Source organism: Lissotriton vulgaris, chromosome 9 (genome assembly GCF_964263255.1).
Source record: "Lissotriton vulgaris chromosome 9, aLisVul1.2, whole genome shotgun sequence".
NCBI lineage: Eukaryota > Metazoa > Chordata > Amphibia > Caudata > Salamandridae > Lissotriton > Lissotriton vulgaris.
This window is the reverse complement of record NC_141697.1, coordinates 307,295,346-307,583,703: the sequence shown is the minus strand read 5'-3', so window position 1 is coordinate 307,583,703 and position 288,358 is coordinate 307,295,346. Positions and strand designations below refer to the sequence as shown.

At 44.1% G+C, this 288,358-nt stretch overlaps 1 protein-coding gene and 1 pseudogene across 2 annotated transcripts; both read right to left on the bottom strand.

The window, feature by feature from the left end:
• Positions 1 to 105,793: 105,793 nt before the first annotated feature.
• On the bottom strand, positions 105,794 to 248,487 carry FLRT2 (fibronectin leucine rich transmembrane protein 2). Its single transcript, XM_086937603.1, has 2 exons — positions 247,947 to 248,487; positions 105,794 to 108,326 (listed from the first exon to the last, which is right to left on the bottom strand). The coding sequence occupies exon 2, from the start codon at positions 107,954 to 107,956 to the stop codon at positions 105,959 to 105,961; it is 1,998 nt and encodes a 665-aa protein (XP_086793729.1). The 5' UTR covers positions 107,957 to 108,326; positions 247,947 to 248,487; the 3' UTR covers positions 105,794 to 105,958.
• On the bottom strand, positions 150,620 to 151,501 carry LOC147690041 (ferritin heavy chain B pseudogene; annotated as a pseudogene). The gene has a single exon (XR_015299921.1). The product of XR_015299921.1 is annotated as a ferritin heavy chain B pseudogene (transcript).
• Positions 248,488 to 288,358: the final 39,871 nt, after the last annotated feature.

The following is a 288,358-nucleotide window of genomic DNA, read 5'->3' as shown; positions in this document are numbered from 1 at the left end:
ATGCGGCGATGAATGCGTGTTGGACATCTGTCTTTCACTTCCATCAGCAGTACCAATGGACGTCGATACTTTGCTCAGTCCAATAACGGCTCACGCATTGTGTTGTCCCCAGCGGCTACCAATCCTGATGACAGCATTCGTTGAGACTCCTGTACTACGACTAGGTGGTAACAGTGGAGCAAGCGACAAAAGCAGCATCACCCAGGTACGGCCTTCTGTGAGCATTGCTGAACCCGACTATGATGACAGCAATCATTCTCACACCTGCCAAGTTACAGCGCTATCTAATTTGGTTGAACTGTCACCTGAATTTGTAGACCAATTCTTTGAGAGCCTGTCTGATACGATGTTCTCACCCGTACAGAAACAATAACTTTTAAGAAGCTTTCCGACACACGGCGTTCCCATGAACTCTGAATTCGGCCTTCAGTTTTGATCAACAAAAACTGCAGAAAGTGTTGGAACTCTATTTCCCCATTCAAGCATTAATTCTTTTGAATTGGACATTTTTAATATTCACCCTTTTTTGGCACGAACAATTCTTTGCTTAACGTAAAAACTATTCTTAGAGAACAGAAGCTTCACACTTCTATTTCTAAACACATCTAGAGACATAACAACATTACATCAGCCTCTAGCACATGTTATTGCAATGCATTTATATGTGATGATTTATCTCGCCTTTCTTCTGTCAGAGATACTTCATGTGTAATTCTTTTGCATAATCGTTCATTGATTTCATATGCAATAATTTTTTGAATGATTTCTATGCTTCAAAAAACGTACAGTACCTAAATTTCACGTATGACAAATACGCCTATTTCGAATGCATTTATGTATTTTGGGGTGGGCAATGTTACACATGCATCTAATTGCTTTAGTTTTAGTAATTTTGATGGACATGAATACGTGGAGTGGGTGTTATGTGTTTATCTAGGTTCCTGATCGATACTGTGACCTTATGCCCCTATTCGGCTATAAATCCATTTATTCCCTATATTGGCATAACCGTTCAAGTGCGATTTTCAGAAAAGTCCTCTCTGGCCTCACACGAACAGAGCCACATTCCAGCATAGTTCTCTCTGCCACTTCCTTTGCGACCAATTAGTGCAATGACAGAGCAGAAGTCACTATCTGATATTCCTAGATTAACACTCCGAGTTCTTCGACACAGATAAAAACTCAGCAAACCTGGAAATCCCCGCTTGCTGTGTTTTGATTAGTAATGGAACTCTAATGAGCAACTGATAACTATCACTTCCTAGTGACATCTTTAATTGACGTCTTATGTCCAGCAAACTTGCGTCAAACCCGGCACCTGTCAGGTATAAATATTACCAACGTTGCCTTAAGCAATGAGCTACTGTTGCTGATACTAGCTGCCTGCAAGACCCCGTGTTGGTGAAGCTAGCACTCTGTCGCTGCAGCCTGCTGTCCCTGTGGTGGTGAAGCTGCTGATACCATTATCGCTGCTAAAGCGCGAACGATGGTACAGTAAGCTTAGGAGCTGAATAGCCGTCCCTCTGCGAAGACATCCAGCAGATTCCAGCTGCCCGCGGACGCTGTCCCCCCTCCTTTCTCGACGCGCTGAAGACAACCGCTGCCTTTCTCGTGCAGAGAAATCCAGCTCCGGCGTTTCAGGTCTACCATTGCGGGTGACTGGGATATCGAGAGTGACCCCTGAAGGAGATACCAATCCTCCATCATTCTATTCAGAGGTATGGTGTTGACTAAACCCTTAGACGAGAATTCTTGAAGCAAACCTTGGCAAAACCAACTTAACTTAAAGCTACTTACTTACTCCCCTTCCACGTGTTAGGCTTAGGTCAGGCACACTGGGGTAGGCGTAGTTAGAAGCACCAGTTGAGTATGTTAGCCTAATGTATATATGACTGTATATATGTTTTATTACTTTTAAACCATTGTATGGCTAAGAAACCATATCAATGCTTTTACAGTTCTATTTTGCAATCCTTATCTTACTGTACGTACTTTTTATCATAACAAGTCTTGCAATTGTGGCAATACATTTCTCTTGTACGAGAAGAAAGACTGTTCAATAAATGTTAACCCTTTATTGACAAACGCCCGTCTCTCTATTCTCTACATCTCGTGAAAGTAAACTGCACTAGACTGACTGAGTGAAATACATGTCTATTGTTTCACACGACCCTAGAGATTGACTCTTGATCTGAGGAGCAAAGTTGTCATGTTGCACGGTTGTTGGAAAGCTGAATCCCTTCTTTTCTGTGCCAAGGAAGCTGATCACTTCCTATGCAGAGAAGAAATTTTCCAGTGACCTCTGAGCTAGTTGATAACACACCCAATTAAGTTTAGCATAGTCAGTGGAGGCCTGGAATATCCGCAGTTCCACGTCGATACTACTGTTTATGTTATTCCAATGAGCAGGGCCTAGTGGGAAACTAGGAACTATACTACAGCCCGCCCTACTTGGACTCTGAACCTTCTCACCTGGAGCGATACCCCCAGAGGGTAAACCTATAGGGGTACTGTTAGCAGTCGCCCCTCTCTCCAGGTCAGGAAGGACACCCTGAACCTGGTCCTCTAATCCAAGATCTGTACCCTTAGGCTGGAACTGTGCCTGGCAACCCAGGACATCCGAAGGAGTACACCAACCCCCTCCCAAGGGACACACACTCCTCTGGAGTTGTGAAAGAGTGTGCCTGGCACAGGCCTCCAGCCTCCTGTCTACCTGACAGAGCATGAAGACCCTCCAGGCCAGGAGTGGCCTCGCCAGGGTCAGTCCTGGGGTAGTATGTCCTCAGAGTTGGAAACCCCTAACCCACTGGTCCTTCCACTGGGGACTGTGTCCCCCCTCACTCCTCTCTCCGGACTCACGCACCCTCCCACATGGAGTGGTGGAGCCAGACACCAGAACTGATGGGGTGCTGGTTACAGCAGTCTCCCACAGCTCAACTGACACCTTGGAATCCCCCTCAGGGAATGGGCTCCCAGTACAGAACAGGCTCCCCTCCTGGTGTTCCCTCATGTAACCAACCAGGACTTGAGACTGTGTTTCTGGCACCTCAGGACACAGCCCATTTCCACTCCTTCTCTTCTGAGACAGGACATGGGACCCTACAGCCCTCCCATTACTCTGGGACCGATCTGGATTACTATAACCCTCCCCCACTTCACTTGGTTGGAGAAAACCTGAGCCAACTCCTTTAGGTCTACCCCCAGATGCTTTCTCAGACCCTCTGGGATCTACCAAAAGATCTACCTTAGGTGAAAGCTCCCTGGGGTCTGAGAACTGACACTCCACCAGGTGTTGGCATAGCTCTGGAAAACAGGGACTTAAAATATGCTCTCCAACAATGGAATCACACAGCCCCACACAGGTGTTAACCAAGCTACCCTTTGCCTCTCCATCCAGCGCCTCACACAAGTACTCCACACCACTCTCCTGAGATTGGCAAGAAAGTGTCTTATTGTCTCTGTCACTCAACCCACACTCTTCTGAGCAGTCTCCACACACACACGGGAGAACCTCTCTCCCTGCACCTCTCATCTAGAGTCAGTAGAGTGTCCTACCCACCACTAGGACTCTGAAACCCTGTGCCACATCCCAAATCCACCTCAGGGACACTGCGCACCACTGAAGCTAACTCATATCATTCAACCCCCTGGTGTATGTTAACCCCCTCCTTCAAGTCAGGCGCCACATCTCTGGGTATGTGTACTGCTCCCTCAGCACTAGATAACACATTTTTGCTGCCACTATCTGAGCTGGACTCCACCTCCACCTCCAGCCCAGCCAAGCTCGCTTCCTGAGCTACACACATTTCTTCTTCTTAGGCTAAGGCCCTCTTGCTCTCAGCCCCCTCAAGTTCCTCATCAAGCTCTCTCGCCAGTAGCCCTTCATCTTTCTCTGTTTCTCCCTCACTTTCAAGGAATTCCTCCTCAGACTCATCTGGTAGCGTTAGCCTCCAGCGTGCTAGTTCATACTGACATAGGGCTGTCTTTAGATCCTCCTTGGAATTGCTCTTCACAGGCAGCCCCTTTTCCTTGCAGAGCACATGTAGCTCCCTCATCGTATACATGAACATGTGTCAGAAGTCAAGTTCCATCTTGTAAAGACTTCAGAGGTGCAACAAGTAACCAGAGTCTCCGTATCAAAAATACTTCTTGGAGGACACCTGAAAAACAGTAAAAGATAGTATGTGATCGTGTTATGGTCTGCAGTGCAGTGTACTAGGGCCTGAATTGTAAATCAAATATGCCAAACATGGAATCACCAATCCATATCACAGTTAACACAGAGAGCATATGCACATTAGCACTGGTTAGCAGTGGTAAACAGCCCAGAATCCTATAGACAACAAAAACAGGGTCATAAAAATAGGAGACAAAAGGCAAAAAGTCTAGGGATAAACCCACTGGACAAGCCAGGTCTAACAAGGGGGCTGTAGGTAGAGTAGTGTACACTAATCACTGTATGTAAGACACAAATGCAAGTCCATATCCTCACCGCTGACCACCAATGTTAGAAATGGGGTCTCCAGTTGGCAGAGGTAGGCACCTTTGTCCAAGTAGAGACCCTTCTTTCTAAAATAACCCCTGCTCACCCCTTGGTAGCTTTACATGAGCAGACAGGCTTATCTCAGAGGCTGTGTGTTAAGCATTTGTGAACATATACAGTAACACAGTGAAAACACTACAAGTGGACACAAAATAAGTTTAGAAAAATAAGTAATCTTTATCTAAGCCAAACAACACCCAAAATTATAAACAAATCCACAATATAGTACTAAAAATATGATTCTCAAATGGTAGAAATAGTTCTGTTCAGAGCAAATTGCAGATGCAACACTTTTCACACAAAGTACCTTGGATGCGTAAAGCACATAAACAAAAAAGGTCGCATGGAAGGTGATGTGTCGAATCCTTACACTCAGGGAAGGTGATGCGTCGATTCCTTACTGTTGCGCAAGGGTGGTGATGTGTCGGTTCCTTACCGGAAAGGAGGTGATGTATCGATTTCTTACTGCATGGGGAGGTGATGCGTTGTTTTTTTACAGCATCCCCCAATGATGCGACAAACCTGGCGCCTCCCTGCGATGGGGGATGATGCGTGGTTTTTTGCAGCTGCACAGCAGAGCTTGCACCGGAATTGGTGCAGTGATCTCAGACTCCGGAGACCAATGCACTTGATGCAGCATGTGCCGATTTCTTGAGGTGAGGGCAGGAGCTGCCTCGGCTTCTTCGCAATGCGTCAGAAACAGACAAGGATGTGTCACACTTCTCATTGTATTGCTTTTCCAGCTCCCAACAGCCTGACCAACCTCCAGAGGCCAAGAGCAGCTATAGGCACCTCTTGGCAGGTCAGACCTTCCATCAAGGAAGTTCAGTGGAGCTGAGGGATGAAGTCTGTGTGTCCCTGAGACTTCAGAACAGGAGGCAAGCTCTTCTTCAAGACCTTGAAGATCTTCCTCAAGCAGGGGACACAGCAAACAGCAAAGTCCTTTTCCCTTTCATTGGCAGCAAGTAGCCACTGCAGACCAACCTCAGACAGCAAACAGCACAGGGGCAGTACTCCTCCTCAGTTTCTCCAGCCCTTCTAATTGGCGAAGGTTCCTCTTGGTTTCCCAGAGGTGATCTAAAATGCCTACTTCCTAAAAGTGATATTTTCAAACACAGAATGTAAAAATCACCCTCACTAAAAGATGCATTTTAAAATTCTGAGTTCAGGCATACTAAACTTAATTTCCCTACCTTGTTCCCAGGGGTAGTTATGTTTATAAGATATTATAAGCACATTCTATCCTATGGGAACAGGTAGCTGTGCAATAGTGAGAAATGAATTTGGGTATATTTCACTATAAGGACATTCCACAAACACCAGTGCATGTCTTACCTTTCACATACACTGTACCCTGCCCACAGGGGTACCTTGGGCCTACCTTAGAGGTGACTAACTTGTAAATAAAGGGAAGGCTAGAGCCTGGCAAGTGGGTGCACTTGCCAGGTCGACATGGTAGTACAAGACTGAACATAGGATATGCAATGCAGGCCTGAGACCTTGTTGTAACGCTGCTTGTGTAGGTGACACAGTCAGTGCTGCAAGCCTACTAGCAGCATTTGATTTACAGGCCCTGGGCACACACAATGTAATGTAATGTTCTTTGCAGACACAGTTTATTTATTTTTTATACAAAAAAACGATTTCCTGGAATATGGCAGAAATGGCACTTAAATGTTTTTGTCAGACTTCCATATCAACATTGTATATTTCTAACATTTTCCACTATTTTTGTAAGTATCCTGATCAGCCTAATAATTACTTGATGTTTTCAGTTGTATTCTGCACTGTCAGAAACAAGCTAAGATAGTCAAAAACTAATACTGAGCATAAATACAGACTCCAAATGATTGATTCTTTAGTTACGATTTTTCCTTTGGCATGTACAGCCTTTTTTTTTTCATCTGTTCAGAATCGCAATATAATGTTACCTGGAGTAACGTTTTACGATTACAGTATAACACATTAGAATCCGTGTTTTACTGTAAGGCTGCCATCGCTTGTTCACAATACCCTGTTTACGTCTTTGAGATGGCTTACCCTGGGTAGAACAAGACAGTTTTTTCCAACTATTTGGTTTTGTAAAAAGCTGCCTTTTAATTTGTGTCTCCCTTTTCGCCAGATGTGAACGAGATATGAGCCAATACTTCCCTGACACACACCTTAGATGATATACCTCCTCATACCATTCTGATGACTTCTGCATTGATTTCTAAGCAAAGGTTACTCCATCTTGAGAGACATGTTGCTGGATATGAAAGGAAGTGTCTGTATTTCAAGATTCAGGGTAACCATTGGGGAGTTCGAATCGTTTGGAAATGCAATGCTCACGTAAATCTCAGTGAATAAATGTCATTATTGGAAACTACATATTTCCCCGTAGAGATATGGAAGAGAATGCCTTTAATAACAGAATTCATGTAGAATACCAAATGTGCACTGAAAAGTACTAAAGACAAATGATGTTTGATTTTTATTCAATATAAAGGAAGAACGTGCTGTTATTTGATGTGTGCATGGCGCAGAAAGAATATGTGCAAGAACGTGTTATCCTACTCATTACCCACAGTCGTGGTGTAGGGGATTGTCCTAATATTTTTAGACAAAGTGACAATTTGTGAAAAGTTTATGGGACTCAAGGTAGATCATATATGTGTTCTCACGGCAGAACTGTGTGCTACCGAGGGGGCATTTGTGCTCTCACACCCAAAGAAAGTAAGATACAGTGTAATGCGGGACTCTTTGCAGGTATCGAATAGTTCCCTTATGTAATCGTATGAAACCATTTCCCTCACCCCTGGGACAAGTCAATGGCTAAGGAACAGTATCTGAAGTGGGTAGGAATTATCTCTGTCGTCTATGGCCTTTGATATTAGCACACTCTAATTATATCATGAATACTTTCTTTTCGCCCTTGTCTGGCAATATTTGGTTCTTGGGTGACTCCACGCACTGCTCCAATCAGTGTGTTGTAATAATGTAGATTGAGACTCTTTCTCATTCTTGTGCCTTCGCTTGGACACCCTGGCAAAATCAACCATGCGTTTGCTGGTATTTGCCACTTATGAGTATATAGGGTGCCCACTCTGCTTTGAGAAGCTCACTTTCCAAGCCTGCCATCATTTCTTGAAAGCACATTTGAGCAGGTAAGGCTTTTCCCAAAGGATAGGGAAAGCGTTTCCTTCCCTTGCCACCTGAAGTTTACGTTCATTTAATGCTAGAATGTGCTAGACTTCCGGGCCCTTATTTATGAGGCCTTGCGTCACTTTTGCGCCGCCGGTGCGTCACTTTTTGTGACGCACCAGCGGCGTACAATATGCGCCTTGTTGCGCCATATTTAAAAAGTGACGCATCTAGGTAGATGCGTCACTTTTTAAACCCCTGCGCCACATTATACCTGCGTCAGGTATAATGTATGCAGAGGGGGCGTTCCCCCGCAAAAAGCCTCGTAATAGTGACGCAGTGAAATCTATGAGATTTCACTGCGTCACTTTTAGGATGCTGTTGCGTCAAAATCTTGCGCCTGCCTCACAGCAGGCGTAAGACTGACGCAAGCCCTTTCACATGGGGCTTTCCCCATGTGAAAGGACGCATTGCTGAGTTGCGTCAGTTTTGTGACACACTCCAGCAATGCGTCACTTTTGCGCTTACAGATACGTCAGAAATACTGACGTATCTGTAAGTCCTTGTGACATGATGCGTCATACATTAAATATGACGCATCATTGGTGTCGCAAGGAGTGCGCAGTGAAAAGTGACGCATCGCTGTTTTCACGCAGCGATGCGTCACTTTTCATAAATGAGGCCCCCACTGCTTTGCTGCAAACTGTTTTTTATTTTTCTGGTTTTCGTTCTGTTAGTGGACATCCCTTTTAAATAGTGGTTAGTGTGTTATTTTAGCATAGCTTTTTCATTGACTGCCTGTGTATTTTTTCACGTTTGTCTTTTCCTTCCTTTTTTCCTAAGCCACTATATTGCTGCCTCTTCACACTGAGCGGTGAGTACCCTCTGGCGCTTGATTGATACACCATGGTTCTTTCAATCCAGAGGCATCTCCAAGCTGCTAACACACCTGGCAGCAGCTTGGATCTGCAGAAGTCCTGTGCAAAGCCAAAAGATCTTAGGCGTGGCCCTCCTTTGCCATACGCTATCCTATGTTATATGAAATTAAATGAAGTAGTTATAGAGCGCTTATGGCCATTCTGAAAGGAGCATCCTGGCACTAGATTGGAGGTGAGAAGGAGCTCCGGCGACCTTAGATGAGAGAGAGATAGAATTCATCAGTGGCTCCGAAGATCCAAGTTTTCAGAGCTTTCCTGCATTGAGTTTCAGTTTGTAACTCCCTCAGTTGCATTGGCAATAGGTACCAAGCTTTGGTATCCAGGAAGGCCAATTTTATCCCTCCCATTGTTTTGCACCTAAATCTGGGGGGGTTTGAGGAGGTTGGATGATGAGAACCTGAGGGTTCTGGTTGTAATGTAGGGGGTGAACCTTTTTTGAGAGGTACTTAGGTCCTTGTTTAAGTGAGGCTCTGAAGGTGATTAACAGAATTTTAAAGAATATTCTTTTGTGCAGAGGTAGCCAGTGAAGGATTTTCAAGGCTGCGGATGCTGAAGCCCTTCGCTGTAGTTTTAGGACCAGATGGGCAGCCGCGTGTTGGACCACTTGGAGTCTATTTAACGTTTGTTTATTGGTTCCTGCCAAGAGGCTGTTGCAGTATTCCAGGTGCGAGAGGATCAAGGTGACTGCTACTGTTTTCCTTGCAGTGAGTGGAATTAAACCCAAAAACATGTTCATGGATTTTATGATAATAAAGCAGGTTCCTGCTACAGTCATTGCGTGTGGCTGGAAGGTGAGCCCAGAGTCAAACTGTACTCCTAAGTTTCTGGCTACCTGTAGTGTATTAGGTGGAGGTGTTGTACCTTCAGGCAACCACTCCCCAGGCACAAACTAGACCTCTTTCCCTATCTGTAGGATCTCGGTTTTATCAGTGTTGCACCTGAGGTGATTGTCCTTCATCCAATGGAAGGCCTCAGTTAGACATTTTTTTAAATTAACTTCGGTGTCCGTGGAATCTTTGTTTAGCGATAGGATCATTTAGGTGTCATCTGCATAGGATGTAATTTCGATCCCAAATGATGCAATCAGGGAGAGGAGTGGGGTCATGTAAATTATAAACAGCAGCGGGCTTAACGATGAACCCTGTGGCACTCCTGTAGTGATAGTGTGTGAGAAGTTGGCCTGGTATATGATGTTCACTATTCTAGTGAGCACCTTGCACCAGTCCAAACAACCCTTATGGTGATGGTTGTAAAGTCAACCTTATAGACCAGCTATCCTAGTGGTAGCATGGACAAAGCAGTCTTAGGCTAAACTCAAGAGGGCATGTGGAGCCAGCTGTTTTACCACATGTAACCCCTTTAATACCAAATGAAAGGACACCACATATATGTTATTTATTTCTAGACAATCCCTCTGAACTCTTTATGAGGTCAGACGCACAAGCACAATACAAGATATTTAATTAAAATACAATAAGTTGGCACGCTAAACTAGTGGTATAAGGATCACTACATGGAAAGTGAATAGGCCTAGGGCCTAGGGAATCACTGGGGCTATGCTGTACTACCAAGAATTAGGAAGCAGAAGGCCCACGGGATGCGCGTGCAGTATCTAAACACACACACGAGTTACCATAGAGAATGAATGGGAACGTAAAAGATGGAAACTAGTTCTTTTAGGGCACTTCTGACTGGACTCGATGAAAGTTACTTGAAACCTAGACAGTTGGATAGTCAATACCCACAGGAGCACCGGAGTACTCACGTTACCTCACCCACAGTAAGTGGGTGCATAGGTGTCAAAGTGTGTCGGGTTTTGTCGCTGAATCCTATGGAGCTTTGAAGAAAGATGCTGCAGGCGACCAGGAGAGAAGTGTCCGGTTACATCCAAGGGTAGATCAAGGATGAAGAGGACCTGAAAGCAGAGGGGACAGAGTCTGGGTCACTAGCCAGGGAGCAGGAAGGAACCAGGAAGGAACCAGGCGATGTCGTGAAGCAATCAGGTGATGTTGTGAAGCATGTCTTTGCAGCCACGTGGACCAGGAGGCGCCAACGATGACTAGGAGTCAGGCACGGACTTTCCCACAAAGGCTCCCGCTGTCAGCGGTGTCGGCTTCCGGAATGGAGTCAACAAGCTTTGGCAAAGGCAACCCACGCAGGAATCAAAGTTGGCTTCTTAATCAGACCAGCAAAGTCTGATGGGCTGCTTCTTTTCAGGGAAGCAGGGGCCAGTCTGCAGCAACCAGACCAGTGGTGTAAATTAAAAGGTTCGTCACCAAGATGGCCACTAGCCAATGGGCAAGTGACCAGGCAGATGCGTCGAGCAGGAAAATGCAGAAAGGCCCCACGCAGAACTTGTGGAGTGTGCAGGGCTGATCTTCGGTGTAGATGATGCTCGGGGCTGGGGCTTCTCAATTCCCAATGCACAGCTTCAAGGGTGCCTCGGTGCTGTACAATTAGCAAGTCACAGACTTTTCAAGATGGACAGTCCCACGTCTCTCGTCGCCTCCACGGGTCTCAGCTCTGCTGGGACTGTGGATCGGGCTGTTGGAAGTCTGGAAGTCCAGTTCTTGTCAGGCTCTGTGCTCGGGCTCCGGCGGGAGCGTCAACAAAGCAAGCCGTTGATCACTGGATGGTGCAAGCTTGTGCAGGGTGGTCACTCCTTGACCACAAGGGAGATCCTTCAGTCGTCTTCTTGCAAAGTAGATCGTCGAAGGTCCAGAGTTTCGTCTCAGAGTTTCTGTCAGGATAAATCTAAAGTCTTGGGACTCAGCTCCCACCTATATTCCAAATCTAGGGGCTGGCTTACCTGCTAGGTCCCTCCTATAGGTGAAACCAGGGAAGGGGGTGGTTACACCCCTTTCCCTTTGTCCAGTTTTGCACCAGAGCTGGGGATGGAGTGCCCCACCACCGGTGTGAACTGGACTATGCATGGGACACCTTGTGTGCCCCAGGCAGTCTCTCATTTCTTTCAGCCCTCCCTGCCCTAATTTTTTTTTTTTTTTTTTTAGACCAACGGTCCCAGATTTTATTTAATTTCACAAATCAAAACGTGGAACAAGCCAGTAGATCATACAATGTCATATAAACGACAATCATTACCCAGTCGGTAACATTTTCGCCATTTCGGTCGTATATAGGTGAAAATATACAGTAGCCAGGGAAGATGCATTAGTCCGCAATTCTCAGTCTCAGGAGAAATCTTAGGTTGCAGTGCCTGCAGCGTATGTCACTGCAGAAGGGCCAAAGTGTTCATGATAGTCAACAGCAGTTGTTCCAGGCTATGTTCCCTGGGTGGCACGGACGATGTCAGAGACAGGAATCACATCCCACATTACCATATGGGATACAGGGCTATAGTCATGTGATCATGGCAGTATTCAATAAACATTGAAGAAAAGTTAAATGGAACGGGAGAAATCAACATCATCATGAGCGCAGCAGAAACAATGCCAACTGCTAATCAAGAGAATAAAGGAGAAAAGTAAATAAATAAATAAATAATAGGGAAATAACGGAAGTAGGAGGGAAAACACTTCAACAACAATCGGACTAGTGTTTGCATGTACAGCAGTGTATCAGTGACACTAATGTTTTATGTAACGCTGTATGTGGACAGTGTGGGGACGGGAATGGTCGTGGATGGAGGATCCTTGCGGCCATGTGGCGGTAGGGGGGAATAATAGCAAGCAGACTATGTCGGGCGTTACCCCAGCGGCCGGGGGGGGAAAGGGGGGCGAGGCATGTCGGGGCGGGGGGGGGGGGGGAAACAACAGGGGTGGGGAGAGGTCTGACTCCGGAAATGTAAGGGTGACGGGTCTATCACCGCTCCATAACTAAGCGTTCATGTGATACCAGCCTGGATACAAGCCTGATGGTATGCAGTCAGAGTAGTGTCCCACTCTTGGGCAATTGGGTACATTCGAAGTCCCGCCGTCTCCTCTCTGTGTAATGTCACGCTCTCTGCGCTAGCCCAGTTGGCAAATGAGCGACGCCAGTCCACCGGTCGCGGGGGGGCATTATTCTTCCAGCGTTTTGTGATGAGCCGCTTGGCTGTTATGAGCCCCAGGTCCCAGAAGCGTGCCTGCAGTTTGGTCTGCTTGGTCCTCTTGTAGAGCCCCAGTAGGCATGCCTCCCACGTCTTAGGAAGAGTGTCGCCCGTGGCTGCCGCTAATGTGTCAGTGACCGCCGACCAGTACATGGTAAGGTGAGGGCAACTCCAGAGTGCGTGTAGCAGATCCGAGTTCAGGAGTCCGCACCTGGGGCTCGCTGAAGAGGCAAGGCCGAAGTAGCGATTTAGTTTGTCCGGGGACAAGTACGCGCGGTGTATTATGTAATATTGGATGATCTTAAATCTCGCATTACGAGGAATGTTCTTTGTGCCAGCCAGCACTGCGGTCCATTGTTTGTCCGACCATTCACTACCCCGGTCGGCCGTCCACTTCTCTCTCAGTCGTTGGGAGGAGAACTGGGTATGATGGTGCAGCGCCTGTGCCAGCCAGTGCACCAGATGGGAACCATCGCCCATCACATGCAGGTACTGTATTAACATATGTGTGGTCGGTTCCTGAGTCAGATCTCCCCACGTCCCCGTCAGTACTCGGAGAAGCTTAGCGTGCGTCAGGAACTGCCCCACCGGTAGACCTGTGTCGGCGGTCAGAGTCTCAAAGGACAGTAGCTCCCCATCACTATATAAGTCACCTAGACTGTCCAAGTCCGCCGCAGTCCAACTGCGTAGCACGGATGAGGACATCACGCCACTCCCCCAGGGGGTCCCCAGCAGCGGCAGGTTCGGGGCATATGGCACCGTGCCTTTAGTAAGTCTGAGGCTTCGCACAAAGCACTGTCTTGCGACAGCTAAGTAGATCTGGTCGGGAGGCCGGCCCCGCGTTAGGGGGTGGAAGAGCGTTAGCACCTGAGTCAGGGTCAGGGTAGTGTCCTCCGTGGCCGTGTCCATCAGGTTCCTGCCACTAAGCCAATAGGCAACCCACTGCAGTTGGGCCGCTAGGTAATATAGTTCCTGATTGGGAACCGCCAGGCCTCCAGATTCCGTAGCCGCGTAGAGGGTCCTCAATGCCACCCGGGGGCGCCCTTTATTCCAAATCAGGCACCTGGTGAGGGCTTCCAATCCCTTGAATATACGCGTCGGCACATACACCGGAAGGTTAGCATAAAAGTAGAGGAGCCTGGGGAGCATTATCATCTTTGTCAACGCTACTCGAGCCGGCACATTCAGTGGGAGGGAGTTCCAGAACGTGACCTGGGCCGACAACGAGGAGATGGCTCTCACGAGGTTGCCCTCTAGGAGATCAACGGGGTCCCGATATATGAGGATCCCTAAGTACCGGAAGACCGTCGGGTGCCACCGAAGCTCCTCGCCCATCATTTGCACTGCACATTGTGGCATAGTTTCACTGAACGCATAGACCCCTGATTTTGACCAGTTGACACGGAGCCCCGACATATCCCCGAACACCCGAAAGATGTCAGTGAGTGCCGCGGGTATGCAGGTGAGGTCCCTGACATATAACAGCAAGTCATCGGCATATAGAGACACCGAGTGTGTCCCATCCGCCAGTGGGATGCCCCAGGTGGCTCCGGAGGTCCGGAGCAGCGATGCCAACGGCTCCATCACGAGCGCAAATATCAGGGGAGAGAGGGGACACCCCTGTCTGGTGCCTCTCCCGATCCTTATTCTGTCAGAAAATTGCCGCCCGGTCCGGACTCGCACCTCGGGCGCTTGGTACAGGAGCTCCACCATCTGGATATAGGCGTCGCCCAGCTCATACTTTTCGAGCACCTGGAGCAGAAAGGGCCATTCCACCGAATCAAACGCCTTTTCCAGATCTAGTATTATACACCCTGAGCATGGCCAGTTGGAGATCGCATAGCGTTGGACTCTAAAGAAGCGACGTATGTTCTAAGACGTGCTGCGGGTGGGCACAAAGCCGTTCTGGTCAGAGTGCACCAGTGTGGGAACCAGGGGCGCAAGCCTCCAAGCCAATGTCGCCGCCAAGATCTTGTAGTCTGTATTAAGGAGCGCTAACGGTCTGTACGATCCCAGCTCGCACGCTTCCCTGCCTGGTTTCAGCAGGGAGATCACATTGGCCTCGTTCAGAGACGCCGGAAGTTCAGCTTCTTCAAATGCCGCCTTGTACACTCTTAACAGTTCCGGTATTAATAACAAGGAATAGGTCTTGTAAAACTCGGCCGGGAGCCCGTCCGGGCCCAGCGCCTTGCCATTAGAGAGGGAAAAAATCACCTCTCGTAGCTCCTCACTAGTAAGATCCGCTCCCAACTCCGCCTGTTGGGCGCGAGTGGCCGCAGGTAGCTGCAGTGTCGCTAGGTAGTCTGCAATCTCCACCTCAGTGGCTCTCAGTCGTGAGCTGTACAAGGACCTGTAATGTGCTGTGAACGCCTCATGTATCAGTTTTTGGGTGAAGACTTCAGCGCCCTGAGTCGTACGGATCGACAGCACCGACGCCGATTGAGTATCCTGACGTATCAGCCATGATAGGAGTCTGCCTGGCTTGTCACCTGTGTTGTGGGTGCGTGCAGAGTGTGCCGCAAAATTAAGGTTCTTCAGCCTCTCCATCAAAAGGGCGTGATCTGCCCTGGCTGTAATCAACTGGGAGTCATCGCCCTCTACCGCTTCCCGCTCTTTGTCTAGTAAAGTCGCCTCCGCTTTCATCAGATCCCGCTCCACCAGTACCCGCAGGCCTGCCTGCACACCGAGACAGCTCCCTCGGGTCACTGTCTTAAAGGCGTCCCACTCAATTTTTGGGGACGAGGCAGAGTCGCCATTGTCCTCAAAGTATTGTATTATCCTCCTGGACATCTCCTCTCGGAATGGCGTATCGAGTAAGAGATCCGGCTGCAGGCGCCATGTGGGCACAGGCGGGCGTGGGCGTTCCACCCGTAATCCAAAGTGTGTGGGTTGTGATCAGAGTGTGTCCGCCCCAGGTACTCTGTTTCTGTCACGTGAGGAATCAAGTCACGGGACATCATATACCTGTCTAATCTGACGTGCAATGAGTGGGCCCCAGAAAAGTAGAAGTATACCCGGGCGTTAGGGTTCCTGACTCGCCAAGCATCCTGCAGGTTCCACTGTGTCGCCCAATCAAGAAGGGCCCTGGAGGTTGCTTGGGCTGGGGGGACAACCGCCGGAGGAGACGAGCGATCGAGGGAGACATCTAGTACGCTGTTATAGTCGCCACCCAATAATAGTGGCACGTCAGACCAAGGTGCAATCACCGTCGACAGTCTCGCCAGGAACCTCCCCTGTTCGACAATTGGCGCGTAGATGGAGGCTATAACTATCTGTTGCCTGTCCAGTCTGCCCTGTATGAATACATAACACCCCTCTGCGTCAATGTTGCTATGTGTCAGTGCAAATGGAACCCCCGGTCGTACCCAGATCAGGGTCCCGCGCGCAAACGCTGAGAAGCCTGTGGCATATACCTGCCCCCTCCATCTACAGCGAAGTGTGGCGACCTCCGCGGCTGCCAGGTGGGTTTCCTGCAACAATGCGATCTGTACTTGATGTCTTCTAAGATAGGAGTACACTTGATATCGACGTGAGGGTGTGTGCATGCCCCTGACATTCCAGGTACAACATTTAACCGTAGTCATCACAGTTTCCACATCTCCCAATTACCCTCACACCCCCCCCCCCAATCCCCAGCCTGCCCCGGCCACACAAGCACAACAGCAGAAACCAATGACCAGGATTTCAGCCCGCCACCCCACACAGATACAGGGACATAAACTTTGACATGTCAGTGTCGACACTAGTCTCAAAAAGAATACTAACAGAACCATAATGCCAAAAGGGCAACAACGAAACGTGTCGTCGCCCAAACGCTCTAATGAGCTCAATTAATCCGTGAGTTCAATGGGGGGGTGACAGAGTATGCAAAACAAGCAGTGTACGATAGTTCACCAGGCAAAGAGAGCTGTGGTGTCTCCCCTCCACGGGCTGCGAGCCAAAAGCCATCAGAAGTCAATGTCAGTGTTCACATCCAGGGCCAAAGTGCCCACCTTCCCAGAACCGGGACACATGGCTCCGGAGGCTCCCACCTTCACCCCCGAGGGACACTCACCTTTAGGGGTCCGGCCACCCCTTAAACACTATGGCCCAGATGTAGGTAAATCTGATTTACCGACTCTAGAATACCGAATTTTACCGATTCGGTATTCTAGATTCGGTAAAGCAGATGTAGGTAAAAATTCGGTAATTTTTACCGAATCTGTATGATTCGGTAATTACCGAATCGGTCTTTACCGATTCGGTAGTTGCCATTGATTCCTATGGGCCTGTAGGCCTGTAGGCCCATAGGAATCAATGTCAATTACCGAATCTGTAAATACCGATTCGGTAAAATTACCGATTTTGCAAGGGTGACAGGGTGTCACTTTGACACCCTGTTGCACCCCTGATTTTGACTTGTGTGCCATGTGACACACATACATGCCCTTAGGGCATGTCTGTGTGCCACATGGCACAGGTGTACATGCACAGATGTGCATGTACACAGGTATTCGTTATCTACCATGCAATAGAATTACATGGTAAATAACGAATCGGTAAGGGCCTGTGGCACTGTTTTCTGTGCCACCTACATATTGATTTACCGATTCAGTAAATTTACAGATTCGGTATTTTACCGAATCAGTAACTTTACCGATTCGGTGAATATACCGAATCGGTACATTGTAAGGCCCCTAAATCTCCATTTGTAAATACCGGTCGGTAACGGCCGAAATCGGCCGTTATCGACCGGTATTTGCCGACCTACATCTGGCCCAAAGTCTCTGACGTACCGCAGATAGTGTAACTCCCACCCCCCTTCTGGCAGCGGGAGCAGCTCAGGGTTCACCAGGGTAGGGAGGCGGGGGCAGGGCACGGGCCCAGAGGACAGTGCCGATAGTACTGTCTGAGGTCTTCAGGAGCCCCAGTGGGCTCTCCAAGTGGGTCTTCCAATGTAGTTCACTGCCTCCTACGTGGCGCCATCTGCTGTGGTCCGTCCAAGAACAGAGTGAGGGAGCTCACTACGCTATCAGGTCCGCCGTTTGGGGTGTGACATCCGGTAGGCCCTCTGTTACCTGTTCATCCGGCATTCCGTATAAGAATTCGTCATCCTCGCTCCCACGTGATCCGGGACTGGCGTTGGAGATCAGGATAGGCGACTGTGATCCACCGAGCTCGGCTGCCATCCGGAGGGCTTCTTGCTGTTTGCTTTGTATTTGTTCTGGCGTGGGGCCCATCTCTTTATCCGCTGCGGACGACCTGGCCGGCGAGGGGCGCCGATGCCTCCGTCTGCGGGCGCCGCAGTTTCTGCACTGCTCTGGCGGTGCGGTCCCACGGCCCGTATCGACTCCAGAATCTAGCCAGGCCTCAGCTGCCTCAGGAGTGTCAAAGAAATGTGTCTTATCGTGTGCTACCACCCGGAGGCGTGCCGGGGATAGTAACGAGTACTTGAGAGCCAAACGCCTGAGTCTCTGCTTCACTGCCATGAACGAGTGGCGCTGCCGCTGGACTTGTACCGTGTAGTCGGGGAAGAACATCACCTTTGCATTGTCCATTTTAATGTCTGACAGTTTCCTGGTTTTGCGCAGGATGTTGTCCCGGTCGCGGTAGTTCAGCACCTGCATAAGCATTGGTCTGGGGTTGGAGCCCTCCGGGGGTGGACGGGATGGCACCCGGTGGGGCCTCTCCACTACAAAGTGTGGTGACAGCGTGCCCTCCGGTAACAGTTCGCGGAGCCAGTCCTCCATATGTTCCGCCGCTTCCCTCCGCTCCCAGCGTTCCGGCAGGCCCACTATGCGTATATTGTTCCTCCGGGCACGCCCTTCCGCATCCTCCGCCCTGTCCTCGAGAAACTCCACTCGATTGAGGAGGTCACGTATGTGCTTATCCGTCTGTACCAACTTGGGTGAGGCCTCCGCCATAGTCTGTTCCAGGACCGAAGTTCGTTCGGATAGTTTCTTGTGGTCCGCCCTGAGGTGCGTCAAGTCCACTGCCACCTTGTCTATCTTGGTCTCCAGGGATGTACGGGTCAACTGCATGGAGTCTTCCAATCGCTCCATGGCCGCCAGCATGGTGTCCAGTTTGGAGGCAGTCTGGTCAGCCTCGGGGTTCTTCGCCATCTTCTCCTTGTTTTGCGCCCCTCCGGTTCCGGTCCTCGCTCTAGTCCCTCCTGACATGGGACTGGTCAGCACTGCAAGGCGGCCGGGACGGCAGGTCTCCACAACCAGCACTGCAGGGTCTTGGGCGTGTTGGTCATGGGGGCCGGCACTCCGCGTCGCCCACTCCGGACGTTGTATAACTGGTGAGGCGATCGCAATCTCGCCAGGGCACCCGGGATCCCGCTCAGTGATACCGCCTAGGGAGGGTACAAAGGTTGCGCCGCAGTTGGTGTAGGAGCGCCTGTGCGATACTGGATGTCACTTCAAATGGCGCAATGGTGACTCACCTCCTGGTATGCCGCGTGTAGACTAGTCAATCCAGGCCACACGGCCGCTCTGGCTGCCCTTGTTCCTCTGGGTTCGGGAGGATCAATCTGTCCGGGTGGCACAGGATAACACCAATGGCGGTGCAGGGCATCGTGTCCCTCGGCGTGGGGTGGATCACGGGGCGCTACCCGTGGGTATTCACGGGATCCGCACCTGCGTAGTCGAGTTCAGCACCCTCAGTGTGCACTTCGCCACCATAAGTACGGCGGAATCGCCTTCCAGCAGGGCTTCACGAGTGTGGCTGTGGCTGTTGCTAAGTTTGGGCCGGATCCCCGGACTCGGGCCAGGTCCGACGCTGGCCGGAAACCACCCCAGGGTAGAGAGAGGACAGGGGCCCAGTTCACTCGAGGGCGCCGCCTCCACCGTCTATGGCAAGGGCTCTCGGGCAGCAGGGTCACTGGTGGCCCCAATCGGTGCGGTGAGGTCCTTTCCTGTGCACTGTGTGGCCCAGCGGGGTGTCCCTGGCACAGCCGACTATGTGGGCCGATGCTCCGGACCCGAGTGGCCGAGGGTGCGAGCTCCGCCACTAAATGTGGGGGCTCCCGGGCAGTGGGGTCGCTTGAGGCACCAGACGCAGCGGTGCGGTCCTGTCCCCCACCCCGTGCAGCTCGGGTGTGGGTTTGCGCGGTGCGGCCTACCTCGAAGGGCCGGATCCCCAGGCTCGAGTAGCTGGTGCTGCCGGCCGGAAGCGGGCCCCGGCCGGGTAACTGCTGGGGCTTCCGCCGGCCGGAGGGTCCGTGTCACCGATCTCCCCAAAAGTCTCTCAGGCGGCGGATCAGGCTCCCGGGCACACTCGGTGCGAGTGTGGGCTGGCTGCAGTGGAAAATGCCGGAGAAATGGCCCGTGGTAGGGGAGCTTCACTCGGAGCTCAGCCCGGGCACGTTGACTACATCGCGTGCTAAGCCACGCCCCTCCCTCCCTGCCCTAATACATAAGAGCCTGTCTGGGGTGGTGCTAGCACCTCCCAAGACAGGAAACCTATTGTCTAAGCCTCCCTCGGTGGAAGGACTCCCAGCAGCAGGAGGTCAGAATTGTGTCTGTGGCAGCAGCATCCATTTTGTGATGCTGAGGCTCTTGTTAACTTTAACCGGGAATAGTAGGAACAACATGTCTTCTCCCTCTAGAAGGGTGGAATGCTACCCCCGTCGCCAGAACTGGCGAGAGGGTAGTATTCCAAATCATATGACACCTTACTCGGCATGTTTTGATAAAGCCAAACCAGAGTTAGAATTTAACCGCGAGGTTCATAATGCACTTAAGAGTATATGGCATGGCAATATCCTAGAACAGCTATAAGGACATGGTTCCGAAAGCTGCAGACAGGCTCAGCTCATGCTGGAGCACCTTCTCACATAAAACCAAGCACTCTGCCTCCAGGATTGTTAAGGCCTGCCATAGGAGTGCCTTATAGGTGTGTATGTGTCTAGATATACAGTTAGATATAGGTATACTATATCTAAGCAAGGGGTGATTACATGACCTTGCCCCAGCTGAGTGATCAGCCAGTTGTGTCAATGTGAGTAGCCAGCCAGGGGTGGCATAATACATGCTGCAGCCCCTGGTAGGCCTTGGATGCACCTATGCCCTGGGTACCTATAGTACACTGTACAGGGGCTCATAAGGTGACCCAGTATCCAATTGGAGATATACCTAGGGTACATGGAGTCCATTTTAAAGTGAGAGCAGATAGCCTGGGGCCCTGATTAGCAGGATCCCAGGCCAACTAAGTCAAAAAACCAGCTAAACACTAGGCAAAAAATCTGGGGTAACCATAGTCAGGTATCCACCTTCCTACAGTGCGTTCAACTGAAAGGAAAGTTCCAAGGGACACAGCTTGTCTGCGATTGGAAAGAAAGGATTTTAGCCAATCCAGTGTGGTAATGGAAATACTGATGGCTTTGAGTCTTGCCAGGAGGATACTATGAGAAATAGTATCAAATGCTGCCAACAGATCAAGCAAAATCAGCACAGCCTTCCTTTCTCTGTCAACTATAATTTTAAGAGAGTCTGTGACTTCTAGGAGCGCAGACTCTGTAGAGTGGTTGGGTCAGAACACTGATTGCTGAGGGTGGAGGATGTTGGCATCCTCAATGAATTTGTTTAGCTCTTTATAAACACATTTTTCTGTAATTTTTCCTAGCAAGGGAAGTAAAGATATTGGACAGAGGTTGGAAAGAACCGAAGGGTCGATATTTTGCTTCTTTTTCAGAGGTTTGACTATTGCTAGCTTCCATTCATCTTGGACTATACCTGAGCTTAATGAGGAATTAACAATTTGATTTATTATAGGGTTGACAGTGTCTTAAATCTGATGGAGGATCATGGGTGGACAGGCATCTAAAGGAGAGCCTCATTTACATGCTACCATTGCATCACGAGTTTGCTCCAGCGACACTGTTTCAAATGAACAGATGGAATAGCTGGTAGGAGCAGGGTCGTGCTTCATTTTATTTATTTTAAAGTTTTATATAGCGCGAACAAGATCTTTGCAAATATCAGAGCGCTTTACAGAAACAGTAGGTAGGATAAACAAGACTCTTGAATCAATATGAGATTCCGTAGACAGTGAGTTGCAAAAATAGGGTATCAATCATACAAGAGTATACAGAGTAATAACAATCAAGAAACAATAATAATATGGAAGCATACAATGTCTAAATGGATAAGATTATAGCACCCCAGAGGGTGAGTAAACACAATGTTGAAAGCAGAGTAGTGGTCAGTAGTGGGTGCGTTGCAGGTTATTGAGGCACTCAAGTCCTAGTGTACAACCCAATAAACAAGTTGGAAATCGATAGTATAGCATCTGTGCAATGAATTAGATCCAGAAGCAGACAAACAATGGACTAACATAGATAAGTATTCAGACAGCCGATAATGTAAGAGCCAAATACTGTCATTGTTCCAGTATCAATAGTGTTCAGGTGTATTTAGCCATAAGGATGGCCTTCACCTCTTTCTTGAAGAGAATAGTGGACGGGATAAGCCTGGTTTCTGGTGGGAGTGCATTCCAGATCCTAGGTGCCATTCCAGAGAAGGAGCGTTTGTATGTTTTTTCCTTCCGGAATCTCCGTGGTTTCAGGAGGAGAGTGTTTGTGCTTCTGTTGGATCTTGAGCCTCCTGATATGGTCAGCTTATGAGAGAGGTAGTTGGGTGCCTTGTGGTGTACGGCCGAGTGTGTCACACAGGCAATTTTCAACTGAATTCTGGCTTCAATAGGCAGCCAGTTCAGGGCTTTTAAGTCAGGGGATATATGCGAATGTTTTCTTGAGCCAGTGATGAGTCTCGCGGCCGCGTTCAGGGAGGCTCTTAGGGGAGCCGTTGTTGTCAGGGGGAGCCCGCTGAGAGCCACAATTCCGGAGTCTATGCGAGGAGTGAATAAGGCTTGTACCACAGTTTGGAAGTCCTTGGGTGCTAGGAAGGGTTTGAGTTTTCTCAGAGTGTTGATTTGGAAGTTGGCTCCTTTAGTTGCTATGCTAATATGCTGCCTGCATGTCGAGATTGCAGTCCAGTGTGATGCCAAGGGATTTCGCTGAGTCCACGATGGTGGGCTGGACATTGAGTGCGGTTAGATGATTGAGCCAGGTTTGGGTGATGGCCTTTTTCGCAGGAGGACAGATCAGAAGGAACTCAGTTTTCAGGGCATTTAGTTTGAGGTGATTGTCGGCCAGCCAAGCTTGGGTGTTTCTTAGTGTGGCATTCAACAGTTTGATGTCTTCAGGGGATTGAAGCTTGAGGTAGAGCTGAGTGTCATCGGCGTACATATGGAAATGTACCTTAGAAGATTGAAGCAAGGTGGTGAGTGGTTCCATGACGAGGTTGAACAATGTGGGGGATAGGGAGGAACCTTGCGGGACGCCCAGTGTTACTGGCACAGGCTAGGACAGTGCGTTGTTGCTCTTGAACCTCTGAGACCGGTTGTGCAGAAAGGACGTGAACCATTTAAGAACCGTCCCGGATATGCCCATTCTGGTATTTAGGAGCTCCAGTAGATTCTCGTGTTTGACCGTATCAAATGCTGAAGAGAGGTCAAGAAGGATGAGGAGGCAAGACTCATTGTGATCAAGGATTTGGAGGGCGTCATCCATTATGTGTGTCATGGCCGTTTCCGTGCTATGCTTTGCTCTGAATCCGGATTGGTGAGAGTTGAGGAGGTCAAACTGCTCAATGTCTTTTGTCAGTTGGAGTTGTACGCATTTTTCTAACAGTTTTGCTAGAGTGGTGATAGGACGATAGTTATTTAGGTCGGCCGGGTCAGCTGTGGGTTTCTTGAGTATAGGCGTGACTTGCCCAATCTTGAGGGAGTCTGGGATGAGCCCTTGTTGCAGTGAACAGTTGATGATTTTAGTCCAGAGTGGGAGGAACAGGGGGGTGAGGACTTTAACAGCATTGGCAGGTAGGGGGTCTGTGTGATGATTGGCGGGTTTCAAGGTGACCAGCAGCTTGTGAATTGATTCTTCGGAATAGGTGTCGAAGGATGTCCATGAAGAGTTGTTTTTAGCATGAGTGTTAGTTATGCATATGGAGCCGGAGAATCGACTTACATCCTTGGTGAGATCGCTTCTTATAGTGTCGTTCTTTTGCTTGAAGAAAGCAGAGAAGTCTTCGCAACTTGGGATAGCCTTTCTTAAGTTGTTGGGTTGTGGAGATTGCGTTTTGGTTTGGGTTTTGACTAACTCGAACAGTTTTTTTGGTCGGTTTTTAGCTTGATCCAGCTGTTGGCTAAAGAATACTAATTTTGAGCGTTTGATTATTCTGAAGTAAGCGTTTCTCTTACTCTTAAGCGTTCTAAGGTTCAGTGCTGAGGGGTCCGATCTCCACGAGCGCTCAGCTAAGCGCATCACACGTCTGTCTTCATTGAGTCTGCCATCGTACCATGGGTTCGAGTTCTTGGTGGAGACTCTCTTCAGTTGCAAGGGTGCGGCTTCATTGATTATTGTAGACATGGAGTCTAGGTAGAGGTTGGTCAATGAATGCACATCAGAGACGTCCGTCGGGGGAAGAAGGAGACTGCCTGTGTGGGCAGGCAAAGACTTTGGGTTAAGGTTCTTCAGGTCCCTCTTCCAAATCTTGGTTTTGGCAGGTTGCGCCGGGTTAAGTTTGACCTTTTCGTTGATGAAGAAGGTGATAATGTGGTGGTCTGACCAGTCACATGGTTCGATTGCGTCTAGTTGGGTAGAGTCTTCTTTGGCGATGATAAGGTCAATGATAGAGCCTTTTTCATGTGTCGGACCGTTGCAGATTTGGGTGAGGTCAAGCGCGTCGAGGAAAGTCTTAAGGCTCTTCACCACAGTGTCTTTCTGGTCATTCCAGTGGAGGTTGAAGTCTCCCAAGTAAATTTGATTGAGCTGTCGACCGGCGTTGGTGGATATCGTGAACATTAGTTGTTGGGAGAAGGTGAAGTTGTCACCAGGTGGGTGGTAAATAACATGAAGGGAGCACACAGGTTTGCCCTCACTAGTAATATCAAGACAGATGAGTTTGCAGGAGGAGAGGGAGGGGGAGGGGCCTTCAGTGACAGCTAGGTTGCTCCTGTAGATGCATGCGATTCCCCCGCCCGTCTTGCCATTCCTGTCGAGTCTAATAATGAGATAGTTGGGGGGGACTGGTATGTCCATTATAGGTGTGGATGCTTCAGTTAGCCACGTTTCAGTCAGAATGGCTAGATCAATGCCCCTTGATAAGATGAGCTCCGCGATGCCAGAGGAGTGTCTCCGGGCCGATCTGCAGTTGAGCAGGATACACTTTAGTCTAGGGGTGAGGAGGGTGGGAGAATGTTCTAAGGAGAGGGGGATATTTTTGAGATTGCAGGGGACAGAACTTCTGTCGCTCAGTGTGGGTGGCCTGAGGGGATTTGTGAGAATCGTGGGTATGGGGAGGTGTGTTGTGGGTGAGCGTTTTGTGGGACCTGGGCCATAAGAGCAGAGTAGATTGTGTAAGTCTCGGCCCGAGAGGGTGTTTAGGGCGTGACGGGGACGGCCGGTGGTCTTGCGATCAGGGATAGAGGGCCAGCGCGTGGAGAGAAGGGTGGAACGGTTTGAGGGGCGAATGGAGTCCTTGTTGGGCGGGGAAGTGTAGGGTAGTGGGTGCCTGGGGTGTGTGAGAGCTCTTCCTTGACTTGTAGGAGGGTGGAGATGATCATGTCCAGTGTTGGATTGGGGATGGAATTGGAAGTGAGAGCAGTGGGTGAGTGTTTGAGTCGGGTAATGGGGTGGGAACTGGATCGAATGGGACGGGATGTGCGCGCGATGGAGCAGGGCTCTGCGGTCCGAGTAGGTGGGGTAGCGTTCGAAGGATGAGAGAGTTTGTGAACCGGGGGCGGGGATGAGGACAGGTTGATAGCATGGGTGATGGCGCTTGTGGAAGGCGGTGTAGGTGAGTTGAGGGATGAATGTAGGCTGGAGAAGGAAGGAGTGACAATAGGGGGGTGAGGGCTAAGAATGGGAGGGGATAAAGGATAAGGGGTTAGTTTGAGGGAGGTGGTGTGTTCCGTGAGTCTGGCCGATGGGGTGGGGTAGTGGGGAGTGAGAGTGGGGGGGAGAGAGGGTGAGGGTTGGTCATGTCGCGGGGCGCGGGAGGTATGCTCAAGGTGGTGGAGGTGGGTTCTGCGCGACTTGTGTGAGGTGTGGGGTGGGGAGTAAGGAGGGTGGGGGTATTGGGGATGTGTGCAGGGGGGTGATAATCGCCAATGCATGAGGGGTGTGGGGAAGTGAGATCGGATGGGTGATTGATTACAGCAGCATCTGCGACGTTCGTAGAGGTTGTGTGGTGGGGGTGAGGAGGGTGGGGATAACGGGAGTGAGCGAAGGGGGGTGATCTTCGCTAGTGCATGGGGGAATTTGGGAAATATGAACGGGTGGTATGAAATGGGAAGTATGATCAGGAGGGTGACTGATTACCAAGGATTGGGGAGGGGAGAGCTGTGAGATGTTCCTCAGCTGTGATGGGGTGCGGCTGGTGTATATGGGGGAGAGGTCTATGTCTGTGATTGAGAGGTGTGGGGCAGCTACAGTAGGTCGGTGGGTGACTAAGGTGCAGGGGGTAGAGGGGGGGAGATCTATGTCTGTGATTAAGAAGTGTGGGGTAGCTACAGAAGGTGGGTGGGTAATTAAGGTGCTGGGGGTAGAGGAGAGGTGCGTGTCGTTTTGGGGCTGAGCTATGTTAGCTGGGGTGTGATTGGAGGCTGTGCGGTTAGGGATGAGAGGACTGGGGGTGCTGTGAGTGGGGGTCCGTGGATTGGAGAGGTGCTGTTTGAAGGTGGGGAACATGTTGTCTAGTAGTTCCAGGTTCCTGTCTGTGGATTGAATTAGGACAATCCGTTATTGTAGATAGTGATGGTGGTTCTGCCTGGGAAGAGTTGAGATGGTGTGATGGAGAGTGTTAAGCCATGAGCGGATTTCCTGGTAGTGGAGACGGTGAGTAAGGTGCAGAACACTTTTCTCCATTGGACTCTTCGTGTGGTGTGGATCAATATTCATGGATCCATTCACCAGTGAGAAATAGGTGTCGACAAAGGGGGTTTCAGGGTGGGTCCTAAGGAAGTTATGTTTAAAGCGCTTAGCGGCTTTTTTGTTGGGTAATGGTGGGTAGATGATTTTATATGTGTGTTTGCCGTTGAGATCCATGTTGGGTAGAGGTAGGCGTAGGAGGGTGTACAATAATGATAACAGGAGCAAAAAACAAGTGCAAACAACAAATTACATGTAACTATAGTGACAATGGTGAGCAGACTGAGTATATGAGGTAGCAGTCAGAATCAAGAATGACATTAGTGACATTAGTGAGCAATCAAAATATATGAGGTAGCAATCGGTACGTCCCAAGAGAAAGTGAACTGGGTGCAGGTTACACAAGTGTATGAAATAGAAGTAAAAATATAATAGTGATATACGAGGTAGCATTTACATTAGTGAGCAATCAAAGTACATGAGGTAGCAATCGGTGCGTCACAAAGAGAAAGTGAACTGGGTGCAGGTTATAAGGTGTACAAGATACAAGTAAAAATATAATATAGATAAAACATTGTCTAAACATTAACAGAGGCAAAAACATTGTCTCTAACACAAGAGGTAGTGGATACACATAGGTATGAACCCAAATAAAGAGGTAGCAGACTGTGTGTTACACGGGAAAGTGAACAGAGCGCCAGTTACAAAAATGTCTAACATACCGGTAAAGGTATAATACTGCAAAAATGTCAAAAAGACAGGTAGAGGTATAATACTGCAGGAGAGAACAGACATTCTTTCAATAGTGAACATAATACAAGTAAAAATATAGTGTTGCCATATAAGAAGGTAGACACTCTATCAAGGAAGTGGTGTAAACACATGGGTGTAAACCCAAGCTAGCCACCCGAGAGAGAGACTGGACAAAGATGGCCGCCCCATATGGGGATAAGAGACAGTAGTCCTCTTTTTATTTTTGTAGCTTTGTGAGCAGGGAGGGCAGTTTCATTTTCAAGCTAGCCCAGTTCCTGAGTTGCTGTGAGGGAGTCTTATCTTGAAGGGGCCTCGTGGGCATCTGAAGGCACAGGAGGTGATTTATTGCCTTTCTTTTTAGAACCCCGCCATTTTGAACAAAGGGTTTTACAAAAGTATAAGCGATGGTCAAAAGGAATACCTTTTTTTTTTTTTTGTCGAGGAGCCTGTGAGTTAGATCTCGCGGATCCTCTGCGAGAAATTGAGAACCACTTGTTTCAGCATCGGAAATGGGAGGGAGGGGAGGGAGGGAAGGGAGGTGGGGGGGGGCATCCACTGCCGTCCGTGACCTCCGCGGGGTTTTCAGGTTTCCTGGTGAATTAACCAGCGTCCCGAGCCCCTCAACAGCCCTCAAGACCGTAGGAATCCTCTGATGTGGGGCGGGGGGTAATTGTGACTGTAGGAACCGGAGAGCTGCTCCCAAGGTCCCGGCGGCAGCCGGTGGAGGGGGGACCGCAGGGGGTCACATCCACAGAGGAGGAATCCCCGCTCTTGCCTGCAGGGCGCTCTGAGCCCTAGTGCTGCAACCCCTTCCGTCACACCTGACGGCGCTACATGTTTCCCTCTGGTCTCGCTGTTAGTCTAGGGACTCCACTCCGGTGGTTCCCTGGGCAGCGTCTCCACCCTCCCTCTCACCTCCAGCTTCCGAGGGTCCGATGTAGAGAGGGACAGGCTCAGCCGAGTGAACCTCACCGCGGACCTGCAGCAGGATTCCGGACTACACCGCTGTGCCGGTGGGGGTGCCTCCAGGCGTGCCGGACGACTCAGACTGCCAAAGCCTCCAGGCTATTGCAGATACAGATCTCCGATGCCGCTTTCCATGCAGGGGGTGAGGGGGGGGTGGGTCCGCCATGACCCGCTTCAGACCCGTTTCAGTCCTAGCCCCAAACCCAGCGTCCTCCGATGTGCTCTCCGATGCTGTAGAGAGAGCGGGCAGCGCAAGGGGGGGGGGGTGGGGGGTTCCCCCACGTCCCGCTTCAGTGCCGTTTAGTCTTGGCCCCACATCCAGCGTCCTTCGCCGTCTTCCCGGTGCTTCAGCATTACAGACCCGGTCGAGTGTCCAGCAGCAGGTCCACAGGCTCCAGACCCCAGTCGAGCCAGTAGTTATGCAGTTCGGGCAATCCAGTTACTTTTTGATGCTTTTTTGATTCCGTTCCGGTTCCGTTACGTTTCGTTCCGTCGGACTGGTGACCTGGTGGGTGCTAACAGGGATGAAGCCCGCAAAGGGATCCCAAGCACTGGGAGCTCTTCACAGGAGCTCCTACCAGGCGGCCATCTTGTTAGTTCTTCAGGCCAGTGATCTGGTTAGGGTTACAGTATGTTGTTAAATCCTTTAGGATATTTGGGATTTTTCCTTCAAAGTAGGTTGAAATTTGAACGCATAAGCTCTGGGAAGGCAGAAGTTTTGTCTGTATTGCTTTAGGGTTGGTAAATGACCTTATGACTGAAGAGATACCTTTTTGGACTAGTTTTGCCTCTTGTATTTTGTTAGAGTAATATTCCTTTTTGGCTAGTTTAATCTGTGTGTGGTAGAGCTTTCTACTTATTTTGAACGCTTTATTCTCTTCTGCGTCAGACCATCTTCTCCACTTATGCTCTTGTTGCTTGCATTGGTGATGTATTTGTACAAAAGGAGGGGTAAACCAGGGGGCTTTGTGGGCTTTTTGTTTTACATTATTATTGAGCTTCTCTGGTGGACTGTGTTTGTTGTTAATAGCAGTTAGCCAGGAGTGGAAAGGATGTGAGTCTATTGCTGTAGTGCCTGTTAGGGCAGGGACCAGGGCCTGGGCTTTAGTCTCCAATTTAGAATTATTGGGGAGTAGGTTGCTTGTCTGGATGATTCATCAATGGAATTTTAAGTGCGAGAGGAACACAATTGTGATCAGACCATATTTGTTGGATAGGGGAATCTGTACAGAGCAGGGTAAAGTTAGAGCAGAGCCCGTCCAATGTATGGCCAGCTCGGGGTGTGGGGGCGATGACCATCTGGTCGAGACCAAGTATTTCTGTTATTTGGAGGAAACTGTCCACACCTGGCTCTTTTCTGTCTTCCAGGTGCAGATTAAAATCGCCTAATAAGGTGAAGTTTGCATATCTCAATAGGAAATGGCTAAGAGTGTCTCCTAGTGAATCGGTAAAAGTGATGCAGGGACCAGTAGGGTGATAGATCAGGGCTCCTGAAAAGGAACTGGAGGCCTTTCTCAAGATGCAGAAGCCACGACTTTCTGCTCCCTTAAGTGTGTCCAGCTCAAAATTAGTGTAATGTAGTTTATCACGAAGGATAATGGCCAGGATTCCTCCTCTGGTGTGGCAGTGCAACTGCAATGTCGGGATTACACCATTCTTTCAGCCTGGTCTCAGTGATGAAAAGAAAATCTAACTGATGCTCCATAATCAAGTCTCTAACTTGGGCATGTTTACATAATGATTGGACATTGATTAGTCCCCCTTTCAATTGCGCATTATTAGTGGATGCTGAAATCCTAGCGTTAGTGATTTTAATCTGAATTTCTGATCTGCAGAGGTGACATGAGAAGGCACCCTTATGTTGTTGGGCACAATCCGGCATCTGCACGGCCCCCTCGGGTTGAGGCTTTTTAACATAGCAGATGAGTATATCAAACCTGGACATATTTAAACAGTATTTCCTGCACTTGTTGCACTTCTTGCGGCCTTGGCACGGACGGGTGCAGACGGGCTTGCCTTTGGAGTGCCCGCTGGGCGCATGCGGCCCAGCATAATTTTAAGTAGCCGGCCAGACGCGGGAAGCCCCTGTGAGTAGCCTTCCCTGCCGGAAGTCAGAAACCAAAAGTCAGGCAGGCCAGGCAGGAGGGGTTGTCCGCTTACCTCTGATCAATCGTCAAATGCCACGTCAGACCGTGGAAGCGGAGACCGGGACCACGCAGGCAGCAAGTGAGTGAACAATACAGTGGACTACTGTGTGAATTTGTTCAGAACTGTGCACATGTGCTAATATGTGCAAGGATTTCAAACAACAAGTGCTTCAGGCTAAAATACTAAAGTAAAAACCTGAGGTTAAAAATTAGGGAATTAAGGTTGAAATCCGAGAGTTCAGGCCTTGAGTGAAAAGAGATTCTGGATAAAAGCAAGAGATGAGCGCACAGTGAGGCGCCTCTCACCTCATGTTCCTGCCCATCTGCTTTGTTGTCAGGTTTAAATGGCTGGCATCTCTAACAGACTCTGCCCACCACTACAACCTGATTGGCTGGCCCAAGCCAATCAGAATCTGGCTCAGTGCAGCAGAAACGCGTGAAAAAGAATTAACTTTAAAAATGAAATTCCAGCCTTAAGAAAGCAAAGATTGTAGAAAATTTGCAAAGAGCCTCAATCAAAGTATCAATGAAGATTGTCTCCACCTTCTGCTTTTTAGTGAGTAAACTCCCATGAAACATAATACCAGTCTACTAGACCTGAACAACCCCCTGAGTTGGTACTATCCAACCTGCCTTTCCAGCTGTTAACCTGAAAGCCAAATAACATCATGCAGTAAAGAATTGACAATTTTGGCTTTAATCTGTTGTCTAATGACTTCATTAATTCTGTTGTTTTTTCTCTAAAAACTCTTTGCTAGACAGATAATCACACAGCCATCATAGGGCTGGCCTGTTTCTAGACCCTATACTGCAAATAAATCAATGGTGAAAGTCAGTTCGCTACAGATTGATCGGTCTGACCCCACATTTATTATTAGCTTTGCCATCATGCATAAGCACAAGAAGTTCACTTTTTTTGTATTGTGTAATTTCTTATTACAACTTGTCAACTTTCTCTTTTATCTCCATTACCACTGTTAGATCTAACCCTCTCTGCAGGGTCAACCCCAAACATTTTCCCTTTACCTCTCCTGTTTTCTGAACACGTTTTTGATGCCTCATAGGACTCTGCGCACTTTACCACTGCTAACCTGTGCTAAAGTTCTTGAGATTTCTCCTTTAAACATGGTAGAATTCGCTTACACCCAGTTGACACATTTAATCTACTTGTAAATCCCTGGTAAAGTGGTACTACATGTACCCAGGGCTGGTATATTAAATGCTACTTTTTGACCTGCAGCAAATATGGTGACACATAGTTAATAAGTAGCCCTTTAAAACATGTCTCAGGCCAAGTCTCTGTGTGCAGTTTTAAACTGGCAATTTGACCTGGAAAATTAAACCTTTTGCCCAGCTCAAAACCTCTTCTGTAAGACATATATTCATCTGCATGGAAGGCCCTAAACAACACATAGGGCAGGGGGCATTATTGTATTTAAAAATGTGGGCATATAATGTTTTGCATGTCCTGCAAGTGAAAAACTTTCAGATTTGTTTTTTACTAAAATGACGCATACCTCTCCCAAAGGAATGCATTGGGTTATCCTATTACAGTTAATAAGTGATAACCTTTGTTTGGGAACAGGTTGAAATGTCATGTTTGGTGCCTGAAGAATTGTAATTTACAACTCACTTTTATGGTAAAGTCAGCTTTTAGGCCTCAATTCTAAAACTTCCACTTTTAAAAGTTGTCATATTCATGTCCTATCACTGGAAATGAAGTAGACAAATGCACTCTGGCGCATCCCAAATTAAATGAAGGTAAGAAAAGGTTGGTGGTGCAGGTTGGTGAATCCTCCTGCATGTGAGGATGAATGATAAAGTTCCTAAAGCACGATCCTCTAGGTTGAGAAGGGTCCCCCACTTGCACTCGCTTGAAGTAATTCAAGGTAACACTTTGTAAATGAAGTTTTTTGTTAAAAAATGTTCATCAACATTCGTGATTGATGTTTATAATTTCATCATTATGAATATTTTGTTTAACTTTGTTCAATATATCTGATTACAATGGACCAATGCATTTCCGGCTATGGCTCTGCATCAGGGGTACAATTCCTATGGTTTAGAGGAAAAGTAAAGATTATGGCATGAAAAATATTTATCAATCATCATGAGCAACTATTATCACAATTACATCTGACAAAATGCATGCGGTGTGCTGTGTGTAAAACCTTTGATGTTGGTGCGTGTGCTGCCTGTTTAAAAAAGATTGCAACGAGGGTTTTCCCGTGAGGTGAACAGAAGGCTGGAAAATTACTGGTGAATGGATCCAGGTGCACACGTGTTGTTTATTCAAGAATGCAATATAAGAAAAACTCTATCAATGGCCAAGTGATAGTTCAGTGAGGACACGTCCGATATATAAAAGTGAAAGCTGAATCAAACAATAAAAGTGCTTGAACGGTTCAGCGGAGGTGCAATGAGACGGATGTGTATTTTATCTTTTGTTACCTCCATTGAGTCAGTGAGTTACCAACTGTTTGACGTTGAGGTGATAGTCAAACATTGTATTTAGTATCAATGGCTGTAATAAACAAATGTGCAAAGGTCAAAAGTGAAAAATGTAATCGCAAAAATGTGCCCGATGCTATAAGCGGAATCACTTACCCCGATGGCAATAAATTTGGGGTCTTCTTGCACGGTGTAGCGGATGTGTGTATGTACGTATGTCTTTTCAAGCCCCGCTCGTACCCAGAAGTATACGCTGTGTCATTACGGTAGAAAGTCAATGGACACCAAAGAGTTTGTAGTTCAGAAAAATGTAAATCGGAAACGATGTGCTGGTAGTAGGGCAAACAATCAGTGATGTGGTATTTAATGAAAGTGTGAAACCAAGTACGTGCGAGGTGCCACACATATAATGCAATGGAAACAACGGGTGAGACGTGCTCAATGGCTGAATCACAGTACAATAAAAGTGCATAACATAACGGAAGACACAAAATGTGATAATGGGAAAAAAAAACTGAAATGAGAATGAATAAGATGAATGTGTACATGGTCATTATGATTGCGGATCTGTTGGTGACATAAATTCTGATGGCATGTCTAGGTGAGAACAAACATATAACCACATCAACCTGGTGAAAGCAATGTCATATCAATGTCTTAATAACGGGTACCAAGAATGGGTCCCCTAATGGGTCAACAAATATATCACCTCGTTCTTAGTTGGCAAGTGTGATATAAGGATAGGCCACCTTTTTTTTTTTAATATTACCTGTATAGTGTTCAAAGCAAACAACTGAAATCAATTCTTTCATAGAGTCCCTTTCGATTCACAGAGTCTAAAAAGTTTATCCAATGAACTTCTCGTTGTAGCATATGTCTGGTATTGTCCCATCCCTGGATCACCGGGATTTGTTCAAGGATGCAAAAACGTAATTGGCCGATGTTATGTTGCAGGGTTTTGAAATGTACTGCCACAGGAGATTTGGTATTCTTGGTACGTATGTGCTCGATCAATCGTACTCTGATTTTGCGCTCTGTTTTTCCGACAAATATAAGGCCGCATGCGCACTTCAACATGTACATTACGTTTTTACTGTCACATGTGGCAGTTACTTTCAATTTGATAGATGTTCCTTGATGTGGATGTCTGATGGTGTTTCCTTTGATGATTGCATTACAACTACCACAATTATAGCAAGGTGTAGTGCCTTTGAAATTTCTGAAGTTGGTGTCCATTAAATGTTTCAACATTTGTTTTAAATTCTTGGTTTTCTGATAGGCAAATATTGGCTGTGTCTCAAAAATGCCATAAAGTCAAGTTCTGTTTTCAGCATTGGCTAATATTTTAAGATAGTTTTTTTTGATTAGGTAACTGCGGGTTGAGAATTTGAATACAAATACCTTGTTAAAGGTGACCTGAAGTGGGTTAAAAACACTTTTTTGTTGAACCGAGGGAAAGCCATCGGTCAGGATTCATCAATTGATCGTATCTACTGGACATACTCTGGAACTTTACTTAAAGGTCGTGAACTATCCAAATCATAGATTCCTTTTAATAAAGTTTCGGTTAGACAAATTTCATCTGTTAATTTCTGGCCGTCCTGGTTGGACTAAGCAACATGATCTAGAGTTATGTAACTGTGATGGCTATTCAATCATGGATACTGCACATTTCCTGTTTTTTTGCGATTATTTTAAAACTATCAGGAAAAAGTTTATTATACCCTTGTTGAAGGGGAAGGGGTTTAGGCAAGTTAAGCCAGCTATATTATATTTACAACTATTATCAAACATTTGGGAGATCTACAACGTAGCTAGTTTCCTAAGCATAGCGGTGAGACTTAGCAAAAAGATTAACTGGTCCTAGATGAATTACTGTGAATATTAATCCCGGTAACTTGAATCAAATTTTAAACTAATTTTCTCATGTTCCTTTTCTTATTATTTAATGATGCATATATTGCTGTTCTTAAAACTTTACACCGTGTGTTAGCATTTTTTAGTTTTTTACCTGGGTACCTTTTATACTGAATTGTTATACTGAATTGTTATGCTGCATGGTGTTCTGTGGACCATTTTGTGTGTTTTTGTACTTTTGTGGTTTTGAAAATTGAACCGAATAAAGTATTTCTTGACTTGAATACAAATACACTGTTGTTCTCTGTGACATATGTGGTTTTGGGTAATATGAAACTCCCTTGTGTCATGTTTCCCACTTTGGTCACGGTTTCTTGCAGTATTTGTTCAATCAATCAATCAATCAATCAGTCATTTGGTAAGCGCACTCAATACCCGCAAGGGTCTCAAGGCGCAGGGAGGGGAGGTGGGGGCCGCTACTGATCGAACAGCCAGGTCTTTAATATCCTCCTGAAGGTCAGCAGGTCTTGGGTCTGTCGTAGGCTCAGTGGGAGGGTGTTCCATGTCTTGGCTGCTAGGCGGGAGAAGGATCTCCCGCCGGTGGTTGTTTTCGGATGTGCGGGATGGTGGAGAGTGAGAGGTCGGCGTAGCATAGCTGGCAGTTGGGGGTGCAGATGGAGAGCTGTCTTTTGAGGTAGGCTGGGCCAGTCTTGTGGAGTGCCTTGTGTGCGTGGATGAGGAGCTTGAAGGATTCTCAGGTGGGGGGTGATGTGGCTGTGTCGTGGTACATCGAGGATCAGTTGAGCTGAGGTGTTTTAGATGAGTTGTAGTCGATTGATGAGCTTGGTCGGGGCTCCCACGTAGAGGGCATTTCCGTAGTCGAGTCTGCTGCTGACAAGGGCCTGGGTGACTGTCTTTCTTGTATTTGTCGGGATCCATCTGTAGATCTTGCGGAGCATGCGGAGGATGTTGAAGCAGGAGGAGGAGACGGTGTTGACTTGCTTGGTCATTGAGAGCGTTGAGTTGAGGATGATTCCCATGTTGCGTGCTTGGTCGGTGGGGGTCGGGGCTGCCCCCAGTGCCGTTGGCCACCAGAAGTTGTCCCAGGCTGACGGGTTGGAGCCGAGGATGAGGACCTCTGTCTTGTCTGAGTTCAGCTTCAGAGGGCTGATCTTCATCCAGTCTGTGACGGCCTTCATTCCTTCATGGAAGTTGGCTTTGGTGGTGATGGGGTCCTTGGTGAGGGAGAGGATCAGTTGAGTGTCGTCGGTGTAGGAGATTATGTTGAGGTTGTGCTGTCGGGCGACATGTGCAGGCGGGGCCATGTAAATGTTGAACAGTGTCGGGCTGAGGGAGGATCATTGGGGTTTGCCGCAGATGATCTTGGAGGCTTCAGAACGGAACGGGGGAGGCGGATGCTCTGGGTTCTGCCGGAGAGGAAGGAGGTGGTCCATTCCAGAGCCTTGTCTCGGATCCCTGCGGTGTGGAGGCGTGCGCCTAGTGTGTGGTGGCAGACGGTGTTGAAGGCAGCGGAGAGGTCTAGGAGGATGAGTGCTGCAGCCTCCCCATTGTCTAGCAGTGTCCTGATGTCATTGGTGGCAGCGATGAGGGCGGTCTCGGTGCTGTGGTTGCTGCAGAACCCTGACTGGGAAGGGTCCAGGATTCTTTTCTCTTCGAGGTATCGGGTTAGCTGTCTGTTAACGATTTTCTCAATGACCTTGGCCGGGAAGGGGAGCAGAGAGTTGGGTCGGAAGTTCTTGAGGTCTCATGGGTCTGCCTTCAGTTTTTTGAGTAGGGCGTTGATCTCTGCATGTTTCCAGCCACCTCAGGGAAGGTCGTGGTCTCAAGGGAGAGATTGATGACGTTGCGTAGGTGGGGTGCGGTGGAGCTGCTTGCTTTGTTGAAGACGTGGTGCGGGAATGGGTCTGCTGGAGAGCCGGAGTGGATTGTGTTCATGGTCTTGATGGTGTCATCGATGACCCTGCTGGTCCAGGCTAGCAAGGGGACGTGGTTGATGGTGTGGAGGGTCTGTTGTGTAGCTGTCTGTTGGGGCTATCTGGGTGTTGAAGCTGTCGTGGATGTCTGCTATCTTGCGGTGGAAGAAGGTGGCGAGGGAGTCGCACAGGGCTTGCCACGGCAGGACGTCGTTGGTGATGGAGATGGAGTTCGTTCACGATGTTGAAGAGCTCCTTGCTGTCATGTGCATTGTTGTCGAGGCGGTCTTTGAAGGAGGTTTTCTTGGCAGCCCTGAGGAGGGGGTGGTGGTTGCGGATGACATCCTTGTGTGCTGCGTGGCTATCCGGAGTTTGTTCACTGTGCCATTTCTTCTCTAGTTTTCAGCAGGCTTGCTTGAAATCTATTAGTTCTGGGGTGAACCAGCTGGCCCTCTTGCTGGTTTCTCTTGGGGGGGGTTCTTCAGCGGGGCAAGGGTGTTGGCGCAGTCCTCGATCCAGTGTCTGAGGTTGTGGGCAGCGACGTCGGTGTTGGAGGGTTTGGTGGGTGGGCTGAGAGCGAGGTTTGCTTGTAGTTGGTCTTCGGTGATTTTGCTCCAGTGGCGGCGGGGGATCTGCTGGGTGCGGTGGTGTGTGGTGGGTTTCTGGAAGGTGAAGTGGATGCAGCAGTGGTCAGTCCAGAGGAGTTCGGTGGTGTGGGTGACGGAGACGTGCGGGCTTGAGGAGAAGACAGGGTCGAACGTGTGGCTGGCGGAGTGGGTGGGCATTGTGACGAGTTGCCTCAGTCCGAGGTTGGCGAGGTTGGCGATCAGGGTGGTGGAGTTGCTTTTGTTGTTGTTCTCAAGATGAAAGTTCAGGTCTTCGAGGAGGATGTAGTGGGTGAAGGTCAGGGTGTACGTGCTGATGAAGTTGGCGATGTAGTCCCTGAACTGGGGGCGGGGTCCGGGGGGTCGGTAGATGAGGGTGCCTCTGAGGGTGGAGTTGGGATCAGTGTGGATCTGGAAATGCATGTGTTTGGCGGTGCTGAGCGCGTTATCGGTGCCAGTCGAGACTCTGATGCTGTTCTTGTGGACGATGGCGATTCCTCCTCCAACTCCGTTGGTGCAGTCTCTGCGGGTGATCTTGTAGCCGTCTGGGATGGCTATGGCGATGTCGGGTGCAGAGGAGTTGTTCAACCAGGTCTCTGTCAGGAAGGTGACGTCCGGGGATGTTGTGTTGAGCAGGTCCCAAAGCTCGACGGCGTGTTTGTGTGCGGAGCGGGTGTTCAGTAGTATTCATCGGAGGTGGTTGAGGTCTTTCTTGGCGGGTGGTTCGTCGGCTCTGTGGCTGGTGTAGCTGCAGTTCCATCAGGTGAATGGACCGTGTGTGCATTTCGGGTCGGCCTTGAAGCAGTTGTGGGTCCGTCCGGGGTTGATAGCATGCAGAGTGCTGGCGTCATAGTGGCAGCGGTCGTCGTGGCGGCTGCGGGGGTCAGGGGATCTGGCACTGGGCGAGTGTCCAGGTGCGAACCGGCACAGACAGGCTTGCCGCGTGCCAGCGGCGCAACCACCCAGCGGCGTGCATGTATGGGGAGGTAAGAGTAAGGAGCAGCTGGGAGGCGGGGGCAGCGAATGGGCAGTCAGGGGGGCCGAGCCGCAGGGGACGCAGCAGTGTGGGTGGTGAGGGGCGACGAAGGAAATAGAAGGCAAAAGGGCACAACAATTGAGGGGGAAACGAGTGGCACAGAGGGCAGAAAGGTCACAAAAGGGCAAAAACGTCACAAGAATACAGTGGGAAACGAGTGGCACAGAAGGCAAAAAGGTCACAAGAAGGGCAAAAAGGTCACAATAAATGAGGGGAAACGAGTGGCACAGAAGGCAGAAAGGTCACAAAAAACGGTGGGAAATGAGTGGCACAGAGGCAGAAAGGTCCCAAGAAAGGGCAGAAAGGTCACACAAAAAATGGGGGGAAACGAGTGGCACAGAGGGCACAAAGGTCACAAGAAATGCAGGGGCAGCTAAGCAACAGAAGGCAAACCCGGGCAGAGAGACTCGAGGGCCCCGAGGGGAGCAGAAGGAAAAACCGGGCAGAGAACCAAGGGGGCAGTGAGGGGAGCAGAGGGCGAGAACAGGCACAGACCACGTATAGGCGGCGGGGGAGACAGACAACAGCAGTCACAGACACAACAATGAAAATGCAGCCACTACAACGGGAGCAATGAAAGAAAATACAAGCAATACAATGGAGGAGGAACAAACATACGGCCTACCACTGGCCACCAGAGATAAGGCGCAGGTGGTAGCCTGAAGGTGGAGGAGGGCTTCTAACTTCCTCAGCAGCGGCAGCTGGAGCAGGGAGACACAGGGGGAGTTGTGTGGAGGGGGAGGGACCTACCTAGTGGGGTCAAGGGTCGCTCTGGATAACCGTGCTCTCTGAATTTTTTGATACAAGTGATTTGACTTTCTTTAAGCAGGTCAGTGTTGGATGTGATTCTTTTTAGTCGCAGTAATTGAGAAAATGGAAGATGTTTCTTAAGGAATGGTTGGAGAAACAAATGATAATGTAATAAGTTATTTCTGTTTGTGGGTTTGGTGTATATTGTCGTGGTGAGTTGTCCATTGATATTAGCAATACTTGTGTCAAGAAATGTGATTTGGTTAGTAATCATGAATGTGAATTCAATCCATTCATCAACTCTGTTGAGCTTGGCAACTGCTTCCATAAGTTCTAGTTCAGATCCTGCCCATAAAATGAATATGTCATCAATACGTCTTTTATATGTGATGAGATGTTTCCTCCATGTTTCTTGGTTCAGAATGTGATCCAGTTCAAACCGGTGCATGAATAAATTTGCATATGTGGGTGCGGCGCAATTGCCCATGGAAGTTTCTGATGCTTGAATGTAATAACAATCTTGCCATTTAAAGTAGCTATGGTAAAACGTGAAGTGTAATAGTTCCATGATGAATACCTGCAATGATTCTTCTTCATCACAATTGATCACAAATGATTCTACTGCTGTCAACCCCAAGTCATGGGGAATGGAGGTGTATAGTGACTTAACATCTATGGTGCATAAGATTGTGTCTCTGGTTATTTGTGGTTTAAGAGACTCCAGTATGTTAAAATAAAATCTGTGGTGTCCTTGATATAGGTTGACATGTTGATTACAAGCGGTTGAAGATGTTTATCCAAATATTTGCCAACGGGTTCATGTATGAAATGAAATGTGCAAACTATGGATCTGATTGGTGGATGGGTGGCATGTCTGTGTATTTTGGGAATCAAGTAGATGTATGGGATTGAAGGATTGGTTTTGATGAGGTAATTGTTGTCCTCACTGGTGACTGTACCTTCCTCCAAAGCACTGTTGATAATTCCAAAGAGAATTACAAAAAATTCTTTGGTTGGATCCAATGATAGTGGTCTATAGGTGTTGGTATCCTGCACATGTTCCTGGACTTTTTCATTGTAATAACATGTATCCATGATGACCATGGCGCCTCCTTTATCCACTTGACAAATTGTGATTTCATGGTTGGAAGTAATGGTTGTTAAATTGTGCCTCTCTATTTGAGTGATGTTGGATGATATTGGCTTAGTGTGTTTCAAAATGCTGTATAGTTCTATCTTTACTACTGTTTCGAAAGCATCCAATACTTTATGACTCACCGGGGCTGTATATGTGCTATTGTTTCTCAAGCCAAGTAAGGTATTAGGTTTGACTTGTGATGTCTGATCAAAGTGCGCATGAATTTGTACAAGCATATATCTGTCTCTAAACAGTTGGAGTGATGGGTAGGTACGAAGGAAGATCCTTTCTGCAATGTTTTATTTTGAAAAGGAATGAGTTGGTGTTTGGAGATGTCGATTATGATTGTTTCTGACTCCGCGTACTATTTACAACAGGTTGTGGGAGATTCCTTTGAGACTCCTCTTCCGCCTTGTCTGGTGTTCTTTGGCCAAACTCTAAAAAATGGTGACTGTCAGTAGTTTTGGATGACATCGATGGCATTGTGTTATCATTACCTGCCTTGTTCCATTCTCTGGGTTGGTGTTCTCGTTGTGGTCTTTTGTCTCTGAACCCTTGATCTCTTAGTTGTGTGTCATCAGATGATAAGGCATCTGTATCTGATGTTCTTCTGAAATTGGCCCTTTGTTGTCTTCTTTGAGCATAATTGTCAGCCCAATTATAGACTTCCCATAATTTATAATCTATAGTATCCCTTTTGAATGTCCTTATTTTCCTTCCATTGATCTCCTTGATATAGTTGTCTAGTTGTTTATTAAGATCCTCCAACATGTGATCCCATCCATCCTTGGACATGTTATCATTTAATTCCTGTTTTAACTGGGATATTTCTTTGTTGAGATCGTCCAATAGTTTAGACAATTCTTCTACAGGCAGTAGTATTATAATAAGGAACATTTGTTCAAGATTGACTGCCATTTTTTAGTGAACCGTACATTATTTTTGCATAGTGTGGATTTAAGTGAAACTCTTAATCCCCAGGGGATTCTCTGAGCTTTGTGATATTTAATGAGGGTACTTACTTGTAATTGTTTGTTGGTAGCTTTCCTTGAGATGTATAACAGCTGTTTGATGTTGGATTGAGTAGATCCTCTGGTGTGACTGCCACTTTGCTTGTCCTCTATTAATGAGTAAATAAGTTGCCTTTCATCCAGTGGAAATGCCAAAATTTCGGCTCTTTGATCTGTTAATTTGGCTATTTCTTCATACGAAATCGTGCTAGGTGCGCTGACTGGTCACTTAGCGAAGCTTATAAAACCAATGGAAATGAAGTACAGGTGGTGCAGGTGGGTGAATCCTGCTGAGTGTGAGGATGAATGATAAAGTTCCTAAAGCACGATCCTCTAGGTTGGGGGGGTCCCCCACTTGCCCTCGTTTGAAGTAATTCAATGTAACACTTTGTAAATAAAGTTCTTTTTCAGTAGAATTCATTACATTGTTTTCATCAAAGTTCATGATTGATGTTCATAATTCCGTCATTATGGAGATTTTGTCTCACTTTTTTCAATATCACTGATTACAATGACCCAATGCATTTCGGGCTATGGCCCTTCATCAGGGGTGTAATTCCTATGGTTTAAAGGAAAAGTAAAGATACAGGCATGAAAAATATTTATCAATCATCATGAGCAACTATTATTACAATTACATCTGACAAAATGCATGTGGTGTGCTGTGTGTACAACCTTTAATGTTGGTGTGTGTGCTTCCTGTTTAAAAAAGATTGCACCGAGGGTGTCCCCATAAGGTGAACAGAAGGCGGGGAAAATGACTGGTGAACGGATCCAGGTGCACAAGTGTTGTTTATTTAATATTGCAATATAAGAAAAACTCTGTATCAATGGCCAAGTGATAGTTCAGTGATGACACGTCCGATAAATAAAAGTGAAAGCTGAATGAAACAATAAAAGTGCTCGAACGGTTCAGCGCAGGTGAAATGAGATGGATGTGTATTTGATCTTTTGTTACCTCTATAGAGTCAGTGAGTTACCAACTGTTTGACCTCAAGGTGATAGTCAAACTTTATATATAGTACCGGTGGCTGTAAGAAACAAACGTGCAAAGATCAAAAATGAAAAAATTTAATTGCAAAAATTTGCCCGATGCTACAAGCGGAATCACTTACGCTTGTAGCTTTGGGCAAAATGTTTCTATATACAAAGTTCGACTATCACCTTGATGAAAACAAATAAGAGATCAAGGGTTCAGAGACAAAAGACCACAATGAGAACACCAACCCAGAGAATGGAACAAGGCAGGTACTGATAACACAATGCCATTGCTGTCATCCAAAAAATACTGACAGTCACCATTTTTCAGAGAGCGGCTAAAGACCACCAGACAAGACGGAAGGGGAGTCTCAAAGGAATCACCCACAACCTGTTGCAAAGGGTATGTGGAGTCAGAAACAATCATAATCAACATCTCCAAACACTAACTCACTCTTTTTCAAATTAAAACATTGCAGGAGGATCTTCCTTCGTACTCACTTATCACTCCAACTGTTTAGAGACAGATATATGTTTGTACAAATTCATGCGCACATTGAGATTACATCATTTTTTTACCAACGTCATAGATCAGACATCACAAGTCAAACCTAATACCTTATGTAGCCTGTGAAACAAAAGAATGTATATAGCCCCGGTGAGTCATAAAGTACATGATGCTTTAAAAACGGTAGTAAAGAAAGAACTACACAACATTTTTAAACACAATAAGCCAAAATCATCCAATATCACTCAAAAAGAGAGGTAAAGTTTAACAACGATCGCTTCCAACTGTGAAATCAATCAATCAATCAATCATATCATTTATAAAGCGCACTACTCACCCATGAGGGTCTCAAGGGACTGGGGTGAGGAATGCTGCTACTGTTCGAAAAGCCAGGTCTGGAGGAGTGTTCTGAAGGTCAGCAGGTCTTGGGTCTGCCGTAGGTGGATGGGGAGGGTGTTCCAGGTCTTTGCGGCGAGGTGGGAGAATAATCTGCCGCCTGAGGTTGCTCTTCGGAAGCGGGGGACTGTAGAGAGGGCGAGGGCGGCGAGCGGAGCAGGCAGGTGGGGGTGTAGAAGCTGAGTCGTCTGTTGAGGTACGTTGGTCCGGTGTTGTGGAATGCCTTGTGTGCGTGGGTGAGGAGCTTGAAGGTTATCCTCTTGTTGACCGGGAGCAAGTGCAGGTCTCTCAGGTGGGTTTTGATGTGGCTTCGGCGAGGGATATCGAGGATCAGGCGAGCAGAGGCGTTTGGATGCATTGGAGCATATATGACATCACAATATGTCACAATATGTCAAGGAGATAAAATAGGTGCCATGGTCATCATGGATACATGTTATTACAATGAAAAAGTCCAGGAACATGTACAGGATACAAACACCTATACACCACTATCATTGGATCCAACAAAATAATTTAAAAAAATTCTCTTTGGAATTATCAACAATGCTTTGGAGGAAGGTACACTCACCAGTGAAGACAAAAATTACCTCATCCAAACCAATCCTTCAATCCCTTACATCTACATGACTCTCAAAAAGTCACACAAACATGCCACCCAACCACCATTCAGACCCGTAGTTTGCACAGTTAATTCCATACATGAACCCGTTGGAAAATATTTGGATGAACATCTTCAACCTCTCATAATTCACACATAAACCTATATCAAGGACACCACAGATTTTTTGAACATGCTGGAGTCTCTCAAAACCCAATAATACAGACACAATCTTGTGCACCATAGATGTTAAATCACTATACACCTCCATTCCACGAGACTTGGGGATGACACCAGTAGAATAATTTTTGATCAATTGTGATAAAGAAGAATCATTGAAGGTATTCATCATGGAACTATTACACTACACGCTTTACCATAGCTACTTTAAATGGCAAGATCCTTATTATACTCAAGCACTGGAAACTTTCATGGGCAATTGTGCAGCACCCACATATGCAAATGTATTCATGCACCGGTTTGAACTGGATCACATTCTGAACCAAGAAACATGGAGGAAACATCTCATCACATATTAAATATTTATTGATGACATATTCATACTGTGGGGAGGATCTGAACTAGTACTTATGGAAGCAATTGCCAAGCTTAACAGAGTTGATGAACGGATTGAATTCCTATTCACGATGAGTACTAACCAAATCACATTACTAATACCAACGGACAACTCACTACAACAGTATACACCAAATCCACAGACAGAAATAACCTATTACATTATCATTTGTTTCACCAACCATCCCTTAAGTAGCATCTTCCATTTTCTCAATCACTGCGACTAAAAAGAATGTCATCCAACATTGACCTGTTTAAAGGAAGTCAAATCACTTGTATCAAAAATGTTCAGAGAGCGCAGTTATCCAGAACAAATACTGCAAGAAGCTGTGACCAAAGTGGAAAACATAACACAAGCAAGTTTACTATTACCCAAAGCCACAAATGTCACAGAGTACAGAAGTGTATTTGTATTCAAATTCTCAACCCACAGTTACCTAAACAAAAAAAGATCTTAAAATATTGGCCAATACTGAAAACAGAATGTGCATTTTTGAAACACAGCCAAGATTTACCTATCAGAGAACCAAGAAATTGAAACAAATGTTGAAACATTCAATGGACACCAACTTAAGAAATTTCAAAGGTACTACACCTTGCTATAATTGGGTTAGTTGTAATGCAATCATCAAAGGAAACACCATCAGACGTCCACATCAGAGATCATCTATCAAATTGAAGTTTAACTGCCACATTTAACGGTGAAAATGTAATGTACATGTTGAAGTGCCCATACCGCCTTATATATATATGTCGGAAAAATAGAGCACAAAATCAGTGCGATTGAATAAGCACAAAAGCAACATACGTACCAAGAATACCACATCTCCTGTGGCAGTACATTTCAATACTCTGCAACACAACATCAGCCAATTACATTTTTGCACCCTTGAACAAATTTTGGTGATGCAGTGACATGACAACACCAGACATATGCTTCAATGAGAAGTTAATTGGATAAACTTTTTAGACTCTGTGGATCCAAAGGGACTCAATGAAAGAATCGATTTCAGTTGTTTCCTTTGAACACTATACAGGTAATATGTTAAAAAAAATGGTGGACTACCCTTATATCACATTTGCCAACTAAGAACCAGGTGATGTATTTGTTGACCCATTAGGGGACCCGTTCTTGGTACCCGTTATGAAGACATTGATAGAACATTATCTTCACCAGGTTGATGTGGTTATATGTTTGTTCTCACCTAGACATGCCATCAGAATTATTGTCACCAATAGATCCAGAATCATAATGACCATGTACACATTCATCTTATTCATTCTTATTCACGTTTTTTCCATTATCACGCTTTGTGTCTTCCGTTATGTTATTCACTTTTATTGTGCTATGATTCAGCCATTAGGCATGTCTTACCCATTGTTTCCATTGCATTATATGTTTTGCGCCTAGCGCTTACGTGGTTTTACACTTTCATTAACCATCACATCACTGATGGTTTGCCCTACTACCAGCACCTCATTTTTCGATTTACATTTTTCCGATGTACAAACTCTTTGGTGTCCATTGTAGTTCTACCTTAACAACACAGCATTCACTTCCGGGTACGAGCGGGGCTTGAAATGACGCATGTACATACACACATCCACTGCACCATCCAAGAAGACGCCGACCTTATTGCCATTCGGGTAAATGATTCCGCTTGTAACAACGGGCTTATTTTTGCAAATACTTTTTTCACTTTCGCCCTTTGCAAGTTTGTTTCTTATAGCCATCGGTATTATATACAAAGTGTGACTATCACCTTGAGGTCAAACAGTTAGTAACTCACTGACTCTATAGAGGTAAGAAAAGATGGAATACACATCCGTTTCATTGCACCTCCGCCGAACCGTTCGAGCACTTTTATTTTTTCATTCAGCATTCACTTTTATTAATCGGACGTGTCATCACTGAACTATCGCTTGGCCATTGATACAGAGTTTTTGAGATATTGTGTTCTTGAATAAACAACACATGTGCACCTGGATCCGTTCACCAGTCATATTCCAGCCTTCTGTTCACCTCACGGGGACACCCTTGGTGCAATCTTTTTTTAAACAGGCAGCACACACACCAACATTAAAGGTTGTACAAACAGCACGCCACATGCATTTTGTCAGATGTAATTGTGATAATAGTTGCTCATGATGATTGATAAATATTTTTCATGCCTGTATCTTTACGTTTCCTCTAAACCATAGGATTTACGCACCTGATAAGGGCCACAGCCTAAAATTCCATTGGTCCATTGTAATCAGTGATATTGAACAAAGTGAGACAGAATCCTCATAATGAGAGAATTATGAACATCAATGACGAACTTTGAGGAAAATAATTTAATGAATTCTACAGAAAAATAACTTTATTTAAAAAGTGTTACCTTGAATTACTTCAAACGAGTACAAACGGGGGACGCCCCTCAATCTAGAGGCAAAAAAGGCAATTGCCTCTGACACCATGAATTGTACACTTGATTTGTCCCAATGTCCTATTTTATTGACATTGTAAGCAATTTAATTTTTGCATTTTCTTCAAAAAACTTTTTCAGTATTGCACAATAGGGTGATAGCACATTTGCTTAGAACATCTCCATTAGTAAAAATACATTCAACAGAAGAACAATGATTAACTTAAATTCTTTACGACATTTCATTATATTACATAAAGACAAAAATCGACAATTTACAACATTTAAAGAAAAAACATTAAAGAAAAAAACTCTGATCTTGATGTTATTATTCTTGAAACATGCTAAAAGTGAGCTTGCAAATTTGTTATTTTACCAAATTCGCTAGAACAGTCCTACTCTCTTTCACTGAATAAACTATTCTTCGAGGTATAACAATTTCCAACAAAGAAACAGTGAATGTTGTCCTGTATCAGGTCGGAGGAATGTTTTAAGGTTTTTTTGGCCGTTTTTGTGAGATACGTCTCTCACTGTATGTCCTATTGGTATATTAGATCATAGGGCATATAGTTCTCCTGGCCTGGATGTTAAGCCTACGCGTTTCGACCTTCTTTCAAGTATCAGGATATGATTTAGGGAAGGTCTTCATCAGGGCTCATGGTAGTCTTGTGTAGGACATCATGCTATACCTGTGGGGTTATAAGGGGTATGTTTAGTGACCAGAATGCCTATCCTTGTCCTGCCTCCAGGTTGTCTTCCAGAAACCTCCCGGTAACGACTTTCAACCATCGATTTAATCCAAGAAGAAAGCATTACCTTACCGGTTGTTTCAACATTTGATGCTATGTAAAGACACGAAGGATAAAGTTTAAGAACAAACACCGTTCTATCGCAAAGGGTACGTGATCCCTAATATTTATTTAACACAAGTGTATATAAGACTTCTGATCCCCTCACTAAAACATACCCCTTATAACCCCACAGGTATAGCATGATGTCCTACACAAGACTACCATGAGCCCTGATGAAGACCTTCCCTAAATCATATCCTGATACTTGAAAGAAGGTCGAAACGCGTAGGCTTAACATCCAGGCCAGGAGAACTATATGCCCTATGATCTAATATACCAATAGGACATACAGTGAGAGACGTATCTCACAAAAACGGTCAAAAAAACCTTAAAACATTCCTCCGACCTGATACAGGACAAAATTCACTGTTTCTTTGTTGGAAATTGTTATACCTCGAAGAATAGTTTATTCAGTGAAAGAGAGTAGGACTGTTCTAGCGAATTTGGTAAAATAACAAATTTGCAAGCTCACTTTTTGTATGTTTCAAGAATAATAACATCAAGATCAGAGTTTTTTTCTTTAATGTTTTTTCTTTAAATGTTGTAAATTGTCAATTTTTGTCTTTATGTAATATAATGAAATGTCGTAAAGAATTTAAGTTAATCATTGTTCTTCTGTTGAATGTATTTTTACTAATGGAGATGTTCTAAGCAAATGTGCTATCACCCTATTGTGCAATACTGAAAAAGTTTTTTGAAGAAAATGCAAAAATTAAATTGCTTACAATGTCAATAAAATAGGACATTGGGACAAATCAAGTGTACAATTCATGGTGTCAGAGGCAATTGCCTTTTTTGCTAAATTTTGACTTGATTCCAGCCTCTGACTACCTTAAATGAATCAAACCCCTGTTTAGCTTCCTCAATCTAGAGGGTCTCGCTTTAGGAACTTTAATATTCTTGTCCTAACCATTTGGTGCCTGCAGCCTGTTTCCTGGGTCACATGACTAGATGCAGTTGGCAGTTGGCCACTGTGTATTCCTCTCAGACAGCCCCACAATAGGGGGTTTGGGTGTTGGCATGATGGGCCATCCTGACCTGATGAGAGGGCCAAAGCTGTCACCTGTCACACTTGCACTTCAAACACACTGCTTCATCTCACACACAGAGAACGTCATACTAGTCTATAGTACCTGGAGACAGATTGGAACCAGGGCAGGGGTGCAGGAAATTCCAGACACTTCTGTAGAAAGACTCCAGAAGTTTCTTCCACTGAAAAAATGGGTACCAGGTACAAAAAGGGGACCCTCAGATGCACTCTTCAGTACATGCCTGGACCGGTTGATAATACAAACAAGCATTTACAATGCAATGGTCTCGGCATTATTAAAGGTAGAGCTATTGGCATTGCTCATGACTTTTTTTTTTCCAGGGCAATATACGGGGTTCTCTGCAGATAACGATCAGCCTAACAGGCAGTCTAAAATGAATTATTATTGGACAGGTCAACTGAAATGGAAAAACAAGCCAATGACTCACATCTTTTTCCAACATCGCGAAGTCCCTTAAACACATCATAATTGTACATGAAAACCGATTCACCCGAATGAACAAAATATATATTCATTCAAACGATTTTAATGCAGATAATCAAGTTAACAAAACCACCCAAAAGCACTGTCCTTAGAATTTTTGCAAACAGCAGGCGCCCGTCATATTTCATTTGTCTAAGCTACGCTGATTGGTAGATGGACACTCACAACTGTTATACACACACAGGGGGTGCCAAGCGGCCCATGTTGCCTTCATCTGTCCTTTAACCCTATAGACAGTGCTGGGGGGGGGGGGGCACATTCCTTATGAGAGCATCGTCAGCGCATTGACGTCACACTGGGTGCCATGCCATCACTCACTGTGATCGCTTGAGGCAGCCAATCAGATGGTGCCACCCCCTCCTTTGGCAAAGCCCCTCTCCTCACTGAGTGTGCCAAGCCATGCATGAGGGTCCCTGGCAGTGCCACCCGTGCTGTCAGCATCACCACAGAGGGAGCCAGCCTGGCTCAAGGGAGGGGCTGTTGCTATGGTGACGGTGGGCGGGGCGATGTCTGTCCATCTGCCTCTCATCCACGCCCCCACACGGGCATGTTACAGATACCTGTCCTGGTGCCCCATCCCCCACCTGCGCACAAAGGACGGGGAGGATGTACCATGTTACTCCGCATACTATTACAACTACCTACCGTTACAACGCGACCATTACAACGCATACCATTACAACGCATAGCGCTTTGAGGTGCTGGATAGTGGTAAGTATAATTTACTATTCTAACTCCAGTCCCCGTGGACCCTAGGGAAGGTGTTGGATAGTAAATTATACTTATTCCCTATCCTAGAGCGCCCCCCAGCGCAATGCGTTGTAATGGTATGCGTTGTAAAAGTCGCGTTGTAACGGTAGTGCATTGTAACAAATGCGTTGTAACAGGTGTATACCGACGGGGAGGGTGAGAGAGGGGGTGGAGGAAGGGAAATGAAAAGACAGGGGCAAAGAGAATGGGAGGCAGAAGTCGATTGGAAATGAGGCGAGAGAGAAAGAAACAGGAAGCTTGTAATTAGGCAGAGGAAAGAAAGGCTCGAAGACAGAAAAATACAGAAAAGTTTAGACACTGAAAACAAGAGGAATAACGAGGATGGGGCAGGCCTGGCAGCGACAACAAGCAGGGGAGAAGGATGGACACGGAGTGCTTAGCAGTACTTAAAAATACACTCCATACGACACACTCATGCTTTACTTATCAGAAATACAGGAAGCGGTGACGCAGCACGGAGCCTGCGTCCATGACAGCTGAAGACATCCATCGTATGGCTGTCGACTGCTTTCCCCAAAATGACAGATCCCCCTTGCCTTCCCTCAGCAGCCGCCCCTTCTCCTCTCTCCATCGTGGGCTGCATGACTGCAATATGTGCGCGTGCGCGCGCACTCGAAAACGAAACCTAGCATGGGGACAGGACTTCCGTCTTGTGCGCGATGCCCGCGCCCACGGAGTTCCTGGTCCGAGGAGCAGTGGTGACGCAAGCTCCCATGCCTGAGGGAGAGCCCCGCAGAGGCGACAGAATGCCGGATTGGCGGTAAGTGGGCCTTGGGGGGTGCTCGTGTGTGTGTGTGTGTGTGAGTGCGTGTATGTGTGTGTGTGTGTGTACGCGTGTGTGTGCGCGCGTGTGTGTGTGTGTCTCTGTGTGCGACAGGGGGGAGTGTCTCTGTGTGCGTGCGTGTATGTGCGCTTTTGTGTGTGTACGCATGCATGCAGGGGAGGTGTGCCTGTGTATGTTTGCGCTTCCCAGGAGACAGCCACGGTGAGCGCGGCGCTTGCCAGTTTCGAATCGCCTTGCTCGCGGCCAGGATTGTCTCCTGGGAAGCAGACACAGCCACAATAGGTTCTCGGTGAGAACGCGCTTCCGCGCGCTTAGCCAAAACCTAAAAAGGACTGCCCTGCTACTTGAGGCCTGTCCTGCTGTCTGAGAAGGAAGACTGGACCTGCATTCTTCATCCCATTCTGAAATGGTTCCAATGGTCGGCTTACTAACATCCTGTTCTGAGCTACAGGTACACTACAAGCTTCATAGGCCTGTCTGCAACTGCCAAGCTGAACTGCTTGAATGGATCTGCCTAGATCTGTAACTGGACCTGCTTGAACTCTGCTGGCCTCTGCTGGAGTGAGTACCTGATACCCAAAATGCCCTGGTCCCTTGGTGTGGCATTGGTTGAGCTCCTGATAGAGGGCAAGGAGAAATCCAGGAGTTTTGCCAATGGGCTTGTTCATGGCAAGATATTTCTACCAGAGCTGAACGCCAATCCAAAGCTTGCAAGATTAGACAGTGGTGCGTGTGCTTTTAGGCTCTATATATACATTAAATCTTTGAAATTGCATATCTCTGGTTCTACCAGTGGGATTTCCGTCCTTTTGGTGTCAAAAAATGTATTACAATTTACTCTATTTTATTACATTTGGTGTAGGATTTTTCTTGTGTGGTATTTTCACTTTATTATCGTTTCATGCTACATAAATAATTTACACATTGCCTCCAGGTTAAGCCTGATTACTTTTGTGCCAAGCTACCAGACAGTTAAGCACAGGCTAATTTAGTGATGTTGTGTGCTTCACCTTGACATGAATTGTGCCTTTTTCTTGAGAAAGGCTCACATCTCCCTATCCAACAACCCAATTTCTCACAAATTGTATTGATTTTTATTTGCATGGTGTATTATTTCAATGGTTATATCCACTATTTCTCCTATTGTTGTTGATGTAAACATATTTCATGGCTCCAGACCTAATCCGAAATAAACTAATGGCACCTTTGAAAAGTACTCAAAACTTGCAGAGAAAGCAATTCTGCATTACACAAAAAGGTTATAGACACACTAGAGAACAGAACAATAAAGCGTTCTACCTCAACAAATAAAGATCTTCCAACTGAGGTTTGCTTGTCCTTCTCAAGTCCTTCTTAAGTCTTAAGATGACTGATGAGTAAAAATTTGCAATGTTGGCGAGTTATAGGAAATAATTTCTGTTGCATTTATCAGTCCATCAGTACAATAGATGATTGCCTATAATTTGCAGAAGGTATGTGTGCATGTGTTTGTGTATATATGCATGTATGTTTGTATGTATGTATTTATTTATTAGTTAAGCACCCTTCACAATCTAAACTTGACAAAAAGGGAGTATTATTGCTGAGACAGCAAGAAATAGGGTTAAGCAGAAAATCCAGTTGTATTATTTTTCTAAAAACCAGCATGAATACAGTTTGTTGCAGCTAGAGTAGAAGACGATCCTGGAGTCTAGATCCTAAAACAGGAAATCTTCAATCTCCTCTGGATGTGCATTTAGTTGTCAGAACATTCAACAAAAAGTGTCCTCCAGAGTTGTGGAAATGACTGCAGAGTTTTGGGGTCAAATCTTCAGTGGCCCCCCAACTGCGTCCAAGCCGCTCCTGGTCGCACCCATGGACCGTTCTCCTGCTTCTCCTGCAAATTTAGCGGCACCGACAACATCTCCGCTACGACCACAACACAGATCCCCGACCCCAACCACCTAGAATGCATCCTTCTCAACACCCGCTCGGTCCACAAGCACGCCATTGACCTTTGGAACCTACTAGACACCATCTCTCCGGACGTCGCCTTCCTAACGGAAACATGGATGAACGCTTCCTCCGCCCCTGACATCGCCATCGCTATCCCTGATGACTATAAGATCACACGCAAGGACCGCACCGACCATACAGGAGGTGGAATCGCTATCGTCCATAAGAAAACAATCCGCATCTCAACCAGCTCTGATGCCAACCTCGCCAACTCCGAACACCTTCACTTCCAGATCCACATCGACCCCAAGACCACACTCAGAGGCACCCTCCTCTACAGACCACCAGGACCACGCGCAAAATTCAGTGAAGACATCACGGACTTCATCACCCCACACGCGCTCCCCTCCAAAGACTACAGCCTTCTGGGAGACCTCAACTTCCACTTTGAAAAGATCAACGACCGCAACACCGCCACCCTCTTGGACAACCTCGCCAACCTCGGACTTAAACAACTGGTCACATCCCCCACCCACATCGCAGGCCACACTCTCGACCCCATCTTCACCTCCAGCAACCATGTCTCCTTCAGCCACACTACGGATCTCCTCTGGACTGACCACCGCTGCGTTCACTTCACCTACAACAAGCCGAAACCCATCATCCACCTCCAACCAACTCTACAAAGAAACTGGAACAAAATCACCACAGAGCAGATCTCCACATCGCTCCTTCAAACCTCCCCAGCCCTCTCTTCTAACGCCAACGAAGCCGCCTCCAACTTCACCCTTTGGTTATCCAACACCGCCAACAACTTAGCACCACTGAAAAAACGTCAACACAAACTTGGCATCAAGAAGGCCTCATGGTTCAACGACGACCTCAAGAAGTCCAAGAAACTGTGCCGCTCCCTTGAAAATGCCTGGAAAAAAGACCCATCCACCAGCAAGAAGGACGCCTTCAAAAGCGCCATCCGTACTCACCACCAACTGATCCGAAAAGCCAAGAAAACAGCATTCAAAGATCGACTTGACAACAACGCCCACAACAGCAAGGAACTGTTCAACATCGTCAAGGAATTTTCCAACCCCTCGGCCAACTCCAACGACATCACCCCCTCTCAAACCCTCTGCGACTCCCTAGCATCATTTTTCCACAACAAGATTGCTGACATCCACAACAGCTTCGACAACCAACCCGCAAACCTACCCACCCTTCCACCAGCTGACCATCTTCCCCCCGTTAACACCCTTAGCGCTTGGAACCCAATCTCCACTGAGGACACCACCCGCCTGATGAATTCCATCCACTCTGGATCCCCCACAGACCCATGCCCTCACCACATCTTCAACAAAGCAGACTCCGTCATAGCTCCGCACCTCCGAGACGTCATCAACTGCTCATTCAACTCCGCTACCTTCCCAGAAGACTGGAAACACGCCGAACTCACCGCCCTTCTGAAAAAACCAACAGCAGACCCCACCGAACTCAAAAACTACCGCCCCATCTCGCTTCTTCCTTTCCCGGCCAAAGTCATCGAGAAAGCTGTCAACAACCAGCTCGCCGCCTTCCTCGAAGCCAACAAATCACTCGACCCCTCACAATCTGGCTTCCGAGCCAAACACAGCACTGAGACCGCCCTCATCGCAGCTACAGACGACATTCGAACTCTACTGGACAATGGAGACACAGTCGCTCTCATCCTCCTCGACCTCTCTGCAGCCTTCGACACAGTCTGCCACAGCACCCTTTTACAACGCCTCAGAAACATCGGAATCCAAGGAAAGGCACTGGAATGGATCACCTCGTTCCTCACCGGAAGAACCCAGAGAGTCCGCCTCCCACCATTCAAGTCCGAGGCCTCTGAAATCATCTGCGGCGTACCACAAGGATCCTCACTCAGTCCCACCCTCTTCAACGTATACATGAGCCCCCTCGCGGCCATCGCCCGCCAACACAACCTCAACATCATCTCCTACGCGGATGACACTCAACTGATCCTATCTCTCACCAAGGACCCCAGCACCGCCAAAACTAACCTACACGAGGGAATGAAAGAAGTCGCCGATTGGATGAAACAAAGCCGACTGAAACTGAACTCAGACAAAACAGAAGTCCTCATCTTAGGTAAATCCCCCTCTGCATGGGACGACTCTTGGTGGCCGGAAGCCCTCGGAAAAGCACCCATCCCGACAGACCACGCACGGAACCTAGGCGTCATCCTGGACTCTTCACTCTCAATGAACAGACAAGTCAGCGCCATATCCTCTTCCTGCTTTAACATTCTTCGCATGCTCAGAAAAACATTTCGCTGGATCCCCGCCGAAACAAGGAAAACAGTCACCCACGCTCTGGTCACGAGCCGACTGGACTACGGAAACACCCTCTACGCAGGTACTACCGCAAAACTACAGAAGAAACTACAACGAATCCAAAACGCCTCAGCCAGACTCATATTAGACATCCCACGCAACGAACACATCTCTGGTCACCTTAAAGACCTCCACTGGCTACCAGTCAATAAGAGGATTACTTTCCGACTACTTACCCACGCACACAAATCACTCTACGACATCGGACCAGAGTGCCTCAACTCTCGACTGTCCTTTCACACCCCCTCCCGCCAACTTCGCTCTTCCAGCCAAGCCTTCGCCACTGTACATCGCATCAACAAGACCACCATGGGTGGCAGATCCTTCTCATACCTAGCTGCCAAAACATGGAACTCACTCCCCGCTTACCTTCGCCTCACCCAGAATCACCTAGCGTTCAGAAAACAGCTTAAAACGTGGATTTTTGACAAATAATCCCCCTCCCCTTCCTAAGCGCCTTGAAACCCTCTGGGTATGTAGTGCGCTATATAAATGTTATGACTTGACTTGACTTGACTTGAATGCCACCCATGTCCTCACAGAAAGCCAATGCAGATTCTCCCTCAAGTACGAACTATTACTATTTGCTTTAGCCAAATATAAAGTGGAGTGCAAACCTTTGCACAAGTTGAGGCTATTTCATTTGATAGTCAGGGAGGCTTTGAAGAAGGCCATTTTGTTAATGAAACTTGAAATTGGTTAATGTCCCAAGCACCAGGAGTAGGAGTCATCTGGAAGAAAGTGGAGATCTCTGAACATCTGGCACAATTACAACTAACAATCCTTGACCACTTGATTATTGGTAGGGTCATTGCCTAAGGTCATGTTAGCACATGAAAGGAACCCTAGGTTTTTAATGGCGTCACACTTTTTTATTGTTATTTCTAGTAATATAGGTGGATAAGAAAAGTGGGTGGAGTGTAAACAAAGGTACGTACAGCCTAGAAGCATTACAATAATTTTCTCCTCATTCAATGATAGACTCCTAATCAATGTACAAACTAAGGGGCCAATTATGCTTGCGGTTAATCCGCATCCTCCGGGCTGGCGGAAGCCACCGCCAGCCCAGAGGATGCGGATCAACCGCTGCAGACTGAAAAAATACCCCCCGCCAGATTAGGATGGCTGGGGGATCTTTTTTCCGTCCGCCGCTTTTCCGCCGCGGTCACCTTCCGACCGCGGCGGAAAAGCTCTAACATGGCTGGCGGTGTCTATCAGACACCGCCAGCCATGTTAGGATGTCAGCGGTCCTATGCCTTTCCACGGCGGCATTTCCGCTGTGGAAAGGCATACGGTCTTTTCTTTGGGGGCCCGTTGCGGGCCCCCAGGGTGAAGGGGGGGTGCACATGGGGGGTACCCTGCATTTGCATGCATGAAGCGGCAGGCACCGCGCGGTGCCTGCCGCTTTGTGCATGCAAATGCACTGCTTGCATTTTTAACATTGTGGTGGGTGCTGCTTCAAGCAGCACCCGCTGCAATGTTAAACATACAGGATGTGACCGCCAGGGTGGCGGTCACATCCTAATTTGCATGGAGGGACGGCCGCAGCCCCTGCGGACGGTCCCTCCTCCTCTGGGGTGGCAGACGGACGCAGGTCCGTCCGCCATCCTCATAGGCCCTAAATTATGTGAGATTTCCAAGTGGCAATGAATTAGATCCAAAACTTCAAGATGGAATTGAATATAGAAAGCAAATGAGCAAATTTTAATCTTTTCTCATGAAGTATGTGAAATAGGGGGCTGAGAATAATATTAAATAATATAGGTAACAGAGAGGATGCCTGTAGAATATTGCAATTCAATGTGGGGATAACATAAAGAATACAAACTTTACACATGGAGTGCAGTCCTCAGGAAAATAAGCTAATCAACTTTTTGGAGGATCCTGCCACCATCTTAACCTACTCTAGCAGGAGCGACTGGTGAACAAGGTTAAGGGCCAGTGACAATTCCAGCATGCCCAAAAATTGAAGTATTCCTTGATCAGCAATAGTTCAACGTTTATCACTGACATACACAAAAACATAAGTCTCAGTTGCATGCCATAGGCAAGCTCTTACTCGAAAGAGTAGAAGATCTCATATTCTTCAAGATGAGCCTGTGCCCCATACGCACCAAGCATGAACATCTGGGCGATACATCCATTAAAAAATATAGAGTGCTCCATGTCCTTGCATAAATGGTGGGCCGATACTGCGACACGCAACTGGACCTTTATCGTAATAACAGGTTTATAACATTGACCTATGTTAAGGAGGTGTTCCAACTCGTAGTGGGCCAATTTTTACAGTTCTCTAAAATAGCGGCCACTGCTTGAGAAATCTGGTCTATGTTTCCTGAAGCGCCGCCAGTCTCCCAGACATTGGAAGCTCTATTGGTCCTGTCCGGGGCAAGAAATTGATCACACATATATTCAGGGCCCAGACAGAACTCACAGTGCAACAAAAATGGGAGGCAAACTTTGAGACACCCATAATGGCAAAATCGTGAAGGGGTCAAAGCAGTCTCTACTAGTGCGAAGGAGAAGCTGTTGCAATATAATGTGATTCATCGGGTGTGCCTTACCCCCAATTGATTACATGCTACAAATCCAGAAAGTTCGGCTGATTGCACCACTGTGTGGTTCAGGTGGCAGATTTCTTGCACATGCTATGGAGTTTCCTCAATATAGACGATTATTGGCTTCAGTTCTGAAAAAACTGGGCACAGCCACGGGATGGGAGATCCCCCAAGAGATAGGTCAGTGTCTGCTGGGTTGGTCCCCTCCAGAGAACAGAAAAAACTGAGCAGAAGATTCATAGTACAGGGGCTGACATTAGCAAAACATAGGATTGTAATAAGAGGGCTGTCTCCAGACCAGTGAAAGTTGAAGACTGGCTGAATGGAGAAATGCTGACTGATGCCACATGAGAACGTCATGTAAAGATGACAAAAAAGAGGACAACATGAGGGACTGGACAGCAATGCTGTCAAAGCTACTGACTCCTCCAGATGAGCTACCAGCATAGATCCTAATATAGAGAAGGTAACAAGCTGGCCCAGAGCCATTGGAGGCAGAGACACCTGTGACCTAATGTACATATCTAGATAATCTTATCAATGAAGATTTTTCACTCCACTGTTATTGATTACCAGTGAATTTTTGTAATGCTTTTGACCATGCATAAACTGTGACTGAGCGTTTACGGATGGGGGGTTGGGGAAGAGGTTCATATTAGGGGTTTGTATGCAACTGAAGTATGGTATAATACGTTTAATAGATGTATTGTATCTTGAAAATGGCAATAAAATACTATACTTAAAAAAAAAAAGATGAGCCTGTAACACAAGTGCTTCCTTTAAGATCTGGGCCATCTAAGGCAGTCCTGATATGAGACATAAGTTATAATGTAATGGTGGGTCAACATCCGATTGTTACAATAAAGGTATAACTATAGCAGTTTACTAATAGATGTAACACATTGAGCACACTCTGGACGAAGCTATTTGTATGTGTTTTGGCTGCTAAAACCATACAGAAGGTGCCTGATTATAGATTTGAAGACTTGTAGCAACACAAAGCATTTAGAAGTAGAATTTCTTAAAAGGTCTAAGCATAGGGGCTTTGTTGAAATTCTATCCAGTCCAAAGAATAAATGCATATTTTCAAAAAGTGACGCTAGTCTCAACAGATTGATACACTATAAAGACTTTCATCAGTTACCCAACAAATATTTCACATGTAACTGCAAAACTAGAAGATCCTTCCTTGAGTGATTGTTGTTTTCATGTTGCAGGGGCTCAATTGATAAGGGTGTGCTCATATCTAGTTCTTTCCGTTCATTATAACATAATATTAAGGTTACAAGTTATGAGTAAGAATATTGCAAGATATTTCACGAACCTATTGTGTGCATCAGTAAGGGCAGTAACAAACAAGTGGTCAATGGGTCATTGTGCATCTGGCCTTTGTCGGGGTGTGAACTAGCCGAGGAGAAGGATCTGCACGATCTGCTCTTCTGCCCCTCATACTCCACGGCCGGAGCTAAATGGATCTTACGGCTATGCAAGTCCAGGGGCTTCAGGGATTACAGGGATGTATATAGATTGCTGAAATACGATCCATCCCCATTAATTGTGTTTGCGACTTCCAGATACCTGTTTTCCATGTGGTGCTCTAGAAGAGCCAAATTCAAGCACCACGCTGCCCCAATTAATTAACTGTGTAATACCTTGTTATATATACTAGGGAATTTCAATACCATCATGAGTGGGCTGCTTTTATTTGTTTTTACTATTTAAATCTCTATTTATTGTTTTAAGCCTATTGTTTATATATGTATACTATGTATTGCTGCTCGCTGGTGATCAATTGGTAGTCTTATGTAACTATGCACTGTTGCTTTTATGGTTTTTAACCGATAATAAAGCTTTTTTGACTGACTTGACTGGCATCCCGTTTCATTAGTTGTTACAATTTCATGCAAAGCTAGGTCATCTCAGTCTATTAGATCAGGCTTTGTGTGTAATCCTAGCTGTGCTTCCATTGATCATGTCTCATGATGGCCCCTTTTTGTGCAGAGTACTGGGGATTTGGTATTATGTGACTCACCACATGTTTTGTAATGTGGTACGTTTAGCTGCCATTTGTACTGATTTAAACTATGAAGTGCTTCCTAGGATACCATTAGCGCCTGCAGAAATGGTAAATCTAAGCCTTAGTTCATTTTTGTACTCATGTGTATCTCTCAGTCTTGGAAGAGTACATCAAATGAATCAATCATTTGATAAAAACGAATGGCTTGACTTTACTGATTCCACCTTATCAAACCCAGGCCATTGCCTCAAACACCTCTATGACCTTTTGAGCACTGCTGTGTAACTGTTTTGCCCTAAAAAAGAAAGGCCTTCTCTATATTGTGCTTCAGTGCAGATATCTAGGCTGACTTTATTCCTACCTGCAAAATGATTTTATCATAAAAAAACTAAGTATGGGCAAATTTTGCGAATTCGCAAAAAAATCAGCGAATTCACGGATTTCCGCGCAAAATCATGGATTTTTGGGCAATTGCACTATACTCAACTGGAGTACTTTCTACTGGCTAATCAGTAAGTGCTACCTCGTCGGGTAAATATATTGTGCTTTTCCTACACTACAGCTGTGTAAAGGCCCAGAAGAGTTGTCTCCAGTGACCCTGTGTGTCTGTAACTTTGCCACCGCGCCCATAGGCGCCGAGGTCCCTCGAGTGAGCTGTCCATCACAATGGGGGAAAGGGCAGGAAGAGGTTGCATAGCCTAGTGTGTATGGGGGCGGGCTTCTGTGCGAGTTCACATGCCTATTGTTAATAAAGGGTCAGAGACCGATCAGCACAGCAGATGAGGAGAAAGCAGTAAGTGCTACCTCATTGGGTAAATGTATTGTGCTTTTCCTACACTACAGCTGCGTAAAGGCCCAGAAGAGTTGTCTCCAGTGACCCCGTGTGTCTGTAACTTTGCCACCGCGCCAATAGGTGCCGAGGTCCCTCGAGTGAGCTGTCCATCACAGTGGGGGAAAGGGCGGGAAGAGGTTGCATAGCCCAGTGTGTGTGGGGCCGGGCTTCTGTGCGAGTTTACAGCAGAAGAGGAGAAAGCAGCCTCCTGGTCACTAGAAGTACAGGGGGATTGTGCTCAAGAAACTCGTGGATGCCTAGACCTCCATCACGGATTGCAGCAATTTGTAGACGGTAGATTTGGGGAGAGAGCACACCTGCCTAGATTCCACCGTGCTCACTAGATTCTTGGGCTGATTAATAATGCGTTACTGAATTTGAGCTTCAACTCGGGCACCTGCTTTATTTATATCTGTAAGTGCTTCGTGCTGAGGTTTAATTTTGTGACAGGAGCCTCGTTGCCTAATTGTATTTATTCTCTGACCCTGCTTCGAGGGTCAGAGCAGAGTCAGGGAATAGTTGCAAGTAGGCAACGAGGCGCCGCTCAGGAAGCACTTACAGGGTTACAGCAGGTGCCCAAGTTGAAGTTAATTTCTTTGTACCCCTTTTGTAAATGGTTACAAAGAAATTAGCTTCAACTTGGGCACCTGCTGTAACCCTGCATGGATTTTGCCTCGAGTTCGCGAGATTCGTGGATCGCGAAATTGCGAAAGTCTGTAAATTCTGCGAGCGGAACGAATTTTCCACCCATACTTTAAAAAACACAAATTTTACAGGGGTATTCAGCCCCAACAGAGGGATCTTCAGGACAATTCTCAATCTGTGGTCTGAGACCACCACAACGTGGTTAGAAGCACTTTTCATAATCCCCAAATAAAAGAAAAAACCAAAAAACAAATCAGTATACCTCCACTTGTTTTCACATTCCTTATCATGGGTTTATTTAATTTCTGATTGTGATTCTAGTTCCAATTGAGGCTTGCTTTTATGCAGATGATGCCTTTCTTTATTATATCAGTTTAGATATAATCATTAACTTGAGTATGCCTTTGGCTTTCATATAATACTTGACCATGTTTCCCTGGCTGTCTTTATGATTATCGTAATAATCAAGCTTCTGGAGATCGGCCACTTTTTTTAAATCACAGACCACATAAGTTTGCAACTTCAATTGAATTTATGTTGGAGAGAGATAGGCTAAAGATAGTTGGGCATCGCTTCCAGAATATGTTCCTCTTGTTTTAGAATGTATGTTTTAGCGTGCTCTTAGACTGGAATTTGTATTTGATGAGAAGGTTGTTCTTCACTGCGTTTCAAAGTTTGTGTTGATTGACTCCCACGGTTTACTCCCTTTATCCTTATATTTGTGCATCAATGGCAGCATTATTTATTGATATTCCGGATTTCATTGTTCTTTTTATGATTCTTTCTTCAAGTACTCTTCTGGGTTTTCCCAAACAGTTTAACCACCCTTGGTTGTTGCCTGTCCCTAAACTGAAACCAGGCCTAGTATTGATCAAATAACAATCCCAATCTCATTCCTGGTGTAAATCTTATGTGAGGAAGTACACCCAAGATATGCACTTTCTACTTGCTTTTATTGCTGCGCCATCTGTTTGTAAGTTAAGGCCATTGTGGGTGCTATTTTAGTGTGTCATTAACTTCATCCTCTTGACCAACAAAATATTCCTAATTACCCCCAATAACTTTTTAACACTGAGTCCACGAACAATAACTTGTGTAACTTGAACTACCATAAGTTACCCTGCTAACTTTGCTCTGGCTTTGTTGAACTCACAGTAATACTTCACAACTGCTGGTCTCCTAGCCATTATCTGCTTTTTATAAATGTTGTCCCAGGATAAAGAGATCTTTGTAGTTGTGCACTTGCCAATTGTGTTGTTCATATCAGTTGTCTCCTTGTTGTACTCCTATGAAGAAAATGTTGGCAGCTTATTTGGAAATGCTATTCAGGTCATAAAGCCCTAACCATTCAAACCATCATACCCCACACAGTAGTGAAGCTTTCCACCTCTCATGCCTCTCAATTAGTGATATGTCATTTGAATGGGAATAGAAGAATGCAGTTATTTGTAGTGTACAGAACATTATTTTCTCTTGCAATACTGCAGCTTACTGATCTTGAGCCAATTTTCTTCAGACTGGCCACCTATGTGAATTTTGCTGCCTTTCCTGAATGGGCTCATTGCCAGCTGTGCCTCATCATCTCCAGTATGCCTACCTTTACTGCACAGCATCATTCGATCCAGTGCACGAGGCACACATCACTCACGGATCTTTTGTCATTAACCCACAGACTTGGGTCGGGTGTTAAGGCTGTGACTTTACCATTGCCCCAAACATAATTTCAATATCAAATGCTAGGTACAGTGACTGGTCTCTGCACATTGTTCATCTTTGACCATCTGCCCAAAGCAAAGGCAGACCTAGATATAGTGAGTGTGACAAGCTTTCCTCAGCAGCAATATATAGTTGCAGCCTTCCAGGCTGATGGGATGCACTCTGCAGCAACGTATCGTCATTTTGGCATCAGAAGCAGCACCCGCTTGAGGCCTGCAGTGGGTGTCAATTGAAGTGAATTAAAAAAAATAAAGTATTCATCTGCCTACACAGAAAGGTAAGCACAGTAAAACTACCATCTCAGGTGACTCAAACAACAAGGGAGAATTACTCTTTTTTATATATGAACCTCACACACTGTAGCAGTGACATGCTTCTTTATCGGGTTCATCCTGGCTCCTAATGGCCAGGATGGGCTCCAATATATTCCAGGGAGCTCTTTGTATGTATATTTATTTTTTGATGACCGGCGGTTAATCCAAAAATGACTCATCCATGCCCAGGTTTCCCTTTTTTCGCAGGGTGGATGCGCACAGTAAAAATAATTATAAAAATAATTATGGGAAGGGGCAATCAAGGAGTGCAATAATCTCATGGTCCGCAGCTTCTAAACACATTTCTGGACTATTTTCGTGGTCATACTTGGTCCAAGGCATTTGTCAGGACAAAAAAACTGTCACTGCCCCTGTGTCAGTCTATGAGTGTGTGAATATGTATTGAATGCATGTATTGTGGCAGGCGATAGGTATGGCTACTTGCCTCTCCGGAATCTGGTACTACAATACTAAATGAATCGTACCTGTAGAAAGAGACAAAAAGGTTAATATACTGTCACAGCATGGTAAATACATGGGTGCACATATACAAGGCATTCTATGTGCCATTCCTTTCTTACTGTTCATACTTATCCAAGTTTAATATGAACAAGTGATGGTCTGGTCTTGTGTAGTCTATGAGAACAACGAGTCTATGTAAAAAATCACTTTAATAAACTGTGATGGTAGTGATCACTGCAAACCATGCGTTACTAGAAAAGCGTTTGGCCAGGTGTACTGTGGTAGCGTGGCTGTCATCATCAACAAAATTGCCATGCACATATATACGATACACTTTAAAAGTCATACCTGTATGTTTGTATTTATCAAGCCCCTCAGTCTGTAGAGGGTCGGTTGGCCCTGTAGTCAAACACTATTGTCCATAGGAATAATATGCGCAACATGCATGAGGCCAAGAACAAGCAGAGCAAGACACGGACATATGAGTTCAATTAAAAGAAGCACTTTGAGCTAATTATCTGGAGTGCTGCAGTAAGAGAAAACATCGCAGGATGTGTAGATCCATTGAAATAGACAGAGACACACAAATCCAAGTTACAAATGCCGCTCTAAGCTGCTTATATGGAGCACTGTAGTTGGAGTAAACATTGCAGAATGTCTCAAAAGTGACAGAAGTCCACTACTCATGTCTTAAAGGGTCACAAAACCACCATGTACCTACTTGGTACCGCCTTCTCGGCTTGTCATACAAAAGGCCGGCAGCCGGGGAGTGCCGTTATTGTTAAATACTGCTCACACCTTGGCAAGATCGCAGTTGCGTGAAGAGCTGACGTGGGTTGCATTGTGGCAAATGCAAATCATGCCGTAAAGGCTGATAGTAGTTTTAGTCAAAGGACGCCAAATGGTACAGATAGCTGTGAATCGCAAAGACTGTCCGGGCTAGATGCTGCGTCCTTAAGGAAGCAGGAAAAATAAAACTCAAAAACAAAATTTAGTGAACACATAATAGAAAGCCATTGGTGTCAATACCTGTCAAACACTTCAGGCCATGGTGTACCTGTGTTACCTATTATTAGAAGTGACCTCACTAAATTGTATGTAATCTTAAGGGCAGTTCTCTACAAGAACCTTACAGAAAGACTGTTTAACCCACTCTTGTTATTTGCTGCTTACAATTTTGCTCTCCAATTCATTACCCTTTTTCTAGGTGTGTTTCTTCACACCATGAACACGCTTGGCTTCTCTTCCTAGAGAGTCACTGCTCCTGCAGGGCCAGGCACATTCCTTTCCTCTCTCAGCGGGCAAGTTTTAAGACACTGGGTAAACTCTCAGCTCTTCCATTACAAATTGTAGACTTCATATGATGCACCTCACCTCTAGGAGACACTGGCATTCGTTACACAGAAGCTCTGTGAGTTCTCTGTGTATCACTTTATCCCTTGGTCAGGAAAAACATATGACTGAAACAAAATGAGATGATTTGTATCCCACTTTTATATACAGTTTAGATACATGAAACTCTCAAATGTCAGAGCTGGTTTGGGTTGGTTTTCCTTCCAAGAGTTCTTCTCAGGTTGCTCTACAGAGACAACCTTTGTATAAAGTAATGTTTCCTATAGCAAGTATCACCGATCAGCCGGGTACAATAAAGCATGAATTTTTAGCACTCAGCTGACATTAGAATTTCTGAAGCAGTAGTCGAGGTTTAAAGCCAAGTCTACCCTCAATAAACTTGCCACTACTGATGATTGTAATATCCCCCTTAAAGTTAAATTAAAATATCAAAATAAAGCTGGAAAAATGTTGACCAATTAAAAATAATTAAAACTGAGGGTAAAAATATTGGTCCTATTTGAAATGAACTTAACAAAATTGTATGTTCAGATACTGATATCTTCCAAGAATATTATAAATCATTTTAGTCAGATGAGACCAACACTTTAGAACACAATTTGCATACTTTTTTCGATGGAATTTCTAAACCTTCTTCCATTCCCGACAAATGTAAATCAATAGAAGCTGACATAACTCTTCAGGAGATCATAGATGCTATTAAATCCCTGAAAAAAGCTACAGTTCCTGGCCTGGATGGTTTCTCTATTGAAATATTCTCTTCTTTTTCATCTATTTATGCCCCAAAATTGTTAGAACTTTTTAACTCTTTCCTTTTAGATTCTAAGGTCACTGGGTCTTTTTTAGAGTAATTTATTGTTATTATTCCCAAACCTGACAAAGATAACACCCTTTGCAAAACCTATTATCCTATTTCATTAAATAATTATGATTGCAAAATATTTGCTAAAACTTTAGCATCTCGTCTTGAAAATATAATTCCCTTACTTGTCAAATCTGACCAATCTGGCTTTGTTTAGGGTAGACTTGCTGCAAACAATGCTAAAATGTTCTCTAATATTCTTCCGTTTGGCAAAAAATATCATTCCCCCTTGCGGCTTTGTCTCTTAATGCCGAAAAGGCTTTTAACCGCATCAATTGGCAATTTATGTGCACTACGCTCCATTGATTTGGTTTTTGCCCTAAATGTATTTCATTTATAAAACTGCTAAACTCAGACCCTCATGCCAGTGTTTTGGTTAATTGACTCTTATTCCCTTATTTTCATTTCACATAGAGGTACTAGACAAGGTTGTCCTCTTTCTCATTTGCTTTTTATTCTTTGTCTAGTTCAGTTCAGTTGTAACACACTTACTTCAGGCTTTAAACATAACTTCCTTAAAACCAAGTTATCAGCTTATATATGTGTCTAACCCTCTCTTCTCTTTAAAACCCTTTTACAAGAAAACAAAGGGGCATATTCTCAAGGACTTATCGCTGATTTGTTATGTTATGTTATGTTAAATTAACTTTTTGAGCGCAACTAACACCATTAGGTTTCTTGGCGCTTTGCTGGGGGAGCCGGAAGTGGATACAGAAAGAAAACAACTAATTATAAAACTCAGTAAAAATAAAAGTTTTAAGGGAGGATCTAAACTTGGGGTAGGGGGAGGACAACCTAAGAGGGAGGGGTAGGTAGTTCTAAAAAGACGAGGCTAAAAAAGAGAACCTAAGGCCACCGTGTTACTTACTCTTGAATCTGGGGACTGATAACAAAGCCATCTGGGATGATCGGAGGGTGCGAAGAGGGGCATAAGGGTGGAGCAGGGAGGAAATGAAGAGAGGGCTGTGACCTGCTAGAGATTTGGAAATAATGCAGCCAAGCTTAAATTTGCATCGAGCCGCTATCGGAAGCCAGTGGAGACTTTTTAAAAGAGGGAGAACATGTTGATCTTTGGGTTGGCAGTGAATCAGGCGGGCAGCCTGATTTTGGATCAACTGAAGTCTCCTAAGTTGATAAGCAGGAATGCCTACATATAGTGCGTTTGCGTAGTCAAGCCTAGACATGACTAACGCTAGCAGAGCCAAGATGAGGGCATCAGTGGTAAGTAGGCGGGAGATTTTTCGTATTTTCCTGAGTTGGAAGTGGCTTGATGATACTACGGCGCTAATCTGGGGTGTCAGCGAAAGGTCACTGCTAATGACAACTCCCAGACTTTTGGCTGAATTAGCTGGGCAAGGGGGGCTGCCAAGGCTTGCAGGCCAGAAGGAGGGATGCCAAGGATTAGAAGGACCCCCGACAAGAACCAGTTCGGTCTTGTCGGGGTTGAGCTTCAGATGGTTTAAGCCCATCCAATTGCTGATGAAACAGAGGGTGTTTTGAAAGGTAGAAATAGATTCATCAGAGGAGTCAATGGTGAAGATCAATTGAATGTCATCCGCGTAATTGAACGCGGAGACATTAAAACTGCGAAGGGAACGAATTAGTAGGGCCATGTACAAATTAAAAAGGAGAGGGGATAAGGAAGAACCCTGTGGGACGCCGCAGGTCAGCTCGACATGGGTGGCAGAGAACTGGGACAGCCTGACTGCTTGATGGCGTTGAGTCAAGAAAGACCGAAACCAGTCCAGGGCGGTGCCCTGGATGCCAGCCTCTCTGACACTGTCAACCAAGATGTTATGGTCGACCGTGTCAAAGGCGACAGATAGATCCAAAAGGACCAGGGCTTGACAGGTGTTAGAGTCGGCCCCCCTGCGCAGTTCGTCCATCACAGAAAGGATAACTGCTTCTGTGGAATGCGCAGGTCTGAACCCAGCCTGCTGAGGGTCTAAGAAACACGAGTCTTCCACAAAGGAGCTAAGGATTAGGGTGACGTGTGACTCCAGAACTTTACTGAGGAAAGGGAGGAGGGAGATTGGGCGGTAGTTGCTCATGATGGAAGGGTCTGCCGAAGGTTTTTTCAAAATGGCGACCACCTCGGCCCGTTTGAAGGATCCAGGAACCTCTCTGATAGCCAAAGAGTTGTTTAAGAGAGCTAGGGGGGGTTCAGGACAGGAGATAAAAGCTTCCCGAAGGGCCGAGGGGGGGCAACAATCGCTAGGGGAACCAGAGGAAACTTTATGCAGAAGTGTGAGAAAATTAACCTTTGAGATAAGGGGGATCTGGGTCAAAGTGTGGGTATTAAGGTGGAGAGGGACATTGAACGAGAGGGGGACCGGTAAAGCTGAAGAAGAAATACTGGTTTTGATCTTGATGATCTTATCCACAAAGAATTGGTTCAAGGAGTCGCACAAGGACTGGGAAGGGTGGGGAGCAATGGTGACTCTCGAAGGGTTTGACAGTTCCTCAATAATTGAAAATATGTCCTTGGACTTGTTTGAGGAGTCCAAGATTTTGCTGGAGAAGTAGCGAGACTTGGTCAGAGTTATTGCCGACTTATACTCTCTCATCTGAGAGGAGAAAAGGTCTTTAGCCTCGGGGGAATATCCCCGACGCCAACGCCTTTCTGCCTGGCGGAGACTGAGTTTCAGTGATCTAAGATCCTCGGTAAACCACCGTTGGGCGTCATGTCTGCGCCTCGTCTTAACTAATTTTAGAGGAGCCACCGAGTTGGCGGCAGAGATAAGCCAGTAAGTAAGGTTCTCTGACTGGGAATCAATGGAAGTGGTGGATTCCGTAGTGAGTGGGGCAGATGTACTGAGAAGGGAAGTGAATTTGTTAAGATCAGCCTTGTTCCAATTGCGTGCCCGAAAATTGGATTCCCGGGCCGTAGTGACAGGGGAGGGTCTGGCTAAAGTAAAAGTAATTAAAAAATGATCTGACCAGAGGCAAGGGAGAATGAGGGGTGCAGAGATATCCAAGGAGGAGGTCCAAACCTGGTCCAGAATATGGCCTTTGACATGTATAGGTGAATGAACGTGTTGGATACAATTTAGACCCAGCATAAGATCTGAGAACGCCAGTGAGTCAGGGGTTTCATGGGTGTCTGATGGCCAGTAATTAAAATCACCCAGGACCAGGACATTAGCGTTGTTGATGGTGAGGTGGGATATAAGGTCACCAAACTGGACAGAGAAACTAGGCATGGATTGGGGGGGGGCGGTAAGTTAAGACACAAATGAGTGAAGACCCAGGTTGCTCCAATCTGATTGCGAGGCAGTCGGTCATAGGGATGCTGGGAATGGATACTGGAGAAAAACGGATGGAATGCCTGATGATGGCTGCAACCCCTCCGCCAGTTTTACCAGAAGGGCGGTTAGCTTGCAGTATATAGTATCCCGAAGGGATAGCTGCCAGAATGTCCGGGGAGGAGTCGTCTGTGAGCCAGGTCTCGGTCAGGAACAAGATGTCAGGCTGTTCCGAGCCTAATAGATAGAAAATATCAGACTGGTGACTGGTGATTTATCTGCACTTTAGCGCCCCAAAAGTGGCGTTAGATTTTTCGCCCTATTCACAAGCTGGTGCAAACTGCCGATATCCCCAGTTTGCCAGCGATAGCTGCCACAAAAACCATCGCCACGGATGAGAGCAACAACTAACGCTAATGATATGCAGAGTAGGTGTTCCTGTGCGAAAACACACGAAACACCACTTTGCTTTATTCTCAATGACCAGCCAGATCTGCGATGCGATCCAAAAACAGGCGATAAGGTGAGTTAGAGGCAGGGATTTAAAACTTGCCCTTTACTGGTGTTAAGCAGGACAACAACCTGCAGTATGAAAGGGAGCCCAGCCCAGAGCCACATCTGAAGGCCAACACATGACAGGAGCTTTTGATCATGCAGCTCAGAGACCACAACATCCACTGCCACCACCCTCAGGCCCACCTGTCCCTGGTTGTTACTCACCCTGTTGCTGTTGGCTCAGGTCATGTTGTGCAATGTCCGGTCCCCCAACTCCTGCTACTGTCTCCCTAATGATGACTCTGGGCACCATTTTCTCCATCTCATCCAGCTCCTGTTGTTTTGCTGGACTCCCACCTCCAGTCTGCATTGTTGCTTTCAGGTTGGCTGTGAGTTTCAGCTTGGTTTTGTGCTTCACATCAGTCCAGCGCCTCTTGCAGTCATCCACTTCCCTTCTCATCACTCCGACTGCATTTACCTTAGCCAAGATGGACTGCCATATTGTATTTTTAGTTGCCAATGACACAGTGGAGGTGATGAACAGTTGGTGGTGGTGTTCTGTCACCTCCGTAATAAGGATCTGGTTTTCCTGTGGACTAAAAAGCAGATTCCTCTTCTTTTTCTCCTTGCCATTCCCTGACCCCGAGGTCCCAGGCTGGTCCTCTGTGAGGCTTGTGGGGTTCTGGTTGTCCTCTTTACTTGCTCCGGCTACCTTCATGGCGCTTCACAGTTGTTTGTGTTTTTTGTTGCCACTTTTGTACTGATTTTTCCCATCTGACTTGTGGGACTTGCAGGCCTGGAGCTGCTTATCTTTGAATATATTATCGAAGTTGGGCCCATCGCAAGTTTTTCACATTCAGGTTTAGATTTTTATTGCCATCCTGGTGGTATTATCGTGGACATTTGATGCGTTATCGGGAAACTATTGCATGTTACCGCCGTGTTGTGAATATGACATTAACACCAAGTTATTTTCCCGCGATAGACTGCAAAATGAAAAATTGCGTTAACCTATTTTGGCGATGAATATCGCACGTTCTTGAGAATATTCCCCTTAGTATCCTCAAATATTTCTGGTTATAAACGTAACTTCTCCAAAACCAAAAATGTACTGGTAAATCCCTCCTCTTGTCACTACATGTTTGCTGGCACTAATTTCACCTGGTGCCCTTCTAAAATCAAACACCTTGGTACTTGGTTTTCCTCTACTATTTCAAATACAATCAGGTATATTTATATTCCTTTAAAACTTAAACTTCAGTATTTACTTTCATCATGGTCTTCCCTTTATTTATCATGGTATGGTGGGCTAGATACCATTAAGATGATGATTGTACAGCATGTACTTTATATATTGTCTGTGTTACTTTTTAAAAAAACAATTTCCTATTTTTCTCAGATAAATTCTAATTTTACCACATTTTTTGCTGGGATAATAAAAAAACACTTAGGCCCTTATTTATGAGGCCTTGCGTCAGTTTTGCACCACTTTTTGTGACGCACCAGCGGCGTACAAAATGCGCCTTGTTGCACCATATTTAATAAGTGACTCATCTAGGTAGATGCGTCACTTTTTAAACCACTGCACCACATTATACCTGCATCAGGTATAATGTATGCAGAGGGGGCGTTCCCTCGCAAAAAGCCTCGTAATAGTGACGCAGTGAAATCTATGAGATTTCACTGCGTCACTTTTAGGATGCTGTTGCGTCAAAATCTTGCGCCTGCCTCACAGCAGGCGTAAGACTGACGCAAGCCCTTTCACATGGGGCTTTCCCCATGTGAAAGGACGCATTGCTGGAGTTGCGTCACTTTTGTGACACACTCCAGCAATGCGTCACTTTTGCGCTTACAGATGCGTCAGAAATACTGACGTATCTGTAAGTCCTTGCGACATGATGCGTCATACATTAAATATGACGCATCATTGGTGTCGCAAGGAGTGCGCAGTGAAAAGTGAGGCATCGCTGTTTTCACGCAGCGATGCGTCACTTTTCATAAATGAGGCCCTTAATGCCTTGTCTGAACTTAAAAGTCTGAAGAATGGAGGGGGTGTCCGTTTCCCTGATTTTAAGTTGTATCATTCAGCTATTTTAGTTCAACAACGTTATACTTTAACTAATGATTTTTGAAACTCACCCATACCACGATGGATTCCATTTGAATTTCCTCTATTAACACCTTGCCTGCCTAAGATATTCCCCTGCTGTGCTGGACCATAATGGAAATGGGTGTGGTCATGACGAGCTGAGCTCGCCTTGACCACACGAGCCCTGTGCCTCATGATGAGCTGAGCTAGTCTTGAGCACCGAAGAGGTTAAAAGATTTCTCCTCTAGTGATGTCATTCAGATGATCAATAGTACTTTTATTTCTACAGACTCTATTCTAAAACATTCCCAAAATCTACTTCATACAATATTTGTCACAGTTTTTGATTTTTACCAATGTTTTCTGGTTTCTTCTAGTTCGTATAAGAAATGTATTACATTCTGATATAAATCATTTTATTTTAAACATTGGAAGGAGATAGGTCTTATGTTTGTTCATCAACTTGTACAGCACAACTCTGTTATTCCTTTCCCTCGCTTACAAACACAATGTAATCTACCAAGCTCTTTCTTTTACCGGTATATAATCTAATATCTTCTGCTCTTCAATCCTTTTTATCAACTAACAATTTCCCTTATGACATTATATCACTTGTACCCTCAATATCATTATATAATATTCCTCAGGACCCCATACCCAAAGCTGCTTATTTCTATAACATGTTATTATCCCCTACTACTATAAGACCCAAAATGTCTATTGAATTATTATGGGAAACTATTCCCTATTCACATCTGGGATAAAAAAAGGCTTAAAAATGTTAAAACATCTAAAGCTGCTCGTAGCACCCAATCTCTATTTTTTGTTTATAATAGAGCTTTATTACCCCTGAATATATCTCTAAATCTCCTCCAACTTCTTCTCCATTATGCGGATCTTGCTCTCCATTTACAGGTACTTTAGCTCATTAAGTTTGCTATTTTTCTCATGTGTTTAAGTTGTGTGAAATAATTTGATTAAAATGTGTATAAAATGTTCAATTGAATATCCAATTATCAATTCAAAATGTTTTCTTTGGAACTATGTCACCTGATTTTGATCACCTTTCCCCCAAACCTATGATATGTAATCTTTTTATTGCACTTGGTTTTAAAGTTATGCTTCCTTGTTGGAAAGATTCTTCTAAGTTGTCTATATCAAAATGGTGGAATTTTCTTTGTGATGAACATAGAATAGCTGCTGTTTCATCATTTTCTGTATAGCAGAACATGTAATCTGACTTATATTGGCTCCCTTTCACTACATCTCTCTCTTATCACTCACCTTTACCTTAAATATATTTTTCTTTCCTACTTTCTCTATAGCCTTTTCTTCTTTTTTCTTTACTTCCTTTCTCTTTTTCTTTCTTTTTCTTCTTGTCTTTGTTCTTCCCTTCCCTATCATTTTCCCTATGCAGTTCGCTTTTCTTTTTACATACACAATGTATCTGTACCTTGATTTGTATTACCTTCCTCACATTAGAATTACTCTTACCATTATATAATTGTAGCTGTTGTTAATATGTATTTATCATGTGTTATCTTCTTTTGAATCAACAGTTACCTATATTTAAAAAAAATAGTAATTTGCTCATTGAGAAGAAGCTAGGCATTTAACTTTTAACAGAAACATGGTTGATATACAGCTTGCCTTCCCAGAAGTTCACTCCTGTGTTCGTTTTGACAGAATAAGGAGCAGATGTGAGGGAGTTGCTATTGCCTTTAGGAAAAGCTATAGGTGCTCCACTTTTACATTACTGAATCTTAACGGAGTAGGAGCATTGATATTTTGTACTGCATTTTTCTCTCAGTTATCTGTGGTGGGCACTGGTCTATCACCCACCTCCAACGGTTTTGCCAGTGATTTTCTTAATTCTTTCGAGGGGGCCATAGCCCACTTTACTAATGGTGGGTGGTAAACAATGAGTTAACAAAGTTTTGCCAATCTTGGGGCATAGAGTTTGGCACAAACGTTACCATCTGCTGCAAGGGGAGGTTTATTGGCACCCACCCCTAGCGAAGCACCGTCTGCCACTCCAAGATTTCCTGAGATGTTAAATCGCTGAACTTTGTGCCCTCCCAGCATTAGCGATGCCCAGTTAAAGTGAAATAAGTCCCAGAACCCTCCAGTGGCAAGTCTAAAGTCTTTGTTGATTATGAATTACGGGTAAACATGGAGAACTCGCAGCAGTCTCAGCTGTTGATGGCAATGTTTCTGAAGAAGGATTCTTACTGGTTTTTTTTTGTTCCAATCTGATACTTTGTTTTGACATAAACAAGTTTGCAAGGGTTACATAGTTTATTTTTTTTAGAAGGCAGTGGTATTTATTTTTTGCTTGTTTTATTACTCTTGTTAGCACTGCCTGCTTTTTTACTACACTGTTTTATGTAGCTAGGAACAGCTGTACCAATTCTAGGCACTGAGCAGGAAAACACATTTACACTGATGTTCATGAGCTAGCACAACTCCTGTCAGTCCACTAAGTGACCCGGCGAGACTGAGCCCTATGTACAGCAGTCACATAAGTCACAACTCCAAACGAGATCTGTGACTGAGGCTAAATGGTTGATTTGTTCAGCATTCCATCCATCATTTGTTCTTTTCGCATTTGTCACCCTAAGTGGGAAGGGTATTTCCAGACATGGGTCCTGTGCTTGCTATGGCACCAGAATAAAGCTAGCTTGACAGGTGAGGGGTGATACCCCAAACCCAGTCTCAGGTTGCTTGTTTCTGGTCCAGGGAGGACCTGGCCTGGCAGTTCGGGCAGGACTGTTCCCAGGGGGAGCAGGGTGAAGCCTGATTCGCATATGGCTGGCTACAAACTGGCATGTGGGGAAAGAAACAAAGGATTTAATCCTGATCTGTGACTGGGGTGAATGTTTATTTGTTTTGCATTCCATCAATCATTTGCTCTTTTTACTTTTAGAAAGTTGGCATTTTTCTGTCTTTAGCCCATTTGTGCTTGCAGCCTGGTCTGTGTCACATGGCTGGGTTTACTTGACAATTAGACTTTGAGAATTCCGCACATTCAGTCATACAATTGAGGGATGAGGTGTGCCTGAATAGGCTATCTCTTGGCAGGATGGGGGGTGAACCTTAGCACAGCCTCGCTTACAACTGAATGGCCTGTGTTCTGCCTTCACGCAAAGAGCCTAACAACTTCACATTGTTACTGTAACCAGCTTCGAGCCAGGGCAGGGGAGGTAGGAAATTCCATGCACTTCAACGCCACTGTGTAGAAGCTTCTCCCACCTTCCAAAATCAGGGTATAAAAAAGGATCTTAGACACCAACTCTTTAGTACAGTTCTGGATCTGTAAATGCTCTGCCAGGAAGAAGGACTGCTGTGCTTCTGAAGGACTGCTATTCTGCTGGATTGCTGTTCTGAGGGATTGCTGCACTGCTGGATTGCTGCTTTGATTGTCCTGCTGATATGCTACCTTCTGCCTGGTTACAAGGACTCACCTGTCTCAGGACCTCCAGAGGGACTCACAATGGCTAACTTGCTGGCTTCCTGCCCTGAGCCATGAGGACACAAAATGCTTCATGGTTCTTGAACCTGCATCTGGCCCCAGCCTGAGTGATTCCTGACCCTCCAAGTTATGCCCCTCTGGTCCTGGGTGGTGTTCTTGCAAGGGGTGGTGTTCTTGCACCGAGAGAGAGACTTCCGGTTGGAAACGCGAGAGAGAGAGAGGAGGAGTGAGGCGAAGACGTGTCTGGCGGTAGCGGCAGCGGCGTGCTTAACGGTTCTGCAAAGCTCCGAGCCTGTGCTGTAGACCCATAGACGGGTCGCCTGAAATCGAATCTGTGCCCGAGCTCGGGTGTGAGCCTGGGTGCGAGTTGCAAAGTCCGGTGAAAATTAGCGAGGAGCCGAGAGCCGCCGAGAGCCGCGATCCATCAGTAGAGAGACGCGGTGAGAGACGCGGTGGGAGAAGCCACGGAGTAGGCTGCGGGGGAGGCTCTGTGAGGCTCTATGAGGTCATAGTGAGGAGCGTATGTAAAGACCTGCGAAGAGAATGACGTGGAGTGGGCAGACTGCGCCTAGAGCCTTGAACCTTGATCCTGAGCCAGTGTGAAGAGGAGCAGCAGCAGAGAATCGAACTCTATCATATATTTGGGAAAATTGACTGACTGCCTAGCGCTCTTCCAACGCCAGAGAGAGAAGCCACATACGCCACACACCCAAATCTACACCGCACCTACACTTCGTTACCCTCCCTGACGGCAGCTGTCCTACCCAGTGGGTGCAGACAGGCTTGGGAGGTGGAGGTGGAGTGGAATGGGAAGTGGAGTGGAGTTGATGTGGTACATGTGGCACAGATACCAGGAGCGCCAGTGATTAAAGGCAGGTAAATCAGGGCCCAGTGTGGATGTTTAGGATTTTGGCCACACTTGTACTGGGGAGGTGCTGGGGTGTCGCTCGCAGCAGGACTTGAAGTGACTACTTGTTTCCTGGACCACGTTGGTCTTTCCTTGTGCTCTCTCCTGTTTTCGGCTGCCTGGAGGCTTTGGCTTTGTGAAGGACCCTGACTGCTAAGACTCACAGCGGGAGCCTGGGACTGCGAGGACCAGCATACTTTGTATTTTCCACAGCTGGTGCCTCTTCCCGGTCAAGCCCCGCCTTCCTCCTCCAACTGATTACTGCTCGCGGCCCACGCTTTGCGGGTGCCGTTCGTAGCAAGACTTGAAGTGATTACCTGTTTTCTGGACTACGTCGGTCTTTCCTTCTGCTCTTCCCCATTTTTTGCAAGCCTAGAGGCTTTGGCTTTGTGAAGGACCCTGATCACTAGGGCTCACAGCGGAACCCCGGGACTGCGAGGACCAGCATACCTTGCACTATCCACAGCTGGTGCCTCTTCCCGGGCGAGCCCCGCCTACCTATGTGTACTTGACTCACGTTCTTATGCCGGCTGGAGATGGCTGGGGGCCAATTCTTTTAGTGTTATTTAAAGTACTCCATTTGTATCTTGACCACAATCATTCTGTGCTTCTGGCTCATTTAAGGTAAACGTTGTTCATCCTGGGGCCTGCTGTGTTCGTTCGTGGCCACCAAATCCCTCTTCCGTGTGCCTTTTAGGGAGGGACCAATAGGAGCAAAGCTGCCTCTCCTTCTTTTGAACTATATTGGTCTCTGTTGATTTTCATTGTTATTTAATACTCATCATGACTGCTAAAAAATTAAGGTCTGGGTGATTATTGGTGGGCAGGACTTGCTCTAAGTCCAGATCAAATCCCCTGCGAAATAAGGATGTTGGAAAATGTCAACTATACAGTTTATGGGAAAGGGGAAAGGATAGAGTCCCCGTAGAGGGGTTAAAGTCAGAACACCATATAGAAAAAGAAGATGAAGAAGGACGAACAACTGTGAGTGGGTACAGCAATCATGTTGTTCCAATTGTTTCGGCAAATATGGTAGAGGTTGCTGATCCTCTTACTGCTGTGGAGGGTGGATCCTTAGATCCTTTGAAACCCTCTGTCCTTTCAATACAAGTTCCTGGGGATACAAATATAAATAAAAATAAAAATAGTACTTTGACCCTCATTGGACCCTCAGGTTCTATGTCTAAAACAGTGGAGGTGACAGTGCATAGACCCTTACTTTCATCTGGTGAAATACAAAAAGAACCCCTCGGTCCTCTTCAGTCTGCAGAGGCTCAAAGTAATGATTTTACTCTTTCAGGTCTTGATATAGAGCTTTGCAAGAGATATATCACCTAGGATTCTAGTAAGACCACAGACATAGTAAATACTCCAGCAGCAATAGCCCCTACAGGACTTCAATTATATAGTAGTACCCCCTCTAATAAATCCCAATTTCTCATATCACAATCAAATATTTCCATGAGTCCTGATCTTAACATTACTGACATGGATCTTAACCAACCCAATATGCACGATAAACCAGTTTCCGACTCTTTATCTTCTTTAGAACATTTGCTTTCTTACATTTTAATGTTACTGGAAAAATTTGTTGGTGGCTCAGATTGTGTGCTGGAAACTGTAACCCAAATACTCAAGGTACTATTAAACAGTAAACAGGGAAAGGAATCCAGTTTAAAATATGAGTCTATTCCAGTAGGGCTGATAGTGACGAAAGATAAGGTAGCAGAGAATAAGTTTGAGAATGCTCTCCAAGATTCAGTCCTAATTGAACACGATGAGAATTATCAACTCACTGAACAAAAGGAAATAGTAGTGATGTCAGGGAATATCCCTGAAACCCCATCAAAAGCTCCAGTAGCTAATTGTGTTATTGAGCTTGAACAAGAAGCAATAATCGTGACGGCCTCTGAAAAAAGGTCAGATAAGGAGTTATTTCCCATTTTTAAACCCCTGACAAATGAAGGGAAAGAGGGTGTTCTGGATTCATCATATGAGGGAAAAAAGGAAAACACTGGGAAACTCAAAAAGAACAGAGGGAAAAAGAGGAAACCAACTCGAAGATTTACAAAAAAGAGGCAGAGAAAAATTAATTTTGAAGAACATTTAGATACTTTAATTGGAAAAGACCTCTCACATGGATCCATGCTTAATGCATCCCAAGAGATGATTCGGCAAGTTAAATTAGACCAAGAGATCCCGAAACCTATAGATCAGGCGACTGGTCTACTATTGACTGATAACGACTTACCCCCTAATACTATACCCCCCATATCAACTGCCTATAATATCGTAACAGGGGGGTCTTTAAACACTATACCATCTGTGGAGCAGATGAAATCGGCTAGTCAAGTATTAGTAGCCCTCAATCCTCTAGCTAAGTCGTTCCCAGATACAATTGGAAGAAAAGAGGCTTCTTAAATACCAAATGGCGTCCCTGAAAGGGAAAGTACAGATACTCTCCATTTAGATTTTTTCCCTCTGCTTGATACAGATCTTATATTAAATAGATCCGCGCTTCTTAAATGCTTCGGGGAGATTGAAAGTCTGAAACTTATCCAAACTACTGATATAGACTTAGTTTCCCTTTTGAAAACAGAGGTAGGGAATCTAACTAGGGTAAGGTTTTACTCAAAAATTATTGTAAACCATATCCTTCAATGGTCAGAAGGGTTACAAAGTAGGGGGATTGACGTCACTCCCTTTTTAGAGAAACCACGAAATGGAAGTTTTGGTAATAAGCCCCTACTATCTCAGGCAGTCTCGGGCAGCACAGATTGTCCACCTGAAATTGAAGACTTAAAAATCTGTATTTCAAAAAATGTACGACATGTGACATATATAAATCCCTTCTCCTCCTCTGCCCATCGGAATGCTGCAGAAGAGAGTCTCCAATGGAACTGGTTGCCTGGTGTCTTGTCGAGCAAATCTAATAATAATCACAAAACTATATTCCCATTTTTAGCAACGATCTAAAAATAATATCGTGGAATGCCGCCGGAATAAAAAATAGCTCAGAAAAACTACAATTCTTGCATACTCTAGATGCTAACATGATTTGTCTCCAAGAGACTTGGTGTGCAGAAAAATTATTTGTAGGAAAGGATTATTTTTCGCTAGATGGCAGAGCTACACCCTCTAGGAAAGGCCATGCAAAGGAGGGCGGGGTGGCCTGTTTGCTGTCCAATAAGATAAAATGGAATGTTGCCCACTATATAGATTCTAGTAATCTTTTCCAGGCAATAACATTGTTCAATTTCGACAAAGTTGATAATTGTAAACCAATTATTTTGATAAATGTTTATTTTCCCCCAGATGCTTGCCATAATGTACTTCTAAAGAAGGTCTTTTCCTATATAAAGAAAATCACTGATATAGAATCTCCCCCTCATATAATTCTATTAGGGGACTTTAATTGTAAAATCTCCAACCTCAGCCTAGAGATGTTTAGAAATAAGGACAAAGAGGAATCCTTACAGATACCTCCAGCCCTTCTCCCAAGCAATATTAGGACAAACAAGAGAGGGAAATTACTTCTTGAGGAATTGACAGAAGCTGAAGGCATCATAGTAAATGGAAGGTTACCCTCAGAAACACCGGTGAACTTCACCCATAAATCAAATAATAGTGAATCTATTTTAGACTATGTGATTGTGGGAAGCACCTCCTTCTCCCTCCTGAAAGATCTCTCGGTCTCTTATACACCATATAGCGATCATAAAGTATTAACTATCACTGTTAATTTAAATCCGCCTAAGACATGGTCATTAAACAGTGAACTGGTCAACTTTGGAAGGAAATCAGGGAGATGCCATTGGGATATTAGGGCAATTAGGGGTTTGGAGAGCATTTTAGAGGTTGCTGTGAAAAATTTGGTTAACTGGAAAGGATCTGAAATAGCATGTTTTGCTGATTTTATGAATACTGTGATTTCCATTGCAAAAAAATCGAAGCAAAAAGGAAATACTAAAGTAATTCCTAGATCTCTTCGCTTACTTAATACAGAAATAAACAAATTAGTAAGGGAGCAGTATTTGATTTATTCGCCCGAAAGATATCATAGAATAGTATTATTAAAAAGAAGGAGGAGTAGGGTGAAGGTTAAGATGAAAAAAGAGAGGGAAGATACTTTATGCATCAAACTGTGGGAAGCTGAATTTAATGGTCAAGCAAGAACTTTTTGGTCTCTCATTGGGGAGGGTTGTGGAGTAAGATCCAGACCACTTCCAGTACCCATTGAAGAGCAAATATGGGTTGGTTACATCCAGAACCTGTATGCAAGTAACGAAACGGTGGTTGGCTGTAGTGGAGCAAATGAGGATTGCTCTCCATATGGTCCGCCGTCAGAAAAGGACATCGAACTGGCCATTAAGGGTGTGCGTTCCTCTGGGGCTATGGGCCCGGATGAGCTCCCCATCTCGTTCCTAAAACAAAATAGTGAAATGTGGAGCAAAATTCTTTTTCCGGTGTTTAGTCTCTGTTTTTTACGCAAAACCGTTCTCCCATCTTGGAAGGGGAGCATACTAGGCCCCCTTTTCAAGAAGGGAGACCGTAATGCTCCACATAACTATCGACAAATTGCCCTTTTGGATGCCATAGGTAAAGTCTTTGCAAAATGCCTTTGAAGATAATCAATGATTGGGTGGTCAAAGGCAAAATTCTACCCTTTGAACAGACTGGGTTTAGGCAAAGGCATGGAACCATGGATAACCTAACAGCATTGCAAGTTATAACCCAAAAATACATTAAGGTCCGAGGAGGGAGAGTCTATGCAGCCTTCATAGACTTCTCCACAGCATTTGATAAAGTAGATCGTCCTTTGCTGTGGAGGACATTATCGGACCTTGGCATGTCGACCACCCTTCTGGAGCTAGTCCGGGCTCTCCATTCTGATACTTGATGTAGAGTCTTGATGGGAGGGGAAAGAGGTCTATCCCAAACAATTTCTGCAGCTAATGGTTTAAAACAAGGTTGTTTATTGACCCCTTTATTATTTTCACTGTACATATCCGACCTCCCCTATGCCCTGTCTACATGTGAAGGTATTGCCCCTGTAGTGGAGAAGTGTGGCTCAGGGGTTAGAGGCGGCAGACCTGGAAGCTGAGATCGGCCCTGGACCAGGGTTCAATTCCCCGCCTCGGTGGGTCTTGGGCTAAAAATTCCACAGACTCGATAATTCTCGCTCCGGTGCCTTCTCGACTCACGGGTTCACACTCTGCGACTCTGGGCAATAGCTTGCTTAATCTCCACAACGGCCCCTTGCGGTGGGATGCCTGGCTTTCACCTTGTGGATACCGTGCCAGGGTTATCTCACAGCGGAATACCAGGACGGGTTCCCTAAGCAAGCGCCGGGAAACCCACTGCGGGTAGCTGTGCGCTATATAAGCTCAAATACATACATACATATTGGGGGGTAAATTGATAGTCTGTCTGCTTTATGCAGACGATATATTAATTCTGGACCTAACACCAAGGGGACTAAATAATCATCTGCAGGCATTACATGAATACGCAGAGGCCCATTACTTGAAGATAAATGTGTCAAACAGTAAAGTAATGTGTATGACGGGAAGGAAAAAGCCGAATTATGGGAGCTTTGTCTGGTTTGTAGGCGGACAAAAATTGGAAGTGGTAAAATCTTATGTCTTCTTAGGAAAAACAATAGTGGGTAATTTAAGTGATAAGGGTCACATAGCAAATAATACTCGGAAAGCAATGGCACAAGGCAAAAGTTTAATCTCCCTCTATAGATCTACAGGCAGAAGACACTTTTCCTTTTTGCTAGAGGTTTTCCGTGCTAAAATTCCAGCTACCTTACTGTATGGCATTGAATTACTTGATCTAGGAAAATGTTTTTTTTTAAATACAACGGAAGGCAAAATTTTGCGGTATTTAACCACAGTTAATACAGCCTGTTCTGTGGCCGCTCTTAGGTTGGAATTTGGCTTGCGTAGTAGTTGAGTTCAGGGCCTTGCCGGGATAGTGCGATGGGTTTCTAGCATCGCAAAGGGAGAACCCGGTACCTTAAGATATCTTATTCAGAAAGAATTATTAGGAACCTTAAAAGGGCATTCTCTAATTGTAAAAAAGTTTAGAATTGCAGCTGATCTTTTGCAATTGGATGAATCTGTACTCTTTACATTATCTTCTTATCAGTTAAAGGCCACTCTGAAACTGGCCTCTTGGAAATTAAGCTTTAATATGGCTAGGGAAGCCCGTATCACAAAGAAATGTGTTGTTGGACTATTGACTCTTGCCTGATAACAAGAGTACAACCTTATGTTACTTGGAATCTCCCTCATAGAGTACGCCGTGTTTGGTTCTTATTGAGGCAGGATCTTCTTCCTCTGAATAATGTATTGTCTAGATAGTATGGTTCTTCAGCTATGTGTAATCTTTGCAATAATTCAACTCAGGATGTCACTCATGTGCTTTTTGTCTGCCCGGCTCTACTTTTACATCGGCGTAGGTGGATGAGACCAATTTGCCAACAATTAACTATTCTGTCTGCTACCACATTCATAGACGCCATATATAACCCACCAAATGAAATGTTTTGCCATAGAATTTTTAACTTTTTTAAAAGCTTTTTAGAAATATATTAGATGTTTATAAAATGTTTTCTCGTGTCATCTGTGGGCTTGATTGCAGAGCGGAGCGCGGTGCAGGGGACGCCTAAAAAACTACAGTTCCCATCATTCCCGGCGACGCTGGTCGCGTCATTCGAGCGCCAGGAGGTGCTTAAATTGGGTGTCACCCCGGTCGAGTGGGGTTCCTGTCAGTAAGCTGAATTGCTGCCAAAGTCCTATTCCTGGAGCACCTGAGGAGCAGAGTCCGCGCCCACCCGCCTCCCGCCGCCGGCCCCTCGTGTCATCTGTGGGCTTGATTGCAGAGCGGAGCGCGGTGCAGGGGACGCCTAAAAAACTACAGTTCCCATCATTCCCGGCGACGCTGGTCGCGTCATTCGAGCGCCAGGAGGCGCTTAAATTGGGTGTCACCCCGGTCGAGTGGGGTTCCTGTCAGTAAGCTGAATTGCTGCCAAAGTCCTATTCCTGGAGCACCTGAGGAGCAGAGTCCGCGCCCACCCGCCTCCCGCCGCCGGCCCCTCGTGTCATCTGTGGGCTTGATTGCAGAGCGGAGCGCGGTGCAGGGGACGCCTAAAAAACTACAGTTCCCATCATTCCCGGCGACGCTGGTCGCGTCATTCGAGCGCCAGGAGGCGCTTAAATTGGGTGTCACCCCCGTCTCGCGGGACGCCGGGCGAAGCCCGGGCCAAGGGCGGGCCCGTTTTAGCCTGTTCTAGACTGTGAGAGACTGGACTGGGCCACCCCTCTTACCCCTATCCTCTAAACCTACCTGTGGTAAGACTATACACATTTATATTCATAGTATAATAGGCCATCTATTGTTATATATATCGTCAGGATTTTGCTGCTCACAATTGTGCTGTAATCATGTTGAAGCAAAAAACGCCGGCCACTCCGGCTAATACTATGGAGAATTATCTGGTCCAGGTAGTGACAAAAATCAATAATAATCGGAGGTCCTCTCTGGGAATTATGGATTCGCCACCCTGCGCTCAAATTAATCAATCAGGGGTATTTCAGTCTGCCACTGATGAATTTATTGTCACTGACCCGATTGAGGACCCTAACGATCGCTCTACAATTAATGTATCCATGGCCTCTAACGACCACCAACTCGACCCCTTTGTAGATCTAATTAATTTAGAAGAACTAAACAAATCTGATACAATTGAGGAGCTAGTCACAGAGACCAATACCCCTCCCACACCGGTCCCTGCACCAAGAGCTAAAAAAGGGATTACCAAGGCTCCACCTAGAAGAGGTGGCCTACGCTCTTGTAAGAACAAACCTGTAACCCCACCTAGACGAACAAAGAAAAAGGCGGAAGATGGGATAAGGGAGGAAGAGTATGAAAATGCAGATGGGGAGGACACCCTCTTAAATAAGCTTATGGGTATACTAGAGTCCAAATTATCAGGATTAATGAAACCCCTCATATCAAAAGTAGACCAACTAGCTAATAAGGTCAACAAGTTAGAGACCCTCCTAAAGAAAACTAACGAGGGGGTGGGGGATATTTCAAATCTAATAACAACTAAATTTGAACACATGGAGACTACAGGGAAATCACTCGGGGTGAACATGAATGCAGGCCCACGAGTTCCATCTGAGCAAATCCAACAAGCCAGCTCTATGCACGGTGATACCCCTGACACGGCCCTCACTTTAGATGCAGCACAACCAGCAGGCAATACTACCTCTGAGATCCCAAACCCAGAAACTGCCCCAGTTGAGCTAATTGTCGAAGCCTCGCACCTGATCCTAGTACTTGCAAATACACCCCTGCTGAAAACTGGACAGATCGAGTCTCCAGATTCCTTAAGAAACAAGGCTCTCCAGTGGCTTAGTAGTAACATGCACATAACTCCCTGGGGCAAGGAAAAACTATCTGACGATCTGCTTACAGCAAGAAGGGTTAGGTGGATAGGCACTAAGGCAAAGAAATTCCATGGGGATTGTGTGGTTTTGAATTTTAAGGGCCCTGAAGTACTGCCTGATGTCCTACGGAACATCCTTCCTCCACAACGTAGGACAGCAGAAATAGTACCACTGACTCTGGATTTCTTCTATAGTAGAAGAGGTCTAGTAGCTAAACCTAGCATACTGAGAACAAAGTGGACAGTTGTGGGAAATAGAAGGGCCAGGACTGATCCTGTATGCGAGTGGGGGCTAAATTTGGATAACCAATACTCTGTGTTAACTGACTTAAACGAGTGTGATTGACTCGCATATGCCTCTCCCGTTCCTCTAGAAATCCAGTTGGACCAAGGATATGTTAAGATTTCCACGTCAGATGAGCCTCTATTAGATAATTCTTTCAAGACCCCTAATGTATCCTGTATTTCCGTCCCAGATGAAGTAAATACAGTTCAGATGGAACAAGAAAGAACACTAGGGGTAATTGAGAAGTTACCTACACTGAGTAGAACTATAGCCCTAGGAATAGATTCTGTTGAAATATTAAATATCCCTGATATCGATCAGACATGTCACCAAAAGGCCAAGCCGCAATTATCTATTATCTCTTGGAATATAGCTGGAATTACAAACAAGTTAAACATTCCAGACTGGGTCGACTTTATCGACCATTACGATATTATCATGTTCCAAGAAACTTGGTCGCTTACACCAATTTTCAGGCAAGGGTATTTGAACTTTTACGTCCCGGCTATAAGAAATCGAGTGGGACGTCCCTCTGGGGGCCTGTTAATTTGGGTACGCCAAAACTTGAATTGTTCGGCTAAACAAAGGTCTATACCCTCTAATGACATTTTGGCACTTGACATTAGCTGGCAAAATGGTCAACAACTAGCTTTGTTTAATCTTTATTCCAGGGGAGTTGTCAGGGGCAAACCATCAGAGACCCTAACGTCCCTCGAGAACCATATTGAAATGCTACCAGTGCCAACCCATATAATAGTAGGCGGGGATTTTAACACCACCTTCGAACCTTTGGGCGAGGAGGACAGGATCCTGGCCGAAGATGAGGATACTAAGTGGAGAATCCCTCAACTAGATATCCCAGCAATTAGAAAATGGAGCACAGTAGCAATCCAATTGAAAAGTCTTTGTCTTTCCAGAGGCCTTAGAGCAGTCAATGGTCGGGCACCTTCAGATCCTATGGGGAGAAACACTTTTGATAATGGTCGATCGGCCAGCAGGATAGATTATATACTGCTGGATGTAAGGGCGTGGGATAAATTGGTAGATATGGAAGTGAAGGATAAAATTGAAAGTGACCACAATCCTTTGTGTCTGACACTACATCCCTACCATGAAATGGTCGAGCATCCAAGTGGGGATCACATGGTTACGCAAGACCTTGTAAGTTCAAATAACTCCCGCCATCTGAAGTGGAGTATGCTCCTAGAAGACATTTCCAAAATAGAGACCTTGAAGGAATTAGTGGTGGGCGAAGTCGTCAAGATTAAGTCTCATTATGGGATGACTGATTTCTCTGACTATATGATGGCTGCCCATGAGATACTCTTTTCCAAAATTCAAAGTTTTTTTGTCAAAACAATAGCCCCAAATAAAAAGAAAAAAGCCCAGGTGGCTAGAGGGTGGTATGACAAGAGCTGTAGGGTAGCACGAGATAATCTTAGCAGGGAACTAAGATTAGGAAGTGCAGAAGCAGTAAGGCTGGCGAGAAACCAGTATAGACAGGCGCAAAAGTTAGCAAAGAAGCGTTGGGATGAGGACTGTTGGCGAGAACTTAAGGAGGCGTGCGCCTCTAAGGACTCAAAGCGCTTCTGGGCCACAGTAAAATGGGCAAAGGGTGGCATAGCACTCCAGCCTACGAATCATGTCGCAAAAAGCAACTGGATAGAATACTTCCAACCACAGTATGCTCGTAACCCCATGTTTAATAATGATTGTCCCCCTCCGCAAGTTTACTACAAATCACCCATATTTGTTGAAAGGGATGTGAGTATTGTACTGGACTGTGTAGCAGGGGGCAAAGCCCCAGGCATGGATGGAATTCCGGCTGATATCTTTTTATCGGACCGAAACTCCTGGTGTAGCTATTTTACAATGCTGGCTAATGCGGTGGCTATGGGAGGGAAAGTGCCTGCCTCATGGAAGGGTGCTGAAATCATCCCCATATATAAGAAAGGTGATCGATCCCTGGCCAAAAACTATAGACCCATTAGTTTGATCGACACAGCACAAAAACTAATGGGCCGATTAGTCCAGAACAAACTGCAGCAATGGATCGACGAAAAAAATATCTTGTCATCTTATCAAGCTGGGTTTCGTCCCCTAACTAGTAGCGTCGACCAAGTCCTCCATTTTTTAACCATCTACTGGAGAAACGTCACTTTAAAGAAGGGGACATTGTATGCAGTTTTTGTAGATCTAAAAGCCGCCTTCGATTTGGTCCCCAGGGAAAAACTCTGGCAGACCTTGGCAGATGCAGGCTTAAGCCAGGAATTGCTTACACTCCTTGTTCGCCTACACGAAAACAATTTTGCAAGGATAAGATGGGGCAAACAAGGAGAAGTAACTGATCCCTTTCCGGTAGAACGTGGGGTGAGACAAGGGTGCGTCCTAGCGCCAACCCTCTTCTCTATCTATATAAATGGTATTGTCGAACATCTAGAGAAGATTGCTAGTGACGCCCCAGTAATAGCTGGCTCTCGTGTACCAGTTCTCATGTTTGCGGACGATACACTCTTACTTTCCCGCACCCCTAGTGGGCTTCAAAAAGTGGTTGATGCCTTTGGTGTATATTGTGATGGGAGGGGCCTGGAATTGAACACCACTAAAACAAAATTCATGTGCCTCAACCAGCAGTCCTCTTTTAAGGGTCTAATAAAATACAAAGGCACTCCCCTAGAAAGAGTGGACTCATTTTCATACCTAGGCATCACTTTACAAGAAAACATGAGCTGGAAACAGCATATAACCACAACCCTACTAAAGTTCAGACAGTTAGCAGGCGCTATTTCCCTAAAACACCGCACCTCACTGACAAAGCCTGTAAACTGTGTGTTGGAAATTTATTCTATGAAAGTCTTGGGGGCTTGTCTATATGGCTCTGAACTATGGGGGTTCTCAAACCTGAGAGAACTGGGCCGAGCTGAAAACAAGTTCTTACGAGGGATTGTGATGGTCCCCCAAAGTACTCCGACAATCCCGTTAAAATTGGACCTGGGAAGAAAATCCGTAGAGGACATAGCGAGGCTTCGGCCGCTTCTATATTGGAGACGAATTATGGTGACCCCAGAATTAAGCCATTATGCAGCAGCATTGGCGGATGTCATTAAATTCGACTGTTACCATAGTATTCCATGGTTAAAGGAGTTGCGGGGACTCCTTACAAAACTGAAATTGGACTATTTATGGGACAATAAAGATGTGACCTGCTTCCCTACGAAGGCAAAGCTAAAGGACCTATATTGGGAAATGGTATATGCCACAATGTTTAGTGACAGCACAAGCTCAAATTTAACATCTCGCTTCTTAAATATAAAAATGTACCCTTTTTGCGAACCTTTTTGGGATCTTATTGAAAAATCTAACGACAGAAAACTCTATTTTCAATTTCGCATTGGTACACTCCCGCTGAATGCGTTCAAGAAGCATTGGTCCCCGGCATGGGATGAACATTGTCACCATTGTAATGAAGAAACTGAACACATCTCCCATTTCTTGTTCTGTTGTCCACTGTACTCGTCCCCCAGACGCAAATGGTTAAAGCCGGTGTGCTTAAAGTTGGGAACCCGAAGCCAGTCTGAAGCCCTTAGGATACTTGAAACAGACTGTTCAACACTGCTTGTGGTTGGGGTAGCAAAATTTTTGGCTTGGTCATGGCTAATTCGTACCCGATCATTAATGGCAATTGCATCATAATGAAATTATGTATATCCCTAATTTTGCACTTTGCTATATGGATTACTGTTTTTTTATCCTATTGGAACTCTATCTTTTAATGTGTGATAATTTGTTGTAATATTGATGTATTTTTTATCATGTATTATTCGACATTTAATGTTTAATACGTATTTTTAGAAATATTTTTACATGTAGTATTTATTGTATTAGGGTTAGGTGAATGCTTTTATGACAAATGTCGAATAAAGCTTTAAAAACTGAACTGTTTTCTCTGTATTTTATATTGCGATTGTATGAAAATGTATACTTTATCTTTTGTCATTTTTTATGTGGATCTCATCTGAGTTCCAAAATCATAAATAAAATAAATTGAAATTGAAAATTGGCCCTGGGCCCTTGAAGTGGTGCTAAACATGCCAAGATAGAAACATCCAAAAGTAGGCACCTCAACAGTTTTGGCCTAAAAAGTTAACTGAGAGCCAGGAGGAAAATGGGACCAACCTGCTTGCCTATCTGCCTGGAGTCCATCACCGGTCAGATTGACTTTGCTGATTCTACCGGAATGTTCTTCTCCACAGCAGGAAATCTTTTTCAGCGGTCCATTGCTAAAAGGGTATCCAACCTGTGGAACTGTCTTCAACTGCTGCTCTCTGCCTCATCCCACTGGAAATTTTCACCTTCTAACTCGACGACTAACTCTGAACTTAGACATCTTCACTGCGGTGTTAACCCAAGGCCATCCAACAATGACTCTCCCTTCTCGGAAACCTCTTGCACCCTTGTCCCACTGTACTTTTACTTCTCAGAACATTTTTCTCAAGAATGTTTCAAAGTCTGAAGGTAAATGCTTACCGCTTCCAAATGACATTTTATGTCCGAACCATGTTCCATTGTGGTCGGCCATATTTTTTTACTTTGACACAGTCTCACACAACTCAGTTGCTGCTTTGATCTTTTAGGCACTAGTGTTTCCTAAAAACGTAAAAAATATATAACTCCAGTTTTACTGATTTGATTTTGTCATGTGGGTGTCAAATAGTTTATTAAAGGTTACTCTATTTTTCTAAATTGATTTGGGATTTATCTTGTGTTTTCACTTTATTATGGTTTGTGCATTGCATAAATTCTATACGCATTGCCTCTTAGTTAGGCCTGACTGCTTTTTGTGCCAAGCTACCCAGGGATAAGCACAGGTTAATTAAGTGAATTTTGTGGTTCACAACCCAGTCAACCAACATCCCAATTTCTAAAACTCTGCCCTAGATATTTATTAAACTGACTCATACACCATCGCACCTCAAGGGTCCTTTGCTCTGACGATGCAGGGCTTTTACCCATCCTAAAAATTAAGCACAAAAAGAGGGGAGATTTCTACTTCTCTTTCATGGGAGCCCTAGCTTGGAGTCATCTCCCTCTGCAGCTTCCTAAATCTGACAATGAACCTTGGTTTTGAAAGCTTCTTAAAACCTGGCTTTTTGTTGTAGCTTGAGTAGAGGTTTTGTAGCTCTTACAGTTTGGGGTATAGCGGGTTATCTGTCGCCTGGTGCCAGGATACTCTTTGGAGTAGCAGGTGCTTTAGAAATGTAACTAATAATAATAATAATAATAATAATAATAAAAGAAGATATATATTTTCTGTGTAAAGTGTTTAAAAATCTAGAAACGGAATCATTAACAATATACAGTGTGGACGGATGCTAGGTATTAATTACTTTCCAGTGGAATTTTCCAAGCTGTGCTTTGCCCAAATTAAGCAGCTACTGAAAGCTGTGCAAAGGAATATCAGCGAGAAAAAGCAGCTTACTCAAACTTTGTGGCTTCAGTCTCAAAAACAATTCTCGTATGAATGCTGAAAAATATGTTTACTTTGAATTTTGGACCCAAGTAGTAGGGCTATGAATATGGTTATTACTGTGAACCAGTCAGGTTGTATCAAAGGAAAAACGGGTGGCTAAGATTTCTGTGAACGTATCGATATTCTGCAGGCATCCTAGAAATGTGCACAGACCACAGCTATGCTTTCTGTTGCAGTTACATCAAACTTTTCTTAGGATTGATTTCCCTTTTTAGCACTACCTTAAAGCATATTGATTTACTTGTATTTGTTTCTAGTTAAATCCAGACTTTATATTAACCTTTTAATTATATTTGCATGTGAATGTTTAAATGTCATTGCTGTTTAAAGTTGCCTGTTTTGACCATTTTTTCTCTGGACTCCTAGATCAAAATAATATCAAGGAAATTCATTTCAATAACAAATTTCATAAAATGGTGATGGAAGGCGACATACAGTAGATTCTGTAAAAGTTCCAAGAGGGCCTGTCCCTCAACACAAAAACTAATTAACACAATAAACTCCTTTTGTTTTCGAAGCTTACTGACATTTAAAGGCAGCTAAACTGCATATCAAATATTGATGAATTAAAATATCAAAAGATTGGAAAGATGCAGTATGATTAAATGTGGGCATGCTTTTGGAATAACAGAGGTCTGGTCTAATATGCAACTCTTATTATTGGGAAGGTAGATACAATAAAAAAGAATTGCTATATATATTCTGGTTCCATGATTTTTAAATTGAGACACCAATCATGTTTCCTGTGTGTTTCTGCAGATAGATTTGGGTGGATTGATTTTATGAGGTTCAAATCTATTGCTGTAAATGTATTTATAAATTGCCAGAAGGGATCACTAATGGTTATCTCCCACCGCAAGATCTGCAAGTGAGATTTGGTGCAATTCGTAAAAACTATAGAAATAGACATATTGAGGAATTCGGAACCTTGTGTTTATGGGCATTTAAATGTAAAATACAACAGGATGAGATTGATGAGGGATATTTGGATAGAGAAGGAGACTTTGCAACTGAAGCGGTGCTGTGAACTAGTAAAGGTGTTCTGGCTGTTTACTGAGAGGGTATGTTTTACTGTATCACAATTGAGCGATATGTAAAAAATTTAACTGATATGCTACACTTTTAAAATGTGACCTCCAAATAAGGTTGCAATACTGATCAGGGAAAAACTATTCATAGCTGATAAATGCAAGAATCCACACCTTTTTTGGCCCCACATTGTCTTGTACTGCTTTCCAATATACTGTTTCATACTGATGTTACACATCATTTTTATATAATTTTTATGATTACCTATACCCTTATCTCCTCATCACTTCTCACAATGCTTCTGGGAATTAGAATTCCAACACCCATTTATATTTTATTCTGAAACAGCTGTATACATTCAATTTGCTCATATGACATAATTATTATTACACAGATGTGATCATTATGAAAATCTTTCAATCCAATCACATAAACAAGAATGAAAAGCTATGTTAAGAGATATATGTATCTTGTATAAAACCAGAATATCCCTTATTTGTTTGTCTTTGACTTACAAATTTTAAAATGTGTCTAGTGGAATGCCAGAAAATTGCTCTAGGAATAGTTGGATAAAATAAATCAGAAACATAGATTCATGGCTGCAGACTGCAAAAGAGAGGCCAATATTGCATGTTAAGGAAAGAGAAGAGGTGGGCTTGAATGAGGACTATTCTTGACCAATAGCATGCTTGAAAGAAGTAGGATGATCTAAATTGCATCACCTTCAGGACAATGTAAGCTGAAACTGCAAAAGTATATAGGGAGTGTGTCACTTCTTGTTGTATGTAAAATATAGTTTCTCTTCTGGAATGGTGTATTTGATAGAATATGAATTGTTCGGAAGTGATATACATTGAATAGATGAAAAACTTTACTTATCTGAAGCAATCAGTTTTTAGGATGTTGTGCTGTAGTTTCATATGCTTTGCATGTTCCTACCATCTAGTGTTGGGATTAAAACTTTAGCAGATGTATGTGTTTCTTCAGAGAAGGAATTTGGTTCAAAATAACTTCTGATACATCCCCTGAAACCCACAATGCAGTGGGGCACAAACTCTGTTTTGGATTGTGTTTTTCCCCAAGGGTTCATGTATCTGTAAAGATACAAAGAATTACATGTAAAGATACGGCCTGGGTGGAGGTCGCAGAGTTCCGCAAGTGCACTGCTTTTTTGCTTGCTGCTCAAGTAGATTTTCCACCCGAGCGGCAGCTTTCTGAACGTGAACAAAAGGTTTCTCAATGCGAGTGCTTGTGACCATCCGCGGCCGCACGCATTGAGAAATCTGAACGCCCGCATTGAGAAATCTTGCTGGGAAGTGGATTTTCCTCACTCGCCAACTTGACTTTGGCGAGGAAAAAAATATGCTTCGCGTATGAACTCTGAGGACTCTGCGGAGCATGGAGTGCGAAAAACTCTGCAAACGGAGCAGAGATCTCTGTCCAGGTCTTGTAAAGATGCAAAGCATTAGAAAGTCACTCTACTGTGGAAGAGACATATAATTAAAAAATTACATATGAAAATATATGTGTCATATATATTTTCTCATGCTGGCATGCAGAGAGGAGGATAGGGTGCATGGGAATATACAGCACTACAGCCTGAAAAGCAATTGGTACATGTAATTAACATTTTCTGTTTGCAGCTGTACCTTACACCCTCTAATGGTTGATTGACCCATGTGTGAGGAATGAGGGTTAGTAAAGTTGATGCCCGTTGCATTTTCCAAACCATATAAGGAAGAAGAGGCAGCATAGGAAGTAGCAGTGCCATTGCTCAGCAAACATGGGTATGTGAAGCTGGTGAGACATTTTGGCAATTTGTGTTTGTGTAGGTTGCAAACAACTCAGTTGTTGAGCTCCACCTACAGTGCAATTATTGGCTGACATTTTGTGAGTCCATTTTCCATTTAGGAGTTTTGATGAGTCCTGATGAGAACATCAGCGAAGTTGTTTACAGCTCCTGGCACATGCTCCACTAGTTAGTGTATTTGATGACGGGGCTCGATAACAAATTGCTGTGGCAAGCAAGGCCAGTTGTGGAGAGTATGAGCCTCCTTATTTCTGTATGTAATACATTGTGGTCATTTTGCGTGCTTGACCACATTGTTTTTAATGTCTTCTTTAAAAAGGACTAATAGTACTGCTGGGAACTGCAAGACACTGATGTTGAGCAGATGTTCTTGCAGAGACCACTGACGCTGAATAATGACATTGCCCATTTGAGGTCCCTAATCTGTTAGCAATGTGTCTGTGTTGATAGTGATCGTAGACTCGAGATATTATCTGCCCAGTAACAAGTTGTTGTTTTTCTAAAATTGCAGCTTGTGCTGATTACTGGGCTCCACCTTCACTGGATGATTCTTGTCCCCAGTCTCTTATAAGCATTGTCTGCCAAAGCAAACCTTTAAAGAACACATATGTAACCTTTCATTTAGGACAACACCAGAAGAAGTCTGGTAAAAGGATAGCAGCACCTGAAATGTCATCACTTTCTCACTGTGGGGGTAAGCTTTACCTGTGAAAGCACTGAGTGTAGCTGCCTGAATATCTTGGGTGTGCTGTGGCCCCACATTCAATTATCTGACATTGTGAAGTCCAATCTGTTTATGAGTAGTATCATTTTTAGGTGTGTTTGAAGCAATGAGCATGGCTTGCCCCTATTGTCAGTAAGCCATCCAGGAATAAAATGACATGAAATTGAATATGATGTAGGCGAGCTGCCACCACTGCAAGATATTTGGAAAATATTTTCAGGTCTGTAAGAACTCCGAAGTGTAAGACTTTGCCTGGGTAATGTTTTCATTTATAGCAACCCTTAGGTACCAGTAATAAATAGGTTTGTTTATGTGGATGTAGAAGTATAAGTCTTTGAGATCAAAGATTGGTATGTAGTTTTTAGAAGTGGAGTACATTATGCAGACTCATCATTGTGAAATAGTTGGATGCTAGGTATGTGCTGGGTGATAAGTTTCAGGTTTAGTCGTCGACTTGCAGCCTTCTTGGAGATAAAAAAAAGTCTGGTGATTACATTCCTTGTCCCCCATGATGTGCAAGTACTGTCTCTGTAGTGCATCTGAACATGAAGGCATTACAAAGCTATCGGAGATTGAGTCCTGATTAATTGTGGGTTTCAGGGGAAGTATCGTGAAACCAAAACTCCTTATTCAAACAAGAACAACTTATAATGTTCCAAGCCCAAAACTAAATAGTAAAAGAATGAACAACAGGTGATCTATACCTATCAATGTGGCTAACCTTCTGCTACAAAACCATAAAATTAGTTTCTCAAAGGCATCTGATTTCTATTCTTGGAAGATGTGCAAGAATTACAGTATGTTGCCTGTTCTGTTAATCTTGTATCTTGAGGGTTGAGATTACAGTTAAAAACCTATTAAAACACCCATGTCGTGCCCACTTTATTCGTGGAGAGTGTAAAGCTTTAGATTGACAACACTAGTATTTCCAGCATTTTGACACATATGCACACACACAGTTGAAGACCACCGAATGATTGTGACATTCAGTTATGAGAAGGTATACATGTGAAAACCATAGGGCTAATATATGAGAGTTGTGCGCCGACAAAGTGTAATTTTATTAATGCTCCGGTGGCGCAAGCCTCTTAATCATATGTATAAGGCAATGCAAAGCTACCCTGTGTGCCTTTGCATGGCCTCAAAGATATGAAGACAAAGTAGGGCAGGTCACTGCCCTGCCTTACTCTGTGTCAAAGAGACGTGCCGTGGGTGTTGCAGTGTATTTTACCATGCAACATCTATGGATTTTGACGCTGCCTCAGATTCACCTAATCATGTAAACCTGGGAAGCTCCAAAACCTTATGCCTCCCCAGACCAGGTATAACAAGGAAAAATATTTTTATTTCGCCTTGATTTTTCCTCTTTCCATGTGTGCTGCAGAAAGAGGAAAAGGCCTCACTGGATTGCTTTTGTACAGGCAGGTGCCCCTTCCTGCATAAAAACAATCCTGTCTGCAACAGAGACACCATTGCAATATGGTGCAAGGGTGCCTATGTTGGCATTAGGTAGCAAATTGTGCACAAGCGCAGAGGGAAAGGACAGGAATGCACCGAATTTCATGAATACGGTGCTTTCCTGCCGTTCAACATTGGTGTAGGGCAGCATAGCAAGAAGACTTGTGGCGCTGACCTGTGCCAGTTCCGCATAAATGAGGCCCCATGACTTTTAGCTCTGTATTCTTGATTTAAGTGCTTAACAATAAAGAAACGTTGGGATCAATCAATCAATCAAAGAATTTGTAAAGCGCACTGCATACCCGTGAGGGTCTCAAGGTGGTGGGAAGGGGGGCACGCTGCTACTGATCGAAGAGCCAGGTCTTGAGAAGTCTTCTGAAGGGCAGCAGGTCTTGGGTTTGTCTGAGGTTGGTTGGGAGGGTGTTCCAGGTTTTGGCGGCGAGGTGGGAGAAGGATCGGCCACCGGCTGTCGTTTTCCGGATGCTTTGGACCGTGGCAAGGGCGAGACTGGCTGAGCGGAGGCTGCGGGTGGGGTTGTAGAAGCTGAGTCGTTTGTTGAGGTATGATGGTCCGACGTTGTGTAGGGCTTTGTGTGCATGGATGAGGAGTTTTAAGGTTATCCTCTTGTTGATGGGGAGCCAGTGTAGGTTTCTCAGGTGGGGGGTGATGTGGCTGTGTCGAGGGATGTCCAGGACCAGTCACGCCGAGGCGTTCTGGATGCATTGCAGCCGTCTCAGGAGCTTGGTGGTTGTTCCTGCATAGAAGGCGTTTCCGTAGTCCAGCCTGCTGGTGATGAGGGCCTGGGTGAAGGTTTCTCTAGTTTCGGAGGGGATCCAATTGAAAATCCTGCGGAGCATTCGGAGGGTGTTGAAGCAGGATGCGGATACTGCGTTGACCTGCTTGGTCATGGAGAGGGTGGAGTCGCGGATGACCCCTAGGTTGCGTGTGTGGTCGGTCGGTGCTGGCGCTGTTCCCAGTGAGGTGGGCCACCAGGAGTCGTTCCAGGCTGAGGGGGTGGAACCGAGGATGAGGACCTCTGTCTTGTCAGAGTTCAGCTTCAGCCTGCTGTCCTTCATCCATTCGGCGACAGCCTTCATTCCCCTGTGGAGGTTGGCTTTGGCGGTGAGAGGGTCTTCAGTGAGGGAGATGATCAGTTGGGTGTCGTCAGCATAGGAGATGATGTTGAGGCTGTGCTGACGGGCGACGTGGACGAGAGGGGCCATGTAGATATTAAACAGCATTGGGCTCAGAGAGGATCCTTGCGGAACACCGCAGATGACCTTGGATGTCTTGGAGCGGAAGGGTGGGAGGCGGACGCTCTGTGTTCTGCTGGAGAGGAAGGATGAAGTCCATATCATAGTATGTTATTGCCCTTACATCACGATTTGTGTCGCAAGACTGATGCACTAATAAAATCAGATTTACCAAGCAATACAAGGCCCCCTGAGTGTCCCTGTGCGGCTTGATATATCTGGAGTAATGAATGGCAGCACAAGTTGCTGCCTTGCATTACTCTGCCCTGGGAAGGCGTTCCATGGGTGGAGCGTGGGTGTTCTCAGGCATCCACCCATTGATTTTGGCACATTCCCAGATTTAAAAACACTGGTAAACCTGGGAATGCATCAAAATGCTATGCCTTCCCAGGAGAAGCGCAACAAGGAGAAATAGATTTGTTTTTTCCTCAATGTGCTGCATTCCACAGCACACTTAGAAAGAGGAAAAAGCATCAGAAGATTGTTTTTGTACAGGAAGATGTTTAGTACTGTTCTAACAACTGATTACATGTATTTATGTATTCAATGTCAAAACAAATGGTGGTGAGGATGTATGTTTCAACGGTACCACACAGGGTGCCCGTCATCGTCTCACACACACAAGCAATTTTGTTATGGTTTATTGGTGTTTACTTAGGCATTTGTTTAAAATAGATACTGTTTGTCAAAATTTTCATAAATTAGACAGTGGCTACAACAGAAAATTTCTTATGAATATCTAAATCCAGCACTCTAAGTATAGCCATTATAAGTACAAAGAATTTTGAGTACTTAATCAAGTGAAGAAATGTTGGAAGGCTCTTCAGTCCAAGCATCCTGATTAGAGATCCAGAGATTGTATGGAGGTTCAGAGGATATGTGGCTTCCTGGGTAATACCCAGATAAAAGACACACAAACTGATGATGAGAGTGCCAGGCAAGAGAAAACTGTGTAAACCTCAGTTCAACATGACCAGACACCCATACACAAACTTAGGGGCATATTATCAAGGGGGTTTATCTCCGCTTTTTTGGCTTTAAAAGCCAAGAAAGCGGAGATAAAATTATCTCCCTATTACCAAGCTGTCGCTAACACCAGTTAGTGACAGCTAATAGGAGATAGCGACCAACTTGGGCCCCGCTTTGCATGTCAGTGATATTTATCACTAATGATATGCAAAGTGGGCGTGCCAAGATGTTAGCGACTGGAAACAATCCCTAACATCGCTATCTCCTATTACCAACTTTTGGAGATATTCGCGCTAAGCGCGAATATCTCCAAAAGCTAACACCTGCCCTGAGCAGTTCTTAGCCATGTTATCCAATGGGAGGTGGATAACATGGCTAAGAGCATTTGCTCGATAATGCATGAATATCGCAGACTTTTCAGCGATATTCATGCATTTCGGCCGTTTTTTATCGCATTTGCGATAAACCTTGCTAATAGCAAGGTTTATCTGCGATAAAAATCGCTGATGTGCGGCGATAATTTTTGTCTCTAAACAAGTTAGAGACAAAAATTATCGCTAGTTGTTGGTAATATGCCCCTTAGTCTTTTTAAGGTCCTACTGCAAGACCTACTATTTCCTGTTGTAGTTTCCCAGCTACATTGTTTTGTTATGCCCTTGTTTTGTAAATATCCTTCTTTTCTATGTCATTTTATTAAGTAGACACTAGTAATACGTTTTGTTTATGGTGAAGTGGAAGTAGATGTCTCCTGATCAAGGATTGCCATGTAGACCCCTGCTTTGAAAAGCGGGGAATATTCTTCACCTCAAGGAGATAGAAGTATGCTGATGATATCACACCTTTGCTTAGTCTGGCTACTTTTTCTAGTTTTAAGAGAACAATTCTATCTTATAAATGTACACAGTCTGGATACACCAACACTAACTTTGTACATTGACCGTTGACGCCCATCAAGTTGTCTGGACAGACGACATCCAGGTATTCAAGAATATTTATGTAGCTGAAGAGTAATGCAATTGTGATATTGTGGATAAAAATTACTACTCATAATAAGCATATTTGGGAAGCAGTGACAGATATTGATGATACAATGTAACAGCTGTGTGATAAGTAAGTTGTCTCTTAACTTCCTGAATACTTGGAATGTGGCGAATAGTATTTTGGTTTGCAGATAACACCTCACAACTTTTTCATGCACTTTGGAGCTATTTATGTATACTTGAGAAACAGACAAATGAAAGTTATGGATTTATTTTGTTAAAGCCGTTCCTAGAGAAATAAAATTGTTCTCGTAGTCACAGAAAGTATTTTTCAATTGAAAAGAAATGGCAAATCATAAAAAAAGTGGTAGTAATTGGTCACTTTTTATCAAGATTTCAGAGCTGCAGATTTCCTCCATTTCAAGTAAATCTATGGTCTCCTTTTGTGGGTATCACAGTGAGCTAAAACTGGAAATTATCTTTTTATAAAACGTTTTCTTTAATAAAAAAATAATCAATTGCGCCGATTTGCCATTTCAGTCATAAAAAATACCATCCTGGTCTGAAAGCAACCCCAAACACAGAGATGAAGTAGTAGAAATCTATTGACATTGGGAATATATATGTCACTAGGAAACTTATTGATTTGAATAGTTGTTTTTTTCTATGAGGTTTTGTTCCTACATGAGGGCAGTAGGTAGATATTTAAAGTTGTATATTCTCAGCAGTCCGAATAATGAGTATTTTATTCCACTGAGCATAAACATATACATAAAATATAGAGATTGTTGTATGGGAGTGAAAGCGGTATGTGCAGTGCATATTAATATCAACTGAAGTTTGGACCACCTTCGAATGTCGAACCTGGAGGCGAGAGACAAATTATGGGATACACAATAAATTCAGTACTCGTGTATTATGACTTTCAGGAAAAATCGCAATAAAAATACATTCTTTTGTTTGGCACTCGAGGCAGTGTTCTGTATTTCAATAAATGTGTTTGAGGAAACCATGTAATAAAATGAGTCTTTACTGAGTATATCAAAAAGGCATAGTGTAGAATGAGATTTTCAAATTAACAATGTACATAACATGGCAAATCCCAGAAGACAGACATTGCAGATTGTAAGCCTATATTATAATGGATAAACAATGCCAAGCACAAAGCAGAAATACATTTGCACGTGGCTCAATTGATAATATTTTCCAAAAATAGCAAAATGATATTCAGCACACTGCCAGTTAGATACAAACATTCGGCGCTACTATTTTTGGGACTTGGTGTTTTTGTTTGTTCACAGATTTGCTGTAAATCGCCTTCTGCCTCTAAGAATTAAACTGGCGCCATACAAATTCCGCCTGAACAAAGGCTGGTGTGTATCCTTCTGTGCTATTCCAGTGTCTGTGCTACAAGGCTGATGTTCTCGATTGGGAGAGCGTAGAATGTTGGAGCGCGCTTGTGCAAAACTCAATCAATACATCTTTTAACTTGTGCGCGCTCCACACTCCTTACTCTCCACTCATCTGCTAACAGCTCTGCAGCATGGGACGGGGGTGGCTGTGAGATGAAGCTTCCTATATGTAGCATTTCTGTAAATGGAGTATCAGCACTTGACCTAGTGACCTATGACCGTGTACTGACCTTTGGCACTGACAAAATGGAACTTCTGCTCTTTTTTCCGTTGGTCAGACTACTGTAAAGTTGAAACATGAGTAAAAACCATTGATTTTTGTTAAATGTACTTTTTCAACCAAAAGGCAAAAGTGTAATGTCTCTGTGTTAAACACATGAACAAGAAGATGTCACAAACCAAAAGGTTGAGTTGAAATCGAGAACTTCTTTGCTATCAAAGCTGTCCCTCCTTCATTGCTTTCTGTAAAGTGCATTGGGTACAGTAAAGGATGCAACTAACCCTGGAGCACATTGGCTTGAGATGGATGTTTTAGCTCACAGAAAGTGCCGAAACATGTTATTGAAAAGATAACGTTGGCGAAATTACTTGAGGGGAGGGTAGGGCAACCAACAATTTGAGAGCCTTAGTTTTAAAGCAGGAGCACTGCTTTTTTTATGCTGCTCATTAATGTACCTATAGAGATATGATGGACTATGCAGAGGAAGTAAGGGTTTTGAAACTTTCAGAGCATACGGTCAGCACTAACTTAAGTGTATGCGGCTACTCCCAGTTTCTCTAAACACTGCCCCTTTGTGAGAGGAGAAAAAGGGAAAATGCATGTATACGGTTCCAGCCAGTTTTGCAATGAACAACTTCACTGCGCTCAATTTTTATTCTAGTGCACATACAATCTGATCTTGGAAAATACGTTTCTGCGTACGGGTCTATTCAGTGTATTTCCTACTCTCCAAAGATGAATTCACTGGTCACAATATTTCCTTACCCAGGAAATATGTCAGAAAGTGGAAGCATGTCAAAATCATAGCTGGATTCAGGGATATTTTAGAAATCAACACACTGTATTGTGTGAGAGAAATGAATACAATGTGTCATTTCACGCCCACTTTGTTTATCATTATATTCTTTTTTAGTGCTGCTCCAGCCTGACAAGTAAAGAAACTCTTCAGTCTGGCTATAAGAACCAAATGCTTACAATTAATATGTTTGGTTTGGTGAATGAGGCACATTGGGAAACAATGGGAAGTGCTTTAAAAGCAACAACTGAGAAGACACCAAACATTTGAAGATGGAAACAAGCTAAATTCTGACCATTAATTCCCAAACCTAATGCCAGTTGCTATAGCCTTAAAGAAAAGCATTGTACTTCATATATAAAATGTAGGTCAACTGGTAGAATTGGTGATCTTTTTTATGAAAAGCAGCAGGTGATTGCCTGTCAACTTCAGACGTATTAATTGTACAATGAATTTATGTTTGTGCTGCTTTCTTTTGGAAACTATGTAAATCAAGATACCTTTAAGACGTATTGAAAATGTTCTGATATTATGTGGTGGCTGATTTGAAATATATTTATGTTTACTGACTCTAAAATACCACAACTTCTTACTTCTGGAAAATAAGTTTCTAATAGAGGTGCCATCACACATGTAAAACTTTGGTTGACTGGTAAACAAATGTGCATGCCCACTCTATTTGTTTAATAAACTGCTGCTAATAACTAGATCTGGTGAACATTGCTTAATAAGAAGAGCAGATCACCAACTATTCCACTCTCTTTTTACAGCTCATAACCATTTGTGGGTACTGCCCCAGATGAATCACAACACGGTGAGAACAGGAGTTTGCAGGGACATAAGGATTGCAACTACCCTCGAAGCTTGAATGAATAACTGGCCCATTTGAATACCATCTGCATGGTTCCATGCATCCTACAGTGATCTATGTCCGTTGTCCGCATTCAAAAATGTTAACAATAGATTCTCATATGACCTGTTTTAGTCTTCCTCGTGGGATATTCAGAAGATTCAACATTCAATTGCTCCCAGTAGGTAGGCACATTCTTCTCAATAGAGGCTGCCAATGTTTGTAGTACCTAGACAACTCATTTATGTGAACAGGGCATCATCACCCACAGACATGTAGCTTCCGGATAACCTGCCATTCTAGATCAAACCATTGAAATACCTATGGCAAAGTGGAGCCTGCTTTTCGGATTAATGTTTGCAGCGACAACCCCGTCCAGATCATTTTCTGGTGGCCGTTAATGGGATTTAATATGTGGACCGAAATCATAAAGAAGCCAGCAAATCAGTGACTCTACTTTTCTCTTATAATTTTTGAATTTTTATGAGCATCAAAATATTTTACCCAACCATTTCAAATCTGGCCATTTAAGGTTAGGCAGCATAGGGCACTTACATTGATTTATTTTTATTGCACAAGGAATATAAATTATTCTTTAGGGAAATCTCTTTTAGCACCCAACCCCTCATAAAACCTGGGAATGATTCCTTTCCTTTTCACACCCTGTAAACAAATGTATACCACTGTTTAAAGCTTGCATTTAGAAGTGTTTACAGGAAAGTCAAATACCTATGAAACCTTTGTGAACCCTACTGAATACCGAATTCTTAATAGACTTGCATGACCAGACACCTTCCGTTCCCTTTTCCTTGTGCTCCTCTTTCATCTCCCTTTTCCTTCATTATCGACCTGTGAGACCTTTTTGAATCCTAGAATCTTTCCATTGTTGAATTTCCCATGTAGTCAAACAGAAACATCTAATTGTAGACAACATTTTTCAACTTAATCAAGTGTATGCTGACTCACAAAAATCTAATTCTGTGGGTTACAATTTCAATATTGGCAACCTACGTCAACAAGTTCATATCTATATAGGAAAAGTACTTTGAGTGTGGCTTCATGACTGTTTGGGAATGAATCGTGCCATACCATGAGTGAAAACCTCTTTATGTCTGCTGCTTTCACTGGTATATATCCTAACCTAGAGAAATATTGCATCCTAAAAAAGGCAAAATGAATACTTATATCATCTCTTCCGAGTGCTATAAAATTGAATTACAAATCAGAATAAAATAGTATTAGTGTATCTCTACAATGTTTCTTAATAGATTCTATTTTTTTCTTGGTAATCCCAGGTGATATTTCTGTCATGTTTGTATAAACTGGTGTAATTTTTGTGAATTTTGCGTGACCTTTTTGAGGCAAAATACCCAAAATCATGCCATTACCCCACATGACCTTAAAAATGCACTGGAGCAATGTGAATTTCCAGAATGCAAGATGGCTGTTGTTCGTGACACTAGTGTTTTTTGCACTTTTTTGTGCTAAATGACTTACATTTCACCTAATTTCATGATTTTTTTTGCAGAATTTCAAGTAAATACGTCAAAGCAAATTACTTGAGTTTTCCATGCCGCTGGTTGTTATAAATACGTTGTCATTTCTACACCCAGCAATCTGGCTTCATTTTGAGCCAGATATGCAGTATCACTAATTATGACTGGGTGTGAGTATTTGATTGATTCGGATGCTCCGTCCATCACCACCCCCTTTTGTACTGTATAAATAATTATGTCCATTGATATTATTCAGTTTGAATTTGTAGTTTGCACAAGAAAGGTAATTATAATGCACTTGAATATTGTGCATTGTACTCAGGGGCGGCTGGCACAGGTAAAATCGGTGAGGAAGTGGGGTGGGGTGAGGTGGGGCAGGACAGAGTGGGGTTGGTGTTGGAGAAGTCGACGGACGATGAGATAAGTAATATTACATTTTTTTTTTTAAAATGCGCTTACCTTGTGCTCGCCGCATCACCAATTCGGTGATGCGGTGAGGGCAAGGTAAGTGTTTTAAATTTTTTTTTATTTAATGTTATTTATCCTGCCGTATGTTGACTTCCCCGGTCCAGCCCAGACCACTCCCCGGACCACCGCTCTTACCTGTGCCAACCACTACTGCTTGTATTTCAGCAAACCCTCTTAAGTACTGATCATACGTGCGGCTTAAATTCTTCATGTTATTGTGAAAGAGTCAAATACACCGTGGTTTAATTTCACTGTCTTAAATATAAATTCAAGGGGCAAGATTAAATAATTTTTTATGCAACACAGCAACCAATTTTTTGTGCTGCATTGCACAAAGTGGAAAACACAGCACATCTGCTACAATTGTTACGCTGCTAGTGCCATCCCCTTTGCTGGCACACAAACAGGCTGCGTTGTGTGTTGTACAGCTTTGCACCATCATGGTGCAGATGTGAGAGTGTGCTGTCTAGCAAAGGATGTGTAGTGACAGAAGCGGCCCGTGCATGTAAGAGCGATGGGGCAAGGTGGTGGGATTAGACAGATGATGAAGAGGGAAAATTAAATAAATAAATAATTTTCTCTCAGCGCCATCTGTTATCTCCCCCTCACCCCACCACTCTTACCTGCACAGACCGCTCCTGTGTAGTGGACGAATACCCTGACAGTACAAATGACTAAGCCAATAGAGACTCAGAAGAATCCTATGCCCTGGATGTTTGCTGTGCCTGCAATACACATTCACTGTATGAGTTTATCTGATAAATAAACACATTTGCTTTGTTAATTCTTGCTTTAGGAGGTGTTAACTTTGTATACAAAGCCTAGTCTGGTTACCTTAGCAGTTCGACTTTGCGTCAAAATCTAAGCATGTTGGTCCTGAACCTCCACGCCCGTTTGATAAAGAGCAACACAACATGGTGAAAATATGTTTTTCCATTGACAAAAAATTCATCTTCCAACAGCAAAGCGCATTTTACGCTGGACAGTAAATCACGTTGTTATTTTTGTGTCACTTTGTCCCACTTTGAGTGAGTGCATGTCCTTACTATATCTGGGCCAAGATATTTTTTTAAACGTATCTATCTTGGATGTATGACCCAGTTTTGCCAACAGTCACTGTTGGTCCTGGTTATGAGAGGACATTGCTTGTTGCATTCCCTTCCATACCTGTTGTGCCATTCATTGATTGGACTACATTTCAATGAAATATATATGCTGGTGGATATGAACGAAGCTGCACGGTCAGATGAATTCTCAAGTAAAAAAAGAAATGCATGTGTCTCTGGCCAACTTGGGGAGCAGAGGTGTAACGAGAAGCACAGGAGAGAGTAATATCTATTCAAGAAATTTGATGGATATGAGGCAAGATGGGTTTGTGGGTGCATGAATCATAGTTAATAATTTATCAATTTTAGGAATTATTTCTTAAACACCCACAGAATCTAAACTAAGGAGAGGAGAGGAGAGGAAAGGGAGGGGAGGGGAGGAGAGGAGAGCGTAAACAAAGGAGAGGGGAGGGGAGAGGAGGGGAGGGGAAGAGGGGAGAGGAGAGCGTAAACGAAGGAGAGGGGAGGGGAGGGGAGGGAAGTGGAGGGGAGTGAGGGGAAAAGGGGAGAGGAAAGGAGAGGAGAGGAGAGGAGAGGAGAGGAGAGGAGAGGAGAGGAGAGGAGAGGAGAGGAGAGGAGAGGAGAGGAGAGGAGAGGGGAGGGGAGGGGAGGGGAGGGGGAGGAGGGGAGGGGGTGGAGGGGAGAGGAGAGGAGAGGAGAGGAGAGAGGAGGGGAGGGGGGGAGGAGAGGTGGGGAGGGGAGGGGAGGAAAGGGGAGTGTTAGTCAATGTGTGGACACAAATAAATCCACTCCAGTAAAAGGGAAATCTATGAGACTCAAAAATGTTCTATTTAAGATGTGTTTTTTCCCGAAGTAGCCACAACATTTTCTGAAAAATTTAGTTTGCCTTTTCCTATAAAGGGTGAAAAAAGATCAAGGAATAAGGGGCAGCTTTGACAGCAAAGTGATTAAACATGAATATAAGAGGAAAGACTCATTCCTCATCCGTTGCCATGACTTCGGGTGCTTAGTCTACAACCCTGTACAGTACTTCGCATTTTCTTTTGAAAGAGTTAAAAAGCAAAGAGTTACAAAACTGTTTGCGATTGACTGGAAATAGAAAAGATAGCACTTTTTTATCTTAAATCCCATTACATAGTACACCGTATAAATTACAGAGAATTGAGATGCACAAATGCACCTGCAAACATTTATCAAATGTAAATTTCCAAAGGTTCATACTGTCCTGGTTCCTTCACTTTCACACACTATCACGTATGACAGTGTTCCAAGTCTGGGACACTGCTGTTATTGCAGTATCGCAAGTTATTGGGGATGTGGCAGTCCGTGTAGCCGATGCCCCCATTTGGGGCGTAAATGGGCTGCAGTCTAAAATCTCCTTTAAGGAGCTGATCGTTATTTAAGGAGACAATCTGAAAACTGGTTTCTGTCATCTCCAGGATGGAGTTGTCCTTCTTGGTGCCCGCTTCACAGTAGTCATCTTTCCGGCGTCCCCTGTTGTATTTCCACTTTTGAGAGCTGGAACGCCCCTTTTTGTGCATGTGCCAGCAGAAGATGCTGAGCAGGACCACTAAAACGAAGATCACTGCTCCTCCAATCAACCCAGCCAGCATGAATGGGGAGCCCATGCTCTGTGGTGTTGTCTGCTCATGACTGGAGGCACTGTTGCTGCCATTGTTCAAAAGAGAGGCCTTTGTTGTTGCTTCTGAGCAGACAGTGTCTTCTCCAGCTTTCTGATCATTGAAAGAATCCCAGGGGGCCAAACAAATTCTGTATGTGGATTTAGGCTCTAAGTTCACCAGGCTTAAGTGCTCCTTTTCACCACTCACTATCCGCTCTTGTACAATTCCCCCAACCAAACTATGGCCCATTTTAACCCAGGTGAGTTTGTAGGATACCACTGGAAAAAAAGAAAACCAGCTCACCTGGATGCAAGTGTCATTCACAAAATGGATGGAGAGAAGAATTCGTCCAGTAATGGGAGGGGTCACTTTTCTGATGACCTCCTTGTCAGGCACAGTAGGAGGAATAATCTCTGTGGGAGTTGGAAGTGTGTACTTTATGCTAGGTGTAGTAACTGGCAATGTAGGGGGCGGTGTGGTGGGAAGAGTTGTCAAAGGTGCAGAGGTGATGGGGGGCAAACCAGGTGTGGTAGTGGGACATGATAATAAATTCACATTAAGTTCCCTTACAGCCATCCCTCGGACCTGTTCTGGACCCTGACACATAAACGCCCGCACATTTATGGCTGCAGGGAGGGATTTGAGCCATTCGGTCACCCATTTAATACTGCAGTCACAATACCAAGGGTTATTTCGGGCAGTAAGCTGCTTCAAGTTAGTGAGGCTGTTAAAGACCCCTGGTGTCAGCATGCGCAGTTGGTTGTTGGATATATCTAGTCGCTCCAGCTTGTGAAGATTCCGAAAGGCCGCTACTGGGATGTGGTTGATCTGGTTGTCCTGCAGGTTGAGCTTCACCAGATGTGTCCCTTGGAGGTCGGCAGGTGGAGTGGTAAGTGAATTTCTGACCATTGAGAATTCTTTCAACTTGGGCAGATAGCTGAAAGTGCCGTCGGCTATCCCTTTGTTGGTAAGGAGATTACCATCCAGAATCAGACGTTCCAGGCTGGTGAGATTTTGAAAAGCCTGGTCCGATATCATGGCAATGCGGTTTTCATCAACTCTGAGCTCTTGCAGACCAAATGGAAGACCTACTGGCACACTGCTCAAGTGGTTCTTTGACAAAAACAACAACTTGAGGCTAACAGCTTCCCGGAAGGCCCCATCTTCTACCCCTACAGTTGAGATAGAGTTATCATCCAGATGTAGCTCCTCCAGCTTCAAAAGCTGAGCTAGCGCTACTCTTGAGATCGTCATGATATTATTTTCTTGGAGATGAAGCACCCTGACATTCATGGGAAGGTTCATTGGGAATTCATCCAGTTGGTTGCCATACAGGTAGACCGTAGTCACTGATTGGACATTGTGCAGCTCTGCAGGGAAACCAGCATTATTAATTTGGTTGTTGTGAAGGTAGAGCACATTTACCCCTTCTGGGATCCCAAGAGGCACTGAGGTCAAACTTCGCTCATTGCAATAAATAAAGTTTCGGTCACAGCGGCAAACACTTGGACAGGCCGTCATGCGCGAGATCTGCATGGAGAACACCAGCAAAGAAATAATCGTCAACTTTAGGAAAGAGACCCAGTCCCTGGGCCACATTGTTCTTTGTGGGCCCATTTCAGACATTCAAAACCACTAAAAATCTGAAAGGAAATCAGGAAGAAAAGTGTCACCAAAACCAAACCATTTTAATAAGTTTTCACCATGGGTGTGGCTAGAGCTCTTGTTGAGAGTAATATTTGCCACAAAAGTAGGAAATTAATCCGATTATGACGATCTGTCCCACGTCGTTGAATGCGAAGCCATGGGCCCATTAGCCAAGTTTCAACATGTTACTGCTTCCATCCAATGGAACTGCAAGGTCGATTAATAGGTTTGCACGCTTAGCTGGTAGAACAAAAAATGCACAGTTTCTGCAAAGTTCCCTCTTCGGTGTCGCACACAAATTCTTTGTGTTGGCAAGCCTTCCGTCTTCTTGGTGTCGGACTGCAAAAATCTATTTTCAGATAGGGAGAGACAAAGAGAGAGAAACAACGTTATTTTAGATCAGAATCTGCTCTCACTTCACAGTGCAACTTTTTCTCTCAGTGTACCAGTGAGAACAAGAACATTAAAGTAGTCCATGCAATTAAAATCCTTGTAATTTGTCATTTCTATAAAAATAATGTCCCCCTTGAAAGTGAGAAGCTCACGGTAAAGACACTTAGATCCCAAAGGCTACAAAGGCCAGAAATAAAATATTCAATTGCTTATGTATTTAAACTTAAATGTTAAAAACTCTACACAAATAAACAGCAAGTATCGATTTGTTAAATCATAGCGGTGGACCACTTCCTCTATCTTGACAACTGACACTCTAGCATGAATGATTCATGGTTGTTCATTTCTGGCAATTAAATTATATTATCGAAATGTGCATTGTTACAGCAGCAATCCCAATTTTCAAAAGTAAATTAGAGAAGTCCTGCTCTATTTGTGTTCATCTTCATCGAGCACTTTCAGTTTCAGAGCCTCCACATGTGTCTACATCTTGACTTTGTGATTAAAAGTCCAAAACACCAATGATAAAAGCCCACTTTAAATACATCAAGGATATACTGAACACATAGGAAGATTAAAGTGAAAAATGCAACAACCAAAAAAATGTGATGGCTCAATAAGGGAAGAGGTGGTCTGGGAAATAGTATGTAGCATTCATTTCGAATGAGAAAAAAAGTGCTTTTATTTCCTGACTTTTTAATAGCATATCAAAAAATCTACGGAATTGAAAGTGCCTATTCAAAGCCTTAATTCATTGCTGCTCGTGAGAGAGAGAGTGAGAGAGAGAGAGAGAGCGCGCACCATGATATTCGGTTGGATATTCATTATTAGCAGCACGTGCATTTTGCTGCGTGGCACGTGCTCGTTGTAGGCTGCTTAATTTCCACGAGAAAGCACGTTCCTCATTACGAAGCACGTTCATCATTAGGAAGCAAGGTTGTCACTGCGAGGCACGTTTGTTAGTAGAAAGCACATCCGTCACTTCAAGCATGTTGGTTATTGCAAGCCTGTTCGACGTTAGGAAGCATGTTAGCGAGCTGAAGCATGTTCGACATTGGCAAGCATGTTGGTCACTGTTAGCGCGTTCGGCATTAGGGAGCACTTTCGTCATAGGAAGCATTTTGGTTATTGGAAGCAAGTTTGTCAGTTGGAAGAACGTTAGTCATTAGGGGGGATAACATTCGTCACGGGAAGCATGTTGGAGAGTGGAAGCGCGCTCGTCAGTGGCAAGCACCTTGGTCATTAGAAAAGAGTGAGGAGTTCTTATGTTATGCTCCATGTAAATATATATTTTTCTACAATAAAAAATTACAGAAATAAAAAAAAAGAAAAAAGTGTGGAGTGACTTCTTTTGGTTACAATAGGCTGGGAATAATTGTCAGAGGGAAGCATGTATGTCGTTACTTCATCATTCGGACGCACATACTAATTGGGAACATGTTTCTCCCTAGGAGACACATTTTTCACTCAGAAGTTCAATCGTTATAATGACCTGTGGTCTACTTTAGGGAGCAGATGTGCAGTGCTTTACCTGGACAGGTAGTGCCAGATACTGAGCACCTGCACCCAGGGCTTTAAGTGGGCCGGATCTTGCTGGTGCTCAGCACCTGCAGTTCGATAAAGCAGGTGCGAAAAGGGCTCTCTTTCGGGCTCTCCATGTTTTCCCTTACCCTCTAGATGAAAACAAAATGTTAACTCTGCAGCAATACCACCCTTTTCTGCCTGTGAGATAACCATAGTTATTTTATAGTCTCATCATTTCAGAACGGAAGTATTTTCAATATTATATGCAAGGACGCCAGAGTTGTTGCTTATGTATCTTATGCAACTAACAGCCATTGACAAAGCCAAAAGCCCTAGCTTGTTGTAGTTAATCTTACTTTTTGTATTATATATCTGGATTCAATCACAGAAGCAACAAAATGCCATTCAGGCGGCACACTATGCTAAGCACAGATTTTTAGCTTACGGTTTTTAAACTCCGCCCCTAACTGCATCGGCCACGCCCCTTTGAGAGACCTCCCAGTTTTTTCATCCCACTTAAAGCCCTGCCTGCACCATAGCTTGAAAGGTGGAATACTGGCCCTTCCCTGTCCTACACTTAAAGGGAAAGTATTGCACTTCTCAGTAGGCAGCAGGTATTCTGATGCGAGTACCTGGGCTGCTATCTTTCTGCTTCAAGAGCCACAGATATGTCATTAGGAAGTACGTGTACCCCCACAGACGCACCAATGTAATTAAATGAGCATATTCAAAAATATTGCTAGGGCTGACTCCTTTCCTCTTTTCAATTACTAAAACTCGATTATCATTGATTAGGTGTTAATATCTATATTTAAACTGCAGTACACAACGATCTTACTGTTTGGTTACACATCCAATAAATCATGTTAATAAAATCATAAAGCCTATTGCTCAAGCACTCAGAGACAAGACAATCCCCTTTTTGTATGCTATAAACAGCACAGAGATATTATTGGTCGTGTTCTTGGCATTAAAACCAGCTCAGTAAAGCTGTGTTTTGTACAACAACATGGCACAAGCTGAAAAACGCTATAGGCCTTCTAAAAGGTGCAAATAGGGCTTGTAGCAAAAGCAACAATTGGAGGGGTGGTCCGTTCTAGTGCGACTGATCCCTCGGGCAGAGAGTCAGCAGTACATTGAAAAAATCTCAGTCATAACATTTCAATCCTTAATCCATTTTGAATGTGTCTAAGCTCAAAATGTCAGCATTCAACTGACATGAAAATAAAACACTGCTCTCAATTTTCTAAATTCCATGAATGAGAAGCAGTGGCTTACTTTTTTGCATTCTGGCAATTATGGTCTTGATATTTTTTTTTTAATAAAAGTAGAACTAGAAACGCAAAGGAACTATTTGGAATGATTGGGAAACTCGTGTATGGGCTAAGAAAACACAAGAAATCTGTGCAAATACACAGAAGTAAGACCTCTTGAGAACTGGCTTGACATCATAGCTGTCTGCAAGACCTTTTGTGACCAATTCTTTAAAATGTAAAGTGGACTTTGGCTCTGCTTGGAGGAGTATACCTCTCTCACCACATGCTACTGGCTGTTTATTGTGTCAGTCCATTTCCTGTGGAGAGCTTGCATTGGAATGCATTAGGAATTATTTTCCATTCTGAAACTAATTTGAGTAATCACGCATTAGATTTTTTCTCCTATCTGCACTGTATACAGAAGGAAATCATGTTTGCTGCTTTCACAGTGCAGCATGCTTTTTAATAGATAATCAGGGCTCAAAATGCAAGCAGGGTCAGCTGGGTTTGCCAATGCTTGTTTTTCAGGTGACTAGCAGCAGCAGTTTCGAGATCAATGGGGCTCATTTTATAAAACTTCGACGTATGAAAGCTTGAATCAGCCTTCAGTAATTTGAACCTGCATTCCGAGCCAACCTTGATGAATTTGAAAGTGCTTTCTACAGTGTGCACACACATATCTGTGGCTGGCACTTTCACCCAGAGTGCCACTCACAGGCTTGCTATTGTTGAGCACTGCTTGATTAATCACAAACTGCACTTCTGATCTTTAATCATTCTTTCCTGTTGGGGTGCACAGAATCACTATAAAGGAGGCTTCAAGGTGCTATTTTCCAGAATAGCCCGATATTAAGTGGCATTGGTATCTTACCAAGGAGCGGAGTATGGCGGTACCCTTACTGTCTCCATTCCTTTTATTAACGACCACCTTGAATGTCCTAAAGCTGTTAATCCCTGGATTTACCCAGCTCCCTTGTCATTTAATTTACCTACCTACCTACATTCCGGATACTACAAGGATGGTGTTACATCCCTATTGAGCCAGGATACTCGTGTGGATGCATTTACATTTCAAATTTGTTTAATTTTAGCATAATTGCAACACTGGTAATTAATCGTTATGTTCAAATTCTGGTGGCTAATTTGAATACATTTACAGGAATTGTAATAGTTAATCTTTATAATAATACATCCTGCGAGGATCTACCTGGTTTTCTGAGTGTTATAAATGTGCACATCAACGGGTTACAATCATCCAGTTCAAAGGATCTGTTTATTATCTGGGGGGAATTTAACATCACACTTTGCCATCAGGAGGATAACGGGGTTTGCGGCCAGGAGCAACACCGCGATTCAATCATGCCCCATTTTATCCATTCTTCCCAGGGAGACATGCTTAATGAAATTCTGTCTGCAGAAGACTTGGGCTGTGCTAATAATCTCTGTAGCCCCCCCCCCCCACCGATCCCTTTTAACCCGACCTTTAATGGCAGAGGGTTGTTCTCTCTAATATATTTTATTTTAATATCTGCTAGACACGCATCCAGACTATTAGAGATTCATACCCATGACATCTACCTCAGTGACCATTTTCCAGAGAGTATAAATGTTAAGGTTAACTTTAAGGTGATCGGTAGGCCCGCAATTACCACTCCTGTTGTGACAGACATTACCCTGGCTAGACAAAATGGTTATTCCCTGAGTTGGAAGAAGCTTGATCCTGACGTATTCATGACCAAGGTTATCATTAATTGCAGGGACACTATTAATATGTGCCTATGTACTGGTATCCCACTAAAGGAAATTGTGGAGGGATACTCTATAATTGCTGAGTTCGTGAATAATGCTCTTCACATAAACTCAAAACGTGCGATCCCACAAAAGAGGGGTTGGTTCGACTCTCGCTGTACGGAAGCTCATTCCGCTCTTAAACTAGCCCTTCATAGAACTGTTAAAATTCAACATGAGATAAAAGAGGCTAGAAGAAAATACTAACTTGCACAGGCGTCAAGGAAAAAACTTTTAAAGGAGGGAGCTTGGACCGCCTTGCGTAAAGCTTCCGAACAGAGAGATTCATTCGCTTTCTGGAATGCAGTCAATGCTCCTTTTTTAGTTGATTCAGAGAGGACAACCATAGAAAATGCGATAACGAGGGGAGAATGGGTTGAGCATTTTTCTAAATTATATAATAATAATAGTTCCCATCTTGATTTATTAACTCACGACCTGGTAGGCGATAGGATAAAATCACAGAGTACAAGTATTGTTCTGCACCCCCAATTTGAATTGTGTGAAATCATGGAGGCCATAACACTGAGTAAGGGGGGGGGGGGGGGGCACCAGGGCCTGACGGTATACTTGTGGAACTTTTTAAGTATAATTCTAAGTCCTGTGGACCCATTTTAAAGCAGGTAATCAATGCATGTAGTTCCCTTGGTTTGCCCCCAACCTGGAGCGAATCAATTCTAGTACCCATCTTTAAAAAAAGGGGACAGGCATATCCCGGCCTGTTACAGGCCGATTTCATTACTAGATTCAAATGTTAAAATAATCGGGAGAGTTCTCTTAGCCCGACTACAGGATTGGGCAGATGACCATCAAATAATCAGCAACATCCTATATGGCTTCCGTAAGGGGCTGGGGACCATTGATCAATGCTTAAACTTGGATCTTATAATTGGAAAGTACACTAAGGCCAAGGGGGGTAAATTGTGCTTGGCGTTTGTGGATGTAACCGCGACTTCTGACTGCGTTATCCATGATAAACTTGGGTGATTTTGGAATGCATGTCAGTGGACCTTAGTCTCATTTCCTTTATGAGACAATTTTATACCAGGGCCAGGGCCAAAGTTTGCTATGGGGCAGGGGGTGATGTCACTGATCCCTTTACCATTGGAAGAGGAGTGGGACAAGGTTGCCTCCTGGCACCCTTCCTATTTATACTGTATATTCTCAACTTAGGAAGGGTTCTGATGGACGAATGCGAGGACCTTCCATTGGTGGGGAAGTGTCCACTCCCTGCGGACGATGCTGTACTTATGGCTCGCACCCCGAATAGCTTACAGAAAGATATTTCTAGTTTCGCTAATTTTATGTCCAATTTGGGTCTCTCAGTCAACACCTCCAAAACTTTTATTTTAAAATGTGGACCAGGGAGTAAGAGCGCTCGCTCGTTCTTTCTTGAGCAAAACCGCCTAGAATGTTCTAAAATCTTTTCTTAGCCGGGGGTCTTATTCGATCATACTGGCTCATGGTCCCAGGCCATTCAATCCAGGAAATTTTTATTTTTAAAGGCTTTGGCCGCCTGGGGAAACTTTAGCAGGAAACTGGGTAAACGCCCGCCCCCGGAATTGCTTCAAATCTATAAAGCTAAATGTGTTGCAATTGCAACCTATGGGGCAGGCATTTGGGGCCACGTCGATGCGACCGCTCTTCAGATGGCGGAAAACAGATTCCTAAGATTTTTATTGGCTGTTCTGGAATGTGTGTCCACTTTTAATTTTCATATGGAACTTGGTTTACCATATATAACGGACGTAATCCGTATCCAACCAATTCTTCTTTGGTATCGTGTTTGGATTACTGAGCAGACTGTTTTAAATCGCCAAATGATTACTGATTGTTGTGGGATGGATGGAATTTCTCGAATAGGTTGGCTGAAATATGTCCGAGACTTTTTGCGTAGAATGGGCCATCAGGAATATTTTGACGACCCATCAATTTTAGCCAACTTAGACAAGAAAGAATTTAAACAAAGCTGTTTTCACTTTGTAGAAAATCTTGGATTTAACTCAGAGATCTACAAAATTACTGTTCTAGCCAAACACATCCTGATCTACCCTAAGATGCAGCCATATCTGAAACTGGCCACCTCCGCTTATGACAGATTCTGGCTTACCCGTTTTAGGCTGGGTATTATTCATAGATCTCTCAGCTTCCCAGCCATGAATGACTGGTCCAGAGTGCTAATCAAATGTTCATGCGATGAGTTATCAGCCCAGACCACCATGCACGTTTTATGTTTCCATAAATTTTATCAAGTTCAGAGAAAGAGATGGATTCTCCCTGTTCTTAGATCTTTAGGTCATCGATCATGTCGCCCTGCATTTTTGGTCATGCAATCGCTTGGGGATGAACTTTTAATTGCATCTATATCTACATTTTTAAAGTCGGTTTTCACCTGTGGAAAGTCTATGTTCTAGTAATAAAGCACCTTTAAACCTCTGAACCTAATGATTAGCCAATTCATGCCGAAGCCTATCCAGTTTATAATGTGTCTGTACTTTATATGTCATGTCTTAAAATGTTTTCACTTGTGGAAAGTCTATGGCCAAGTAAATTGTGGTTTTATACTCGAGAATTGAATGATTCGCCAATTCATGCTGACACACACCCAGCCTTCTACGTGAATATACTTTTTATGGTGTGCTTTAAATTGCTTTTATTCTGTATGTGCTTTTATGATTATTTCACTAATATTCGAATAAAGCTTTATTTAATTTGATTTGATTACTCGTGTGGATGGCAGTGTAGATATAATTTAATAAAATATTGATAAGTTGTTGCTCAGGCCTGTTCATGAGAAATATCTTGTAATTAAGTGATTCTGAGAAAAGCATTCTAGATGCAAAGTTCTGTGCAGACCCTACATATCTTAACCATGTAACATGTTATTATGCTTAAATTAATTCCCAAATGTTGAAGTGACGTCCTCTCTATAATTATTCTATTTGTTTTTCAATAATAAAAAGCTTAAAAGGAGCTGGACGAGAAACATGATTGACATCTTATTGACAGAGGCAATGGGAGCTGCTAGCACAGGATGTTACATGAACCCATTAAAGTCAACTGCAGAATGCGTCAGCGCGTGAATGAAAGGTGGCCTTGCTTTTAATTCAAGAAATGTTCTTTTTTATTTTTTTATCCAGAAGAATGTCATTCTGTCAACTTACTGGTCTGTAAGAGCTATTGGAAAAGTGCCGGCAAAGGACGTGCGAATTCCGTGTGGGCTGAGAACTTTCACGTGGAACGCGTAATATAATCATTATCGCTCATAACTGAACACAATTATCTTTTGCAAAGATAAATACTGTCATCAAGCCTGTTCAAGCCCAACCTACTGCTACGAAACCGCGCGGCTGCCATATTTAGTCGCTGCGAGTGCCTTCCAATGGGGAAAGTGCGCGGTAAAAGATTGGTATATTTATTTATAAGGCTCGTCAGGTAGCAGCCTGAAGGCTGGAACAGCTGGAGTTACATTAGGCCTCCGGAATAATTTTCAAGTCTATTATTATGCATTCAAATGGCAAATCTGTCATTCGCCTCAGCTAAATCCCGCTCATGGAAATATGGAGCTTAGCCAACGGGCCGCGGCGGCTACCGTGCTGCGCACCAGGTTATTTTAGTCAGGTGTCGACTTTTTTTTTTTCTAATTGTGTGATATGATGTGAGATTGGAAAATGCTACTTGGATTATATTACTGACTTTATTTTCTCTGCTGTGGAGTGTCCTTTCTGAAGCTGTAAAGTCACATTGCTTACTATCTTTTAGAGTGACCAAAATAATGTCATCGAAAAACACAGTGACATTTCTTGTAAAAAATAAAACTCTTAGAACAGAAAAGCAAAATCAGATGAAGTCTATTTTCCTAGTTTGAAGGAAAGAGGTATTATTTTTCTTTTTCATTTTTTTGTAATAAAGTGTGAAGTTTTCACCTGATGCACCTGTTAGAGGGCAAATTATAGAGTTCCTATTGGGACTGTTGAGAGGGAATGAGCGTCCTTACTCGATGCTAGCACGAGCTAATAGTAGGATTGCTGAAATGTAACACATTGAACTCAAGTACAAATCACGCCTATATTAAGTGCATTTCCACCTTTACCTGGATCAGTGGGCTCGAAAATCGTCTTTGTTGGAGATTAATTTGGGATGTATATATATATATATGTGTGTGTGTGTGTGTGTGTGTGTGTGTATATATATATATATATAAAAATATATATCTTCGAGGTATGTACACGTGGAGCTTAGGATGATAACATTCTTATCTTCTTCTGTGTACTTACCTGTGCAATATTTTGTCCCTTGGTATTATGGTGATGCTATTGTGACCCATCGATAGTTTGGATTTGATGTTCTCTACAACAATCCTGGATACACTTGCAGTATGTATGTACAATGTCAGGGTTCAACTTTTTGGCAAGATGATCTGATAACAAACTGAATCCCACATTTCAAGTAACAATCTTAGTTTGAGGAAACTAAATAGCGGCCACTTCTCTGTAGGTGGGGCTAATTGAACACTTGCCTTTCCTCTTTCAAAGTCGTTTGACACATTGCAAGCGAACCAAATTAGGCAATAGTGCAATCGCAAATATTTACTCTCATTTATTATTCAATATATGAAACATATGCTGGTCATTCACCACAAATTCATACCTGACGTGGTCTGAAAAAACACAAGCCCCCCCCCCCCCTTGCATGCATGCACTACTTTTAGTGCATAAATACATGAGTTTCTCAATTCCAGTTCTATAAATTGAATTTATAACAGCTTTAATTATCAGGAATTCTGAAGTACATACAGTGAAGATTGTCCTGCCACACACTCATGGGAAGGTTAGTAAGTTTGATCCGGGTTCCTAGGTTCAAGCAGAAACTGTGCGATGAAATATAAGCAGGGCCACTGGAATTGTATGAGATTTTGCAGCTGCAGTGTATATCGCAGTTATAGATTTGCCACATTTGCCACATAATCCATTATCTGCAGGTTTAAAAATGTAAAGATCTAGCTCAAATGGATCTAAAGGTATTCAAAATGCAGCAACATGTGTTGCCATGCAGTGAAACAACCTTCACAAACGTCGGTTGGGCATCTTTCTGTTGCTTATTGCTGTATTTGAGTGTCAAAAGGGTACTAATTAGGTGAAACCTTTGCCCAGTTAATGTTTAAAATGTCAAAAAAGAGAAACTAATATGGTAATGCTATAAAAAAAAGTGCCACCATATGGCACTTAATTCGCCTTTTCTTTCTGCGTAATGAGTGAACCCCTCACACATAATTGGCCCTCCTTACTGTATAATTACAGTGGATCTGCAGATAAGCCAGTCAGTGCTAGAAGGTGATTGGATCGACCTGGACCAGCCAAGGTGCCAGAGAGCCCTCAAAGGAAGCAAACACAACAGAACTGCTAGACGTTCAGTTGAACAGAGATGGAGAGAAAAAACACTTTACCAAGGGAAAAACAACTCCTATCTTAATTTCCTGCCTCACACCACTTTATTCCACTCTGTTACAAGTACTTACAAACGTACATCAAATCACTCATTTAATAGCTCCTTCCAGTGGACCAGAGCCTCCTATTCTCGTCCGAGATCCTATCTGTTAAATACAGGTATTTCAATCAGCCTGACATTGGAGTCAGAGGCAGCTTGTATTCTGTTTGAACTCTGAATGTCCATTAAATGGACCATAAAAAAATAAAAAAGGCTTTATGTTATCTCAAAGAGCTGTTATTCATTGCTTCGGCTTGCGCTGGTGTAGAACTGTGATGTATGGATATCAAGATTGCGATCCCCGTTTATAGCGCTGAGACGCACAGCACACGGATGAGCGCAATCAGGTCCTACCTGGCAGGGAGCAGCCAAAGACATCACTCTAGCAATGCAAATTTTATATTAATAACTTTGTATAGTGCTTTATACCACACTTTTACTGTTTCTAAGCAGCTGTGGATAATAGGTACCACTATTATTCTGCTCAATGTTCGCCAATTTGCCAACCTCAGAAAGATGGATGGCTGAGACAGTTTTGACGGTATTCATACAAGTAACCTGTAGAGCAATGCACATCTCAGAAGCACGCGTTCAACTCACTGAGCCATCCTGCCAGCGACATGCCTGTTCGAAGTAAGGCCATTTTGAATTAGGACCAGTCTGGATTCTCAGCGTTTGACATGTTGCTTTTGAAGTCAGCGCAACGGTTATTACTTCCGGTGCGTGTCTTACATCACTGTGTTTAGCTTGCAGCACCTTTCCTCCCCATTGATTCCGCTGCACCCGCTGATCTTACAGTGAAATCTATACGGCAGCCAAAGGCCTGAACAAGCACAGAACCACGTCACCTTGCAAAGATTACCAATGCGACAGGAATAATGTCACAGGGACATGTTTTTCCATTGGCTTACAGCGTGGCCCATGCTGAGCAATCCATCACTTACGAATTCTGTTATTGACCTTATCCCAGCGCAGTCAATAACGAAACCTGTTACAGTAATGTTAACGCACTTAAGAGGAAAACCTGAAAAAGAAATACAATCGAGCGAGAACGGAGATGTACTTGAACATTTAAAACTTAAAAGCACTACACTGGCTTTTCTGTTTTAAAGAAAAAGTTGTATGCAGGTTTAAAATAAATATGTTATAGTTAAAGCTGACTAATTTGTGGTTATATGTTAACCTTGAATTTCGACAATGGAATCTTTTCCATTCCATGTTGATGCTGTTTCATTAAGACATAGTTTAGTATTTGAACCTCTTTTTTCACTTCCTCGTATGTCTGCTGAATGTTGACATTGAACCAACCTAAAGAGAAAAGTCCATCTGAAAGTGTCATGCCGAAAAGTTAAGACTACAACCTGGGTGTGCATTTCCACCAGGGTTGGATTTGTCAATGCAGGCACTCTTGGCCGAGAGGCCGGTATCTGAGCTCTAGCTGTGGGTTGCTTTTTTGGGCAGCCCGGGGGTATATTTGGGCGGTTTCTGCGTTTTTCGATGCCGCCAGTAGGTGCTTGAGTGGCCTCTCTGGAGACAGATGGGTGTCCATTCCCTTTTATAACTAGGCAGAGGTGTTACTCCCTTTCTCTCGCTGGGCTGGCCCATTAATGTATGCATATTGAGCGGGGGCAGGGGACCTGAACAGAAGTGGCTTCATTTGTTTTCAGGCGGGTTTCACCAGTGTAAACAAATCTGTGCATTTTTTTACCCCCGCACCCCGTTCCCCCTTTAAATAAAATGTCGTTAAATGTTTATTGGTATATGTATATGAATGTGGTATTTCTATAGTGCAAACGTAACCAAAAGACAGCGGAGATCTGTACATGGTTAAAGAAAAGTATCAAGATAACAAGTAATATGAGGGGAAACTGGGTTGTGGATGGTGAGTGCATTGACATAGAGTGTGTGTTAAAGAGGTGAGTCTTCAACTCTTTCCAGGAACCGAGTTTGGGTGGTCCTGATGGATATGGGAATGCTGTTCCAGATCCTGGATGAAAATATTGAAAGGCCTGCTGGTTTGTTTTTTCTTTTTTAAGCTTCTTAGTCTGCAGTCCGATGGTGCCCTGTGCCGAGAAGCACCACAGCTTGGCCTGCAAGATAAGCAGGAGTGCTGGTCATTATGACTGTAAATTCAGTGTTTTTTTAAAGATGTTGGGGCCCTAGCAAGACATATTTATGGGCCCCATGTTTGGACAATGTTGAGGTTTATTACACATGTTCTGCTAATTCAAGGCTCACACGATGCCAGATAATATTGATATGTACTCAGGGCATACAAAAACAGCTGTAATGTGTCTTGCCTGGTGTCTCAAAAGTCTTTTGAATGCCCCTGGGTAGAGAGAGATGAGAGGTAGAGATTGGCAGTTAGAGTGAGAGTGGTTGAAGTAAAGAAATAGAGATGACAGAAGGATCACTTTCACAGGGGCCCACTAAGAAGGTGAAGGCCCTGAGTAATTGCCCACTTTGCCAATGAATTAAAACATATCTGTGTAAATGATGTAGCTGGTTTTGAAGATTGTGCAGGCCAGCAAGGTGACCCAATGGGATCCAACAAGACAAAGTTATTCAGGCCCTGAATGATACATGCTGTAGCATGTTGGAGACTTCAGTGTGAACGCTAGGAGGCCATGGAGTAGTGCAGTAGCACCATCCAGATGCAAGAGAACATAGGCTTGAAGAGAAGTTCTGAAGTTGCATTCTGGAAGAAACATTTTTTACTTTTTTGGGAAAATAGAGGTACCAAGCCATTTTTGTTTTTTGGTAACTTATTTGAGAGTGAGGTTGGGGTCCAGGGTGAATCTAAGTGACCTGCCCCTCGGTGAAAGGTGGAGTTTGAAGCCATCATGGTTCATGTCATTGAGGCAGGATCTTTGTTGTTCTTGGTAAATACCAGTAATTCTAACTTGGTTGGGTTAAGCTTCAGATATGTGCTACGTGTCACAGGGAGCTCTGGCCTGGAATTTTGGCATAGGACAATGGCAGTTATGTGGCATGTGCCACGTGAAGAGTGCTAAGCATTGGTATAAACATTAAGCTCCCCTGTGCAGGTCCAGACCTCCCAAAACATTTTAGGCAACAGGGAATGTGAGGTGAAGGAAGAGCAAACATTGCATGTGCTTTTGACAATGCAATGAGTTTTGTACAGCCCACGCGGGGGGACAGTGTACCCTCTCTTATGACAAATTGCACAAGGTACCCCAAAAAGGGAATACCCTGCTGTTGCACCTGGATCAATGTTCAATATAGTTAGTGTGACATTTTTCGGATAGCAAAATTAGAAAGAGTTATTGGCCTATAGAAGTTAGTTTTAGATGAAACAATGAACACATACATATCATGCTATGTTTAATGCTGCCTGAGGAAGGAATAGTTTATACTGCATTTTTATGCAATACAAAAACAAATTTGTGTGTCAAAGTCAGTCTTCTATAACAAGGTGCAAAAGATCCAGGGCCTCATTTATGGAAAGTGACGCATCACTGTGAGAAAACAGCGATGCGTCACTTTACATTGCGCCCTCCTTGCAACACCAATGATGCGTCATATTTACAGAATGACGCATCATGTCGCAAGGAATTACAGATACGTCAGTATTTCTGACGCATCTGTAGGCGCAAAAATGACGCATTGCTGGGGTGTGTCACAAAAGTGTCGCAACTCCAGCAATGGGTCATTCAACATGGGCAAGTCCCATGTTAAATGTGCCTGTGTCAGTCTTACGCCTGCCATGAGGCAGGCGTAAGATATTGATGCATTTGCGTCCTAGAAGTGGCGCAGTGAAATCTTATAGATTTCACTGCGTCACTTCTACAACCCTTTCTTGCGTCAGAACCACCACATACATTATACCTGGCGCAGGACCCCCCGCATACACTATACCTGGCGCAGGTATAATGTGGCATAGAGGTTTACAAAGTGATGCATCTACCTAGATGCGTCACTTTGTAAATATGGTGCGACAATGCGCATTTTTTACACTGCTGGTGCGTCACAAAAACGTGACGCACAGTGGTGCAAAAGTGACGCAAGGGCTCATAAATAAGTCCCCCAATCATTTGGATGATGAGCCATTTTGAAACTTCCTCTGGTGAAGTGAAATCTGGAGAAAAATAAATCCTATGGCCTGAGATGGATGTTTTTCCCTGAGCTCGTTGATGTATTCTAAGCTTTAACCCCTTCGCTGCGGCGGCTATTCCGCCGCAGCGCTAAAGGGGCGGGGCGGCCGCGCGGCCGCCGCATGCTGGTGACAGAACCGCTCCGTCACCAGCTACAGTTGAGCTGTGCTGGTGACGGAGCGGTTCCGTCATGACCCGCCCCGCTCATTAGAACGCCCGCGCAGGCGCGAAATCAGCGCCGCGCAGGCGCGGCGGCCGGGCCATGACGGAACCGCTCCGTCATCAGCACAGCTCAACTGTAGCTGATGACGGAGCGGTTCCGTCATCAGCATGGAAGGGGTTAAATAAAATACAATGAAGAAAATGTTTTAAAACAGTTTATAAAAGCCACCGGGAAGCAGATGTTCTCAAGTTCGAACCACTTGCTGCAGAAAAGGCAAAGTCACTTTGAAGGTCAGAGGAGCAGATTCTCAAATAGATGAGACACACTGGCAAATTCTGAACCTACAAGGCTTTTTCCTTAGGATGGAAAGCACGTAAATCTACAGCTTTGGAAAGGCACAGCAACTGACTGTCTGCGCCTCGTAAAAGGAGTGAAGCTGCTGTCTAGCCTGTGCGAATATTCCGGTTCTTCAATGAGGCACGAACTGTCTTCAGAGACATTCGTGGACATATTTCAGTCTGTGTTTTTTACGTTCTATTGAGGCACTCAATATGCTTCTGCGTTTAAAAAATAAGTCTAAAGCTAGTTTTCTTACCGTGACAGAGGTGATCCATCTGAGCAAGTTATTGCCTTTGGGAACAATCTGTATGGGCCAACGAACAGAGAAATGTGGAATTAATCTTTGCAGAGCGAAGGGAGTACTTCTCGACTCGCATTCGGGTTTGTCTGTCGAGTCATTAACCTCTCTGCGTACAGCAATAAACATGGCAGCCGTGTTCCCATGTCTGAATGCACATCTTTTAGCTCCAAGACAAGCATATATTTCCAGGATAACTTCTGAAGTGCACAAGGTTTTTATTACTTTGTCTGGTGGAGAAGCAACCATCATAGTTTCTTCCCTTTGCTGTGTTTCTGGGAGGAGATTGCATTTTCCTGCCCTGTGGCATGAGTGGGGCATTTTTGAATGTTACATGCAGCGACTTAATAAAGTAAGACCTCATCATTGAGAGGGTTACACAGACCATGTGAATACAAAATAATATATGTTGGTTGTCAGCCCTTCGCAAAGGAGTGCACTTGAGATTCCTGCTGTTGGAGATCGGATTTGCATAAGGACTCAGTGCCAGATTAAACCCTGTAGATGCCCCTAGACAGACGAAATTTCGCCCCCCCCTCGCGAATCGTCTCACAATATTTTATTTTACCAACTAACAATTTTAATAAAGCAATTTTATTACACAAAACGAAACATTAAAAATTATTATTGTTATTCATTTTTAAAAAATGTAATAAACTAACACAACTTTATATATTCACTTTCCTCAATTTGTTTGTGGTGAAAGCTTTCAGGACATTTTGGAAATCTACCTTTTGCAAGATCTATTCAGTGGCCAGGTTTTTGTTTCTTTGAGTGGAATATTTTTTTCTATCTTTTGGAAACAATTTAAGAAAGCTTGATTGTAGTTTCCTTTCAAGATCAAACCAAAATTATTTTGATCTGTTGTCACAGGGCCCCTAAAAGTAGTGGGGCCCATAGGCCGGTGCCTTCTTTGCCTATTTGTTAATCTCGAACAACGTGGGTTAAGTTGTAATGAAGCATCCCTGTTGGTGTGTAAAATCCCATTCTGATTTCTAACCTCAGTAAAAATGTATAGAAAATTGTGAAACTTTGTCTAGTTGCTGTAGTTTTACTGCTGAACATTTTGGTAAAAACAATGACAATTGTAACAATTTCTACCTGATATTTGGAATATTAATAAAAAGAAAATGTACTCTTCAAGTACTTAAAACACCACCCATCAGCACAAATATGTGCATAGACTGTGTCATCAGTTAGCACTCCCTACAGGGCGCATCTATCAATGGTGCAGCAGGTGGAGAGGAGAAACATTGTTTACAATACATGCAATACATCACATGCCATTACAACGCAAGTCGTTACAATGATGCATTGTGTTACAACTACTTTCTGTAGGGGGCAGAAGGTGTTGGATTTTCAATGAAAATCCAACATCTCCCCTACAGTTGCACACACTGGAGTTGGAATAGTAAATTATACAATTCCAAACTCCAGCGCCCCCTCTACAGCAAGTCGTTGTAACGACTTGCGTTGTAATGGCATGTGATGTAACAATGCGTTGTTGTAACATTTTGTGTTGTAATGGCATGAGTAGAAAACGCGTAAGTTGTAAAGAGTGCTATTTGTGGAGAGGCTTGAAAGGCCCACAGAAACCTGATTATTGCTGTGTAATATTACCATAGAGAAGTATGGGGGTGGGGCAACTTTTCCTGCATGCACTAAGGCCCACAACAACGTTGCTACAGTGAGGACTCCCTGGGACTGATTACATAAGGAGAGCACTGGGGGCACTGCGTTATCACAGTATGTAGCAGCGTTTTTAACACATCTAAAATAAACAGCAAATAGAGGTGGATGAGCCACTGAAAGCTCGAGCCAGGTGCCTGGCCCTGGCTCAACTCGAGGTACTTTTGGACCCTCAGGCCCAAAACGAGCCGAGCTTTCACGTGGATTCTTCCTGCCACACACTCTGTAAATGGATGCATGATGCCTCTAGTGGTTGAATTACATAATCTGAAACCATAAAACATGGGATCAATCCTGGCTTCTCAGCTTGACCAATTTGTGTCATCCTAGACAAAAAATGTATATAACCGAGTCACAATACACCAGGTACAGTACAGTAGACAAGCCCAAGAACTTCCATTGCAAAATTTAAGTTAGACATATACAGGAATTATACAGACATATGTCATTTCCGAACCTACCTCATACCTTGTGAAATGTTTAATATATTGCTTTGTACCAAACCTACCACATACCAGTGAACTGTCATGCCATATAAGATGTATATCGAACCTACCTCATGTAAATGTGAAGCGCTCTGATACCCAAGGGTCACGTTCGCGCTATATAAAAGTCTCTAAATAAAATAAATAAAAATATGTTTTCTTTATTACCACGCATGAGAGCACCTTCAAATGTGTGAGCTCAGAATGTGCACTGTGCAAAAACCTCTTGTGTTTACTTCAATTGTTCATAATGTTGCTCCTTGTATAATAAGAATCTTGGTCACATATTGAGTGCACCTGACAGCTAACACCTCTTAGTTCATTAATGGCATTGTCCTGAGGAACGGAGGGGGGGATTGGGAGGGGCACCAGGGATATACATGTTTTCCAAGTTCATATTCATCATTTCTAAGAAAAAGACTCTCAGTTCAGTGATCAGATCTGATGTAATAAGGTTAACGCTTCCGCATGCCGAAGAGGCCTTTTCATATTTTATATGATGCTTTTTCTATGATTTCCATAACAACTCTTTTAGGCAGAAGTGAAAATTGTTATGTGATGTGACTCTTTATCCGTGCAAAACCAACAGCACATTTTGTGGCCTCTTTAAACAAAACACACTGCATGAAAGAGAATCGACCACCCTTTCGAATGCCCCCTAAATGAGTTGGAAAATGTGCCAAATTGCATCAACATGGTATTCGTGACTTTGAAACTGGAAAAGTTTCCTCTGAATGAATGTGCTACTGATCTTCTCATTAGCGATTCAAGTGTGCGTGGAAAGCACTGCTAAATGTAATCTTGCAGAGAAATATATTGCAGTAATTATCCAGCATGTAATTATGAAGCAAACAGCCACGGCCCGTGGAGGGAGTTCCGGTGAGGCAGAAAGGCGGGGGAGGGGCAGGGTGGGGGTTGCTAAAAAACGGAATATGGATAATTGGAGGTAAGTAAACAATTTAATTAATAAATCGAATTTCGTAGCGCGCCCTGCAATTTACAATGCAGGGCGCGCTACGAAATTTGTTTTATTTATCAAATTGTTTACTTACCTCCAATTATCCATATTTAGGTTTTTAGCACCACCCACCCTGCCCCTCCCTGCCCTGCCTTTCTGCCCCACCGGAACTCCCTCCACAGGCCGCGGCTTGAAGCAAATATGTGAGCGGTGTGAAGCAAACTGCAAGGGCCATTTTGTTCCTTTCATTTAAAAAAAGATCTATTAAAAATCAACATTGTGACTGAAGACTGTGACACTTTACAAACTACAGAAAATGTGAAAATTGGAAACGTTACAAAACTTTCTAAACATAAAATGTATGCCAAATGTGATGCAGTGAGCGCAACAAAATTTGTTTTATTTATTTGTTTATGTATTTACCTCTGAGCGGCTGTATTCCGCAGTTTACTACCCAACACCCTGCCCCTCCCCACATCAGCCCCAGGCAGCACTCCCCCCACGGGCCACTACTGATCAAGCCCAGGGATAAATCAAATCAGGGTTTTACGATTAAGCATCTAAATTGCAGGATGTGAGAGAATTAGGCTTTTCAGACCCTCTACTCTGAGTTATTATTTTAAAGTGTTACCTAATGAATTTAAAACAGCATGGGGGCAGCACATGGATTATATCCATATCTAAGCATAGGCAGTTCTGGCTGCTACCAATATGCAGTAGCGGGATGGCAGGGCAGCAGCAGCGAGTGACAGCAGGGGAGGAGGGGAGGGTTGCAGTCTCGTGCTCCGGTGCTCCCTCCGTTCTTCTTTTTCTCCTGGCAGTCCCTGGGACAGACTCCCATCCAATAAAGATGCTGCTCTCATAATATGAGAGCAGCACTGGGATTTGCCTGAACAGGCTAGTTTGACCCTCCACTCAGGCACAGGGAGTCTGTGCCGTTGCTCCACTCAGCTGTACAATACAGCCGGGCGGAGAAACCTAATTGCCCATGGCTGTTGTGCTGGCCTGAGATGGCCGGCCAAACAGACATGAGCACTTAGAAGTGCATATACCACTTCATTCCTCCTCCCTCTAATGGCTGGCCCCACCCCTCCCTAATAACGCTGGCTCGAAGAGCAGCTAAAAATAACTGTAAAAAGATATTGCAGCATAGGTAGAAAATACAAGAGATGCAGCGGAGAAATGACCTAAAATAGGTTCAAGTGAGTTAAGAATCTTGGAAAGCATGTGTTGATTGTGACTTGGTTTGGAGCTTCGGTCAATGTCATTGTCACCTGGAGGCAGGGCCGGACTGGCTACCGGGCAGTTTGGAATGCTGCTGAGCTGGGGGCTGATTTCGTTCATGGAGACCTGCGTGTGCTAAATGAAATTCGTTTAGCTTTAATTATTTCGAAGCACGCGCAGATCTCCATGAACGAAATCAGCCCCCACCGCAGTGAAATGAGCCCCCAGCTCGGCAGCATTCCAAACTGCCCGGTAGTCAGTCTGGCCCTGCCTGGAGGGCCTGAATAAAAAAGAAAAACACTGTTCTCACTACGCATTGGTGCAGTAGTGGTCGGTGGTGGGAGTAGCTGCCGGGAGGTGACGTGGGGAAGGGGAGGGGCAGTGCGGGGGGTAGTAATCTATGGATTACGGAGGATTACAGGTAAGTAAACATATAAATAAATAAAACAAATGTTGTTGCTTGCACTGCATCGCTTTTGGGGATGCAGTGTGCGCAACGAAATTCGTTGTATTCATTTTTATGTTTACTTACCTGTAATCCTCTGTAATCCATAGATTACTACCCCTCACCCTGCCCCTTCCCCACCCCACGTCACCGTCCGGCAGCTACTCCCACCACCGACCGCTACTGCATTGGTGTCACATACAGTGCTGCTGAAAGGTAATTAAAAAGAGAAATCTGAAAAAAGAATGGGTTAAATCTGTGCGTTTAGATAAAATCAGTGCACGAAGCACTATACGTCGTTAAAATAGGCTTCCAGTGTTTTCCCCACATACATTGCACCTCATGGACAACAGTGAGGACACCCATAGCCAGTGGCGGTTTCACCATGGGGGCGTTTGGGCGCCGCCCCCCCTGCTTTCTCGCCGTGCGAGAAGGCAGAACAAATGGTAGTTATCATATTATATAACTACCATTGTGTTTCTGCCTACTCGCACGGTGAAGCAGAACTTCCTGGTTTAAAGTGGTGGTGGGAGTGGCTTGGGGGAGTGGCTTGCCCACTGTTGTTAATACTGACTGTTTGGGCGGCCTTAGGTCGCCCAAACAGACAGTATTAACAAGAGTGGGAAAGCCACTCCCCCAAGCCACTCCCCCCCTGCCCTCGTGTAAATCGCCTTGTTCTCTCTGTATGCTGCAGCAGCAGCATACGTAGAGAAAATGACGTAGGTGGGGCAGCCGGCCGCACCAATGAAAAAAGTGGCAGTGGAGAAGGAGGCTGCCTGCCGCGCCGCCTTCTTGATGACGTGCTGGTGCTGCCTGCAGGATTTGAAAGCGGGGACGGCGGGAATCGGGACGGAGTCTGCTGGACGGTAGGTTTACTTTTACTTTACTACTTAATTATATTTGTATTTGTGTTAATCACTAACCCCTCCCGCCTCCCCCCTCATCCCCTCTCGACTCGAGTGCGACCCCATTCCAACCCCCCTCCCCCCTCCCCCGCTCGTAATGCCGGCTCTCAGTCATAACGTTAATTATGGGATGCTCAGAGTAGGTGGCCTGTGTGAAATGTTCGGCTCAGTTACCTCTGGGCCGGCCCCACGTTCTGTTTTTTTATCATGTCCAGCGAGGAAGGCGCAGTCAATAACTCTCACAGAGATCTGTAATATGCAAACAGCATTACGGAATCCAGGCAGACCATCCTGCTGCAGAACTGACAGCTGCGAAGTCTGGAAAGGGAAAGTGCAATTAAGCAGGTCATTGCCCACGACTTTGAAGCCCAAACGCGGTAGGCACCTCACTTCAAAGACACAGGCATTTGCTGCATAAAATGATAGGAAACAAGACTCAACTTGCTGGCCGTGGAAAGCCCTTGGCCCTGGGTGACCCTAGAATACAATATAAATCCATCCATTAGCACATTCTAAAAGCCCTATGTGTTCTGGTCTCATTAATTGTTTTGCATTAGCAAATATTTAATTGTGTGGGCCTGCTCCTGAATTGATTTATGGTTAATTGCTGACAGTTTACTATCCATAAATACTTCTGCAGTGCACACAACGCGCATCTACGTCTCCCACTGTAGCAAAGTGCCTTCTGTAATATCTCTACATTTAAATTGAAAGATCCTGTTGTTTCTCCTTCCAAGGCTCGCACTATAAATAACACAACAGAGTTTACTAGTTAGTTGCGAGACAATACCAGTAGTACCCTAACATCAGCAAAATCAGGTCGTTTGATTTCAGCGTCCTTCATTCCATATCTCCCAATAGCTTAATATTACATTCTGATGGTAAAACTCTTTTTAGGTAAATCCGGACTCATCGAGGCCACTTTAAAATGTTGGCCCGTGTGTATGTTTGCAGTGAGCGCTGATGACATTTGTGGAACACTTATCTTAACTTAACTTGCATTTTCAAGAGAAGCCTCTGTGTTGCTAAATAAAGGGTGAGGTGCATTAAAGTATTCTTTTAAACCCTCCTGTTTTAAAATATTGCAGTCAGGCTAAGAGGAATGAAGTGAGATATGGGACAGCGCAGGGTTAAATGTGTTACTTTTATAAACATACTCGCTTTCTGAAATTTGCTGTAACTTGCACCATTTAGCCCTTTTTTCTTCTTCCTTGCCGCAATAGTCCCTCCAGTTCCTCTTTAGTCAATCAGGATGGCTTGCAACACAACACACAATTGCAACGTTTACGCCCTACCACTTTCAAAAATCACCAGCCGCCACTGCCCATAGCCATTCTTTCAACAGTGTCCTGGAGCTCATGTAAGTGTGTGCACCTGCTCTTTGCTCCCCTGGACACTGTGGAATTACAGAAGGGTGGTGCAGGTACTGATATAGCTCTGTAATACAGATTCAACTGTTGCACATGTAGAGCTGGTGGAGTCTCAAGAAGTATTCCCTCATTTGCATGCAAACCATGAAACACTTTCCTTGTGCACCTGAGTGGTATTGTAGAGAAGGTTGCAGAGGGAAAGAGGGCCCCAGAAGGCCACAGAGATGGTACACCTTCAACGCGCCCTTTCAAAGCACCTCCTGGAGAGGGGAGCAATGGGGTCCCAAGGACCAATCAAACACCCCTCTTCAAGTAAATGCAGTTTCTCCCATTTTCTTACAGGCACCATATGCTGCAGAATGTTCATGGGCCATACATAAGACATTAAAATGGATTAGCTTGTGGTTTGGAGAATGCCTTAGTTGCACTCGCTCTGCCATGAACCTATTAGGAACTTATGTTTAGAATGCTTCCTGGCTTAGCTGTAGTGCATGTTTTTCATCTCATCAGTGAGATTTGACAGCGTTCATCAATCTGACACATATTTGAAGTTTGCCTAGCACAAGAGTTATCCCTCATTTCCCCACAAGGCCCGAACCACTTTTGGAGGACAGGTTACACATTTTATGGAGCATCAAATTAAATATGGTTCTCATTAAATCTCCGGCACAAAATGGAAGATCAGAGGTGAGGCTGCCCTGTGTGCCATTTAAATCCGTAACCCCTCAATTATAAAGCACGCTCTAGCAGGAGATGAAGACGACGCCATTACTAGGGTAAGTACGGGGCACTGTCTGCTCTGAATCATCTTGAACTCCCTGCCACCTGCACTGGTTGCTTCCCACCTCCCCACATCGCTATGTAAGTTAATATTTCAGTTTCTGGCTAGGATAATCTTCTTAAGAGCGGAGCCATTTGATACCCTGCTGCTACGGATGGCTGGCTTCACGGACAAAGAACAGAAATTAATTGCATGATATAAAAAAATGTGATGTACACTGACAGCCAATGGCACAGACTGGAATGGAATGCATAAAACAGAAAAGCTATTCACATTCCGTGTTTGCAGATGTTACTGTTCCATTTTTGGGCATAAATTGCAGTGCTTTACCGCCATGAAGTGTTTGGGTGAATGTGGTGTATATGGCGCGAGGATCTCTGAAAACAGATGTTATTTCTGCATACGTATAACAAACGGAACAGGGACATATGCACAAAGCCATGGGCGTAGGAAGTGTGGGGGACGCGGGGGACATATCCCCCCCAGATTTTGTAGTGGGGGGGACAAGGGGGACAAGGGTGGGGGGGGGGGGGGGGGGACGATGACGAGGTGACGAAAGTATTTTCCCTCTCTCTTCAGTCTGTGGCAGGGCCATTGATATGTCAAAGCGCAGCGCGAGTGCTTTGACCTGCTAATGGCCCTGTACTTGACCCGTGACCTTCCCTTTTGTGCTGCAAAAGCTACCAGAATGTTTTCAACCTTGCCCTCGCCGCCACCACTGCCTGCAGTCTGCACTTCTACCACAAAGCAAGAGAAGTAGTTTGTGGATTGCTGACTGTAGTTGGTGGCGCCCAGTGAGACCATCTCCGTGGGCGCCCTAACAAACTTTAATTTTGTGTTATGCGGGAAAACAATGCTGGTGTAATGTTTGTTAAGGGACTCAGATGTACGGCGCTCTGAGCACATGAGATGTAAAATGTGCTGTTTACTGCATTCCTGAAAACAAGAAAGGTATTTGGAATAGAGGCACACAAAGTAAAGGAATAGAAAGGTGCCCAGAATGCAATAGGCGCACAGTGCTGCAAGGTATTGTGTGGCACACACAGTGACAGGTGCAAGGCTACATGAAGCACAGCTAGTGCACGGTGCCTAAACCAATGTGACTTCTAGATTGAAATATAAAAATAATGACATCTGTGGCTCTATAAGACACAAAGACAAAGTATTAGCAGGTCAGGCCCTTGTGTATCAGACCTTCACGAAGAAAAGGAGCACAGACGGCCAGAGGTGATATGAATGGAGAGTGGCTTCTTGAGTGGGAGGATATGTTCGGTTGCTATGATTACTTAGCAGTAACATTTTGCCTAATAGCCTAACAGTCTGCCTGCTTAGACGACACATGGGTGGCAGACCAGGTACTGGTGGCTAGAAAGCCTAGATTGTAAGACAGAGGTCCTGGCTTGCGAGGGGAAGTCTTGGCTCTCAGGCATGTCCCAGGGTGTCCACCCACTATTTTGTACACTTTTGTAGTTTTCATATTGCGTAAACTTAGCCAAAGGGGATCACAGTGCTTCATGTGAACACTAGATTATAGTACATAATGTCAGATTCATATGTTTTTTCCAGGTACGGGGAAATGAAATGCTTTGCCCAGAGTCACAGCATAGTGAGCCAACACCGGGACTTTAACCTGAGTGCCCAGTTGCAAAGTCAGACACTCTGCGTTAGGCCACATCTGGTATCCTGGCCACTTGAATTAGTCAGATGGCAGACTGTATATGTATGGAAAGCAGCGTAAAATAAAGTCCATACCAGTTTGTACACACCATGACAGAAGCGGAAAACTGGTACGGGGCAGACTGTACACACCAGAGCAGCAGTCTAAATGAAGGCAAGACACAGAAGTGTAAAGATGGTCAAAAAATAGACTGCATATAAGGGATAACAGTTTAGACCCATAAGTAGGCTGTACACCAGAAGAGAAGGGTAAAGAGAGATGAGGGCATACTGTCCACAGCACACAGGGTCGCTGGGACCCACTGGCCTGAAGGACCCATTTTCTTTCTTGCACTGGGGTCCATGACACACTGATAGGCCTCTGGTAGCAGGAGAGCAGTGTAAACAGGCGCAGGCAGACTGTCCACCACTGTAAAGTAAGACAGTATGGGTCAGGACAGCAGTGTAAAGGGGGCCGGCTGTAAAGTAAAAACATAGACAAGCAGACTGTTCACAATAAACCGTAAAGGCATGAAAAACGGCGAGACAAGGAAGGCTGGTACATACCAAAAGACAAGAGCTGTGTTTTCAGCCACAGTGCTTTGCCACAATTTCCTGTGTGCCTAGGGCTATCTGAAGCCTCAATGACTCCCAACTCTGGCATCTTTTGGAACTCTGTCCGGATGCAGTCTGCTGTCTGTAAATTTTACTCTTCACAGGCATGGTGTCACCTGTGTCCACTTCATGGGTACACCAGGTGGTTTGACTGGGTGTCAGAGAAAAGAGACCAGAAAACTGAGAACCGGTCTACAATTAGCTTGCTGTAGATCAGTGAGGCTGTCTACCAAGGCTACTCCTTCAACTGATCCGTTGTCAGGGTCCTGAGAGAGGAGATTAGGGAGAAGATCACTCTCTTCCTCCTGTCCCTCATCAGTGGCCATGAGCAAGTGAAGAACCGGGGTTTAACCCAGCGGCGTCAGGGGCACGCCTAAGATCTTCGAGTTCACCTGTCTTGGTATACAGAGACACGGAATACTTCTGGATGGCATCAGAGACCAAGTTTATTAGCTGCAGCTAGTAACAGTGATCCTAGAAATACATCACAGTGTAAATTCTCAGGAGACTGCTCATTTTACTAAGGCGAGACGTCTCCTTTTATACCCAATATTCACATTATAAATGTACACCCACTGCACAAAATTCTAGCCAATAAGGTACATTTTCAAACAAAGTGTCACATAACAAAAACTCTATTTACAGTATCCCAACCCAAAAGTTAATTATTAGGAATGTCCCAAATTCAATCTCCACAAGCCGGTCAAACCTATAATTGAAAGCATAACCCATGTAATGAAGAAACATAAAAAAGAAACAGTAACAGATGCTCAACAAGATAAGGCATGTGAATGGAGAACTAAAAGTTAACGATGTCATGAACATTGATTGGCAATCTCAGACAAAGACCGATCAGGGAAATTGGCTTTGCGAGGTCAGTTTCAGGTGAAGAGGTCAATTTCTTACAGTTCATTTCATAGTCAAAAAGAAACCTAGTTAATGTATACATGAACTTAGAAAGCCAGGCCACTTTGTTCACCAGGCTACCTTCACAGGCCTACGTGAGGGCAACACAAAATGGTGGCACAGAACAAAATGGAGTCAGACTCGAGAATTACAAAACCTCACAACCTCATGTCAGCCCTGTTAACAAAAGGTTTCGGGCGAATCACATCAGGTACCCTGTGGGGACTTCTTGGAGTACCTAGGACAACTTGGGGCCACTCCACTTTTCTTAGAGAGCTGCTGAGGCCGCAGGCCCCAACACACACACTTTCTGTCCTGGCCTGTAAACAGAAAGTACAGCCTTTTAGTCATGTCAATCTTTCTGAAGCTCCTGGCTGGCCTCTAGGTTTTTGCTGGCCGTCTTCATATGCTCAGCCATGTGAAAACGCAGGCCAAGAACATAGTCTACTATGTTCTATTTAGGAGGCTTGAGAGGTTGCTCCCATCCTCTTTGACCATACATAATGGACTAACTGTATGTCCAAACAGAAGTTCAAATGGGTTGTAGCCCACCCCTTCTGAGGAACCTCTCTGTAGGGAAGGAGAGGGCACGGTAGTAAGACATCCCATTTTCCCATCAGCTTTTCTAGGAGTCCCGTGATCATACCTTTGAGGGTCTTGTTGAACCTTTCAACAACCCCATTGCCCTGTGGATGGTAGGGTGTGGAAAACGTATAGTTTACACCGCACTCTTTCAACACAGCAGTGATGTAGCTAGACATGAAGTTAGTACTTCCGTCTGACAAGACCTCCTTAGGGAACACAACTCTGAAAAAGATTCCCAGGAGAGCCCTGGCCACTACAGGAGCTGTAGTGGTCCTAAGGGGAATAGCCTCTGGATATCTAGTGGCATGGTCTACCACCACTAAGATAAAACTATGTTCAGATGTTGTTGGAGGGTTTAAGGGACCTGCAACGTATATCCCTACCCTCTCAAAGGGAACCCTAACCACTGGCAGAAGGATTAAGGAGGCCTTTGTGGTGCCAACTGACTTACCACTGGCTTGACAGGTGACGGTGACCCAGGACTGACAAAACTCCCTGGTGTCCTCAATGAAAGTAAGGGACAAGCCTGCGCCAAGTCTTGCTTTACCCAAGATGTTCTGCAAGGGGATTGTTATGTGCCAGGGTCAATAAGAACCCCCTGAACTTCATAGGTGTGACCAACCTCCTGGTAGCACCAGGCTTGGGGTCTCTACTTTCAGAAAACAGGAGCCCTTCTTCCTGATAAGTTCTGTGGGACCTACTGAAATGTCCTGCTTTCTCAGCAGCAGCTTGATGTCTGAGTTGGTCAAGAGAGGGGCAGGCCTTCTGCTCCAGGCTGAAGTCTTCCCTTGAAAGACCCCTGACCCCAGTTGCTCTGTCTTGTCAGGCCCAAGCTCCTCTAGTACAGCTCCTTCACAAGTACTGAGATCATCTCCCTGAGGGGGCTGATTCTCATTGTAAGTCTGAGAGGAGAATACATCTTTATGCTTCTTGCTCCCTCTCTTGGGAGCTGTTTGGTCTATTTCTTCAGGATCCAGAGCTCCTTCAGTGCCTAACTTCTTGGCTTTAGCCCTAGTGACAGCAAAGACACTGGCTTAAATTCCCATCATTTATACATGGGTCCTGAACTCCACTTCAGACCAGTCTGAAGTTTCCAAATGATTGACCGGTAGACAGTCCACAGGTAGGTCTGGGATGCCACAACTCTCTTTGGGTCAGTTACCCCTCCCCAGCTGAGACTGACATCTGCCATGGAATGATCTGTCCTGGTAATGTTAGCATTGGTCACTTGGTAATTCTGTCCAAGTAGAATCTGCTCAGTGCACACACGTTTTTCTGTCACCATGGTGACACTGGCACCTGTGTCCCTGTATGCCACAGCTTCCTGACCATTGATGAGAGGCTGTTGTCTGTATTTTCCCAAGTTAGTAGGACTTACAATAAGGGTGGCAAGCTCAGTGCCACCATCAAACAGCCTGAGTGGATGTCCTGACTAGGCCAGAACCCACTTTAGTACACAAGGTTAACCCAGCTAAACTCTTGGGGGCCCTATTACTACCAGTGCTATTGCTAGGGGCACTAGGAGGTTTAGGAGTAGTAGTAGCAGTATTGGTGCTAGACTTAGAGCAATCGGCAACCTTTGCCCTTTTACCTTTTTCCTTACCCAAATAGCACCAAGGTTTCTTGTTAGAGTAGGAAAAGGAATGGGAACTACCCCCAGAGAAAGATTTTGAAGGACATTCAGAAGACTCTTTTCTTTAGATTTCTCCCAACCATTCTCTTGGGCCTTAGAATAATCTTGCTTCTTCTGGTCAGCACCACCACGAGACCTTTGTTGCACTCTGGTACGGACCCACTAGTCTGCCTTCTTTCCCAATACTTATGGAGAGGTCAGATCCGAGTCCACCATGACTGGTGCAGTTGCTGATTTTGACAGTTGTAAAGATGTGCTTCTTCACAAGTAAATTGTACAGTCCCTCACAATCATGCACATGTCACAAAGAGCATTCAGTTTGTTCTTCCTTTTTAATCCCATCTTTGTTTGCTTTGTGCATGAAAATGTAAGATTCAAAAACATGTTTTTTCACATTTGGTCTAATTATTTTATTATTATATTATTATTATTACTTTGTGAATTGAAGCATACTTGCAAACTATGACTACATGCCGGCCTTTATAAATGTTTCACTACAAAACTATTCAATTGTATGTAATGGAGTGTACGGTTCCAGACAGTGGTCGATTTGTATCGGGACACAGGAAAGTCCAAAAGGTTGTCCCTGTCCCCCCCAGAAATTTAGTGTCTCCTACGCCCCTGCACAAAGCAGTGACTGATTGGCATAAGAGTAGGTGCCATGGCCAAAAATTTGATTTGGAGGCACACAACGGGCACTATCAAAGGTAGGATTTTCTGATTACCGACACCGAGCACTTTTTATCTCACCTCATAACTCTTTATTCTACCAGCAGACACTATCTGCCTCTCTATCTCACTCTTACAGATTTTTTTTCATCCTTGTTTTCTCCCTTTGTCTGTGCTTTTCCGTGTTTCTCTTCCTACACCTTCCCCCTGTTGTGTTATTCTCTATCTTCCCCTGGATCAAAATCTGCTGAGGAAAAACAAGTAACCAAAAACTAATGCCAGTGGGCCCCACCTGCAACCACCGGCTCAAAATAAGCACTGGCCCAACAATTGCCACAGAAATGCTAGACTGAACAGAAATAACGAAACGTCTCATGAGACACAGGAAACACTAACAGGGTTCGAAATCAGCTACCCTAGGGCAGCAACCTCCTGCTATCCAAAGGGACAGCGCCGCCAGGACCTTGTAATTGTGAAATCTAAACCATCACTGCTCAAGTCAGACGTTATCACCCAGCCTCAAGTGTAACAGACACAGTGCATGAAGCGTTCAAACAACCAAGGAAGTGTCTTAGCTGCAGAGACCGATGCATTGCTAAGGTCCATCCTGGGCCATGGGTGGTGCCGAAACAAAGCTATTGTTTTCACCTGGTTGTTCCGGCGGAGCCTTTACCATTGTTTCTGCTGAACCAGGTGCATTGATGCTGGAAACACGTAGCTATTCTTAATGATGAATAAGCTTAATTGTTATTTATATGGTACCCCATAAACAGTAGTGGCCGGTGGAGGGAGTTCCGTGGGGCGGTAAGGTGGGGTCGGGGTAGTAAACACCAGAATATGGATGAACGGAGGTAAGTAAACAAATAAATAAAATGAATTTCGTTGCACGCACTGTATCACAAAATGCGATGCAGCACGTGCAACAAAATATTAGTTTGATCTATTTAATTGTTTACTTACCTCCATTCATCCATATTCAAGTGTTTACTACCCCCCATACTGTCCCTCCCCCATCCTGCCTTACCGCCCCACGGAACTCCCTCCACGGGCCGCTACTGACCATAAACTATGGGTACTGCACAATCCTGAATTATTTTTACTGCAGAGCTCACTTAGTTTTTGCTGCCGATAGACTTTGTTGCTGCGAAATCATATCCATTGTTGCTGAAGAAATCGATGATTAATTTGAAATTGTTGAACATGAACCCCTTGGTATTGGCGAACCTGAGCCTTTGTTCCTGCAGAATCATACCCCTTGTTACTGCCCAAGAAGAACCATTGGTATTCCAGCACCTGAGCTATTGTTACTGCAGAGAGAAAGCAATTGTTACTGCAGAACCAAGCCACCTTTGGTGAATAACAATATCTTTAACTATTTTCACTGCCTTGTCCGAGGAATTTGGATTGAGAAACTGGCACCATTGTTGCAGCAGAAAGCAACTGATCAATAATGCAGGACCTTTGTGGTTGATACTGCAGAATCAGACCCTTAGTTACTGCATACACCAATCCACACTTACTGCCTATCATGCACCGTGTATTGCAGAACATGAACAATTATTACTGCAAAAACATGCCCATTGCTACTGTAAAGCATTGGCCATTGTTACTGCAAGCCATTGCCCAATGTTGTTGCCGACTTAGATTCATCCTTTCTAAAAAAAAGAAACAGTATGTATAGTTGCTGCAGAACAAATGATTTTAATAAAGAAACCAGCCCATCATTAATGGCCTAAGTCAACCACTTGTATTGAAGAACCTGAGCAATTGTTACCCAGAAACCAAGGCATATGTACTGTCCAGCATGAACCATTTGTATTGCAGAACCTGAGTTAGCATTACTTCTGAAACCAACCATTGTTACTGCATACTCATAAACGCTGCTAATATAGCCTTAGAGCCTGCTGTAGTGTGCTATACCAGCTTTAACCCTTTCGATGCTGATGACGAGCTCAGCTCGTCATCACCCACGGGTGTCGTGTGCTGATGACGAGCTGAGCTCGTCATGGAAACAGCAAAATGGTAATTCCCAGCACAGGAGGGGGAAAACGCCTAGCAGCCAAGGTGTTAAATAGTCCCGCTCCAGCGTTAAAGGCCTGACACGATGGCGAGGGCTTTTAAGAAGGGAGCAGACTTTTATAGCCAGCATAGCCCAGCTACAAAGGGCTATAAGGCTATTAGAACATTCTGCCACTAGTGGGCAGAATGTTCTAACAAATAACAAATCTGGCTTGGCCCTTGATTGGCTGGTGTCTTGCCTTGGTAATAGGCACCAGGTGGTGGCCCTGCCACCCTTTAAATCTAACATCAGAAGGGTCGGACAGGGCGTGCCTCAGGGGTCGGCCATCAGCCCCATCTTATTCAATCTATACCTCCGCCCCCTGATCAAGCTGATAAAATCCTTTGGCATAGCAGTCATCAATTATGCTGACGACACCCAACTTATCTTCTCGTTTGAGGGTAAGGAGGCTGTGTCACAGGAGATCTTCCACCGCTGTATGATCACCACGGTGGAATGGTTGAGCCACAACTCCTTGCAATTTAACAGCGCCAAAACCGAGGTGCTGCACTGCTCCATGGATCGTACCCCTAGGTCTCTTCCACAGGATGTTTGGCCTCCTGTTTTCCAGGGCACTAGCTTGCCTGCTGAATCCGTTCGAAATCTGGGGGTGATGTTCGGCTCCAGCCTGCAGCTAGACGTATCCGTGAATAAAACGGTGGCCACTTGTATGGCACTGCTTTGCTCGCTGCGGAAGATTCTACCCATGCTCCCTGTGCAGGTTAGACCAGAGATAGTGCGGAGCATAATTTTAAGTAGGCTTGACAACTGTAACGCATTACTCCTGGGGGCACCTGCGACCTTGGTGGCAAAATTGCAGCGTGTACAGAATTTCGCCGCCAAACTGCCACTTTCGCGCCGACATTCTGACTCTTCAGCTATGGCACTCAGGGACCTTCACTGGCTGCCAGTCCCTCAGCGGATTGATTTTAAAGCTCTGTGCTTGGTATTCAGGGCTCTTCACGGACAAGGTCAGTCTCCATTGCAGGACTTGATCTCTTGGTATACCCCGTCCAGATCACTCCGCTCGGCCTTGGCTTGCTTGGTAGTAGTGCCCAAGATTCTGAGCTCCCGGATGGGAGGTCGGTCCTTTAGGTTCACCGCAGGGAGACTGTGGAATTCTCTTCCATTGGGTTTGATAATGTATCGGAGATCTCCCTTCCTTTAAGAAAGCCTTAAAAGCACACCTTTTTCCTAGAACAATGTAAACGGATCAGTAGCTCGAAACATCATGTATGGGTTGCAACAGTCTAAAGCGCCAGGATACCCGTTGGGTGACAGCCATTGTGCTATATAAGTATGCCAATACATACATAAAACAAAGGCTTCGGGGAGCACGAGGGGATTGAAACCCCCTCAGGCTCCCTGAAGCCTGTGTTCACAGCCACAGCTGTGAACAAAGAAACATTGGAATTTTGGAGCTTCAGGCTTATACCAGCCATTATAAGCCCGGAGCTACTCCGTTGTTTTCAATGGAGCTCCCAACATTCCAATGTTCTAATGCAGAATAAGACCCTTAGTTCTTGCAGAAAAAGATTAATTGTCACTGTCCCTAACATACAATTTAACCAAACACGAACACTTTTTATGCAGAAAAGAGCATTTGTTACTGCGGAATCCGAACCTTTGGTTTCGTGAAGTCAACCCACTGCTGCAGCAGAAACAAAACGTCTCTGTTGATTCTGAGCTCTTATACCTGCAGAACCCGAGCTATTTTACTGGAGAACCTCAGAAGTTACAGCAGAACAAGAACCATGGACACCGTCAGTGGCGTCTCCTCCGCTATGACTGAGAAGCGTTGCCCCCCCTCCACCGCCTGCCTATAATCTTGTCAAATAAAACAGGTGTATTATTATTTTATTTTTCAAGTACTAAGCGCTGTTAAGCCTTGGATACTGGGCCTTCATGGGCAGTACAGTCACAAGAGAGAGTGGTGGGCATTGCACTCACTGCACATGTCGGTTTGGACGGCTGTCTCAGAACAGCCAAACCAACATGGGCACTGAGCTTCCTCCAACCCATCTGCGTTGCTGGTTGGAGACAGCAAGCACAGGGTCCCAGTCTCACTGCGCTCAGTCCAATCCTGATGCTGCTTTCAATCATTTGATTTTTAAGAAAAAACTGAAAACGTTGTTATCTAGCTTCGGTTCTGTACTTATTCTGGTCCTTTACTTTTGTTAGCGTTGGGACACTTTCGAGTAACTAAATATAACATAACGTAACATAACATAACAATCATGAGAGCAGCGTCAGGATTGGCCACAGTGAGGATACAGACAGAGCAGAAGAGCGTCGGGTGACAGGTAAGTTCTTTTTTCCCTATTTCTTTTTTAATGTTTTATTCGTTGTCATTCCACCCTACCTTCCTGTCATCCGCTGTCAAACCCCCTGCCCTGCCACTACGCCTGCAGAACAGCCGCTACTGAACACAGTAGATCTTGAAGCATTATTACTGCAGAGAGGAACAATTGTTACAACAGAGCCCTTGACACTAATGAACCTGAGCCCAAGAATCTAAAGAAATAAAACTATTTAGCTGCGGAACTTGTATGATTTTTATTGCAGATTAGAACCGTGTCATTGGCAGTCAGGAGCAGAAACCAGGAAAATCTGAGACATTGTTACAGCCTGTATACTTTCTCTCTGAAAAGGGCTTCTGAAGAAAAAAGAGAATAGGGAAAAGATCATTTTTTGAAAGAAAAAAGGTATCTCTCCCTTTACCCAGTGGGCCAACACTAGATGACTCGAGGTTGACTCTCTCTTGATTGTAACACTGTTTATTAGGAAGGTGAGTCATGATCTCCATTCCCTCTTCCTTCTTTCTTTTGATTTTTACATCGAATGAAGAGAATAATCACAGTTTGCATTTTCTCTATCTGTGTCCTCTTTCTGCACACCCAAGGCAAGCTGTCTCGCCTCCTTCAAATACTGCAAAAAATGCGTTTGTGTTGCACTTAGTGTAATGCATTTTGTTCTGGAAGTGGAAAGACAGCCTGCTGAACCCCAGCAAATAAATTGGCCTCTCGGTATAAATTATACTACACAGCAGTGCTAAGCAATTTGCCTTTATCAAGAGAGATGTGGGCAGTTTGGCAAACTGTGTATAATTTGGAAAAACTGCCCTGTCCGAGCTGAGGATCTGCTAAAAGTTGTTTCTCGCAGCAGCGGTTTCTAATGCATCTCATTTTCAGCATGTTGCATCTCTGGCGTTAAATCATTCATGAGACCAGGCCTTTGTGCCGCCGCAGCACAAAGAGGTGGCGGAAACAGGACAACTCTTGTTTGGTGGTGTGAGGGTCTGGGGCCTGCTGATACCGACAACTGCAGCTTGTTATTCATAGCAGCTGCGAGATATTAACCACCCGGAGGTGAGAAGAAGAGAGGTAAGGCAGGTGTTTTCAACTATGCCACTATTCCGGTTTGTGGCGGCATTTATTTATTATATACTGCCTCCTTCTTGCAGCCAAAACATGAGAGAGCCATTCATGTGGCTCGGCAGTGTAGTCAGGAGTGTAATTCAAGGGTAAACAGGGGACACAGCTGCAAACATTTTGCTCCCATTGGTCAACACTGACCTGCAATGGCACGTTTTTACAATGACATTACTGGATTCAAGTGCAACATAAAGAGAACATTTTGGGCCATATTATCAAGGCCCATATCGTCGATATTTTTATCGCCCTATCAGCAAACTGTCGCTAACAGCAGTTAGCGACAGCGTATAGGCGATAGCTACAGGTTTGGGGCCCGCTTTGCATATCAGCAATATTTATCACTAATGACATGCAAAGTGGGCGTACCTAACCTGTTAGCGACTGAAAACAGTCGCTAACACAGCTATCGCCATTTCACATCTCAGAGGATGCAAAGGGAGTAATTTTCTAATCAAAATGTAGCTTTGGCCTAAGAAATGCATAACTTAACGATTAGTGTTGAAGTACATCCCAGTTTCGTGGTCAGCGCTCATTGAGTATATGTGTTAGTAAGAGACGTATCAAATGCCTTAGCCAGATGCCCTTCCTCTAAAAACATCTCTATCAATTCCCTCAAATACTGGCATTTTTAACCCTAAATATACTCTCAATCAATCAATCAATCAAGACACTTATAGAGCGCACTACTTACCCGTAGGGTCTCAAGGCGCTTGGGGGGGGGGGGGCGGGCGTTACTGCTCGAACAGCCAGGTCTTGAGCTTCTTCCTGAAGGAGAGGTGGTCTTGGGTCAGGCGCAGGTCGGTCGGGAGGGAGTTCCAGGTCTTGGCGGCCAGGTAGGAGAAGGAGTTTCCTCCTGTTGTCGCTCTTCGGATGCGGGGGACGGCGGCGAGGGCGTGGCTGGCTGAACGGAGGTGGCGTTTGGGAGCGTAGAAGTTGATTCGGTTGTTGAGGTAGCTCGGGCCTTGATCGTGTAGGGCTTTGTGTGCGTGGGTGAGGAGACGGAAGGTGATTCTTTTGTTGACGGGGAGCCAATGCAGGTCTCTCAGATGTCCGGAGATGTGGCTGTTTCGTGGGATGTCGAGGATGAGTCTGGCTGAGGCGTTCTGGATCCGCTGGAGTCTCTTCTGGAGCTTGGCGGTGGTTCCGGCGTAGAGGGCATTGCCGTAGTCCAGTCGGCTGGTGACGAGGGCCTGGGTGACAGTCTTCCTGGTCTCGGTGGGGATCCACCAGAAGATCTTCCGTAGCATGCGCAGGATGTTGAAGCACGACGAGGAGACGGCGTTGACTTGTCTGGTCATGGAGAGGGAGGAGTCCAGGATGAAGCCCAGGTTGTGTGCGTGGTCCGTCGGTTTGGGTGCGGTGCCCAGGGCGGGGGGCCACCAGGAGTCGTCCCAGGCGGAGGGCGAGGAGCCCAGGATGAGGACCTCCGTCTTGTCTGAGTTCAGTTTCAGGCGGCTGGTCGTCATCCACTCGGCTACATCTTTCATCCCTTCGTGCAGGTTGGCTCTGGCGGCGGCGGGTCGTTGGTCAGGGAGAGGATCAGCTGGGTGTCGTCGGCGTAGGAGATTATGTTGAGGTTGTGTTGGCGTGCGATGGCCGCGAGGGGGCTCATGTAGACGTTGAAGAGGGTGGGGCTCAGCGAGGATCCTTGAGGGACGCCGCAGATGACTTCGGTGGCCTCTGACTTGTACGGTGGTAGGCGGACTCTCTGTGTTCTTCCGTCGAGGAAGGAGATGATCCATTCCAGTGCCTTCTCCTGGATTCGGACTCTAAATGATAGCTGGTATTGGCTGTGTGCAGGCACAAAGTTGTGAAGAATACTATGCCATATAGTCAGAGCTAGTGATTACATAAGTGTTGGTAAGATGGTAACCTTCGGTCGCCACCTAGTGGCATCATGAAACTAATGCAAAAGGCTTGGAAATTTTCAATTTGTAGGTATATTAAGAGAACTCCAAAAGGCAAACTCCAAATTTATTTTTTGTCCCCAACGCCGAAAACCCTTGTATCTTACTTTATACACTCAAACATAGAGACATAGTGAATTCACCAGTTTAAAGAAATATATGAGTTAATATTTAATGTCTAAAAAGCAAAAAGGCAAAGTATTATTAATTTTCCAAACAGGACTCTTTACATGAGGAAATAATGAAGGAAGTAGTTAATAATATTCGTGGAGGTCGAGGTTAGATCCTTATAGTTTTGATTGTGTATCTGAAGCACCCTCAACCCCCCTTAACAATTTTTTATTATTGTTTCAGCTAAAAGCCATAGAATTTACAACGACCAAACATTAGTTGCATGATATAGAATGCAACTATACATCTACACAGAAGTAAAAGAAATATCAAACGATGGAAGGGTAGAAGTTCCAGAGCCTAGTGAGCTACCATGCTAAAGAATTGAAAACTGCAACAGTAAGAAAGACAAGTCCCACAGCAGTCTGATGGTATGGTATCACTGCGCCATTGCAACACTGGATGCTGTATAGCCTTAAACATCAGAACATGTGTCCTTCCTCTGGGTGCCTGATAAAAGTTTGTAAACAAGAATATAGGGGCATATTATCAAGCCTGTGCGCTAAAATTATCGCTGCTTTATCGGCCGAAAACGGCCGATAAAGCGGCGATTATGGGCTTGATAATATGCTCTGTGGAATTCCAATCGAAGCCCATGTTAGATGTCTTCACATCTAACATGTGCTTCGATTGGAATTCCATAGAGCATATTATCAAGCCCATTATCGCCGCTTTATCGGCCGTTTTCGGCCGATAAAGCGGCGATAATTTTAGCGCACAGGCTTGATAATATGCCCGTCAGTGACTGATTCAATCCATGCCTCCGAGAGTTAAACTGCTAAGGTCAAAGAAGGCCCTTGCTTAAGTGCCATGTTGCAATAAGAGCACACACTCCAGAAGGACTCAAAGACTACTTTTTAAGTACAGCGATATGCGGGTTTTGTGTCTATTAATGTCAAGGATGCTGACTGACTCTAACAGACTTCATTTTAAGAAAGTCTAAGAAATAACTAATTGATTTATAATAACTGGGTTTATTGACCACAACACTAGACACTTTAGGGAAGACAACAGACCGGGTGTTGGGCCATGCTGTAGGAAAATATATATTGTACGAAGTTGAGCATAATGATTGGTACACAGACTCGGGTATCACTTAGTATTGGGTCCATCAGGACCAGCTTTAGAAGTGTCGGTGTCTGGTGCGGCTATCTTTGTTGGCGCTCGCCCGCAGTGACCAATGCCATGGATTCCCTCACTGCCACTCTCCAAGATTGTCACTCATATCTCCATAGCTACTCTATCACATGCATTTAATTTCTTTTATGGGTGTAAGATCACTTTATACCATGTACATTACACAGAGACAATGAATCACACAAGTGTTTAAATTAATGCATAGTAAATGTAACATAAGACAAGGAGGACTAGAAGGTTTGTGAGGCATGTGTCATCCATATTGGAAGGCAGTGTATTTATGCTTGGTCTGGAGAAGTACATACTTAGGATTTTAACTGTAACAGCGGATGGGGTTGGCTTCACTACTAAGAATACATTTCATCCTTGTTTAGCAATGAAAGGGGTTGGGGGGGCACACCGTTCCATGCCTCTGCCTTGCAGTTTGCATGCAACTCTTTGATACCAGTTCATAGCTCATTGTGATATATTAGAAGGATTGCAACTTATAAACTTCAAGTAACAAAAGGATCTCTGTGGCAAAAGCAGTAACCCACTGAGCTATCAACATAAAATTAAATTCTTTGAACAGCATGCTACACATACTTTGCAGTAGGAACATAAGCCCTCTGTACTATTTTATGATGAGTCAAAACTGCCACTAGAAAAAAATCTGATCTCTCCAGCAGATGCATTAATTACCAGAGTTCTCTGGACATTTTTATTGTAGCTTGAAAATTACTGGGCACACCAGGAACTCTCCAGCAAGAGCTTTGATTCCTGTAAGATGTTTCAAAATGCAGTGCCCCTCGAGCTTTGCGCCCGGTGCAGTGGCACTCTTTGCACCACTATATAGCCAACCATAACGTCCATCCTGCACAGAGCATGTCTTCTTAGAGAATCAATCTTTGGTTCAAGACTTTGACATCTTTGCTGGAATCCTAAACGATTGAGAGACAAATATATTTTAAAATATATCCAGCTAAATGGATCAAATGAATGGAATACTATAGGTAAGTACATGGTACGATATCATTTGAATGTCCTTCAGAAAATGCATACTTGTTTAAACTGGTCATGACCATAAGATACCCAGTTGAGCTTTACATGGGACTCAATGTTACTCACTGGCAAGAATTCAATTAAGAATCTGTTGTGCTTTCAATAAATGGCAGAAGAATAACAATTTTCAGACAAAAATTGAATTTTAAATGAATGTTTTTTTCAAACATGTTTTCAAATTTGTAGATGGTACCAGCGATCACATGGAGAGTTATCACAACTGAGGCCTTTTTTCAATAAGCCAAGGACATAGTTTTTGCTTCTACTGGATACTTTAATCAAGATAAAGTAGGTTTCATTTTCGTTTAACCTTCATGAGATTGAGCCTACCAGGCAGCACAATATGTCTACTTGAAATAGACCTATTTGTAGGCTTTCCAAGAATGTATTATTATTCGCCGTTGTTTGGCATTACTCACTCATTTTCTTTGCTCTTCTTCAACGACTTTCCTTGTCCCGGTCTGTCTATCTTGTATCTGTCCATCCCGTGGAGCATAGCTTTTTAACTATCTCCCTGATTGGTCAGCCTCTGTCGTTCCATTGCTAACTTTTGGGGACCTTTTAATTTTCTTTTTGACTAAGCACTCTATGAAAGGGGATGTGTTTCCCAGCTCTCTCCTTGTCTCCACAGTGTGCCCCCCAAATGTCTACCCACCCAGAGTGTGTGTTGTTTATTTCTGATCTAGTTCTCCCCCCACACAATGCTCTATTTGAGATGTTATTTGCAGGTGTGGGTCCAACCGCACTTATTTTTGGAGACTGGCACTTATTTTCCTCATCAAGCTTTGAACTTGACTAAAAAAGTTCAAATCAAGGAGGAAGGAGAAGACGGAAAAATTAACAAAGGGAGAAAGCAGGAACCTGCAAGAGTTAAATAAAGGGGCAGGGTGTGCCTGGTGGAAAACTAAAGAGGCATGAGATGGAATCACAACTTCAGACTTGCTATTTGTCTTGCTGGCATACGGTAGCATCAGCTGCGGTATTCTGAACAAAACTCTGGCCCCCAATGCTTATTCTTCACAAATTAAACATTGCCCCCATGCTCTGCGTTCTCACCATTGTATACTTTTCACTTGCTTACCGTGTTGCTGTCACTTTGGTGTGGTTCTTGCTCTCTTGTGTGCTTCTCTTGCCTTACCTCCGCACCCTCCCTGTTCTCTCCCTGCCCATTTGCTCTCTGTTCTTCCCTTCATGTGTGTTTTTCCCCTAACCACTGTTGCTTTGTCCATAGTAAGGGGCCTTTCCCTCCTCACCTGCACCTACTCTCCCATTAGCTCCTCTGTTATAATCTAACCCTGGAGTACCTGAAGATGAACACTACGTCTTCTGCATTCGAAGTCTTCTTTCTGCGACTGCAGCCCAGCTAACAGGAAACTCCCTTGACCAATCCTGGCACTGCTCTCATGCAGCATGAGGGCAGCGCCCTGATTGGAGGGAGCGACCTCACTCGGTGCTCCACAGCACTTTGGAGGCCTGCACTTGCTCTACCCCAGCTGTTTAAAGACAGCTGGGTTAGAGCGGTTTAAAGTGCACGTGCGTGACTAGCCATTGCAAGGCGGCCAGACAAAAAGACACATGCACTTTAAGCAATGCATTCACAGCCCACGATGCTTATGTCACTCAGCAGACCCCGCCCCCTCCTGATGCTCTGTTCAGGATGGTGGATGAAAAAGTAAATGGTAATGAATTACCATTTTATTTTTCATCTCTGGGGGTAATCTACGTGGGTTGGTGCTCATCCGCTCCAACGGAGAAGCCGCCCCTTGCAAATGGTGCCCGCATCATTCCACGGATGCGTTCAAGCATGTGTGCTCATTCTTCATTATGCATGCATGCACCACCAGTGCAATGACACAACCCTCGCCAGCAGTTGAGCCATCACCCCCTTTTTTTTTTACAATGCTTCACACTGTCGAAAACAAGCCCAACGCTATAGCGCATCGGCTAAAGTCATTGACAAAGCCAATAGGTCCCAAAGGCGAAACCTATTGGCTTTGCCAATGCTTCTTGCTCATGTAATCTTCTTTCTAATGTTCAACCATTAGTCTCATTCTTATTTAAATACAATAGACTCCTTCCATGTTTTTGATTGGTAGACACCCCACCGATGTCAAAACAGAACTCCCACCAGCCATCCAGAGCAGACTTCTATTAGCATGAGGTTCTGCCTGCAAAAACCCGGAACATCAATCAGTGCACAAATGCCGCCAAAAGCGCCAGCCAAGAATGTTACAACACCGGAACTGTGAAAAATGTGACAATTCCCCACTGGGCTTAGGGTTTTGGTCGGCACTCACGGTTCACTCAGAGAACAAATAGAGGCAGAATGACTGTTCCGAAAACGCAAGACGTGGCAGTCCATCATTGTGCACGGTTTGTGGCATGCCAGCAACATAATCACGCAGCTCACTGTGCAAGCATCTTGGCTCTGCACATGACAGCTTCATTATTTGGCAGTCGGATTCACAGCATTGCTCCTACGCGGGCACGTATTGTGTCATCTGGCCCGCAGGTTAAACATATGAATTTAGTAAAAGAGGATGTGGGCCCCATAACCTTCCCGCCGTTTACCGAAATTTGCGATCGTAAAATTTCACGATGGAATGCAGAATATACAATTATACGTACATTTTGTGTGCAGCATATTTGTGAATTAGGGCCTAAATTAGGGAAATTATTAGAGCTGCACAAACAGCTCCGGTACGTGTATTAGGAGAACACAGAGAGTTCAATAAATGTGGGCAACTAGTTAATTTAAAAAAAACAGCACATACGATGCAGTTTCAAAGTGCCCATGTTACCACAAAGCACACGCATCCTGACACTCGCAAACCTCTTATCCGAGGCAGATAACTTGAAGGGCCAGCTACTAGTTAAAGTGGATTTTGCAAAGGGATAGCCATTTCAAGGTGCACATGAGCAAATTTTTTATGATAAAAATAATAAATATTTTTGAAGCGGCAGCAGTGCATCACACCTGCCGTAGAACTTCATCACGCTAGAGCTGCACCAGGACTGTCAACAATATGTGCCCAATAAATGAATAAGACACGCAGAAGGGTCAGGAGACTCCTACTAAAGGTCTTGGGCCTCATTTATGACTTTTTGCCGTAGGGAAGCGCAGCAGGCCTTCCTGCTGCGCTTCCCTATGGCAAAAGAAAAGGGTAGAAATGCGCCGTATCTATAAGATACGGCGCATTCCTGTCCTTTTCCCCTACGCCGGCGCACAATGGGCTGCCTGCGCCAGCGCAGGCACCCTTGCACAATGGTGCAAGGGTGCCTGCGTTGCGGGGAAGATTATTTTTGTACAGGAAGGGAAACCTTTCTGTACAAAAATAATCACAAGAGGCTTTTCCTCTTTCTATGTGTGCTGTAGAATGCAGCAGACATAGAAAAAGGAAATACGAGGAGAAATAAAGACATTTCTCCCCGTTGCGCCTCCCTTACGCCTCCCTTTTGGCACTGCTTCAGAGTTACGATTTCTCGTAAATCTGGGGCAGTGTCAAAAGGCCATGGGCCTCATTTATGAGAAATGACGCATCGCTGCGTGAAAGCAGCGATGCGTCACTTCTCAGTGCGCACTCCTTGCGACATTCCTGATGCGTCATATTTATTTATTTATTTATTTATTTATTTATTTTTTTTTTTTTGATCCTGAAAACCTTTATTTCTTGGAAACATGTTGACAAGCACAGCAGCCGCTGCCAGAAGCATGGATACATATACAAGAACCTCACTACACATACACCTTTTGATAGAGTCACAGCAGTGTAAATGACAGAACAATGAGGCTTTGTTGGTGTGTACAGCAGGCTGGCGTTCCCTCCTGGGGGAGCTTAGCTGCTCTCCCCCAGGGTGTGCTTGTCGAACAGGTACTCGCCCATGCCGTTCTGGGGCACGCCCAGGCGCTTCAGGTTGGTGATGTAATCGCCAAGTTCCTTGATAGACTTCACCTGTTCCTCCAGGTACTCAGACTCCAGGAAGTCACAGAGATGGGGGTCCACGTTGTCAGATGCCACCTTGTGCAGGTCCAGCAGGGCCTGGTTGACGGTCTTCTCCAGCTGCAGGGCAGCCTGCATGGCTACCAAGGTGTTGCTCCACTCGTCACATTCTGGTTTCTTGACATCCTGCAGCACCACGCGCCCACCGCGCTTGTTCTGGTATTTCATGAACTTCTCGGCGTGCTCGCGCTCCTCGTGGCTCTGCTCCTTGAAGTACTTGGCCACGTGGCTCAGGGCCACATCATCCCGGTCGAAGTAGTAGGACATGGACAGGTAGACGAAGGAGGCGTACAGCTCGGTGTTGATCATGCGGTTGATGGCCGCCTCGCACTCGCGGTTGTAGTTCTGGCGCACCTGGGACTCCATGGCGTTGCTGATGGTCTGTTTGTTGGCGATAGATGTAGATAAAAGATGAATAAAGTTTTCAGGAGAGCGCTGGACTCGGAGCCACGTTCCGTTCAAACACTGTTGAAGCAAGAACACAACTCAGAGCTGATGCGTCATATTTAATGTATGACGCATCATGTCGCAAGGAGTTACAGATACGTCAGTATTACTGACGTATCTGTAAGCGCAAAAGTGACGCATTGCTGAAGTGTGTCACAAAAGTGACGCAACTCCAACAATGCGTCCTTTCACATGGGGCAAGCCCCATGTGAAAGGGCCTGCGTCAGTCTTACGCCTGCTGTGAGGCAGGCGCAAGATTTTGACGCAACGGCGTCCTAAAAGTGACGCAGTGAAATCTCATAGATTTCACTACGTCACTTCTACGACCCTTCCTTGCGTTAATACGCCCTCCTTGCATACATTATACCTGGTGCAGGTATAATGTGGCGCAGGGGTTTACAAAGTGACGCATCTACCTAGATGCGCCACTTTGTAAATATGGTGCAACAAGGCGCATTTTGTACGCCGCTGATGCGTCACAAAAAGTGACACACCAGCGGCGCAAAACTGACGCAAGGCCTCATAAATAAGGGCCCATGGATGTTGCTGGGAACGCCCCCAGCAACACCCATTGCACGCCCCTTTAACGCAGAACATTGCGTTAAAGGGACTGATATTTATCAGGCAGCAGTACGCCACAAAAACTGGCGTACTGCTGCCTGATAAATACCACGCAGGCTTCTGCGCCACGGAACTTCATGAAAAGTGAAGTTCCGATGGCGCAAGGGGCCTCATAAATGAGGCCCCTTGAAGGCCTCACATTACATGCACATCTCAGGAATACATTTTCGATGCTTCTACAAGGTATCGAAATGTACACATGATCTTATCTTTCAAGAAGCTTCAGTGGTAAACAGCTGTCTGTCTGTCTGTCAGGGAGGGCTGGAACTGATTGCTAGGTGAGTCACGCATCATGTGGTGACATATGAACTCCCACACAAATGGAGGGCAGGTTCACAAAATATAGAAAAAAATGCACAATTTCAATTTGCACAAGCCAAAAATGTTTGCACTCTACTGCAATTTGCAGTTTTGGTGCCCAAATGAAGCATCACAAAATGTGTGTTCCTGGCATTGCTTAATTTGTAAAAGAATAAATGCCGGCCTAAGAATTTTGCTCGCAAACTTGTGCAAGCACTATGGAACGTTGGGGTTCCGAATACCCAGAATGCATAGCCTTAATTTCATCTCATACCTCTTTAATCCACTATCAGACACTTTGTGCCTCTTTATCTCACTCTTGCAGGGCCTTTCTTTGTCATTTCTTTTTCTTTCTTTCTCTTTCTGCTCTTTCCTTTTTGAATGTTTTCTCTCTCTTGCGCTGTGTTGAAATCTGATGGTGAAAAGTAAGTGCTGTTCTAAAAAATTAGTGCTGGTGGGCCCCACAAGCAACTACTGACTCAAAATAAGCACTGGTTCCTGGCAACAATACATCTTATTGCACCCAGGAGTGGCCGGTATGCTGGAGGAGTGGGGGGTAGGGGGGGGGGCAGAGAGGAAGGGGCACTAGGGGTCCCAGTTGGATAAAAAAAAAAACGCACCTGCAGCCGTCCCCTTCCGCTCTTCTGCTCCTCTTCATCTCTTCAGGAAGGTGCAGGCTTCCAGAATGCGCTGCGGCCAATCCTGAAGCTGCTCTCGCGCAGGATTGGCTGAGTGCCCTCAATTTCCACTCCAGGGCAGACTGTGAGTCTGTGCCTGCTCTGTCCAACCCAGCTGCGTTGCTGGGTTGGAGAGCGCTTTCACTGCGCATGATGGGAATGCACTACCACTCCCCTCAGTGCCTGTCACCACCAGGCCCCGCCCACAAGACTCAGCAGGAAAGGAAAATTAAAACAAGTGTCATTTTATTTTTCCTTTCCTGCCATTTTGGGGAGTGGGGCCATAGCGGAGGAGCCCCCGCTGATTGCATCCCTTGTTCATGAAATTATACAACAAATTGGATATCTGCACGCAATCCATATCCTTAAGCTAGACCTACTTGATTCAGAAGAATGCCAAACAGGAGGAAGCCATGCGGCATATTACCAAGCAATAGTGATAATTATCGCTATTGCTTGGTTAGAGACAAAAATTTACCGCCGGGCTGCGGCGATTTTTATCGCATTTAAACCTTGGTATTACCAAGGTTTATCGCAAATGCGGTAAAAATCGCCGCAAAGCATGAATATCGCTGAAAAGTCAGCGATATTCATGCATTACCGAGTTAATGCTCTTAGCCATGTTATCCACCTCCCATTGGATAACATGGCTAAGAACTGCTCAGGGCAGGTGTTAGCTTTTGGAGATATTCGCGCTTAGCGCGAATATCTCCAAAAGTTGGTAATAGGAGATAGCGATGTTAGCGACTGTTTCCAGTCGCTAACAACTTGGCACGCCCACTCTGCATGTCATTATTGATAAATTTCACTGACATGCAAAGCGGGGCCCAAGATGGCCGCTATCTCCTACTAGCTGTCGCCAACTGGTGTTAGCGACAGCTAGGTAATAGGGAGATAATTTTATCTCCGCTTTCTTGGCTTCTAAAGCCAAAAAAGCGGAGATAAACCCCCTTGATAATATGCCCCCTGTTCTCTGGTCGTCACTGCAGGTGGTTAGTTCTCAACTATTCATGCAAACCGTAGGCAATAGAGCACATAGTTATATTTTTACTAAACATATAATTCATTGAATTGAAATGTACGATGTGCATGTCACCGCTAATCCCATGGGTCAAGTAGGCAAATAGGTACATAGAATCCAATGCATATCGTAGCCGCGGATACCCTTAGGTTTTGCCTAAATATGTGAGCACAACACCTGCATTCACAACAAGGCCCTTCCACAAGGCCCACAGCCTGCAGGCCCATTGTGAATCGGGAGCTGAGAGCTCTGCGCGGATACATTGTAAGTGGCATTTTGCCATTCACAAATGTACGGCTGGTTGTACTTTCATGAATAGGCCCCATTGAGAGGATGTTGTGCCTACCTTCCCCAGCCATACCTCCTGGCCACTAGCCAATTCTCTATTAATCACAGTCCTGTGCTTACACTACAGCATATGACTGGATCTTACAACGCGTTTGCTGCCAAGACCACACAGGGATCTTCTGTGCCGTCTTATGTGGTGTGTCAGATCAAAGATGAACGCAGCAGACAGCAACATCCCCAGGACATGTATGCTGGAGACAATGGTCTAATGAGTCAAGAAGCTTCAGTGAGCAGCCAACTGGTTGCGAGTTCACTTGAAGGCAACATTCAGCATCAAAGCCACCGTATTTTCAAAAAGATGCCATTTTCTGAGATGCATTTGTATGCAGCACACACACTCAAGCACACACAGTCCACTTGCCACACCAGTCTTTTCATAACGTTTGCTGATTATTTGCACGTTTGTGCAATTGCTAGATCATGCGTTTCCAAAATGAGTTTTTCAAGAATGTCTTCTTGCTGTGCGTGTTGTCAAATTTCACAAATGGTTGCACATACAGTGAATTCAAGCATGCCAGTAATTTACCTATTGTCACATTGTAGATTTTGTCAACGGTGTCCGAATTTATTAGACATAGTTTAGTACTGCTCAGTTTTCATTACAGGAGGTAAAAAAAAACATATCTGTTTCAGTGCAGTAACCAGTAGCCCTCCCCTCGAGGGAGCAAATTACATTCTTTGCACAAATACAGGGAGAAATGAACATCGAGATATTAAAATTGCATAAATTATACATTTGTATACTTGTACACTGACAATTGGACCAATGGAATGATGCAAAATGACGTTTGCACAGTTCCTTTGATGTAAACGTTTTTAACTTGTCAGTTGGTGACAATGCTGTGTGTGGGAATGGTGCACTGGGGTGACTAGCTGCTCACAGGCCTCACACTGAATCATAAAACAGGGTCACAGACACACTGAATACTGGGTAAGGAGTTACCACGAGCGATCACCCAGACTTTATTTATACCATTGGACCACGCGTTGTATCGTAAAGGCCGGGTGGCACTCTACACGGTCCTAGGTTCTCCAATATCTGGTGACATCTATCTAAATCTAAGTACTACATTCGTCCGTTGAAATCAATGAATATAAGAAACCTAGATTTTCTGTAGTTTATGATAAAAGTAGTTGCGAGGGAAGAGGCTCAGATGCAAAAATCCATAAAGTCGTGGGACCTCATTTATGAAAAGTGACGTATCGCTGCGTGAAAGCAGCGATACGTCACTTCTCAGTGCGCCCTTCTTGCGACATGATTGGTGCGTCAAATTTACCGTATGACGCATCATGTCGCAAGGAGTTACAGATAAGTCAGTATTTGTGGCGTTTCTGTATGGCGCAAAAGTGATGCATTGCTGGAGTGTGTCACAAAAGTGACGCAACTCCAGCAATGTGTCCTTTCACATGGGGCCTGTGTCAGTCTTACACCTGCTGTGAGGCAGGCGTAAGATATTGACGCATATGCACCCTAGAAGTGGCGCTGCCTCACTTCTATGAGGCTTACTTGCGACAGAATGTCCCCCTGCATACATTTGTATTTGTATTTGTGTTTGTGAGTATTTATTAAGCGCAGCCTATCGCTCCGAAGGGGGCATCATGGCGCTGAAATTGTGCGTGGATGGGATTAGATGATGAAAAATCTAAATAGCGGGCATCACATAAGCATCAGATTGCTGATAGACCCAGGTCTTCAGTCGTTTCCTAAAAAGACTCTCAGTCTCAACCAGTCTGAGGTTTAAAGGCAAGTTGTTCCAGGCCCTTGCTGCTAGGACTGTGAAAGTTTTTCCGCCCCTGGTTTTGTATTTATACCTCGGGATCTTGGTAAGGTTACCACCGGAGGATCTCAAACATAGTACGGGGTCATAGTGAACAAAACGGTTGGCAAGGTATTTAGGACCTGTGTTTTTTAATGCTTTGAAAACTGTTAGTAGAAGTTTGAAAAGGATCCTCTTGTGCAGTGGCAACCAGTGGAGACAATTTAATGCTGCTGAGGCTGAAGATTTCCTGGGAAGTTTTGACACTAATCTTGCAGCCGCGTGCTGTACACTTTGCAACTTCTTCAGCGTGGACTTTTTCACTCCAGCCATCAACCCATTGCAGTAGTCGAGTCGAGAGAGTATTAATGCGACCACGACCGATTTCCTGGACGCAATGGGGAGGAAGTCAAAGAATTTTTTTAGAGATTTGATGAGTCCGAAACAGCAACCGGCCTTGATCCTGACGTGATCGTCAAAGGAGAGGGTTGCATCAAATTGCACGCCCAGGTTGCGAGGGGTACCTGGGGCAGGTATAATGTGGCGCAGGGGTTTACAAAGTGACGCATCTAGGTAGATGCGTCACTTTGTAAATATGACGCAACATGGCGCATTTTTTTACCCTGCTGGTGCGTCACAAAAAGTGACGCTCCAGCAGCGCAAAAGTGACGCAAGGGCTCATAAATAAGCCCAGTGGTTCCTAGAGGAGCCTTCTATGGCATTTGAAGATATCCATCCAACTAAGGAGATGGAGGTATGGATGTGAATTTGAGGTAGCCAGGAGTAGCAGCTGCTAGCCCTGTCCTGTACTGTGATGTTGTACTCCTGACACTGCCCTTGCTACTCATGCTCTCAGGCTTGATGAAAGCAGCTGCAGATCCAATCTCTACCCGGCCCTCTCTCTTTAGCATCACCTAGGATGTGGCTGAGAATTGTATGTTGGCACTAGTGTTCAACCCATTCACAGTGCCAAATTAAACCCTGTGGGACCCCTAGGCAGTCGAAATTTCTCCCCCACCCCCTCACAAATTATCTCCAAATACAAAATGAAACAGATTTTTTTCCAAACTGACAGCTGCCAAAAGATGAGCTTTTAGGAGACAAATTGTTATTTGAATATTTATGTACTGTAAGTTGTTAGTGGGTACATTACATCAATACAGTATTTTCTCTATAGGGTATTTAATGCAAAGCTTTTGTTTCTTTGAGTGGATTCGTTTTTTTCTATCTTTTGGAAACAATATTTAAGAAAGCTTGATTGCAATTTTCTTTCAAGATCAAATCAATATAATTTTGATCCATTGTCGCGGTGCCCCTAAAAGGGGTGGGCCCCAATGGCCGGTGCCTACTTTGCCTAATTGGTCATCCGAAACCACCCATTCATGGCACCAGAGGGTGAAAGATGCTACTATCATGTGGGTGTACACAGCTGTCATCTGAGAACCCTCAGACACTGAGACCAGAAAGGACACAACCGTCACTTAAGTAGTCTTGGTGCCAGTCAGTCCTGATGATATTGCAATACCCATTTCAGTTTGGGTAAGAATGTACATTATCTGTAAAAGATACAGTACTGATAAAATGTCAATCGACAGCTTCAAGAAGCCACTAACATGGCATCTTGTACCTCCAACCCCTGAATTATTTATCAGTCACAGTGAAAGTTTACCACTGAGTCTTCTGCATCACTCGGTTTTCACCTCCTAATAGAGGGAGAGTGAGAGAACGCTGCTGCAGATGTCCACAAAATTCTGTGAACCACACTTGAAGGCATTCCCATCAATAATGAAGAATGCTTGACTATTAGGACCGTAACATTCCGGTAACATACCTCAGTGAGGTGAGCATGTGTGGCTCCATTACAGACAGGCTGAGCTATCCCAATCTATATAGCAGTGCACCTTTAAATGTGTGTGTCAGACGCAGACTGGAACAGAGTGTCCTAACCCACTAAACGCAGTGCATAGAGTACAGGTGCAAACTCACGGCTCACCTGTGAAGAGTGCATTCGTGAAAGGTAGGCCAGCTGTTTGAAGCTGCCAGTCTGCTTTTCAATGCAGATGGCACCCTGTCCTCACTGTTAAGGAGGGCAGGAATCCTACTTTAGGTGGGTACAATGAGTGACTTGACCCACCTGCAGGGGGTTGTCTGGGTGGCCTCTTACGACTCCTGTGTCCCCCTCCCAACGCACACCACTTCTATGTGGTACACAGTCAGGGCAACGGCCAGTGACCTTTTTGACTGTCCCGTCTGTACAATGAAGCTGGTGCAAACGCAAATGCCACATTCCCTTGCAAATGAGGAAACACACTCTTTAGACTGCATGGGCATAAGATGTATGCCAGCAGGATCCATATTACAGAAGTGGCAGTGCAAGCTTCTGCACGCCTTTTCAATAATACCAAACTGGCATAGGGGGAGAAACAGCTGGTGCACATGACCAATGCACCATGGGCATGTTGTATAATATAGCGTACAATGCTTTGATTTGCCACATGCCTATTAAGAGCTCAAATTCTGAGCTGGTCAACTCATGCTTACACTGTTCGGTCTCAAAAAAGGAAGCACCCCTGATATGGCTAACAGTAAGTTATTTTTCAGTACGCGACGTGCTACACATAAAAGGAATCCAGCATTCATGTGCAATGCACTAAGTGACCGCTAAGGTTGGGGGTGGGTGTAACTCGTGAAATTCTGTGTATCATAATCATGTAGAATTACCTAAGAATTCCTCAAGATTATGCTGAATTCCTTTAATTTGCCCCAGACATCCACTAAGCCATGATCACAGATTAAATTATAAAGTGTTTCAAAAACATTTGGTTTCCGTCCAACATATTTCTGGGGACCCTCCTGTAAAGCCGGATTAGTTAAATTAATGTTGATATCCCCACAAATTTCCAAGGGGTGTGGCCATGTAGCTAATTCAGTGTTTAAATCAGCATTATTTCTTAGTACAAAAATTCCTTGGTGCATCCAAAATGGACACGAGAATGCATTTTGTGCTAAGAAACAGAGGTAAGTTGCAACTGAACACTAATAGCAAGAAGACATTGCTAAATGTGCCCTTGGGGTTAGGATTTTTCCCAACGTACTCCTACCACTTAGTAATATTTCCTTAGTGCAAAAGGCACCTGTGTGTCCAGAATGGATGCATGTTTGCGCTAAGAAATAATGCTAAATGCAGCGGAACAAGAATAATATGCACAAACGGCCACTCGCATGTGGTGGGAATTTTCCCCCCAAATTAAGTGAACTGGACTAATGGCAGAATTATCAGTAACTATGCATCAAAGAGTAATGTAGAATCACCAAAATGAATCCACTTGAAGGCAAATGCTGTGCTTTCCATCACTCTACCAAGGCACCACTACATTTTGACCACAGCATCAGATATGACATTCACATCACATTCAACTCTTGAATTCTGAGAGTTTTTTTTAGGGATTACTAATATTCTTAAAATATTAAAGTGTACACATATAGCACAATACAAGCTAAATGGTCTCACTATATGTTAAACTTTGTGAGCTTATGCCGGTGACTAAAGTTGATGGGGTACTAAAACCCAAAACAAACGAGGGTTAACTGAACCTCCTTTGCCTGGTTCTGTGCAAGGACATTCAGAGGCCTCAGCAAAAATAATATTTGCCAGCCATTCCGTGCTACCTTTTACCTAGCTAAGTACACAGATTGCCAGCCACACACTTACTTAAATCCTCTATTTTTGAGGGAACAAACCATCAGAGACGTCCTGGTTCGTACGGGTATATCACTCTAACCCTTTTATTATTTGTTTGTTTTTTGTCTTTTTTTTAGTATCGATGTATGAAAGGGACACCTTATCGTTTTGTACACCTTATATACAATTATACACAATTCACAAATATTTACAACACAAACACATACACATAACTAATTGTATTATACAAAGTTAATTTCTCTGATATATATACACTCAAATATTCATACTATGAAGAAAAAATCATCCGTAATTCCATAAAGACCAGAGTCAAAAGTATAAACTTGATGACAATCATAAATCAATGAACTACAGTTAAATGTAGGCAGTTCAAAAAAGAAGAAATAGACTTTAAATGAATTCCTTCAGTCTATTCAACCAATAAATGGCTAATATTTTATGGCAATCTTTGTACTTAGTTATATTTATGGTCCAGCTAGCCCCACGCCCCAGGACCTGACTCCCCCATTCTTCAAACCTTTTACCTAGCAGCACCATTTTGAATTTTGTTTTGCAGCCTGGCACCCTCTTGTGGCCTCTTGTGATACTGCCATGAGGCAGCTCTCTACAGTGGTCTCAAAGTAGCAACAGCCCTGCTGCCTACCATTAGCAGCACACAGCTTCCGCCTTGCTTTCAGTAGCATAGGTATAGGTGCATCAAAGGAAAAAACGCTCGCCAACAGGCAGATTCTCAGAATCTGCCCCTTTGCGACCAGTATTTTTGCATTTGGGATGCAAGCAGGCCTCCTGACGAGAGCTCTGACACTTATTTTATACCAATTAAGCACTTTCGGCAAAGTATTGGAAACATAAGAATGGGTTAATATACTTCACTCCTCAGCTACAAATACATCACTGCAGGTAACCCTGCCTATCCGACAAGCTCATCTTCTCTGGTGGCTCTTGTATCACTGGCAGCTAGGATACCATCAGACAAGAACACAAAAGTACAAAACAGAAGAAAAAACATGCCTTCTGTAGCTACTCACCAAAGACTATAAAAACTCCCACTTACTCATCAGGGCTGCCTCAGGGAAACTCCGGTTTAAGAATAATGTGAAATACATTTTCTATAGAAAACACACATCACAATCGAGTAGCAGTCTATGCTCACTCGAAAAACCAGCTACCCCATCCAGAGTTACATATTGAGAGGTTTATTTATAAGAAGCTGGCCCCGCATCCCTTTTTTGGCAAGCCTCTCAATCGTATCTATGGGGCCACACAAAGCCTCTTTGCTTGGCTTTGCATGGCCTCATAGATATGGAGTAAGACAAATTAGTGCAGTTCACTGCATTTCCTTACTGTGTGCCAGGAAGGCGATCCATTGGCATTGCAGTGGAGAAGTGTGGCTCAATGATTAGAGCGGCAGACCCTGATCCAGAGGTCTAGCCCGGGACCAGGGTTCAATTCTCCGCCTTGGCGGGTGTTGGGCTCAAAATTCCAAGGACCTGATAATTCTCGCCTCTGTGCCTATTCCAATCATGGAGTCCCACTCTACAACTCTGGGCAATAGCTTGCTTAATCTCCACTACGCTAAGGATGCCTGGCCTCCACCTTGGGGGTGCCCAGGAGTGGACCCCTCACAGGGAAAGCCAGGATGGGTTCCACAGCGGTATTCGTACAAGCACCTTGAGACCCTTGCGGGTGAGTAGTGCGCTATACAAGTATCAATTTTGCAGTGGATTTCTCCATGCAACACCCATGGATTTTGACGCTGCCCCAGATTTCCTTAATCATGTAAACGTGGGGCAGCACCCAAACCTTATGCCTACCGAGAGCAGGTGTAACAAGGAGATATACTTTTATATCACCTCGTTTTTTTGTCTTTCCATGTGTGCTGTATTCTGCAGTACACATAGAAAGAGAAAAATGCCTGTCTGGATTTTTTTTGTGCAGGACTGTGCCCCTTCCTGCACAAAATCAATCCTGGATGCTATACAGACACCCTTTCGGTGCCTGCATTGGAGCTAGGCTGCAAATTGTGTACCAGCGAAGGGAGAAAGAACAGGAATTCACCATGTTTCATAAATTTCCCATTGGCTTAGGGCAGCCAGCAAGAAAACTTGCAGCGCTGCCCTATGCCTATTCACCGTAAATGAGGGCTTGAATGTATATTTGCCTTTGACCCTGTATACCATCAGCTGTCTTTCTGCAAATGTTATGGTACACAGTACAGCACATGTACTTACAATTGTACTGCAAGGGCAAATCCTCCGTATTCCAGCGTACTGTCAAATAATTTTTTTGAATTTCACTTTATACTTGTTCAGCAAAATGTGGGAAATTATTGCATTATGCCATGTGGAAACCTTTTAGCATGAGATCATGGGATCAAAAGGAATGACTATAATGTGAGCAGCTGTTGTTCGCAGCACTTGTGTTTTGTGTGCTATTTTTTGCGCAAAATGCATCCTTGCATTTCATATTGCTGGAAAAGGCATATTTTGTTTTAAAATGTAGGGATAAATACCGTGTTTACATTTCACATAATTTTGCATATTTCCTGCAGAATAACACTTAATTATGGAGAAGCAAATTATACAAATATCGCACATCCCTAAATATACCCTGATTATATATATATATATATATAGATATGTGTGTGTGTAGAGTGAAAAATAGCGACTATAGCGGAGCTATATTTCCAGCCGCAGCTGGTACAGGTAAGAGCAGTGGGGCGATGGGAACGGGCAGGGTGTGGCGGGGGGAAGTCTACAGACGACGAGAGAAAATAAAATAAAAAAAGAAAACAACTTACCTTACACTTACCGCATCGTCGATTCGACTATGCAGAGAGTGCAAGGTAAGTGTTTTGCTTTTTATAACATTATTTATTTTCCCTTGTCTGTCGACTACCCCCCGACCCGCCCTGCCTCACCGCTCTTACCTGCACCAGCCGCGACTGTATATTTTCATGAATATATATTTAATTCCACGACATCTTGCTTGTCGATGCTCTTCGCAATATTCTTATGCTCAATATTTTGGGATACACTTGCTGGGGCAGACTGAGCTCTGCATGTGTCTTTGCCCCTGGCATGGGTGCCCGCGAGATAGTGCTGCAAACTTCATTTTTATTTGCGATGTGTACAGTGCGCATCATCATGCGTGTGCCTTGTTGGTGAGATCTAAAATATAGATGTCCTTGCAGTCAATGTCGTCTGTTAAATATGAAGGCAATCTGGGCCTCAGATTAGGAGATAAGACTAGAAAAGCCTTGAAGTGAAAACCTCCATCTTCACTAAAGTGGAATGGAGCGATAGATAAGGGAAGGGGAGGCGAGGATGCGCCGTTCTCTGCCCATTCTCATTACAGAAGCCGCGAAGGACTGTAATAAATTCAGGGGAATTAATGTATACATTGCAGAATAAAACTTAGACAGAGCCGGAGCTGGAAGAATTGAGTACTGCACCATGCCTTACAAGGGGAACGAGTGTAATTTACTGTAGCTGCATACTCAGGCCCTCACCTGCATAAAGAGAGAGTGTGTACAGCTAAGGACGTGGTTTATTTAGTTTCCCAAAGGCATAACAAAAAGCCATGTATATGCTTTGGAGCAGCGACTATCAACAAGTCAGCAGCAAAAGGTCGTCAAATGCGAAGAACTGATAATTAGATTTACTTTTTTCTAAAATAGTTGGAATAATAATAATGATATTGAAATAAAACATGGGAGGTGGAAGCTATATGTCAATTATCGCATTGTATGGGGGTAGATCCCCATGCTTAAAAAAACATGATTTGCATATGTTCTTCATCGAGAATAAATGGGCCCTGTCCATTTATGCGAATATTTTAAACATATTAGAATAAATTGACCCTGTCCATTAAAGTGGCCTCTTCTTCTCGAGAAGTCCTGTTTATTTTGTGGTGTAGATCCCTGCAACATTTCATAAAGAGAGTAAAAATCGAAGCTTCCTGTATTGAAATTATTTTAAATATTGTGCAAATATGATGTAACAATGGTTCTGATAGCTCGATGACTTAATCATCCATTAAAGGTACCTTTGTGTGGCACCAATGTAACGTGTTCGAATCCTGGTGTCACTGGGGTCGGACACAGATCATTCAACTGATTGGTATTTCTGTGGATGTGTTAAACTTACATTGTAATTACTAGGACTCAGTGGACTTTAGAGAAAAGTTGAATTCGTGTGCCATTGCAACAACATAACAAAAGAGACCCCTCGAACGAAAATAAATATCACTGACCACTTCCAAGATGAGACACTACACTGTAGGACAGAGAATACTAATACAAATATAAGGACATTCTTCTTACCGAGTCCTGTAATGAGCTAAAGATTTGTGTGTTCAATCACATCATATTATAAAATGTCACACTTAGCCAGGATAGGTTAAATGACCCACAATAGGAAGAAAAGTGCAATTGTAGCTGCTCTATAGCAACTGATCTACTGACTCGCATCGTGCTCCTCAGGTATGCAGGAAATGACAATATCTAGGAACTTTTGCTGGCATTTGAACTATTTCCCAAAGCTGTCACATGGAATATGTCTTTTGATGCAGCTTATAAATGTTCATGATGCTCCCCCCTGCAAAACGCATGCTTTGTTTATGCATGCATATATTCAATTTTTTAGTTATTTACTCCCCAGTTAGGGATTTCATAACGCCAGTGTGGGTAACTTCAGCGCTTCCAGTCTAGGCCCGCTCTTCACATGAGACTCATCATGGTGGATCATGCCATCTCAACAGTGTTTTTTTAAGTCCCAGTGGTTGATCAGGGGAGAATGGAGTTGTGTGGAAATGGCTTCTCATAGTTGTTGGTTGCTGCTTGCAGGGAGGCTGTTGTTGTTTTTAGGATAGTGATGCGCAGAACCACCCTAGATTCCTAAATAAAGGGCTTGTATAGGCCTTTTCTTGATGTTGGACTCTTCGTGTGTGTTTTGTACTGTGTTCCATATGCCTAGTATGGCTTTGACACAAACTGTCTACAAGTGTGGGTCACAGGATTCAGCGGGCTGGTAGCTGAAAGTCTGCTTTTGTAAGTTACAAGGGTGTCTTTCCCTGACAGCGTTGTCCACAATGATCAAGATGATTAACTGAATCCTGTGGCCAACAGGGTGTCAATGCAGCAAATCCAAGGGATAAGTTAAGGTCCAGATATTAGCGCTTAAATCAAAATGAAAAACCAAGACCGTCAATTGTTTTTTCATTGGATAAAGTTAGTTTTACTTAAGGTATAACATTCACCACATTCATCAAGTTCCAAGCTTATCAATATCACATAACAAAGGGCAGCATTGTGAATGTTGGTGTTGCTAACAAACAGCTTTTGGGGTGAAATATGCCCATGTGTTGGCCCTCTTCCTGTTTCCAATCAGAGCTGCTTAGTATCCTCTAGGATATTTTAGTTTCATCTTTTTCGTGACTTGCATGATTTCCAGCTTCCTAAATTAGGTATTAGTTAAAATACACATGAACTGGAGCGGCTTCTGATTGGCTAGCAGCATTTAGCACTTTTGAGTACATGATACTCAGTAGAGTAACTATGATGTGATGCTTTCCTCTCTTAATTATACCATCTCATGGTATAAGGAGGTGGTGTAAAGAGCAATATTGTGACGGTGAAGTGTAGTGGCTGAGGCTGGTGGGACACCTAAAAAGTAGTCATTGTGCTGGCCAGGGCATTAGAGACACAAAGATCCCATGTTGAATTAAATAAGCACTTACTATTATCTTATGCCTTGTTTATCCAGACTACTCGACAAAACAAAGATGACATAGCGAATACTGCGGAACGGCAATAATTACAGACTAATGTAATCACACCTCACGATGTGCAGGAGCAGAAGATGAATCCCTCAAGGTCCAAAAACAAAGATGAAGGTAGGCACTCTGCCAAGGATATTCATTAAAACGACTGAAGCCTGCTCTTAGTCGATGTCAGACAAATCGCTTGATGTCTGTCTCGTGTCTGGGGCGTACTGTAACTTCATGAGCCAAGCCAGTCCAAGCCTATTTTGATGATGGAACATGTGCAAATGTTGGAAGTAACTGCTCATGTCTCGACACCTTGCTCAAGTCCTACTCTCATTCACTAATATACTCTTCCACTTTGGATAGCACAGGTGCTCAGTTAAGGGATTCCTTTGCCCCTTCTGCCAATAACTTTTATAAATTAAAAATCCGCAACAAAATATCATTCGAAGAACTAGAAAGTAAATTTCAGGTAATACTTCCGAAGAGAACTTTAGGTCTACAGCACATCAAAATGCATATCTGCTCCATGCACAGGAGCTGCTATTGGTGAAAATGTATTTAATGATGAACAGTCAATCTCCAATTGGGATCCAAGTGAAGGTGGCATTGAGGTGCAAAAGAAGGAAAATAAACCTGGTGTCGCTCCATGTACAAAGGTCTATAATTCTCTTCTAACAACATAGACAGAAAAAAGGGAAACGCATTCCAAAATAGCTTCTTTGTCATTGTTTTTAAAGAATGGGATTTGTTGTTTGAGTGCTCATGGCACCCCACTGAATGTTACAGCACCAGGCAATGGTATAAGTTCAAAGCCACTAGTATATATATTGTTTATAGATATTTTTATTGGGATTTTATACATTGTATACAATCATAAACATTTATTGTTGCGGTATGGTTAGCTCTTAGTAGGATAAGGAAAGATGGAAAGGATAGAGCAGTCAGAGAGAAGAGAAGGGAGGGATAGGAAAGCCCAGTGGGGAAGGTGTACTGCACACTGGCTAGGCACCCAAAACAGTCACATGGCATATCTCTGTACAGAGTTCAGGGTTTAAAATGCGTTGGCCCGAAGATCTTGTGGGCTTGAGGGCTGTTCCGAGGTCCTTTCAGGGCTAGGAGCTTGGTTACGTCAGCTTATGTGGGTTTTTGCGGGATTAGAGACCTGTCTAGGGCCTCTGACAGACCCCTGGAGGACGCCTTCCATGGGGAGTACTGCATCGCCAAGCTGTCCGCTACCCTGAGGTACGTGACCTAGTTCAGCCAGCCGTGGAAGGTTGCTTTGCTTGAGTCTTTCCAATTGTTTAGTCCCATTTTGACCACTGCTGTCAATAAAAGGTCCATTAGCTTCTTTTCCTTCTCGGATGTGAGATCTGCCCTTATTAAAGCTCTTTGTTTCAAGATTGAACAACTTGTCTATAAAGTCAAACACCTTTCCCCAGAAAACCTTGAGTGTTGGGCAGTGGAAGAGGAGGTGTGCTAAGTCCCCTTTCTGTGTGTTGCAGTTTCAGCAGAGGGATCCTCTCTAAGGCCAGGTGTGTATAGCCGGTCCGGGGTCCAGTATGTTTTGTGGAGTAGCCAGTGTTTGGTTTGTGCAGGGGCTGGTGTGATTAGTCTGGGGTTTAGCTGATTGTCCCAGAATTTGTTTGTTTTAGCATTGAACACTATGTTTTTCCGCAATAAGTGATTAAGGATGCATACTCCCAAAAATATGCAAATAGAAAAAGAAGATTATATTAAGGTTGATGAGCATAAACTCCTTTGGAGGGTCCTTTAATAATGCCATTTTCCAAACCACCCTTTAAATGGCAATAACAATACAAAACACCCCATCCCTCTACCCTTATACCCTCCTCAAGTCTTTGGGAAGGTATTTGTTGACACCAAATACACACATGAACATCGCCTCCATGCAGTGGGTGGGTCCTCTTCTTTGGGAGCAATGTGAAGGTGGGTGACAAGAGCCCCCTTAGGTTGTGTGGGTGCAGCTAGACAGGGAAGAATGCTCATCCACATAGTGCATGCTTCTTTGGAACATTTCAACACAAGAGAAAAGCCTTCATTCAAGATAAGGTTACTAAGGATAGATGATGATGGTCCACATGGGCAAGCTAGAAAATGGTTGTAGGTAGGGCTCTGTGAAGAAAGGTATTTTTTGTACTCCCATGACGATTTGTGAAGTTTCTGTTTATCACAATTTTCATGGATTGCAAAGTTTTCTACTCCAAGTTTGGCTTCACTATTTAAAGTTTTTCTGGACATTTCAAGATATTTTGCATTCTAAATCAATGTATGTGTTCATTATGCAGTCGCATGTACATGAAGAACTTTTCTCTGCAAATTCACTTTTTTCGTAGTCAAATGATACAAAAGCCAGCAATATTTTCCTAAATGTGAGGAAAGTGCAACACTAGTTAATGTTTTGGAGTTTCCATAGAAATATCTGAAGTTTACGAGTGGGAGTTAGTTTAAAAAGTGAATATATTTCTGATAACATTAAACATCAGCAGGTTGTTAATGCAAATATAAAGTGTTCTTCTTGTGGTATGATTTTGCCAAATGCAATATATTTCAATGATTGGTGCGGGAGAAATAAAAAAATTTTTTCGCAAATTAATTAAGTTCATAATAATTTATATCAGATAAATTTAAATGACTTTTTTCGTAGTCAAATGATACACAAGCCAGAAATTTTATCCTGACAATTTCTCTTTGCTTTGGATAGTACGGTGCTAAATTTGATTATGTTGCTGTGCCTTATGTGATGCACTAGGACCAAAGCGCTTCTAAGATGTTTTGCACACAGGTAGTGACGTTTTCTGTAAAACAAAGTTATGACTAGGAATCTTCTGAAAGTATAGACAGACAGTTTACTACCTGTATGGCTCGATTGCAGATCTTTATGGCTAATTCCAATATGTCTCCTGTAAAATGATCATTTATTTTTATCTGTGTCATAAATATATCATAGTCTATAGTGTAGCTGTGCCAATAGTAATTGAGACAAACTAAACTCTAGCCAATATAATCAACCATTGGCACTAAAACTGCCTCTCGTTGCATAAACAGCATAACCTCAGGGTCACAACAACCTCTAATCCTGGCACGGTTGACTCAAATTTCCCTCCGCCAGAAGTAGGGAAAAAGTTCCAAATGTATTGGGAAATCAATCACTCCTCAATTCATTTAGTGCTGAAAAAATAAAAAGAAGCACACACATATATACCTAGCAAGAGCAAAACTAACGAAAATGTAATTGGCGCTTACAGAAGGTAGTACAGCAGGATGTTGTGCTAAATGAAGGGTAAAAATGTGTGCTTAATTTGTGCCGGTTGTTGCAGTTTGTGGGCACTGGCAAGCATTTTTATAGACTTATTTTTCATCATCAGACTCTTTGACTCAAACCAGAGATAAAAGGCTCAAAAATGGGATAGCAGGAGGAAGAGAAAGACACAAAAACGGTGACAAAGGGAGAAAGGAGAGAATGAAAAGAACCTGCAGGAGTGTGATAAAGGGGCAAAGCTAGACAGACTTGGCTTTCAGCAACTCGGACATACAGCTGCACAAGTGTCTGAGAAAAGTTTGGGGGGCCCACCACTATCCTTTACAAATGAAACACTAGTACAAACACAGTGAAAACTCTTGCTGGAAAGGCATCGTTTTCTGGTTCTAACTAACATTAGAGCGCAGCAACATCAATACCGGCCCTGGAGGATACAAAAAGGCATTGATTGGTGCACTCCTCTCATTCACTAGGGACTTAAACAGAACAGCTCTGGAAGTACAGGACAAGCGCATCCTTAACAGCTTCTGCTTTTGCATCAATGCACTGCTGCATAATGAGGAGGGGCGTGACCACCCTGATCTGACCCCATGTGAACCGGTTTCCCAACAAGACGGTGGTGCAGGCACTAATATAGGAGGAAATGTACAGTTCTGTGGCGTGTCGGATGGAAATGATTCTATTCGTATTCATAACATCATACTTGGTTAAAGGTTGTGGCTAGTCCGCCGGGGAGCATCAGGGATGGGAAAAACTGCGCCTGACATATCAAAGAGATTTTCAGAGGAAAGCTACATGCAAATGTCGTCAGCAGTGCACGAAATAAACCTTTCCTCATTTGGTGCCGGTCACTGTTGGACCGGTGCTGTTCCAGAATACTAATATCTTGCCTAAGGTCGCTCTTCTATCACCCCAGTTGAGTGAGTCACCCTTGTGATGTGTTGCTCAGCTTGTCTGTGCAAACTACAAGAAATAAATATCCTTTTTCGAAAGAATGCATTTTTTGTCTCACAAGAATGGTTAGTCATGCTTCCCAAGAAATGATCAAAAACATGATCGAGAGCAGAGAAGGGTGATATTTAAATTCAGAGCACGTGCAAAGTTGTGGTGTGAATGAATGAATGTGTTTAGTGTGCTGTTTGTTTGTGTCTGTTGTTTGATGTGCGTGTTATGTGTTGTATATTGTGTGTGCGTTGTGTTTGGTTTCCAGTGAGTCTGTATGTGTATGTGTGTTATTAGTTGTGTGTGTGCGTCATTTGCGTGTGCTTTTTTGTTTGCATTTGTTTTTCTTCAATATGCTATTGCCCACCAACGTTAGAAAACAATCTATCTTAACGAGGCACGGATAATTAATAACATAAGGCAGTAAAATAAATAGAACACTACAGCCAATAAATACCCTACACTATAAAATGTACAATATTATTAAACCTTAAACATTCCCAATCAACCTGTTAGCATCTAGGGGAAATAGAGCAAGTTAAGATGCCCTTATTGACAGAATCCCGAAGAGGAGGTATATCCATTCTTTGTCTCGGTTTGGCGAGGGGGGGGGGGGGAATATGCTGGAAAAAGCTGACATATTAATCCCATATTTGTGGAATTCTTCCACAAGCACAAACGACAGGAGCTCATGGAAAACCAGGTACACTGAGAGGTGAAATAGTGGTATAAAGTAATAGGGATATTATTAGGATGGACACATCTGAAGTGAATTCAGGAACTGGACTAATTGGTTCCTACTACTGTTTGACCATGAGCTTTAATGGTGGCCTCGCTTTCAGCTCCTGCATATAGTGTCAATCGCCTTGCTATCTCCCCTGGCACTCTAAGAGAGAGTTTGGCCAATCAAATGGCTAGACTCTGCCTTGGACATTCCCGATTAATTGATCTGTGTACTGAGGTGGATGGGAAAGTGGTTTGGGGGTGGCCTGCTCTAGTGAACATAACACCACTTTCTGACATCATCATGGTGACCTCTTAATCTCTTCTGCATTGATACTGTCCCTACCTCCCAATGACAGTCCAGGAGCACCCCCTCACTGCAGCCGCAGTGTCTATACGTAATGCTACTCCCTGCCTCTCCACTGGGACTGCAGGGCACAGTGCAGACCGCAGGGGGAAGTACTGCCCTTTTTTGGGCCGAAAAAAATATATTTAAACTCTCTAAGCGAAAATGAATGAGTGTTTCTTTATTTTACTTTGAAAAAAATCTGCATTTTGCTACTCGTACCACCATGATTTGTTGACAGGCAGAGTATTTTAGGACAGGCTAATACTTGGGGTTTGTACGGCTGCAAATAGATGGGGACTCTGTGGCACAAGTGGTACATCTAGATTGTTCCATGTTTAAAGTGTAAATTGAGAGAACTATCTCTTTGCCCTCCAATTAAGCGAATCCTCGGATAATGTCATCATTTCCGCATCTTCCAATCTGGGCTTCCAGAGTGATGGTAGCAGGGAATGGAGTACATCGGGGACATTGGTGACCCCGATGGATATACTTGGAAGCCAGGCAAACTAGCTGAACGAGCATGCATTCTTTGACTAACAGCTTTAATGCAGCTTTATGGATAAAAAGTGTGAACACCTTTTCATGAGTCTTAGTGGTGTGTCAAGAGATGTTTGTTTTCGAGACAGTCTAGAATAAAGAGTGTCAGCATAATCAAAGACTGCATTGCTTATTGCCTGCACTGTAAATACTTACTGCTCCTATGGGGTAAACCAGCTGATATACAAGTTTCACTCGAATTGAACAACGTGAATGTATGCAGAATTTTGCAGAAGTTTACATTTTGGAACATAACTTGTCACAAAAGGCTTTTTTTATGTTAATGTGAGTAAAATGAAAACTTTGCAAAACCGTAAAGTTTCAGTTTTTATCCAGAGAACTGTGTGAAAATTGCCCAAAAAAACACACACAAAAAAAACTTTGCAACTTCCCACACTGCTTTTTCCCACCACTTAAAAGCAACGGTAAACTGAAGTGTTAGCGTGTCGTGGTTAAGGTTTGATTACGATTTCTCTTCACAACTAACCAAATTTCAATCGAAAGCCTTTAGGAACCCTGGACCAACAATAGCGCTTTTGAATATTTAGGACTTGCCTACAGTGCTCTATACCCAGACGTGAAACTTGCTAATGAGCAATCCCTTCACTGTGCAAATGCATTTAATGTATCTTTCTTTAACAATGGTTGTCAATAATGAAGGTCGGGTGTGTTACTGTTTCTTTTGAATAATGAGCAACTTGTCTTACAGCATTTTGCGAATCAAAAGGAAAGTCCTTCTAAGATATTTTCTAATAACAGTTGATTAGATTTTGAAATGTGAGTAAAAAAGAATGCAAATATATTAAAGGTATTTATAATGAAACTAACAAGGAGCACACAGGCTGTGAATTGTACAAAAAGCTAGATTATACATTAAAAGGTTAAGGTGAAGCCACAAGGATCACTGACCCGAAAATCCCTGTGCCTCTACCTCACAATGTGTGCTCAGTCTAAAGTGATTATAATCAATTTGCCACTGGGTGAAACTGATATCTGCTTTCAAAGAGAGGAGTTGTGGCTGTCTTCCCTCTCATTTCATAAATTGCTCGGCTACTTTTCAGAGCAAAGTCATATGACAGCAAGTTAACTTTGATTTTTTTTTCGTTTTGCCTCAGGAAATGTATGTCAAAAATCAAGTGGAGAGCTTCAGCCCATCTTGTACGCACCATTAAACCAAACAAACGTGGCCCAAGTTTTCTCATTTCTAGAGAGTGTGAGGCATGCCCGGTTACTAATTTTTCATGTCTCTAGGTCCGTGTCTTCCTCGTCACAGTCCTTGCGGATGCGTTTATCTCCTTTCATGCAGAGCATAATCACCAATCTTGACTATTCCTTCCCAATCCAATATGGCCCTCATCCAAAACCCTAAAATCCACAAAAAAACATCACATCCTGGGAATAGACAAGCCTCCCCAAGTCGTCAGACACAGCCCAGCAAGCCACAGATACTCCCTGTGATAACGTATGTACTGCATATGAGCGCAACCACCCAAACAACTAGCATTTGCAGTGCAATAGATCTCTCATTTATAAGAGTTTGTGCTATTGGTAATGCAATAGCTTAACCCCTTCCATGCTCATGACGAGCTCAGCTCGTCATGAGGCACAGTTGAGCTGTGCTGATGACGAGCTGAGCTCGTCATGACACCAGCAAAATGGCAATTTCCAGCACTGGGGAAAAATCACTGCAGCAGCAATGTGGTTAAACTCTTGCAAATGCAAGACCTATTGCATTGCAAATTACTAGTGCCCATGTGGCGCTTTCACATTAATGGAGGCCGCGCCCCTTTCTTTAGACAAGCTGCATCTAAATAAAGAGGCGTGGACGACATTAAAGAGAAACCACGGCAAGGGGTGCTTTGACAAAAAAAAATCTGTTGGTCAACTTAACAAACAGATATTTCTTTTTAAGCACTCACACCGCACTTTCACTTTAATAGCACTGAGCACCTTTCTTTAGACTCTGCCTGTCTAAAGAAAGGGGTGGGCCTCCATGAATGTGAAAGCGACCCATGGGTGCTTGTAAACAAAAAAATATGTATGCTCGGCCACTATACTTAAAGCGGACCACACTGCTAAAATAAATGAATAAAGAAACGTGCCCACTATAGTTAAAGTGGACAGTCATTAGTAAATCAAATAAAAGCGGGCACTGTGCTGCAGCATGCTGCGACGTAGTTGGTGGTATGGGGGCAAATCATCAAACACAATAGTGCTCACAGTCAGGATAAAGCAGACCATATAACAAGACAAGTAAAAGATCCAATTGTTATGGGAGGTAATAAACACAGACAAGGCGGTACCAAGGAGGGACTAACAAGCCTAATAACGTCTCGGAAGCCAGCGTTTACGAAGGACAATAACACAAGCCATTAAAAATATGGGCAGAGAATTGGCGGGGCTTCAAAGCCATACTCCAATACTGCATGCCTCGCAGCAGCGCATGTGCTGCCCAGGCTCGACCTAAAAAATAAAGACTGCTAAAGCTGGTTAATTTGTACTCCATTCAATGGGGGACATATTGGATTGGGAAGGAAAAATAAAAGTTGGGGGATTATGTTCTACACGAAAGGAGATACACTCATATTTTAGGACTGTTAGAGGAAGATGGACGAGAAGGTAATGGGCAGCGTAAGGATTTCCACTGCCACCTCACCTAGCAGTGAGACACATTTCCAGCTTTTGAGGACCTAGCAATGAGGCTTAATTTACTGTTTGTAAGGACAATCGGTTATCTCCCTGGTGAGGGACACTAGGTAGCTGCAGGGTAGTGCCTTGGTCTAGATTCATTCCAGCCTAGGGTCGTTGTTACTAAAATAATGTTGCTGCAGTGGGCTGCTTGTTGCATTTACCCTACTTAATCTTAAGCAGAGGGCATTGCATTGTTTTGGTACTGCATTTATGCAGTGCCTGATATCCGTAATGAGGCCCTGAAGGAAGCGTGTAGACATTCAGAATGCTACACTTTGGGGGAGTGCTTGGTTGGACGAGTCTTTTATTACAGTGTGACCGATGTGTGAACTACTTTAGAGTCGTTTATCCTTGACCAAATAGGTGCTCTTACACTGATCTATGTTGCAGCACCTGAGCATGCCGGTAAATTGAGATGAATGAGGCAAAGTATGTACGTGGATTGCCCGAATTTATGGTTGTTTTTGATTGAGAGGGTGATAATTAAAATTTCTTTTGCATTTTTTAATAGCACAAATCTGGCCTATGGGCATTAGAGCTGTTTTACAACAGAACCAATCTATGTTACTCCTTGTTCTCCTTCTTAGGTCCAGGTCGAGTAAAACATTTGCCCAGAACCACAGGTTAATGAGAGGACATTCCCCAACTGATCCTGCAAACTCCCGCCTCCCCAATCCCATGCTCCAAAATGGCCACTAGCCTCCACAAGCCTCTCAAAAATGGAAAGTGTGTCCAATTTGGGGCAAATTATATGTCATGTTTATTTTTAGAATACTTCTTTTACCATTACTTAAACTAAGTGACTTCAAAAAGGATATTAAAGAGGCGAAAATGTCGTTCACATCCCTGGCACGCGCATCCTGTTCCACTGCACTGCCTCGTGTAATCCAGCATTGTGATCAGATTATTAGCCATATTGCTGCCTAAAGCTGAGTGCGATCAGATGAATGGTCAAGAGTAAACAACTGTCAGTCTGCACAGAGCAAACAGCAGCAAAGCGCCAACACATGTCTGAAATCCAGCAGCACAATCAGCCATCTTGAGTCAACCACCCGAGCAAGCGGAACAGGACTGAGAACACTTGCACCGTTTCAAGGAAAAACATGTTATCTAGTCCTCATCTGATGGCGCAGTCCCCGGAGGCATAATTGGAGTTTCATGTAAATTAAGTAACGTTAGTCAGAATGGAATAATATAAAGCATGCCAAACTCTAAAATGATGTTAGTGCGTATGAATGTATTTTCACTTTTCTAAATGTCGTACTGGCGCAGTAAGTACATTATCTAGATCAAAACATTCTAATTCACTAACTTCTTAAAACCAAATTTGGAAAGGTCTGTGGGCCTACAGTCAAAACGCGTTTTTGGCTTTTTTGATCAATTCTTTAAAAAAAATAGAAGAGATTATTAAATGTCTTCTAAGGGCATGCTCGAAAAACGGAAAGCTCGAAAAACATGTTCTATTTAGTGGGAGAATATATAGGTTTTGTGCGAAATTTTCATTCAAAAATGTTTTATGGAAAGCCTAACATGCAAGTGAAGTTGAGAAACTGGAAAACTGGAAAATGTGTCTAACTTCTCTCAACAAGTTTGAAACTTTACCAAGCTCAGAGGAAAGGTTTTAAATAAGAAGAGCTTGAATTCTGTTCTTCTATGTAGTTGGTCTGAAAACAAAGAGGATGTTAGTTTTTGCCATGAGAACATGCGGATATGGGGACATATTATCAAGGGGGTTTATCTCCGCTTTTTTTTCTTTAAAAGCCAAGAAAGTGGAGATAAAATTATCTCCCTATTACCTAGCTGTCGCTAACACCAGTTAGCGACAGCTAGTAGGAGATAGCGACCATCTTGGGCCCCGCTTTGCATGTCAGTGAAATCTATCACTAATGACATGCAAAGTGGGCGTGCCAAGATGTTAGCGACTGGAACATCGCTATCTCATATTGCCAACTTTTGGAGATATTCGCGCTAAGCGCGAATATCTCCAATAGCTAACACCTGCCCTGAGCAGTTCTTAGCCATGTTATCCAATGGTAGGTGGATAACATGGCTAAGAGCATTAGCTCGGTTATGCATGAATATCGCCGACTTTTCAGCGATATTCATGCATTTCGGCCGATTTTTATCGCTTAGGAGATAAACCTTGATAATAGCAAGGATCCTAAGCGATAAAAATCGCCGCAGCTCGGCGATAAAAATATTGCCGCTAAACCAACATAGCGATAATTATCGCTAGTTGTTGGTAATATGCCCCCTGGATTTGACAAGTAGATACGGCATGCGTCCTTAGACTTTTTACACAAACACGTTTCATGGCAATGACAGCAATGCTTTTTAAACAAATGATGAGACATGCACGTATGATCCATATCTATTGATTTCAGATTTGTCCTACTCATGCAAATATTGCCTCCAGAAATGCACTCATTCCCCGCGGTGCTGCACCCACTAGGTGAGTGGGAGGTACTGCCGCACCTCTATAAAACTTGAAAGATTTAATTTAGAAAATGAACATTGAAGGAGCCACTTCAAAAGTTTTTCTTCAGGCAGCCTGTCATGTTTACCCTATACCTGTAGGGAGGTGACGGTACTTATGAGAAATCCTGCTCTAAAGATTGTCCCACTGGTCCCTAAACAGTAAAAGTTTCTTGTTCCCATCCTTAAGGAGGCAGGGTTTTTTCAAGTCAAGCTGCTCTCCTTTATCTACGACTACTAAACAGCCCTAGGGTTATTTTTCACGTTGCCAGTTATTTGGGGAGTGCTGTAAGGGTTAGGAACAAAAGAATGATACATTGTAATTAACTGTATTTTTATAAAGCTGGATTTTTCTGTACTGTAAATATTTTAAATGTTGTAAATATAACATGGCAGCTACATTTTTTTGTGACATGATTTTTAACATTTATGACATTTGTGGGATATTTTTAAATATATTAACTATAATTGGTTTTTTTAAGTGTCTTTTGAATGTATATTATGTATCATCGTCTTTTTATGATATTGAATTATCGAAATAAAGTATTTTGACTGACTGACAGTCAGTAAATGTGAACACAATATTATGCTCCTTGCCTGTATGTTTTTAGTTTTGTCTGTTTTTAACACTTGTTTTGGTATTACCCCAGTGGGGGAATATTCTTTATTGTGGCTTTTTCTCAGAAAATAAAATATCTATCCTTATAGTCTAGGAACAATTTCTCTGGGAATAATTACTTTTCCAATAGTACTTTGTTTGCATTTACTGTTTAGGGACAAGTGCTCATTTAACTACATATATCTCTTGGTCCCAAATGAGCCTTGGGTTCACTTGTTTTGTTAAACTAAAGATTGTATGCAATGAAAGTGGAAATTAACATAACTACAATATTGTATTGTGTCCAATCAAATCTTCCAAACTTATTGTGTTTTTTTTGCAGCAGTATTCACCTCCTAGAGGTTGTATCGAGCCATATTGTCTGGTCTTACATTTAGGGTCTTATTTAGACCTTGGCAGATGAGCACTCTGTCACAAATGTGATGGATATCCTGTTTGCCCTACAACAAGTGCATTATTTGCTATGTTGTGCCTTAGGCAAGTCATCTTACCTAATGTGACTGTTATACGTGACTCCTATGCATGATTAACTCTTAATGTATGTCTCCAGTACATAGTATTAGTATTCACAGAGAGCATACTTATTCTTGTAGATTTTAACAGTAGAGCCTTCACTCTTCTATGGATTTTGTGCTGTCAGGACCTCGTCCACAGATTTTTGATTAGCCAAAGCTCCTATGCAAAATGTAGTATGTTTACATGGCCTACATATCTCAGTCACATCCTAGCTTTTGCCTGCTGATAAGCCTACCATTTATGAATTGCATCTTCAAGTGTGAGCTCCATGTTTCCTTTTGTTCTGCAAATGTGTGTTTCACCTATATATTTCTACATATTGTAAAGGTTATCTACATGGAGTTGCTCAACAGAAGTTCACTAAATCGATTAATCTGGCCTTTATTCAAGGCTTTTGTGCATAAATTCTGTCTGCAGGCATGACCTCGATATATATAATTATACTCGAAGCATTCCCCCGCTGATCGATCAATTTGTTTGGCAGCTCATGAAGCAAGGGGGAATAGAGGGGGTTGTGGTCTGCTGTGGGGCGGCACGAGATTTCCAGCAACCCCTCCCCCCGTTCTTACCTTTGACCATCTCTGGGAGGCAAAGGCAAAGTGACTGCCAAAGGCAAGAAATGGTCGAGCTACACCATTGTGGTCGCTATAAATTGTATATGGAGCTGATTTCCAGATAGTCTAATGTTTCAGTAGCTACTGTGTCGTGCTGACGTTCATTGGTCACATCATATATTTAATATAATATCAAGTGCCCACATGTTTCAGTCTGGCCGGCAATGTAGACAGATACTAAAGTTCCTCATCCCTCTCACCTCCCATGATATGGATCTTTAAAATCCTCAGACATTCATTCTCCTACTCTGCTCCCTACAAGGGTGTTTCTCAGGAAACTCGGTTGCAGAGTGATTGTGTATTGTGTAATGGTATGTTTCCCACTTATGAATATGAAAAATCATAAATAATAAAGTTATTCAAGAAAACCTACAAAAACCAAATAAAGAATGTGTCGATACGTTGCCATCTTCAATATTATTCTTTATGCTGATATTCATTGGGGTACATATGTGAGCATTGTCAGTCATATTCAGAGTGATTATATTTGGAAATGTCCAGCAGATATGAGACAGGCGTAAATCCATGCTTTCATGGGGACATTGAGCTCTGTTTCTGAGATGGGAGGTGGCATTGTGAGATATGTCTATGCTGTAAGACTACCAGCTGAGCTGAGGCATTTCTACTGAGGCAAGAACTCAATGGTCTACTACAATGGTGACTGAGGCTTGAAAGCACTAGTATACTGAACCGGTGAGACTCAGACGCCTCGAAGCACTGGAGCGGGGAAGAGACAAAGAGTCAAAACCCTGGCAGGGAGAAGAGAGACAAGGCTTCTGGCCCTGAAGGAGTAGGGATGAACTAAATATTTACATGTTGGATGATCACCTGCATTTTCTAGCAATTGCAATTTCACGCCTTTTCATAGTCCTTCGAAAAAGTGACCCACCATGAAACTTTGACATGAATGCATATAGAGAGCACTCTGACTGTTAAACACATTATGATCCTGTTTGGACTGTCAAAGGCTGACAATATACAGGGTCTTTGTGGTGACCCCTTGCTGGTGCATGCAGACCAAGGGAATAAATGGAAACAATATACTTGGACATATTTCAGGGCAATGGTATATTATGACATCTAGTGGCATCTGGCGTTACCTGCCTCACCATGGAGATTTAAAAACAGCTGAGTATGGTTTTGAGATATAGATTAATTAACAGTGGCAACGCAGTGGCAACGCAATGGCAACGCAGATCCTAAAACAAACGACCCTGTGTGCTCCCTCCTTGTGATGGTCTTGGTGACCAGAATTGTCATAGAACAGCTAGGTAACTTGATGTTGTGTAATGTGTTCAAGAGCTACATTGTAGAGTGTAGATAAAGGATATCATACTTTTAATTCTCACATTCCCACAGCATTGCCTGATACTTATCTAAGACTTCACTAGGGCCTGTGACTTAAGCACAGTATGTAGCAACAATGTGAGTGACTAGGGATTGGTTGAATACCACTTCTATACATGATGCATAGATATTGACTAGATAAGTTACAACTAAACAGCAAATAGCATTAAGTAAGTGATGCATATACCACTGGGCTGAGCAAGACATGTTAGACAAAGTCTCCAGTAGATGGTTGAAAGAGGCTGGTCAGAGAAAGACAATTGCTGAAAGAGGCAGACCAATGTCCACTCTATTAATAATGTTAGCAAAAGGCCATATGACTGCTGTTATTCGAGACACATTTAAATGGAAATTAAGCTTGCTATTCTTTTGTTAAAGATGATGTTTGTATTTACTAAACAGTAACTAAAAATATGAAAATTCAGTGAAAGAAAAGAATATTCACGATTTATTCTAAAACTTCTTATTTAACTCATATGAAAGCAAAGGTGGTCATTAGGGATGAGATGGGCATCTTTGTTTTTCGTTTAAACCAACAGATGTCATGTTGTCAGACTCCCATTTCATTACGAGTAGTCTTAACCCTGCTGAGAAAACTCACCGTACAGTGTATTAATATATTTTATTTATTAGTTCATGAAAAGCAATCTACCTTTTAAGTATTTTAGTAGACATATGGCCATACTGTTTGCAGGGATGGTTCTTAGATAAGGTTGAGAGCTGCTACAGAGAGTGACCAAAAGTCTGTTTCCGCATGACATATTACTTCACCCAGTGCTTAATTTGGTCCGGCACTCTTTTTTTGGGGACCAGGATTAATTTCTAATTATCAGACATTACCCCAAAACAAGAGAGAGAAAAGCAGCAGAGGGTTATAAAAGAGGCAGAGAAATATAGAAAAACAATGGAAAATGATGTTGCAGGTATGAAAAAGAACCTTAAAGAGTGAGATAAAGGGGCAGGGAGAGTACATGTGTGGATGAAAGGGATACGGGGTGAAATCAGGATTAAATAGCATTGGTATTTGGCAACCACACAATCTGCAGTGGTGCTGCAAGCGTTTGAAGAAAATGTGAACTTCTGCATTTATTTTTTTATAAATTAAGCACTGATTTCACCCAATGACAGTGCCTCCCTGCAGGATGTGATGAGGGGCTAAGTCTCTCGTATTCCAAAGATATTCAGTTGCTGCACTTGGGATGCTTGGAGCCCTCTGGGGGATTGGGTAGGCCACTCGGTACCACAGGACCTGCAGGCGCTTGTGCTAAGCCTATGGCTTCACTTAAGACTGCCAGCACTTTTCCAGCAGTTATGAATGGAATTATGAGACAACTTTTATTTAGCATGAATGACAGAGTAGGTCATGAGTGCAACTATAAAGGAGGAACTGTTTACTCATTTTCATCTGAGAATTTCCACAACAAATGTTTCTACTTCCACGTGGTACTTCGGGCTAAATGTACCAACGTTTGGCTTCTTGATTTCCAATAGCTCAGTCTGTACTTCTCATTCAGCTCCTCCTAAGTCTGTTAAAAAAGGGGAGACCCGCATCCTAAATATCCTCTCCTGTCTCTGCCTCCTTCTCTGCCTACCAGCATAAAATCCTCATCCTCCTCCCTAAGACATACAGAGCCGCCATTCTGAATGAGGCTGTGTTGCACTGATGATGTAATATTTCAGGAACCATGAGACCTATATACTTCATTTTGTTGTCAAATAATAGGTTTTTGGGGTCAGGTAGACTTATAGAGACAGAAAATAATTCCTCAGAGCAACCCTTCTGCCATTTTTCAAAATGGAGGCTCTATAATGATGTGTTTTAGTCATCATATTGGTAATTTATTTTAATATTGTTTTTGTTTACTGTTTTCCGTTGATTCAAATTCATAAACATTAGCAAAGCAGGTAGCAGCAGAGTATCTTTTCCTCCTGACAGAGTGTTGCTAACTACAAAATCGGAGGACTCCTTCAACACAGAAAAATTTGCATATGCCAAAGCAATCCAAAAGAAAAGCTAACTTCAACTGTGGCTGGACAGAAGAGAGTTTGAGATGCTACAGAAATACAGCAAGACGAAGTTCACAAAAGATTGAAACGGATGGGTGAAGAGGATCAGATATTGTATCATTGTAACACCAAGTGCTACAAGTCGTATTCAATAATAAAAAGCCTGGAAAAAAGTAATCAACAAATACCAGAAACCAGTAAATCACAACAAGAATCTGAGCCTTCTGAGAAAGCAACAACAACAAAATCCAGTGCCCATCCACTTTGAAGATCAATGGACCCCTTGTCCACCTCCAACAACTAATCATAAAGCAGAAGGTCTTCAATGTGTTATATGTGGTTTAGCTAGAACAAATAGCCAAAGAGATTGATGAAAGAATAAAGTCTGCAGCTAGTTTCTTCCAAGGTGAAGTTTTTAACCAAGCAGCTGATGTGAACAGTGAGGTGAATGTATTTGCAGTGGATTTGTATTCCCACCCGACCTGCATGCATGCATACATTCGAAAACGTGAATGTACAATCAGCTCTCATCCGCAATGTAACCGCCAGCCTTCAGTTAAGTTTGCACTCTTTGAAAAAGCAAATGAAGTTTTAAAGCCACTCTTAAGTTCTAGCTACGGGTTCTCACCCAGTGAGATCAGAGAAATAATGGTCAATAATGATAAAACTGCATTGATCCATAATAATTAAATTAAAATTTTTCTTTAGAGAATGTACAGTGACAGTATTCGTTTTTGTCAGTCTAACACAAAGAATGATTTGATCCCTGAAGTTCTTGCTGCCAAAATAAAATCGCAGGGTGTAGTAAAATCAGTAGGAACCCTTTTAAGAACTATCCTGAAAGATTTAGGCTTTGGACTTAATGACAACTTTTGTGATGCCCCAGAGCTCCACAAATTATGGAAATCAAAAAGAATGCTTGATGTTGTCTTAACATTTTTTACATCATTGTTTAATATCAGCAAAGCAAAACTGTTACAACTGAAGTTCTTGAGATTGGAACAGAAGCCAACAACATTGAAGATGGTTTTGAAGATATAAGTGAAGTGGAAGACATGAACCGACAGACTTATGCTGTGTAAATGTACTGTCTTTTCCAACCCATGTTTTATTAATTATATCATGGCAAAAAGAAAACTCTGCTACAAATGATGACTGCCCAATCAATCTATGACAAGCGCAAAAGTATAGAGCTAATCACTTCAGTGAATAGGATTGGTGTATCAACAAGTTATAATAGCATAGTGTGGAGTAGGAACTTGTTAGCAGCTCATGCTGTAAAATATTGGGACTCCGACAACACACCACTTCCAAGTTACCCTACCAGTTAAGGATTTACTTTTGCTGCTTTTGATAATTTTGATTTGAAGAAAGCTCATCTTTTTCTGGAACATCCAGCCCACATGATACTGCAATGGTGCTTTTTCCAGACTATACCAATGAAGTAGCTACTGAAAAACAAGCTGTCAGCACAAACAAGCAAAGCTCCAAACTTATAACCCAACTGTCTTGCCAAAGTGTGCCAAATCACTTCAAGCCATCAATACGTTCCAGTCTACCAAAAAGTTTCAAAGTGGCTGAGGACTTGAATCTTCTTCTACCTGATGCTGCGGTTAACAAAGAGTATTTAACTGCATTTGTCATACTGCTTATTCGATGCGGACTGAAGGATGAAGAAAATCCAGTTCCTCAGTGGGCTGGAATTCAAGGTCTGATATCCCAGAATACCGTCTCACTCAAGAAGGTTGGGTTTTTACCAGTAATACCACCTCCAGTCACAAACCATGCTACCCGAATGTGCATTCTCAGCTTGAAGACGAGCCTATCCTGCCAATTTTCTGTGATTAAGTTGTTTTCCGCATTGTAGCTGACATTTTTATAAGCAGTCCTGTAGAATTTGATGGTCTTTATCCAATGATGGGCATTTAACACATGACAAAAGTTATGTTGCTGTGTGCAGGAAGTTATCTCAGTGGATGTGGCATAGATACTGCACTTATTGAGGCTGAAATCTTTGGAAGCAAAACTGTCCAGTCATTATTGAGCAGAACTCAGGATTGGTGTCACTACAACGCAGGCTAGTACAACGCCTGCCGTTACAACACGGTTTTTACATCGCATACCACTACAACGCATAGTGCTTTTAAGCGCTGGATAGAGATTTATTTAATTTACTATTCCAACTCCAGTCCCCGTGGATAGTAGGGAAGGTGTTGGATAGTAAATTAAATAAATTCCCTATCCTAGAGCGCCCCCCAGCTCAATGCGTTGTAATGGTAGTGCGTTGTAATGGTTGCGTTGTAATGGTAGTGCGTTGTAATAAATGCGTTGTAAGTGATGTTCCCCAGAACTCATCATGTTTGTTTGTTACAATGTATGCTCATCATATCTAAAGCTATAGAAACATTGTATTGTAATGCTTTCTGGAACAAGAATGACAAATTAGGTTTTGCATGTCTCATCTCAGAAGGGAACACGGCACTGAGTGCACTTCATTCAAAAGAGATAATGTAAAGCAAGGCAATGTTGAATACACTGAGTTCAAAATCAGAAAACCTGAAAAGCAAGTTGGTAGAGTTTGTCAAAGAATGTGAAGAAAAATCAGAACTTTGCAAGGACTAGGGAAATGTTTTACACATGATACCTCTAGTGAAAAACTTGCTACATGCTGATTGAAAAGATGATTGGGAGCTGCACATGAAGACTGTGGAGTCACTGATTACTGTGTTTCACGAAATCAATTGCATAAAGTACCTGAGATATGGATCCTGATATTTGGAAAGAGTGAAGAAGTTAGAGGTTTAAAAACAACACCTCTATGGGAAATTCTTCCAAATACATTTTGTGGTGTAAGACTGAGGGGGAAGGTTCAATGCTGTGGCATCAGATATAAAACTGGAACAGACGATCCAGAGATCACAGAAAAGCTCTAAGGGAATTGTTGGTCAGACACATAAAAGTGAATAGGTTGCTCAATGGCAGCGAGTTTACCATGAAGAGAGGGGAACTTTTTAATAAACATGTTGACAGCCTTCTTCATTTCATGCAGCAGCAAGGAATCCCCTTTGAAATGACTGAGCCTCTGTGATTACACAACTACGTAGCCAAACAATATGTGAATAAATATATAAGGACATGTCTACTAGATGGCCTGGAACATGGATTGAAGCTAAACACAGAACTAGAGCAGGGGAGATTTGTATTGAAAGAGAAAAATATGTTTGACATAAGCACTAAAGCTACACTTCCACACTTTAATTGCCATAGTAAGAGTTTCATCCATCCAGCCACTATAAAACAGGTTACAAAGAAACAACTTTCACAAGCACATATAGAAATGGATGTAGCAAAAGAAAGGGGTGAATTTATCAATTCTGTTGCATGGTCTTCTTCCAAAAAATACACTATTTGATAGAGATGCTGCAACCAAACTAGTGATGCTCTAACTCGTAAAAGAGCTTGAAAAAAACATTTCCCCTGAAGAATTTCAGTTCGAAAAAGTGTACATTGAAAACTGCTGTTGTTGTGGACTATAAGTCACAATTGCGACTGTTCAAGATTTCATCCATGTCTTTGAAAGTTATCTCGAACCATCTGTCAAAGAATGTGAAAGAATCAGACAAATGTGGAACATTTGACCTTCTAACAGGAGGGGGGAGAGAGAGAGTCAGTGGATTCAGTCTCCCGAGTCATACGTATAAACAAAGTGGAATCCACTCAAGGTGATAGTGATCCCTAGAGTGATGGGGAACACACAGTGTTGTTTAAATGCCCCTCACACACCAACAGGCCCCTTGGTGTCATGCTTCATCATCGGGGCCTTCGCACCCCTCTACGGGATGCGGCGTGCTACGACTCGCGAATACGCAGGAGCACTTGAAGTGAACTATGTGTGGGGGTGTGTGTTTAATACAAGGATGTGAGTGAGGTGAGGTGAAAAAAGTGAGTGGTTAAAAAATACCTGGCACGTGGGAAGAAAAAAACTTTATTAAATCCCCGGCTGGTATTGTTAAAATTAAAAGTGCAGGGCGTGGTTTTAGAAAGATACGTGTTAGGGTATCAAACCACTATATTAAAAGTCAACATGTTTCGGAGGTCAAAGCCCCCTTCTTCAGGACAAGGGTGAATGCACTTACCCTCCCCTTACTCACATGTAAGATGTAAAAGTGAAAAATAAAAATTACCACAATGTGTAATGTTCCTCACAAATGTTATATGTAAGTGAGTGTAGTTGCGCCCAATTGGCGTAAGAACCTGTGGAGACAAAATCATAGATAAACATACAGATCTAAGTATCACAGGTTTAGAGGAGAAGAATAATACTTCTCAGAAAAAACATCAGGTAGAACCCAAAAAATAATTGGAACCTGAAACAGAAAAAAGAAAAACGACACTACAAACATACACACACGCAAACCAACACAACTCTCTGCTCAGATGGCAGAACAGTGAGGACAAAAGATCTTACTTAGAGTTCCCAAATACAGGACTTCATGAGCCTTTAACGTATATTGGGGAATCCTTCCTTTCTAATCAGAAAACCTAAGAAATCAATATCAGGGATTTAGTAGGCGAAATTAATCATCAGAGCGCCACAACTACAATATGGAACTGCTTCTCTCAGAGGTCTTTTAACTCACGGTTACTGCAACAGCTAATCGCCTGCCTTCCCTCAACGCGGCTCCGATGAAGTGAGCTGCAAAAGGATTTGGGCCTCTATATATGCTAGCCTGAGGGTAATTAGTGTAGGTTAATTGAATAATGCAACCAGGTATATGCCCAAATACGGAGAGAAATCTCCAGACGTCCGGTAAAGCGCTAGCGCCATCCGCTGCTCCCTTGCGCATGCGCACAACCGTTCCTGATAGACGCATGCGCGGCAGACAAGTCTAACGCGCATGCGTCAACGGAGACACTTCGTGAAACCGCGAAGCTGTCGGCAGTATGTTAAACGCCTGAAACTGGATTGTGATTGGGATAAAATGCGGATACAGAATTAAGTATACACTAATAAGGCAAAGAGGCATTTAAATGGCCAAAGGTCAAGGGAAGTAAGCACCCATGGTGGTAATGGTGAATCAAGTTATTTTTAGAGGTGTAACTACAATTAAAAGGGCTACTCTCACAGTTTTTTTAAAACATGCAATGATTCTTTGAGAGGAGTTGTTATTTAGAGAGAGAAGGCTTAAAACCAGCTCCCGAAGGGGTACAACCTCCATCACAAATTCGATGGTACCACGTTGTGCTGATGTATTGATGTATTGATCCCTAAAAGTCCAGCAAAAAGCATTAGTTGTATGTAACCAAATGTGTACATCAACCACATTATTATGATGAGTGGTCAGATCGAGTATTATCTGAGAAGGTTCCATGGAATGGAATCATTCAGTCCAGTGGTGTCGGTTCCCAACCGAAACACCCACCGTTGTTCTTTTTCTAGGAGACCTGTCTCTGAGGGCAGTTGTTCAATTATTGTCCAATGTAGCTCATTCACACAGTGTTGATTTTCAATATAATGGGTTGACATTTTGGTAGTAAGTTTTTTACACCTGATGTTGCTTTTGTGTTCATTTAACCTGACCTTAACAGATCTGGTAGTCATTCCCACATATTCCTTTCCACATGGGCAGGGAAGGCAGGCGATTAGCTGTTGCAGTAACCGTGAGTTAAAAGACCTCTGAGAGAAGCAGTTCCATATTGTAGTTGTGGCGCTCTGATGATTAATTTTGCCTACTAAATCCCTGATATTGATTTCTTAGGTTTTCTGATTAGAAAGGAAGGATTCCCCAATATACGTTAAAGGCTCATGAAGTCCTGTATTTGGGAACTCTAAGTAAGATCTTTTGTCCTCACTGTTCTGCCATCTGAGCAGAGAGTTGTGTTGGTTTGCGTGTGTGTATGTTTGTAGTGTCGTTTTTCTTTTTTCTGTTTCAGGTTCCAATTATTTTTTGGGTTCTACCTGATGTTTTTTCTGAGAAGTATTATTCTTCTCCTCTAAACCTATGATACTTAGATCTGTATGTTTATCTATGATTTTGTCTCCACAGGTTCTTACGCCAATTGGGCGCAACTACACTCACTTACATATAACATTTGTGAGGAACATTACACATTGTGGTAATTTTTATTTTTCACTTTTACATCTTACATGTGAGTAAGGGGAGGGTAAGTGCATTCACCCTTGTCCTGAAGAAGGGGGCTTTGACCTCCGAAACATGTTGACTTTTAATATAGTGGTTTGATACCCTAACACGTATCTTTCTAAAACCACGCCCTGCACTTTTAATTTTAACAATACCAGCCGGGGATTTAATAAAGTTTTTTTCTTCCCACGTGCCAGGTATTTTTTAACCACTCACTTTTTTCACCTCACCTCACTCACATCCTTGTATTAAACACACACCCCCACACATAGTTCACTTCAAGTGCTCCTGCGTATTCGCGAGTCGTAGCACGCCGCATCCCGTAGAGGGGTGCGAAGGCCCCGATGATGAAGCATGACACCAAGGGGCCTGTTGGTGTGTGAGGGGCATTTAAACAACACTGTGTGTTCCCCATCACTCTAGGGATCACTATCACCTTGAGTGGATTCCACTTTGTTTATACGAACATTTGACCTTGCCTGCATCAAAAATGTGACCCTATACTTGTGCAACTTGATAAATTCTGGTCATCACATCGAACAAAATTAACTTGAAGATCTAAACTTGCCAAAACATTGCTGATGCTTCAGTGAACACTGAATTTCCAATTATTGCAAGCAGAATGATTGTCAGTGAGGAGTTGATAACCGCAGAGATATATTCAAGCGGTGCAAGCCATAATGTTCAAGAATTTTACAGCAAAGTGGAGGAAGTTGACCTTCATTGTGTGCCACATGTTGAGTGGGCTGTTGAAAATGGTTCTAATCGAGTCATTGTACTATCAAAGGACACAGATGTTATTGTTGTACTACTTAGATTTGTTCCATAGTTCATAAGACGAGGATTGTTAGAGTTATGGATATGTTATGGAACAGGCAATAAAAGACATTTAATCCTGCGTCATATTCTGTACAAGAAACTTGACGCAGAGATGCCCAGTGTTCTTATCAAGGCATATATTCGTATGGGTGATGACACTATGATCAAAATTGGAACAGAGCTTGAAGCTTTAATTGCTAAACCTGTGAAGTTTTTAAAAGGATTTGCTTTGACAAAAGAAGAATGTGACTTTAAAGACGTAGAAAAATACCTCATGCATGTATGGAAAATAAGTTCTGACTGTCACACATTTGACAAACTTCTGTACAGTGAGTTCAAGAGATAAGTCCTTCTAAGTGACCTTCCACCAACATCATATTCTGTGCAAAGACACATTAAAAGAGTGTTCTACTTGATCAGAAGATGCGTAAATATTTTGGATTGTGCATAAGTAGAGAACTATCTGTGTGAATTTGGATGGAAAGATACTGGTGGGGGCTAAAACCTATGAAATGTTTGAAGCCTCTACCCACAGAACTTAAACATACATATACGTGCAAAACCTGTACTACAAAGAGAAGTCCCTGTTGATAAGCTCTTCTCAAATGTTCAACATTCTGCAAATGTTCCACGAGCGATTGCCGAAATAAATAAAGTGAACTATGAAAATGTGTCTAAAACAGGAGTGATAAACATTATTTTTTTTCTTCATATTCAGATCATAAACATTGTTTGGTGTATACATTAAAGGATTAAGAACCATTTTGTGTTTCATTTCTATTTATGTCTCTTCTTCCTCTATTATACTCGCCATTGTGGAAAATGGCAGAAGGGTTGCTCTGAGGATTTTTTTCTGTCTCTATAACACTACAAGACCCCCAACACCTATGTTTTGACACCAAAATTAGGTATAAAGATCGCATGGTTCCTGAATATTACATCATGACTGCAACGCATAAGCCATTTTTAAAAATGTTGTCCAGTAAAATTCAGTCCGTTTAAGTAATGTCTACTAAGCTAAATGACTTATCTAATGATCCAAAAACATAAATCAAAAATGAGAATCTCTACAAAACAATTTTTTACCGAGGTATAGCAGGGTGCTGGGATTAAAATACCTTTGATACATACCAAAATGGCATTTTTCACTTCCAATAAGCCCAAAATAGCAATTAGCACCTTTAAGAAATGCAAAAATGCCTTTGTACATATGGCCCTTCGTTACATATAAGAAGTCAGAAATGCACCAAAAACAACCAAAAGCTCCAAAAAGATGTCTATTTGAATAGGAAACATAGGCTAAATACAATTTCTCTTATGCCTATGGAATCCAGAGATGAGCAATCTTTCATTACAGTTGTCCAACAAGGGGAGATTTATTTTTAAAACATTGCAACATTTTATTTCATTATCCTCTTCCAAAAAATAAGTCTCACATGTCCTTACATTGAAAAACGTGGTAAAGAATAGTTCCTCTTGGTCGATTAAAAAACACATGAAATAGAAATGAGTGCAGTCTTCTGCAGCATATAAATGAAAGATGAGACACTGACCAGTTATGGCAGCAATCTGGACTACTGAAAAATCCAATTAAAAAGGTGAGTTTAAAACTTCCAGGCATAGAGCGAGTTTGGGGTTTAAGGTCCTTAGAGACAGACCTTTGGTCTGTTCCAAAGAGAATTTCTACATCTGTCAAAACTCTGAAGAACATCCCTGGCTGCTTGTATTGCGCATCAGGAGAGGGGGTGGTGTAGACCTGACCTCAGGTGGGGCATACACTCTCAGCGATCCCTGAGATGTACCAAAAACATCAAAACTTCAATTTACAGAGCCACTGATGCATGTAATTCTGATGTCCATGCAAAAGACAGATATTACCCGATGATAGTGTAATATTGGGCATAATTAATTCCCCCTCTAGGCTTAGAGAGTGGGTGTTTCAGAGTGTGGTTTTCCCAGGAAAGGTAAGGGATACTCGGAAAGAGTGATGTGGGTAGTTTACTTTTTTTTCTCCAACCATTCCACATTATGGCAATGACCTCAGATATACCCCTGCAATGGGCAGGTGTAAATCACTTTCCAGTGTGGAACCGAGAAAGGAACATCCCCAAAATTGTGGGTCGTATAGGGGAAGGTGATTCTCCAGGGGAAAATCTGTTATCCTTGTGGCTGAAACACTTCGAAGATAATGTGAATGTGCCAATGCACTATCTATTTTAATACAACATGGCTTTTTGTAGGGCACATGCTTTCACCTAACAGTGTATCACGGTGTAATTGACGGAAGACCGGTGTTTATTGTTAGCCTACTCAATGGTACTCAGTTTATCAATTTAATTATTTGATCCGCTGATCCATCAGACAGAAAGTGCTGTTTCTGAAGCATTCTTTAATTCTTAAGCAAGCGCGTTTTCCGAAAAAATCAGAAGCACAATTAGTATCAAAATGACATAAGAGGTTGATCAATTGCTAAATTCACGAATAAGAAACCAGAAATCGAGTGCTGATCCAGGATTCACAATTTGACATACTTGTGTGATCCTGGGCAAATCTTTCGTCAGCCTAATTTCGAGGCACTTCGAAATGAGTTACAGGCTGATATTAAGCCTCTAGATACAACACCTCACAATACACAGTCAAAAGAATGAGGAAAAACCAAACACTCTAGAATGCAGGCAAGGGCGGTCCAAGCATGTCCCCGTGATTATTAGGGCTGCAGAAAGTGTAATGGTACATAAAAACATCTCTAATAATGCACATGGCCGCCATAAAGTGATGATTGAGGCTTTCTGATGATTCTCTTTGAACCACAACGTATAAACTGCTCTGAAGTTTATAAAGTGCGATCTAATGTAATGTACAGCCCCCATGTCTAATGCATCTCGCACTAAGCGCTGACATGTACTCGGTGAAATCAGGGCAGGCAGCGCGACTTCAGAACGTATTACGTTCCCTTGTATGGCGTTACCTGATGTAATGCAACTTGAAGTGGCAGGTAACAAAAGGCATTTGTGCTTCTCTGCTGGCCCCAGGGGACAGAGCGGATTGGTTACTCATGAAGTGCTCTAAATCGGGATTCTGATATTTCCAGTTGCCCCACTGCATAGGAATGCTGCTGGGCAAATTGTAAATGCGGCGGTGTTCGGATTCCACAATGAATGGAAGTCAAAAGCGCCCGAATCCTCGTTCTCGTCGAATGCCAGTCGCTGACTAAGCTCTCCGTAACCTACATTCGCTTTTTGCTGCGGGCGCATCCAAAATGCCTGCCAAAAATGTTTACGGTGAAACTGAAGGAGGGGCGTCACCGGTAGCGTAGCTTTCATTAGTACAGGGGTGGCTCACTGCACCCCAATTTTGGCTGTCTTTTACTACTCAACTGGAGGTAAAGAGGCAGACTCCCATTGTTTGCATTAACTGAGGGTACCTTTATAGGGCACTCCCTGTACCACGAAGCCCCGGCTGGATGGAGCAGAAGAGGGGGCATGACCTCCGGGACCTTGTGGCAGGACAGTCTCTCTCCATGGCCCCCAACTTCGGCTGAAGGCCAGATCCCCAATGTCGATAAAAGCGCATTTCCTAAGAGAGCCGAGTATGCTTATTTCTGTACAGTTGTGCTCGAAGTGGTACCATACTATTGGGGAAGCAACATCAATTGAGTCTTATTACCCAGACCTTGTGCTTTGGTTGCACAAAGCAATGTACACTCAGTTTAACTACAGAAACCCAATACACCATTCCTGCATTGCATTTCGAAGTCTGGAACACTGGTTTGCAGCCAATCCTAAATACTCATGATACAATGTGATAGGCTAATGCCTAAGAAACCAGAGGTGTAAGGGCAGAGTTTAACATATGTTTCAGGCTGCTTAGAAATGTATATGGCTGCATATCCTGCTCCATAGCTGCCTTTCTTATTCTCTCGTTTAGTCCACTCCTCTCTTTTCCTTTCCTTTCTTCCTCTCTTTTTCTTTTTCCCTTCTCTCTTTCTTTCTCCCGCTCTCTTCTCTTTCCCTGTTTTCTCTCTCTTCTATTTATTTTCTTCCTTTCCCACATTATTATTTTAGTATCCACTTGATTCTCTTTCAGTACTAATTTTGATCATTGATTATATTTTGTATTTTGTTTTTTTATTCTCAAATTAGTACTTGTATTCCATTGTACTATTTCTTGTAAACTTTAATAACAATCTCTTAAACAAAAAAAAGAAATGTATACGGCTGTAACCTGAGTAGGGATTAACAGAGAAATGTACATTGGATGGAGAGTAGGGAGATGAATTAAGATTAGATACAACCAGTGGGATTTTACACCTTTGCCTGGGGACTTTTTAGGTATTAGTGGGTGCAAAGGAATTAGGTAACTAGACAAAAATTACAAATAATTCAAACGCTCCTGAAGCTAGAATTCTAACTTCGATTTCCAGGAACTCATGTGCACAATTTGGCCAATAGCCCACATCAAATGGACATGTAGGGAACCTCCATGGGACATTAAATGCAAGAACTAACTGTTTGGCCAAATTCTCCCTTCCGAAGAAGTGTTGAACGCCTGAAACCAGCATAGAAAGCATATTTTACTGCACGCTTTGAAAAGCAGATCACTCGATGCTGGTGTTACATATGTCACCAGGGACGTGTCATTAAGGAAAATGTGAATTACGAGTATAGATGAGCCATTATCATTATCCATTGTTCCACCGATGGAATCATCTGTCTTCATTGCTAATTGTCATGTCACTTTATGGAAAGGCGTCTCATTACGCTTGAAATGTCACTGATAGTATCTGTATAATGTAGTAAAAGTGGCTTATCTCTGCTGTAATATGTATTATCTGATTTTCAAAAGTGAGATTCACCAAGCTATGCCAGCACATGGCACATGGGCAAACAGGTCGGAAACTCGAATCCATACTTTGATTTCTCATTGGGCAAGGATAGAAGGATAAACTTTACTCTTTCAGTGACTGACAGCCAAACATCTCTCAAAACTGCTTCATTGTTCAAAGATGGGCTGTGGAAGGGGGAGTGGGAGGCAGGGGTAAGAATACTTATTTTTTCCATGCAATAGCTCGAATACTGCTGCCATCTAGAGGCTACTGCTGAATTTCACGACTAATTTACAGCTAAATAATGCCAATGATTTTAAAACGAAATGATGTATTCCTTACCAGATGTATTGTGGCATTTATATAGAACTGTATTCCCTGCTGTGCGGCGCCAAATCACTTTTTTGAGAGAGGATTACGCTACATCATATTGGTGCTACCCCTGCTCCAGGGGTGTAACTGCCATTGGTGCAGTGGCACAGATACTTATTGAACCTGCGCAATTACTGTCATTTACTACCCCAGCAATAGTCAAAGGGGCCATTTTCCTTCTTTCACCGGGGCCCATCGTATCTGTGCCACACTTCTGTCCCGCTCTAACCTCTTGCGCTAAGAATTAAAGACAACGCCTTACCTTTGATGTAAAACAGGAGAGCGTAGGAGATGCTGATATCATGGCTACATTCATTAATTTAATAGACTGTAATGTTGCTCCATCTCTAATAAGAATCTAGTATACGCTTGACACTGACCAAGGCTCTTGGTTTACTAATTGCATTGCGGGTAGTGCTGGGTGGCAGGAAAGTTTAAAGTTTTAAAGCTTTTTAATAAAAGCCTCTCAATTCAATGATATAATCTAACGTACAAAGGTGAAACACTTGCGCATGTTAAAGAAATTTACTTTAAAAAAAAAAAATTGATTATATATCTTTAGTACGTTTGATGCATAATTTACATGCCAAATATTTTCATGGCTTGGCTGTTGCACTGGCTCTTTGAGCAAAGGCAGGCCCTTGGCTAGGCTTTGCTCTCCCTATTAATTTGTGGCTTGGCCACCTCTAACAAGAGCCAGTCATGTGTTCTTTCTGCACTTATTTTTGGAGATTCACATCTTCTTGCCTTTCAAGGGAGATCTTAACCCAGGGTGGAAAAATCAGGAATCTACTAAGAACAGGCTGTCTCTTTCCATCAGATGATAATATTTTCAATGGAATTGTTTTAGTTGATGGAAGGCCAGTGGAATGCAATGAAAGTGGTAGGCGAAGCTACCGTATCATTCAGCGCCAAGTACAGCTCTATTACACACAGTTAGCGCTCTCACTCTACAATTATTAGCATTAGTATTATGATAATTGTTTTGCATTGCTCAGGTAATTGCATGCACTTGCCTTAATGCTCCGCTACGCTGGGAAGCGGCAATAACTATCCTGTCAGGTCGCGTTAGCGGATACAAAATATTGTTGTCAATATGCGAAGGCACTCATCCCCTCCTTCTGCCAGAGGCTTCACAGATGGATGTGAAAAGCTCTTTTCTGTGCTGCGAAGCAAGCTAAGCGATGCACATTAAGGGTTCCAAATCCTACATCTGAATTAGTGCGGCATTCACCTTCAGAAGGGCCCTGAAGCGTGTTTCATGGGTGTGGAGGGAGGCGGTCAGGAGAAATACGGCACTGTGAATGAATCTGCAGCACTCGCGAGCCATTTATGACAAGGCTACAGTAACAACCCTACTACTCATACAGACTGAGACGGGCAAAGAAGATATCTTCTTACTGCGTGAACTCTGGTAAGGATATGTCTGCCTGAGACACACCTGACTCTGCTACAATGAGATGTGAGGCAAAATCATGTAAATTGCTCTGATGCCAGGCAATTTTACACTGGTCTGGGCAACTTTGCAACAGTGATGTCGTCTGTTGCAGTGACATTTGCAGTTATTATCATTGTAAAAAATGTATTTGTACATTTTGACCTGTGTAAAAATGTCATTTAGTACCTATCGGTCAGTATAGATACTGATTCAACCCAGTTTCAAAATTATCTAGAATTAGTAATTTCTTCTAAAAGCACAATTTACATAATCTAGCCCCCAATAACTCATTATTAAATTCCACTCGTAGCCTCAATGTCATAGCAGAGAGAGCAAAGGGTTTTCTCAAATTGTAGATGAGTTTTTAGTTATTTTTTTTTAAGTCTGGCTTGCAAGCGCAGCTTTTTTGACCGGGTGTTATAAATCCTTTCAAATATGCACAGAGTTGGGCTTGCCTTCACCCAGTGGAGTATTTCTCTTTCATCTCATACTGTTGGCTGTTAGGTGTATCACCCTACCCCCTATGGAATGCTCGCATAGCAATGCTTGACTGATTATTTTATATCTTAATAGTACACCGAATCATCAAACGTTAAGTTCTCTATCTCATAGATGATTGTATAAATAAAGCAATATTTTTTTTGGTTTTGATATTGTATGACAGCTGTCTTTTATCAAATGTTTTCTTTAACAGTCAAAATGCATGCCGGGCCTATTGGATTGTCCAGTGCTTGTTTAACAAGGGGTCAACATAGGAAAACGATAAATACTGCTCACTGATAAAGAACTTGAAAGACAATAATCTAATGTTGTGACTTTTTTGTTGTAACCATGAATTGCCATCCTAATAAATCGCTCATCAGTTTTAAATGAATGCTATTTTAGGCATTTAGTTTCGACTGTAGCACATAAGGAGGGAACACCAATACTTGTATATTTCTAATAGCGCCCAAGAAAAAAAAAATGAGATATTGTAGGAAACATGCAAAGTGGTAACTGCCTATGGCCCCTATCTTCCAAAGGGACTCTTGGAAAGTGATTGTCTCCCTGTATCCATTTGTTTTTTTCCATCTCAACGTCTTTCACTCTCTCTGCCGACCTCTACCTCATATTCTGTCTCTCATTACCCAGAGTCATTTTAAGGTTTTTGGGTCAACCAAGACATATTTCAGTTGTTTTTGTTCGGCACCTTTTCTGAAAATCTAACGTATAATTCAATATTGTTTGGCAAAGTATGTGCATCAATCAGCATACAATGGGTAATATTATTCAAAGTATTTGAGAACATGGGCCACAAAAATGCCTTGCCCATGGCCCTAAAAAATGATACTGGGTGCACAGACACAATACAAGCATTTTGTTCTCTTTAGGGTCACCTGGCACACGGAGATGAGAAAGGGACCCAGGGATCAGTTGAATTGATGCTATGATGAAAGATGAGATGCAGACACAAAGAGTAATTTTCACACTGTATTGGGGTTTCTCATAAAATTGCCCAAACATGATCTGGCCGTATGTGATAGTCTCCTGGTCCCCTCATTGTACACTAAACATTTGAGCAATGTTGTTCTATCGGCGTCATGCTACATTCAAAATCTCAAGCCACTTGGATCTAAGGGTGTTCTCATTTTTTTCGCTCATCCTAGGTAGATTTTGCGTGGCCACGGTACGAAGTACAGGGACAAACTCAATTAACATAACCAAATGGATTTTATATCTGGCCTTTTTTCAGGGGGGCACAGAATGCACCTCTACTCTCCACCTTGGAAGCATTTTTTCTCAAAAAGAAATGGCCATTTTGGTGGGTTTTTCAGGTGTGCTTGAACTAGTCCTGGCTCAAAGGCTATTTGACTATATCCAGGGAGCCACTGCCTTAGCTTGCAGTTGTTCTCACATATAAACAGTTCCTTCCATCTTACACTTTTATTGATTATTGGATGAAAACTTCCAGCTATGCAAACAGAAATGCGCCAGAGGAACCTTTGAAATGATCTATTCTGCTTCAGAGACTCTGAAGTAACTGTTTTGCACTGAAGCAGGCATGTTAGCCCATTGCCCCTTTAAACTATTGTTACTAATGGTAGTTTGCCATAACCCCGAGAATATCTCTCATGGTTAAGTCATTGCTGTCTTGTGCTCCATCTACTTTTCTCCAATTTTTCTTCTGTATGGTTTAATATTTCTTTACTACTGTGTTCAGTGTTTCTCCTTGTCAATTCAGGGCCTCCACAATTCATCCCCCTACTTGGGAATCGAAAGTCTGGTTTGACCTTCTATTATACGTTCACTGGCTTGTTTTTACATGCAGGTGCTGAGTGACACTACTTAAGGTGGTATTTCATCATGAATATATGTAAGATGAAGGAATTGAAAAACTAGCACATATTGTAAAGCAAAGGCAATCGTTCTAGGAACCAATCCAAGCAATTATTTCTCACCCACCATGCCACTCTGGACAAGGACCTGTATTATGCAGCTCAGTACATCTTGCTCCTCCTGAGAACACTCCATCCCGAACTGCCCGGGTAGGACCTCTGCAGAAGGGAACACAAACAATCCCAGACTGGTTTCGGCCTTGTTAGGCCTTGTGAGTGAGGAATAACTTGGATCCTGCGGCAGAGCAAGTAAGAGGCCCACTTCTGGGCACACTCTTGTCCATTTATGGTGTGGTATAAAAAAAACAAAAGTTGATTGGAAGAATGCTTGCAAATAGTCTAAACCACTGGAAATCACTCTGGGTAGCATTCTAACCCAATCATTTTGCCAACCGTACCGCTCTGCATAGAAACTGGTATCATGCAAACCAGTACAGACCTTGCTTCTCATGGAAACAGTCCACCTCAAACTTCCAGGCGAAGCCCCCTAAAGAACAGAACCCAACCAACCCCAGTCTGGGTTTGGCCTTGCTATACCTTGTCAGTGAGCTTGGAGCCTCTGGCACAGTGAACAACGGACCCACATCTTGGCACATGCTTAGCCTCTCAGGAGTGGTACATCAAACACACAATCTGCTGTGCACAGGACTTCTGAACACTCAGTTCGCATCATGATATTTGCAGCCAATTAATGAAATTCCAGCTCCATGTATTGTGTCAATCTATAGACCAATGTTGATCCGGGCATCTCCCTCAGATGAAGTGGTTCAAACTGTCCATAACGTTCTGTGATACATTCTAGTAGGTTAAAGAATGGAGTAGTTTCAGGGTTCCTGGTCCAACTTTTCAGTAAGAACACTAACATTTTTTATGGCGAGCACAGGAAATTGCATGGGCTCACTTAAGAAAAACTGGTTGCGGCACCCTTCAAGGGAGTTCTAGGCCGATCACTGTATACACTATGATCAGTCACACCTAGATAATTGCATGTAACAAGAATATAGTAGCAAGCTGGCTCCAGTCCATTAGATCCTCATAAAGCAATATGCAGGCTGACACTTGCTTCAGTGCTACAGCTTCCAAGAACAGTCGCCGTTCTACATCATAGGTGTGAACACAGCACTTGGAAGAAGACTGAGAATAGCTGCCTGGTGCATCATCTAACGATACAATCATTAAAAAATGACTGTTTGCTACTTCTACATGTGCTGCATTATGAAGCACGCAAAGAAGTTACAAATTGCCATAATTGATTGTTTATGTGCAGGAAGGGACATAATTCCCTGCAACGCAGGTGCAAGTGAGTCTGGGTTGGCACTAGGCAGCTAATTTCAGTTCCAGCGCTAGGGAAAAAAACAGGGGTGCACCTTTTTTTTGTAAATATGGCGCAACCCTGAATTTTGAAAATGTTGGAGCGCGACGCTAGTAGTAAGAAGCCCCATTGTAAGAGTGGATACAGACATTTTGTCCCAGTTTTTGCAGTAGTGTTGATTCAAAGTGGAGCGCAAATTGAGCAGGCTCTTGATTTTGCCAGGGCAATTGCTACCTGCTTATAGATAAGGGTAAATAATAGTTGAAAGTTGCGCATTTTGAGAAAAAACATGTAAAACACTGTCGCAAATGCCATGTGGGCTCATTACTCATGTACTTGCTATAGAAATTAATCAGGTGCAAAAAGCACACAAGAGTCCTGGGCCACATATTGTTTGTGCTGAGGTGGTTCTGTACCAGCTCGCACCTCTTGGATCTGAGCTAGCATGATATAGTAAAGAATTGTTATGCACATGAATCTCCCCTGCCATGCAGATGTTTGACCCAAATTGGCATTGCTCCATATACTCTATGAAGTCTGCAGAATAGAATTAAAGGCGCGCGACTGTGCAGCAGGCAGAGCAGGCTGGAAGGTGCTACCGGTTAGGGCTGTAAATTACCGAGTTCAGTACGCGCTCTCCGATGAAATACTGAGGCTCTGGAGAGAGGGAAGCAATGCAACAAATCTCTCACTGGATGTAACAGAGACGCTTTACTGGCCACGGCCAGCATCCGAACTCCAAACCTCCAAAGAAATGCTGTCAAAACAGTGATTCATGGAGCTCATCTGAAGGCATCTCCTGTGTTCCTCTCACAATAACTCTGCCAATAACACGCGTCCCTGCTGCACTGGATGCCTTTAGTGGTTCTTGCTATGGTAGCTTTTAACCTTTAAGGCGATCTGGCACAGCTGTGCTTTTACATCGCAGTGGCCATTCCTTCTCAGCCCAAAATCGCACTTTTCTCCATTTGCTGCTGACAGACAGGTTTCAATGTTCACCATCATCATGTGCTCCCAAACATCCTTATTAAAATATTCAGAGCTGCATACATCAGAGTCTTTCAGTCAGTACCGCTTCATGCACTTGTCTATATGTCAATCATATTTTCGTTCCACCCACCACAGCATAAAGCATGGGGCAACGAGTCAGCTCGCATCACCCTCTGGCTGCCTTGTATTGTGAGAAACGTTACATGCACACAGCGGCCTAAAAAGAAGTCTGCAGTGCGTGGGATGCAAGGCCATTTCTTTGTTTTTATACATATTGGGGCATATTTATGAGAGTTTTGCGTTAAGCTTGCACCACGCAATGTGGTACATGCATGACGCAAACCTCTAAGCAGCTGCAGATGGTGGAGGGAGTTCCGTGGGACGGAAAGGCGGGGTGGGGGGTAGGGAAACACCGGATTATGGATAATTGGAGGTAAGTAAACAATTAAATAAATAAAATGAATTTCGTAGCTCGCGCTGCATCGCATTTTGCAATGCAGGGCGCTTTACGAAATTCATTTTATTTATTTAATTGGTTACTTACCTCCAATTATCCATATTCCGGTGTTTCCCTACCCCTCCCTACGTTTCCGCCTCATGGACCTTCCACCACCGTCCACGGCAGCCTCTAAGTCAGATTTATGGAGCCCTGAAAAGACGCTTTGTGTGGCTTTGAATGGCTCAAAAACTCTGGAGCGAGTCAACACAGCTCAAATCACTGCATTGCCTTACTCTGTGTAAGAGAGGCGTTCCATGGGCGTTGCAGTGGGTGTTCCCACGCGACATGGCAGTGGCGGACCTGAGACAGGCTTGAAGGGTTACTCATGTGGATGGTACAATCAGTGCTGCGGGTCCACTACCAGCATTTGATTTACAGGCCCTGGGCACATGTAGTGTACTGTAGTAGCAACTTATCAGTAAATCAAATATGCCAATCATGGAGAAACCAAATGCTATTACATTTTAGACACAGAGCACTTGTAATTTAGCACTGGTCAGCAGAGGTGAAGTGCCCAGAGTCCTAAGACCAGCAAAAATGAAGTTAAGCACACAGTGAAAAACAGGAGGTCAGAAGCAAAAAGACTGGGCAAACCACAACAAAAGATGCCAGGTCTAGTACTTAGTTATGGAAGAAATAGATAAACAATAACATGTACAACATTGACAATATATTTTAACTATGTATTTTTGAACTGTGCTCTAACTCAAAGTTTTTTCAAGAGTAGTCCAGTGCAGGAGCACATTTTTAAAACTGGCTCAACTTCTTATATGACTCACAGTGATAAATATTTGATTATGATAATACTACACATTTGTGCACTAATAATTGTGGTCTTATATGCCCCTTTATGAACAGAAGCTCCCTGCACAGGAGTAGGTAAAATACATGTTTTTTCTACAAGCTCATGCAAAACCATCAGGGAAAATACAAAAATGGAGCACCTAGCAAAAGTGCTTCTTTTCCTTTATGTTACTTCATTTTTGTGCATTCTGTGTCCCACTCAGAGCTATCTTAAAGGGTGCTCAATATCCAGCTGAAATACAAGAAAAATAAAAACACTTGAAACGTAGATACCTCCAGAAAATAGAGCACATCCCCCACCTTTTCATGCCCTCTTCGTGTGACTGCCATTTTATTCACTGAAAAGGGAACCTGGGATAATAATATGTGAATCATCGGCTTGTCCGAGCAGTGAGAAGAATGCTGATCTTGTTAGACAATATGGAGGATGATGACATCACTTTCACAAAGGTTAGGATTGCATCCTATCAAGTGTAAAATAACTTATTCATCAGAATGCAATCCACCTGACCACTAGAGTACAAAGTAAATATACCTGTTATATAACCATTGTGTTGGAACTCACACAGTTCGGGGTGCACCCACCGGTGAGTGTGTTGTCACTTTTTCAATATCAACTTCTCTCTCTCGCTCACTCATGTATATTTGCCCTCACTCTTTCCATCACTCCTTCACTGCCTGATTAGAATTACATCAGTTTCATACGCTGATCAGTGGTGCCAATTGTGATGCAGTTTGTGTCCTTATCGGATTTTCTGTTCTAAATTATCAATTTTATAGGTTCCCTTCCTGAAAAATATTTTAGAATCTCTCACAAGATAAAAAAAAAAACAAGCAGCTTTCCCTAGATAAAGCTGAACAATGACCTATGTGGAGGCTTGGCAAGGTTGGCACATGTTGATGTGTGTCAATAACTGAGCAACTCTTTCTATTTTTAAAGAGGTTTAACAAGTGCAATCAAAAGTTTTGGTGAGATATTAGCAAAATAAATATATATCAGTAGAAAATGCTTAAGTAAAAATATTTACAAATTATAGGAAAAGACAAGCTTGCTGAAATACGCCCACTTTAATCATGCATTGAACATGGTTTGGCACTGAGCAGCTGCAAAGCAAAACAGCAAGCTGCATTCAAGGAAATGTATACCATGGGCTGAATTTAGCACAGCTCATTCCCATCTGGCATGGATGAGATTTTTTTGACCATAAGCATTTTATTTCATAGCAGTATCCATCCTAGACAGGAACCTTGATGAGTGTGCTGAAAGCACCTTTAATCTCTGAAATGAAATAATATTAGATGAAAAGTTTATAGATCAGAAACACAGAACTTTGATGGCAGAGTAGGATCCCCTATGCCTTTAGTCAACAAAATCCTGGTCTGCTTTTGCAACTCTGGACAAAGAGGGACACTGTTGTCATCTTTACATTCTCCATTTATGGCACATTCAAGTCCTCTCTTGGTAGGTGTGTAAGAAAAAACCTCTAGGTAGAGTTCCAAAAATGTATTTCTTAGTCCATTGGGTCTGTTACAGAATGGGTCCAATCATTTGCAAATCTCTCAACACTCCACCCCAAATGAGACGCGCTGCCTATAGCGAAGGCCATGCCCCCTCTAAACCATAGCACCAGCAAATTAACATTCTTTTACCTACGTTAAGCAACTTTTATGTATTGCAGCTTAAATCTTTAGCCAACTAAAGCATGAAAACAACTATGGCTCAGGGCTCTACCCTTGTAGAATAGCTCTACATAACAAGAGTACCCGGGAGTCATCAAGGACCTTGGGTAGACTCTGTAACACAATATAGAACGTTGCAGTGGGTCAAGTTGACTTAAACCGTAGACCCAACTTATGTTGTTAGTAATTCAACAAGAAGCTGAGCTTTTTTTGTTTTTAGATACGCACTTTCATTACCATTGTCACATGTGTGCATCAACAACGAGAGAGTTCTGAGCATGATTTTTCACCTACACCCACTGTGCCATCGTATATTGTTTTTACAGAGATAATTGTGTTCATTGTCACAAATAAGTAACAGTCTGGTTGGTTACTTCCCATGCAGAATGACACACTGATACACTAACAAGAAATAAAAAAAGTCTATAAGTTATTTTGTCCAGATGGACATGGCATAGCAATTAGCCGCCTGTCAGTGGAATAAAAGGCTATAAAGACGAATTTCCAAAAAGCAAGAATCTATAATTTAAGCACTTTCATTTCGCATTAGTCCTCGTTTCCACACTTGCCGTGTTACTCAATTTACCTGATCCCTGGGAAATCACTCATTTTCTTTCTGTATGAAAATTCAAAAGAGAAATAAAGGGTTCTCCGGGAATGGACATTCACCAGATGGGATATTTCTAAGTTGCAATGGTTAAACAACATTTTAAATACCTCTTTTCTATTATAAAAATGAAATGCATTTTAATCGGTGAGGTTGGGCCGGTTTAATAACTTCACAGTTTAACTATCACTAAGCATGGCTGACTCAAATTTCCATCCTTTCGAAGCACAACGTGTCGCGGAGCTGAATGGAGCCACCCGACAGTGCGCTCAAGGGGTATTGCTCAGCAAAAGTTTCCGGATCCAGCCTGACGCCTGGTAAATTCAAAGGTAAGGAATCTGCAGCTAGAAGTCTCTATCAGATGCACAAAAAATTGAGAACTGAGTACCATCAAATTGGCTAATAGTAACAAATGTTATTTATACTGTTTAGAAATTACAAGTGTAATATAAAGAACTGTATTAAACCTTTATTATTATTAGTATTAGCATTGGCATCAGCATAAGTATTACATCTATGGGAGCACAGACACATGATTACATTTGAAGTGACCACCTTATCTGCTTTTCTCAGTGAGGCCTTCAGCCTCATGGAACAACTTAAGGAGGTGTTGAGGCCAACTTGAGTGGTATCAGAATACACTGGATCAGCTGGAATCTTAGACAGAAGGGGAACAGCCATCAATTGGGTGGAGGAATCTCACAATACTCTGAGGCAACTATTCTGTAAGTAATTTCTTAGCGGCATCAGAAAGTTTATTATGAACCAGCAAAAGGTGGCCGTGCCAGAGATGAAACAAGCAGAATGGCACCTCAATTCATCTTCGTTTGAACTACCCCAATCTTACACTAATGCGGGATTGTTAATCTCAGATGGGAGAGTTGTATAGCACCCCATCATTGCTCCTCACAGAGATTTTAAGCAGTTTATGGGACTTTGAGGATCACCCGGAAAGAGGTCTTGCACACACTGTTTTGATTAGTTGCTAAAATATAATTTTTGATTGGAGTAAAATTAGCTCCTTGAGTATGAAGACTAGTCCTAAACGTGGCACATGTCATCAAAATGGAGCTTGTTCAGCCACCAAGAAAGAACAGGGAAGTCATTATTGCTTCTTTCAGGAATTTGGAGAAATGATAGGAAGATAAGTACGCTACTGTGTTTTTTAAATTGGGGTGACTAGGAGTTTATGCCCATACTCTCGCTCCAACAAAAACATGGCATTCTACCAAGTTGTTGGCAAGAACCCTCAGTCTATCTCTTCTTGGGGCCATTATCTAAATTGCAGCCCTCTGCATCACTTTTCACTAGTATTATGGCCATAGGCACTATAATTAAGCAGCAGAGGAACACCAAAGTATGATCCTGAAGAGACAAAATTAAGCAGCCTCAGAAGGCAAATAATTCAGCACCCTATGTGGCAATATTGACTGTTTTGTCATTTTAGCACACATTAAGGCAACTTGGACACATATTTCTCCTGTTTAATGTAAACTTAACACCTCAATACATCAATCAGCAATTGAAACATCTTTTTATGAAGTAAGTAAATTATGCACCAGATGATAAATTGTGTGGCAAGTGCAGTAAATCCAGAATTATCTGGAAAACTCTGCAGTTGCAGAATTACATAGCATGAGTGGCCCCGACTATAGTGTGTCTTTTATGCATGAACTTGGTAGCCCGGTGCCACACTGGAACTGATACTGCTAGACCTAGATGGGGAACAACGGAGTGTTGTAAATTTGTGAGGTCGAAGACAATAAGAGGGTTTGAGATCAAGTACAAACTGGGAGAAGGAAAGTAGGAGAAGGGGTGTAGGGAGGAATCTTAAACAATGATTTACAGGGGAGAGATTAAAGGAATGTTCTTTGTTTTACTTAAGGAGCTAGGATTTTGGTATTAAGTCAGGGAACTTAATCCCAAATGTTGTGAGGTTTCTCCATTATATTTTTCTTGGTTATGCCTAATTTCTACTCTTGTCTCTTTCAATGTACTTAAATGCAGAGCCGCAGGGCAAAAAAAGCCTAGTGAGGAGTGAGATGGGTTGGAAAGGGTACAAGAAAGATGAGAGGGCTTGGGGATAATTTGAGAGGAGAGCTGGGAGTAAGTAAAGTCACAGAGGGCCAGATTTATCAAGGGCTTGCATTTCCCTTGGGTCCGTCAAGGTGACGCAAGGGCAACACAAGCCCACTATGCTACTGACAGCCACGCTGCGTGGCAATACGTGGCATAGTTAATCTGCAGTTGCACAAGGCACCGCAAGTCACTGCCTTGCATTACTCTGCCATGGGAAGGCATTTCATGGGTTGGAGTCTGGGTCTTCCCATTCAAGTTCAAGTTCCTTATTTGGGTACACAAAGTATCCATAAAAGCACAGACACATACAATAAAAGCAAATAAATACATAGTAATATGTAATGTATTAAACCAATCATCAATCTATGTTTTTTAAAGCATTCCTAGACTTATTAACACTATTAAACCTGTGAAGGCGTCAGCCCAAGGGAGGTGCAACAAGGGGAAATGTGTTTATTACTCCTCTTTTTTTCAGAATGCAGCACCTGTAAGCAGAAAAAAAGCCTCAAAGGATTGTTTTTGTGCAGGAAGGTGTCCTTTTCTGCACAAAACAATCCTGGCTGGTATGCAGTCACCCTTGCACCATGGTGCAAGAGTGACTGCGTTGATGCTTGGCAGCCACAAGTGCACTAACGTGGAGGGAGAACAGGAATGCACCCAAGTGTATAGGGCACATTCCTGCCCTCTCCATTTGACGCAGTGCTGCAGGTTGTCTTGCTGCATTGTGTTGCACCAAATATTTGCAATTATGACCCCCAGTATCTACGGAGCCAGTCGTCCGCAGGGCCTGCTGGTAAAGGTACCTGAGCAGTTGAGATGATGCTGTCTTCCGGTATTGCAGAGACCAGTTAAGAGCTGCAGGCCTCATTTATGAAAAGTGTTGCATCACTGTGTAAAACCATTGATGCAACACTTTTCATAGCGCCATCCTTGCGACACCATGGTAACGCCGTATTTACTCTACAGCACTCCATGTTGCAAGGATTGCACAGATACATCAGGAATCCTGACGTATCGGGTGGCGCAGTAATGCCGCATTGCTGGAGTATGTCAGTAAGCTGGCGTAACTCCAGCAGTATTTCATTACACATGTGCGAGTCTCATGTAAGAGATGCCTGCCTGAAGTAGGCATATAAGGATTGTGACGGAGTCAAGTCGTTAGACTGGCGCAGTAGAATCTCATAAATTTCTCTGCACCACTTCTAAAAGGCTTTTTTATGTGGGAACGCAAACCCTGCATACATCATATCTGACGCAGGTATAATTTATCGCATAGCTTTACGAAGTGACGCATCTGCCTAGATACGTCACATTGTAAATAGGGCACAGTGTGGCGCATTGATTACACCACATCAGCATCACAAATTGGTGATGCAACAGCAGCGCACGCCTTCATAAATAAGGGTCACACTAACGTCATGTTTTGATAACTTGAAAAGCTGATGGCACTGTAAGAGCAACAGCGAATATAAATGTAAATGTAAATGTATAGGCATTTATATAGCGCACTACTTACCCGGAGGGTCCCAAGGCGCTTCGACCGCTGCGAAACCCTTCCTGGCTTCCCTGAGAGATGGTCCCTTAATGGGTATCTCCAGGGTGAGACCAGGCATCCCCGGCGGTCTGGTGGGGCCGTTAGTGAAGATGAGGCAAGCTAATGCCCAGAGTTGCCGAGTGTGATCGCTGATCAGAGTGGGCACCGAGGCGAGAGAATTATCGAGCCCGCTGACCCTGGTCCAGAAACCTGCCGCGCCGGGAATCGAACCCTGGTCCTGGGCCGTCCTCTGTTCTCAGGTCTGCCGCCTCTAACCAGTGAGCCACACTACTTCGCGAAAAAAGTATTGCACAAGCCAGTGGGCTTAGAACTAGCTCAAAATTACAAACAAGCGTGTTTTAAACTGCGAGCTATCACAGAAAGACTGTGGGGCACATTATCAAGAACAGGCGATAAAGTAATCGCTGCTTTATCGGCAGGAAACTGCCGCTAAAGCGGAGATAATGGGCTTGATAATGTGCCCATGTGAATTCCCTTAGCATCCCAGGTTAACACCAGAACCTGGGCTGCTATGGGAATTCACAAGGACATATTATCAAGCCCATTATCGACGCTTTATCGGCCATTTCCTGCCGATAAAGCGGCGATAACTTTATCGCCTGTTCTTGATAATATGCCCTTGAGTTTTTTGGGGATCGGATGGCGCTAAAAGGCCAATTAATCTCAACAATCATATTTTGAAAATATCCTATCTACATTGCTGCTGTTTTTGGGAAAGGAGCATAGTGTTCCTGAGTTAACATTCTTAACTGCAGTTTAACTCCTGAACCGCTCTAGTGTGGAAATCGCGCTGTGTCGTTCGTGCATTTATAACGGATGTGTGGTCCCGAGGTTAAATAAATTAAAAGCGTTCCCCTCCTGGTTGCCCCGCTAGACCACTCTGTGCGCAATTCGAGACATTGAATGGTCTCCCCGAGCCTCGCACCCTTCCTTGGCTGCAAAATTTCGTATCACCGTTGTATGAAAAGCTGGATCTCCAGAGTACGATGAGCAGCAATAAAGCTGAGTGAGAATGTTATAACTAGAAACGGAAATCTGGCCTGTAGATGGCGCAGTAGGACAGTTCATCAGACATCCAACCGCATTGAATCCGTGCAGCAGCCATGTTACTGCAACAAACCTTTCTCTTCGCACTGTGATTTATATTAATGGCTATTTGGTGTTCACATATGTGTATATGTTTGGATTCGTTTTACTATCAAAGTAATTTTAGCCCTCTTTTGACGTTTAAACAAACCAACATGTAGCTTAGATTTTGACATTACTCCCGAGTGAAACAGACTTTTTACATTGTATCTCAGCCTGATACGTGACTGTGCACAAGCTCGTAACAAAACGTAGCCTGGAACGTGGAGGACGGACAGACTCCGTGCACAATGGAAGATTACACTTAAGGAAACGCCACCGAGACAAGGGTGTAGCCAAATAATCAAAATACCCCCACTTTGAACCAAAGCTCTGGTGGCAACAAACACGTGAAGCAAGTAGGCTCACGTCTCAGTTGAAGAGCTCCCTCGTCTCTTCCAACCAACTCCAAACCATTCATCCTTTCACCCTTCCATCCACTCACAGGTATCTGCCGTTTCATCCATCCATCCATTCATGCACACACATATTTTTTTTAGGAGATTCAGCAAAATAACACACACCACAAGGCCGCAGGTACCTTGCAACCGGCCGAGGGGTGCACTTCAAGAAAACACAACGGAGACAAGGCCTACGGACAGATGCCATGCGCTGGCAGAAGAGTGAACTTAATAAACACAAACAGAGTCAAGAAGGCCACAGGAGCAGGTGCGTTGCACCAGCCGAGGGAGGCACTATCAGAAAACACTCAAAACATGGCCTCGGGCAAAGATGCCATGCACTGGCAGACATAATACTTAACAAAACACAGAGGCAAGGCCACAGGAGCAGGTGCGTTGCACCAGCACAGGTTGCACTTTAAGAAAACACATCTTGAGACATGGCCTCAGGCGACGATGCCAGGCGCTGGCAGAAGACTGCACTTAATAAAACACAAACAGAGGCAAGGCCACAGGAGCCGGTGCGTTGCACCAACCGAGGGTGGCACTTAAAGAAAACACAACTCGAAACATGGCCAAAGATGCCATGCACTGGAAGAAGATTACACTTAGCAAAATACACACCAATAAAAGGCCACCGAAGCAGCTGTGTTGCACCAGCACAGGTTGTTCTTCATGAAAACACATCTTGAGACATGGCTTCAGGCGACGATGCCAAGAGCTAGCACAACACTGCACTTAACAAAACACAAACAGAGGAAAGGCCACAGGAGCAGGTGCGTTGCACCAGCCGAGGGTGGCACTCTCAGAAAACACATCTCGAGACATGCCTCAGGCGAAGATGCCAGGCGCAGGCAGACGATTACACTTAACAAAACATAAACTGAGTCAAGGCTACAAGAGCATGAGCATTTCACCACCCAGGGGTGGCACTTTAAGAAAAATACATCTCGAGTCGAGACATGGCCTCAGGCGATCGAATTTAACCAAAGCACCTTTGGAGAGAGAGCCGCTGGTAACGGTGCCATTTACTTGCACGCCTCGAAGAAGTGTTGTCTGAGACCTGTCCCGGGTACAGATACAATGCGTTTTATCTCTTTTGTCTATATTCTGTTACCCTTTTATCTTAAGATATTTCTTGTTGTTCATCCTTACAGATAATTATCACAGACGCAAATCCAAAAGCAGTCCTCAAATCGTCTTATTTTCAACTCAGTATTCCACCAGCGATTTCTGGCTTTAAGGTGGCATTGCAAATTAGAAAAAATATTTTAAATATTTTCATTTTGAAAGTGTGTACTATTAAATAATAATGTGTTGGTACTATCCTTTTATCTCCTGTTCTAAGGCTACTTTAATCTAAGACAATGATGCTCATTCATTCTAGCCAACGAGTTAGCTCAGTCGGTCAGTACACCGGCTCCTGTGATTGATGAGCAGTGTGCAGGGCTGATGCAGCTTTTCATCCACCAGAGTTTCACACAATAAGTACCATTGAATCGAATTATAACATTTTGTTTTAGGGCCATTAAAAAATACAGTTTGGGTTGTGTGCTTCATGTAAGGACAATAATATACAACAGAAAATGTGTATTTGTAACACACGTATGCTCACACCATAGGACATCTTGTCGCTGAATTAAAGAGGTTGTTCATGAGCTCAACGGTACTCATTTCATTGACCTCAGAAGGATGAAAAGCAGAGAAGACTGCTGAAATATTTGCCTGTGACCAGGATATCAAACATAGATTCCTGGAACGGATGCATCAATCTAGTGAGTAACCAGAGAAGGCAACCAGTGCATTGATGGACCCTTTCAAAGGGGTATTTGAACTGACCAGGGCAAAAATACATATTTTAAAACATATGTGGTTGTAAACACTTTTTTCCACCCTGTTGATTTAGTGTGCACGTTGTTGTAAAACTGCCCTGCCTCAGTGCAAAGGATGGGTCATACGACCCTGGAGGCTGTATTACCTGAACAGCGTGTGCCTGCCTTATCAGTGCTTGGCAGCGGTGCATTCTGAGGTCTTAAGTTAGCACACAATCCCCCCTATCACCTATCCCCCATACTTCACGACTTCTTATTATCTGTCCATCCCATGAAACACCGCAGCCTGGCGTGTTGATGTAAACCGCATCCTGTCTCAAGCCTGCTTTAATAGTATTAGCCTAGGAGATTTACAAAGGACGACAGAGGTCAGGCAAAGAAACACCCGGATACACAACGAGCTCCCAGCTCAGCTCAGCTGAGAGGCGAGGACGCACGAGTCGACAAATATCGGGTAAGTTACACAAACCGTCCTCTTCATCCATTGAGACCACTCTACAATCTTATGACGGTGAGATACGAAAATGGATACCTTGGAAATCAGCATTACAGGCAGTGCTTTAAATGTCCCGGTACTGCCCGGTACGGAGTACCAGCACTTTTTTATTTTGAGAGGGGCGGTACTAGCACTTCTCAAGAGAGACGCAATACTTTTGATTGGAGAGTACCGGCACTTCTCAGAAACAAGCAGGTACTCTGCTACAGAGTACCTGCACTTCTATTTTTCCATTTTAAGCACCGATTACAGGAATGTGACTGGGTATATTAATAGTTGTGAGGAAGACAAAAACACATTAAAATCGCAGGCTATTGAGTCGTTTTTGTGTGACTTTGCAGCTTCTCAAAATCTTGAAAAAACTACCCCCAGCTGTTTCCTGGGTTAGGTCTTGGACTTGTGTAGTTCCAAACCATGCCTCACGCCACAGACTTTATGGTGCATCATAATGAATGTTAAACAAAATAAAAGCCTGTTATGGAATGGTGGGGGTAATGGAGAGCTGATGGTTTTGAGGCTGCACTTATTTCACATTCTTTGGGGCATAGGGAGGTTGAGGGGATGTGGCCTAATTGCTAGGGTGGCCGACGTCAAAACTGGGGTACCACACTCGAGTCTCTGCAAGGATGCTCAATATCCTGTGATTCTGGGCAAATCATTTAATCTCCCCCTGTCTAACAAAAAATGAATGTGTCTGTCTGTAACGCAACTGGAGCTCATGTTAAACACTCTAATACCTTTGGGTCTAGTTCAAGCTATATAAAACTCCCCCCTCAAAAAAGTGATTTACTCACAATTACTGGATATTAAGCATAAACAGAGATTAAACCCTGGTTTCCCAGTCCCAAAGAGGGCAGCTTTAGATGATTGGCTCACAACGTTTTGACTTTTGTGGACCCCCCTTAATCATTACTGAAATCCGGGAACCCCACTGAATAATTATTGGAATCAAGGGACACCCCACTGGGTCATTACTGGAAGCTGGGAACACGGTCCAAGCAATTTCAATTATTTGAACCACAAAAAATACACAAATGATGAAACATTTTATTTAATTCACAAACACGTATAAAAAACAATCAGAATTTTAATTTTAATGGGAAGGTAGGAGCTTTTCTAATGTCACTTAGGGCAACACATGAGCCACACTATATTGTGTTCAATGCATTTGCATTGTTCCCCAAATCAATCTGAGCACACCAATTACATGTTTAGCCTCTAGTTTAATTATTCTTCACATTTTACAAATTTCACTGCAGGTGCTGACCCCTGATCATGTTTTGCGAACCCCAGGGGTCCTTAGACCACATGTTCAGACCCACTGCTTTTGGCCACTTCTCTCCAAGAAGATTCACTAGTAAGCAAACTTAAAGTCTGGCAATGTGGACAAAAGGTGCTGACCAGGCCAAGCTTACAGTTCTGGGGTCATGATTATCAATAAGAATTTTTCAGTGTGCCAAAATACAAACTTCCTATGAAAAACAGAGGGACATATTTATGAGCCCAATTGCGTTGCTCTTGCACCACGCAATGTGGTGCAAGAGCGACACACCTAAAAAATGGTATTTATGAAGCCACGCAAGGCCAGCTTGCATGGCCCTTGGTGGCTTCATAAATCTCAAGTAACGAATAATAATAATAATCCACATTTGTAAAGTGCACGATCACCGTTAAGGGTCTCTAGACGCTGGGGGCCGTCGGGAAGATTAAGCAAGCTATTGCCCAGAGTCACATGATGCTGGGCTAATCTGCCGCCGGTGCCGGGGATCGAACCGTGAGCCCCAGATTCTGGAGTCAGTCGCACTAGCCACGGCGCCACACCTCTCCCACGAAGCGCAATGCAAATCGCTGTGTTGCCCTAATCTATGTGAGGGAGGCGTTCCTTGGGTGTTGTGTGGGGGATCTATGGATTTTGATGCATTCCCAGACTTACCAGAAGTGGTAGACATGGGAATGCGCAAAAAACCTACGCCTCTCCAGGTGATGCAAATCAAGGAGAAATGTGTTAATTTATCCTCGTTTCCTCCTCTTTCTATGTGTGCTGCATTCTGCAGCACACATAGAAAGAGGAAAATGACTCAGGTGATGGTTTTGTGCAAAAAGGTGCCCCCTCTCTGCATAAAACAATCCACCTTACAACGCAGAATGGTGCCAGCACTGGGAAAAGACAGGAATGCACCGTATTCTTTTAAATATAGCTCATTCCTGACCTTTCCCTATCACACAGTGCACTGCGTGACAATCTCATAAATATGCCTCAAAGTGTATGCAACGATACCCAAACCTGCCAACTCATACCTGACACACAATATCGTCTCCGAGCTCACTGTCTCCCGGTGGGAGCCGACATCACACTGTGGTAGGGAAAAATAACTAAAAACCACTGTAAATAGTGTTTTTTCAGCTCGTTTTCTGAGGCTTTGAAATGCTGATGCCCATTAAGGGGTGTGAAAACACCACAGGACGTCAGCACCAGCCTCAGCAAGCTTTTTTGGGGGGGCATGTGGGTGGTGTGGGCTTCAAACGTGCTTCAGAGGTATTTCTCGCACCAAGGCCCCATCCTCTTAAAGGCCCTGCCCCCTCCTCACACTGCGAGATCGTTCTTAAAGTTGGCAGGTATTTGATACCTGAAATCGTGTTTTCAAAAACGCCTAATAAAAGTGTATGAGTTTATTTCCATCAAAACCTGCTCGGAACGCATGGTGGCAATTTCAGCACACTCCTGCATCCAACCTCTCTCTTGGTAATTTTTTTCCTCCCTTTTTTGGACATTTAGAGGAAGGCCAAGGTGTGAGATTGCAGTGCACAAATTTCCAGTGTGCTGTTACCAAATAGAGTCAATTTTGCTGTCAAAAAAGAAAATATAGTAATGTCATAACTGGCACAAAAGCAGCAAACATCATCAGTGGACGAGTAACACTTTCACATTTCTATCAGAAATGTACAGCCTTATTGGAGAGAGGAAACCTCCATTGTGTAGTGAGGACAAAATGAGAATGGAATGGGTTGTGATTCTGGGACTTATTGGCAGCCGTGGTCGGTAGTGGGAGTACCTGTCGGGCGGTGTCATGGGGAGGGGGAAGGGCAGGGTGGCGGGTAGTAAACTATGGATTACGGAGGTATACAGGTAAGTAAACATATAAATAAATAAAACAAATTTTGTTGCGTGCCCTGCATCCCCAAATGCGATGCAATGCGCGCAAAGAAATTCGTTTTATTTATTTATATGTTTACTTACCTGTATACCTCCGTAATCCATAGTTTACTACCCCCCACCTTGCCCCTTCCCTCCCCCACGTCACTGCCCGGCAGGTACTCCCATTAGACACCGCGGCTGCTTATTGGGTTCTTTGAGGAATGAAAATTGAAAACCTAAGATAGAGGGCATCAAGTAAACATATTAAAATGATGTAATCGAACAAACATCATTAATATATGTTGATAAATGGAATGTTATATCTTAATTTATATTTATGACATTGACACATGATTGCACAGGGCAGCTTTTGCTCCTTTAGATATGTTCTTTTCATAATTTATTTAAAATCATGTCATTTATTCAGAGAAATTTTTTAACATAACTATATCTCAGCGAACGCTTGAAACCCTTTTTTTTGCCTAGGGTTTCAGAATTTTTGAATATGCATTGTCCAACAGGGGAAGGCTTAGTCTGAGTATTAGAATATGCATGTGTCTTGATTACAGTAAGACCCGTTTCTCACAGAGAAAATTATAAGCATTATTTTCCTTGGTTGGAGTGAAACCCGTGTGCCTTTGGGAAAACACGAAGATCTATCGTCCAAAGCCTGAGAGGCCTGTGTCTATCTCACAGGAAATATAGGAGGAACGTCCTACGCTTGATATGGCAGAAACGCCTCTGTCCTATATGGAGTTTATATTTCCTATGGTAGCAGAGCATTTGTGTCTTAGAGAACCCGTATGAAGATCTCCATTTCTCTCAGTATTAGCGAGCTCTGTGAACTTGCCAAGTGAGCCTCTGGGGCCAGAAGAGGGGGATTACTAGATCGGAGTGTGTGATCTGCAATTCTGGTGGATCCAATCGAGAGGCCTGCAGAAATCAGAGAATGTTTGGTGTTGTTGGCAAACACGAGGCTTTTGGTATTCCTGGGGGTTAGCATCAGGTAGTTTGTTGACATCCAGGTGTGGATGGGTTTGTGGTAGGCTTTGAGTCTTTGTACCAGCACCTGAACCCAGTGAGATATTTTAGGCCGTTTGATGAATTGTTATTAGAGGTGTAAGCAAAGTTATTTCAGTGGGACTCGAGAGATTAAATGTCTGAAATGAGAATTGCTGATCCACGCAATAACCATAAGATGAAGTCTGAGAGGCAGTAAGACGTGTTACCAGTTAGGAAGCTTGTTGGTACTCACTGAAAGTGACGTGAGTGCTGTTGTATTAAATGGATAAAGGTGCCGTCAACAGTGCACAGCATCACAACATATAACTAATTGAAGGACATTTCATTTTACTGCCATGGAAACCAAACCTCAGGTGGAAATCCGAAGGGGTCTTTTTGACTTCCTATTGGCACCCCTGAAGTCCGTTCTGAGACTAGCAAGGGCGCTTCACAGAGAAGAGATCTGGTGTGTGTGCGTGTTTTGTCTATGTGCTGCACATTGCATGGACTGCACTCTGGGAAGCAGCTAGCTGCCCCACACCAAGCTCCACCATCCCGCCTGGAGTCTCGGTGCCCCCTCGTGCCCGTGTGTAACCAGCAGCAGATTCCGTGCCATCTGTTCGGTGCCCGGCTCTACAGCGCAGCATCCCGGTCCAGATGCACAGCTGGTTTCCTATAAACGTTCACATCCGCTCTTGGCAAACATATTCAGAGTTGTTCCAAGTGAAATGTGGCAAAAAACATCAGTGCCCAGGCAGCAGAGAAAATCAATTCCACGTGCCCTTTTAGCACGTACAAGGCACCCTGCGTCCACTGGAGGAAAGGGGCCGTGTTTGGGATGCTCGCATCCCCACGTAAATGTAAGGTACCACAGCATCCCCTGCAGCCTGTGTCTCCTTCTAGCGTGAATACAAATCAGAAGCAAAGAGCAAAGTAAAAGATGTGGGTGTGAAAACCTTTCAAAGAGGAGCGTCTTACTTCATGGGCCACAGCACTAATAAGGCACTGTTGTGAGTGGGGACATACATCTCTCAAAGGTGTCAGACAATCACAGACAATCCTCAGAAAGAACATTTGCATCTACAAGTGTGATAAAATTACTTACTTTAGAAAAAGAAACGAGAATAGTCCTTCTCTTTGAAGCAAACAATCGACTAGGCCGACATGCATTACCCTACGCCATCATACACAAATGTTGGTGTGTAGTGTCATATTATGTTATGCCACATTACGTAATATTATGTTATTTCACAATACATTGTCTGTCCCATAATTGGTTCTGGCTGATGTCTTGTATTTAGTGAGTAGAATATTATTTTACTCAGGGCACGAGTCCTAAAAAAGAAGTGGGGGGACTAACCTAGTTAATCAGTTTGCAAGTGACATCACGGCGTGTGACATCACGGCGCGTGACCTCACAGCAAGAGGCATCATAGGAAGTGACATCAGATCTTAAGCCCGCACATATGTTTAACATTTCTATCATGAGTACATTGGAGCACATTACCAGTATACAGGGAAACTCTTCTGAAGATTCACACTTTTGTGTTAGTGCTTTACAAGGAAAGTAATGATATTTAGATTATTACAACACCTCCTCAGGGGGAGTAAGCACTATATAAATACTATTTATTTTGTGCAAATATTGGGAATGACCTAACCATCTGACATTCTTACAGTGCATACATATCTCCTAAACAGAGCCTGAACAAAGTGAAAAGCTGCCTCTCTTAAGTATGTGTAAAGTGCTAACAAGGTGTGAGCCTTTGTTTACCCTCTGCTGCATTTGCTTCTAGGTGTGAGGCTCCTGACTGCTGCCAGGCAGGAGACTCGGACAACAGGAGGCCCGATGACCCCCCAGATTCGGCCTTTGGTATGGGCTCAGCAGATCTGAACTAAGAAGGCACCCTCCCCGCCTGCATGTTGTTGTGGATCGAAAGCATATTTTTCAGTGGGGCCCAACTTCTTGGCAGGGTGGACGGCGTCCACCCTGTGAAAATAGTGGATGGATGCCGTCCGCCCGCGTGTACCCCCTACTTGTGCTCTGCTTTAACTGCTTGTGTGCACAGAGCTGTTCATCTCTTGATTGTACACAGTGCTTTGAGTGAATAGGTACTCTCAGTGACTGAGTACATGGAGTTCTTAAATTAAAAAGACAGGGTAACTGCATTTGCCAGCAAGGTTGCAATACTATTAACGACCTATCCCAGTTTCGACCAGGTAATATGTGATGTTAGCTAAATGCACTTCCAAATTTCCACTTCCTGCACTGAACATACAATACTGGGTATGGGCTTGTGCCTGGCCACGCCCACTGCTGCTCAGGGGTTCTTACGTTTTATTTAGATGCGGTCGGGGAAGAGTTATGGGGAACTGTATTTTCTATTGCATGTGTTTGAGAAAAAGCACATACAAGAAAGTGGATAATCGTTATTATGATAACACTGGCAGGTGTGCCTCGTTGGTCTATAAACAACACCTGGATACTTCCGGTTAATTTCGGGTGCTCTATGGACCCAGGCCAATCAAATATGTTGGTGTCTAATTCAAAGCCCGAGGCCGCCTCTTGCTCTCACTGCTGGGACAAGCGCCGCCCTCATGCAAGGACTGGTCTCTTTGTCTATTTCTGGCCTCTGCCAGGGCAGGTCTGTCAACTGCTCCAGGATGTTGTTTGGGGAAAGCCTCGCTGATACAGATGCAATCCAAATGTATATGTAGCATTTCCCACGCAAACTGGCAGGTAGGTCTTTTTTTCGTCTCGCGGCTCCAATGACACCAGACACAACCTGAGCCCTCCTCTTCATGTCAGTTATGTCACTCGAACCCCGGGGGCAGAAAGGCACACCTCTGCATGTCAGTCTCCCACTTGGGCGTGCAGGCACGTGATCCTGGCAGTTGCCTCACACTGCAAAGGGAGAGACGGAGGAGTCACACGGGTAAAACGTAGAACTCCAGCCCCCGGCTAGGATGTGATGCACAGACAGAGCTGGGGCCTGTTCGTTAAAATAGCAAACTAAACACATTTCTTTACCAGACCACGCCTTCTTTTGAATGAGTGAGTGAGTAGAAGTAACTATACGAGGGGCTATAAGTCTAGGTTCTATGTCTTATTTGTTTGACTCTGTGGTTCAGGGCACAAGTCCTAAAAAAAGAAGTGGGGGGACGCTGACGTCACGACAGGAAGTGACTTCACAAAAGATGGCTTGCACCATCAGACTCAGTGCCTCCCTTCGCTCACCCCTTAGATGTGATTGCATCAGAGAAGCCAGTGCGTAAACAGCGTTCTGAAGGAGTTCTGATCTCGCCCCAGAGAGGCCAAAGAGTGAATGTATGGCTCCATTTGCTCCAGTTACCCAGCTCTTGGTAAAATAAGTGGGGGGACACATTCCACCTGCGTGGGACCCCAACTCGAGGCCAGATGTGGTTCAGGCCTATTTCTTGCAAGAACTTTGACTGAAAGACATGTTAATAAAAGCGTTTTGATGCAGACTTATTGTGAAACCCGAGATATTGCACAAATGTCTCAAGATATTTTTAAACATTAATTTAATCTTATTTATAATTTTACCACTTAACTTTTTGCCATTATCATGCAATCTGTCGTGGGACTGACTGAACACCTCAAATCAGTCAGTGTCAAAATGAATATGTTATTTTCGGTTAAATGCATCGTATCCCTCCCCGTGTGATAAATAGAACCAGATGGTATTTTGCTAGTTAGGATTGACATCCCCCTCAAACAGCTGTAATCTTCCAACAGCAGAAACAAAATGGCTGCCAGTCTACCCCCTATCATCTTAACAAACTCATGTCTGTAGTACCTTGGAAGACTAGAGTCAGCCAATGGGATATGACACCAGGTCGAGATACAAAAGAGAATTGTCAGCAATGATAGGCGATGATCATATTACACCTCTACAGCTAGTGGAATTGTGACATGCTTTGCCTTTTTGGACATACTACACACGAAACTCCTAGGGTCTACTATTATTTACATTTACAGGGAGCTTCTCTTTAAACATAGCCATGGAAATATCTGTCTCTCATAAAAAAAGAGAGTTTAGACAAAGGGACCTATTTCGTTGGGACACTAAAAGTAGGTTGAAGTGCCATTCGAATTAGGGCATATGCAAGAAAACTGCACATCCATTTTGTTTGACCCAGATATTTTGTCTGCTAAAGGCAGCTAGAATCAGTCTGGCAAACCATGTAAAAAATTAGAAATTAACAGTGAAACTGGACCCTGAATTATTGATTGTCCCAGAAATTCCTCCGTCCTCAGGAGGACCTCAGAGTTTCCCCTCTGCTCACCTTAAACTCTTCCCCTTGGAGTTACCTATTCCCGGGTTACCAGTAAGGCACTAAATGAGGCAAAACCCTTGGACACACCTGATGAGACCTATGGTGTTGATCCCAGACAATGAGTTTTTTTCTGAGTTTGTGATGCCATTCATCTTGAAAACAGTAGCTTTGCACTGGTGATACTTTCCCATTGGGCAGGTGGGGCCTGGGTCTAGTGGCATACAGCTGGTCAGTCATGGAAAACATTGTGGCCAAATCTGCCCGCTGTCAAGGAACAGACGGCGTTGGTGCACCAGCGCGCAAGCACTCATTTTACGTTTCTGGGTGAGGTTAGTTCTAAGGGCATCTCACTCGATGTGTGACCAGCCTTAAGTAGCACTTGGGAGTAAGCAGTATTTATTCTATGTTTATATGTATTGAAACATACAAAGAGTAAACTTAGGTGGGGGCAATCGGAGCATTGGATATATAAAAAGTGTGTAGGATGAATTCAAAATAAAATAAAAGCTAGCAGGGGGGTTTCTTCCCAGTTTAGGTGAGGGGCAAGGGCACCCGAGATAGTCCATACTGATGAATAAGTCCTGTTCTGCAGAAAAAAATTGATTTTAGTCAGGGCCGCTGGAATTATATGATTGTGCAGCCATACAATGTTCACATAATTATAGATTTGCCACATTTAACACATAATCCATTATCTGGTTCATAAACTGCAGATTTTAACCCCCCAAAATGTGTTTCTAACATCAAATGCTTCAAAAGCTAGTTAAAACGCAGCGACACGTGTTGCTGTGCAGTGGAAGGACAGCTCTCCAAAGGTTGACTAGTCACCTTTCTGTAGCTTATTAGTACATTTGGGAGTTAAACTGGTGCTAATGAAGTACAACTAATGCCCAGACAGTGTTAACAAGTTTAAAAATGGCCAAATAATGAAGTAATACTATCACAAATTGTGCTGCATAATGCTGCATAATTTGCCTTTTCTTGCATCATAATTTGCTCAGTCCCGTGGCATAATTGGACCCTCCCCTGCCAAATAATTCCAGTGGCCCTAATTATAGTGTCTCAAATATCGTTTTTTTTTAAATAACTTAGCAATGTATATTTTTTTACGGAAAATATTTGATTTAGTTCTTTTTGATGGGAGAGGCTTTTAAGATTATGTGGCACGGAGTTTTCTCACCAAGTTCTTCCAAGAGCGACTTTAAGCAGGGACAGATTTTAATCCTCAACATGATGTTCTCCTTTAAGATGCTCAAGGAATTCTAGGCGCCACATGAAACAAATGTTCAATTTTGCTATTTCATCACAGTCCAAGGCCAGAGAACATTCCCTGCCTATTTATAGCCGATGTGAGTTGGTCAAAGGAAAGGCGAAATCAGCAGCCGCCTCTGCTCTTCCAACCACCTGACTTTCCTGGCACGGGCGCTCCGAGGACGCAGAGGCTCCACGCCCAGTGGCAACTTTTAGTGCCCCATGCCAGCTCCACAAACACAAGCAGACAGTATGCTGCCCTGCACGCCACACGGTGCTCGGTGTACAGAGAGGCCTGTGTGTGTGTGTGTGTGTGTGTGTGTGCCCACAGCCTCCCTTTGTACGTGCCTGGGTGGCAGGCACTCAAACGTGCACCTGGAACCACAATTCATGCACGGATGCAGGCGAAGCGAGGTTTGTAAATACATGACAAGCGACAATAAACAAACGACGAGGAGAGATCTTCCTTTGTTAAAGAATGAATCAACGCCGGAGGCCCAGTGTTCAGAGGAGCGCTCAACAGCCATGTTTTTTTCTGCATTACGAACCAGCGCTGAAAAGGGCCATTTGCTAAATCCACATAGAACGCTGCTTGGAGGAATTTCAGGGCATAACCGTGCAGATTAAGATGAAGTGGCAGTTTTGCCAGGAAGAATGCATCTGATGCTGCTCAGCCTAGCTCCGTGTGCAGTAGCTGAATGTGCTATGCAGCTTTTGCATTTTGTTTTCAATTTGTGAAGCACCGTATTAACAATTTTCGACTAAAATAAACAGCTCCTAGTTTTACTTATTTTATCTTCCTTTTTTAATGAAGGAAGGCCGGTCTGCGTGGTACCACCGGGTTACACACTCATATAGATCCATGCAGTTGGAGATCAACCCACTGAGCCATGAAGCCAGGGAAGCAACAGCTGCCGACAGCTGGAGTTGAAAGAATGTAGAGCACACTCCAGGATAGTATAGGGCTGGAGAGAAAACAAAATCAAAGTGTCCATGAGGGTGGGCTGTCCTCAGGGCTGGACTGGAAAATAAACCACCTCTAGCAATTGAGCCTGACCCCTGCTGCTTTTGTTACAGGGGGCTGATATTACATCACTGCTGCAAAACCGGCCTCCAGTAACACAAACGGCCCCCACGGTCCAAAACCGGCCCTTACCCTTCAGGCCCACCGGGAAAACGCCCTGTGCCCGCTAAGGCCAGTCCGGCCCTGCTTTTCCTTCTATGCACTGACAAGCATATTTTCTAGAGTTGATGGTGGTGCACAGCGAGACTCGGTCGTACCCTAGGCAGGGGCATAGCTATAGGAGGGTATTTGGGATGTCACACCCCCTTAAAAAATACATTTTCTGATAAATAGTTGTTTACAGGTGCCTTCAATCGGGTATTGTGAGATGTCAGTCTGATTTTAGCAGGAATGTTTACATACACATAGACAAAAACGTGCACAGAGTCTCTCACTCTCTGTTTTGAAGTCCTCATGAATTTGGTTATTTTAGAAAATATTGTGTTTTCTCTATTACTACTCCTACCACTCTGCATTCCTCTCCCTTTCCACTGCCCCTTAGGTCCCTCTCATTCACCCTACTTGCCGTATAATGTATTTAAACATTATATGGCAGTTTGATTGTAGCAAAATATGAAGCTCACACCCCCTCCCTCCAATCTTACTGACCAAGCTATTCCCCTGACAGCAGAAACTCCTACTACCGACCGCGGCTGTCCCCTGACCCTGACCCTAGGGTGTCCTCGGCAAGCATGTGCCAGATTGTCCTTACAATCATCAATTGTGGACCTCTGCTAGGTAACTGAAAGTGTAAATCAGCACAATAATACAAATTGCAACAAAAACGCGTCATCTATTAATTGTTTTACCACTTTCATGGACTCAAAAAAAGGTATTGACACTCTGATTAGAAAGCAGAAAAAAATCGAAATAATGCATCTACCTATCCAAACAAGAAGATGAGTGTGGTAAGCAGGTTATCAAATTAACAGACTTTGCTAAACTTACCTTCTTTTTGGTCAGCATCTATTATACCTTAGAAGTAGGGAGGTGAGCTTAGACTTTCCAACAATGACGCTGTTAAAATACTTTTTATGAGAAATAAGACGTATGAGAGAGGATAAATGGTCAAAGGAAAGCGAGACAAATGCGGATTGGTGGGGTACTAAGTGAGAGAAAATATATTATTTTGTAAAAGACATTGTTGAAGACTTTCAAAACAGGAAAAAGGGTACCTACGTTTTTGTCTATGTGTAGGTAAAAAATCCTGTTGATTTCCGACAGACACCTCGCCATACCAGACTGAAATCGCCTGTACCTAACCATTTAGCAGAAAATTCATTTATTAGGGAGTGTAACACCACAAACACTCCCCCCTCCCAAGCTACGCCACTGCATAGAAGAGCTCAAAAGTACGGTGTTTAAATCTTGAGAAATTTCCTTTGGTGCAACTACATGAAAATGTAGGAAAAGTATGCAAAATTACATGAAAAATGGAAATCCAATATTTAGCGCCGAGTTTTAGTGTGAAATGCATCTTCATGTCCATTTGGGATCGGAAGACACATTTCATGCTTTAAAAAATAGCATTCAAATCACAACAGCCACAGAAAAAAACAGCCACTCACATTATGGTTGTTCGCATTGTTCGAGTGCTCCTCAGATAGGATTTTCATCTGAATGGTCTTTAATTACATGGCAAGGTATAATAGCATAATTTTGGGAATTTCACATAACATGCATCGCATTAAATGCCAGAAATTATGTGAGATTATGCTGGTTTAAACTAAAATGTAGCCCGGCCCTACTAAAGACTTCATGTAAATTGATGGACTTACTGTAGAAAAATTGATGAGACTAGCCCTTCTCTTTAAGGCAAATAATCTACCAGGCCGACAAACCAGTAAATATTCCCCTTCCACCATCACCCATGAATGGTCATTTGAAAAAATATCTCTTGGCATTAACTGTCATTAATTTAACAGAGCGAAAGTGTAGAAATGTAACCTTGAATTACTTTTTGTTTCTTAGTGCAAAAAAGACTTTATATTGCTTGAAACCATACCCTACATACCCAGCAAGTTTTCAGTGTGCCCTTGTTATTGCCACCCAGGATGCAAACTTACTTCTGGCCTCAAAAGAAGTAAATATTTCACGGTGATCAGGGTGAGAATGCGCCTTCCAAATGTTTGTGAAGACCACAAACTTATATGTTCACTGACTTTAGCTGATAACTCTACCAGGAGAGTTACTCAAAACACCCGTTAAGCAAATTTACTGATAGGGAAAATCTTGTCCTGCTGTTGAACATTATCTATGAGTAAATCAATTTACTATTACAATTTATACTTTGTGGATCATTGGTATAAATGTTCACACATAAATTATATTATTACACCCAAGTCTAATTATGTCATAGGAATATTATTCATGAGTCATGTATAGTATTAAAAAAAATAACTGCTCAATCAAGTGACTACACACACTTTTTAGTGAATGCCAACACTTAAAAGACATTATTCTGCACTGTTGGCATAACTCCATAATGCACATGCAGAGCCAGTCATTAGTCTCGTGTGCATACTTGGCTGCTGGCCCGTTGAGGACACATCACACGAGATATTACCTCATTTCAAATATTAGTTTCCCAGATCCTGCAAAAATTCATCTGCCCCACCCGACCCATTGTCACAAACAGTCACAGCAGAACGCACGAGGGATTTCCTGAGCTTGGAAGTCATGCGTACGCCCTTGTCTGACTCTTGTCTTCCTGTTTTATGAGTAAAACTCATTCCAGGCCCAGCCCTCTGAATGACGCTGGTGTTGCTATTACTGAGCAAGCTTACCTACTGTCAAATACATGCCAGCTGTATTTCTCGAGACACTAGTGCTGACATTTCACAGTAAATACAAAAAGTTTGTCTGTATGTTAGTGGATGACGTGGAATTGTCCTTTTTCCAATCAAAAAATTAGCTTTGGCAAAGCCAATAGGTCTGGCTGGCTTGCGTTTTGTGCCCTGATTAAAATATTTTAAAAAGGCCTGCTGCACTAAAAACAAACATGAGATTGCTTTTTGTATACAGTGCACCTATGAGATAAATGTGTTAATGTGGGATAAATCAGAGTACCTTTTAGATGTAAAAGAGTGCCCCCTGCTTTACAGTACAAGAACTCTATAAGAGATGGAATAATACACTAAAATGAAAATAGCATGAGATTAAAGGTTAAATCTTCACTGAGAAAAAATAAAGACCACTCTATGATAACGTTAAAGAACTGATAGCAAGTGGTAAACCAGGGAGCCATGCTGTTAAGCCTGACCTGAAAATGAAATATCTAATGAGGTACTTTATTTCAAAAGCATTATACTTTTTAATAATTAGATGATTCCATGTTTTCCACTGTAGTTTAGAACTGGAAGTGATAAAATTCACTGCATAATTTTCAAAAACCAGTCCACAATTCCCACAACAGCATGAATGCTGACACATTAAATTAGGCCCAGGCGAAATTTAGTTTATGCCCGCGTTATCTTCTGTAACTTATGGCGGTTTACATTATACATGTGCCGCAAAATTGCTGCGATTATGCCATCATGCCACGTCACATAACTGAGATTTCCTTTTTGCAGAAACACAGGAAACATTGTAATAAAAAAGGACGCAATCAGCTGTTGTTCGAGGCATGGGGAATTTTGTGCTATGTTTTTATCACAAAAAGCATTCTTGGGTCCAAAGTCAGATGCATTTTACACTAGAAAATAGTTCCAAGTGCCGGACCAGCAGTGGTTAATTTGTAAGAGGAAAAGTGCTGATGCCCAAAGTTCTGCCCAGAAGACTGCGGCTTTTGCTGTTATTTGTCAGATCACCGAATAATAAGGGAGTGTAGAGTGGATTCCACTTCATACCTCTTAAATCGACTACCAGACTCCCCCTGCCCCTGTATCTTACCCCTGCAGCGTACTGCTTTCCCTCATGTGATGGTTTTTCTGTCTCATACTTTCTTTCTCCATTGTGTCTCTTCCCCTCTCTTTCTCTCGGGAAATATCCATGAGAAAAATTAGGTGTGGGTCCCCAATAATGACTGCAGGTGGGGCCCATCAGCAACCACCAGCTGAAATGAAGCACTGCAGACAGGTATTTTGAGTAATAGTCTGTCGTTTTGTAAAAATGTTTTGGCAAAACATGCATTTTCCACGAAGAGAATTACACAAATTCTGCCCAGTCCTATGCTAAACCATAACTATAACCCTCGTGTACCACTCGCGAGAGTCACACTCAACGTGCTACTGACGTTGGCGTAACTGTTAGAATTGGCCTGACTCTTAATGGCCAATCTGAAAGCAAAGCACGTTTGTGACTGTTCGGAGTAGGAGGATGGGGTTGAAAAGCCACAACTCATTACAGTACACAGAAAGAGCAAGGGACACCAGTGACTGTGCCCCATTCATCCTTTGGGAGTGATCACGCCCCATCCATCCAGCCACATTATTTGCACAATAAACCAGTGTTTGTCACTGCTAATCCCTGCCAATATTTGCACTGTTTCCAAATAGTCCCAATTAGGTTCTTAACCCACAAGTAAATAGAGAGTGGATACTGTAAACGCAAAGTAGTAGCATGCACTTTGACGCGCCAGTCTCATGAAAATACAATTTTATTTTTATTTTTCTAAATTCCTAAGCGCCTCTCTCATCCTGCAAGATTTTCTAAGCAGTACTGAAATGTAACAAACACACAGAATCCTGGGTTGTTTTTCAGTAAGTCCTGCGTGGCATTGTCAGCGTGGCGAGATGTGCCCTGTGCTCATGAGTATTAAAGAGTATTAAAGATCCAAGGCAAAGTATGGTGACCTACTTGAGACAGAAGGCATATGGAATCTTCAGGTGTGGCACAAGTCACCGCAATTTGTAAACACTGTTGCTTGAAATTAAAAGTATAGTCTTGCACAATTCCTCGCCTGGTGCTGCAGGACAGGATTGTAGGCAGGTGCCATTTACCTCACCACTGTGCTCTGGATTGCCCGCATCAAATTGCACATTGTCCACAAACATTTGATGACCGTGAATGCTAAATATCTACCCTAGAAAGGCGAACATCATGGAGATATTTGTGCCTGCTTAACCAACCTGATATAATTACCAGCAATCTATACAAAATGCAAGCAGAGAACAAAACCCACTGTTGAATGCAATTTAAGTGACTGGAAAGCATGTAACATATTAAGCTTTATTACTGGTGCCTGCACTGTGGCTAGCAGAGTAGCAGGTTCAATGCCTGCCTCTGTCGGCTCCCTAATGCGCTGGCCCCCCTGGAACCAATTTATAAAGGCGTTTGCACGCCTAACACGTGCTTTGGTGCAAACCTAACTTCATTTGCTAGTGTTTGACCTGTGAGGTTCAAACAAGTCGATTTGCTCTCATTAACTGATTTACTCTCACATGTAATTTGCACCAGTAAGGTGCAATATGTGTAAGTAAATCGCATTACAATGATGGCTTCCAGAGTGACAACATCTGCAAAAGAGGTAAATAACAACAAGCGCTCCATATGTAGCTTTTCACCATTAGAACTGTCAGAGATTTAGCCCATCAGTGAAAGGACAGAATCCAGTTCAGAGTGGTGAAAAGTACCTTTTCACTGTTAAAACTGTGAGAGATTTAGCCCGTCTATGGAAGTGCAGAACACATTTTCAGGGTGGTGAAAAGTAGCTTTCACCGTTAGAACTGTGAAAGATTTAACCCATCAGTGGAAGGTCATGATCCATTTCAGAGTGGTGAAAGGTAGCTTTTCGCCATTAGAGCTGTGAGATAATTTGGCCCGTCAGTGGAAGGACAGAATCCATTTCATAGTGGTGAAGATTTAACCCGCCAGTGGAAGGGCAGAATCCACATTTTTAGAGTGGTGAAAAGAGAACGTGGTATCCGGAAAAATAGACTAAGTTACATCTCTGCCCGTAGTTCTTCCTTAGGAGTAAGTATTTTCACTAAGCAAGCAAATGCTCTTCCAGATAAGAGTTACTTACATTTGTAAGCATGCAAGTGCCAACAGGAAGCGCGAATAGCCACAGATTCCTGAAATTCTTTGCAAATTCCAAGAAAGTAAAAACGTGTGAAATCTGCTACCAACATATGAGTAGTCCTAATGGGGCACATGTCCAAAGTTCTTTATGAAATGGACTGTCAGTGCCTGTGATTGGTGCCTGGTAAAAAGCAAGAGAGGCTGACATGGAACCAACAGGCACATATGGTTTAGGAAAGTCCCTGCCTTGATCAAAGACAACTCACTGAAAATATGTCATCCCTGCTGGAAAGAACAGCGTGGTTTCTACCATCATTTTACCCTCCATTTCAGTTCTTTGACTGACAGCAGCTTTGCCAATTAGCCCCACCGCTTTTCATGTATCTTTCTGTGAAGTGGTCAAATAACCTTTGGAGCCCAAGACCACCCACTCATTTCAAAGAGCCACTGAACAGTACCAGATGGCAGTGGCTGTAGGTCGAGAAAGAATTCAGAAGGCTTCTGAACAGGTGACATGGCATGGAACTATCAGCACGATAGTAATATAGCGCTAACCACCCATGGGTATCCAGGCACTTGAAAATGTGGGATGAAATAGAAGTTGTTGATGTTGCAGCTGTTTCAAATAAATGAGTTTTGTATTTTTTCTTTATGGTCAGGAAATGCCTTTCTCTATATTTATGTAAGTTGTTCCCTGTCCTGGGACCTAGATACAGCAGACAGTTCCCTTTGTTGATGGTTTGCACATTTTGGATACAGTTGGGTGGTGGGTGTAGAAGCCAGTGTTCTCAGATCAGGATTTGACTTGGCTAGTACTTTGCGTTGTAAGTGCTTTGTTACAAGTCTGCTTGTATATTCAATGTTTAATTAAATATGTTCTGTGTTTTAAATGCTGTTATCGCAGTTTGTGGGAGGCAGGGTAAAGTATTCAATATATTAGGTCTGGCTTGACAGCACTGCTGTTTGTAACCTATTGTTGCCAAATCTTTCAAATAGACTTTAGCCCTACCCAGAGCAGTATTACCCTTTTACCTCATGCTCTTGGCTACTTGGTGCATTATTAAGCATTCTAGGGGGTGCTTCCATTGGAATGAATGAGCGATCATTTTACATCTGAAAAGAAGACCGGTAACATTCAATTCTTTAACTCCCATATGTATTCTATACAAAAAGCAAGGTTTTTTAAATATGTTGTTCCTATTTTGTCAAAGTCAATAGGTCTAAGTTTATGTGCTATACGACATTTCTTTATGAAAAACATGCAAAAAGTAAATTTCTATTTTACAATAGCCAGTGGTGGTACTGCATACAATTTTTACGTTGTTACTGCTACAACATTCCATATCAATATATATTCGACTACATAGTTGGCCTGTCAAACAGGACTTTTTAAAAACAGACCCAGACAGGTTAAAGAGTGACTGTACTGTCTTGCAAATGACTCTCCAGTGTGCATCGTATGCCAGTTAGTGGACCACAAGTAAACTTGTTGACAAGTTATCTAATCACAAGAAAGGTGTGAGAATTTCAAAACAATTTCTAAGCTGGGTTGTGCCTTAATATATAAAACTGCAAAATTCAATTTCTCCAATAAGATTTTGGCCTGTTTTGGAAGTTGGCCAGGTCGTCAACTAACTCTTGACATGGAACGTTCAATGATTGTGGCCAATCTGTTCCTAGTGCTTATTATAAGGCACAGAAAAAAGGTTTAGGAGCTTGGCAGTGACTTCCTAATTGCTAGTTGAAGACTGTGTTAGTTCCTTTTTAATAATTTATGAGCATAGCATATTAAGATTCTGACTTTTAAGATATTTCCAGCATAGTTTTTAAGACAAGGATTTGATTGATAAGTGAAGATATATTCACACAGGCTTTAGACCCATCTAGGAAGGCAGACCTCTCTGAGATTAACGAGTTACACCAACTGTTAACTGCATGACAATCAACAAGCTGTTCTTATTTTTTTATTCTATATTTTCTGTGAACTTTTGGGACTAATACGTTGGTTAATGCGATTTCTTTTTTGGCAACTGGTGGCAGTGCTTGTTACAACTCCCTGTCCTATTTTGTGCATAGTCTATCTACGAAATTTAGGAACCTTGATGGAAGACTCTTGGGAACAGATTGAGACTGGCAGGCAACACCCAAGTCCCCTGCTTGACATCACCTCCACCGCTCTCGGCAGAGGATCACCCGCCATACATATAAAATCCAGTTTGTCCTGAAGTTATCTCAGTACTTATAAAGCATCTGCTCTATAAGTGATCTATGGATGCACCATAGACACAGCTGCATGCCAAGGATCTGCCATTTTTGTACCCCGTTTTGCATTTTTTTTATTTTCACAATCAATCCCCTAAAGAAAAAAATTGTTCAAGAAAAACTTAAAAAAGCAATGGCCCTGATGAACAAAATGTTTCTTTTTGTGCATTGGGTCAGTATTTACTTTCCCAGACCTGCGCCACTATACCATACTTGGTGGACCCTTATAGGGAAACTCAATGTTGGGAGCATTGCCTAAACAGGGTGGGGCCACCACTTTGACCCAGAAATCCTTCTGCTGACAGGCTGCCAGGCCAGGGTGGTCAATTTTGGCAGTTGTTGATTTTCCCCCATCTGAAACCCAGAGGTTCCACCTTCTCTAGAAAGGGTGCAGGACATGCGAGTCCAGCCGGAGCCCCACTAACTTATGGTTCAACAATCACCCACTTTGGCCATGGAGGTTTCTGAGTAAATCCGTTTTACAGATGACACTGTTAAAACTGCACTCCTATTTGTTAATCTGGGTAGTGAGGAAAAGTGAGGAAAAGAGGCGGGAATAGGTGTGGGTCCACGGATTTCCATACTCATTCGTCACTTATTAGGGGAACACGTGGAAAAATATATGATATGGCTTCATCTTGGAATTAACTCAGCATTTTTGATTTCCATAGTATCGGTAATTCCTGGCGTAGGAATACCGAATCAGTATTCCCACCCAACACAAAATGTTGTCATTTTTCTCTAACTCTCAGTAAGGAAGGATGGGAGCTTAAAAGTCTAGAGTAGGTGTTACTGCGTGTTTCTCAGTAAGTAACTGCAACTAAAGTTATACTCCATTCGAAAAGGTTAAATGCTGTTCTGATAAAACATTACAAAACAGACTAAATTCTCAGTCCATACCGATAGAGCACATGAATCACCTTTCGAAATAATGATAGGGTGAATGTATTGCACCATTAAAAAGATGTTAGAATAGCATCCAGAGCATTTTACTGCTTGAGTGATCAGGAAAATAATAACAATTTTCCTGACAACTCCTCTGCTTCTATCAACATCAGAAAACAGTAAAACAAAGATTTTTACCGAGAAATGAAAATGCAGTATGTACTGTATGATTAGCACTAGGCCCCAGTTAAAACGTAAAACAACCTACGGAAAGGTGCTGCATTGCTGTGGCAGAAAGCCAAAGCATTGCAAAGGGATCATTATGGGCCATGCAGCTACCAATTTGCAAAAACAAAAGTTTGCAAGCCAAGCAATTTTTATGGCTGTCATAAAAAACATGTCGTTATCTAAAGGGGTTGGAAGTTCAGCGCTAGAGTAGATGCATGCATGCATAATTAACTACAGATATGTTACAGCCTAGACTGCAGTGGAATATGTGAAGGACAATGTTGTACAAGTATTCACTTGTGATTTACTAACAAGAACCATGCAAAGTGAATGTGAACAAAAAAGAATAGAAAAAATAAGCAAACTGTGTTTGTGATATATATGTGCTTATATAGAGGATGGATTCATATTTACAATTTTACAGCCCAGTAAGGCTATTGTAGAGTTTGGATTAAAGATTAATAATAATGAAACAAAGGGGCAATGGCAATGTAGTATCCTCTTTGTGAAACTCTCTGCCTGCCTGCCTTAATTAGAGGTGGACAGATCACCCGGTTTAAGCTAATGGTCTTACATGTCCTCCTTTGCCATAAACCTTTGTCTAAAGGTTCGAGGGGGATGGGCGTTAGAGGTAAGTCATCCGACCACCTGCCCAATTTAGGGTGGGCAGCCACCCTGTCTGTCTTTACTCCATTAGCTAAACTCTAAATCAGGACCTGAATCTTTATTACATAGGATGAAAAAGAGATATGTTGCGAGTTGTCATTTAAGATTTACACTGTGAGGCCTAACATATCTTTTGTAAACTAAACATAGAGACATACCTTAGAATATAGACATGGACATGGAGAAAGTTTACCATGAATTCTAATACATAGCCAAAAATGTGAAGAATATTATGTTATTATTTCTTATAGTCAGTGATCAAAATATCATCTCCATGACACATGCACTCATGTCTGTTTTCTCTACATACTATCACCAAAAATAGATAAAATCGTATCTTCATAAAGTTTTTTCTACATTTCCTTTATATTTAGGATGCAGCTATGACCAGCACATAATTATTGCAGTGTTTAGAGAAAAAAACATTTCAAATTTGCTGTACTACAGAACTCTAATTTGTGTGCTCTTTCAAGCCTCTACATACCACCACTGTAACTTTTCTAACTATAATATCTCATAACGTCTTATTATACAATTTTCTACAAAATGTTCATAACTGTAATCTATACTTGTAAAAAGAACACTTTCTGTAGTGTTTACATGAACACTTTTCACTACTGCAATGTCCTTAGGAACAAACGATCCCTTGGGAGTAGAGTAGGAAGAATAGTATAAGTGAAATATTTTCCTACCAGACTTCATCACTCGTGGATAATACTTCTATTCTTCACAAATAACCAAAAAAGCAACCCCAGGAAGAGTATTAGCTCTAAGAAAAGCACATCTTACGATCGGAGAGTGGCTCAATCGAATTAGAAGTTGAGGACAGTAACATATCTTTAACAAAAATAACCTTTTAATGGTGTATCAATCCAACTGCTTCATTTTGGTGGAACAATTTGGAAACAATCATGTTTTCCTTAGACTGAAGCTTCTTACAAAGAAATAGAAATAAAAAGTAAGATGGCAGCAATTATCTAACGGTGGTGGTGCGCAACCTCTAACCCTCCTAATCCTATGCATATGAGAGAGCAATGTATATATTAAGGGATGTCAAAAGGAAGTAAGTTATAAAAATCCAAAGCATTACATTTTAGCAAACACTAAACTGATAGCTTGACACTGATTGTACTAAAATACAAATGAAATATTTGGTAGTAAGGATCGAGAAGTTTGATCTATCAAATACCCAGATCAAACAATGAGAAATTGGCACAACTTGTACAAAGCATGTCAAATTGAAAAGGTTTGAGAAAGACAGAGATGGTCCCAAGCCCATTTGTTAAAAATGACTTGTAACTTTTCTGTAGCCTAGTTCACAATTACTTGTAGTAAAGCATGCACCAAGTCAACTACTAAAAAATTCTCACTATTGGATGTTTGTTCAAAGTATTTACATTTATACATTCCCTTATGAATAAATAAAGTCGTTTTTGTATAGAGGACTGCCATCCACACAATCAGAATGAGGAAGTCTGACCTGGAGCAATCTGGCACAGACACATCTTGAAAGAACATTAGAGAGTCAGCAAGACTCATCATTCAGCTAGTGTTACCTATGTAAGAAAACTGTGTAGTATCTATATACCATGCTACACACTTCTGTGCTCCGTAAGCTGAAATTCAGTGTCGGAAACTCTTAATATACATGCGCACAAGGCAGAGTTCCTCAAGGCAAATGAAAGATTTCACCATAATGAGAACAAAGATAACTGTTTAAATGAACCAACGAAAATTAGAACTCAAATCATCAGTGTTCTTAACACCTTGACTATATGGACCAGGCCTCTATGCATCTCCTGTCTCTGGTGACCCATGCAATCTGTAACCACTGAAATCTAAACTTGTGGTGTACAAACATGTATCTGCACTAGGCTGTCCAGTTTTATTCTTTGTCTGTTACCCATATAAAAATTCTGGACTGTATCGCAGCATAATTTGGTCGGTATTGTAGGCAAATGTAGGCGCCTTGAGGTGTCATGCACAAGGAACCCTACAAGTCGTTACAAATAACTATCTATTAATCTTAATAGTTTGCATTGTTTTCATGGAATGTGTAATTCGTCTGATGACCTTTACATGTGATGTAGTACAAATGTTATTTCCACCTGGCACGAAGTTACACAACCCTTTGGCAGGTGTTGCTAATTCTGATAGCCCTTGAGAACTAGCTCAAGCGTATCTAACACTTCAGCAAAAGATGGTGAGCTAAGACAGCACTTGGTGAATGCCACAAATGAACGTACCCCCTTAGCTCTTACCACTAGAGATCTCTTTGATGATGGATGCAATGATATCTAAATCACCGTCAATGGCTGCCAAAGTATGCAAGATCTGGACAACTGACATTGGCATTTCTATAACCAGGACAAATGTCCTTACCATGTGAGGTCATGACAGCTGGCAGGACAGTAGATAATCTTCAGACAAGTAGTGGGAGGATATAAAGAAAGTACCACATTTGTCAGTCAAGTATATGCCAGCGGCTGTCACAGTCAATTGATTGCTATGCACAGCAGTGTTCAATTGAGATACCACAGCATGACTCATTGCTATTCTCAGGAAAACATAATCTTTCCATTACAGGCAGTAGATCTTGGTACTACTAGAGGTAATGACATGAATTACAGCTCATGTCATATTTTCCCATGATATCATTGAACTTAACGGTGTAAAAACTAAGATTTTATCCATAAATATTTATCGAAAATTACCTCTGTGGTAACTTGTTTTAGGAATCATTGTTATCCTAGTCTTTGCATATTTACTCATCTGGTAATATCTGATTACACTAACACATGGCTCATGTAACAATGATTTTACAGCAAAATAATATTTGTTAGACTATCAATACAAAGTTGAAGTTTGAATGACAAATTATTTAGATGTGATCCTTTATCAATAAGATACCATACATCTAAGCAATATTTTACATTCACTCTGCTTAAACTTTCGGTTATGCAAATATAAGAAGCATAGATGAACCATAAATAGACTTCAATGATTCACTTTTAGTGAGTTGTTCTTTTAGCTGCAATGAGTGTTCCAAAATGAATGGAAAATTATTATCAGCCCTTTAATTACCTTTTTATTTAATGATCCTTTTATTTAATTGTGGACTGAATGTAGCTCTGTTTAATAAAAGGTAAGTTATCAAAAATACGTTATGCAGTGCTACCTAGTCCCTTAATGTCACCGATTAAGTGTAATCATGCCATAATGGATAAAAAGTCGGATTCTTCATACTTTTTCAGAATTTTGTTTTTACATCTTTAGAATTATTTACAAGATAAAGGAGCCAAGATTCGTAAATCATTGACAGCAATTTAAATAATAGATTAACTAATCAGTATATATCACAGCCAATACTTGAAAATGCTTTCGCATACATGTAACAGATCAAAGATATAATCTGGTCTGTGCTTTATTGCAGACAATCAGACATTTTTGTTGGACAGTTCTACTGTACAAAAGCACACACAGCAAGAAGTGGTAAGAGGGAAGATCTGCAAAAAATAGCTTTAATCATAGCATTTATACCACTCTTAAAACGTGAAGATAAGTTACAGGGAAATTGTAAAACATTCCCTTTGTCTGTTGTTGCTCTACAAACTTGCACATGAAAAGAGTGAACTATTATGGACCAGTAAATGAGATTTTAATTTAATTTCGAGTGAGAGTGAATTTATTATTATTAAAACAATCAATAACATCCAAATGATGAAATAATATTGAAAATATAGCAGACTAATGTCTTAACACTCCTTTTACTTTGTTTCACCACATATGAATGGACTATATTCAGAAATGTTTATATTCCTTCCACATAAACTTTGTAGTTGGGTATAAGTATTAAATATGGGCCAAACTGAGATCTATATTAAACAGTTTTAAAAAGGGTCTCCTCGTTGTAGATATTTTTCTACAGTATGCTGCTACAGAAAACAGTCCAAAGTCACAAGAACAGGATTATTTACATTTTTTGAAAATCATTTGAACTGCTAGGAACAACCACAACTCTATTTGATGTACAGTAATTTTTTTAATGTGTGCTCGGATTTGAGGAATTGGCTAGGATAGATGGACGTCAAACTTATTAAGCCTATAAAATATGAATCAAGGATGTAACTTTCTATTTATAAGTTTCCTACATCTGCTTGCTTCCTTTCATTAAAGTAACTATTAATGACAATCATAATCAAATCTTAGCCTCATGAGCAGTCGAGAATTTTGATTACTTGTGTAACATAGGTCAGCAAAAAAATAATAATTCTGTTTTAGCTATTTTCATAACAGTTACAAAAAAAGGAAAGCTCAAAAACTAAAAATATTATTTCAATATTCCCAAAACATTATCTTGTGTATCCTACACTTCCAGCAGTACAAACAAATTACAGAACCAAACTTTAATGTCCTCAGTCACTAGCTGATTATATTTCTTTAAGGCTGCAACATTAAACGTTTTGTCTTGATATGGACCAGGAAAATATAGATGGAAAGTATGCTTCTAATTCATCAACACCTAAAAGTCATGGAAAGAAAGAAAGAAAGAAAGAAAGAAAGAAAGAAAGAAAGAAAGAAAGAAAGAAAGAAAGAAAGAAAGAAAGAAAGAAAGAAAGAAAGAAAGGAAGAAAGGAAGAAAGGAAGAAAGAAAGAAAGAAAGAAAGAAAGAAAGAAAGAAAGAAAGAAAGAAAGAAAGAAAGAAAGAAAGAAAGGAAGAAAGGAAGAAAGAAAGAAAGAAAGAAAGAAAGAAAGAAAGAAAGAATAGAATAGAATAAGTCCATACTCTCCAACGGTATGAAACGCCTTCTCAGAAATGCGACTTTAACTCTAGTGAGAAACAGATGTTTCTAGCAAGGTTAAATTTACCATGGTAACTTCTTGGTAGGAATGAAATGGGGAGTCTATCTGATATCAGTAGGTCACATGTGTCTAAAAAGGTAAAATCAATACAATTACCTACAAAAATTATTAATCATAATGCACATGTTCAAATGGAACATTCTTGACAGCTAAATAGCTAAAAGAAGTGTTAACATGATTAAAGAAAACATGAAGAGGTAATCTAGGTAGCCACCATTGCAAAACTACAAGGATTTCCTATGATTAAAAAAAGAATTGTAATTCAACTTATAATTGAAATTTTTCTAGTGATGCAATAAAAAAAATTGATTTGATATGACTGCTGTAATCGACTGTCTCCTGGGTGAAACTCCAGACCAGACATGCAATGTAATTGAAAAGGATGATAAATGGGGAAGTTAAGCAAAATATTACCAATGGTTAAGTATTAAAAGTTACGTTTTAAGAAGAAAGTAACAATGGAATGGAAGGTAACAGCCATTAAAATGAAGGACATTTAAAGCAGGGTCTTAAAATGTCAATGGATATTACTCTGGTGACATGCTGACTTTTATTTAGATTCCAAATGAACTCAGCAACTGCCTGATTCTTCCTTTGCTTAAATAGATTCGAGGCAGGTAGCAGGATATAAAATCAAATTAAACCAGTTTATCTATTTTTTACTTCAACCGCTCTACATTCAGAAAACTAGCTACTAAAAAACCGTTTTGAAAGTTGGCAGACCTTTGAAAAATGCAGTTTTAATTTTCTCAGTAAGGCAGTTTCAGAAGTGAAGGCCCTAAATGGAGAAAATACCATTGGGCAGAAAGGCCAGTGGCTGACTTTTGGGCGTCTGATCCTTTTCAAGAGTTTGTCTAGTTGATTCTGGGCACAAAAGTCTGAATGGCTTTGGCTTTAAAATGGTGGAGTGTCTGACGTTAGGACGCTTTATGAATAATGCAGTGGTCCTTCCTGGAGTTTATAAGTCTTTTGAACGGATCAAATACTGTATCGGAGAAGAATAGAAGCTCAGCATAGCATTTCAGCCTTGAACAGATATGTGCATATCCTTCACATCAGTACTAATGTGAAGCTTTTCCCTCGGGATTCATTACGATTTGGTTTAAACCACTTGTTGGGATCTAAAAAAAAGTTATGTCTGAAATGTAAATTTGTTAATAACCTAGTTTATAAGGTATTAATTGTACATAAAAAGGTATCAAAAGTAGCGCCAATATTCATTGACTTTAAGGCCCACAGAGTGCTTCTTTGGAATTGCTTAATTCAGCCTAGCTAGAGATAGTAAATGCAGAAATTCACTGGCATTGCTACTGGATAATAATAAAAAATCTTGTTTTTGTCACATAAGAGAAATAAATATTTGATAGCTCCTATCAATACGTCATAGAGTATGAGACATTCTCAAATGCTGATGCCCCACCAGAGATATCACTGGTTTCCACAATTCTCTGTCATGCTCTAGAACAACTGACCACTCCACCTAAGAGTCAGTGGAGTATTAATAGCAGCCCCTATGCCCACCCGATCAAATACTACTTATGGTGTCATTATACTGAATGGGAATCTTCACACAGCTTTGATGGGTGCACTCTTCGTGCTGTCTAGCACTAAAAACAAGAAGTCTAAAATGTGTTTTTTTTATTTGAAACGGCTGAGTAAAAGATAGTGGGACTTGAACCTGTGACTTGCAGAGTTCATATGATAGGTGGAGGGGGGTGGCGTGGATGTCTGTGCAGGCACATTAATACACTGTGCTGTTCTACTGGCCACATGAAATAGATTCTTTTCCACACTAGATTTATTTTTACAACCAGTCACCATGGACGCAAACATGCATTTACAAATATTTTGAACACATGCCTACAAACAGAGACAAACACATGAATACTCCCATACACTCATATTCATTGCTACAAACATAGGCGCACACACAGACACAAATATGCACTCACATCTACACACATACATCTACAAATACGTAAAAGGAAACACACAAACCTACTCAGGAACACGTACATGGCATACCAGCATGCTGATACACACACAGAAAGACACACAATGACAGTGCATCCATCCAACTAACATTAACACTTGACTCAGAACACATTGTCTACCTCAATTCATTTTATTTGAGACTCCTCTCTTTAAAGTCGCCCCAACTGTCAAACTATACTAATTTAATTTGAAGTATCAGTCTGTTTAATATTTTTGTGGGTTGATCACACCAGGATCAATGATTTCTTCCAGTTTTATACATGTTAATTTTACAAAGCATTGGCATGTTGAATTAAGTATCAAAGGCATGCTTTCATCTGCGTTTGAATGACAGTCCATTATTAATTAATCCCAACACTCTAGTGTCAGCTTGCTGCCTCTAATATCTGACAAATAGGAAGGGGTTGTAACATTAACCTAAACAGAACCAGGTAAATATGGACTTTGCTTTTTCTTTGACAATAATCACCGACTGATAGCAAGGGTAACAGAGTTTCCTGAAAAGTCAAATGAACATGGACCATAGCCCATAATTTCCTAAGCAGTCACTTGCAATGTTTCGTAGTGTTATACTAACTTGAAGCCAGAAAACAGACATAAAGCAAACACACCAACACTGAAGTCGGAATGTGCGGTGACACAGTCTGCAACAAGGAAGAACGATATTCATTGTGTGGGATGCAATCTGAAAGGCCTTGAACTACAGCTTTACTGTAGTCCTGCTGGAGTACGCAGGTTGATTACGCACCTTTCCTAGAGCAGTGAACTGCAAAATTCCACACAAAGATGGATGGGTGGATGGATGGATGGATGGATGGATGGATGGATGGATGGATGGATGTGAGAACATGTTTCCATATTTTGTTCTTTAAAGATTTTCAATATCTGGAGGCCTAAAGCGCTAAATGGTGTCAAGCATTTGCCCTATGTGTGATGTCTACTGTCTTTACATCATGTGCCCTAACATCAGGACATTTGAACCCTATGGGGCACAAGCCAAGAAGGGCTTTGGTGCCACTTAGGTCATGCTTGGCACAAGGCTGCAATATCGCCGTCTGGCTATAACAGGCTTCTGAGTGTTAACATGTTAATCAGTGGAGTCGCAACATGGTAGTCGTGAGCAGTGGGTCACTTTCATGACCAGTTTTAGAAGCCATGCCCTGAAAGGACTCTTAAGTTACTTGTGCTGCAGACCTAAAAGTGTAGCAGATCTACCTTACTGTGAATTCGAAACTAAAAGAATCCCACAGTGGACCGATTTACCACAGTAAAGTTACGCGCCATGCCTTAGTCCTTCACTCTATCTTTCGCCGAGGAGGTGCATATAATAGCAGGACAGGCTTACAACACCAACAAAAATTCTCATCAATATACTGTGTACGTTTTACTGCCCTGTGAACAGGGTTCACTGTAGAACTTATTTTCAAATGTGCTTTAAAACATATAAAAACCCAGAGTGCGGATATGTGTTGATGTGACGCATAAGTTACAGTTCATGTTGAAACTGGTGAATTATCGTACAGATGTTTCTAAGCCAATGATGGTACAGTAATATGTAATGTGCTTGTTGTCTCATTAAAAGAGTGGATTAGGCCCAGCAGAGCATCATGGTGTTTCTGTACTGGCCTCTAGCTGTCAGCAGTCTTTTCTAACAGCTACTTAAAGATAGGCCACGAACCAGATGTGTGTGACTGTCTTCCCTAGAAGTCTTTGGGGCCCTCCACATCACTCGGGCCTCGCCTTTTGCTCCAGAGGAAACTGAGAAGTGTTTAAAAAAACACCTTCAACGGAAGCACTTCTAGCATGCCTAAGCACTCAACGTGAGTTTACATAGTGTGATTATATACTAGAGTTTTGTGTTTTACCTACCGCTGACGGCATAACATTCTACAGGGATTTCTAGGGTGCTGACTAGAATACGAAAGTGACACACAACTGTCACCATTGCAGTAGTCTCAGGAGAACTAAAATATTCCCATCGCATTTTCAGACTTCTGCGATCTGGCACTTACCCAGAAGTGCCGGTACTAGAGTCAAATAGTAAATTAACACAGTCCAGCTAAAAAACAGGGACCTTCTTTTCTCGCACAGTGTAAGGTGAAATTGAGGCGTGCCGAGGTGTGTGCAGAAGACACTTTTATAGAGGAGACCCTGTGTGGAACCAACTTTCAAGGTCTATACTGGTGCTCTATTGACGTGTTGTCTAGGGTGTACCTATCAATCGTGCAGCAGGTGCAGTGGCACCGTGGCACGTGGGTGTTAGGAAGCCAATTTCACCCAGGTGACTGCTGTATTTAGCTTCTCAGCCGGAGGAGGAGTGCACATTTGACTTGCTTGCACCAGGGCCCGTGGCACCACTGCTGTGGCCAGCTGTTGTCCCACATTGTGGACCGGACATCTTCCAGGGTAATGTGGGTGTCCCTGACCCTCGACAGCTGAGGGCAGTGCGGCCGTGGCCTCTCGGTGCAGTGGGGTGGGCAGTGAAGTGGTGTCTGCGTGTGGCTGGCAGTGGCAGGCAGGGGTCACTGATGCGCCGAGTCTGGAGCTGTGTGGTTTGCAACCACAGGCTCGCGAGCGATCCGGGAGGACTGTACTCAGGCAGAACACGAAAATGGGTCAGAGTGTATTTACGGTTAGAGAATATCCCACAACCCAATTTTCCACATCAATTGCCTGTCAGGTTTGGCCGAGTCGAGATTTTTCGGATAAACCGCTGTCACGTGATACATTTGGGTGACACAGTAAAACAAACGATCCCTGCAGCTACCAATATCGGTGGATTTCAGCTGCAAGTTGTGGCCACTTGAAATGGCATTCAGGGGGCATTAAACATATAACGCCTCGCCCCCACTGTGCTTTTCTACGCAACCAGGCAGGTGCTCGGTACTGCATATTCTTCAACAGGAAAAAATGCAGGTCTTGACATTGGAGGCACCTATATCTATAATAAACTAGGTGCACTAGTGTGTACGTGCACGTGTGTGCGTGAGAGAGAGGCGTTTCGTATGCCACCGTGTGTGTGGTTGTTTTCTGGTGTGTCTGCTTGTTTATGTGTATTTGGGTTAGAATGTGTTTTAGGGGTGTCTGTGTGTGAATGTATGTATGTGTGTGGTTGTGTGTGTGCGTGCTTTTGCGCCAGTGTGCTTGTTAGCATGTGGCTGTAATGTGCGTGGGTATGTTTGCTGATGCGTGCGTTTGTGTGTCTTTTGCCTCTCTGTCTCTTTAAGCCAAACGTAGGTGTTGTAAGTACAGCTGCATGCGCCTGTGCGTGGAGCGGATATGAGTTGTGCTGTTTGTGAGTCTGCCTCTGTGTGTTTGTGTCTTTGTGCGTGTTTGTGTATCGGTGAGTGCGTCTATCTAAGGGTGACCGTGTCTCTATATATGCGTTTAGTGTGTTTGTGCCTGTTTTATACTATATGACGTACTTGTGTGTCCTCTACGTGGCTGGAATTGTCTAAGTCTCACTCTGTCTGATTGTGCTCGTGTCTGTGTTGCATGTCCGCACCTGTGTACATCTGTGTGTTTGACAGTGTTCGTTTCTATAGGCGCGCCAGTTTGTGTGCGTGTGTGGTTTTGTGAGAAGGTAAATAGAGTTGCTTAATTGGAAGGCGCCAATTTATTTATCGAATTGCGATCAGCGTAGTTTTGCAGTTTGTGCTGAGGTCGGTGGTGTTTTCTGTTGCGCCATAAAATGCCCTCCCGGCGCCCAGCGCGGCCTCCGTTCAGGGTGCTTTGACGGCGGCCTGATGAATTATGGCCGTCCTGCTCTCCCAGGCACAGCCACGGACGTGCCATCTGACAGGAAAGCCGCTCTAACCCGTAGCAAACGACGGTGGCGAAACCCTGTTTTTATGTTGTGAAGTTTGCACCCCCAGTCTTGGTTCCTGAGTGTAGTGAGCGCGGGGAGGGATGGGGTGGGGCACGCACCGGCGCCTTTGAACGCCACCTACCCGCACCAAATCGGGGGAGGAAATCACCCAGAAGCGGCAAGGCTGTCAACGGGTTAAGGAGCGCGGCTAATCGTTCGATACAAGATGTGTCGGTGAATCCTTGAGACCCTCGGGACCCGCGGCCCTAAACTAAGTCCCCCCCCCCCCCCCCCCCCCCATCCATCCCCTGTGCCATATACCCCATGACAGTCTCTGCAGTATACGTCCCTGCTGTCAAATGTGACATGCATACACCAGCCGAGCACCCCTCCCCCCTCCCACACACACACCACCACCACCAAAACGCAGTCCTATCGGGACACACATTTGCATTTATCGATGCAGACGGGTTGTTGGTCACTGGGGTGTGAAGGGGGCGCGGGGTCAAACGCGCTAATAGGCCGGCGCGTGCCAGAGGCGCAGCAAAGGCTCCATAAACCCCAAGACGCGCGAGGGAAATTCCGCGTGATCTAAAGTTTTGTTGGTTAAAAAATATAATTGGAGAGCAGCCGGACTCGGTATCACTGCACCTGCTGCACTGATTGCAGCTGCTCTCATTACCTGCACGGTGCTGTATATATACCCCAGGGCCCTTTCCTGGAACACAGCGACGGTCCAAGGTTCACTCTTCTCAGCCCCGATCCTGTATTACCATGAAGATCGCCACATCGGTCCCACGTTCACCACCCCAAATCCCTGACTGCCTGGAGTCCAGAGTCCCTAACCCACCCAGAGGCACCAGGATCACATTACTGCGGGGGTCGGTGCCTGCCCCCACTCTGGATGCCTGTCATGGATTACCCTTCAGGGGCACCTATCCCTCAAGGCGGTGGCATAGGGCCTTTATCCACACAGCAGGGACCTGACCCGGATTATTGTGCGAATATGCACCCCACCCAGGGACCCAACGTCGGATTACAGCACGAATATGTAGACTGCGCTCCGCCCAGGGCCCCTATCCTGGATTATAGCTGTGATGCGTTCAGTGTTCCCTTTCTATGGCCCCTATCCTGGATTAGAGACGAGATGCGTTCAGTGTTGCCTTTCTAGGGACCCCTAACCCGGGATTATAGCTGGTTATTCCTCTGCCCCAGTTCTGGGTCCCTCTTCATAGTCACTGCGCAGATGCGTGCCTTGCTTCCAAACTGTGGGTCCCTCCCCAGGACTCGAGGCAGCATCTGTGCCCTGCTGCCCACCCCACGTCCCATTCCATTCCTGGTTTACAGACAGGAATATGTGACCTCCCACACACCTTGAATACTCTGTCCCAGATTACAGGGGGATATAACATCGTTTCCCCTCCTAGCTACCCCTATCACAGAATATAGCTTGGATGATTCCACTGCCGCCCTCTGCTGGCTCGTATCCAGTCTTCAACGGGGTGGCATTCACTGCTCGGCTCCGCAGGCCCCTAAACCGGCCACAGCGCGGATGTGTGCCCTGCTCCCCGCACCGAGTCCCAGTCCGTGATTGCAGCGCAGGTATGCGTCTTGTTTCCCACCTCAAGCCCTCATACGGGACTCTAGTCAGGACCTCTGCCCTGCTACCTGCCCCGCGCCCCACTCCGTGTTTACAGCCAGGACACGTGACCTGCTGCCCACCTTGTACGCTCTATTCCGGATTACAGGGCTACATGGCCACTAATCCTCCCCAGGAGCCCTATCCCGGATTACAGCAAGGATATTATCAATCCTGCCCTCCGGCGGCCGCCATACAGGATTACAGAAGGTATCTACTCACAACCCCGCTCCGCGGGCCCCCTATACCGGCTACAGTGCATCTGTGTGTCCTGCTCCCCACTCAGAGTCCCTGTCCATAGTTACAGCGCGGATGTCTGTCGGTTTGTCTCCTCGAATGCCTATCTGGGATTATAGGCAACCTGCTCCCCACAGAGAGTCCTGTCCCAGCCCATGATTGGAGTGCGTCTGTGTGGCCAGCTGCGCACACAGAGCCCCAGCCCATGATTACAGCGCATCCGTGTGCCCTGCTCCCCACACAGAGCCCCAGTCCATAATTACAGCGCGTCTGTGTGCCCTGCTCCCCACACAGAGTCCCCAGTCCACGGTTACAGCGCGGATGTGTGCCCGTTTGTCTCCTCGAATGCCTATCTGGGATTACAGAGCCCTGCCCTGCTCCCCACACACAGTCCCAATCCATGATTACAGCGCATCTGTTTGCCCTGCTCACCACCACACAGAGTCCTAGTCCATGGTTACAGCACATCTGTATGCCGTCTTCTCTCCTCGAATGCCTAACCGGGATTACAGGCATAACCCCTGCCCTGCTCCGCCAATGTAGACCGGATTACAGGGGGGGTCATGTGAATTGATCACTTCACCGGTGCCCCCTCCCCGGGTCCTCATCCGGATTACGGTGAGGAGAGGTGCCCTGATCCCTAACCCGAATTCCTCATTACAGCGGGGACACGTTCCCTGTCTGCTTCATCGAACCCCCCCCCCCCCCCCCCTCAAGAGATTACAGTGGGGACATGTGCCCTGCTCCCTAACCCGTTTCCCTGCATTACATGTGTTCCCTGTTCCCCACCTCGGGCCCCTGTTCTGGCTCGCACGCAGCGTCCTTGAGGGCGGGGGTGGTCTGTGACCAGCAGATGGTCCGGCTGGAAGTGACATGTAATCCCTCAGGCTGCACTGCAGACCGGGCGGCCGGCCTCTCAGCAGTGACAGCTCGCCGGATCCTCTCCCGGGACCTGAGAGGTGCCGCGGTGTAATCACTCAGGGGCGGGGTCCGCCGCTGGGATTTAATGTCTTATTTTTATTACCGATTCAGCCCCCCCCCTGTCCTCCGCCTCGCAGCATGCTTACCAGAGCGAAGTTTGGAATTTGCATACATTGAAAAAGCAGCAGCCGGGGCTAATAACAGACCGCCAGCAGATTTGTGGCAGATTAAATCACATTTAAAGAGCAGAAAGTGGATTCTGACGTCTCGAATGCAATTTATAAAGGACGCTCATTGCTTGTTTATCATATTGTCGATGGATATTAGGAGGTGTAGTTGACACCTCTTGAGACCTAATGGCGCGCTTAGTCTCTTGCCGCCCTTTGCTCGAGGCTGGATGCAGCGTCGCTGGGGAATATTCCAAAATAAAGCTTTTGCGGGTGAGACTACAGATGAGGGGACGGGCGGGAGAGCTCTTGTGGAGGAGGGTGCCGCGAGCGGGGTAAGGAAAGAACCCGAAGGGGTGAAGAGAGAACGTCAGAGAGCAGTTGAGAGAGAGAGAGAGAGAGGGAAGTGTAGGAGGGGCTGGGAGAGGGACAGAGACTCCGAGCTGTCTGCTCAGACAGGGATACATTGAGAGACAGACAGGGGCGTAATGCAGGTCCCTGCGGGACAGGACGGCCCTCAGCCCTTCAGAGGGACCCCATCAGCCCAAGACCAGAGCATATCCGTGAGAGACCCTTTGGCCCTCCTTGTCCTTCCGCGAGGGAGCGCGACAATCTGTGCTGCGCCACTGTGGAGAGATGTGAAGGGGGCTCCGAGGGTGGCGGGAGAGACGCTGCGTGATAGATGTGGCGTCCGCCTGTGTCACCTTGCCTCCATGCAGAGTGCGACGTCACATACCCACTAAAGGCACCTCACACCTATCTGACGCACCAACGGATCTTCTGCGATGCCCTCTCGTTTATGCATTCTGATAAAATAACTACCCACTCCCCCGAGAAAACTCATAATCGAATCTCACTGATGAACCTAGCCCCCACCTCAGTCCTATCACGCTAAGTGCTCAGCGCCGTTGCTTCCCACTCGCATTCAACCCCCCACCCCACACACACACACTATGCCCCCCCCCCACGCTCCAGGGGCTGATATTCCTTTTCCAGGTTTTTCAGCGCAGCCCTATAGACGGGTGGAGGTAGGTGTGTGCAGTGCACACCGGTAACTGGAGAGGGCTGTCACTGGGCCACCGCTGCCTTTAGAAACGCTGTCGCACAGCTGTATTTTTAGCAAGACCGGTTTCAGAGAGAGGATAGATTAATCAGCCTGGGGCAGTCACCGAATTAAAGTTCGTGTCAGCCATCAGAATTATCACTGCAACTTCAGAGGCATCTAGGGTGCTACTGTCAGGGAGAGGCTTCCTGTGAATTAGGAACAGTGAAACCGATTCAGTGCCTTCAAATCAGTGAAAGAGACGTGTTGAGTTCTGGATATTCAAATAAACCCGTTGAGTTTCTGCGAAATAATGCGCCCATTCAGGGAGCTTTATCCAGTGAGGCAGATTCAGTGAGATGCGAGGAGGCATACCGAGTTTCGTGCAGTGGAATAGGCGTCTGCGTTTATTGCAGTGAACATGAGTTAGTTTCTGGCAATTAGGAAGGACTTAGTGACACTGAGTCACTGAGGCTGATAAGCGACAGTCTGACAGCGAACACGATTGCTTGAAATTCAAGTCCTACCTTACACCCAGTGAGATTCAAAGAGCTGAATCGCGCAGTTTGACACCCTGCGCTCCACTCGGCGACTAGATTCAGTGAGTTTGTGTGAAGGGAATAGTCTCGGTTTTAGGCAGTGAGTAAGTAGCCTCACTGAGTGACAAGCAGTGAGGAAGACCCAGTTTGTGTCAGTTAAATACAGATTCCCTAGGTGCGAGGCAGTGTCAGGCACGGTGGCAGTGAGCAGCCGCAGGGAGTTATTTTAGGGAAGTAGCGCCCAGTGGTTTCCGGCACACAGGGTTGGAGACTGGACATGCCTGGCGAGTCTTCAGCAGTGAAAAGGCGCAGTGAGCCCCTGAGCGGTAGGAGACAGTGAAAGGCGCTGCCTGGTTTCCAGGCACACTGGATCTGCCCTGGGTGTGAGGCAACGGGCAGGTTGGGCGAGCTGCACACAAGAGAGTTTTTTTTCCCTTGTATGAATTCATAACTATTCCCTGGGTTGGACGCAGTGACCGGCTCAGTGAGCTAGTGAACACACCCATCGAGATTTAGGCAGGCAAATAGAAGCGTTTGGTTTCGGCTTTATAAAACATGTTTTTATTACTGGTATATATGTTTGCAGTTTTATATAGCATGAACTTGGTCCAATTTAGGCAAGCACAAAGTATCCCTTTTTAAGACATTTGAAGATGAAGTGATTTGCACAGAATCACAGGAGGGTGAACCGGCGCCGGGACTCGAACGTCCTTTCCCCACTTTTAAAGTCGGCAGCTGTGGCCGTTAGGCCCCATCCCTCCCCAAATCAGCCCCTGGTTTGGAGAATGAACAGCCTAAGTGACCCTGGAGCATTGAAACAGGTTCGGTCAGCTCCAGGCACTGTGCTCACAAGAGTTGTCAAATAACACGTACCTGTACGGATCTGGAGTCCTTGTTTGCAGCGCAGGTCACAACACAATCCTCACTCTTATCTTCCAACAAAAAACAAAAACGAATAAATATCATGTATCTCCGAGTCTGGCGACGGACCAGCGCCTCGAGGTTCCCAGTGCACAGATCCAGGCGCTATGAAGCGCGGGGCGGGCTCAGCGCTCTCCGGGCTGCCAGTCCTCCCGCGAGCCCTGCAGGCTGAAGCTGCCTAAGCCGCTGGTTCCCCAGCCCGGCGAGCCCTTCCACTCCACCTCTTCTTCCTCCTCCGCCGCCGCCTTCCTCCTCTCCCCTGCTCCTCCTGGCAGCCGGCAGCAGGCAAGGCATCATGCTCGCCCCCTGCGCCTCCCTCTGCGGTCCGCCCAGGGCTCTGGCATCCCACCGCGGCTCTCCGGTCGGTCTCCCTCTGCCCCCCCCTCCCGGGGGACGGTGCTGGTGAGCGCGGGGTGGCCTCGAGCTCCCAGGGACTGTCCCGGCGGAAGCAGCAGCTCTTGCCTCCTCGTCCTCCTGTGGTCGGCTGAGGAATGAGAGCGCTGTGTATCAGCAACCTGGGCAGACTGTGGGCTGTCTCACTCCCCGCCCCTGTCTCTCCGGCTCCCGCGCCTCATTCACTCTGATCTTCACACGATCCGACTGCTGCCTGCTAATGTGAGTTATGCCTGCGCCGCTCCCTCCCCCTGCCTGACGCCCCGGGAAGATGTTTAGAGAAACGATTTCACGTGATGGGCACCTCTTTCTCTACTCCTCTCTTTCTGTCTCCTTTCTTTCTCTCTTCACACACCCGTCTTTCGCCCTCTTTTTTTTTATTCCTCTCTTGCCACACAAACCACCTACCTCTCTCGCTTTGCTCTTTCTATTCCGGGCTTCCTTTTCACCATTCGTTTCTTCATCTAATTCAATCTAATTCAATTTGCTTCTCTTTCCGTTCACCCCTCTCTCTCTTTCTCTTTCTCTCTCTCTCTCTCTCTCTCTTCTCTCTCTCTCTCATGCACACTATCTGTCATACTCCCCCTCTCTCCTTCGCCTTTAACGCTCTCTGTTTCCACCTGCTTGCCTCTCTTCTTCCTCGTTCACCACTTTCTCGCTTTATCTTCGCCCTTCTCTCACGCTCCCTGGCTGTTCTCTTCTCACCCCACACTCTACTTTTCTCTCTCTCTTACCCGCTCCCCTGTCTCTCTCGCCCTCTTTCGGGTCTCTTTCAGCCCCTCGCTCACTATTTCCCCCCTCTCGCTCCTGTTTATCCCTCATACGCCATCATGTCTCTTCACCTTCCACCTCCTTCCTTCTCCCGACCACCGCTCTCCCTAAAGACCCTTATGGAAAAGCATTCGATTGGGAGACCCCTTCGTGTCCCTGTTCTCGCTGTGTCTCAATCTGCAGCGTATGGAGTGCGAGGAGGCCAGGCAGGCAGTCTCTAAGAGCGGAACTCTCTGTCTGTCTCTTTAACCCCTCACTGGCGGGACACTTTCTCTCCAGCACCTCTCACATCTGTACATGCCCTTGTAGTCCAATAGGCAGGCGCTGGACCCAGAATCAGTATCACTCAAAACACAATTAAAGGTCTTTCTTATTTTCATAATTGCATTCAGATATGGACGTGGTTTTGAATGAACTTCAGCTCCTCCAGCTTCCGGGAGTCTGTTTCTTTCTTACAGCCTCTTTCGCTGGCTATCTATCTATCTATCTATCTATCTATCTATCTATCTATCTATCTATCTATCTATCTATCTATCTATCTATCTATCTATCTATCTATCTATCTATCTATCTATCTATCTATCTATCTATCTATCTATCTATCTATCTATCTGTCTGTCTGTCTGTCTGTCTGTCTGTCTGTCTGTCTGTCTGCCTGCCTGCCTGCCTGCCTGCCTGTCTGTCTATCTATCTGTTTGCCTAACATATACTACTCCCTCAGTCTCTGTCTCCCCTCTCCCACACACCCAAATATCAGTATTTCTTCCCTGTCTCTCTCACTCCACTATCCCTTTGTATCTCTCTGTTTGTCTCACTCCTCTCCATGAACGCGCCAGTCTCATCCCCAATCCCTGCCTCCGCGTCCTCTCTCCTCTCAAGAACATCTTTCTTTCTCTTTCATAGTTCCCATTCCCTCTCAATTTCTGACTCGTCACCTCTCGGACCCTTGTCTCTATGTCTGCCCTACCAACCCCTCACTCTTTCTGTCCACCCTCTTCTCCTCCACATCCTCGATGTCCTTCTCTCGAACTCCATCTATCGGATTATCTTTCATTCCTGTCTCTCTTCCACCATCTTCGCTGACTCCCTGGTTCGACTCTGAACGCTCTGTCTCTTCCCCTCTCACTCCCTCTCCCCACACCCTTTCGCTCCTGCCTTCCTGCCGTTCTGTTTCTCCTCCCGACTCTTCTGTTTTCCTTCTTTCCGTCTTCACCTCACTCTGTCTCCTGCGCTCTCTCCCTCCTTCTTCTCCTGTCGTCATCTCTCTCCCGCTCTCGCTCCATCTCCCTCTCTTCCGTCTTCATGTGATTTCCTCTCTCGTTTTCAATTGCTCTTTCTCTATTTATTTCTCCCTCTCTCTCTTCTCCATCTCAGTTGCGTTCTCATTCCTTCTCTCACGCTCTCTCGCTCTTTCTTTCTTTAGCTCTCTCTCAGTCGAGTCTCAGCACTCCTTGTCTCGGTGGTGCATTCATACCGTGCGCGCTTCTGGCTGAGAGACTGCCGGTGCTCGCCTCGAAGGATCCAGACAGGCTCGAACGCCCACTGCCCTGGAGCAGAAATCAACCTCGGCGGACCCGTGGACTCTCACAACCCGGCGACTCGGAAGCAAGAAGCGGCGGCGCTCACGTTCACCCTCCTGACTGCCCCTCATTAAACTGAACCCCCGTGTGGATGTTTGGGCGCGGGGGAGGGCACCGTCGTCGTTTCCAGAGTGTTCTTGTGATATTTTTTCTCGCCTCTGGTACTGTCCAGTAGTTAGATGTAAACTCTTCGACAAGCTGCAATGTAACTGTGACTGAAACATGCACCACCACCTCTCACCTCAAAGAGATCGGAGCAGGTAAGCAGCCCAGCCCCTGCCGCACCGTGTGACCCTGGGGCAGCCATACGCAGAGTTAGGTACTGCCGAGGAAAGGTTTCCGCTATCTGTAGCGCCTGGACTCGGGCATCAAACAGCGTGTATTCCGCGCCTTTGCTGACCACGTTTTTGCCAGTAAGTGGCCATGTGTTCCTGTCCATTGGTGGAGGGTCTCTGGGCAATGCTTACAGCCTCTAAACCCCCGCTCTCACCTAGATTAGAATAAAGGGAGCGTGGTGTATTTCATTTGGGGGTCATGCGATAATACCTTTTAGGGATTGCTGCGTGTACCAGTGACGTAAATATCCGATAAACGTGTGTGTGCGCTTCTTTGTAGGCACCGTTTCACAATTACTGAAAATCTGGGAGGCCCGGGGTTAGACAAACAGTCACGTGTGTTAGAACTAAGAGAGATTTGAGTTGATCTGTTTGTCATTCCCACCCTCCATCTAGCGCCTAGACTGGCTAAGCCCATCAGATGGCTCGGGGTGTGGTGAGCCCCTGTTGTTTGCCCGTCTTCTGAGATCACTGGAGGTGGCGGACTTGCTCGAGGACTGGGTGTCTTCAATGAGTGGCGAAGATGTGATATGGTCGGGGCAGGTCTGTTAATAACCGACAGAGACCGTTAATGACCCTGCAATTATGAGCTCCTACTGAAGGCAAATTAACATAGGGGGTGGGGAGTGGGTAGTTGGTAACTTAACAAGTGTTGATGCCTCTAAAGCACACTAAAGAGAAAGGTCAGCTAATCACTGTTAAAGCCCAAAGGCACAATGAAGGGACGATTAGCACAATCGCCAGAGAGGGCAGTAACGTTGGTGCGTGGCACTCATTTCCACTCAGTTGTGACTCACTAACCCTAAAAAACGCGAGTCGCACTCATATATAGTCACCTGAAATGTTTGAATCAACGCCCCTCACTCCCCCCCCCCCCCCCTCCACCCCCTTTACCCCCTCTCTAGGGACGCACGCTTCCGACCAGGAGCTGCTTCCATGAGACGGTGTCTGGGGTGCTCCTCGACGCTTTCTGCAGGGAGGGCGCTGACCCACTGACATCGAGTGGGGCCCCCTGGACATTTCAGATGCACGCACTGCGCAGGAGGCGTAAGGCCGCCCCGCTGGGGTATGAGCAGGCTCCGGTCGGTCGAGCAGTGTGTCTAGATTTCTCGTGGAATATTGTGTGGCGGGCTCGAGCTCCCCGTGCAGTGTGCGCATTCATTCAAGAGGAGGAAGAGAATAAGGTCCCTACAAAATATCCAGGCGGCAGCACCGACGCTTGATACATAGTCATTGAAACCAGCCCGGCTTTTATAAGGAAGACGGGAGGCAAAGTACACGCCGCGCTGGTTCAGCTAACTAGAAGTTCCTACTGGTGGGGGGCTCTGAGGACGTGTTCTCGAGCAGCACAGGGGGCCGCCGGCGGCAGCTAGAGATTAAGGGATCGAGAGGTCTTGTTAGGACCCCGAGTACGAGACAGCAGGGCCCCGCGCACTGGGGATTGTCTCATCTGATCTGAGTTTACCTGCCGTGGTCAGGGTTTGCAGTTTCCGCCTCCCCCTCGCTGTATTCACCAGTAAGCCTGAAAACGACATCACACCGAGGAACACCAAGACACAACTCACCTCGAAACACCTGTCTCTGAAAGACAAAGGCTTGTTCAAAGTGACATCAAGCTAAGCTTTTAATTGTAGTCCAAACAGCTAAACCGGGCGTTCCTCACTCAGATCTGTTTTCCTTTAGCTTCTTCCACTCTTTAACGTGAGGTGATCTAGTGTTTATGCTTCAATTGAACCAATTGGCCCTACACACCCCATGAACATGATGAGGAAAAGGAAAGGCCACGACTGGATATAGTATATGGGGTAATCTGGCAACACTCTGAATTACTTCTGTACTTTGCACACCTTGGGCGCAGTTAACAGAGCTATCTTTTTACCTTGGAGAAAATGCATGAACCAGGGACACCCTTTCACAGAAACATCGCTGTGAATTGGCCTGACATCATTGTCTCTTTGGCAAGCACAGAGTAAAACACAGCTTTTGTGTGGGGTGGTGAGAGGGTCAGACTTTCAGGACACACTCACAAATTGCCAAGTCCTCAAGTTGGTAACAAAAAGTAGAATGCTGGGATTTTGTTTTTCATTTTTTAATTTTTGTTACCACCGTTGTTCCATGAGGTCACGATTGCCTCTGCAGTGTGTTTCCTGAGTGTGAGAGACAGTTTGACCATAACAAGCTGCACACAGCTCACTGCTTTTCTACTTTTGCTGTTAGGAAATTCGCCTTTTTAGGTGCCTGGTAACTATTTCAGAACTAAATGTCCCAAAAATAAATACCGTCACAAATTAAGCACTGGTGTAAATAGTGAGTTCCTTATCACCAGTACTTAATTTGTGACGGTATTTATTTTTATGGATTAAGAGTTATTTTTCACCTAGAGTTAGAGAGAGTGAAAAGCAGAAAAGAGGGCAAAGAAAAAGAAAGTGAGAAAAGGGGAATCTGTGAAGAATGCTTTAAAGCAAGGGTGAAAATGCATTTAAAGAGTGAGATAAAGAGGAAATGGGGGCATTTGTTTAGAATTAAGCCTAGACCGCCTTTGTATTCGGCAACCACGAATCCACAGCCGAGGGCGAGTTCCCAAGAAAATCGTGGGCCCTGCGCGTACTTTATTTTATAACAAACCGAGTAACTCACTAGCTAACTTTCTTGGAGACGGAGGCAGGGCCCAGAAGGCCGAGGGTGCTTTTCAGATGCTTATCAGAGGCCTGGGCCCGGCCCCTTGACAGACAGGCAGCTCGGCTCGTTGCAGCCCGAGGGTGAAACACATTACTCTGTCACGGCAATGACAGCTGACATCTGCTTTCAGGTTTCTCCTTGACCTTCCTCACGGCTCCCCAACAACAACGCACCCCAGGAGAAGCAGACCGAGGCCGTCCCTCTCTGGAAGGTTCAACACTGCTAGCGAGGAACATGCTCGCTTTCAGTTTTGAATGGCGATCGGGTAAAAACTTTTTATTTACTTTTTACTGCTTGTTTTTGACCTGTATACCCTACAAACAACACGTCAAAGACAACAAAAAGGCTCCAGCGGACAACAATATTCACGATAACTGTCTTTATAAGCCAAATTCACGTTTATTTTTTTAACTCTATGCTCTATAACAGAACAGAGGTTCAAGGAAATATGTTATGTGTGCCCAGGATCACACACTTCAAGTGGGGCTAAGCGCGGGATAAAGCATGTATGATACGAAATCACATCTCATCCCTGCGAAGGCGACAATAGGAAAGAATGTGAATATTGAAAGGCACCCATGGGGGATAGGAGGAAGTGGGAGGGTGTCGGTTGCCGAAAACTACAACCTAGCCCATGAACACTACTTCACTATTATTTATTAGCTTTAGTATATTAAACACTACATGTGGGGGAGGGGTAAAGGAATATAATCTCTTACGGAAACTCCTGTGCACCAGAACATTTTTTATTTACACCCAGACTATATAGAAGTATATTTACCGTATGCCGGTACTGTACAAATCTGGCGTGCACTTGGCCCTTTTGGACATAAAATGGACACCCCAGATGAAACAATGGATCTTTCTTTATAAATCATGTCTAACTCCCTCCTCTTAACTTTCCACAAAACAAACTGAATGACACCAGGTAACTCTGTACTGCAGGGCATGTACACACTCCCTACATGTAAAAGTCTAGAAGGAGGATGTTAAAATCACAAAAAATGATGCCCCACAAAACTGCCCTGGGTGAATCAAAAGAAACTCAACACACCAGAATTTTTTCTGGTCCTCCAATTTCTTGAAGATTCAAGTTAGAGGTGTCTCATACCATCAGTCTGCCTTCCTAACTTATTTTATTCTTGCATGGACTTTTAGAAAGGCGGCGCTAAACGGTCACACAACTTAAAAGAAGAAATATGTATGGGTCGAAGCACCTTGTATCTGAGCATTTATTCATGTATTTTACAATACGTTGCTGGGCGATTTAAATGTGAGAGGATTACAGGTGGTTCATCCTCCTTGCTTTGTGGGACCCATTCAATCACACACATTTTAGCCTTTAAGTTTTGCAAAGTCTACAAATTATGCAAAGGTTTATTTTTCAAATTCATATAAAGATTTCAGTGGGGGGAATTTCTTTCAGGTAAAGTTTTTGCAAAATCATTTTCAAGCAAAATTCTATTTATGAGGACATTCTCCCAATACGCGCTGCATTTTGTGGTGGATTTGTTTAATGTGAAAGCTGCTTTTGCAGTCTGTGTTTCCCCACACTTTTCTAAAACCTTGCAACTTTCTTGAGGTCAGCAATACTTACAAAGTTTAAAAACAAAAAAAAAGTTCACAAAGTTTGCTGCATAAAATTTCGCACATTGGTTTACTGGATAATGCATTGACTTTTAAGGTCTATTGACTGATCCTACTAACACCTGAGGCCCATTTAAAATCTGAAAACCATGTAATGAATAAGCAAGTATGTTTTGATGGGCGAAGTCAGAGAGAAAACCGGCCCAAAGCCTGGGGTCTGGCTTGGCCCAAAGTCCAAAGCACGAGTCAAGCCATCCGCAGATCGCTTGGATCTGCAAGGCCTATTTTTTAATTTATTGTTCTGCTTTCATTTAAACTGCAAGTTCTGTACAAGGGGATAAAATACACATTTTTGTCAAGCTCAGTATGACGGATGGTACATTTGTTGTTTTCTTGTACCAACTCAAAGGGAGGGGAGAAGAGGGAAGTGTGTTGACTGGACTGTGGCTCCCCATTCAACTAGGCCCCAGGGCCAAGCCAGAGTCATGCCTTTGCCTCGAACAAGGCTCAAGTCTGCCTGGTCTCGCCCCCCTCTGTATGTATTGTATGGTATTGTAATTGCATTTAAATAGTGCTTCCAACCCCTGACGAGGTGTCAAAGCGCTAATCGGCGAGTAGCACGCTACTCTGGGACCCATAGAGGATTAGTGTTGAATTAGTATAGAGAAACATGAAAGTAATTTTAAGTGGTGGATAGGTTGGTCAGTTATTTGAATTTGGAAGGATAGCAGAAGGATAGAAGAGGAAAAAAGTTTTGTATTTATATAGCGCTTGTTACCCCTGATGGGGAGTTGAAGAGTTTTTTTTGTTTGGGCGAGTAACACGCTACTACGGAAACCCATAAAGGATTAGTGGTGAATTAGTATGGTGAAATATGAAAGTAATTTGAGTGGTGGATATTAGTCACTTATTTGGAGTGAGAGGGATGGCGGAGGGATAGACGGAGAAGAAAGGTTTGCATTCATATAGCACCTGTTACCCCTGATGGGTGTTGAACCGCTATTCTGGTGAGTTGCACGGTTCTCCGGAACCCATAAATGATTAGTGTTCAAAATTAGTATCGTGAAATATGAAGTCATTTGAGTGGTGGATATGTTATTCTGTTATTTGAATAGAGAAGCGTAGGTGGCGGGATAGAAGAGGTAAAGAGGTTTGTATTTATATAGCGTTTGCTACCCCTGATAGGGTTTTGAAGCGCTTTTTTGGTGAGTAGCACGCTATGCTGGAACCCATAAAGATTAGTTTTGAACTAGTATGGTGAAACATGAAAGTCATTTGGGTGGTGGATATGTTAGTCAATTGTTTGGATTGAAAAGGGTTGGGGAGGGTAGAAATTGGAAAAAGGGAAAAAGGTTTGCATTTATATAGTGCTTGTAATCCTGATGGGGTGTTGAAACACTTTATTGGCGTGTGGCACGCTACTCTGGAATCCATAAAGGATTAGTGTGTGAGGTATTCCCCAAACTTGAAATCCGAGATGAGGCGCACAAAACTAGGCACTTCATAAAGAACATGCGAGCGAGACCATAAACCAGCTATACCAGACATTGGCAGGGAGATACTTGTCTTCAGACAGAAACTAAAAACCCTGGCAACGCCACTTCTGGAAATAGTTTGTGCAATATTCAGAGTTCAAGTACATGTAGTACTGGTCGGAGTGCAGTATCCCATGATTGTCTGCACACCTGTTGCACCCGCCCCCTCAGACTCACTCTATTAATAACGCCATTTTGAATCGCTCATATTTGTGACGTGCTTGGAAAGGGATGCATTAGTGCGTTTCAGTGATTGATTCAGCGTTCCTCGGGCTGGCCACGGCTCACATTTTGAAGAGCTGAGGGACGGCGCTGCATTAATCTTTGCAGCCGCAGAGCTGAAGCTAATCATTTATCCCAGGCACGGGATTAAATGCCTTGGCAAGGCCACCGTCCGGCAGGCTCGCGCCAGGAGGAAGGACCCGTCCCTGTCCACGGGACAGCATTCCTCACAGGTGAGGCTCTGAGGTGGCAAAGGTCGCGCACCTGTGTTTACAAAGCACCCAGTCATGAGGGCCCTTTGAACAGACTGAATCCGTGAGTTCCAGGCCTGTTTGGGGAAAGCTATTAGCAGAAAACAAAGTGATTGATGCATGGCCTCTGAGGGAGAAATCTCTGTGGCTTTGCAGACTTATGAACTGCGCCATTTTAACATGGCCGGACTGGCGATATAAACCCACCTTTGACAAAAATGCTCAAACCAGCCCCACTCACCTCGCCCCCTCGTGCCATCTATTTCCTTTCATATATTCTCACTCCTTTTCTCCCCGTTTCAAATCTCTTACTCTCTACCTCCCCCCTCCCTCCATTTTTTTATCTCTTACTCTCTACCTTGCCCCTCCCTCCCTCTCTTTCTATCTTTCACTCTCTTCCTTGCCCCTCTTTCCCTCTCTTTCTTTCTTTTACTCTCCACCTCCCCCTCCCTCCATCTCTTTCTATCTCTTACTTGCCCCTCCCTCCCTCTCTATCTTTTACTCTCTACCTTGCCCCACCCTTCCTCTCTTCTATCTCTTACTCTCTACCTTGCCCCTCCCTCCCTCCCTCTCTTTCTATCTTTTACTCTCTACCTTGCCCTTCTATCCCTCTCTATCTCTTACTCTCTATCTTGCCCCTCCCTCCCTCTCTTTCTATCTCTTACTCTCTACCTTGCCCCTCCCTCCCTCTATATCTTTTACTCTCTACCTTGCCCCTCCCTCCCTCTCTTTCTATCTCTTACTCTCTATCTTGCCCCTCCCTCCCTCTCTTTCTATCTCTTACTCTCTACCTTGCCCCTCCCTCCCTCTATATCTTTTACTCTCTACCTTGCCCCTCCCTCCCTCTATATCTTTTACTCTCTACCTTGCCCCACCCTCCCTCTCTTTCTTTCTCTTACTCTCTATCCTGCCCCACCCTCCCTCCCTCTATCTCTTACTCTCTATCTTGCCCCTCCCTCCCTCTCTTTCTATCTCTTACTCTCTACCTTGCCCCTCCCTCCCTCTATATCTTTTACTCTCTACCTTGCCCCTCCCTCCCTCTCTTTCTATCTCTTACTCTCTACCTTGCCCCTCCCTCCCTCTATATCTTTTACTCTCTACCTTGCCCCACCCTCCCTCTCTTTCTTTCTCTTACTCTCTATCTTGCCCCTCCCTCTCTCTCTTTCTCTTTTGAAGCTTCCTTCTGCCTCTTGCAGTCAACCTCTGGGATCTGACAAAAGTGACAGAGGCTCCAGTCGGGGCCCTGGGCTTCCAAAGCCGGCCTCCAAGCTCTCCAGACCCTGGGGCAATGCCCGCTGGAATAAAAGGCCTGTCCAGCCCTGTATATTAACATATATTTTTGGGAAGACCATTCACAGGTAGCAAGACCCGCCGTAGTGGGGCGTTGGGAGGGAGCCTGTCAGGGGCAAAACATCATCTTTTCATGATGAAGCAATGGATGGACCTGACCTAAGCATTTTAGATCTTCTCTTAGGAATTATGGGTTCTGGGCAGACAGTGTCCTTCCTTCTGCTGTTAGAAAACCGTAGTTAACATTTAAAAATAGCTGTAGTATTTTTTCTTTTCTTTTTAGACTGTTTAACTCTAAAATGTGCATGACTTTATTTCTTTATTTATTTCATACAGTTTCATATAGAACGAAAATGGCCCAAAAGAGTTAGGGTGCTTTACAAGGACATGCTCATAGGTTCAAGATTTAATGAGCAGAACTCACCAATAAGTTTGGAGGGAAAACAAAACTATGCGTTAAATGTCAAGTTAAAATCAAATAGATATATACAATGACAGAAAACAAATATGGTTCATCAATCTAAATAGCACCTCAGAGCGGGCTGGAGATGAGAAGCCATAGAAAAGGGAAGAGCAAACACTAGAAACAGGACAAGGAAGAGTAAGGAAATTGCAGAAACAAGTTTAGTTTAAAGTAAACTGGAGTATCTTTGGAAGACAAGCTTTAGCTGTGTTTTTAAAGGTGGTGGTGCATGGACTCAGTGGGATTGAATTCCAGGCTCATCTTGTGGTACTCTAAAAAGCAGTGTGTGCACACAGTAGTGTGTGTTTTATTTTTTTTAAGCTGGAGGTCCTAAAATAAGTGTTTCTGTACTAGGAAGAGGTATGAGACCCCCTGGGCTCCTCAGTTTCACTGGATGTACTGAGTGTGACATACGCTTTTGTGTACGAGGATGATGATGCGCGGGGGTGGAGATAAGAGGCCTACACTGGCTTCATGCCAAGGCTTGAGTCAGAGTTACATTGTTGACAATTATTCACCAAGCCCTGCATGGAAAACCCCTTCAATGCCTGATAAACTAGATGCGTCTGTGCCAACCAACTAGATCTGTGCTGTCTAGTAGGCAAGCTCGTTTCACAGTACCGAAATCAGAGCTGGCGGGAGAGTCCGGGCAGTCAGGACGTGAAAGCCTGGTTAGAACTTTCACGTGCTTTGAAATGTGGACCAACCTTACTCATAAAGAGACATGTAGAAAATACATCCATTTTGATGTAACACATTCAGAAAGTTTGATGGAAGTGCTTGGAATCTCAATTTTGATTCTAAATCACTACCTAAGTTCAATGATAAACTACTTTTGGAGTCCAATGATTGTGTTGATTAGAAACCCGCTATTTTGAATAACCATTCAACACTTTTAGACTTTCTTTTTTCCCCTTTTTGTTCTTGCTATGTATTTCGAATTTTCTTCATTAACTCAGGTTTCAGGTTCAGGTTTTAATGTCTTTATTTCGATAATAAAATCATAAAAGACGGTTTTGACAAACATTTAAAACACAATTACATGTCTCTACATAATAAATATAGTCTTATAAAATGGAAATGGCTATATATAAACAACAGACTAAACACAGAATGGAATCCAAAGTTAAAAAATTATTAAACCATTGAATAGCTGGAAACAAGACATTACTTTTAACAAGACCTAAAAATTTATGTGGCAGTTGCTAAAAGATACTATGCACTTTACACACTTTACACACTTTGTTTAATCATGTGATGATTCGATTTGCTTCTTGCCCTGATTGCCCATGCCCAGCCCAGGTATTTAGCCAAACATATCACAATAAACTCAGTTGTGTTTGTTTTTAAGGCCCATATGGCTTCGGAGGATTTTTTACATTTTATTCGTTTAAAAATGGGTTTTAGCCATTTTGAACGGGGTTCACTATATTGGGGACAGGCGAACAGAAAGTGCCCCTCTGTTTCCTTACAACCGGAGCAACGGCTACAAAGATTGGTATTGTTGTTGCTCCAGGATGAGGTAAAGGAATTGAGGGGTAATGTACCCACTCGAAATTGATGGAACAGTTTCCTGTCCAGTGGCCTAGAAATGAGATCCCAATATGCCTCACGTGCTGGGTCCAGTTTGAATCTTAGGAAACGCCCCGTCAGGTTTTCAGAGCTGGATGCATGTGCCATAGAGGAGCGAGTTGAGGCCCAGAATAAGCTCTTAAATTCCTTTTTAGAGGGGAAGTTATTTAAGCTAGGCGAAACCCACAGGTGACTAAGTCCCATGTCACACAGGCTCTTTTTCACCGACTGGAGCCAGGGAATTCGCTCAGAGCCCCCAATTGCCTTCACCTCGTTTAACTCTTTGGCATAGAGTGTCAACTCTTCCGTGGTCCACAACCGCCTCCAAGTAGACACTACTCTATACCTTGCCATGTCTGTTATTGGGAGACAACCCATGTCGTGGCAAAGAGGAATTAAAGGCGTTGATTGTGGAAGCCCCGCCAAGTTGCGAAGGAACCTACACTGGATTTTGTACAGGCTTGAGAGGTCCATAAAGCCCCATAACTCTGCCCCATAGAGCGTTGCAGCATTAATTTTTACATCATAGATTTGTAATGCGGGGGCTACTCTTTTGGTGATAGATTTCTTTTGCTCTCGCAAAAGGCAACCAGTCAATTGGGCTAGTTTTAATTGCTGGGTCTCTATTTGGGGTGTCCAGGACAGACGGCAATCCAGATTGACCCCCAGATACGTCATCGTGTCAACTTGTTCCAGGTTTACCCCGTTAAGTTGTACACTACTACGTACAGGTTTTTTTCTGGAGAAAACCATAAATTTGGTTTTCCCCACATTTATCTGGAGGTCATTTTGGTTGCAGTATTCCTCAAAGTGATTTAGTGCCCTCTGCAGACCCCCCCTCGTCTTAGATAACAGGAGGGTGTCGTCCGCAAAGATCAACATTGGGAATTTAGTCCCCGCCAAAGACGGTGCATCCGTGTTAATAGACCCGAAGAATTTAACAACCTGATCTATAAAGAGTAAAAATAGGGTAGGTGCAAGGACGCACCCCTGGCGGACTCCTCGAGACACTGGGAATGTGTCCGTAGTTTGTCCTTGTGCCCCCCATCTGACCCTGGCGAAATTATCTTCGTGTAGTCTGACAATAATTTCCACTAGTTCCCCCGGCATTCCTAGGTCCTGTAATACCCGCCATAGTTTTTCCCTCGGCACCAAATCAAAAGCTGATTTCAGGTCAATGAAAGCAGCGAAAATTGAACCCCCACCAAGTATGACAAACTTCCAGAAAATCATGCAGAACCTCAGGACCTGGTCAATGGTACTTGTACCAGATCTAAAACCCGCCTGTAGTGGGGACAGTATTCCTTCGAGCTCCATCCACCCATGAACCCTCACCAAAATCATACGAGCAAACACTTTCTGAAAGCAGTCAATAAGGCTAATTGGGCGGTAGTTCCCTGGGTTAGATCTGTCTCCCTTCTTGTATATGGGGAGGATCTCTGCCCCTTTCCATGTCTGAGGGATAGGGGCACCTCTCGCTATGATGTTAGCTATGCTGGTTAAGTAGGGTACCCATAGGCCTGTATTTCCTTTAAAAAGGTCTGCCGGGATTTGATCCAACCCAGGTGCCTTCCCCCTCTTTGTTAACCCTAATGCATACTCTACATCTGCTTCAGAAAAAGACAGGGACGTAGTGCTGGGAATTGTTACCGTTAACATGGATGGTCTGGACCGGGAGTCAAAGGATGCTGTACAAAATTGGGAAGAGTAATGTTTAATCCAATCTTCCGGGCATACATGGTTAGATGGGGTACGAAACTCGCCATCCTTCCCACATTTAACAATGTCCCAGAATTTGGTCTGGTCGTTTGATTTACTGGCGTCCAAAAGGTCCGCCCAAAAGTCGTCTTCCCATTCCTTCTTAGCCACCCATTGCACTTTTGCGTATTTTTTCCTGGCCTCTTTAACTGCAACAGAATCTCTAGATTTAACTTGCTCTATGAGGTAGCTATGGGCCTCTCTGCATTCTCTGTTATACCATTTTGCTCTCGATGGTTTCTGGTGCCCAGTGTTTGACTTACATGGCTTGGAGAGAATAGTTTTAAGTTCTAAAAAACAATTGTCATGTATGTCCATCATCTTATGTAATTCGCCCTGGCCCTGCTCAACAACAACTGTCCTCATGTGGTTTAAGGCATTTAACACCACTTTTTCAATGTTGGCCAATGTCGTTACATCATTTGAAATTAGAGCCCACTTCACTCTCCTCCGATCATTTGATATGGTTACAGCCCCTTGCCCCCTGGGATCGGGATCCCCTAACCTTATCTGATTAAACATTTTAAAAGTCAGGGACAGGGGATTATGATCACTTTCTGGGCGTATTATGATTTCCATATCATCTATTACACTCCAATGTTCCATTTTTATGAAGATGTAATCGATCCGACTTGTCCTCGCACCATTATCAAAAGTGGGTTTAGCTTCAATGTCTGATTTGGTGCGACCGTTCACAGCCCTTAAGCCCCATGTAAGGCAAAAAGCTGTCCAGTTCAGAGCGGCCTCCGTCGCTTTAACAGGGACTTTATTAGAGAGTTCGGGGATTTTCCACGTAGCATCTTCTTCAAACCCCCAGTTGTCCTCTGGCAGATACAGTGGCTCAATCGTACAGTTGATATCCCCAGCCAAAATGATAAATGAGGTTTTGTTCCAGCCCAATAGTAGTGTATCTAAGGCAGCTATCAACTTGGGGCATCGACCACCAGGGAGGCCTCTGGCATATATGTTGATGATAAGCAAGACCTGCCCCCCTGCTTTACTCAAGCTTATGGCCAAGATATCCGGATTATCTATATACAACTCAGCTGCTGAGAAACAACAGGCCTGTTTTACCCATGTGGTTAGTCCCCCAGACGCTCTCCCCTTTGTACTTTTTGTTGCAGGTTTAAAAAAGTTTAAATATCCAGCTTTATAAAACGGAGCTGTAGCCCACGTTTCCTGCAACAATACAACCTCGTAATTGTCTATGAACCCCTGCCAGTCCTCAGATACCAGACGTGACTTGGCTCCAGCAACGTTCCATGACACCATGTGTGAGGTTGGTACGACAGTCTCTGCGTGGTTGTTACTGGATGAGAGTGTAGAATGAGGACTCGAGGAGCAGTTGTTAGTTGGACCAGTTTCCTCTATGTTAGGGAGGATAGCATTAGTCCCCTCTAGCCCCCTCTGCTTCCTGGTTATATGTGGCATGGGCAGTTGCTCCTTTGCTAATTTTAAAGTGAGGGTGTGTGGGGTAAGCACTCCTTCAGTTTCCACTGGAGCTAGATTAAGTGACTGGATCGGAGCCCGTAGTCAATCAACCCATTCGAGGTCTGATAAAGCTTCAAAATGATTGTAGAGGGGGGATAATATTGGGGGTAGTGTGTTGCAGGCTCTCGAGGTCTTCCCCCTTTAACTTTCCATGGATTATAGTTCATGGGGTTAGTTTGGTGTGTATGGGGGTAGAAGTAGCCAAGATGTAAGGTCTGAACATCGCCCAGACGGGCGAATCTGGCTTTCCTCTGGATTCTATCCACTACCCAGGGGTCTCTAAATGAAACTAGGATACAATCCCCTTCTAAATCTTTTTCACCTTTTCCTATCCATTCTACTCTCCTTACGTAGAGGATTTCGGTAGGGGATGACGGGGGAAGTGGGCGGTGTTTATTCAGCCAAAAAGTAACTTTGTTCCGCAAGTCCACTTGGGATTCTTTGATACCCTCTCTAAGGGGAGCCACGCCTGTTAATACAATTGTGAATTGACACGCTTCTGGGGGGAGGTTAACCCTCGGTGGATTTCTTATGGTTCTATTATTAGTCTTTTTGTTCCTATCAGTATGTGGAGTTTTATTATCCCTTCCCAGAGCTGGTGTGTGTACCAGGGTATTTTTTTGTTGATTTGATACACCATTCACTTGGTGCTTTTTCCCCTGCGTGATGTTAGCAGCTAATGGGTTTTTAGCCTTAATTGATTCTTTGGTTGGGGCTCTGCTGGCTGATGGTGTAGTTGTCCCTGTTTGAGGTTTCTTATTTAAGTTAGTAGATGAAGTCACAACGGGATTAGTTAGAGTTATCCCCGGATTTGAGGTTGTTCCCCCTGTTGGGTTTGAGCCCCTCAGCTTTAAGCTAGTGGCTGTTAGGTTTTGTAAGAGGTCCATGTTGATGTTAATGGCTGCTTCTAAAACGTCTAATTTAGCAGACATTATCCTGGCACTCTCTAAGACCGGAAGCAATAAGGTTTTAACCATTGCTTCCATCTTCGTCAACAGGACGTCATCGCTACTGAGACAAGTTGGACAGGGGTTTGAAGACTCAGGATGAGCCAATGATGGACAGAACGCTATTCGGGGGGCTTGAGTGGACTGGGAGTGGGAGGAGCTATTCTCTTGATCTAATTTGAGTTGTTTCAGTGTCATATCTCCCTGTGGGCTTGAGACATGTTTTCTTTTTCTAGATACCTTTTTAGTAGTTACTTGTGGCGGAACAGGAGTACTGGGTAGAATAGAGACTTCTGATTGCGGAGTTCCTAACGAACTACGCTTGTCATCGTTCTCTATAGGTAAGCCGTCCCCAACTACACTAGAAACATTATTTTCTGGGTCATGGTCCATATTTTCTTGTGGTCTAGATGTTGAAGCCTCAACCGCATCCTCGTGGACTATTATGTCCGCAACTGAAGTGGAAATACAGTTAAACGCTGCATTGGTTAGTGGGCTTTTTACTCGAGCCAGGGCACCTATAGAAGAGCGTTTCCCGGTAACTAAGTCCAGGGACAGTCTGTGCTCTACCAGTTCAATTTCTTTTTCTAAAATTCCAGTGGCTCTGGTAATAAAAGCGTCTAGGGGGCCTGAGACAACACCCTTTGATGTTTGAATATGTACTAATCGTTGTTTACCAGATCTCAGGGCCATATTTGAGTTCAGGTATTTAGAGGCTCAATGTACAGTTTAACAGAGTTTCTAAATATAGGGTGAGGCCAGGGGTATGGGCCCAACCCAACCTCGTCCGACCCCGGACGGCCACAGACGGTCCGGCCCTTGTCCCGGGCTTCTCCCGGCGCCCTCCCGCGCAGCGGGGATGATGCTCCCTTTATGTATGATGTGATTGGACTAGGGAGGCGGAGCCGGCAGGGAGAGCAGCCCAGATGACCACGGGCGCGCGGGGACTCCTGGAGCTTGGAGTCCACCGCTCCTAGCTCGCAGCCCTGCCGGTCAGCAGAACAAACAAACACACCTCCAAGTCCAGGGGGCTGCTCCTGGCCGCGAAGCGGGACCCGCGAAGCGGGTCCGGCGAGAGGCAGCGGCAGAAGCAGGCAGGCAAGAAAGAACAGAACAGGACACCACGGCTCCCTCCTTGGTCAATATCCGGCAATTTTTGCCAAACAAATCCACTGGTTGCAGGTTGAAACGCCGCTAAGTACTTCCAGGCGGGGGCGGAGGCGGAGCCGGCAGGGAGAGCAGCCCAGATGACCACGGGCGCGCGGGGACTCCTGGAGCTTGGAGTCCACCGCTCCTAGCTCGCAGCCCTGCCGGTCAGCAGAACAAACAAACACACCTCCAAGTCCAGGGGGCTGCTCCTGGCCGCGAAGCGGGACCCGCGAAGCGGGTCCGGCGAGAGGCAGCGGCAGAAGCAGGCAGGCAAGAAAGAACAGAACAGGACACCACGGCTCCCTCCTTGGTCAATATCCGGCAATTTTTGCCAAACAAATCCACTGGTTGCAGGTTGAAACGCCGCTAAGTACTTCCAGGCGGGGGCGGAGGCGGAGCCGGCAGGGAGAGCAGCCCAGATGACCACGGGCGCGCGGGGACTCCTGGAGCTTGGAGTCCACCGCTCCTAGCTCGCAGCCCTGCCGGTCAGCAGAACAAACAAACACACCTCCAAGTCCAGGGGGCTGCTCCTGGCCGCGAAGCGGGACCCGCGAAGCGGGTCCGGCGAGAGGCAGCGGCAGAAGCAGGCAGGCAAGAAAGAACAGAACAGGACACCACGGCTCCCTCCTTGGTCAATATCCGGCAATTTTTGCCAAACAAATCCACTGGTTGCAGGTTGAAACGCCGCTAAGTACTTCCAGGCGGGGCCGGAGGCGGAGCCGGCAGGGAGAGCAGCCCAGATGACCACGGGCGCGCGGGGACTCCTGGAGCTTGGAGTCCACCGCTCCTAGCTCGCAGCCCTGCCGGTCAGCAGAACAAACAAACACACCTCCAAGTCCAGGGGGCTGCTCCTGGCCGCGAAGCGGGACCCGCGAAGCGGGTCCGGCGAGAGGCAGCGGCAGAAGCAGGCAGGCAAGAAAGAACAGAACAGGACACCACGGCTCCCTCCTTGGTCAATATCCGGCAATTTTTGCCAAACAAATCCACTGGTTGCAGGTTGAAACGCCGCTAAGTACTTCCAGGCGGGGGCGGAGGCGGAGCCGGCAGGGAGAGCAGCCCAGATGACCACGGGCGCGCGGGGACTCCTGGAGCTTGGAGTCCACCGCTCCTAGCTCGCAGCCCTGCCGGTCAGCAGAACAAACAAACACACCTCCAAGTCCAGGGGGCTGCTCCTGGCCGCGAAGCGGGACCCGCGAAGCGGGTCCGGCGAGAGGCAGCGGCAGAAGCAGGCAGGCAAGAAAGAACAGAACAGGACACCACGGCTCCCTCCTTGGTCAATATCCGGCAATTTTTGCCAAACAAATCCACTGGTTGCAGGTTGAAACGCCGCTAAGTACTTCCAGGCGGGGGCGGAGGCGGAGCCGGCAGGGAGAGCAGCCCAGATGACCACGGGCGCGCGTCATTAACTCACTTTTTTCATTTAGTTTTCATTTTCTTATCAGAGAGTCATAACATTGCCTATGCAACATAGAAAGACTTTGGAGTGAGCGAGGTAAATCACGACTGTGTCGAGGAATTGCCCCAAGCCGAACACATGCATCTCATAGGCACAAACTGTATGTATCTTGGAGGACGACGTCAGATATTACAACTCAATGATTAATAGGCTCCCTTATCCAAAACTGCATAGTCGAATTGTATTGTAACATTACGGATGCAGGCCTAAAAGATAAAAATATGAACAAATTATGGAAACGTGTTCTAAATTTGCGGTGAGAATGGAAACATTTCAGAATGGACAAATTATGACAGAGGGGTTTCTTCTGCAGTATTTTTATGAATTAAGGCAGATTCCGAAAATCTATCTTGGACTGATAACATCATATAGTTTTGCTAAGAATTGGCGTTGAAAACATGCTATTATACGTTTGCCAGTATCCAGCTCACAGACGTCTAATTTATAAGAACGCACGCATGAAGTGCTACATTTCTACAACTAAAAGGGGTTAATTACCGAATGCAAGAATGTCAGCAAAGTTTAAGTAGTCATTTTAATAGTTCAAGTAATAAGGTGCTCAATGTTGAGATTTGTATGAAATCCACATTAGAAAGATTTGAATTCAGGCCTGGAGCATTCAGCCTTACATCCTTCCGAGGTTGATACTTTGTGCACCTTTCAATTATTAACACCTTTTATTTCTGCTTTGAAATTCAAAATCTGGGCTAGCAAGCGCTGCATAAAATATTATTAATAAGACCTAACATAAAAAACAGCACAGGTTTGTAAATACAGACCCACATGCATTATTCGCTGTTACGTTATACTGTGGAACAGTCAGATATCAATATTTCACATAAAAAAGTAGCCATACCTGTCTAAAAAATTCTTGGTATGTTTATTTTAGGGGAGCTGAGCCGCCAGTCACACCCACCTCCCAGTTTCCATGCCTCTGGGCTTGGTGCCTCTTTGGTCTCTGTTTGCTGTCATGAAGCCATCAAGGGGTCAAAGGCCTGGTCTGCAGAAGAGACGCCGTCCCGTGCATCAAGTTGGCAGTGGGCTTCTCCTCGCTCTGCATATGCTTCACAAATGTCGATTTGCTGAGATGATTTGGTAGTTATCTTTCACACGGGGCCCCACTGCACGAGGACGAGCCCAGCTCAGTAAGGCTGGACGGGCCTTTTTGTCCTCTGGTATTACCCCGGTGGGCCGGAGACATTAAAGGCCGGTTTTGAGAGCCCAGGGCCACTCCCAGCACTCCTGCCAGTATCCCCAGGCTTATGAGGTTAATTATAGCAGGCAGGGGAGGCTTCAGGAGAGAGAAAAAGAGAGAGAGGGTAGAGAGAAAGTGATCAGGTTGGAAGAAGAGAGGGATATTTGAGAGGAGAGAGAATGGATGGACGGACGGAGAGACACATTATGCAAAGAGATGAAAGGAGAAGGGCTGTTTCTGGTTCCATAGCCTGCCCTGTAGCTCAGACTCGAGAGCCGAGTATTTTCCCCTCTCTTCCTGGGCTGCTGTGGAATCCCAGCCTGCACCTCCCCTCGAGCTGCACAGGTGGCAGTATAGCACCAGTCTAGCCCCTGCATCAATCCATGCGCTGCTTAACAAACTTCCAAGCGGCCATTAAACGGGAATATACCGACCAGCTGTTAAGCTATTGTTCACTCGGGGTGATTTATTTCTCTGAATTAGCCCTTTGGGTCGGGACGAAACTGTTTAAACATTAAACAGATTTTTTTTCCTTATCTTTCTGCAAACCGATGTTGCATTTCACAAAAAAAGTGCTTTACACGGCAGTAAAAGACGTGAACTGAAATAGGAGAGAAGAGAAGCGCACTGCTGCTTTCTAATCGCCCGTGACAGTAAGCCCAGAGACCCCGGAGTCTGGGAGAAGGATGGAACGTACCAACGCCCCGGGCGGAGGGGATTTGGGAGGCCGCGATTTCACAAAATAAGAAGAAATATTGTTTGTGTCCAAATGCCTCGCGGGCACAAAATTATGAACTAGCAGTTCACAATGCAAGAAAGAAAACGATATTGGGTCAATACTGTCTTGTTAGAGGTGCACTGTGCAGTGCAATATTATTAGAGCAGGTTGCATTTGTAACCCGTGGGCAGCTTTAGAAAACATACAATTGAACAGATAGCAGAGATTACAGCACAGTCTTTCTCACTAGATTTATATTGCAACCCCCACGCCATATTCCTTAATAGGCTGTATTTATACAGAGCTACAAGAAGCAATTCTGCCGTTCCAAAGCACTGGAAATAAGTGCTTTCAAATGGTGTTCAGTGACTGACCTTTTAGACTGATATGGCTTGCTTAGCCTCAACATTCTGACCTACAGATCACTGCATGTTTCAGCAGAGAGCGTTGAACTTAATGAAGGGTTATTACTACTGGCTCCAGACCTAGGTTCATCTGTACACTCGGGACCTGACTCCATAGAATATTTTTCAACCTGTCCAAGACAAAAGCACTTGCAAGTACTTGAAAAACTAGCAATCATCGCAAATGAGCTAATTGATAGGGCAAACATGTTCGTGTGAAAATTATGCTGAATGTGTTAAATGTATGTTACACCATGTTTGCTGCTTTACCATCTGCGAAATGTCCGTGTGGGGGTGAAGCCAGCTATGTGGCTCACAGGGGAGAAGGGGCTTCATCCTCACCAGAGAATGGCATAACTTTTGCGGTGTTTCTCACCTTCGCCTATTGAAGGGAGACCCTGGTGTGTCGGAAGCTGCATTGTAATAATGTGTCCATTTATGCATTTTAAATAGGAGTGGATGTATGTTTAATTTCTTTTGAGTACGCCTGTGAATACGGACATGTTCGCACTTTGTGAAGAAGTACAAACGTAAGCGAATTTGCTAGTGTCTGGCTTGGTTTTTCCTTCTCACCCTTCCATGCTGCTGGATATCCTAGCCAACATGGATGGGACTTCAGATTACAGGAGTTTCTCATTTCCTGCTGTCACCTGAGTGTTTCCTGTAGATAAAGTTTCCAGTGTCAGTAAATACAGTAAATACAATGTCTACCTCTTTATCCACTTACCCTACTGCCAAAAGACGCACCCCGGGACTTCCAGAAGCAGGAAAAGGAGACGGATAATGGAGCAACAGGCAAACATGGTGAGCAGGTATACCTCCCTGCTCTGCAAAAGCATCAGCAACAATGTTGTTTCAGTACAGGAGCACTTAGGCCCTCAATTCACTATTGGCAAAGTGGGTGTGGTCTGTCAGGAAGAAGCAAGTCCTGCGGAGTACGGGACCTTGGATGCCGCCTTCATGCAGTCATTGGAAAAATATGGAGTGGGAGGCTGTGTCGAAGCTTAGAGAAATATCTAGTAGGATGAAAGCTGTTGTGTAACATCTGTCCATGATCACCTGGATGTCATCTGTGAATCCAGATTGAGTGGTGTCAAGGAGGTAGTCATCAGTGAGGTTGATGGGTAGGCATTTGTTTATCATTTTTTCCATTACTTTTTCCTGGTAGGGTTGCCGGGACATAGGCCAGTAGTTGGCTAGCATCTTCAGGTCTTCTGAGGGTTTGTTGAGGAGGTAGAGTACAGTGGTGTGTTTCCAGGCTTCCACATAGGTGTTTGTGATGATTGAGTCATTCAGGATCAGGATTGAGTGATGTCGAGGAAGGGGTTGTCACAGGGCACAAGTCGTAAAAAAAGAAGTGGGGGGATGCTGTTACCGGAAGTGACGTCACGACCGGAAGTGACGTCACGAAATGTGCTGAGCTCCTCGTCCCAGAGAGGCCAAAGAGTGATGTCCAGCTGTTTGGCAGGGGAGATGGCGCCCCCCTGTAAAATAAGTGGGGGACGCCACCCACCCGCGTTGTACCCCGACTCGAGCCCTGGGTTGTCAGTGAGGTAGATGGCTAGGTGTTTGTTTATAATTCTTTCCATTACATTTGCTGGGTAGGGCAGCAGGGAGATAGGCTGGTAGTTGGCTAGCGTCTTCGGGTCTGCTGAGGATTTCTTATGCAGGAAGAGTTTTGTGGTGTATTTCCAGGCTTCAGGGTAGGTGGGTGTGATGAATGAGTCATTCAGGATGAGGGTTGTGCTGATGGTGTCCAGTCCTTTGGGAAGAAGTAGTGAGGGCCTGGGTGCGAGCTTGCTATGGAGTGTATGAACTGCATGGTCTTTTTGTTGTCTTGAGTAGTTATGGTGGGCTAGGGGGTCAGGGTGGTCCTCGTGGTGTTGATAGATAGGGGCAGGATGTAAGGGTCCAGCTGGGGCTTGAAGTTTTCATAGATGCTGGGGATCTTGTTGCTAAAGAATAGGGACAGCTGGGTGCAGATTTCCAGAGAGGTGGTTACTCTGGTGGAGCCAGCTACTGGAGAGGTGAAGTCTTTCACTCAGGCAAAGATTACCTTGGCACTGTTGGTGCTGCTTTCAAAGTGGTCATTGAGCACAGAGCATTTGGTGTCTCTGATTTGGCAATGGTCATGTCTGAGGGCAAATCTGTCGGTACTCTTTTCTGCGTTGTTCTGATTTTGTCTCCATCTAGGTTCAAGTTTTTTGTAATGGTGTTTGGAGAAGCTGAGCTCTTCCTTGTAACATATTGTTTTCTGTCTGGTTCCTGTGACTTTGCCATGAATTACTTTGAGTGGAATCTGGGTACTTGCACATGCAGTGATCCAGGCATTCAAGAAGTATATGGATTTGGGGAGGTTGTCGCTGTGATGAGGTCGGTGGTGTAGGAGTTCAGAGAACCCGGATGGTTCTGAGATCTTGTTCATATTCCATTGTGAAGATTTGCTATTTCTACAGTAAGGAATGTGCATGCTGAAGTTGATAAGGGTGTGGAAGGACCAAGTGATCTCTGGGTCTTATCTATTGTGATGTTGCTGTTGTTGCTGAAGTTGGTCCAGTAGGTGTCCAGTGGCAAGTTAGGTGCCTTTCACTCACTGGATTAGTCTAAGGTTGGAACGGTCCTTGAGGAGATTGGTTACATTGGGATCCGTGAGGATCTCCAGGTGGTAGCTGAGGCCATTGAGGAGGATGAAAACACCGAAGCTGAGGATCAGTGGGGCGACAAAGTCTGCGGTGGTGCTGCAGAAGTTGGTCACATGGCCCAGGAGGGGGTAGACGAGAGTGCCATTCAGATTATAGTTGGCAGTGATGAGGAATTTGATGGTCAAGTGTTCCATGATGCTGGTAGTGCTTTTTGAGGTGGTGGAGCATTAGACAAATGCTTTGAAGATGGCAGTGATTCAGCCTCCACCTCTGTTTGCCCTGTCATGTCTTGAGATCTTGTATGCTGGTAGGATTGCCATGGTGATGACTGGTGCTGATGAGGGAAGCAGTCCGGTTTCGGCCAAGAAGAGCAAGTCCAGTGAGTGGTTGTGTAACAGATGACAAATTTTGGTAGTGTGTCTTGTGAGGAGGTACATTTTGAGAAGTATGCAGGACATGGAAGGGTGTGGTGTAGTGGGGGACTTATGTGTGAGGTCATGTGTGTTGAGTGTGCTTTGAATGTGAGGTGTGAGTGAGGAGTGAGATGAGTGCGGGAGAGTACATGGGAAATGGCAGATGGCTGCAAGAGAATGCATTTTCAATTTTGGGCAGCGAGGCACAGCAGTAACACTGGGAGGTGCAAATGGGGTTCAAGGTATAGAGGGTTGAGCAATGGGGTGAGATGGGTGGGAGGAGGACTAGAGGTCCTGGTGCTGGGTGCAGGAAGCATGTGGGTGAGGCTTGGACAAGGGCAGCTGGGCTTGTCTTCGGCCCAGCAGCAGGGCACCCATTGACTGTCCCCTGCGTGTATCCCCGGATACATGACATTACAACACTTGCCTTTCTCTTGCATGCCTTTACTACACATCATTTACCACCCATTGCCTTGACAATACAATGCCTTTACCAAGAATCGCTTGACCACTCATATATATTTGCCATGCATGCCTTTACAACGCAAGGTAAGTGTATGGTAAGGTAAGTGAAACCAATATATACATTCTTCTAATAATATTGGAAGAGACAGGACTATTTGCAGAGAACTCTCTCCTGGGTGACAAGTGACGGTAGCAGTTGATAAGGATACAGTGATGTCTCTGCTGTCTGTCTTTCACCTGTCTCGTTTTCTTATAAAAAAAATTGAAATGGTATTTTAGAAGAATATTGAAGTTTACTTAGCTGGATGATGCCATCAGTGATGTCAATGAAAATGTCATCAGTGATGTAATGTGTGAGGTCATAAGCAATGCAGTGTGGGGGTGTAAGTTAAAGTTAGCTTAGGTAACTAAAACTGCTGAATTTCTATGGTTTTTGTGTGTGTAAAATCTGAATTTAACAATAATGTCCCTGTAGCCTTTGTTTTTTTTCCTAATGAAAAAAAAAATATATATATATATATTTATATAGATAGATATATACATATTTATACATATATATACTGGGCGTGGCCGAAATAAATCAGGGACAGCACTTGATATGAAATAAATAAATAATTTTTGCACTGCATTATTCTGCAGTCCGTGCCCGCTTCTATAAAGGAGTTATTGTGACGGTAAAGGGATTCTTATATATATATATATATATATATATATATATATATATATATATATATATATAGCAAAAACAAGGAGTTCATGGTACTCCCAAGGTCCGGTGCACGCTCGGGTTGTGTGTCGGCTAGGAAGTATCCGCAGACGCGTTTCTGGCTCTTGCCGTCATCAGTGCGGAAGCCGTCAGTAAAGCGGCACTGTATTTAAACGGAACTGCCATGTTGTTGGTGGATCCTTGGCCAATGAAAAGGCCAATGGCGCTCCCATAGCGAAAAACTTTAATGGCAGCCGTAACAACTGTGCCTGCACATCCCCTCGCCTGACCCATGCAGGTTGTGGCTTATACAAAGCTAGAGTGCTCCACCATTGTGTGACACTCACAGCGTCTTCGTTCTATTAGCGGCAGGCGAGGGGATGTGCAGGCACAGTTGTTACGGCTGCCATTAAAGTTTTTCGCTATGGGAGCGCCATTGGCCTTTTCATTGGCCAAGGATCCACCAACAACATGGCAGTTCTGTTTAAATACTGTGCTGCTTTACTGACGGCTTCCGCACTGATGACGGCAAGAGCCAGAAACGCGTCTGCGGATACTTCCTAGCCGACACACAACCCGAGCGTGCACCGGACCTTGGGAGTACCATGAACTCCTTGTTTTTGCTGTGTTACAAGCGGTTTCCACCACCGCTTCCCGGTTGCACCCGCCGCGAGTTCGGCTGGCCCCAGGTGGGATACTGTGTTTTGGATTCAATTTGGGCTGCCGAAACGCCGCTTACCGACACTGTTGACCCATGCAGGTTGTGGCTTATGCAAAGCTAGAGTGCTCCACCATTGTGTGACACTCACAGCGTCTTCGTTCTATTAGCGGCAGGCGAGGGGATGTGCAGGCACAGTTGTTACGGCTGCCATAAATGTTTTTCGCTATGGGAGCGTCATTGGCCTTTTCATTGGCCAAGGATCCACCAACAACATGGCAGTTCCGTTTAAATACTGTGCCGCTTTATTGACGGCTTCCGCACTGACGACGGCAAGAGCCAGAAACGCGTCTGCGGATACTTCCTAGCCGACACACAACCCGAGCGTGCACCGGACCTTGGAAGTACCATGAACTCCTTGTTTTTGCTGTGTTACAAGCGGTTTCCACCACCGCTTCCCGGTTGCACCCGCCGCGAGTTCGGCTGGCCCCAGGTGGGATACTGTGTTTTGGATATATATATATATATATATATATATATATATATATATATATATATATATATATATATATATTATATATATATATATATATATCTCTTCAATGAAGAACGGACACAGCCAGCTCCAATTCGCAACCAGAGCGTCCGAAGCACCACAGCACAAAAAGGGTCCAACACTCGTTTTCAGGTAGTTTTTTTATTATTCTTTTAACACCATCGTGCAGACAAAAGAGGATGGTCAACGCGTTTAGGCGGTTGCCTTCGACTGGACCATATATATATATATATGTATATAAAATATAATAAATATATATATTACCTACTGGCAGTCACCAGTAGGTAGTTATAGTTAGGACCATGTTTCCATAGGAAAAGCGTTTTTTGATTTGCCAATATTATTGGCGCTGTTTGATACATTTTTGATAAATGTTCAAAACGAATGGGGCGCTCTGGTCAGCTCCTGTCTTGAAAGTTTCGGGGTGATTTATCAAGTGGGGGCCAAGAAAAAAGAGCGGTCCCAAAACACGTTCTCTCCATGTTAATTTTCATAGGAAACTTTAGACAAAGCTACAGCCCCAAATGCTGAATGGAATTACACCAACTTTGGCAAAATGGTTGTTCTTGGTGTAGAAAGCGTGTTTTTTTAAAATGTTGTAAATCCGTTCAGGAGTTTCTGAGAAATTAAAAAAATAAAAGTATTGATATCTATTGGCCGAGGGGGACTTGCGAACACTCCTGAGCACGTGCTTCATTTTGATTGGCTGTAAAAAAAAATCAAAAAAACAAGACCAGGCCGTGAGGATGTGGTCCCTGGGGCCTGAAGTGGCCTAGGGGAAGGGGCCATGCGCCCCCTCCCAAAAATATTGTAAAACATTTTTTTATTTAGAGAGACAAGGCCATGGGGATGGGGTCCTATGGCCAATAGTGGCCCTGGGAAGGGAGGCCATACGGCCTGTTCCTGTAAAAAAAATTCTCAGGCCCTTGGGGATTGGGTCCCCAGGGCCCAAAATAATTAAGGGAAGGGTGGCTACACAGCCCCCTTACAAAATCCTAATAAAAAAAGCTGATATCTCACTGGAGGCCCCACCCCCTCTCTGCACCACTGTGCAAATGCGCCTCCTGGCGCGTTCTGAATTGGGGGATTAAGTCCCCTTCAATCCTAAGGGTCCTTAGGGGCCAACTAAACCACCAGGTAGCCCCAGAAATCCTCATAGATTGGGATTGCTGAGAGGTGGTCCGAGGTCATGCCCATTTTTACACCACTCTGCAAACACGCCTCTTGGTGCACTGCTGGTGGGGCGATGAGGTCCTCTTGTGTCCTGTAAAGTTGACTTGATCCCCAGAGTAGCAGTGCACCAGGAGGCGCGTGTGCAGAGTGGTGTAAAAAGGGGCTGTGGCCTCAGACCACTCTCAGAAATCCAGCTGTGTGGAGCTAACAGGAGGGCAAGTTGGCCCCTAGGGACCCTCAGGAGGCAAGGGGACTTCTTCTCCCAAACAAGAGCATGCCAGGAGGTGCATTTGCAGAGTGGTGGGCAAAGGGGGCGTGGCCTGCTATGAGAACTTAGCAATCCTGTTCTGTGAGACTCACTGGAGATAATAGGAGGGGTAGTTGTCCTCCAAAGATGTACGTCAGGGCCAACTACCCCTCCTGTTACCTCCAGTAAGTCCCACACAGTGGGATTGCTAAGGGGTCTTCAGAGGCCATGCCCCCTTTCTCCACCACTCTGTAGTATAAATGTGCCTCCTGGCACACTGCGGGTTGGTGGATGAAGTTCACTTTACTCCTGAGGGACCTTAGATATTCAGTGTAAAAAAAACATAGGTTTCGGGGACGTTATAGATAGAAATTATCATTTAAAAAACAATAGAAATTCACAGAAAAAAACATATGTTTCAGGGACGTTATAGTTAGAAATTAGCATTTAAAAAAAACATAGAAATACACTGAAAAAAACACAGGTTTCAGGGACGTTATAGTTAGTTAGACATTTCACTTGTACAAAACCAGAGAAATATATCAGTTATAGTTAGTTAAGCTAACTATAACTCATGCCCCCTCAATCCACTGCTGATGATATTACATATTACATCACTCATGACATGGTCAGTGACATCACTGATGACATCTCAAATATATACACATGTAACCTGATGGTGATTGCCAGTAAGCAGTTACAGTTATGTCTGCCTTTCTGGAGAAAAAACCTTTTCTGTTTTGCTAATAACTTTGGCACAAGACTTTCCCCCCAGAATTCATCCACCTTGGCTCCTTCCTGGAAAGTTTTAGGGAGATCTGTCAAGCGGGGCCAAGAAAAAATCCCCATGTATTTTCCATAGACCTCTTTAAGATGGGCTACAGCAAAAACTGCCAAACAAATTTACACCAAATTTGCCAGAAAGCTAGAGCTTGGTTTGCAGAATTGTGAGGTTTTGTGATGTGATGTAAATAGTTCAGCATTTTTTGAGAAATTAAGATTAAAAAATAATTGCATATCTGGACAGTTGGTGTCCAGATATGTTCTAATTGGCAAATTTAACGGAGACTAGTTAATTCTGACTGGGTTCAACCTGAACAATGTGTTTTGACAGCCGTACCAGGAATTAGGGACTTGGTCCCTGTGTCATGTACATGAATTAAAGAAAATACGTAAGGCGGCAGAGTGAGCCCACACAGACCCTAAAGGGAATGGAGGGGTCACAATGGGATCTACCCCCTTTATCGACTGCCCAAAACATAGAGAACATGTTGTATCAGCCGTTATCAGACTATGGGACATGGACACCATACAAATGCATTTTAGTGAATGGCAGGTTTTGAGATTCACAAACGGGGCAAGCATGCATTAACAGTGACAACAGATTTTAGTTAAAATATAACTCATTAGTTGATGTTACAATACTAATTGTAGGAATTGGGTGTGTCTAAGGTGATTTTACCCTGTGAAAAATTCTGGCATGTTTGAGTAAAAACAGTTTTCTCATGATTCACTCATAGAGGTTAAGGAAGGTGCTCTAGAAGCTAAAATGAAAGCAAAAATATCTTTTATGAATTTAAATGAGAATAAAGTCTGACATTCTCAGTAAAATATATACTTCAAACAGGAGCAGCATTCTGTCAGTTGATTCCTGTGTGTTCTACGGCACTCTCCCAGAGTGTTCTATATAACAACTAGAGTGCTAACAGTCTTACTTGTGACAAAAGTGTGGCACACATAAAGCCATTTTGATGGAATTAAGCTGGCAACACCTAAAACATTTCACCTAGAAAGGAAACAATGAGGGGTTTATTTTGTCATAGAAATTATGGTTAGTGCAGTAGATAACAATTAGGACAGATTTTAAATGAGTTGTCAAATATCTTCCTCTTCTATTTCATTAAAACATTCTGACATGCAGAATGAAACATGCACTTTCAACACCAGCAGCAGACTGCCAGTTAACTCCTTGGTGATCAACTGTACATTTTCCATGGTGTACTAAAGAGCAGCTAGAGTGCTAACATCCTGATTTTATGCCAAAAGTGTGGCGCAACTGAAAGCCATCTTGATGGATTTTCAGTGGAAAACAAACACATTTTCTTCTGAGGAAACTGCAATAAATGAGTAAATTAGGGAGCTTCATAACAGCAAGTCTCCCAAAATGGACACCAGAGAAAAAAGTGCCAAAATGTAGCACAAATAGCACCCAAATGTAGCTCAAGTACAAAACAAAAATTCTTGTTTTTTGCAGTTTTATATAGCTCAGAATTAATCCAAAGGTATTTGGAGTGCTTTACAATATCCCTGGGTGTAGGACTCCGCTACGCTTGCGTATTTTGCGTACTTTGCGCAACTACGCGTTACGAGAATTGCACGCAGCACCGTGCAAAAAAGCGTAGCGGGCATTTTTTTGCTTGCTCGTGGTCCTCAACATCAAGTTGGTGACCGCAAGCGAACAAAATTACATCCCAGCAAGACTTTTTCCTCGTTCGCGATCAGCAACATCAAGTTGCTGATCGCGAGTGTGGAAAATAAACTTCCCGTCGAGATTCTCAATGCGGGTAGGGCAGGTTTCTCATTGCGAGTGGTCGTGTATGCTCGCGACCACTCGCAATGGGAAACTACCAGTACGCGTTGAGAAAACTGCTGCTTGAGTACAAATCTACTCGAGCGGCAAAAAACGATCGCTTGCACTGTGCAAGATGCCGTTTGCAATGATTGCACAGTGTGGACAAGCATCCGGCACTGTGCAATCAGTGCGAACAGCATTTTCCCTGCCACACTACGCAGTCCGCTTAGCTACTCGTAGCTTGCTTAGTGCCAAGTGCACTTCGCATAGCTATGCGTAGCCCTACTACATGAACTACGCCCAGGGTTACTTTACATGAGCATCAGTTACATTACACATGGACACATTCTTTTTGGTTTTAGACTTAGGCAGATTAAGTGATTTGACCAAAATCACAGGATGTTGAGCCGATAGGAAAACTCCAACCTTGTTCCCCAGTTGCAAAGTCGTCAACTCTGTCTGTAGCGCAACATCCTCTTCCCTAAGTGCAACAAATAATCAAGTGATCAACTGGATAAAAAACATTAAAAAAGCAAATAATTAAATAACACTTTGTCGCTATTTAGAGCTCACAGTGTGTCATAATTTTCGTTTTTTAGAGCATTAACCATAATTTCTATGGGACAAAGGCCCTCACATGTTTATAATTTCTATAGGAAATGCTTTAAGTATTATGGTTTTGATTACATCAAGATGACTTAAGGCATGCCACACTTTTGTAATAAATATAGAATGCTGGTGATATAGTTGTTCATTAGAACACTGTGGGGAGGCAGAGGTTAGGGGCAGGGACTTTGACACTTGAGGGCATAGAGGAGGGGGCAGAGGCAGAAGGTAGACCATGCTGGCCAAGCGGGAGAGCCAGTGGCAGCACAATGGCCATGGAAGGCAGTGGAAAGAGAGGCTGTGGAAATACAACAGACCATTGTGGGCAAAAATGAGAGGCAGTACAACCATACAAGCCAACCAACCCGATTTGACAAGAGAAATGTTTAAGCACAAACAGGCTTTATTTTAGCCGTCTCCTGCCTAAAACCTCCTCTTTTTCCATGAAAGTCAATGAGGGAAATCAATTCCCCAGATTTTAATTTCAAATTCTCGCTCTTACCAAGTTTAAAATATTGCAATGTTTGGTTCATTGGACCATGGAGTGCACAAGCAATGGAGTAAGGACATGGACTCAAACAATAGAAGGCATTAGGAAGGAGGGCGGGGGCACCAAACTGACCTTACATGATAGGCACAAGGCTTTGCAGCAGCACAATACACCACAATGTGGAAGAAGGAAGGCGGTGCAGCACAACATACCATGGAAAGCAATAGGGAGTGGACAGGGCCAAAGCACGGACAATCAAGGGTAAGAGACAAGGGCAGCAAGGTGACCAAATTGGACAGACAAGAGAGAGGCAGGAGGGAAGGGGCAGGGCCATGCCAATTAACCATGGAAGGCAGGAGGGAGGGTATAGGGGCTTGCACATGGAAAACAGAGGGCAGGGGGAGCAGGGCAAGAGCAGGGCAGGCGGGATTGGCACTGGAAGCACAACACACCAAGGAGGGCAACAGAGAGGAAGCGGGAGGGGCAGCAAGTTGACCACACAGGGCAAGTAGGAGGGACAGTGGAATCATAAAAAAACATGCATGGCACGTGGGAGGGTTAGTGGCAGCACAATGGCCATGGTGGGCAAGATGGAAGAGGGAGGACCGTGCACAAAAGACAATGGAGGGTAGAAGGAAGATGTTGGAGCTGGATATAGACAAGAGAGGGCAATGAATCAGAATTAGAATCATGAAACTTTATTCAGCCACCAACATAGCCATAAAATTAGCAGCACACAATAAAATGTCTTGTTAAAAACAAACAATCAGTGCGTAACAATTCATTATGAAGTCAAATTGCAAATAACAGCATTGGAGTAAAAAATACATGTCCCTCTAAAATTATAAAATACTCTGAAACATTCCAAAAGAGCAAAATGTATCAAAATGCATTGTGCCCCTTGAGTGAACCGCAGCACGCAAGAATGAGCTAACACAGAAACAGGTTTCAGCATCAACATCTGGTAACTTCATTAGATATTGATACACTAACCTGCAATGTCTGTAATTTCTGGACTTCAATAGGGGGACCAGATATTGCTTAGTAAATCTAATGTAATAACCACGAAAGAAAATAACGTGCAACATAGAATGACCACAGAGATCATGACAAGGGCACAGTTGGAGCTCGAGCTTGTACTAAAAACCTAAAGGGAAATATAGGAAATGTTTAACTGTGTCAGCTCTAAACTGAAATAATAGAGCTCTATCACATCTTCCACCAACATCCCACATATAACTAATAAGGGGCCTGTGTATGGTCAATCGTAGATAGCTTACCACAGTGGGCTTTTGAGATTCTGTCTCGAGTCTTGGATTTGCATTTTCTCGGGTAAAGTATGAAGTGCGCTATCAAAAAGGCATCGCTTAAGCCATTTTCCTCAAAAGCATTCTTTACATATGCTAGCCTGGGTATGGACAAGTCTTTGTTGCATGTTAGGCAGTCACTGATTCCGTCTTTTTCCTTACAGACAGCCAAAGCAGAGGCAGGCAGATACGAAGTCTGTCGGTCATATATTCTAGGCCTAGTTCATTGTGGCAAATAAAATGTGGGTGGAAAACACAGCATCTTCCTACAAAAAAGTGTTTCTCCTATTTGGATAGCTGCACACTATACCCAAAAATTCTGCCCGTAAGAAGACACTGTTACACACTGGGAGGGGTATATCTTTCTCAGTGAGGCCAAAGGCCTACCTCCCTGTGGTGCAGGGACACTGAGTAGTGATCCAACTGCCTGTGATAGCTATTCCTTATGCTGTGCTATGTTTGGGACCAAGATCCTGTTGCGCTAAAAGCAACCCAAAGGTATGGAAAAGTGCGGGTGCTTAAAAGACGATTAGTGCCGACTGAGATGCCAGTAAGGCTCAGGCACTTTGGGCTACACACCATTATGAATGACTTACTAACATTTGTTAAAAGTTCAAGACTACACATAAAATGTGCAAATGAATGTACTAAAAGGCACAGGGCAGTCGTGTACTGGTATTAAAAACTGCTTCATCTGCACACATCAATTCTGGGAAGGGCGACGCCTTTTTTATCATGGGCACATCCTGCGTGCAGGCAACCAGTGCAGGTGTGAGATTGTTTATATACAGAATAAACAGCAGGGGTGCGAGTACACAAACATGATGTCTGTTTCATTGGACAGTTCCCCATTGTGGCCAAATCTAAGCCTGGCTTTCATGTTAATGTGCAAGGTTGCTAGCAAATGCGTCAATGTTGTGTCCAGGCCAATTTACACAGTTGAAGGCCATGGACAATTCCATAAAAGCAATAAGCAGAGGGGATTGTTTTGCCACTAAATATTTACCCAAAATTAGATTTAAATTTAAACACTGCTCAATAGTGCTTACATGTCTTCTAAAACCATATTGACAAGGATTTAGGATTGTATTATGTTCTGCCCATTCCAGCCTACTATTGTATATAACCCAGCCCAAGATATTTGCTGGAGTATTGATTAGGGTCACTGGCCGATAGCACCCTGGCAGGACTGATCCCCCTTCTTACATCTCCAGACAATAGTTGAAGAAGCCCACGAGATTGGTATGTTCCCGCGAGTCAGAATACTGAAAACATTTTTTTAATGAATATTTTTATTTTGTTTTGCATAATAAAACAAAACATCAAACAAAGCATGAATACACAATGCACAGTACAGGGCATTCCTTATTGGAAGCGTAGGGCAGGGAAACAAGCCCACAGTTACATTTCTCATGGTTGTAAACAATAGAAAACCAACTGTACATTGTTTAAGGCTCTGGCCCTGGTCTTCGGGACAACGGACTCCTACCCTCTGGGACTCCCTCCACCTCCAGACCATAGTATCTAATCCAGGGGGCCCATATTTTCTGGAACTTCCTGGGACAGCTTCAGGCCTTATATGTCAATTGTTCAGCAACCATGAACAAGTCAAGAGTTGTCCTCCATTCGTTAAGGATGGGTATTTGAGGGCCCCCACGTATTTAGCATTATCCAGTTTGGCTACTACCAGCCCCAAGTTGGCTAGTACACATTTGTGCCTCAGGATGTCTTCAGCTGTTGGAAATCCCAACAGAAGAAACCTTGGCTCCAAATCTATTTGGACCTCCAGTATACTATTGAGCTCCCCACAACCTTTCCCCAATATACCTGTATCTCATTGCACTCCCAAAGGGTATGTATGAATGTCCCATGTTCTATGCGGCAGCGAAGACATTCTGGGCTCTCAGCTCTCCCCATTCTATGCAATTTGGCTCTATCAATATAAGTGCAGTGTAATATTTTGTATTGATTGAAACGCAACCTCAATTTGATTGCCACTTCTTGTGGATGCATGAGGTCGGCCTCCCAATCTATATCATCCAGCACCCCAGTGGTCCTTTCCCATTTTGCACGGAGTGGGCCTAATTTATCAGGCATATTATTAAGTAGTGTTCTGTAGGTAAATAAAATAGCCTTAGCCGGTATTTCCTTCTGAAGGAGGTGACCCTCCAGCGGGGCATATTCCGGTAGTGCCTCCACATCAAGCCTCTCAGCAACCCATGCATGCTTCAAACAGAGGGATGCATATGTCGGAGTGTCTTGAAGTTGATATCTGGCTTGGAGGGTACTGAAAGATGACAACACACCATCATCCAGGACATCACCTATTTTAGAAATACCTATCAGGTCCCACTGCCTAAAACCATGCAGTTTTCCAATCTCTTTCAGTCTAGTTCCTTCCCACAAGGGGGTTTCTCTGGTACATTTGTGATCCCACTTCATTTGTGGCTCGGCTCTCTTCCAGGCCTCCAGCGTCCCTTGGTTCGCTTGGAGCAATCTACTACACCCCTTACCATGGTAGCTATAATGAAGATAAGTACGGTCTCTAACCTGTAGCCTTTCAAGCATATAAGTCGGGTGATCCTGGGTGTGTGGATCCATTTCTTAATTGCGATAAGACGGCCCACTCTATAATACAGTCTAATGTCTGGAAAAGCCAAACCCCCACTGTACGCATTCCTCTGGAGTGTTGGGAGTGCGATGCGCGGATGAGCCCCGTACCATAGGAGTAGGTGTAATTCACTATCAATGCGGTTAAACATTGTGTCTGGAATCTTAACGTAGGTGTTTTGTAGTACATAGAGCAACTGCGGGAGCGTTACCATTTTATACATGGCAGCCCTTCCCTTAATGGTCAAGGGAAGTCTCCTCCATCTCTTAAAGTCCTCTTGAAAGTTTAAGAAGACCCGCCTAATGTTGCGAACTAGGCTAGTTGCCGCATCCGTAGTGATATAGAGACCAAGATAAGTAAATCCCTCCTTTGACCAATGCAGGCAGCTAAGAATCCCTTGTGGCACCACCACCCCGTAACCAGGTATAGGGTAGATTTAGTCTAGTTAATCCTATACCCCGCATGGTGCCCATAGTCTTCAATGAGCCATCGGATTTGAGGGAACGTCTCTGTCGGTTTGTCACATATAGTAAAATGTCATTCACATATGAAAATATGCGTTCTTCATCTATTAGTTGGGAATCGTCTACAAAACCACCCAACCCTGGGAAGGCTCTGATGACACTAGCCAGGGCTCCAAAATAAGGACGAACAATAAGGGGAAGAGTGGGCTTCCCTGCCTAGTCCCCCTCTAGACGGGCCAGGTCCCGGAAAGAGTTCCATTGACCCTGACCCTGTCCGCAGGCGCATTGTAAAGTAGCACCACCCCGTCCCGGAACCCCTGGTCAAATCCAAATTTCTCTAGAGTGTGTCTCATAAAGGGCCCCAGGATGGTGTCAAACGCTTTTTTAGCATCCAAAGAAAGTAGGAGATGAGCCTCCTCTTAGTCTCTAACCACATCCATCCAGTTGGCCACGCCCCGTAAATTGTAGCTTGTGGATCTTTTCGGCATGGAGCCTGGCTGGTCTTCATGAACCAGCGAGGTAATAACATATAACAGACGTCTCACCAGAATGGTGGCCAGGATCTTGGTTTCTACATTTAGCAGTGAGATGGGGCGATAAGACCCACACTCATCGGGGGTTTCCCCGATTTATGAATCACTACCACTGTTGCTAGTCTAAGATCTGCCGGGAGTATCCCATCCTCTTTGGAGGCCGTGAACATCTTAAGCAAATGTTGGGCCAACAGGCCCCCATTTGCATTAAAGAATTCCTCTGGGAGGCTATTTGGACCCAGGGTTTTTCCTGTTTTCATCCGACCAATGGCTTCTATGACCTCCTCCAGAGTGATATGTTCTTCTAGCCTGTCCCACTCATTTGGGCCCAGGCGGAAGGCAGAAAAGCCAAACCCCTTCAAGATATTGGGTTATTTGCGCCTCACTTGCATGGGGCTAGGCTTCATAAAATGTAGAATAGTAGCGTGCAAAGCCCCCCACAATATCCTGCGGTGCCTTATAAATCTTGCCTTGTTCCCTGATAGACACAAATCACCTCAACTCTTGTTCCTTCCTGCCCAGCCACACTAGCAGTTTGCCCGCTCAGTACCCGGTCTCATACAGTCTATGTTGGACTGCGAGCTGGTACGCCCGTGCTTCTTTGTTAACCAGTGCCTGGTATTCCGTTTTAGTAATTTCAATTTGGCGAAGCGTGTGCTCACTTAATAGGGGGAGTTCCCTCATTTTCAAGGTCTACCAGATTGTACTCCAGCGCCAGGATCGCTTGAAGCTCCTGTCGTTTTTTGTGGGCGATAATGTTTTGGGCTCTGTCGCATACCACAGTCTTGAAAGCTTCCCAAAGGCTGACCACTGACTGCACAGAGCCTTCATTTTCTTTAAAATAAAGTTTGGTGTATACCCTAATTTCCTTAGGCACCATCTCGTCCTTCAGTGCCCATGCGTTCCGTCTCCATGTGGTGCCCTGACTTCTCTGTCTCCCACCCACCCGGAGATAAAGTGGCAAGTGGTCCGAGATTCCACAAGCCAGGTATTCTGTCTCCTCAACCTGGTCAATCTCACTAGCTGGGGCAAAGAGGTAGTCCAATCTTGAGTACACCCTGTGCACCCCAGAAAGTATGCATGTGCGGATGGATGATGGCACCTCCAGAGCCTCCTACCACTCTGAAACCGATCCAGAGTGCTACGTTCGCATGGCCCCGGTCACGTCAGTGTACCATCCAAGGAGGGGTCACACACATCATTGAAGTCCCCTCCCATAAGGTGTATAGCGGGCCCCGATTGCAACAGAATGTCAGACAATTTATCCAGCGTAAGTTGCTGAACATGTGGGGGAGCAAAAACACTTATAATGAACCAGGGAGTGTGATTCAAGATACCCTGGACCGCCACGTACGTGCCGTCGAGGTCCTCCCATCACTGAGTGACTCAGAAGGGGGTGATTTTTTAATGAGAATTGCAACTCCCTGTGAACCTCGGTTAAAACCTGCATGTGCCAGGGTAATGTAAAGCCCCCTGCCCAGGAAAGAACAGTGCGGCCCCGTAAGATGTGTTTCCTGTAGTAGTGATATCCAGTTTGAGCCTTTTAAGATAGTTTGAGAATAAAACCCTTTCTTGATTTTTTTTCCCTAGCCCATTGGTGTTCCATGTCAACACTGAGTACCCACCAATAGTTATTGCATTATAAAAGACTAGAACGTCCCACTCCACCCAAGCCCCCAAGCACCAACCATACCATGCCAGTTCGTCATAGTATCAATATTCATGCAAATTGTCCAAACAGAACTACCCTCCCCTCTTCCCACAGAACCAAATCCAAAACATTTAACAGTGTCCATTGCGACCCCCTCCTCTCACTCTGCAGACACCCCCACCACCCCCCAATTTCGTCAACTTGACAACACTGGTGCAGGTGAACCACCCAGAGGTCTGTAGCCCACCCCCTTTCCCTACTCACCGAACGATATTACAATACCAAAACATCAACCCACTGTATACTTCCCTTTATCGTGGCAAAGGCTCCAAGTGTCCGCTACTCTTCGGGAATCTAACATCATTTCTAGATGGGCGTATGGCCCCAAACCATCATTCCTTCTCACAACTGCTGAGAGCCCGCAGCGATAGAGAGGCCTCACCCAGAGGGTTCTGGCCCGAAGCCTCCATCTGTTGAATGCATTCCAAGAGAGGATGTCTACTGTCCGCAGTCTGGGCCTCGTGGTTCTCTGACTGGTCAGAATCTCCATTGCCACTTAATCTCTGCGATGTTTGTGATGTACATTCCAGGGTGATGTCGTCGTCAGTGTCCAATATGTTAGGCTTCTGATCCCTATGCCACAGGGACCTCCCCGGCGTAGCCCTGATGTAGGTCTGGTGTTTTAGCACTCATTTCCATCACTGTTCTTTAGGCCGTTCGCAACTGGAGCTCAGGTGTTTCTCGATAGACGCGAGTGGAGTAGAAGGTGACCCACGCCGCAGTCAAGGCCGTTCCTCAATCCAGGAACATGCCTCTTCTGGTGTCTGGAAGAACTGTGTAGTGCCCTGAAAGATTACTTTAAGTTTAGCTGGGAACATCAGCATGTATTGAATCCCAAGAGCACTGAGTTTCTTTTTTATGGGGTCAAATGTACGCAGCAGTTTTTGAACATCTCGCGAGTAGTCTGGGAACACCATCACTCTTGTGTTCTCGTATTTGAGCTCTCCCTTCTTCTGTACTTCTCTGAGAATTTGATCTTTGTCCTGAAAGTTCAAGAATCGAGCTATCAGCAGCTGAGGGGGAGCCTGTGACTGCGGTCGGACACCAGGCATCCTGTGTGCTCATTCTTTGACGTAGCATGATGAGAATTGTGTCCCTGGGAGGGCATCTTTGAGAAATGCCAATAGGAAGTGTCCCGGGTCTGAGCATGCTGCATTCTCTGGAAACCCTACAAATCTCAGGTTGTTCCTACGAGCTCTGTTTTCAGCATCGTCGACTCTCCAGACCACGTCTTTTACTGTTGCCATAAGTCCTGCTACCTCTGTTCTTGTGGTCCGGGAAGTGTTTGCCAGTTCAGAGACACGCTTTCCAATTCAGTCACTCTTTCAGAGACCTTTCGCAGATCTTATCGCAGAAAGAAAACTTCCGTCTGCACCTCCACCAGCTTGCCTTTCAGGCTTTCTCGTGACGCATG

Coding starts and splice junctions, on each gene's coding strand:
- FLRT2 (XM_086937603.1), bottom strand. CDS start 107,956: ATGTCTGAAATGGGCCCACAAAGAACAATGTGGCCCAGGGACTGGGTC.